Source organism: Symphalangus syndactylus, chromosome 13 (assembly GCF_028878055.3).
Source record: "Symphalangus syndactylus isolate Jambi chromosome 13, NHGRI_mSymSyn1-v2.1_pri, whole genome shotgun sequence".
NCBI lineage: Eukaryota > Metazoa > Chordata > Mammalia > Primates > Hylobatidae > Symphalangus > Symphalangus syndactylus.
In genome coordinates this window covers 117,357,359-117,638,507 of record NC_072435.2, presented here as the reverse complement: position 1 = coordinate 117,638,507, position 281,149 = coordinate 117,357,359, and the positions used below count along the sequence as shown (strand labels likewise).

General features: G+C 51.9%; 6 protein-coding genes, 2 long non-coding RNA genes and 1 pseudogene across 21 annotated transcripts; 4 read left to right on the top strand and 5 right to left on the bottom strand.

Annotated features, from left to right (window-relative positions):
• The first annotated feature begins 29,792 nt into the window (after nt 1-29,792).
• Nucleotides 29,793-46,806, top strand: HPD (4-hydroxyphenylpyruvate dioxygenase). The gene is made up of 14 exons (XM_055236941.2): nt 29,793-29,854; nt 30,066-30,092; nt 30,954-31,016; nt 31,341-31,445; nt 32,139-32,181; nt 32,358-32,440; nt 33,913-34,002; nt 37,288-37,391; nt 38,003-38,080; nt 40,197-40,359; nt 40,478-40,549; nt 42,187-42,309; nt 46,275-46,391; nt 46,485-46,806. Exons 4-14 carry the CDS (start codon nt 31,365-31,367, stop codon nt 46,593-46,595), a joined length of 1,065 nt encoding a protein of 354 aa, XP_055092916.1. The 5' UTR covers nt 29,793-29,854; nt 30,066-30,092; nt 30,954-31,016; nt 31,341-31,364; the 3' UTR covers nt 46,596-46,806.
• Nucleotides 46,807-54,550: 7,744 nt separating this feature from the next.
• On the bottom strand, nt 54,551-83,438 carry SETD1B (SET domain containing 1B, histone lysine methyltransferase). Of its 3 annotated transcripts, none has more exons than XM_055236923.2 (17): nt 83,161-83,438; nt 82,498-82,685; nt 82,192-82,290; nt 81,295-81,565; nt 79,097-79,209; nt 76,585-77,817; nt 72,497-73,321; nt 70,150-70,411; nt 69,752-70,074; nt 69,552-69,657; nt 67,564-68,058; nt 63,407-64,666; nt 61,809-61,975; nt 59,513-59,644; nt 59,304-59,423; nt 59,088-59,225; nt 54,551-57,131 (listed from the first exon to the last, which is right to left on the bottom strand). In XM_055236923.2, exons 2-17 carry the CDS (start codon nt 82,669-82,671, stop codon nt 56,958-56,960), a joined length of 5,892 nt encoding a protein of 1,963 aa, XP_055092898.1. In that variant the 5' UTR covers nt 82,672-82,685; nt 83,161-83,438; the 3' UTR covers nt 54,551-56,957. The 3 variants fall into 3 exon arrangements, with proteins under 3 accessions (XP_055092898.1, XP_055092899.1, XP_063471293.1); XM_055236924.2 differs by having other exon boundaries at nt 76,585-77,619; XM_063615223.1 differs by lacking the exon at nt 83,161-83,438 and having other exon boundaries at nt 82,498-83,100.
• A 5,716-nt stretch (nt 83,439-89,154) lies between these two features.
• On the top strand, nt 89,155-92,091 carry LOC129460265 (uncharacterized; annotated as a pseudogene).
• Nucleotides 92,092-93,367: 1,276 nt separating this feature from the next.
• Nucleotides 93,368-110,004, top strand: RHOF (ras homolog family member F, filopodia associated). Of its 2 annotated transcripts, XM_055236949.2 has the most exons (5): nt 93,368-93,870; nt 94,135-94,222; nt 106,513-106,622; nt 106,701-106,835; nt 108,043-110,004. In XM_055236949.2, exons 1-5 carry the CDS (start codon nt 93,733-93,735, stop codon nt 108,205-108,207), a joined length of 636 nt encoding a protein of 211 aa, XP_055092924.1. In that variant the 5' UTR covers nt 93,368-93,732; the 3' UTR covers nt 108,208-110,004. The 2 variants fall into 2 exon arrangements, with proteins under 2 accessions (XP_055092924.1, XP_055092923.1); XM_055236948.2 differs by having other exon boundaries at nt 93,378-93,870; nt 106,513-106,835.
• On the bottom strand, nt 104,713-106,692 carry LOC134732064 (uncharacterized). The gene is made up of 2 exons (XR_010114989.1): nt 106,563-106,692; nt 104,713-105,676 (listed from the first exon to the last, which is right to left on the bottom strand). It is a non-coding gene; the product is annotated as an uncharacterized lncRNA (long non-coding RNA).
• On the bottom strand, nt 109,974-173,000 carry TMEM120B (transmembrane protein 120B). Of its 3 annotated transcripts, none has more exons than XM_055236942.2 (12): nt 172,777-172,992; nt 141,839-141,957; nt 137,948-138,064; nt 135,947-136,006; nt 134,310-134,405; nt 127,295-127,384; nt 116,561-116,626; nt 115,993-116,054; nt 114,187-114,279; nt 113,017-113,081; nt 112,607-112,675; nt 109,974-112,128 (listed from the first exon to the last, which is right to left on the bottom strand). In XM_055236942.2, exons 1-12 carry the CDS (start codon nt 172,843-172,845, stop codon nt 112,015-112,017), a joined length of 1,020 nt encoding a protein of 339 aa, XP_055092917.1. In that variant the 5' UTR covers nt 172,846-172,992; the 3' UTR covers nt 109,974-112,014. The 3 variants fall into 3 exon arrangements, with proteins under 3 accessions (XP_055092917.1, XP_063470789.1, XP_063470790.1); XM_063614719.1 differs by having other exon boundaries at nt 111,484-112,128; nt 114,187-114,377; nt 172,777-173,000; XM_063614720.1 differs by lacking the exons at nt 137,948-138,064; nt 141,839-141,957; nt 172,777-172,992 and adding an exon at nt 136,890-137,319 and having other exon boundaries at nt 111,484-112,128; nt 114,187-114,377.
• Nucleotides 173,001-187,873: 14,873 nt separating this feature from the next.
• Nucleotides 187,874-222,693, bottom strand: LOC129459772 (uncharacterized). Of its 4 annotated transcripts, none has more exons than XR_010114979.1 (5): nt 222,396-222,693; nt 209,170-209,327; nt 196,988-197,191; nt 195,059-196,019; nt 187,874-192,473 (listed from the first exon to the last, which is right to left on the bottom strand). It is a non-coding gene; the product is annotated as an uncharacterized lncRNA (long non-coding RNA). The 4 variants fall into 4 exon arrangements; XR_008650056.2 differs by having other exon boundaries at nt 187,874-195,159; nt 195,841-196,019; nt 222,396-222,682; XR_010114977.1 differs by having other exon boundaries at nt 187,874-196,019; nt 222,396-222,681.
• Nucleotides 216,923-260,569, top strand: MORN3 (MORN repeat containing 3). 6 transcript variants are annotated; one of them, XM_055236946.2, is made up of 6 exons: nt 216,923-217,255; nt 228,689-228,846; nt 234,775-234,934; nt 235,960-236,144; nt 236,411-236,491; nt 237,555-237,812. In XM_055236946.2, exons 1-5 carry the CDS (start codon nt 217,111-217,113, stop codon nt 236,483-236,485), a joined length of 723 nt encoding a protein of 240 aa, XP_055092921.1. In that variant the 5' UTR covers nt 216,923-217,110; the 3' UTR covers nt 236,486-236,491; nt 237,555-237,812. The 6 variants fall into 6 exon arrangements, with proteins under 6 accessions (XP_055092921.1, XP_063470799.1, XP_063470798.1 ...); XM_063614729.1 differs by lacking the exons at nt 216,923-217,255; nt 237,555-237,812 and adding exons at nt 224,576-225,066; nt 260,551-260,569; XM_063614728.1 differs by lacking the exons at nt 216,923-217,255; nt 237,555-237,812 and adding exons at nt 224,576-225,066; nt 252,013-252,031.
• LOC129459769 (calcium release-activated calcium channel protein 1) lies at nt 248,057-265,470 on the bottom strand. The gene is made up of 2 exons (XM_055236944.2): nt 264,933-265,470; nt 248,057-249,059 (listed from the first exon to the last, which is right to left on the bottom strand). The coding sequence occupies exons 1-2, from the start codon at nt 265,233-265,235 to the stop codon at nt 248,457-248,459; spliced, it is 906 nt and encodes a 301-aa protein (XP_055092919.1). The 5' UTR covers nt 265,236-265,470; the 3' UTR covers nt 248,057-248,456.
• Nucleotides 265,471-281,149: the final 15,679 nt, after the last annotated feature.

Here is a 281,149-nt window from a genome sequence, read left to right as displayed (position 1 = left end):
CCCTGCCTCCCGAGCAGCTGGGATTACAGGCGTACGCCACTATGCCCGGCTAATTTTTTTGTATTTTTAGTAGAGACAAGGTTTCACCATGTTGGCCAGACTGGTCTCGAACTCCTGACCTCAGGCAATCCACCCGCCTTAGCCTCCCAATGTGCTGGGATTACAGGCGTGAGCCACTGCACCTGGCCAAATTTCCTGATTTTTTTAAAAAATTGTAATATCCTCCCACCCTTGATATCTGAAAATTTCCTGATTTTGATACCTTCACTGTGGTTTTGTAAGACAGTGCCCTTAGAAAAAGTACCCTGTAGTATTTAGGGTTAAGAGAGGTAATTTACTTTCAAATGGTTCAGAAAAGAATAGAGATATAGGCTGGGCGTGGTGGCTCATACCTGTAATCCCAGCACTTTGGGACACCAAGGTGGGCAGATCACAAGGTCAAGAGGTGGAGACCATCCTGGCCAACATGGTGAAACTCTGTCTCCACTAAAAATACAAAAATTAGCTGGACGTGGTGGCTCATGCCTGTAGTCACAGCTACTCGGGAGGTTGAGTCAAGAAGATCACTTGAATCCGGGAGGCAGAGGTTACAATAAGCCGAGATGGTGCTACTGCACTACAGCCTGGCAACAGAGTAAGACTTCATCTAAAAAAATAAAATAAAATAAATACAGATATATATGTAAGGCCAGGCATGGTGGCTCACACCTGTAATCTCAGCACTTTGGGGGGCTGAAGGGGGTGGATCACTTGAGGTCAGGAGTTTGAGATTAGCCTGACCAACATGGTGAAACCCCGTCTCTACTAAAAATACAAAAATCAGCTGGGCGTGGTGGCAGGCACCTGTAATCCCAGCTACTTGGGAGACTGAGGCAGGAGAGAATCACTTGAACCTGGGAGGTGGAGGTTGTAGTGAGCCGAGATTGTGCCACTGCACTCTAGCCTGGACCACATAGTGAGACTCCGTCTCAAAAAAAAGAAAGAGATATATATTTATAGACAAGAGAGAGATAAAGTAAATATGGCAAAATGTAAATAATTGGTGACTCTGTAAATTATTTGTAAATGTAAATTATTTACATTTACAAAATGTAAATTATTTACATTTACAAAATGTAAATAATTGGTGAAACATATATAAATGTTCTTTATAATATTTTTGGAACTTTTCTGTGAGTTTAAAACCACTTCAAGATAAAATTTTAAAACAACCTTTAAACAGAAAGAAGAAAAAAAGAGAAAAGGTAGAAAAATAAACTAACATTTCTAACATTGTCGAGAGAGAGAGAGAGATACAGGTGCAGTGGCTCATGCCTGTAGTCCCATATCTCTGGGAGATCAAGGCAGGAGGATCCCTTGAGTCCAGGAGTTTAAGACCAGCCTGGGCAGTGTAGCAAGACTTACGTCTCTACAAAAAAAAAAAAAAAATTAATTAGCGGAGGACCAGGCACGATGGTTCACGCCTGTAATCCTGGCATTTTGGGAGGCCGAAGTAGGTGGATCACGTAAGATCAGGAATTTGAGACCAGCCTGGCCAACATGGTAAAACCCCATCTCTAGTAAAAATACAAAAATCAGCCAGGCACAGCGGCACACACCTGTAATCCCAGCTACTTGGGAGGCTGAGGCCGGAGAACTGCTTGAACCTGGGAGGCAGAGGTTGCAGTGAGCCGCGATCATGCCACTGCACTCCAGCCTGGGCGACAGGGCGAAACTCCATCTCAAAAAAAAAAAAAAAAAAAAGAGAGAGGAAGAGAGAAACGATGACTAAATGCAATACATGATCCTTACTTGAATTATTAATGAGAAACAGCAGCTTTAAAAGACTTATGGGGCCAATTGGTGAAATCTAAATATGAACTTTATATTAAATTATAGTATATCAGTGTTAAGTTTCCTCAGTCAGATAATGATGTTGCAATTATATGAGAGAATCTCTTTTTATGGGAAGGAGATAAATGCTCAAATATTTAGATGTGTAGTGTCCTGATTTCAGCTACTAACTTGCAAGTGGTTCAAAGAAAATGATACAAGGGGAGAAAGAGGCAAAATGTAACAATTAGCAAATCCACATGAAGAGTATATGCATGTTCAAGGAAACTTCTGTAGGCAGCTCATGCCTATAATCCTAGCACTTTGGGAGGCAGAAGTGGGAGGATCCCCTGATCCTAGGAATTTGAGACCAGCCTGAGCAACATGGCAAGACCCAGTCTCTATCAAAAAAAAAAAAAAAAAGAAAGAAAGAAAGAAGGAAAAGGAAGAGTTGGTGGTGTGGGGGAACTATCTTGCAGTTCTTCTGAGGTTTGAAATTTTTCCAAATAAAAAGGGTGAGGAGAAGATTCTTACCCATGCGGTCTGAAAAGAGAGCTGTTGTTACGTTACTACATTATGAGTTTGTCAATATTGCTGTCATTATAATAAACCTCTATCCTTTGACTGCCTTCATAGCTCCCAAATCCACCCATCACCGCCACCTCTACTCCTACCCCGCCACCTCTTTCTCCTGACTGTGGCAGTCTTTGAACTGTCTCAGGTTGCCCACTTTAATCCAGTCTCCAAAGCAACCAGAATAACCTTCCCAAGAGTGACATTGGCACTCTACTGCTTAACGGCTTCAGTGCCCTTCTCTTGACCTTTAAGACTCCTGAGCTCTGCTTGCCTTTAGACCACCTCCTATCCCTGTACCCCACCACACACACACACACACACACACAAACACACACACACACAACTTATGCTCCAGCCATGCTGAACTTCTAGCAGTTTCTGGCACGTTTTTTGCTCAGTCTCTCTTAGCACTGGGTCTTAGCACCTGCTCTTCCCATCCTGGAACACCATCTCAGGCCAGGCTGACTTGAACCTCTCCTTCAAGATCCAGCCCAAGGCTGGGCTCACACCTGTAATCCCAGCACTTTGGGAGGCCGAGGCGGGTGGCTCACTTGAGGTCAGGAGTTCGAGACCAGCCTGGCCAACATGGTGAAACCCCATCTCTACTAAAATAGATTAGTTGGGCTTGGTGGCGGGTGCCTGTAATCCCAGCTACTCAGGAGGCTGAGGCAGGAGAACCCGGGAGGCAGAGGTTGCAGTGAGCCGAGATTACGCCACTGCACTCCAGCCTGGGCAATAGAGCAAGACTCCTTCTCAAAAACAAAAAGAAAAAGATCCCTCTCAAAAACAAAAAGAAAAAGAAATGTTACCTCCCTGGAAATCATTATGTGTCCCACCCCACAGCTGGGCTGTTTTCTGCACTTTTCACTTGGTATTGTAAATGCATGTTTACCTGTCTGTCCCATGCACTGGAGACTCAAGAGAATGTGGACCGAGGCTTGTTTTTTTTGTTTTTTTTTTCATTTTTATATTTATTTATTTATTTTTTTTAATTAATTTTTTTTGCACACAAAAACAATAAACGTTTTCTAAAAATACATACAAACAAAAAGATGCGTATCAAACATATTAGGAAGGTTGCACATGGGAAGTCGGGGAATAGAAATGGGGGGTGGGAATTAAAATAAATGAGAGAGGGACTTTATATGGATCAGTGACAACAACTCAATCCTCTATTTGACAAAGAAGAAGGAGAAGGAAGAGGAAGAAAAAGAAAGTGGGACAAAGGATCAGAAAGGGAGGAAAATAGAAAAAATTAGAGTAGGACTCCAGGGTAGACCTGTTTTGTTGTCACTGAGTTGGTTGGTTTGTCTGTTGTATTTTTCATATGTTTCGCCATGTTGGCCAGACTGGTCTCGAACTCCTAGCCTGAAGTGATCAACCCGCCTCGGCCCCCCAGAGTGCCGGGACCACAGGCGTGAGCCACCACGTCCAGCCCCCACATTGCTTCTGGCCTCCGTGGTAGACCTCCCAGACGGGGCGGTCGGGCAGAGGCGCTCCCCACATCCCAGACGGGGCGGCCGGGCAGAGGCGCTCCTCAATTCCCAGACGGGGCGGCCAGGCAGAGACGCTCCTCACTTCTTCCCAGATGGGGTGGCCGGGCAGAGGTGCTCCTCACTTCTTCCCAGATGGGGCGGCCGGGCAGAGGTGCTCCTCATTTCTTCCCAGACGGGGCGGCCGGGCAGAGGCGCTCCTCGCTTCCCAGACGGGGCGACCAGGTAGACGCGTTGCTCATTTCTTCCCAGACGGGGTGGCCGGGCAGAGACGCTCCTCACTTCTTCCCAGACGGGGCGGCCGGGCAGAGGCGCTCCTAACTTCTTCCCAGACGGGGCGGCCGGGCACAGGCGCTCCTCACTTCCCAGACGATGGGTGGCCAGGCAGAGGCGCTCCTCACTTCTCAGACGATGGGTGGCCGGGCAGAGGCGCTCCTCACTTCCCAGACGGGGCGGCCGGGCAGAGGCGCTCCTCACTTCCCAGACGATGGGTTGCCGGGCCGAGGCGCTCCTCACTTCCCAGACGATGGGTTGCCGGGCCGAGGCGCTCCTCACTTCCCAGACGGGGCGGCCGGGCAGAGGCGCTCCTCACTTCCCAGACGGGGCGGCCGGGCCGAGGCGCTCCTCACTTCCCAGACGGGGCGGCCGGGCAGAGGTGCTCCTCACTTCCCAGACGATGGGTGGCCGGGCAGAGGCACTCCTCACTTCCCAGACGATGGGTGGCCCTGAGGCTTGTTTATCTTCAAATGTTGGACTGTTTGAGGATCGCAAGAGAACAGGCTGAGAGAGCAGTCTTTCCCCTTTCCAGTTGTTCTGTTTCATCTTCCCTGCAGTGGCCACAGAGAGCCCAGCAAAACCTTTATTTTAGAAAGCTGCCAAGATCTAGGAGAACTTCAGTTGCCTCTCTCAAACTTTCACATCTTGCTCATCTTCATTTCAGAACGAGAGGTAGGCCAAGAGACAAACACATGGGAAATAGAGCCAGGCAACTAGAGCTCCCTGGCAAGACCTGGTTGGTCAGAATTCATACTGGCTGACTTGAGGACCACCACACTTTCCATGTTTCACCTCACTCAGCCCAGGAATCCCGCAAACCACAAATCCTCCCCTCGTTTCCCACATCTATAAAACAAGGGTCTGGACTCCTCTGACAGCCATAAAGGTGGCAGGCTCGCACATGAGTTGGCCCCCTAAAAGTTTTTAAGAATTGTAAATTAGTTGCTGAATCAGGCCAGCACAGTGGCTCATGCCTGTAATCCCAGCACTTTGAGAGGCCTAGGCGGGAGGATCACCTGAGGTCAGGAGTTCAAGACCAGCCTGGGGACAACATGGTGAAACCCCATCTCTGATGAAAATACGAAAATTAGGCTGGGCGCAGTGGCTCACACCTGTAATCCCAATACTTTGGGAGGCCGAGGTGGGAGGATCACGAGGTCAGGAAATCAAGACCATCCTGGCCAACACGGTGAAACCCTGTCTCTATTAAAAATACAAAAAATACGCTGAGTGTGGTGGCACGTGCCTGTAGTCCCAGCTACTCAGGAGGCTGAGGCAGGAGAATCGCTTGAACCCGGGAGGCGGAGTTTGCAGTGAGCCAAGATTGCACCACTGCACTCCAGACTGGCAACCGAGCAAGACTCCATCTCAAATAAAAAAAAAAAAAAAAAAAAAGCCAGGTATGGTGGTGGCGCAGCTGTAATCCCAGCTACTTGGGAGGCTGAGGTATGAGAATTGCTTGAACCGGGGAGGCAGAGGTTACAGTGAGCCAAGATCAGGCCACTGCACTCCAGCCTGGGCAACAGGGCAAGACTCCATCTCAAAAAAAAAAAAAAAAAAAAAAGAAAAGAAAAAAAAGAATTTTAAATTAGTTGCTGAATCAGTTGTTCAGGGGCCCATCACAGAACAGCTGGTCCACTCAGAAGGATGTTTGAGGGGCGTTTACTGAAGGGGCTACTTACAAAGTCATGGGAGCAGGCCGGGTGCGGTGGCTCAAGCCTGTAATCCCAGCACTTTGGGAGGCTGAGGCGGGCGGATCACAAGGTCAGGAGATCGAGACCATACTGGCTAACATGGTGAAACCCCGTGTCGACTAAAAATACAAAAAATTAGCCAGGCGTGGTGGCGGGTGCCTGTAATCCCAGCTACTCGGGAGGCTGAGGCAGGAGAATGGCGTGAACCTGGGAGGCGGAGCTTGCAGTGAGCCGAGATCACGCCACTGCACTCCAGCCTGGGCGACAGAACAAGACTCCGTCTCAAAACAAAACAAAACAAAAAAACAAAGCCATGGGAGCAGATAAGGATAATGAAGCCACCAGGGGCTGGCGAGCGTGGGGTCTCTTACCCCACCCCTTAAGCCTAAAGGGGCAAGAGAAGGGAGGGTTTGGAAACCTAGAGAGAGTTGTAGCCACCCAACAGGAGTGTGGCCTTCAGTACAGGGACACAGCTGCTGCTAAAACAGCTGCTAAAACAACGTCTGGCAGGGAGGAAGTCAAGGAAGAGATATCCCTACTTGTCTCTCCTCTCCTGCCAGAGTCTCGGGTTGGCTGAAGGTGATAAGGCTTGGGGCACAGAGAAAGGCAGGGAGGGAAGAGATTTGGAGGGGCTAAAGGAATATCCACCACAGATGCCAATAATTAAGCATTTGGAAAAGTAAGATGCAGAGACCCACACAGTAAATCATCCTATTTTTATTCAATAAAGTCAACTCCCCCATAGAATGGAAAAAGGGAAGCAGTTTTACCTCTGAGGGTGTTAATATTTAGTACCTGGGCAGAGCGTGGGGCAGAGCAGAAAGTAATTTTTAAAAATAACATACTGGGTTGTGTGCGGTGGCTCACACCTGTAATCCCAACACTGGGAGGCCAAGGTGGGCAGATCACCTGAGGTCAGGAGTTCCAGACCAGCCTGGCCAACATGGTGAAATCCTGTCTCTACTAAAAATACAAAACATTAGCCAGGCGTGGTGGGACACACTTGTAGTCCCAGCTACTTGGGAGGCTGAGGTGGGGGGATTGCTTGAGCCTGGGAGGCAGCGGTTGCAGTGAGCTGAGATCACACCACTGCACTCCAGCCTGGGTGACAGATTGAGACCCTGTCTCGAAAATAATAACAATAATAATAAGATACTGCCTGGCATGGTGGCTCATGTCTGTAATCCTAGCAGGTTGGGAGGCCAAGGCAGGAGAATCGCTTGAGGCCAGAAGTTTGAGACCAGCCTGGGCAACATGACAAGGCTCTGTCTCTACAAAACATAAAATAGTAATAAGATACTTATTAATATAAATTCAGAGTAATTTAATAAAGCAATTGTTAAAGAGCATTAAATTCTACATTCAAATGAGCTAGATCACCATCCATGCTGTTTCTAATGGGACGACCTTGGTAATGCTTGATTCTAGGAGCTGGTTAAAGAAATCATGGTACAGGCTGGGCACGGTGGCTCACACCTATAATCCCAGCACTTTGGGAGGCCGAGGCTGGTGGATCATGAGGTCAGGAGTTCAAGACCAGCCTGGCCAAGATGGTGAAACCCCATCTCTACTAAAAATACAAAAATTAGTCGGGTGTGGTGGTGGGCGCATGTAATCCCAGGGAAGCTGAGACAGGAGAATCTCTTGAACCTGGGAGGCAGAGGTTGCAATGAGCCGAGATCATGCCACTGTACCCCAGTCTGGGAGACAGAGCAAGACTCCGTCTGAAAGAAAAAAAAAAAAAGAAAGAAAGAAAAAAAGAAAAGAAATCATGGTACAGCCTTTCTTTTTTTTTTTTTTTTCTTTTTTTCATTTTGATACAGGGTCTCGTTCTGTCACCCAGGCTCGAGTATAGTGGTGCAATCATGGCTCACTGCAGCCTCAACCTCCCAGGCTCAAGCAATCCCCCCACCTCAGCCTCCCCAATAGCTGGGACCATACACGCACACCACCACACCCAGCTAATTTTTAAATTTTTGTAGAAATCTGTTCTGGTCATATTGTCCAAGCTGGTCTCGAATTCCTGGGCTCAGGTGATCCACCCACCTCTGCCTCCAAAAGTGCCGGGATTACAGGCATGAGTCACTGCACCTGGCCCCACCCAGTATAGCTTTTCAATGAAACACACACATATACACACACAGGTGAACATGTGTATTTATTGCCATGACGAAAGTGTTTACAAAGTATATGTCAAAAATTAGCATGTATCAAATCGTATGTATCATTATCTATATATCTTGTCATTTCTATATAAACATATATAGATACTTTTTAGAAAGTAGTCCGCGTGGGCCAGGCATGGTGGTGCTTGCCTGTAGTCCCAGCTACTCAGGCCGAGATGGGAGGATCCCTTGAGCCCAGGAGTTTAAGGCTGCAGTGAGCTGATCACACCACTGCACTCCAGCTTGGGCAACAGAGAAAGACCCCATCAAATAGAAGAAAAGAAAAGAAAAAAAAAGAAGAGAAAAGAAAAGAAAAGAGTAGTCTGGGCGGGCATTCCCAGATCATCCAAGGTGGTTGTCTGTAGATGAAGGATTATCAGTAGGCTTGTTTTCTTTACTTTTTTTTCCTCTTAATTATGTATATTTTCATCCCCCCCACCCCGCCCCAATCAAGTTGTATTAGTTTTTATTTATTTATTTTTTTGAGACAGATTTTCCCTCTTGTTGCCCAGACTGGAGTGCAATCTCGGCTCATTGCAACCTCCGCCTCCTGGGTTCAAGAGATTCTCTGGCCTCAGCCTCCTGAGTAGCTGGGATTACAGGTGCCCACCACCACGCCTGGCTTAGTTTTGTATTTTTAGTAGCGACAGGGCTTCGCAAAGTTGGCCAGGCTGGTCTCAAACTCCTGACCTCAGGTGATACACCCGCCTCAGCCTCCCAAAGTGCTGAGATTACAGTCAGAAGCCACCTCACCTGGCCTATTAGTTATGCATTAAAGAACAAAATAAGCTAGTCATGGTGGCTCACATCTGTAATCTTGACACTTTGGGAGGCCAAGGCAGGAGGATGGTTTGAGCCCAGGAGTTTGAGACCAGCCGAGACAACATAGTGAGACCCCCATCTTTGCCAAAGGAAAAAAAAATAGCCTGGTGTGGTAGCACGTGCCTGTAGTCCCAGCTGTTGGGGAGGCTGAGGTGGGAGGATCACTTGAGCCCAGGATTTTGAGGCTGCAGTGAGTTATGATGGTGTCACTACACCAACCTGGGCAACAGAGTGAGAACCTGTCTCAAAAAAAAAAAGAAAGAAAGAAAAACCAAAACACACATCTGTAACCTGGGCACAGTGGTTCATGCCTGTAATCCCAACAGTTTGGGAGGCCGAGGTGGGCGGATCACTTGAGGTCAGGAGTTTGAGACCAGCCTGGCCAACATGGCAAAACCTGGTCTCTACTAAAAATACAAAAATTAGCCGGGCGTGGTGGCACACGCCTGTAATCCCAGCTACTTGGGAGGCTGAGGCAGGAGAATTGCTTGAACCCAGGAGGCGGAGGTTGCAGGCAGCCAAGATCATACCACTATACCCCAGCCTGGGCGACAGAGTGAGACTGTCTCAATAAAAAAAAACAAAAACAAAAAACCACATAGCTGAGCTGGTTAAACAGGTGTGTTCTGTTTGTGACAATTCAGAGGTATACACTTATGCACTTCTCCATGTATATTCATCTTCAATCAAAATGCTATTTCCCAATATCTAAAAATGCACAAAATCCTAAAGAAAAATTTAAAACCAATTCAATTTATTGAGATGAGAGTCACAAAACAGTGAAAACATTCAGCAGCATTTAGTAATTCACAATGTTGTGCAGCCACCACCTCTATCTGGTTTCAGAATACTTCTTTCCATCACCCCAAAAGGACACCCATTCTCCTTAAGCAGTCACTTTCCCTTCCTCCCTCCCTGCAGAGCCCGGCAGCCACCAGTCTGCACTGTGGGTCTGTGGATTTACCTATTCTGGATATTTCATACAAATAGAATTCAGAACAAGACAATCTTCAAATCAAAGGATTTCACATAAAAATTCACATTGCTAACTTCTTTTGAAGAAAATCTGGCCACACCAGGCTCATGTCCCCACAGGCAACAACTGTCTGGAGCTAAGTTACTGCCCTCGTTGGCAGAGTGTGGGGGTGGGATGCAGCTTCCCACAATCCCACCCAGCTCTTTTTATTATATTTTGAGACACAGTCTCAATCCGTCACCCAGGCTGGAGTGCAGTGGCACGATCTCAGCTTACTGCAACCTCCACCTCCCGAGTTCAAGCTATTCTGGTGCCTCAGCCTCCTGAGTAGCTGGGATTACAGGCATGTGCCACCACACTCGGCTCATTTTTGTATTTTTAGTAGAGACAGGGGTCTTACTATGTTGGCCAGGTTGGTCTCAAACTCCTGGCCTCGAGTGATCCACCCACCTCTGCCTCCCAAAGTGCTGGGATTACAGGCATGAACCATCACGCCCAGCCTCACCCAGCTCTTCTCTGTCACTCTCCTGGCTCCTGGCACATTTAGGTTTCAAGTCCCTGGCCAGCAGCCTCTCACACCCCTCTCATTTGTAAAAACCTGGAGGGGCTCTACAGGCAGTAAGGCACACCAGAAAGGATGAAAAACTAGGATTTGGGGTAAGGAGAGATGAATCCCAACTCTACCTACTAGTATGAGTCAGTTAGCTTCTCTGAGTCTCAGTTTCTTCAACTGTGCAATGGGTAGAATAATACCTCCCTCACAGGGTGGTTTTGTTGCATGCAAAGCACTGGACACGTAGTCACTCACTTCTATCCCTGTAGGTAACAGAGACTCATAACAGTTTTTTTTTTTTTTTTTTTTTTTTTTTGAGATGGAGTCTTGCTCTGTCACCCAGGCTATAGTGCAGTGGCGCAATCTTGGCTCACTGCAACCTCCGCCTCCCGGGTTCAAGAAATTCTCCTGCCTCAGCCTCCCTAGTAGCTGGGATTACAGGCATGCACCACCATGCCCGGCTAATTTTTGTATTTTTAGTAGAGACGGGGTTTCACCATGTTGGCCAGGCTGGTCTCGAACTCCTGACCTCAAGTGATCCGCCCACTTCAGCCCACTTCAGCCTCCCAAAGATCTGGGATTATAGGCATGAGCCACTGCACCCTGCCACAGTTCTTCCTAATACTCGGAAATGGGGAAAGGGGGTTCAGAGAGGTTAAGCCATGTATTGAAGGCACTTCAGCAAATCAGAGGCCAAAGCGAACTCCCCATTGCCCTTGCCAACAACGAAAGTCAGTGCTCCAAACCGAAGGGTGGGAGATGTTTGCAAGCATGGGGACTTTGGATGATGAGGACACAGGTTCAGCCCAAAAGGGATCGATGGCTGGGCTTGAGTAACCTCACCCTCCACCTTATGCTAGTGATGGAGCTACTGACGTGATGGTAGTTTAGCCTGAGAGGAAAGAAAAGCCCTTTGATGTACCCTGGGCCTTGATCCTGTATCAGCTGTTCAGCCTCCCTGGCGGCTATTTTCCCTGATCATGGGGACCTCCCACCTCTAAACCTCAGGCCACCAAAGCAGGGAAGCAGCTCCTATTCACTCAGGAGAGCCCACGGTCAATTCTCCAGGAAGTTTATGGGCCAGTTTTTATTATTATTATTTTTTTAGACCCAGTCTCGCTGTGGCCCAGGCTCAAGTACAGTGGCTCAATCTTGGCTCACTGCAGCTTCCACTTCCTGGGTTCCAGCGATTCTCCTGCCTCAGCCTCCCAGGTAGCTGGGATTACAGGCGCCCGCCACCACGCTCAGCTAATTTTTGTATATTTAGTAGAGATGGGGTTTCGCCATTTTGACCAAGCCTGTCTCAAACTCCTGACCTCAGGTGATCCTCCTACCTCGGCCTTCCCAAGTGCTGGATTACAGGTATGAGCCACCACGCCTGGCCTCAACTTCCTAATCATTTTTACTAAGTTTTAGTATCACCAGTGCTGTCTCATCTCGTCTCTTCTCTTCTCTTCTCTGTTCTTTTTGAGACGGGATTTTGCTTTGTTGCCCAGGATGGTCTTGAACTCCAGGACTCAAATGATCCTCCAGCCTCAGCCTCCCAAAATGCTGGGATTATAGATGTGAGCCAATGCACCCAGCCTCACCTGTGCTTTTGGGGTTATTTACTTCTGTTTGTATCCATTTAGTATGTACTGTACTTAGCTTAACCCCATGTTGAATGACTTCATGGTGATACTCGAAATTGACAATACCAGCCAGGTGCAGTGGCTCACGCCTGTAATCCCAACACTTTGGGGCGCCGAAGTGGGTAGTTCGCTTGAGCCCAAGAGTTTGCCACCAGCCTGGGCAACATAGTGAAACCCTGTCTATATAAGAAATTCAAAAATTAGCCGGGCACATACCTATAGTTCCAGCTACGCGAGAGGCTGAGGTAGGAGGATTGCTTGAGCCTGGCAGATGGAGGTTGTAGTGAGCCGAGACTGAGCCACTGCACTTCAGTCTAGGCGACACAGTGAGACCATGTCTCAAAAAAACAAAAAAAGAATGAAAGAAAAAGGGGGGGAAAAAAAGGAAAAGAAATTGACCATACAGAGTATCTACACCACAGAATTCAGGAAATGCTACAAACCAAGGTTCGACTTACAGTTTTGCTGATTGCCTAGGCAGGGGTGGGTAAACCATGGCCCTTGGTCTAAATCTGGACCACTGTCTGTTTTTTCTCTCATTGATTGTTTTTGTAAATAAGTTTTTATTGGCACATAGCCACATCAATTTGTTCACCTGTTGTCTGTGGCTGTTTGCAGGCTACAGTAGTTTCAGCAGAGGCCTGATGGCCCACAAAGCAGAAATATTTACCATATGGCTTTTTATGGAAAATGTTTGCCAGGCCTTGTTTTAGACTTAAGAAAGTGACAAAGAAGGCCAGGCGTGGTGGCTCATGCCTGTAATCCCAGCACTTTGGGAGGCCAAGGGCAGATGGGTCACCTGAGGTCGGGAGTTTGAGACCAGCCTGACCAGCATGAAGAAACCCATCTCTACTAAAAACACAAAATTAGCCGGGTGTGGTGGCGCATGCCTGTAATCCCAGCTACGTGGGAGGTTGAGGCAAGGGAATTGCTTGAACCCGGGAGGCAGAGGTTGCGGTGGGCAGAGATCGTGCCATTGCACTCCAGCCTGGGTAACAAGAGTGAAACTCCGTCTCAAAAAAAAAAAGAAAGTGACAAAGAAAGTTCAGATGTTTCAGGTGTCTCCCAAATGGATGTTTCACATGCACACACCTCCCAAATGGATGTTAATGCCTTAAAATCTTGGAAGCAGGAACTGTTTTTGGTTTTGTTTGTTTGCTTGTTTGTTTTGAGATGGAGTTTTGCTCTTGTTGCCCAGGCTGGAGTGCAATGGCGTGATCTCGGCTCACTGCAACCTTTGCCTCCCAGGTTCAGGTGATTCTCCTGCCTCAGCCTCCCAAGTAGCTGGGATTACAGGCGCCCGCCACCACGTCCAGCTAATTTTTATATTTTTAGCAGAGATGGGGGTTTCACCATGTTGGCCAGGCTGGTCTCGAACTCCTGACCTCAGGTGATCCACCCGCCTCAGCCTCCCGAAATGCTGGGATTACAGGCGTGAGCCACCACGCCCAGCCTAGGAACTGGTTTTATGTTTGGATGATCACAAACATGGTAATATGAATGTGGCCTGGGCCTGAGTTCCATGTAAGCATTTTCTAGCCACAAAGAACAAGTTATTTGGGCAATTCTTCCTCTTCTTGAATCTCAAGTTCCTCATCTGTAAAATGAGAGGAGAAAAATAGAAAGCTGAGAAGATAAAATGGGCACAGTGCTTAGCCATGGCATATACATACCGGGGGGGCTGCCTCCATCACCTCTTTCCCACTCCATCAGGTACAAGTCATAAGGGAGCTGTCAAGCGTTGGGTTGTCTAGGAGCACAGGATAAGACAGAGCTTGGGGTGCAAGATTTTTTTTGTTGCTGTTGTTTTGTTTGAGACAGGGTCTTGCTCTGTCACCCAGCCTGGAGTGCAGTGGCAAAATCATAGCTCACTGCAGCCTTGAACTCCTCGACAGAAGCGATCCTCTGCCTCTGCCTCCCAAAGCTCTGGGATTACAGGCATGAACCACCATGCCTGGCCATAAAATGATTTTTTTTTTTTTTTTTTTTTGAGACGGAGTCTCGCTCTGTCTCCCAGGCCGGAGTGCAGTGGCGCATCTCCGCTCACGCCATTCTCCTGCCTCAGCTTCCCGAGTAGCTGGGACCACACGCGCCCGCCACCACACCTAATTTTTTGTATTTTTTTTAGTAGAAACGGGGTTTCACGGTGTTATCCAGGATGGTCTCGATCTCCTGACCTTGTGATCCGCCCGCCTCAGCCTCCCAAAGTGCTGGGATTACAGGCGTGAGCCACCGCGCCCGGCCATGAAATGATTTTAAGGATCCACATCAGTGAAAGGAAGCAGGGGAGGCTGGACTGGGGAGAAGGAGAACTCAGTGGTGGAGACTCCACAAGGCCTTGGCCGGCCCTACTGGGGCCCTGGAGACAGACTCACTGGTCAGGTCACCCCCATTGGGCTGAAAGGGACCAGCCTCTCTACTCCCTTGCTCAATCACAAAATGTGGGCTGCTCTGGGAAGGCTGTGGCCAAGTCTCTACAGCTGAGGCAGATCCGATAGGAGGTGGCAGCCAACCAGTCTCCCTACAGCTGGGCATTGAGGCCTTCCTTGAAGGGTTATGGACAGTAGAATCTACCACAGGGATGCAATGTCTGCAAAGAGTTTTAAAATAATAATAAAAACTGCTAAAATCTGTCAACTTTATCTGATGTGTGCCAGCAAATGTAAACAAAATGATCAAGTACTACCTCCCTGTGGAACAGACAATCCCCATGGTCCCTACCTCGGTGCCTGACAGTGAAGACACGCTCATAGATGGTGGTGGTGTTATTGTTTCTCTGTTTGTGTTTGTCAGCACCAGTGGTTGTAAATGCCAGAAACCCAACTCAAACTAGCTTAAGCAAAAGGGAAAAAGGTTTGGCTCATGCAGGAGCTTGTTCCTGCCTGGAACAAGTTGCTCAGACATCAGGAATCAGCCTATCTTCTCTCAGCTCTGGTTTCTCTGTTCTGGCTTTACATACAGGCACGTTTTCCTTCAGCCGACTCAGGGTTGGCCTCCGCAGCACCACTGGATCCGTGCAGCAAACTCACAGCTCAGAGTGAGCCTCTTTTCTCAAGCAGAAGACCCAGAGCAAATCCACATGGCCGTTTCTGGCCAGGTGCCCAGCCCTGAACCAATCACAGGGATTCTCACTGCCCAGTCCTGGCTCACATGCCCCACCCAGACCTCATGAACGGAGCAGGGAAAGGATGGAGAAGGGAGATGCTGTTTTGAGAACGGGAGTGGATGCTGGAGAGACAAGAAATTTTAGGCCAGGCACAGTGGCTCACACCTGTAATCCCAATGCTTTGGGAGGCTGAGGCAGGTGGATCACCTGAGGTCAGTAGTTCAAGACCAGACTGGCCAACATGGTGAAACCCCATCTCTACTAAAAATACCAAAGAAACTAGCTGGGCCTGGTGGCGGGCTCCTGTTAGTCCCTGCTACTCAGGAGGCTGAGGCAGGAGAATTACTTGAACCTGGGAGGCGGAGGTTGCAGTGGGCTGAGATTGCACCATTGCACTCCAGCATGGGCAACAGAGCGAGACTCCGTCTCAAAAACAAAAAAGAGAGAGAAAAGAAAAGAAATCTCCAGGACATTCCTCAATGCCCCCAGTGCCAAGCACAGAGGACATCCTAGGGTCCACGCCAGATCCAGTGCTCCCTGGCTTGCACAGTTAGGACAGTAAGACTCAGAGGATGCCAGGAGTGGCCCAAGATTACACAGTCTTCAGAGCCCGGGGTCCTATGTCCCATGCCACCAACTCTCTGGTCCCTCCCAGCCATCACTGGTGCCTGGTGATGTAGCTTCCTATCACCTCAAAGCTCAGACACATGGGCTCTGTACCTCAAGAGATAAAGACCAGCCCCACCTACCTAAGTGGCCCTGCCCAGGATCACCAGCCCTGATAACAAGACTAGCTGGGCACCGGGGCTGGCCTTCACCTGCTCTGGTTCCAGCTGCCCTTGCTTGGGAGAGCTGTGGGGCCTGGCAGGGGAGGGGTGAGGTTCTGTCCACGGACTTCTGCCCTGAATCCTCACTAGTTCTGCCTGTTTGGGAGTCTCCAGTTGTAGATTGCAGGAAGCAGAGCACAGGGCTATTTGACTGCTTTTAGATGCGTTTTTTTTTTTTTTTAATTGAGACAGGGTCTCACTCTGTCACCCAGGCTGGAGTGCAGTGGCATAATCACAGCTCACTGTAGCCTCAATCTCTTGGGCTCAATCGATTCACCCGCCTCAGCCTCCTGAGCAGCTGGGACTACAGGTGTGCCTCACCACACCTGGCTGATTTTTGGGGTTTTTTTTGTAGAGATGGGGTTTTGCCATGTTGCCTAGGATCATGTTGAACTCCTAAGCTCAAGCGATCTGCCTGCCTCAGCCTCCCAAAGTGAGGGGATTACAGTCTAGATCCAATTTTTAAATGTAAAGCTTCTTGGTTTACTTATCTTCCCCAAACCTAATGGAGAATCTCAAATAGGCCACTGGACAATGGCACAGCAGCTCTGGGCAGCTGGGTTTCCAGCCCAGCTCTCTTCTCTGTGCTCACCTAGAGCAGAGTAGGCTTTAATGTTCTGATCATGTGGCATCTCTGCTATAAAACCTTCAGGAGGCCGGGCGCGGTGGCTCACTCCTGTAATCCCAGCACTTTGGGAGACCGAGGCGGGCGGATCACCTGAGATCGGGAGTCCACGACCAGCCTGACCAACATGCAGAAACCCTATCTCTACTAAAAATACAAAATTAGCCGGGTGTGGTGGCACATGCCTGTAATCCCAGCTACTCGGGAGGCTGAGGCAGGAGAATCGCTTGAACCCAGGAGGCAGAGGTTGTGGTGAGCTGAGATCGCGCCATTGCACTCCAGCCTGGGCAACAAGAGCGAAATTCTGTCTCAAAAAAAAACCTTCAATAGCTCCCTATTGTCTCAAAGATAAAATCTAAACCCCCTGACAATGAGATCACCCATCCTTGCCTTCTTTTTTTTTTTGAGACAGAGTCTCACTGTGTCACTCAGGGTGGAGTGCAGTGGCACGATCTCCACTCACTGCAACCTCCGCCTCCTGGTTCAAGTGGTTCTCCCGCCTCAGCCTACCTAGTAGCTGGGATTACAGGGATGCGCCACCACACCCAGCTAGTAAGCCTTCATCTTCTAATCTGTGAAATGGGGATGATGAGAGCACCTACCTAACAGAATTTAGTTTGCGTTAACGTTATTTTAATCATTTTGAAAAAGTGTGCTGCCTCCAGAGGTAACCGCCTGGTGAATCATGTTCCTTCTGCAGAAGATTTTTCCTTTCAAGCTAAAAAAAAATCAGCTTAGGCTGGGTTTGGTGGCTCATGCCTGTAATCCCAGCATTGTGGAAGGCCGAGGCAGGAGGACTGCTTGAGCCCAGGAGTTCAAGATCAGCCTAGGAAACATAGGAAGAACCCATCTCTTAAAAAAAAAAAAAAAAATTGGCCCACTTCTTAGGACACTAAAGCACAAGTGACTAAAGAACAGGTAGATACGCTGGACTTCACCAAAATTAAAAGCTGTTGCACTACAAATAATACAATTAAGAAAGTGAAGGCCAGGCATGGTGGCTCACGCCAGTAATTCCAGCAGTTTGGGAGGCCGCGGTGGGTGGATCACTTGAGGTCAGGAGTTCGAGACCAGCCTGGGCAACATGGTGAAACCCTGTCTCTACTAAAAACACAAAAATCAGTTGGGCGTGGTGGCGGGTGCCTTTAATCCTAGCTACTTAGGAGGCTGAGGCAGGAGAATCTCTTGAACCCAGGAGGTGGAGGTTGCAGTGAGCTGAGAGCCACTGCACTAAAAAAAAAGTGAAAACCTACAAAATGGGGAAAAAATACTTCCAAATGTATATTTGATAAGGGATTTATATCTAGAATATATTAAGAACTCTTTCCACACCAGTGGCTCATGACTGTAATCCCAGCACTTTGGCGGGAGGATCCCCTGAGCCCAGGAGTTCAAGACAAGCCTGGGCAACATAGTGAGACCCCATATCTATCAATTTTTTTTTTTTTTTTGAGACGGAGTTTCATTCTTGTCACCCAGGCTGGAGTGCAATGGCGCGATCCCGGCTCACTGCAACCTCCGCCTCCTGGGTTCAAGCGATTCTCCTGCCTCAGTCTCCTGAGCAGCTGGGATTATAGGCGTCTGCCACCATGTCCGGTTAATTTTTGTATTTTTAGTAGAGACAGGGTTTCACCATGTTGGCCAGGCTGATCTCGAACTCCTGACCTCAAGTGATCCACCCGCCTCGGCCTCCCAAAGTGCTAGGATTACAGGCATGAGCCACCACACCCAGCCAAAAAATTGTTTTTAATTGGCTGGGCATAGTGGCACATGCCTGTAGTCCCAACTACTTGGAAGGCTGAGCTGGGAGGATCACTGGAGCCAGGGAGGTTGAGGTTGCAGTGAAATATGATCATGCCACTGCACTTGCACTCCAGCTTGGATGATAGGGCGAGAGTCTGCCTCAAAAGTAAGGAAACAAACAAACAGAACTCTTATAGCTCAATAATAAAAAGACTATAATTCGATTAAGAAATAGGCAAAGGGGCCGGGCATAGTGGCTCATGCCTGTAATCCCAGCACTTCGGGAGGCTGAGGCGTGTGGATCACTTGAGGCCAGGAGTTTGAGACCAGCCTGGCCAACATGGTGAAACTCTATGTCTAATAAAAATATAAAAATTAGCTGGACATGGGGGCACAGGCCTGTAATCCCAGGCTACTCAGGAGGCTGAGGCAGGAGAATCACTTGAACCTGGGAGGCAGAGGCTGCAATGAGCCAAGATTTTGCCACTGTACTCCAGCTTGGGGGACAGAGCAAGATTCCATCTCAAAAAAAAGAAAAAGAAAAAGAAAAAGGCAAAGGGCTGGGTGTATTGACTCACACCTGTAACCCCAGTGCTTTGGGAGGCTGAGATGGGAGGATCACTTGAGACCAGTGAGCCTAGATCGCGCCACTGCACTCCAGCCTGGGCAACAGTGCAAGACTCCGTCTCAAAAAACAAAACAAAACAAAACAAAACAAAAGATGAGGAAGTGTATTGCCCAGCTTCTGTTCTCTAACCCTTCACATTTGTATTCTGTCTTGTAACCAGGACTCATTCTCCCTTGATTTGTTAATAGGCTGATTACAGAAAGCAAATAAGCAGTGTTGTTTGTTTGTTTGGGTTTTCATTTTTTGGGGAACAGGTTCTCGCTGTGTCACCCAGGCTGGAGTGCAGTGAAGTGATCACTGCAGCCTTGACCTCCTGGGCTCGAGTGATCCTCCTGCCTCAGCCTCTCAAAGTGCTGGCATTATAGGCATGAGCCACTGTGCCTGGCCAATGAGCAGTATTAAACTCTGGCACAAGCATACAGTGAAACACTGCTCAGCAATGGAGAGAAACAAAGTTTGGGCGGGGCACTGTGGCTCACACCTATAATGCCAACATATTGGGAGGCCAAGGTGGGAGAATTTCTTGAAGCCAGGAGTTCAAGACCAGCCTGGGCAACAAAGCAAAACCTTGACTCTACAAACAAACAAACAAAAATTTAGCCAGTGGGGTCGGGCACGGTGGCTGACACCTGTAATCCCAGGGGTCCCTCCCTTTGGGAGGCCGAGGCAGGCAGACCACTTGAGGTCAGGAGCTAGAGACCAGCCGAGCCAACATGGCAAAACCCTGTCTCTATTAAAAATACACAAATTAGCCAGGCATGATGATGCACACCTGTAGTCCCAGCTACTCGGGAAGCTGAGGCAGGAGAATCACTTGAACCTGGGAGGCGGAGGTTGCAGTGAGCCAAGATCACGCCACTGCACTCTAGCCTAGGTGACAGAGTGAGACTTCGTCTCAAAAAAATAAAATTTAGCCAGTCATGTTGGTGTGTGCCTGTAGTCCCACTGCACTCCAGCCTAGGTGACAGAATGAGTGAGACCTTGTCTAAACAAAAAAGAAAAGAAAAACAAGAAAATAAAGTCTGGATGCAAGCACCAATGTGGATGAATCTCAATTTTTTTTTTTTTTTTTTTTTGAGACAGGGTCTCTCTCTCTGTCTCCCAGGCTGGAGTGCAGTGGTGCAATCTTGGCTCACTGCAGCCTCCGCATCCTGGGTTCCAGCGATTCTCATGCATCAGCCTCCCGAGTCACTGGGACTACAGATGCGTGCCACCATGCCCGGCTAATTTTTGTATTTTTAGTAGAGATGGGGTTTTGCCATGTTGGCCAGACCGGTTTTGAATTCCTGACCTCAGGTGATCTGCCCACCTCCGCCTCCCAAAGTGCTGGGATTACAGGCCTAAGCCACCACACCCAGCCTCAAATGTATTTTGTTGGGTGAATGAAGCAAGACTGAAAAGGCTACATACTGCTTGATTCATTTATATGACATTCTAGAAAAGGCAAAGCTGTAAGGAAAGAAAACAGATCAGTGGTTGCCAGGGGTTGGGATGGGGGTGGATTGAGGACAAAGGTGCACAGCGAGGGTGGATTTGTGGTGATTACATTTTGGGGTAACAGAATTGTCCTGTATCTTGATTGAGGTCATAGTTATGCAACTGTATATGTTTTCAAAATTCGTAGAACTGTACACTGAAATACTCTTTTCGGTGTACAGTTCTATGAATTTCACTCTGTGTAAGTTATAGCTCAACAAACAGAAGCCATACTTACAAAATCTTAAATCATGTAAATTATGATGTAAAACATGTAAATAGACTTTGCTGCAGAACCAGAAAGGCCAACTAGATGTGCAGAGAAGTATGAAATGAACCCTGAAGTCACTAAGCTTGGGGTGCTCCCAAAAGCAGAAGATTCCAAATGGCAAGGTTGCATTGGTTCTCTTTATTTAAACTCTGTCAAATGGCTGAGAACCGTTGGCATGTTTTGTACTGTGGAAAATTCAAATAAACTGTAAGAACAAAATTAAAACCATCTGTAAACTGTGGGGTTTTTTTTTACACAAATGGTAACTTATATACACTGTTCCGTGCCTTTTTTTTTAAAACATAACATATCTTGGAGCTTTTTCCCATCACCATCTAGAACATCTAGAAAGTTTATTTATTCTTTTTTTTTTTTTGAGGTGGAGTCTCGCTCTGTTGCCCAGGCTGGAGTGCAGTGGCATGATCTTTGCTCACTGCAAGCTCCGCCTCCCGGGTTCACACCATTCTCCTGCCTCAGCCTCCCAAGTAGCTGGGACTACAGGCACCTGCTACCACGCCTGGCTAATTTTGTTTTTGTATTTAATAGAGACAGGGTTTCACCGTGTTAGCCAGGATGGTCTTGATCTCCTGACCTTGTGATTCACCCGCCTCGGCCTCCCAAAGTGCTAGGATTACAGGCGTGAGCCACCGTGCCCCGCCTTTTTGTTTTGTTTTGTTTTTTAAAAAACAGAGTCTCACTCTGTTGCCCAGGCTGGAGTGCAGTGGCTTGATCTAGGCTCACCGCAACCTCCACCTCTGAGGTTCAAGCAATTCGTGCCTCAGCCTCTTGAGTAGACAGGATTACAGGCGCCCGACACTATGCCCGGCTCTTCTTTTTTTTCAGTAGAGATGGGGTTTCGCCATGTTGCCCAGGCTGGCCTTGAACTCCTGACCTCAGTTGATCCTCCCACTCTGGCCTCCCAAAGTGCTGGGATTACAGGCATGAGCCACCACACTCAGCCTCTTTATTATTTTTAATAGTTAATGTTTTATTGTATTAAGCCAGTCTCCTGTTGATGGATTACTTAGATTACTTTGTTTGTTTATAATATTTTCTTTTTTTTTTTTTTTTTTTTTTGAAAGAGAGTGTCATGGCTGGGCGCAGTGGCTCATGCCTGTAATCCCAGCACTTTGGGAGGCCAAGGCAGACAGATCACATGAGGTCAGTGTGTGAGACCAGTCTGGCCAACATGACGAAACTCCGTCTCTACTAAAAACACAAAAAATAGCCGAGTGTGGTGGTGGGCGCCCATAATCCCAGTTACTTGGGAGGCTAAGGCAGGAGAATCGGTTGAATCCAGGAGGCGGAGGTTGCAGTAAGCCGAGATCGCGCCATTGCACTCCAGCCTGGGCAACAAAAGCGAAACCCTGTCTCAAAGAAAGAAAGGAAGAAAGAGAGTGTCGCTGTGTCGCCCAGGTTAGAGTGCACTGGCATGATCTCAGCTCACTGCAGCCTCCGCCTCCCAGGTTCAAGCGATTCTCCTGCCTCAGCCTCCCGAGTAGCCGAAACTACGGGTGCCCGCCATCATGCCCAGCTAATTTTTGTATTTTTAGTAGAGATGGGGTTTCACCATGTTGACCACGCTGGTCTCGAACTCCTGACCTCAAGTGATCCACCCGCCTCAGCCTCCCAAAGTGCTGGGATTACAGGCGTGAGCCAATATGCCCAGACGTTTAGAATATTTTCTACCCTAAGATGAACCAGTGGAAGTGATAATAGCCTTAAAACTGAGGATGGGAATTCATGTGGGTATTATCCATAACAGGAGTTTTTATTTATTATTATTATTTTTTTGAGACGGAGTTTCGCTCTTATTGCCCAGGCTGGAGTGCAATGGCACGATCTCAGCTCACCACAACCTCCGCCTCCCGGGTTCAAGCAATGCTCCCGCCTCAGCCTCCCAAGTAGCTGAGATTACAGGTGCACACCACCACGCCCAGCTAATTTTTGTATTTTTAGTAGAGATGGGGTTTCACCATGTTGGTTAGGCTGGTCTCGAACTCCTGACCTTGTGATCCTCCCGCCTCAGCCTCCCAAAGTGCTGGGATTACAGGCATGAGCTGCCATGCCTGGCCTTTTTTTTTTTTTTTTTTTGAGACAGAGTCTTGCTCTGTTGCCCAGGCTGGAGTGCAGTGGTGCGATCCTGGCTCACTGCAAGCTCCGCCCCCCGGGTTCACGCCATTCTTTTGCCTCAGCCTCCCAAGTAGCTGGGATTACAGGCACCTGCCACCACACCCGGCTAATTTTTTTGTGTTTTTAGTAGAGACGGGGTTTCACCGTGTTAGCCAGGATGGTCTCGATCTCGTGACCTCGTGAGCCGCCCGCCTTGGCCTCCCAAAGTGCTGGGATTACAGACGTGAGCCACTGCGCCGGGCCTTTTTTTTTTTTTTTTTTTTTTTAATCGTCAGGGCCTCCCTCTGTTGCCCAGGCTGGAGTACAATGGTACAGTCATAGCTCACTGCAGTCTTAAGCTCCTGGGCTCAAGAGATCTTCCCCACTTAGCCTCCTGAGTATCTGGGACTACAGGCATGCACCACTATAGCCAGCTACTTTTTAAATTTTTTGTAGAGACAGGGTCTCACTAGGTTGCCCAGGTTGGTCTCAAACCCCTGGCCTCAAGTGATCCTCCTGCCTCCGCCTCCCAAAGTGCTGGGATTACAGGTATGAGCCACTGTATCTGGCTTTAATAAGACTTTCTTTTCTTTCTTTTTTTTTTTTTTTGTGACAGAGTCTCGCTCTGTTGCCAGGCTGGAGTGCAGTGGCATGATCTCAGCTCAATGAACCCCGCCTCCTGGATTCAAGTGATTCTCCTGCCTCAGCCTCCTGAGTAGCTAGGATTACAGGTGTGTACCACCATGCCCGGCTAATTTTTCTTTCTTTTTTTTTTTTTTTTGTATTTTTAGTAGAAACAGGGTTTCGCTATGTTGGCCAGGCTGGTCTCGAATTCCTGACTTCAAATGATCTGCCTGCCTTGGCCTCCCAAAGTGCTGGGATTATAGGCATGAGCCACTGTGCCCAGCCAAGAGGGACAAAAACCTTTTCACAGAAAAACATTTTTATACAACTTAACCAGAAAGCTTCATTTCAGGTTCAGGAAGTGGAAGGGGCAAAATCCTGGATTTTCACAAATTTCCGAAATGGGCTTATATAACTCTCCACCCTTTTCTTTCTTTTTTTTTTTCTTTTAGAGACAGGGTCTCACTTCGCTGCCCTGTCTGAAGTGCAGTGGTGCGATTATAGCTCACTGTACCCTTGAACTCCTGGGCTCAAGGGATCCCCCCATCTCAGCCTCTTAAAGTGCTGGGATTACAGGTGTCAGCCATTGCTCCTGGCTCACCACCAATGCTTTTCATTCTGATTATTTCTCTAGTGAGCAGCATAGAAGAAATAATGCCTTTTGAGGGACAGTTGCATTTAACAGACAGCCTTACTAAGGTACAGTACGTCAGGACAAAGATGTGGGAAGGAGAATCAGGCTATTAGTCCGTTGTTGCAAATTGCAACGAATCGAGAAAGTCAGACACAACGATCAACTGCAGTGAAACATTTGGTGGAGGGTTTTCAGAGTCCAATCTGAAGGAGTGCGTGGAAGGATCACGGTCCCTGTGATGTACCCTCTCTCGGCTTGTTGCTTTGGGCAGGATCACAAGTTAGGAAGGAATCAGCACCAGAAATGCAGAGCTGGCCGGGCGCAGTGGCTCACACCTGTAATCCCAACACTTTGGGAGGCCGAGGCGGGAGGATCACCTGAGGCCAAAAGTTCGAGACTAGCGTCACCAACATGGCGAAGCCCTGTCTCTGCTAAAAAATACAAAAATTAGCTTGGTGTGGTGGCGCATGCCTGTAGTCTTAACTACTTGGGAGACTGAGGCGGGAGAATCACTTGAACCTAGGAGGCGGAGGTTGCAGTGAGCCGAGATCACGTCATTGCACTTCAGCTTGGGAGACATCCCAAGACTGTCTTAAAAAAAAAAAAAAAAAAGGGCCGGGAGGCCGAGGCGGGTGGATCACGAGGTCAGGAGATTGAGACCATCCTGGCTAACACGGTGAAACCTCATCTCTAATAAAAATACAAAAAATTGGCTGGGCGCGGTGGCTCACGCTTGTAATCCCAGCACTTTGGGAGGCCGAGGCGGGCGGATCACGAGGTCAGGAGATCGAGACCACAGTGAAACCTCGTCTCTACTAAAAAATACAAAAAATTAGCCGGGCGTGGTGGCGGGCGCCTGTAGTCCCAGCTACTCGGAGAGGCTGAGGCAGGAGAATGGCGTGAACCTGGGAGGTGGAGCTTGCAGTGAGCCGAGACTGCGCCACTGCACTCCACCTGGGCGACAGAGCGAGACTCCGTCTCAAAAACAAAACAAAACAAAACAAAACAAAACAAAAACAAAAAATTAGCCGAGCGAGGTGGCGGGCGCCTGTAGTCCCAGCTACTCGGGAGGCTGAGGCAGGAGAATGGCGTGAATCTTGGAGGCGGAGCTTGCAGTGAGCCGAGATCGCACCATTGCACTCCAGCCTGGGCGACAGAGCAAGACTCCTTCTCAATAAAAAAAAAAAAAAAAAAAAAAAAAAAAGGCCGAGCGCGGTGGCTCACGCCTGTAATCCCAGCACTTTGGGAGGCCGAAGCAGGCAGATCCCCTGAGGTCAGGAGTTCGAGACACGCCTGACCAACACGGTGAAACCCCGTCTCTACTAAAAATACAAAATTAGCTGGGCGTGGTGGCGCAGGCCTGTAATCCCTGCTACTTGGGAGGCTGAGACAGGAGAATCAATTGAACCTGGGAGGCGGAGGTTGCAATGAGCCGAGATCCTGCCATTGCAGTCCAGCCTGGGCAACAAGAGCGAGACTCTGTCTCAAAAAAAAAAAAAAAAAAAAAAGAAATGCAGAGCTGAAGAGCAGCCCAATGTAAATGGTCCCATTAGAGAGGAACTCTTTCATCATGGACATCTGTAAGTGACCCAGACTGTCCAGCAGCATCCACGATGTTTGCACAGCATATGGCCCCAGGGAGGGATGTCTCTAATCTGCCAGGGTCCTAGAGTTAAGTCCTGTGTGTTGAGTAGAGCAATTTTGCCCATTTTTTTAGTTTGGCAGAATTCATGCTGACACTGAAACAGCTCACAGCAGACAGCATCAGATTTCAGCTTTTTTGGCCGGGCGCAGTGGCTCATGCTTGTAATCCCAGCACTTTGGGAGGCCGAGGCGGGCGGATCATGAGGTCAGGAGATCGAGACCATCCTGGCTAACACGGTGAAACCCCATCTCTACTAAAAATACAAAAAATTAGCCGGGCGTGATTGCAGGCGCCTATAGTCCCAGCTACTCCGGAGGCTGAGGCAGGAGAATGGCGTGAACCCGGGAGGTGGAGCCTGCAGTGAGCCAAGATAGCGCCACTGTACTCCGGCCTGGGCGAAAGAGCGAGACTCCTTCTCAAAAAAAAAAAAAAAAAAAAAAGATTTCAATTTTTTTTCTCTCTCTCTTTTTAAGACAGTGTCTCGCTCTGTCACCCAGGCTGGAGTGCAGTGGTGCGACCATAGCTCATTGCAGCCTCGACCTCTTGGGCTCAAGCAACCGTCCCATTGCAGAGCTTTCAGCTTGGGATCAGGTTTGGGCAACTAGAATTTGTGAATTCAGGATTTTCTTCTGCAGTAGCTAAGCCAAGAGGCTGTTTGTCTCGAGGCTAAGAGCGAAGCGAGACTTTCTTAAGCCCTTTAAGTCTGTGAGTTTCAGAGCCCAGGTGGACGCCTGTAAAAAGATCTCCATCAGCTAGAAAATCATGACTCTAAGGGTCAGCTGTGTGGTTTCACAAGCGCTCATTAGCAACTAAAAACTGCTTTTTAAAACCCTGAAAGTGTATCTCCATTTAGAGATTGCCTCTTTTTCATGTTTTTTTTCCAGAAGCTCTAATATTAGCAAACACTATAGTAAGAACAATCAGTAACTGAGACTTGTTCCATTTTACTTACTTATTTATTTATTTTGAGACAGGGTCTCACTCTGTCGCCCAGGCTGGAGTGCAGTGGCACAATCTCGCATTGCAACCTCCACCTCCTGGGTTCAAGTGATTCTCCTGCCTCAGCCTCCCAAGTAGCTGTGTGGGATTACAGGCACACACCACCACACCCAGCTAATTTTTTGGGGGAGGACAGAGTCTTACTCTGTTGCCCAGGCTGGAGTGCAGTGGCATGATCTCGGCTCACTGCAACCTCCACCTCCCGGGTTCAAGCAATTCTCCTGTCTCAGCTTCCCAAGTAGATGGGACTACAGGTGCCTGCCACCATGCCCAGCTAATTTTTGTATTTTTAGTAGAGACGGTGTTTCACCATATTGGTCAGGCTGGTCTCAAACTCCTGACCTCGGGTAATCTGCCCGCCTCAGCCTCCTAAAGTGCTAGGATTACAGGCATGAGCCACTGCATCCAGCCTAATTTTTGTATTTTTAGTAGAGACAGGGTTTCACCATGTTGGCCAGGCTGGTCTCGAACGCCTAATCTCAAGTGATCCTCCCGCCTCAGCCTCCCAAAGTGCTGGAATTACAGGTGTGAGCCACTGGGCCCTGCCTTATCTATTTTTGATACAAGTTCTCACCCTGTTCCCCAGGCTAGAGTGCAGTGGCATGATCGTAGCTCACTGCAGCCTTTAAATCCTGGACTCAAGTGATCCTCCCACCTCAGCCTCCTGAGTGGCTGGGGACTACAGGTGCTCACTACCAGGCTCAGCTAGGTGAATGCTTTTCTGCACACCAGGATATTGTCAGGGATGAGTCCTATGAACCCATCTATCAGTGAGCTTCTTGGGCAAGGCCTCTGGAACCCACCTCTGCATGGTCGGGCATAAAGAACAGAGACAGTCACACCCAGCCACTGCTGATCTGTTATCCAATGGAGTCTAGCCTGAACAGGGAGCATCGGGGAGGGGACTCCGGATACTGGGCCCTGCAGGCTCACCTCCCTGCTCTCTGCCCACACGTGTGAATGGCATCTAGGGGTGCACCCAGCATGGGACTGAGACCTACAGTGTTGGGGACAGAGATACTACCTCTGCCCAGCTGAGCCAGATGCCTGCCAGCCTTTGCAACCCACTGCTGTTGACACACTTCCTTGAGTTAGTGAACATTGGCCTTTGTGCTTAGGATATAAGCCAGGGCAGGCTCCAGGAGTGGGGGTTTGAGTTGGCCACAGCTATCAAAGGGACAAGATGTTCCTGCTGGCCTGGAAGGGGTAGGCAGGCTACACAGAGCTCTTCTCCTCCGTGGGAACCTTCTGGGCCTTTGAGCTCCACCCTGGGCCACCTCCACTCAAGTTTTCCCAGTTGGAGAGATATATATATGTGTGTGTGTATATATATATATATATATATACACACACATATATATATACATATATATATACATATATATACACATATATATACATATATATACATATATATACACATATATATACATATATACACATATATACATATATATACACATATATATACATATATACACACATATATACATATATACACACATATATACATATATACACATATATACATATATATATACACATATATACACATATATACACACATATATACACATATATATACACACATATATACACATATATATACACATATATATATATATATATTTTTTTTTTTTGAGACGGAGTCTCGCTCTGTCGCCCAGGCTGGAGTGCAGTGGCGCGATCTCGGCCCACTGTAAGCTCCGTCTCCTGGGTTCACACCATTCTCCTGCCTCAGCCTCCCAAGGAGCTGGGACTAAAGGCGCCCGCTGTCATGCCCGGCTAATTTTTTGTACATTTAGTAGAGACGGGGTTTCACCATGTTAGCCAGGATGGTCTCAATCTCCTGACCTCGTGATCCACCCGCCTCGGCCTCCCAAAGTACTGAGATTACAGGCGTGAGCCACCGCGCCTGGCTCCCAGTTGGATATTTATTTATTTATTTGAGACGGAGTCTCACTCTGTCACCCAAGCTGGAGGGCAGTGGCATGATCACTGCTCACTGCAATCTCTGCCTCCTGGGTTCAAGTGATCCTCCTGCCTCAGTCCCCTGAGTAGCTGGGACTACAGACATGCACCACCATGCCCAGCTAATGTTTGTATTTTTAGTAGAGACGAGGTTTTACCATGTTGCCAAGCTGGTCTCAAACTCCTGGCCTCATGTGATCCTCCCTCCTTGGCCTCCCAAAGTGCTGGGATTACAGGCGTGAGCCACCGCACCCAGCCCCCAGTTGGAAATTTAGACTCAAGGAGCTGAGGTGGACACTGGGGGCACACTGGGCAGGCCCAGGACAGGCAGAATAAGGAGGTGGGACCACCTCACCTGCCTCCTAAATGGCCCAGAAAATAGAGAAAAGGAGGGAGAAGTGGTCTGCACTGGTGCAATGAGATCCAACTTCAGAATCAAATAGGCCAGAGTTTGGGGCTCTGCTCTTACCAGTTCCATGAACTGGGAGACATGTGTTCACCTCTCCAGGCCTCAGTTTCCCCATCTGATGGGGATATTAATATCTCCCATTTGTATAGAGGGCAATCTAGCAATTTAAAGTGTGGGTCCTGGAGTTAGAAGAGCCTGGTTCATGTTCCAGTTCTTCCCTGCCGCTTGCTAACCTCATGGCCTAGGAATGTTCTCTGCTCCGACGAATTACAACCAACACTGAGAGTGTCCTGTGTGCCAGGTCCTGTTCCAAAGAGCATGCTTATCTCCTTTAATCCCCACCACACTACTCTTGTTTCTGTTTTACAAATGAGGTGATTTTCCCAAGTCACACTGTATGTAGCAGAGCCAGGATGCAAATCTTCTCCTACCATGCCTCTAACAGCTATGGAATACAATGCTTTTACTCGAACAGGACTTTGGGGCCAGTCTCCAAATTCCCCCTCAAATTTCCTCTAGGCAAGAGTTCTGGAGCCGCCACCGCACTCCAGCCGGCCTTGGCTTCTGAGCTTTGGATTCTGGGCAGTAATGGTCACAGTCCCAGCGTCCTGGAAAGGCTTGCCCTTGGCTTCTGGCCCTGACTCTGCCTCCCACTGACTAGTGGACGTCACTCCCCCTCTCTGGGCCTGGCAACACCATCCTGTTCAATGAGGCCGCAGCTGGATCAGAGGCCTCCAGGCCTGGAACCTTCCAGGGCTGGGCTCAGCTTCCCACCCCATCCCCCAGGTAGGCCAGGAGGCCTGGGCGGGACCTGCTTGGGGTTAAATACTCCAGCCCAGCACTCCCCAGGCCTCTAGTCCCAGTAGGAGGTTTGACTAAGATCAGTCATGGTAAGTGCCATGACCATCTCCCCTTGGGTGGGACATCTTCAGTAACACTTCCAGAAGCACCTTGCGTTGGAGCCTCCAAGTCTCATTGTCCTTCTTTTTCTCCTTAGACGACTTACAGTGACAAAGGGGCAAAGGTAAGCAGGCGAAATGTGGGAAATGTAGGGGCCTGAGTCTAGAAGGGGGTCGGAGTGCAGGGAGACTGGGGTTTCAGCAGAGAGCAGAAGAGGAAGGACTGGAGTGGATACATGATGTGCATGCCTGCACACTCAGCTTTACCCCCGGGGCTCCCCGAGACTGAGCTGGACTCAACCTCGTAACAAACTTGTATCCTGGCCGGGCATGGTGGCTCATGCCTGTAATCCCAGTGCTTTGGGAGGCCAAGGCAGGTGAATACTTGAGGTCAGGAGTTCGAGACCAGCCTGGTCAACATGAGGAAACCCCGTCTCTACTAAAAATACAAAAATTAGCCGGGCGTGGTAGAGCACCCCTGTAATCCCAGCTACTCAGGAGGCTGAGGTGGGGGGGATCACTTGAACCCGAGGATTGCTTGAACCCGGGAGGCGGAGGTTGCAGTGAGCCAAGATTGCACCACTGCACTCCACTCCAGCCTGGGCAACAGAGCAAAACTGCATCTCAAAAACAAAAACCAAAACAAAACCTGTACCCCTTCTTAAATGCCTGCCAATCTCTTAATCCCATCTGGAAGTTCTTTCTAAGGTCTAACTTAAATCCATATTGCTGCAACATAAGGCTATTTCCCTGTGTGAAACCTTGGCAGGCCTTCTGAGGGGGCTTCCCCATCCAAGACACCCAGGAGCTCAACTTCCACATGAGAAACCTCTTTTGAGGCTTGGCAAGGCTGCATGGGGTTCCGCTGCTCCTAAGTTCTGTGGTTGAGGCTGGGATAAGGAGGGTGGCTAGGGGACATCAGTTCACCCGCACTTTTCTAGACTCACTTTCAGGGACTCAACCTCACCTCTTCTCTCCTTCTGCAGCCTGAGAGAGGCCGATTCCTCCACTTCCACTCTGTGACCTTCTGGGTTGGCAACGCCAAGCAGGTAGAAGCCGGGGCAAGGTGCTGGAGTGAGCAGAGGGCAGGGCAGAGGGCCGCCTGACAAGGGCAGGCCTCCAGCAGGGTCTGTGATTGGCCCTTGGGAGGGAGGATCAGGCCAGGGGTGGGCCAGATACTCTGAATCCTAATTACACCAGCAGGAAAGTTATCTGTCAGCAAAATGTGCAGGCAGCAGTCTATTTTCCCAGGAGGGTCTCTGCACCTGAGGCAATAGGGCAGGCAGGCTGAGGGGGGCCAGGGGCTCTTTTGCGGAAGTCCCCCATGCTGGCCCCTTGACCCTCATGAACCCTGCTGCAACCTTGTGATTCAGGCTGCGTCATTCTACTGCAGCAAGATGGGCTTTGAACCTCTAGCCTACAGGGGCCTGGAGACCGGTTCCAGGGAGGTGGTCAGCCATGTAATCAAACAAGGGAAGGTGAGTCGCCACCCCCAGGACAGCCCCCAACCCCTGCCTGGCCAACATGGTGAAACCCCATCTCTACTAAAAATACAAAAATTAGCTGGGCGTGATGGTGGGCACCTGTAATCCCAGCTACTCAGGAGGCTGAGTCAGGCAAATCGCTTGAACCCGGGAGGCGGAGGTTGCAGTGAGCCAACATCGTGCCACTGCACTCCAGCCTGGGCGACAGAGCAAGACTCCATCTTAACAAAAAAAAACGAAAAACCCCAACAACAACAAAAAACATATAATTCAGCTCCCGCCAACCCCTCCGCTGGCATCTTTGTACAGCCAAACAACAGGGTCCTTCCTAGTTTCGTTTCCTCCTCAGCCTGGCCCAACACTGACCCCGCAGGTGCTCAGAAAACCTGGGATATCAGAGGAGGAATTTTAAGCAGTGCCCTGACCGATGGGGTCTCTGGAGTTCTCTCCCCAAGGGAGACCTGACCTAGCAGTTCCTCTGAGGATCCAGAGGGGGTCTGGCATGGCTGAAAGCCCCATCCCTCAGGACCAGCATGGGAAACTAAGGCAGAGAAGGAGCTAGAACCCAGGTCCAGGAGTTCTTGTGCTCCATCAGGGGTGTCTCGGGTCGGCAGGGAGGGGCCGATGGGTGCACCTCCCCATGCCCCCCCGAGCCACTAGCCTCATCTCCTTCTCCTCGTATCTTAGATTGTGTTTGTCCTCTCCTCAGCGCTCAACCCCTGGAACAAAGGTGAGGTGCCCGGGGAGGGTGGACGCATGGCTCTGTGGGTGGGGTCTGGGTTCGGGGAGGGTGGACGCATGGCTCTGTGGGTGGGCTCTGGGTTCAGGGCCTGGATGGAGACTAAAAGCCAGGTGAGGGGACCTAGACTCCAGACTCCAGTGCCATCCCCTCCCTGCCGGCCACAGAGATGGGCGATCACCTGGTGAAACACGGTGATGGAGTGAAGGACATCGCGTTCGAGGTGGAAGATTGTGACTACATCGTGCAGGTGAGAAAGCACCTGGGCGGACTGGGAGAGGAAGGCCTCCATCTGCCATGGGGACCTCATCAGTAAGGGCTGGAAGGACACTGCTGCATCACAGTGACAAGCCCAGATGCCGCATCACAGTGACAAGACCAGATGCTGGTGTGACACACACCTAGGCTCCGGGGGTGCCCCGTCCTCTCCCGTGTCCTCTCTCTCACTGAGCCTCAGTTTCCACAGCTGCCACACGGGGCTAACCACAGCTGGGTTGTCAAAGGAGGAAATTAGAATTACCATTTCCTTTTTTTTTTTTTTTTTTGTGAGACGGAGTTTTGTTCTTGTTGCCCAGGCTGGAGCGCAATGGCACGATCTCGGCTCACCGCAACCTCCACCTCCTGGATTCAAGCAATTCTCCTGCCTCAGCCTCCTAAGTAGCTAGGATTACAGGCATGGGCCACCATGCCCGGCTAATTTTGTATTTTTAGTAGAGATGGGGTTTCTCCATGTTGGTCAGGCTGGTTATTTCCTTTTTTTTCTTTTTTCTTTTTCTTTTTTTTTTTTTTTTTTTGTGTGTGTGTCAGAGTCTTGCTCTGTTGCCCAGGCTGGAGAGCAGTGGCACAATCTTGGTGCACTACAACCTCCACCTCCTGGGTTCAAGCGATTCTCCTGCCTCAGCCTCCCAAGTAGCTGGGATTACAGGCACCTGCCACCACGCCCAGCTCATTTTTGTATTTTTAGTAGAGATAGAGTTTTGCCATATTGGCCAGGCTGGTCTTGAACTCCTGACCTCAAGTGATCTGCCCACCTCGGCCTCCTAAAGTGCTGGGATTACAGGCATGAGCCATTTTGCCTGGCCTCAGAATTACCATTTCTTGAGCACAACTCTAAACCAAACACTGTACCCAACAGGCAGCCTAGAGATTCAGAGTGTGCATTCCAGAGCCAGGCTCTCCAGGTCTGAATCTTAGCTGTGTGACTTCAGGCAAGTGACTTAATGTCTCTGTGCGTTAACGTCCTCACCTAGAGAATGGAGATGATAATAGTACTTTTGCATAATGTTGCTGTGAGGATGAACGAGGTTAGAATCTAGAACAGAGCCTGGTGCATGATATAAGCACTGTCATGCAGTCCAGTTTTGCTAAATAAATGCATGAATCTTCTTATTCTCATCCAACCATTCTTTTTACAGATGGTGAAACTGAGGACTAGAGAAGGGGACTGATCACAGGGGGAGTTAGCAGAGGCAGGACAGACACCCATCCCTACCTAGTTTGTCTCCCATAGCCCCAACTCTGGGCCTGGGCCTCAGTTTCCCTATTTGCCAAATGAGCATGAGTATTGAGGGTAATGGCTGAAGCTGGCTGGGGTTCCTACCTGGGGCTGGAGAAACTGGAGGGGCCTGCAGGACCACGCAGAGGCCACCTGGCAGGAGCAGCAGGCAAGGGTTCTGGAAGGCTCCAGCCCTCACCAATTCCCCAGTCCCATCTTCTCTGCAGAAAGCACGGGAACGGGGCGCCAAAATCGTGAGGGAGCCCTGGGTAGAGCAAGACAAGTTTGGGAAGGTGAAGTTTGCTGTGCTGCAGACGGTGAGTTCCCTTTGGTGCCCCCACCCCTCCTGCCGTTGGCACCACTGAGATGCCAGGAGCCCCGCAGCTGACCCCATCAAACCATCCCACCCATGGGCCTTGGAGCACAGACATTGTCCCTCAAGTCTGTCCCCCGTAATGCCTGGCCAGTGTATGGGGGCTGTAAGAGCCACCAGCCACTCCTCCCAGGCTTCCCTTCCTCCCAGCGCAGGAGGAGGACAGCAAGGGGGTGAAGGCAGGGGCTCTGAAGAAGGGAGAAGGATGGGGTCCGGGGACATCAGTTCCCACACGAGCTGTGTGACTTTGGGCATATTACTGTACCTCTCTATGACTCTCTTTAAATGAGCAAAGACTGGAACTGGAACGCCTATGTGATCTAGGACATGCGCTCAACTTTCCTGTGCCTCAGCAGTATCTTTTTTTGTTTTCCTCAAACTTTTTTTTTTTTTTTAATAGACGGAGTCTAGCTGGGTGCGGTGGCTCACGCCTGTAATCCCAGCACTTTGGGAGGCTGAGGAGGGCGGATCATGAGGTCAGGAGATTACGACCATCCTGGATAACACAATGAAACCCTGTCTCTACTAAAAATACAAAAAAATTAGCCAGGCATGATGGTGGGCGCCTATAGTCCCAACTACTCAGGAGGCTGAGGCAGGAGAATGGTATGAACCCAGGAGGCGGAGCTTGCAGTGAGCCGAGATCACGCCACGGCACTCCAGCCTGGGTGACAGAGCTGTCGAGACTCCGTCTCAAAAAAAAAAAAAAAAAGATGGAGTCTCGCTGTGTCACCCAGGCTGGAGTGCAGCGGTGTGATCTTGGCTCTCTGCAACCTCCACCTCCCAGGTTCAAGTGATTCTCCTGTCTCAGCCTCCCGAGTAGCTGGGACCACAGGTGCATGCCACCATGCCCGGCTAATTTTTTCTTTTTTGTATTTTTAGTAGAGATGGGGTTTCACCATGTTAGCCAGGATGGTCTCGATCTCCTGACCTGGTGATCCACCCACCTCAGCCTCCCAAAGTGCTGGGATTACAGGCGTGGGCCACTGTGCCCAGCCTTTTTTTTTTTTTTTTCTTTTTTCTTTTTTCAGATGGAGTCTCTCTGCCGCCCAGGTTGGAGTGCAGTCGCTCAATCTCAGCTCACTGCAACCTCTGTCTCCTGGACTCAAGTGATTCTCCTGTCTCAGCCTCCCGGGGATTACAGGCGTCCGCCCCCACACCTGGCTAATTTTTGTGTTTTTAGTAGAGACAGGGTTTCACCATGTTGGCCAGGCTGGTCTCGAACTCCTGACCTCAAGTGATCCACCCGCCTCAGCCTCCCAAAGTGCTGGGATTACAGGCGTGAGCCACCATGCCTGGCTGTTTTCTTCAACTTTTTTTTTGTTTTTGAGATGGAGTCTCACTCTGTCGCCCAGGCTGGAGTGCAGTGGCACGATCTCAGCTCACTGCAAGCACCGCCTTTCGGGTTCACGCCATTCTCCTGCCTCAGCCTCCCGAGTAGCTAGGACTACAGGCGCCCACCACCACACCCGGCTAAATTTTGTATTTTTAGTAGAGGTTTCACCGTGTTAGCCAGGATGGTCTTGATCTCCTGACCTTGTGATCTGCCTGCCTCAGCCTCCCAAAGTGCTGGGATTACAGGTGTGAGCCACCATGCCCAGCCTCTTCAACTTTTATTATAGGTTCTGGGGTACATGTGCTGGATGTTCAAGTGTATTACATAGGTAAACGTGTGCATGGTGGTTTGCTACACAGATCATCCCATTACCTAGGTATTAAGCCCAGCATCTATTAGCTACTCTTCTTGGTGCACTCCCTCCCCGACCTTCCCCATCTGACAGGCCCTAGTGTCTGTTGTTCCCCGTGATGTGTCCATATTTTCTCATCATTTAGCTCTCACTTCTAAGTGAGAACATGCAGTGTTTGGTTTTCTGTTTCTGCGTTAGTTTGCTGAAGATAACGGCTTCCAGCTCCATCCATGTCCCTGTAAAGGACATGATCTTGTTCCTTTTTATGGCTGCAAGCCTCAGTATCTTCAACTATGACTTCTCATAGGGTCGTCGTAAGGATCCAGTGAGAGCTGGGCGCAGTGGCTCACGCCCATAATCCCAGCACTGTAGGAGGCTGAGGCAGGCGAATCATTTGAGGTCAGAAGTTAGCCCGGCCAGCATGGTGAAACCCCACCTCTACTAAAAAAAAATACAAAAATTAGCCAGGCATGGTGGTGTGCACCTGTAATCCCAGCTACTTGGGAGGCTGAGGTGGGAGAATCGCTTGAACCTGGGAGGCAGAGGTTGCAGTGAGCTGAGATCACGCCACTGCACTCCAGCCTGGGCAACAAGCAAGACTCCATCTCAAAAAAAAAAGGCTGGGCGCAGTGGCTCACGCCTGTAATCCCAGCACTTTGGGATGTTGAGGTGGGCCCAACATGGTGGTGCATGCCTATAATCACAGCTACTCAGGAGGCTGAGGCACGAGAATCGCTTGAACCCAGGAGATGGAGGTTGCAGTCAGCCGAGATCGTGCCAATGCTCTCCAGCCTGAGTGACAGAGTGAGACTCCGCCTTAAAAAAAAAAAAAAAAAAAAAAAAGATGGTTAAAGTGGCTGACAGAGGTCTTCAGTATAATTTTTTTGTTGTTGTATTTTTTGAGACGGAGTCTCACTCTGTCACCCAGGCTGGAGTGCAGTGGCGCGATCTCTGCTCACTGCAAGCTTTGCCTCCTGGGTTCACACCATTCTCCTGTCTCAGCCTCCCAAGTAGCTGGGACTACAGGCACCCGCCACCACGCCCGGCTAATTTTTTGTATTTTTTAGTAGAGACGGGGTTTCGCTGTGTTTGCCAGGATGGTCTCGATCTCCTGACCTCGTGATCCACCCGCCTCGGCCTCCCAAAGTGCTGGGATTACAGGCCTGAGCCACTGCACCAGGCCGCTCTTCAGTATAATTTAATCCAGTGCCCTCCTGCGTTCTTCATCTAATTGACCTACTGAAATAAATGAAGTAGGTGCTTCATTGAGCACCTCTCCTGTGCCAGGCACTGAGCTCAGTGCTGGGTACACCATGATGAGCAAAACAGTGTCCCCACCCTCACAGAAACTCTCAAACAAGTGACAGATTGCAATTCATTTCAGAAAGGAGAAGGGACTTGCCCAAGATCACGCATCTGGTTAGGGTCAGATGCAGGTTGGAACCCCGGGCTATGTTAGCGCTATGAAATGTGCTCTGTCCTCGGGGGGGGGGGGGGGGATGGGTGGCCAGGGGCCGAGCCAGGCTGTTTTCCACCCATAGTATGGAGACACCACACACACCCTGGTGGAGAAGATGAACTACATCGGCCAATTCTTGCCTGGATATGAGGCCCCAGCATTCATGGACCCCCTACTTCCTAAACTGTGAGTGTCTCTCAGGGCAGAGGTGGGTGGAAAGCCCTGAGGTACTGTGAAAAGTAATGCCCCTTCCTCCATGTCCACTGCGCATGTGTGTTGGGGCAGAATGGAGCCGGCTGGGGAATTCCTGGAAGTCCTCAGGGGTGCTTGAAGAGGTGGCTTAGAGGCTGAGACCATGGCCTCTGCAACCAAACTTCCCTGGGTTCAAATCCCAGCTCTGTTACTTCACAGCCATTTCACCCTGGGCAAGTCGCTTCATCTCTCTAGGCCTCAGTTTCTTCATCTGTAAAATAGGGACTATACTAGTATATGGGTTGACAAAATAAAATGTCTGGCCCATAGTAAATGCTACGCAAGTGTGAGGCCGGGCACGGTGGCTCATACCTATATTCCCAGCACTTTGGGAGTCTGAAGCAGGAGGTTCACTTGGGCCCCAGAGTTTTGGACCAAGCTGGGCAACAAAAGAGTCTCTCTTTTTGTAGAGACTCCATCTCTACAAAAAAATCAAACTCCAAAAACAGAAGTGTGAGCTATTATTATTATTATTGAGGGGTCATGGAGAAGGGAGCAATCTGGGGGGTAGCCACCTTCTCACCCCCATCTTCTTCCCTTCCCAGGCCCAAATGCAGTCTGGAGATTATCGACCACATTGTGGGAAACCAGCCTGATCAGGAGATGGTGTCTGCCTCTGAATGGTGAGACCGTGGCCCTCTCCCTCTGCCTGAAGATGACGGGTCCTCACGGTGGACTGGCCCACTCCCTGGTCCTTGCACTAATGTGGAAAATACGACTGGGTGCGGTGGCTCACACCTGTAATCCCAGCATTCTGGGAAGGGGAGGTGGGAGGATCACCTGAGGTCAGGAGTTCAACACCAGCCTAACCAATATGGAGAAACCCCGTTTCTACTAAAAATACAAAAACTCGATAGACGAGGTGTCGGGCGCCTGTAATTCCAGTTACTCAAGAGGCTGAGGCAGGAGAATCACTTGAACCCGGGAGGTGGAGGTTGGGTGACAGAGTGAGACTCCAGCCTGGGCAACAGAGCAAGACTCTGTCTCCAAAAAATAAATAAATAAAATAAAATAGACTGGGCGCGGTTGCTTATGCCTGTAATCCCAGCACTTTGGGAGGCGGAGGCGGGTGGATCACCTGAGGTCAGGAGTTCAAGACCAGCCTGACCAACATGGCGAAACCCTGTCTCTACTAAAAATACAAAAATTAGCTGGGTGTGGGCTGGGCGCGGTGGCTCACGCCTGTAATCCCAGCACTTTGGGAGGCCGAGACGGGCGGATCACGAGGTCAGGAGATCGAGACCATCCTGGCTAAAACGATGAAACCCCTGTCTCTACTAAAAATACAAAAAATTAGCCGGGCGTGGTGGCAGGCACCTGTAGTCCCAGCTACTCGGGAGGCTGAGGCAGGAGAATGGCGTGAACCCGGGAGGCGGAGCTTTGCAGTGAGCTGAGATTGTGCCACTGCACTCCAGCCTGGGCGACAGAGCGAGACTCCGTCTCAAAAAAAAAAAAAAAAAAAAAAATTAGCTGGGTGTGGCAGTGTGTACCTGTAGTCCCAGCTACTCGGGAAGCTAAGACAGGAGAATTGCTTGAACCAGGAAGGCGGAGGCTGCAGTGAGCTGAGATTACGCCACTGCACTCCAGCCTGGGTGAGAAAGCGAGACTTTGTCTCAAAAAATAGTAATAATAATAATAATAAAATAAAGTAAAATAAAATAAAAGTGGAAAATACAGCACAAGATGGTGGGAGTTAGCCTGAGGCCACTGATGCATTTATTCACTGTAAAACTGTCAACATGGAGACCAGTGGACTTGAGGCCCAAAGTGACCCACAGGCCCTCCTTCTGAGGAACCCTGGTGGCATCGCAGTCCAGGGAGGCTTGCAGGAAGGTTGCCACCACCCAGAGAGCCCCCTGTCCAAATTCCAAGCAAGGGCCTTTTTCTCAAAGCACTTTACTTCCATCTGTGGGAGCCTTGCCGTCCTATATGTATTTCGTTCCAAGACACTTCCACCTGAAGGAAAAGTGTCATCATAAAGGTACAAATCTAGGCTGGGCATGGTGGCCCATATTTGGAATCTTAGCACTTTGGAGGCCCAGGCAGGTGGATGGCTTGAACCCAGGAGTTCAAGACCAGCCTGGGCAACATAGTGAGACCCCATCACTACAAAAAATACAGCTGGGTGCAGTGGTTCATGCCTGTAATCCCAGCACTTTGGGAGGCTGAGGCGGGTGGATCACCTAAAGTTAGGAGTTCGAGACCAGCCTGACCAACACGGTGAAACACTGTTTCTACTAAATACAAAAAATTAGTTGGGCATGGTGGTGCATGCCTGTAATCCCAGCTACTTGGGAGGCTGAGGCAGGAGAATCGCTTGGACCCAGGAAGTGGCAGCTGCAGCAAGCCGAGATTGCGTCACTGCATTCCAGCCTGGGCGACAAGCGAAACTCCGTCTCAAAAAACAAAAAATAAAAATACCCAAAAATTATCCAGGTGTGGTAGCACACACCTGTAGTCCCAGCTACTTGGGAAGCTGAGGTAGGAGGAGGAATTGAGCCTGGAGACTGAGGCTGCAGTGAGCCGAGATTGCACCACTGCACTCCAGCCTGGGCGACAGAGTGAGACTCTGTCTCGAGCAACAACAACAAAAAGATCTAAATCTCTGGTGGGTGTGATGGCAATGGCATCTCCTTTCTGGAGCCTGCTCAGGGACAGATTCTGGAAGGTGGAAATGGGGTGATGGAGGCCGTCCCTGGAGGCGCTCAGAGCAGATGTGTCCCGCCACCCACCCTACAGGTACCTGAAAAACCTGCAGTTCCACCGCTTCTGGTCCGTGGATGACACGCAGGTGCACACGGAATATAGCTCTCTGCGATCCATTGTGGTGGCCAACTATGAAGAGTCCATCAAGATGCCCATCAATGAGCCAGCGCCTGGCAAGAAGAAGTCCCAGATCCAGGTGAGGCCGCCCCTGGCTGGGGGAGAGGGGAGCAGGAAAGAGGTCTGGGGGCTCTTGTAGGGTCAGAGATGTGGGTGACGGGGCAAATGACAGTGGTCTCCTTGTTTCCCTCCCCCAGGAATACGTGGACTATAATGGGGGCGCTGGGGTCCAGCACATCGCTCTCAAGACCGAAGACATCATCACAGCGGTTAGAACCCCCTTCCCTGTCCGAATACCTCTCTCATTCAGAGCCAGGGACGGTCTCTGCAAAATCCAGAGGGCGGGTGGCGGCAGTCCTGGGCCCACTTCTCTGGGCTGGGACACTGACAGGACTCCCTCACTGCTTCTTGCAACTCATGGGCAGGCACAGCCCCACCCACCCCAGAGAGTTCATTCTCCACAGAACCCCTGGGCTTTGGAGGTAGCAGGCGCCAGGGTATCAGGAAGCCTGGGTGATGGTCCCAGTTCTGCCAGTGGCTTGCTCTGTGTCTCTGGGAGATTCAGTGCTGTCTCTAGACTTTAGTTGTCTCACCTTAAAAATGAGGAAATTAGGGCCGGACACATGGCTCACGCCTGTAATCCCAGCACTTTGGGAGGCCAAGGCAGGGGGATCACCTGAGGTCAGGACTTTGAGACCAGCCTGGCCAACAATGGTGAAACTCCGTCTCTACTAAAAATACGAAAATTATCTGGGTTTGGTTGTGGGCACCTGTAATCCCAGCTTCTCAGGAGGCTGAGGCAGGAGAAGCGCTTGAACTCGGGAGGTAGAGGTTGCCGTGAGCCAAGGTCGCACCACTGCACCCCAGCCTGGGCGACAAGAGTGAAATTCCACTTTAGAAAAAATAATAATAATAAATAATGGAAATTAGGACTGGGCACAGTGGCTTATGCCTGTAGTCCCAACTACACTGGAGGCCAAAGCAGGATTATTTGAGCCCAGAAGTTAGAGATCAGCCTGGCAAAATAGTGGGACCCTGTCTCTGCAAAAAGTAAACAAAATTAACCAGGCTTGGTGGTTCATGCTTGTAGTCCTAGCTACTTGGGAGGCTGAAGCAGGAGGATCCATTTAACCAAAGATTTCAAGGCTGCAGTTAGCTATGATTGAGCCACTTTTCTCCAGCCTGGGTAGCAGAGAGTGAGGCCCTATCTTCTCGCAACCTCAAAAAAGAAATGTTTTTTTAAAATGAGGAAATTAAGGTTGGGCATGGTGGCTCATACCTGTAACAGTTTCTGCCCTTGTGGAGCAATAAACAAAATAAGTAAAATATAAATGCTAGATGGTAGAGAGCACGCAGGAAGAAAGTAAAGCAGGGAATTGGGACAGCAAGGGTGAAGGGCATTGCACATTTAAATTGGGAGATCAGACACTTTGGGAGGCCGAGGCAGGAGGACTGCTTGGGCTCAGAAGTTCGAGACCAACGTGGGCAACATAGTAAGACCTCATCTTTACAAAAAATCAAAAAATTAGCCAGGTGTGGTGGTGCACACCTGTGGTTCTAGTTACTCAGAAGTCTGAAGTAGGAGGATCAGCTGAGCCTGGGGAGGTTGAGGCTGCAGTGAGCTAAGATCGTGCCACTGCACTCCAGCCTGAGTGACAGAGACTCCATCTCAAAAAAAAAAAAAAAAGTGCTCGAGGCAGGCACATGGTGAGTGTCCTATAAATCTAGCAGTTGTTGTTGTAATGGGGCCCATGACAGAGAAGAAAGGGGAAGAGGCCACACGGCATCCTGGCAGTTGAGGGGAGCTAGGATAGGGACCCTGCCTCCTGATGGCCCAGCACCTCCACCTGGCTATGGGAGTTGAACTTGGAGGCTGAAGGCTGACCTCAACTTTGCTCTGAAACAGATTCGCCACTTGAGAGAGAGAGGCTTGGAGTTCTTATCTGTTCCCTCCACGTACTACAGACAACTGCGGGAGCAGCTAAAGACGGCCAAGATCAAGGTGAAGGAGAACATTGATGTCCTGGAGGTGAGGCCCAGGCAGGATCCGCAGCCTTGTGGGGAGTATGAGCTCTGCGTTCCATCTTTTCAGAAATATTGTCTCAGCCCGGAGGGGAGCCCAGACCAAGTCCCTGCTGGCTAGGGAAATTTATTCTAGGGTCTATGTGGGAGGAGGAGACAGATGACAAACAAACAATAAAAGCACTGTCAGAGATAGTCAGTGCAGGAAGTTCAAACAGGCAGCCTGGGGCTACTTTACAGAGAGTGCTCAGGGAGGGCCTCTCTGAGGAGGTGACATTTGAGTGAAGTCTAGATCATGAGTGGGAGCTGGCCATGTGAACAGCAGGAAGAAAGGCATTCCTGGCAGAGGGATCAGCAAGGGCCAAGGTAGGAGCATGCCCCGAGCGTCTGAGGAACACAAAGAATAGGCTAGAGTGGATGGGAAGTTGTTTTTGAGCGATGACCTAGGTCAGACAGGTAAGCAAGAGCCAGTTCCTCTTGTGAGCTATTATTCAAGAGTCTGGATTTTGTTATTTTGTGGCCAGAAACCACTGGAGGGTTTTTTGGTTTGGTTTTAGCAGTGTTATTGACATATGTCACATAACATGTCATTTTTTTAAGGTGTACACGTATATGATGTTTAGGTATTTGCTATGTTGTTCAACTATCATAAAATCCATTTTAGGACTGGGTATGGTGGTTCATGCTTGTAATCTCAGTACTTTGGGAGGCCGAGGCAGGCAGATCATGAGGTCAGGAGTTTGAGACCAGCCTGACCAACCCTGGTCTACTAAAAATAGGTGAAACCCTGCCTCTACTAAAAATACAGAAATTAGCCGGGCGTGGTGACACACGCCTGTAATCCCAACTACTCAGGAGGCTGAGGCAGGAGAATCGCTTGAACCTGGGAGGCGGAGGTTGCAGTGAGCCGAGATCGTGCCACCACATTCCAGCCTGGGCGACAGAGTGAGCTTCTGTCTCAAAAAAAAAAAAGATGCATTTTAGGACTAGGTATGGTGGTTCATGCCTGTAATCCCAGCACTTTGGGAGGCCAAGGCAGGTGGATCACTTGAGGTCAGGTGTTTCAATATGGTGAAACCCCCGCCTCTACAAAAAGAAAAAAAAATTAGCTGTGCGTGGTGATCTGTGTCTGTGGTCCCAGCTACTGGGGAGGCTGAGGTGGGAGAATCACTTCAACCCAGGAGGTAGAGGCTACAGTGAGCCATAATCAGGCCACTGCACTCCAGCCTGGGTGATACCCCGTCTAAAAGAAAAACAAAAACAGTTAGGCCAGACACAGTGGCTCACATCTATAATCCCAGCATTTTGGGAGGCTGAGAGGATTGCTTGAGGCCAGGAGTTTAAGACCAGCCTGAGAAACATAGAGAGACCCTGTATCTAAAAAAAAAAAAACAGTTTTAAAAAATTAGCTAGGCGTGGTGGTTCGTGCCTGTAGTCCCAGCTACTCAGGAGGCTGAAGTGAGAGGATCACTTGAGGCCAGGAGGTCAAAGCTGCAGTGAGCCATGATCAGGCTACTGCATTCCAGCCCGGGCAAAAAATCAATTTTAGAACATTTTTGTCACCCCAAAAAGAAACCATGAGCCTCTTAGCCAGCACCTACCAACCCCTCTGTTCCCTTCCCCCTCCCACCCCAGCCCTAGGCACCATTAATCTACCTTCAGTCTCTATAGATTTGCCTATTCTGGACATTTCATCAAAAGGAATCACAAAGGCCAGGCGCAGTGGCTCACGCCTGTAATCCCAGCACTTTGGGAGGCTGAGGCGGGCGGATCATGAGGTCAGGAGTTCAAGACCAGCCTGGCCAACATGGTGAAACCCTGTCTCTACTAAAAATACAAAAATTAGCTGGGCATGGTAGCAGGTGCCTGTAATACCAGCTACTGGGAAGCCTGAGGCAGGAGAATTGCTTGAACCCAGGGAGGGGGAGGTTGCAGTGAGCCGAGATCACACCATTGCACTCCAGCCTGGGTGACAGAGCAAAACTCCGTCTTGGAAAAAAAAAAAAAAAAAGGAATCACGAAATAGGCCTGTTGTGAGCAGCTTCTTTCCCATAGCATGTGCTCAAGGTTCATCTGCGTGGGGTGTGTGTCAGTGCTTCGTTCCTTTTTGTGGCTGAAAAATATCCCGTTGTATAGATAGACACACATTGTTTATCTATTCCTCGATAGATATTTGGGTTGTTTCCACTTTTGGGGTGTTATACATAATGCTACTGTCAACATCTGTGTACAAGGCTCTGTGTGGACGTGTTTTCAATGCACTTTGGTATATATCTAGGAGTAGCTAGGTCACATGGTAATTCCATGTTCCCTTTTATTTGTTTAGAGATGGAGTCTTGCTTTGTTTCCCAGGCTGGGGTGCAGTGGTGCGATCTTGGCCCATTGCCTCCAGCCTCCTGGGTTCAAGCAATTCTCCTGCCTCAGCCTCCCCAGTAGCTGGGATTATAGGCGCCTGCCACAAAGCCCAGCTAATTTTTTTTTTTTTTTTTGAGACAGAGTCTCGCTCTGTCGCCCGGGCTGGAGTGCAGTGGCGCAATCTCGGCTCACTGCAAGCTCCGCCTCCCGGGTTCACGCCATTCTCCTGCCTCAGCCTCCGAGTAGCTGGGACTACAGGCGCCCGCCACCGCGCCCGGCTAATTTTTTGTATTTTTTAGTAGAGACGGGGTTTCACCGTGATCTCGATCTCCTGACCTCGTGATCCGCCCGCCTCGGCCTCCCAAAGTGCTGGGATTACAAGCGTGAGCCACCGCGCCCGGCCTTTTTTTTTTTTTTTTTTTTGAGACAGAGTCTTGCTCTGTTGCACAGGCTGGAGAGCAGTGGCTGATCTTGGCTCACTGCAACCTCCACTTCCCGGGTTCAAGCGATTCTCCTGCCTCAGCCTCCTGAGTAGCTGGGATCACAGGAGTGTGCCACCATGCCCAGCTAATTTTTTTTTTTTTTTTTTTTTTTTTAGTAGAGATGGAGTTTCACCATGTTGGCCAGGCTGGTCTCAAACTCCTGACCTCGGGTGATTCACTCGCCTCAGCCTCCCAGAGTGCTGGGATTACAGGAGTGAGCCACCTTGCCCAGCCTACTTTTTGTATTTTTTTTCGTAGAGACTGGGTTTCCCCATGTTGGCCAGGCTGGTCTCGAACTGAGCTCAAGTGATCCACTCTCCTCAGCCTCCCAAAGTGCTGTGATTATAGGCGTGAACCACCATGCCCGGCCACCCCCTTTTTTTTTTTAATCTGTATTTTAAGGAAGCAACACTATATGTTTAACTTTTTGAGAAGCTGCCAGACTGTTTTCCAAAGTGGTTGCACCATTTTACAGTCCCACCAGCAGTACATGAGGGTTCCGATTTCCACTGGAGGATTTTAAACAGGGGAATGACATGATCCGATTTTTACAAGATCCCGCAGCAGGTCATGGTGGCTTACTCCTGTAATCCCAACACTTTGGGAGGTCGAGGTGGGTGGATCACCTGAGGTCAGGAGTTCGAGACCAGTCTGACCAATATGGTGAAACCCCATCTTACTAAAAATACAAAAATTAGCTGGGCATGGTAGCCTGCGCCTGTAGTCCCAGCTACTCAGGAGGCTGAGACAGGAGAATCGCTTGAACCCGGGATGCGGAGGTTTCAGTGAGCCGAGATTGCGCCGCCGCACTCCAGCCTGGGTAACAAAGCAAGGCTCAGTCTCAAAAAAGAAAAAAAAAAAAAGGGTCCTGATAATGTCTGCGGGGAGGATGGATTGTAAGGATACAAGATTAGAAGCAGGCAGCAGTCTTGAATTGTGCCTTAGGAACTGTAGTAGGGGGATGGTAATAGGACAGTTAGGGGATATATTTGGAGGTGGCTGGAACTGCCAGAAAAAGAGGTCATTTCCAGACTTTTGGGGTGCAGGAGCCCCTGTGGACTTTCCAAGGATCTCACCGTGCCAGGATAGAGCGCAGGCCAGCCTCCCCTAGCAGAGCCCCCTGTCTCCCGCCTAGGAGCTGAAAATCCTGGTGGACTACGACGAGAAAGGCTACCTCCTGCAGATCTTCACCAAACCGGTGCAGGACCGGCCCACGCTCTTCCTGGAAGTCATCCAGCGCCACAACCACCAGGTACTGCTTGTCCCCGGCAGGCCCGAGGGGACAGGCAGATAGCACACTCGGTTTTCTGGGTCCTTGGCTCATCTCCTCTCTTTCCCGCCACAGGGTTTTGGAGCCGGCAACTTCAACTCACTGTTCAAGGCTTTCGAGGAGGAGCAGAACCTGCGGGGCAACCTCACCAACATGGAGACCAGTGGGGTGGTGCCTGGCATGTAAGCCCCGCGCACCGCCCACCCCCACGGAGGCCCCGCCCACCCACAGCCACGCCCCCCTGATTCTGGAACTCGCCCAACTTCCCTACTGGCTGCTCCCCTTGGGTCCCGCCCACCAGCGGACTCTGCCCCAAGGCTCCGCCCACCCTGACCACGCCCCTCGGCGGGGCCGCCCTCTGCTCCAGCCCTCCAGATTAAAGCGTGCCCTGGTCCAATGCGGTGTCTGTGTTTGTGTTGCGCGTAAGGCAGTAGTGCCTCATGGCAGCCAGGGGGAGGGGGGGCGGCCGCCAGCGCCGCGGGACCGAGGAGCCGCGCGTGCCAGCACTTTGCCAAGCGGGACCACGCGGAGAGGTGAATTCTGGAACCAGGGAAGGAAGGGGACTTGCACTCCGGAAGGAAAGACGGATGACACTGCTTTTGTGGAGAGATAAACGCGATTCAGACAATGCAGCAAGCGATGAGCCGGGCGTGGTGGCTCACACCTATAATCCCAGCACTTTGGGAGGCCGAGGAGGGCAGATCCCCTGAGGTCAGGAGTTCGAGACCAGCATGCTCAACATGGAGAAATCCCATCTCTACTAAAAATACAAAAGTAGCTGGGCTTAGTGGCACATGCCTGTAATCCTAGCAATCCCTGTAATCCCTACTCGGGAGGCTGAGGCAGGAGAATCGCTTGAACTCGGTAGGTGGAGGTTGCAGTGAGCCGAGATTGTGCCATTGCACTCTAGCCTGGGCAACAAGAGCAAAACTCTGTCTCAAGAAAAAAAAGAAAAGAAATTTTTAAAATTAGCTGGCATGGTAAAGTGTGCCTATGGTCGCTGATACTTAGGAGGTTGAAGTGGGGGGATCATTGAGCTCAGCAGATCGAGGCTGCAGTGAGCTATGATCATGCCACTGCACTCCAGCCTGGATGACAGAACTAGACCTTGTCTCTAAAATAAATAATAAAGGTAAAATTGTATATTCCTTCAACTACACCCCCTTCTCTTAGCTTTCTTCTCCTTCCTATAGCATTTACTTTTCACATTTGTCTGACTCGCCCTCGAGAACAGTATGTTTCCTTCATTCCTATCCCCAGAACCTAGAGGAGTACTTGGCACATATGAAGTGCTCAATAAATATTGGTTGATTGAATTAATGGCCAGACACTTCCTTCTCTTTCCTGGCTCAGCCCGGACCTCAGCCCTCAATTCCCATGAATCCACTTACGGGAGCGTCCACCTGTCTGGATGCACAATTCCTAAAAGCAGCCCACCGTGAACGGACAATTTACCCTCCCTTCGTTTCGTTGATACCACAAATGAGGCTGCGAAGAACACTCTTCTTCATGTTGTTGCCCACCGTATCTGTCAGGCTCAATTCCTCACAGTGGAACAATGGAGCCAAGACTTTTGTGTGCATTTGATCATTTTATTTTGATGGGGTCTCGCTCTGTTGCCCAGGCTGGAGTGCGGTGGCATGATCTCGGCTCCCTGCAACCTCCACCTCCTGGGTTCAAGCGATTCTCCCACCTCAGCCTCCCAAGTAGCTGGGATTACAGGCATGCACCACCACACTCGGCTGATTTTTTTGTATTTTTAGTAGAGATGGGGTTTTGCCATGTTGGCTAGGCTGGCTCGAACTCTGACCTCAGGTGATCTGCCCTCCTAGGCCTCCCAAAGTGCTGGGATCACAGGCGGGAGCCACCGTGCCAGCCGTGTGCGTTTTAAATAATGATTGCTCCTTCCTTCCTTCCTTCCTTCCTTCCTTCCTTCCTTCCTTTCTTCCTTTCTTCCTTTCTTCCTTTCTTCCTTTCTTCCTTTCTTTCTTTCTTTCTTTCTTTCTTTCTTTCTTTCTTTCTTTCTTTCTTTCTTTCTTTCTTTCTTTCTTTCTTTCTTTCTTTCTTTCTTTCTTTCTTTCTTTCTTTCTTTCTTTCTTTCTTTCTTTCTTTCTTTCTTTCTTTCTTTCTTTCTTTCTTTCTTTCTTTCTTTCTTTCTTTCTTTCTTTCTTTCTTTCTTTCTTTCTTTCTTTCTTTCTTTCTTTCTTTCTTTCTTTCTTTCTTTCTTTCTTTCTTTCTTTCTTTCTTTCTTTCTTTCTTTCTTTCTTTCCCTCTCTGGCCCAGGCTACAATCTACTCGGCTTGCTGCTGCCCGCGCCTGGGACTACCGGCGCCCGCCACCGCTGCCTGCCTTTTCTCCTTTGGATGCAGGCACGCGTTCGCCATCTTGGCCACGCTGGTCGCCAGCTCCTGACGCCGAGTGCTCTGCCCGCCTCAGCCTCCCGAGGTACTGGGACTACAGACGGAGTCTCGCTCACCCAGTGCTCGGTGTTGCCCGGGCTGGAGGGCGGTGGCGTGGTCTGGCCTCGCGGCAGCCTCTACACCCCGGCCGCCTGCCTTGGCCTGCCAGGGTGCTGGGATTGCAGCCCCTGCCCGGCCGCCGCCCCATCTGGAAGGTGGGGAGCGCCTCTGCCCGGCCGCCCCGTCTGGGAGGTGAGGAGCACCTCTGCCCGGCCGCCCCGTCTGGGAGGTGAGGAGCGCCTCTGCCCGGCCGCCCCGTCTGGGAGGTGAGGAGCGCCTCTGCCCGGCCACCCACCGTCTGGGAAGTGAGGAGCGCCTCTGCCCGGCCACCCACCGTCTGGGAAGTGAGGAGCGCCTCTGCCCGGCCACCCACCGTCTGGGAAGTGAGGAGCGCCTCTGCCCGGCCACCCACCGTCTGGAAAGTGAGGAGCGCCTCTGCCCGGCCACCCATCGTCTGGGAAGTGAGGAGCGCCTCTGCCCGGCCGCCCCGCCCGGGAAGAAGTGAGGAGCGCCTCTGCCCGGCCGCCCCGCCCGGGAAGAAGTGAGGAGCGCCTCTGCCCGGCCGCCCCGCCCGGGAAGAAGTGAGGAGCGCCTCTGCCCGGCCGCCCCGTCCGGGAAGAAGTGAGGAGCGCCTCTGCCCGGCCGCCCCGTCCGGGAAGAAGTGAGGAGCGCCTCTGCCCGGCCGCCCCGTCCGGGAAGAAGTGAGGAGCGCCTCTGCCCGGCCACCCATCGTCTGGGAAGTGAGGAGCGCCTCTGCCCGGCCACCCACCGTCTGGGAAGTGAGGAGCGCCACTGACCGGCCGCCCCGTCTGGGAAGTGAGGAGCGCCTCTACCCGGCCGCCCCGTCTGGGAAGTGAGCAGTGCCTCTGCCCGGCCGCCCCGTCTGGGAAGTGAGGAGCGCCTCTGCCCGGCCACCCACCGTCTGGGAAGTGAGGAGCGCCTCTGCCCGGCCACCCACCGTCTGGGAAGTGAGGAGCGCCTCTGCCCGGCCACCCACCGTCTGGGAAGTGAGGAGCGCCTCTGCCCGGCCACCCACCGTCTGGGAAGTGAGGAGCCCCTCTGCCCGGCCACCCACCGTCTGGGAAGTGAGGAGCGCCTCTGCCCGGCCACCCACCGTCTGGGAAGTGAGGAGCGCCTCTGCCCGGCCACCCACCGTCTGGGAAGTGAGGAGCGCCTCTGCCCGGCCACCCACCGTCTGGGAAGTGAGGAGCCCCTCTGCCCGGCCACCCACCGTCTGGGAAGTGAGGAGCGCCTCTGCCCGGCCACCCACCGTCTGGGAAGTGAGGAGCCCCTCTGCCCGGCCACCCACCGTCTGGGAAGTGAGGAGCGCCTCTGCCCGGCCACCCACCGTCTGGGAAGTGAGGAGCGCCTCTGCCCGGCCACCCACCGTCTGGGAAGTGAGGAGCGCCTCTGCCCGGCCACCCATCGTCTGGGAAGTGAGGAGCGCCTCCGCCCGGCCGCCCCGTCCGGGAAGAAGTGAGGAGCGCCTCTGCCCGGCTGCCCCGCCCGGGAAGAAGTGAGGAGCGCCTCTGCCCGGCCGCCCCGCCCGGGAAGAAGTGAGGAGCGCCTCTGCCCGGCCGCCCCATCCGGGAAGAAGTGAGGAGCGCCTCTGCCCGGCCGCCCCGTCCGGGAAGAAGTGAGGAGCGCCTCTGCCCGGCCGCCCCCGTCCGGGAAGAAGTGAGGAGCGCCTCTGCCCGGCCGCCCCGTCCGGGAAGAAGTGAGGAGCGCCTCTGCCCGGCCGCCCCGTCTGGGAAGTGAGGAGCGCCTCTACCCGGCCGCCCCGTCTGGGAAGTGAGCAGTGCCTCTGCCCGGCCGCCCCGTCTGGGAAGTGAGGAGCGCCTCTGCCCGGCCACCCACCGTCTGGGAAGAGAGGAGCGCCTCTGCCCGGCCACCCACCGTCTGGGAAGTGAGGAGCGCCTCTGCCCGGCCACCCACCGTCTGGGAAGTGAGGAGCGCCTCTGCCCGGCCACCCACCGTCTGGGAAGTGAGGAGCGCCTCTGCCCGGCCACCCACCGTCTGGGAAGTGAGGAGCGCCTCTGCCCGGCCACCCACCGTCTGGGAAGTGAGGAGCCCCTCTGCCCGGCCACCCACCGTCTGGGAAGTGAGGAGCGCCTCTGCCCGGCCACCCACCGTCTGGGAAGTGAGGAGCCCCTCTGCCCGGCCGCCCCGTCTGGGAAGTGAGGAGCGCCTCTGCCCGGCCACCCACCGTCTGGGAAGTGAGGAGCGCCTCTGCCCGGCCACCCATCGTCTGGGAAGTGAGGAGCGCCTCTGCCCGGCCACCCACCGTCTGGGAAGTGAGGAGCGCCTCTGCCCGGCCGCCCCATCCGGGAAGAAGTGAGGAGCGCCTCTGCCCGGCCGCCCCGTCCGGGAAGAAGTGAGGAGCGCCTCTGCCCGGTCACCCATCGTCTGGGAAGTGAGGAGCGCCTCTGCCCGGCCACCCACCGTCTGGGAAGTGAGGAGCGCCTCTGCCCGGCCGCCCCGTCTGGGAAGTGAGGAGCGCCTCTGCCCGGCCGCCCCGTCTGGGAAGTGAGGAGCGCCCCTACCCGGCCGCCCCGTCTGGGAAGTGAGCAGCGCCTCTGCCCGGCCGCCCCGTCCGGGAAGAAGTGAGGAGCGCCTCTGCCCGGCCGCCCCGTCCGGGAAGAAGTGAGGAGCGCCTCTGCCCGGCCGCCCCGTCCGGGAAGAAGTGAGGAGCGCCTCTGCCCGGCCGCCCCGTCCGGGAAGAAGTGAGGAGCGCCTCTGCCCGGCCGCCCCGTCTGGGAAGTGAGCAGCGCCTCTGCCCGGCCGCCCCGTCCGGGAAGAAGTGAGGAGCGCCTCTGCCCGGCCGCCCCGTCCGGGAAGAAGTGAGGAGCGCCTCTGCCCGGCCGCCCCGTCCGGGAAGAAGTGAGGAGCGCCTCTGCCCGGCCGCCCCGTCCGGGAAGAAGTGAGGAGCGCCTCTGCCCGGCCGCCCCGTCCGGGAAGAAGTGAGGAGCGCCTCTGCCCGGCCGCCCCGTCCGGGAAGAAGTGAGGAGCGCCTCTGCCCGGCCGCCCCGTCCGGGAAGAAGTGAGGAGCGCCTCTGCCCGGCCGCCCCGTCTGGGAAGTGAGGAGCGCCTCTGCCCGGCCGCCCCGTCCGGGAAGAAGTGAGGAGCGCCTCTGCCCGGCTGCCCCGTCTGGGAAGTGAGGAGCGCCTCTGCCCGGCCGCCCCGTCCGGGAAGAAATGAGGAGCGCCTCTGCCCGGGCGCCCCATCCGGGAAGAAGTGAGGAGCGCCTCTGCACAGCCACCCATCGTCTGGGAAGTGAGGAGCGCCTCTGCCCGGCCACCCACCGTCTGGGAAGTGAGGAGCGCCTCTGCCCGGCCGCCCCGTCCGGGAAGAAGTGAGGAGCGCCTCTGCCCGGCCGCCCCGTCCGGGAAGAAGTGAGGAGCGCCTCTGCCCGGCCGCCCCGTCTGGGAGGTGAGGAGCGCCTCTGCCCGGCCACCCATCGTCTGGGAGGTGAGGAGCGCCTCTGCCAGGCCACCCATCGTCTGGGAGGTGAGGAGCGCCTCTGCCCGGCCACCCATCGTCTGGAAAGTGAGGAGCGCCTCTGCCCGGCTGCCCCATCTGGGAAGTGAGGAGTGCCTCTGCCCGGACACCCATCGTCTGGGAGATGAGGAGCGCCTCTGCCCGGCCACCCATCGTCTGGGAAGTGAGGAGCGCCTCTGCCCGGCCACCTATCGTCTGGGAAGAAGTGAGGAGCGTCTCTGCCTGGCCGCCCCGTCTGGGAAGTGAGGAGCCCCTCTGCCCGGCCGCCCCGTGTCTGGGTAGAAGTGAGGAGCTCCTCTGCCTGGCCGCTCCGTCTGGGAGGTCTACCACGGAGGCCAGAAGCAATGTGGGGGCTGGACGTGGTGGCTCACGCCTGTGGTCCCGGCACTCTAGGGGGCGAGGCGGGTTGATCACTTCGGACTAGGAGTTCGAGACCAGTCTGGCCAACTTGGCGAAACATGAAGAATACAACAGACAAACCAACCAACCAACTCAATGACAACAAAACAGGTCTACCCTGGAGTCATACTCTAATTTTTTCTATTTTCCTCCCTTTCTGATCCTTTATCCCACTTTCTTTTTCTTCCTCTTCCTTCTCCCTCTTCTTTGTCAAATAGAGGATTGAGTTATTATCACTGATCCATATAAAGTCCCTCTCTCATTTATTTTAACTCCCACCCCCATTTCTATTCCCCGACTTCCCATGTGCAACCTTCCTAATATGTTTGATACGCATCTTTTTGTTTGTATGTATTTTTAGAAAATGTTTATTGTTTTTGTATGCAAAAAAAATTAATAAAAAAAAAAAAAAAAAAAAAAAAAAATAAATAAATAAATAAATAATGATTGCTAATAGGTATTTTTCCTCCTAAAGGTTGCAGCGATTTTTGGCTTCCACTAATGATGCACGAGAGTCTCCCTGCCTCCTGCTCCCTCAAATTGGGTTTCCTCCGCCTTCTAATATTTGCCAACCTGACAGGGGGAAACGGTATCATGGGATAATTCACATTTATCCAGTAAGAAGTGAGGTACAGCGTCTTTTCAGGCATATTGCTTTTTGCTAAGGTTTTACGTCTTCTTGGAGACATTTACTGTGGATGCCAACTATAAGCCCCTCATCGCCCATCTACTGGGTCAAGCAGAGCTGAGACTGACTAGGGCACAGCATCTCTGAAATGCCATGAATACAGGATAGATTTAATTCTTCTCAACTTGTACTATTTTATCAGCCCTTTTTCCTCCCTCAAATGCAGACCAGGGGGGCATCTCCTTAAGTGTTAAACATTTGAGGAACCACCTACGTTCTTCTAGTGATAGTAAAAGGATACCTGGCCGGGCGCGGTGGCTCACGCTTGTAATCCCAGCACTTTGGGAGGCCGAGGCGGGCGGATCACAAGGTCAGGAGATCGAGACCATGGTGAAACCCCGTCTCTACTAAAAATACAAAAAATTAGCCGGGCGTGGTGGCGGGCGCCTGTAGTCCCAGCTACTCGGAGAGGCTGAGACAGGAGAATGGCGTGAACCCGGGAGGCGGAGCTTGCAGTGAGCCGAGACTGCGCCACTGCACTCCAGCCTGGGTGACAGAGCGAGACTCCGTCTCCAAAAAAAAAAGGATACCTGATCTTATTTCCTTCATTGCAGACCTCATGAGTCAGAAACCTGAGGTTTTAAGAAAAAAATCTGAGAAATCACACTTAAAAGCTGTGGAAGGTCTAGTGGTGACTATAATTTGGCCCAGTTCACAAAACCCACCTACAAGTTCAGGCTGGGCATGGTGGCTCACATCTGTAATCCCACTACTTTGGGAGGCTGAGGTGGGAGGATTGCTTGAGCCCAGGAGTTTGAGACCAGCCTGGGCAACATAGGGAGACCCCGTCTCTACAGAAAAACTTCTTAAAAATTAGCTGGGCATGGTGGTGTGCTCCTCTAGTCCCAGCTACTCAGGAGGCTGAGGTGGGAGGATCGCTTGAGCCCAGGAAGTCAAGGCTGCAGTGAGCCATGATTGCACTACTGCACTCCAGCCTGAGGTGACAAGAGTGAGACCCTGTCTCAAAAACAAACAAAAAAACCCCTGCTGATCTGAGTGTCTGAGTGGACCACTCCACCCTCCACGGAAGCAGGATGTGCTCCCAACAGAAAGAAAGAATAAAGAGGAGAGGAGAGAGGAGAGCAAGAGAGATGGCGTATCTGTAAGAAAAGTCAGTATATTTATGGTTTGCTTTATAAAAGTTACTATAATACAATGGTACATAGTATTGAATTCACAAAAATATGAACAAATATTTACATCAAGACACACAACGGAAACACTTCTCTTCAAAACAAGTTACATGTGGATGATGGAGTCTACACGCACAAACATCCCTACAACTTATTGGTTCTCTTCTTTGCAGGGGGAGGGAGAGAAAACAAAAAAAAGCAGAAACTCCCAACTCTTGAAAAGCAGAGATTTGTTCAATGAAAAATGAGGGAGTTGAAAGAAAAATGACTCAACACATATCTTGATTATTGCAAACCACTCTGGGGCTGGGGCTCCTGGGGAGAGGGAGGTCTAAGTCCCCTTAATGAAGGCCAGCCGAGGTTAACACTGGGCACGATGGCTGGGGGCAAGGTGAGGCCAGGGAGAGGGGCGAGGCAAGGGTCCCTTCCCTGGTCTTCTCGAATCCCCCCACTTCTTTTATGGGAGGGGGACAGAATGGAGACAGCCCCTTGGAGGCTGTACATGTAACTTGAATCAGCCGTCTCTACAAGCTACACATTTCCTCATGTGAAAAATAAATTATTTCCTCAGTTGCACAATTAGGCAAAAAACCGCAAACGGAAGAGAAGTTCGCCGCTGTGCCCAGGTACCCCATCTGTGTCTTGTTGCCACCGATTTCCTTGATCTTGAAACCGGCGGGCACAGTCTCAAATACAGAGGGCCTGGGGGAAAGGAATTAAAAAACAAAACAAAACAAAACACACAACAAAACCACCAACGACAAAAAAGAGAAAAATAACAATTCTTTGTACAGAATTTACATGATAACAAGCTTGACACAAGCTGAGATACCAGAGGCGTCGGCCGCCTGCGTCCGTCCGCAGGGTGCAAGCAGCTCCCTCATGGAGCACGCTCGTCTTGATGAGGACTCCGGGTCACAACAGTCACTTTCCAGAAATTATTTACACGCCTCCTCTGCTTTCTGGGGTACGGGGGGACTTGCTTTTGTCTTTTTTTTGGAAGTACAAAGAAATGAGCAAAAAACGTCTTCCCGCATGTTTCTACAAGAAACAATGTTCCCAAGAGAAAGTCCTTTGCGGCAGCCTCTATATACAGAAGTTGGTTCTGAACTTCAAAAACCTTTTTCCCCTTCGTTTTGATTTTATACACGCACAAGAAAAAAAAAAGCCACGGGAATAAATTCTGAAGAGGATGGGAAGGGGGTCAAAAGGAAAAAAAAAAAACTGTCAAAGACTTAGATCTGAGTTTTAAAATCTTTTCCAAGATTTTCCTTTCTCTGGGAGAAGTAATCTGCTCCCTCCCAAAATAAATATGTCTGGCCTTCTTGGGGTGAGGGGCTGCCGGCAGGGGGATGTGGGGTGTGGGTTGGGGGTGAGTGGGTGAAGCTTATAAGCCAAAAAATGCCACACGCAGATGGTCTGACAACCCGTAATGGCGGGACTGGGGGACCCGCCTGCCCTTGGGAGCCCCCTCCCACCCAGGGTGAAGGCAAGGGCAGAAGAGAGTGGCCGCCCGTGTTCTCAGCGCCCCTCACCTGCACTGGGGCCTCCGAGAGGCTCCCTCATTGCTGGCATCCGAATGAGAAAGTAAACATCAAACCCAAGGTTTAGGGGGTGCTGGGGTGTGAGGTGGCAGGGAAAGCCCAGAGTGGAGGCCCCTGCCTGGGACAGCTTAGCTCCACCAGGGTCTACCGGGTCAGTGGTGCCCCAGGCCTCTGGGGAAGGAACAGGCTGGGGCTCGGGTGGGGGAAGGTGTGGGGTCTCCTCACTGTGCCCATGGGCAGTGAGGGGGGCTTTCAGGGCATAGTGTTCTGAGGTCAAGGCCGTGGGGGCCTCCATCCTTCCCACAGCACCTGGCCCTGCGTCCAGGCCCGGGTGGCTTCCAGGACACCGGCCACGCACAGCCACACTGAGGCCTCTGCAGACCCCCCGCGGGGCCCCTCTCTGATTCCACCTTCACATTTCAACGGTTAAATGTCTTTTCTCACAACGAGGAAAAAAATAGAGAAGACAAAACAACGTAGCAGCATTCACAGGAAGAGGCCGAGGGTGACGGTGGGAGAGAGAAGAGAGAGAGGGGAGGAGAGACGGAGAGAGAAAAGCTGATGCTAGAGTTAAACAGAAATCCTGAAAGGGGTGTTTGTAAAAATGTGAGAGACGTGGGATGAACGACAGAGAAGCCCTTTCCCGCGGAGGGGCCGGAGCCAGGGGCTCCAGGGGGTAGTGTGGGGCGCCAGGCCCTGAATGGCCGCTGGGTAGAGGACAGCACCTGAAATGGGGGCGGGCGGGGGGGCCGGGCCCCGGGGCCAGGGGCTCCACGCTCGGGAGTCCCAGGGCTACGGCTGACATCCTTCGAGTCTGGTGCCGGGGCCTAGTTGAGGGTCCCCCGGCAGTTCTCGGAGCCACAGAGGCAGGGGATCTTGACGTCCTCGATGGGGAACTTATAGTCATAGGTAATCTCCTCATTGACGTTGATGTGCTGCTTCGAGTAGATGACTATCTTCTTCTGAGACTCCACCGTGATCACCTTGGCATAGCAGTTGGGCTGCAGGCAAGGTGGGGTGGAGAGTGAGCCCCCGGCCCCCCAGGGTCCGCCACCACTGCAGACCCCTCAAACCCAACCAGGCCTGTGCTTAAAGCCTGACATTGCCACGTGACCCCCAGCCCACTGCGCTGCTCTGGACCTTGGCTCCTCCAACCCCCGGGGTGACCCCTTGCCTCTGATATTAAGTAATGATGATAAAAATTATTTCCCAGGCCTTTCATTTCCATTCATAGTGCAAGTGCCTCCCAAATGTATGTCTATTTTTAGCTCAGGTCTCACTTCCGAGCTCTAGACAAAGGGTCAGCAAACTATAGCCCCTAGCTGCCTGTTCTTGTAAATAAAGTTTTACTGGCACATAGCCATATCCATTCTCCCATGCATTTGCATATAATTTGTGGCTGCTTTTGTTACAATAGCCAAGTTCAATAGTTGCCATAGAGATCATCTGAGCCACCAAGCCAAAAATATTTATTATCTGGCCCTTTACAGAAAAGGTAAAGGCCTCCAAGCCCATAAATGCAACTACCTGCTGTCTGCCAGTGGCGGCCCTGGGACCATCTTTGACTTAGCTCACACCTAAAGCATGATCTGCTCCTGCTCTGGGCAGCCACTGCACCATGCACCCAGGCCCCAGAGCATCTGCCTCCCTGCCTCCTTCAGTCCAGATCTGGTCCCAGCCAGGGCCGGTGAGTTCAGTCCCCGAAGGACCTCTTGGTTGTATCTACTGCTCTCCACTTCTGGGGCCACCAGCCACGCTCAGGCCCCTATCACGGCTCACCCGCCTGCTACAGCCCCTTCTGCCACTCTCACCCCTGAAAAATCCACTCCTGCCCCAGCAGCCAGGGAAGTGTTTCCAAAGGGATAGCAGAACCTGTCACCTGATGGCTCTAACCTTCCAGCGACCTTGGCTCTCAGAGAAACTTAGTTCCTCAGCTTGGCCACCCTCAGCCCTGCCCACGCCGTCCTCTTACCCTACCCCATGCCCACTGCCTCCCTTGCTATCTCTCAAACAGGTGTTCTCCCCACTGCCCCAGTTCCCCTTGCCCCAGCACCGCATCCCCTGGTCAATTCCCTCTCACCCCTCAGATCTCCCCGGATATTCACAGGAAAGTCCCTACCACCCGGGCAAGGATCAAATCACAACCAAGAGAGCCAGCAGGCACTGAGGACTGGCCTGGCCAGCACTCAAAGGGCCCACGTGCAGTGACCCACCTATGTGGCCCTCCCAACAACCTACAAGGAGGGACTGTTATTGTCTCTGTTTTACAGACAACGAAACTGAGGCACAGAGACATTAAGTAAATCACTAAGCTGCAATGCCAAGACTTGAACCCAAAGTCAGGGGCATCCACCCTGGAACATGCCTGCCTTCTGCTCACAGCTTTCTGTGCTCATCCCTCAGCACTCAAATCCCTGTTATCAGTGTCCCTCCCCTTTAGGCCTGCACCACCCATTACGGTCGTCACAAGCTAATTAAGTTTAAATTCATCAAAATGAAATGAAATTGAAAACTCAGGTCCCCAGATGCACAGGGCACATTTCCAGTGCTCAACACCACACATGTGGCTAACCCACAGCACAAATGCACGCAGTGCATCTCCCTCTTGCAGAAAGTTCTAGTAGACAGCTCGGCCTGAGCAGGACTGAGCCTGACCAATGAAGGCACAGAGAAAAGGCTAACACAGAAATAACTCCGTAATTACCAATGAACTGAACCAACCACTTCTTTTGAGTCCTCTACATGCCACAGAAGTCTCACTATGCCCATTTGACAGATGAGAAACTGAAGCTCAGAGGAGTGGAGCTCCTGGTAAAAGACCTCACATGTCCTCCTCTCCCTATAACCCTTGGCTGACCTGAGCTTGGGAAGGAGGCCGAACTGATTCCTGTGCTGGGGCTTCCAGGCCCTCCTGGCACAGAAGCAGGGCCAGGGGCCATCCCCTGCTGGGCACTCACGTTGCAGCTGTGGTTGATGAAGCGTGCGAAGTTGCCGCACTTGGTGGCATCGATGATGGTGTCGTGGTCCACCCGGAACATGTAGCTGCTCCCGATGCCCTCGTCCTCGTAACGCTTCTCCCGCATGTCTGCGATCACCTGTCCACAAAAGGGTGTCAGTCTGGCTGGGCCGGCCCCATGCCCACCCCCATGCCCATCCTGCTGGGCAGTGCCTACCTGACGGATATTCTGGCCCACGTACTCGATGACCATCTCGTCAGCCGCGATGGGCTCCATGGCGAACAAGCCCCAGTCGTGAATGTGGCTCTTGCAGAACTTGAGCTTTTTCTTCCGGAACTGCGGGAGGGAAGAGGGGGGAGAGGTAAGCCAGCCCCGGTCTCAGGTCCTGCTGCCACCGCGGCGATCTGGGTGAAGCCTGGCCTCACCTTGAGCTGGTTGAACTTGAGCAGGTCGCTGTCACAGCTGCCAGTGAAGGAGGACAGCAGGCGGCGCTGCTCCGAACGCCGCTCCGAGCCTGCCCGCGTGGAGGCGTGGGGCTGTGCTGGGATGCTCATGCCCTGCAGTGGACAGTGTGCAGGGCTCAGCGGGGCTGGCCGCGTCCTCGGCAGTCCCACCCTAGGCTCTGGATCTCTGTCATCCCCAGTGTCCTGGGCTCCTTGCTCTGGGCTTCTCCATACCTGTCTGTCCCTAATGTCACCACTTCCCTGCCTCCTCCATCCCATCAGTATCTAAGCGTGCTCAAGCTCCTTCTATCTTCAAAACGACGAGACTCACTCTTGCCTGGCGCTGTCTTTTCCCCATTTCAGCCGATAGTTTTGTCTACCCTGACCCCCCTCCTTGGCTCTCACCCAGACCCCTCTGACCCCCTAAGCGTTCGAAATCAGGGATCCTTCCGAAACCCTTGTGTCACGTCCTGCTCTTGGCCTCCCTGGGCCTCTGCCCCAGCCATTAACCTTTGGAGCATCCCAGGCCTCTGCCCCATGTGCCCTCCTAGGTGAGGTCACCCTGCTGTGACCTTCAGTCACCACTTCTCTCCTGGCGATACCTACACTTAGGTCTCCGGGCCGGAGATCCCCATCCTAAGCTCCGCCTACCCATGTGCTCACCAAGACCTCTCTGCCTGGGTGTTTTCAGAACCTGCAGAACTCAAGCTGCCTCGTGGTGATAGCATATCGGCCTCCCCATCTCAGGCCTGGTGTCCAGCTTCCCAGCACCCCCAACCCCAGCCAAACCCTGGGCTGTCAACCCCCGCCCATCCCTGTCTCCTGTACCCAGGCCAGCCCTGGTCCTGTGCATCCCACTTCCTCATATTCTTCCACAGGCATCCACCTCTCCTCACGGCCCAGCTAAGTCCAGCACGTCCGCATGTCCGGTCTGGAAACTGCAGCAACCCGAACACAGTCTGCCCTCAGGACCCCTGCACCAGCTCCTGTCACAACCTCCCTCTGCTGCCTGTCACCCCAGGAGACAGGTCACTCACCATCACAGTCCCCCCCGACCCTGGTGGCCTGTGCTGTGTCTCCCACAAGTGGCCTCTCCCCTCCCTTCCTCATACCATGGAGTTCCCCGCTGCCTCAGGGCCTTTGCACTGCTGCTGCCCTAGGGAGGCCTGCTAGGGTCAGTGAGCCCCTCTCCAGTTTTAACTTTTTATGGAAGTCACTTTTTCACTTCTCTGTGGTCTCTCTGGCATCCGCATGGCGCCATGCTGCACTTCACTTGGGTCTGACCCTCTCTGACTCCCATTTGACTTGGTAATCCCTAACCCCTCTCCTGTTTTCTGAATCGCGTTTTCCCTGCCTGGAATTATGTGCTTCTTTCTTCACTTGATTATTTCTCACGAGGCCCCATTAAAATATAAATTCCAGCCGGGTACCGTGGCTCACGCCTATAATCCCAGCGCTTTGGGAGGCTGAGGTGGGAGGATCGCTTGAGCCCAGGAGTTCCAGATCAACCTGGGCTACATAGTGAGACCCCACCTCAATTTTTTTTAACTTAAAAATAAAAATAAATAATTAAATTCCATGAGGAAAAGGATTCAGTTTTGTTCACTGCTATAGACCCAGAACAGTGCCTGGTACACAGCATGTACTCAATAGATATTTGCTGGATTAAAAAAGAATGAATGAGGCTGTGCAGTGTGGCTCATGCTTATAATCCCAGCAGTTTGGGAGACCAAGGCAGGCGAATTACTTGAGGTCAGGAGTTCGAGACCAACCTGGTCAACATGGCGAAATCCCATCTCTACTAAAAATATAAAAAATTAGCCGGGCACAGTGGTGGGCACCTGTAATCCCAGCTGCTTGGGAGGCTGAGGCAGGAGAATCATTTGAACCCAGGAGGCAGAGGCTGCAGTGAGCTGAGATCGTGCCACTGCACTCCAGCCTATGTGACAGAGCAAGGCTTTGTCCCAAAAAAAACAAAACAAACAAAAAAAAAAGCCAAGCAAAAAACAAACAAAAAAATGAATGAACCTTGTGGAAATACAGCTCCATCACATCCCTGATTAAATCCTTGGGAGGTGCCCCAGGGCCCATGGGACTAAGGCAGATTCCCTCCTTCTCCTAGGCCCTGCCCACCCACCTCTGCCCCTTCCACTTGCACCGTGTGCCAGCCCCTCTGGCCTCACAACTCCTCCCTCTGCCTGGCACCCCTCCACGAGTGCCCTGGATCCCCGTGGCCAAGCCCAGCAGGCTCTGATGTGTCCAGGAGCCCTGGCAGTACCTGGGTGTCTGCGGGGGGCTCATCAGTGCTGGCACGGCTGCTGTTGAGGTATCTGAGCTTGTCCTTCTTGTCGATGGTATAGAAGCCCTCGCTGCGGGCACAGCCCGTCACGTGCTCACGGATGCCATCGTCCCGTTTCTTTTTCTTAGCTGAAGAGAGGCTGGTGGGTGGGTGTGGGTCAAGGGCCACATGGACATTCTCAGAGAGCCCCTCCTGGTCCCTTCATAGACTGGTCCCGCCCATCCTCAGACCACCCTCTGGGGACAGCAATGTCCAGTTCTACTGCCCACTCCCATGCCACCTCCACGTGGCTGCCCGCTGACCAACCCCGGTGATGGTCGATACCTAGTTGCATGGCTCTAGGTGTCTTTTTTTGAGACAGGGTCTCCTGTTGCCCAGGCTCGAGTGCAGTGGTGCAATCTCAGCTTACTGCAGCCTCAGCCTTCTGAGCAGCCGGGACTACAGGCGTGCGCCACCACACCCAGCTAATTTCTGGATTTTTTTGTAGAGATAGGGTTTTGCTGTTTCCCAGGCTGGCCTCGACCTCCAGAGATCAAGTGATCCATCCACCTCGGCCACCCAAAGTGCTGGGTGTGTTAACAACTTTCTGCTCAGTTTCCCACCTATAAATTGTGGTGACAGTGATGCCGCTCTGCAAGTAATGAAATATGCTTATGGTCCTTAGCAGAGTCTTGTTTTTTTTTTGAGACAGAGTCTTGCTCTGTCACCCAGGCTGGAGTGCAGTGGTGCGATCTTGGCTCACTGCAACCTGTGCCTCCCGGGTTCAAGCAATTCTCCTGCCTCAGCCTCCAGAGTAGCTGGAATTATAGGCACGTGCTACCACACCCGGCCAATTTTTGTATTTTTAGTACAGATGGGGTTTTGCCATGTTGGCTGGGCTGGTCTCAAACTTCTGGCCTTGAGTGATCGGTCCGCCTCAGCCTCCCATAGTGCTGGGATTACAGCCGTGAGCCATGGTGCCTGGCACTGAGCAGAGCTCTTGACACAAACTGAGCGCTCACGAATCAGTCTAATACAACAGGGATAATGAGAGGTCTAGCCTCACAGGCCTATGCGAACAGCCAAGCCTTATGAAAGCCTGGTGGTGAAGAGCCTGGACTCTAGAGCCAGGTTTGCCTGGGTTCAAATCTCAACTCTGCCACCTGTAGCTGTCTTTGGACAGGTCACTGAACCTTTCTGAGCCTTAGCTTCTTCATATGTAAAACGGGAATCATAGCCCCTATCTCACCAGGCTACTGGGATTACCTGAGGTTATGAAAGGGACAGGACAAGGAGGCCCTCAGCCTTTGTGTGCTGTTAAGCTGCACGGCACTGCTGTTACATGTGACCCCGAGACCTGCTAACTCTGGGGGTGAGATGGGCCTGGCGCAGAGAGAGACCTTAAAATGTGCCAATGATTCACTCGGGAGCCTGGCATGGTGCTGGGACATAAACCCCGCTTGGGAAGTAACGGTGGTGCATGCTGTCACCTTCATGGGCACCGTGGGCTGCTACAGACTGGGAGGTGGGGCCCAGAGAGGTGAGCGGGGACTTCCTGCATCCCAGAAGGTGCAGAGCCCCCCATGCCGGCAGGATATAGGGATGGTAGACCCAGAGCGTGTCGTTAAGCCAGTCCATGCCATTGTCCTGCTGTAGCAGTCGCTCGTAGGTGACACACAGGAAGCGGATGTCCTCCTCATCGATGCCACCGTTCCAGATGTCATACAGGATGGTCATCTCCTCAAACTCCGAGCGGGGACGGAAGAGGGGCTGGGGTGGCGAGAGTTCGGGAGAGCCCGCAGGTGGCACCAGGTCCTCATGGCGCTTCTTTGGTGGCCGGCGCCACGGCCCCCGGCTCTTGGCCAACTCCATGTACTCCTCAGTGACCTCATCGCGCCCACGGGGGCCCGGAGGGATGGCCTCAGAGGGCCACTGGTTGTCTAGCTCCTTAAAGGGCAGCTTGGTGGGCTCTACAGGTGGGGGAGGTGGGGGTGGGGGTGGCTGGGGGGGAAGGGGTGGTGGAGGGGCTGGGATCCCCGCGTTCCGGAAGTCCAGGGTCACCGTCCGGGGGTCATGGGTGCTGGGGAAGACAGGGGTCTGTGGCTGGCCCGGCAGGAGCAGGAGTTCCCTTCCAAGGGCGGCCCCTGCTGGCGGCCGGACCAAGGGCCCATCCAAGGAGAGCACAGATGGTGGGGATCGCCGGGGCCGGCCCGGCTTCCTCTTCATTGGGGGTGGGCAAGGGGCCAGAGGGGTGGGCAGCAGGGGCGGCAGCGGGGTGGGGGCACGAGCCTGGGCCCGCAAGACGGCGGGCAATGCCAAGGGCAAGGGCAGGGGAAGGGGCAGAGGGAGGGGCAGACCCGTCTCCAGGAGCACCGGGGAGGCCAGGGGCCCGGAGCGTTCATCGCGTCGGCCAGTGGGGAGCGGGCAGACAGGCAGGAGCAAGGGCCCGCTGGGCTCGGAGAAGGTGGGTGTGAAGCTGAAGTCCCGGCCAGGTGTCCGAGGGAGGCCCCCGCTGCTCAAGCTAGGGGACGGGGCTGGGTAGGAGAAGGGGCTGCCGGGCACTTGCGGAGAGCTCAGGGACAGGCCACTGCTGCCCCCTGATAGCGGGGGCTCCCCGCCTGGTGTGGCTGGCACTGTCTCTGTGCTCTGCGACTTGGCCAGGCTGCCACAGAGGCCTGGAGTATGTGGGGGGTGGTCCTCGGCAGCGGGCTCCGGAGGGAGAGATGGGTGTGAGGCGTCTGTGGTCTCAGGCTCCGGCGGGGGGCTGGGTGGCCGGGGCGGTCGTGGGGGCGGCAATGGTGGTTGCAGGGGCAAGGGGAGCATCGTAGGCGGCTCCGGCTCCACTTTCAGGTCATGCTCTGCAGAGAGGTGGGCGAACACGAGACGTTTACCATTCAATCCAAACATCTCTCAGTGCCTTATTTTGCGCTCCATACCTGGCAGGCTCACAGCCCTGAGTCTGAGCACGGGACCTGCCCTTCTCCAGCTAAACCCCTCAAGGACTCCTCAGCACCCCACCCAGTGTCAGGCACACAGTATGTGCTTTATCAGTGTTGCTAGGCTAAATCACAGATGCAGGAGACATGTATTCCAGCCTTTCACGCTACGTCTTCAGAACAAAGTCCCTGTGGCCCAAGAAAATCTGCTCTATGACTGAATAAAATTCAACAAGTCTCTTTTCTGCAGGACTTGTCAGAGCCTTCAAGGATTTTTTTCCTAGCACTTATCTCCACTGTCACAGGATACACTTCTTAATTTTTTAACGAATTTATTTATTTTTTTATTTTTGAGACGGGTGGAATGCAGTGGCATGATCACAGTCACTGCAGCCTAGACCGCCAGGGCTCAAGGGATCCTCCTGCCTAAAGCTCCTGAGTAGCTGGGACTACAGGAATGTGCCACCATGCCCAGCTAATCTTTAAATGTTTTGTAGAGATGGGCTCTATGTTGCCTAGGCTGGTCTTGAACTCCTGGCCTCAAGTGATCCACCAGCCTTGGCCTCCCAAAGTGCTGGAATTACAGATGTGAGCCACCATGCCTGGCCATAGAATACATTTTTTTCATTTTCTATTTTTATATTATTTTATTTTTATTTTTATTTTTGAGACAGTCTCACTCTGTCGCCCAGGCTGGAGTGCAATGGCGCGATCTTGGCTTACTGCAACCTCTGCCTCCCAGGTTCAAGTAATTCTCCTTCCTCAGCCTCCCGAGCCACTGGAATTACAGGCACGTGCCACCATGCCCTGCTAATTTTTTGTAGTTTTAGTAGAGATGGGGTTTCGTCATGTTGGACTGGCTGGTCTCAAACTCCTGACCTCAGTTATCTGCCTACCTCGACTTCCCACAGTGCTGGGATTACAGGTGTGAGCCACTGCGCCTGGCACATTTCTTTTTCTTTCTTTCTGTTTTTTTAAGACAGTCTCACTCTATCGCCCAGGCTGGAGTGCAATGTGGCACGATCTCAGCTCACTGCAACCTCTGCCACCCGGGTTCAAGCAATTCTCCTGCCTCAGCCTCCCAAGTAGCTGGGATTACAGGAGGCTGCCACCTGTTTTTCATTTTCTAATTGATCTGTTGTCATCTGTTCCCCTGCTCCGTGGGAGCAGATATTTTTGTCTGTTTGGTCCACTGTTGCATTGCTACTGCCTAAAATAATAGCGGGGACACAATAGAGGCTTAATATTGAGTCAATGTTCAAAGACTGTAGTTAATGGTGGAATAAACAAAACAAAATACATTACATTAAACAAAACACAGTTGTCCCTCAATACACATGGGGCATTGGTTCCAGCGCTCCCTGGTATACCAAAATCTGCCCATACTCAAAGCTTGTAGTCTGCCTTGCAGAATCCATGTATAGGCGGTCGCCCTCCATATACTTGGGTTTCGCATCCCACCGGTCTTTTCCGTCCATATTTGGTTGAAAACTGCGTGGTGGCTCACAGCTGTAATCCCAGCACTTTGCGAGGCCAAGGCGGGCGGATCACGAGGTCAGGAGATTGAGACCATCCTGGCTAACACAGTGAAACCCCGTCTCTACTAAAAATACAAAAAATTAGCCGGGCGAGGTGGCAGGCGCCTGTAGTCCCAGCTACTCGGGAGGCTGAGGCAGGAGAATGGCGTGAACTCCGGGGGGCGGAGCCTGCAGTGAGCCGAGATTGCACCACTGCACTCCAGCCTGGGCGACAGTGAGACTCTGTCTCAAAAAACAAAACAAACAAACAAACAAACAAACAAAAAACTGCGTGTCAGTGGGCCCTAGCCATGTCTTCAATGTACAGGGGCAGCTGTAATCCTTTCCTGAGGGACTTATTAAAGGTAGGTGCTAGGCTGGGCATGGTGGCTCACGCCGGTAATCCCAGCAATCTGGGAGGCCAAGGCGGGTGGATCACAAGGTCAGGAGATCGAGACCATCCTGGCTAACGCGGTGAAACCTCATCTCTACTAAAAATACAAAAAATTAGCCAGGCGTGGTGGCGGGCGCCTGTAGTCCCAGCTACTCAGGAGGCTGAGGCAGGAGAATGGTGTGAACCCGGGAGGCAGGGCTTGCAGTGAGCCGAGATCGCGCCACTGCACTCCAGCCTGGGTGACAGAGCGAGACTATGTCTCAAAAAAAAAAAAAAAAAAAAAGAGGTAGGTGCTAACCACATGCAGCTATGTAAGCCAAAATAAATTGAACACTATTAAAAATTCCATTCCACTGTGCCACTGGCCATGTTTCAAGACTTTGGTTGCAACATTGTGTCTGAAGACTACAGTGCTGGACAGCACAGCCCGAGAACGCTGCCATCACTGTGAAAAGTTCTACTGGCCATGCAGTTAGAGCCTCTCATATGCTCGGTGCCGCGTCATCACAATGCCGGAGGGGGCAATGCCTGCAGCCCTCACCTGGCCCAGCACCCCAGGGCCTCCCCCACCCACTTGTCACTAAAGTGACCATGGACACCCATCCTCCTTTTGGGGAGCATCTCATGGGACTGATGGTCCAAGGATCAAGCTACCAGGGAAACGCTGGCAGTGAGGACTGAAAAATAGCAGTAGTTCCCCTTTGGGTTGATCCATGCAGTGCCAGGCTCAGTGCTGGCACCCAACACCTCATCTCACTCAAGGGAGGCACAAACGGCTGATCTTGTTTTACAGGGGAAACTGAGGCTGGGGACGGTCAGCGACCTACCCCAGGAAGCCCGGGCTGATTCTGACAGTGAGGACTTCATGCCTCCCTCTCACCACCCTCCCAGGGGGTTGCAGGTGTTACCTGGAGTTCGCTCAGGGGACAATGGGGGTTGGGCCTCCATCTCCCTGGCAGGGGGCTCTGGAGACAGCAACATGGCCCCTTCCTGGCTCAGGCCTGGTTCCTCGGGGGGCTGCCTGGAATCCGCTGGCTCTTCAACACCCACAGGCAAGGGGGGCTCATCCAGCATGGGGGGCTGCTTCTCAGGGGCCGCAGCCTCAGTCACGACGTCCCCCTCCTCTTCCATGCCCAATGAGTCCACTGCCGGTGCCCCCAGGGCCAGAGCCGCTTCCTCCCCATCCTGCTCATAGTCCTCGGGGCCTGCAGAAGCCATGCTTTCCTCGGCCACCATCGCCTCCTCCTCCTCTTCTTCTTCCTCCTCTTCCCTGGCCACTACCTCCTCTTCATCCTCTGAGGATGAGGGCGAGGACTCGGAGCTTGACTCAAACTCAGAAGACTCGGAACTCTCACTGGATGACGTGGCTTCAGCCTTGGAGGTTACAATGCTCACTGTCTCCTCTGGATGGGGGACACAGACGAGGGGCTGCCTGAGGACCCGCTGTGCCCCAGCCCCACCCAGACCCCTCACCAATGGCCTCAAACTGGCGGCACCCAGGCTGAACACGGCCCTCAGATATGTGTGTGGGGCATGTGTTCACTAGTAGTCTTTTTTTTTTTTTTTTTTTTTGAGTTTTGCTCGTTGCCCAGACTGGAGTGCAGTGGCATGATCTCGGCTCACTGCAACCTCCACTTCCTGGGTTCAAGCGATTCTCCTGCCTCAGCCTCCCAAGTAGCTGGGATTACAGGCATGTGCCACCACGCCCGGCTAATTTTGTACTTTTAGTAGAGACGGGGTTTCACCATGTTAGCCAGGCTGGTTTCAAACTCCTGACCTCAGGTGATCCACTTGCCTTAGCCTCCCAAAGTGCTGGGATTAAAGGAGTGAGCCACCACACCCGGCTGCTAGTAGTAGCTTTTAAAAATTGAGGTAAAATTAACATAACAGAAAACTGCTTTTTTTTTTTTTTTTTTGAGACGGAGTCTCGCTCTGTCACCCAGGCTGGAGTGCAGTGGGGCAATCTCAGCTCACTGCAAGCTCTGCCTCCTGGGTTCACGCCATTCTCCTGCCTCAGCCTCCCGAGTATAGCTAGGACTACAGGCGCCCGCCACCACGCCCGGCTAATTTTTTGTATTTTTAGTAGAAACGGGGTTTCACCGTGTTAACCAGGATGGTCTCGATCTCTTGACCTCGTGATCCACTTGCCTTGGCCTCTTAAAGTGCGGGGATTACAGGCGTAAGCCACTGCGCCCAGCCAAAAACTGCTCACTTTTTAAAAAAAATTTTATTATTTTTTTTGAGGTGGAGTGTCACTGTCACCCAGGCTGGAGTGCAGGGGCATGATCTCGGCTCACTGCAACCTCTGCCTCCTGGATTCAAGCAATTCTTCTGCCTCAGCCTCCCAAGTAGCTGGGATTACAGGTGCCCACCACCACGCCCGGCTATTTTTTATATTTTTAGTAGAGACAGGGTTTCACCATGTTGGCCAGGCTGGTCTCAAACTCCTAACCTCAGGTGATCCACTCGCCTAGGCCTCTCAAAGTGTTGGGATTACAGGTGTGAGCCACTGCGCCCGGCCAACTGCTCGTTATAAAGTGATAATTCCAGCAGCATTTAGTAAATTTGTAATGTTGCACAACCACCACCTCGATCTGGTCCCTAAGCATTTTTATCAGTTGAAAAGGAAGCCACGTAGGCTGAGCAAGCCCCCTGAACACCAGGCTCCCCAGCCCTAAGTACCACAGACCTGCTTTCTATCTCTATGGACGTGCCATTATGTTCATGGCACTCCCTGAAGATGGAACCGTATGCCACCCTGTGTGTGTGTTTTAACAAGGTAACGTCTCAAAAGCACAACATTTTGGCTGAAAAGTATTTCTGACAATTGCTCAGGCTCTGCCCCAGGGAAAGAGGGACCCCGGGAGGGCCAGGCGGCCACGGCCTCCCTGCTCACCTTCATCCGAGTCCCCTTCGTCCTTCTCACTCGCCTCTGACAGGGCTGTGTCTTCGTCATCGTTCTCAGACTCGTCCCGGTCATCACTGTCATCATCGTCGTCATCCTGGGGGAGAAGGAAGGGTGGGGACAGGTGAACCAAAGGGTCTGGCCCCTGTCGCCTGGCCCAGCCCCCTGAGGCTTCCTGGCCTGCCAGGCACCTTATCTGATGTGGATGAGGTTGAGGAGGAGGAGAGCTGGCTCCTGGGGACTTCCTCCTCCTCCTCCTCCACCTCCTCGGTGCTCTCCTGTTCCTCCTCCTTGTCGGAGGCCGAGGACGAGGGTGAGGTGGTTGAGGACCCCGAGGATGATGACGCCGATGAGGACGAAGACGCCGACAACGACTCCTTCTCGTCCTCCTCCCCGCCACTGTCCAGCTCCAGAGGCCGCGCCGGCCGCCGCCGCACACCCACGCCCTTGGGGTCTCGCTTGGCGAGCTCACAGGGGGTGTCTGCCATATCCCGGTCTCGCTCTCGCTCGGACTCTGCAGGAAGGGAGGGAGTCAGAGCTGGGCTGGGGGGATGCGGAAGAAGCGGACCCCAGCACCCAGAGCACCAACCTTCATCTTCCTCATCCACAGAGGTCGAGGGCCGCAGCCGCTTCTGGTCGCCAGATGAGGTGGTGTCTGGTGGCTCCTTCCTCTTGACCTTGAAGGAGGGCAGGCGAATGGCCCCACGCAGCCCAATGCCCAGGCCCAGGCCCTCGTAGCCCAGGCCCTCGCCCTTGCCCCATGACTCCAGCAGGCACGAGGCGATGCGATCCTTGGGCTTCGGTCTGTCCTCGTCCTTGTGCTCGCCCGACTTCACCGGGGTCAGCGAGGCCTGGGGTGGAGACAGGAGGGGACCGTCAGCGCTTCTGGCACCACCAACCCTTGCAGGGAGCCCTCCCCGGGCTACCTGCCTTCCACTCGGCAGTAACAGCCACCACAGGTAACTGCATCCTCCCTACACATCTGGCCACACTATGCCGTTACCCATGAGGCTCTAGAGCACTGTTCTGCCTCATAGATCTCAGTGTCCTCCCCTGTAAAACAGGACTACTGCAGCTGCCTTCCTCACAACAGTGGCCTTTGCACTTCGCAGACAATCCAAAAACTACACCATAGGGACACATCTGCGCAACACCACCTCCACAAGGTAAGATTTACACTATCCCATTTTCTCTTCTCTTTCCATGCATAAAAACAGGACCTACTGGCTTTATTTCACTGCTCACTAAGGGGTTGCCCCTGTGGTTCTGAAATGCTCTGCCTTCAAAGGGATGCTGTGAGAATTAACAAAACCAGCCATATGAAGAGCTTTGCAAGGTGCAGGGCACATGAGGCCTGGTGGATCTTTTTATTCAAATTGTGAATGGAATAGCTATTAGCTGTTACTATAGGGTCAGTATAATTTGGCTGAACCATAAAGAGCTGTGTATCAGCGATTTCAGACGGTTCATTCTAATTTTACTGCCCAGTTAAACGGATGACAAACAGGCTCTGACAGGTGCTGCTTACCTCTGTGGCAGAAAGCAAGCATTTCCCAAAGCAGGCTCCAGGGGACACTCAAACTCATAACCACGGTCGAGGGAGGGGAGCAGGGGGGAGTGGGGTGAAGGGGAGGGATTAAGGGGAGTTTAAAGTATTCAAGGAGAAGTTCTTTCTTATGGAGAAAAGAAGTAATTTTAGATTATTTGTAAGATAGCAAACAGGCAAATAATATGTTAAAAAGGAAAAAAGAGACCAGGCGTGGTGGCTCACACCTGTAATCCCAGCACTTTGGTAGGCTGAAGCAGGTGGATCACTTGAGGTCAGCAGTTCGAGACCAGCCTGGCCAACATGGTGAAACCCCGTCTCTACTAAAAATACAAAAATCAGCCAGGCATGGTGGTGGCTGCCTATAGTCCCAGCTACTCAGGACACTGAGGCAGGAGAATCGCTTGAACCCAGGAGATGGAGGCTGCAGAGGGCTGAGATCACGCCACTGCACTCCAGCCAGGGTGACAGAGTGAGACTCCATCTCCGAAAAAAAAAAAAGAAAAGAAAAGAAAATAGTAAATAGGCCAGGAGCGGTGGCTGATGCATATAATCCCAGCCCAAAAGGCAGAGGATCACTTGAGCCTAGGAGTTCAAGACCAGCCTGGGCAATGTGGGGTGAAACTCTGTCTTTACAGAAAAACACAAAAATTAGCTGGGTGTGGTGGTACATGCCTGTAGTCCCAGCTACTTGGAGGCTGAGGTGGGGGGATCCCTTGAGCACAGGGAGGTTGAGGGTGCAGTGAGCTATGACTGCGCCAATACACTCCGGCCTGGATGACACAGCGAGACCCTGTCTCAAAAAGACAAAAAAGGAAAAAAGTGGTCCAAGCCAAGACAGGGCCCCGTGTGAAAGGCGGCATGAGGGGAGGTGAGGGGAGTCAAGTTCAAAGGGAGTCACAGCTGCGAGCTGTCTGCGATGGTGGGGATGGTCTGCACCAGCTGTCCTGTGTACGGCCACTAGGCACCTGTGGCTCCTGAGCACTTGAAATGTGGCATGTACAAAGGAGTTTTTAATTTTACTCTGTTTCAATTAAGTTAATTTACACATTTATTTTCAGACATGGGCTCTTGCTATACTGCTCAAGCTGGTCTTGAACTCCTAGGCTCAAGCAATCCTCCCACCTCAGCCTCCCAAAGTGCTGGGATTAAAGGTGTAAGCCACCATGCCTGCCCGTTAATTTAAATTCAAAGAGCCACGTGCATCTAGTGGCTGCTGAAGTGGAACACAGTTTGCGGAACTTTGAAAGTGGCCACCTGAACTGGAGCTCCCATACTGGGGTCCACGGCAGCGTTTCCAGTTAACAGTCTCAGGGAAAGAGGAGGTGCCTGGCTGGGGTCCTGCCCCCCTCCACAGCCACCCTGCGGAGCCCTGCACCCACCCACCCACCTTGGCCATCCGCTCCTTCTTGTCCCACCACTCGTCGAAGGCCCGGAAAGCCACCACTTCCACCATCTTGCGGTTCAGGTCACGCTTCATGATGGCCTTGAGTTCTTTGAGGACCACCAGCAGGACGCCATCCACCGTGGCTTTGTGCGGGTCCTCCTGGCGTGGCATGTAGCCTGGTGGAGGCACTGACGGGTCAAACTTGGGCAGTGGTGGCCAGTGCTGCCCGCGGCCTGGGCCAGAGTTGCTCAGGGAGAAGGGGCCCCGGTAGGGCGGCAGGTTGACAAACTGGAGCCCAGCTGAGGCAGCGGCGGCCGCAGCGGCCATGAAGGGCGGGTAGGGGCAGGCGCCCTGGCCCGTCATCAGCCGGCTGAGCACCTGCGTTTGCATCTGGAAGGACATGGGCATGCCGCCCCACTGGCCACCCAGCACGTGGCTCATGTCCACCTGCATCACAGGGAACAGGCCCGGCGGAAAGGGGGGCAGTGGTGGCAGGATGGGTGGGGGAGGGACTCCAGGTGGCGCTGGCAAGGGTGGTGGGGGCACTGTCACAGCAGGGTGGGCTGGAGGGGGTGGGGGCGGTGGTGGGGGCAGCGGTGGGGGCATGGGGAAGCCAGGCTGCGGTGGGGGTGGTGGTGGTGGTGGGGGCAGCGGAGGGAAGCCAGGTGGTGGGGGCAGCGGCAGGGTTGGGGCCAGCACAGAAGGGGCTGCCACGGCTGCCGCTCCTGGGGTCACCACCATGGGCTTGGGGCAGTCGGCGCTGGTGATGGGGGCCGAGGGCATCTCGTCATCCGAGATCTCCATGTCCTCGCCTGAGGACTGCTGGCCCTGCAGAGAGAGCAGGGAGAGACAGTGAGGTGAGTTTGGAAGGCCAAGCGGCTCTCGGAGTCCCCTCTGCAAGACTAGTGATCAGTGGCACTCCCAGCTGTGTGACCCAGTGCAAGCCATTCAGCCTCTCCAAGCCTCAGCTTCATTTGCAAAATGGGCATCATAGTCCCTGCCTCGTGGAGTTACCACTAGAATTCATTCATTCATTCCAATTCAACAAACATTTGCTCAGTACCTGTGTGCCAGGCACTGGTCTAGGTGCTGGGGACACAGAGGTGAAGAGGCAGACAAACATCTTACTCTTGTGGAGTGGAGCCAGCAGGAAGAGGCAAAGGATGATGAGGGTGAAGATGGGAAACGTGAGGGAGAGAAAGAAGGCAGAGAGAGGGGTGGGGCACAGAGGATGAAACTGTTGCAATTTCAGAGATTCTGTTGCAACTTGTATGCAGAAATAGTTGCCACTTCCATAGTGTCTCTTATGTGCCAGGGCCTTTCTAAACGCTCCACATTTATTAACTCAGCTAATCCTCAGAACAGCCCTATTTTCAACTCCATTTTTGCCCCACGAGAAAAGTAGGGCACAGAGAATATAAGTAACCTGCCCTTGGCCACACAGCCAAGAAGAGATGGAGCCGGGATTTGAACCAGGAAGTGGTTCTGCAGCCTGTGCTCTCAGTCAGTCTGCTGTCCTCACTCTGCGGCAGACGGCCAGGCAGGAAAGGTGACATTGGAGCGGGGATTTAGCAGTACTAAGGCCCATAAACAGGAAGTGTGTTGTTATTTATTTTTCCTTGATTACTCTTTTCACCTAGTCTCGTGACTGCACAATCAGTATGGGCCCACGTGGGGCTAAGCGCTGCAGACGGCTGTCTCATTTTTTATCTGAAAGATAACCTCACAGGGCGGGGGGCTCTGCTCCGACCCCATTTGACAGTTAGTAAACATACTCAGAGCCTCAGCCGTGGCGCTGCGGCACAGCCAGTCAGGAGGGCTGGAGCCCAGGACCTGCCCAGTGCGGGGCTGCAGCTGGGATCCAGGGCGGTGGTGAGGGGTGAATGTGGGAGGTGTCAAGGATGGGCGTGGGGCTTTAGAGAGCTGAGTGGACAGGCCTGGAATTGGGGTGGGGGGACCTTTGAAGGCTGAGAGGGAGTGGGGGTGGAGGTGGAGTCTGTGCAAGTTGCAAGATCAGAGGTCAGACTACAGGTGAGGAAGGCCTCAGAGGGAAACTGCAGGTAGGGGGGTAGGAGGACGGAGACTACCCAAACTAAGGTAGCGGCAGGAAGCTCTGGACTTTACCAGGTCCTCTGTGCACACACACGCACGCACGCACGCACACACTCTCCTTCTCAGGATCCCCACGCACATCAAGAAGAGACAGGCGGACTCGGGTGGATCCTCAGAGAGCACTCCCCACATCAGTCCTGGACAGAGCTGAGCACAGCGCGCCGCGGCACGCAGAGGGTTAACCCGGGCCGCCGCCGCCAGCCAATCACAGGGAGGCAGATCCTGCGCTCCAGCCTCTGCCGGCCCTGCCCCTCCCTCCGCCCAGCAGTCTCGGGGTGAGAAGCGACAGGAATTTGCTGAGCACTGGGAGCCCAGCAGGCCTGGCGGTGCCTGGAGCATCCTGTGCGGCACCTCACTTAAGCTGAGGTCCTGTGCTGCAGGGACTCTCACAGGCCCATTTGGCAGATGACGAAACTGAGACTCAGAAAGGCAAAAGTGCCTTTTCCAGGGTCACATAACCAGTAAGTGACTTGGCAGGACTCAAGGACTCGAGCCTGAAGTTTTAACGACCAGCCACTGTTTGGAAGAAAAGCCCCCCCTGTACCCCCGGCTGGCCCCGCCTGCGCCGCTCCCCCACCTCAACCTCAGCCTAGGCTGGGACGGGGTCCAGCTCCCCGCACTGCGCTCGGCCGCAGAAAGCCCAGGCGCTACTCCCCGGCGCCAGCAGGGGGCGTCCGCGGGCCGGCCCGGAGCTTCCCGGCACTCGGCGGCTCCCTGCGCTGGCGGCCGGGCAGTCCCAGACCCCTGCTCCCGGGGCCTCAGCCTGCCTTTCGCTCCAGCCACTCCGGGCCTCTCAGCCCTGGACCGTGGTCAGCATGGTAAACACTCCTCACCCCACGCAGCCTAGGCGGAGCGGAGGAGAAGGGTGCCAGGGCCGGCGGCCCCCCTACAGCTGCACACCTGTCAACGCCCCCTGCCAAGGCCCCCTGCCTGGACCCCTTGATGCCAGAAACCACTTCCCCAGAACTGCTTGGAGGCCCCCTGGAGCCCCAGCCACCTGCAGCACCCTCCCAGGCAAGCCAAGTTCCTCTCGTTCCTCCCTGAGGCAGCCAGACCGGCCTAATCAAAGGGCCCAAGAAGGGGGCAGTCCTCCTCCCCTCCGCCCACAGGGACACAGAGCTCTGTCTAAGCCGCTGACTGCCCATGCCCACCGGGGCTACAGCTCCAAGGCAGGTGCCTGGACCGAGAAGGAGGAGTGGAGCCAAGGAAGATGACCCAACACCCTCCCAGGGGAACCTGGCACGTGGCACCCTCACCCCAATCCCTGGGCGGGACTTCCTGAGGCTGGAGGTTTAGGCAAGGAGACCCCATGACCTGAGGAGAGGGTGGGGGATGGTCAACTTTGCCTGTTTCTGGCTACATAGCACCCCACCCCCACCCCAAGTTAGCTCTTAACTCCTTCATCCCTGGAGCCAGTGGGAGAAGGGAAACTTCAGAACCCTCCCTGTCTGCCATGGTTTCCCCCTCTTCAGAGGGCACCAGGCTCTAGGAGACAGTGCTCCGGGCTTCACCCCCCTTAGCCCAGCACAGTATTCTGGCCAATCTCTCTCCTCCCCTCTGCCTGAGCGCCAGGACTCTCCCTGATCTTTCCCAAGCCACGCAACAGACAAGGGGACCAGGAGCCATCCCCACAGCTCATACTCTCTGAACTCTCAGCAAACTCCTACCAAAGAGGCTCAGGCCAGAATTTCTCCCTAGGAAAAGCTGACTTCTTACCTAACAAGGAGAGCATCAGAACTAGGCCATGCTTTCCTTCTCTCCACGGCTGCTAGGGAGCTCATTGCCAAACCAATTGCTCAATCACAGCCCCTGGTGTTTTCTGCATCCCCTTTTTATTCTCTAAGTTCCACCTGTTATATTGGCTTTCCTAGCCCCACTGCTTCTGCATCTTAGCTAGTCATGCTAAATGCTTGAAGGGGGAAAGGGAAATACAAGATAGACAAAACCAGTCCCAGACAGATGGACAGACACGGTGGTACCTCATCCATCTTTTCTGAGGTCGGGGTTCTGTCTCCAACCAGGTCCAAGGCCACCTCAGCTGTCTGGCCCAGAAGCCCAGCAGGGTCCGGGGGGCCTGGCTCAGGTGGAGGCCGAGGCCCAAGGCCCAGGTCGAGCTCCTCGTCCTCGTCGGAGTCTGGCAGGGGTGTTGGGCTGATGTCCTCCAGGCCGGTGCTGGAGGGGCGTGAGGAGGGGGGCGTGGGGCCTCGGAAGCCTGGCTGGGAGTTGGTGCCAAAGGGGGCCAGTGGGGAGAGCTGGGAGGAGGAGGAGGAGATGGGGCTGCCCTCCATCTGCAGCTCGGTGTCCGAGTCTGGCTCCCGCAGGAAGAGCAGCTTGGTGCGCTGCTCCTTCAGCAGCATCTCGATGCGCGAGTCCAGGCTGTCGTGGGGTTTCTCTGGCCCTGCAGGGGACGACTCCAGCGTGGGTGTGCCAGGGCTGTCACAGGGCTCAGGACTCCAGCCGAAGGTGGGCCGGCCGCCCAGCTCCATGCTGTTGGTGTCGGGGGGCGGCGGGCCGGGTGGCGTGCCTGGCTTCTCCTTGGCCAGAGGCTCAGCAGGTGGCAGGGGTGGGGGCGCTGGTGCCCTCCGGAACTCCCCACTGTCTCGGGCCCCAAAGGCGGCTGTGGCGGTGGGTTCTTCTGGGGGTGGAGGGAAGTGGGCCACTGGGGTCTGATACGGAGAGAAAGCAGACTTGAATCCAGGAGCAGGGGTTGCTTGGGCGGGTGGTGGAGTGTGGGCAAATGTGGCTGAATCCTGTGGTTGAGCCTTGAAGGGGGGGCCGCTGCTGCCCCCAGTGCCGCTGACTGCTCCGAACGGGAGGTCCGAGGAACCCCGGAAGGCGGCTGTGGCCCCGGCCACCACGGTGACCGCGGGAGAATTGTGTACATAATGATGTTCGTGGCGGCGGTTGTAGGCGTCCGTGAACTTGCTCTCGTGGCGCCGGGCCTTGAAGGTCACTGCGGGGTCCTGGCTGAAGAGGTATGAGGGTGTGGGCTGGCGGCTGGAGTAGCTGGAGTCCTGTGAGAAAGGGGTGCCCAGGCGCGGTGTGAGCGGGGTGCCCTGTCCATAGGAGTTGGGTGTGTCCAGGCGGCAGCTGGAGTAAGCTGTGTCCTGGGAGAAGGGTGTCCCACCGCTATTGGGGGTGACAGAGGAGGAGCCGGAGCCACAGCCTGCAGACAGGCCTCCATCCTTGAGGCGCTTCAGGGCATCTGACAGCTAAGGAGAGACAGAGATGTGAGACCACTGGGGGAAAATGTGCAATGGAACAGGGCTGTTTTCCCTTCTCACTCTGGCTGCTGGGAAGCTCAGAGCCAAACTGCTCTAGAACTGCAGCATAAGGAATGAAAGTGAGGGAGATTGAGGAGGAGTGTCAGGATGGTACTAACTTTTTCTCTAATCTTAGGGGTAGCCAAATATGTTCAGGGAACCTTGAGGGTTTTTCCTAATTCCAGAGGAGACAGAGAAAAGAGAAGACCGTAACATCTTGGTTTAGGCTGGGATTTTCTTTTTGCCTCAGGCTGTCAGAAATCAAAGACCTTCCAGGCAGGATTATAACCAAGAACTACAATCTTGTGCACGAGAGGATGGCCAAGGGCTTTGTCCTCCTAGCCATCCAGTGTTTTAGGATTTAAAGTGATAAACAGAGGCCAGGCATGGTGGCTCATGCTTGTAATCCCAGCACTTTGGGAGGCCAAGGCGGGTGGATCACTTCAGGTCAGGAGTTCAAGACCAGCCTAGCCAACATGGTGAAACCCCACCTCTACTAACCAAAAATACAAAAATTAGCCAGGTATGGTGGTGTGTGCGTGTAATCCCAGCTACTCAGGAGGCTGAGGCAAGAGAATCACTTGAGCCCAGGAGGCAGAGGTTGCAGTGAGCCGAGATCACGCCACTGCACTCCAGCCTGGGGACAGTGTGAGACTCTGTCTCAAAAAAATAAATAAAACAAAAATAAAGTGATGAACAGGCAGCTAGTCAGCCTGATGCCAGGGAGGAGCTGGCATGAGACTCGCCCCACGCGCGAGTTGTCCCTGTGTCCTGGAAGGCAGTGGTTTGGAAGGAGTCAGTCTTGCTCTGGAAGGCAGGGCATGAACTCTGGTTTCTGGGTTTAGGGGTAGTGGCATGCCCAGGACACCAGACACTAAGGACCCCAGAAACAGCAATGTTTGGCATCAACGTGGAAAAGCGGGCCCGGGCGGGCGCTGAGTCTATGGGAATCGCAGCCTGTGCTGGGGAGGGGAGAAGCCACAGGAAACAGAACCAATCCCACGGAGCCCCACTGCAGGAGGGCCTGGGAAAATGGGGCTCTAGGCCCTGCTCCCAATTGTGGGGGGCATGGCCAGGCTTCACACCCTCCTAGGCCTTGGTCTCCAAAGCTGGAGAGAGTGACGTGGGGGTAGGCTGGGGGTCCCATCAGAGAGTTGGTGAGGCTTTCCAGAGGTGGGGGGCATGTCAAAGAGCTGGCGATGGGGCAGACTGATGGCCATAAACCCACCTGCAGGGTCTCATTCACGATTGGAGAGACAGCGTCCAGCTCGCCCACTGGGAGGGTCTGGGGGGTGTATCGGCCAGTGACCAACAGTTCATAGAACCGCATTCGGGTTTCCCCTGTAGATGGGCAGGAAAGGGGGGACTCAGTGAGGTTCCAGGATGGGGCAGCCCCCACAAGGATTCCAACCTGTGTGGTACCCTGGTGGGTCCCTTGTGCCCAAGAGCCCAGTCCTGGGGAGGCTGTGTGGCCCTGAGTTCCCACCCCTCTGCACCTCACTCAGGGTCCCCACCTCTTCGACAAAGCTGCTGAGCTGCACCATTTTTCTGATCCTGATGTCCAGAAGCTAATGTCTCCTAGGGCTGAGACTCCCCCAAACCCAAACCCAGAGGTGCCACCCGCGACACCGAGCCCCTCCCACCCCTGCATTACCTGGGCCATGGCGCCCACAGAGCCAGGCCTTCCCCTTTCTGCTCAATACCCTGGGGCTTGCAGTAAGAGGAGGGGAAGCCCGTGACACAGACGCCAGAGTTTGTTAAATATCTGGGGCCAGGTGAGCAGCAGAGTTTGCAACATGCTCTAGTAGCACATTACTGTGAACTCCACAGGCCCTGACCAGGCTGAGGGCCCCAGGGTGGCCTGGGGACTACCTTGGGCCTGAACCCTCCACCCCTCAGCAGAAGGAGGCTTTTATAGACCAGGGCCCAGGGGTTATCGATATTTATAGAGCCTCAGAGACAGCTGCTTACATATGCAAAAAAGACACGTTCCTGGAGCTACACTTTACTGGTCTCTTTCTTGAAATACAAACTTAGCTGGCAGTCTCTGAGAGCTTTTGTGTTTTTTTTTTTTTTTTTTTTTTTTTTACAGAAATGAAATTTTGTTGAAACCTGGCTGCTCCTTAAAATGTGGGCACGTGATAGGGAAGGGGGTGCCACGTTCAATTCAATTATCAGGGAGAAATTGTGCTGCAGCCACCCAAGGTCCTCACTGCCCCCCTACCCAACCCCCAGAGACTGAGAAGCTAGGGAAAGGGGTGGGAGGGACTGTGGACTGGACAGAAAAAGAGGGCTGTGCCCTGAGAGGAGAAACAGAACCGGGCACAGGCTCAGCAAGTGTGCGTGGAATAATCGCCACCACCCCCGGCACCAGCTTAGAGCTCGGTCAATACATTTTAATCATTAAACACAAAAAAAGAAAAGTTCTGATTTTCCTGCCTTGGGTTTGGTGTGTCCCAGTTGTCCCTGAACCCCATGCTCACAAATTCCTGGAAGCTGCACTTTCGCCCTCCCAGGCAGGGTTTCCCAGGGGACCCCGGTGGGCTAGGGACCCAATGGCATCTCCCCACAGCTGGTGGGCCCTCAAAGCACTCAGCACCTTCTTTTATAGGTGGGAGCTTCCCTAAAGGGGCCTCAGGCACACTTTGGGGAATGCCCTCGAGTCCTGCAAGCCCCTTGGTCCTGCAGAGGCCTCCGAAGACCCACAGGGTGGGAGGTATGGCCTCTCCAGCCAGCACCAGAGAGCACCCAGCTGATTCCAGAGCAGGGGAGGTGCTGCGGTCTCTTTAAGAGAGAGGAGGGAAGACACAGTGTCAACCCTTGAGCACCCAGAGCCGCCCGCCCGGCTCTTCCCGGCTCTGCTCTTCCCCGGCGGCTCTATCTCGAGAACCTTATCAATGAAACAACACTCCCGGCCCCAGATTGGCTGCCACTTCAGGGGGGAAGGGGCGGCAAGGGAGGTGAGGGGACACCCTAGATCCTTAGAGGACTCTCTTTTTAGTTTCCAGACCTTCTCTTGATGTATTTAAAGGCATCCTAGTGGCACTCCCTCAGTCCCCCACAAGTAAACAAACTCTGCCTCCTCCCCTAACACAGGCAACACTGGAGACTGTCTAAACCCAGGCCACCAGGGCTCAGAGAGGGGGCCCGCGGGGGTGTCAGCGGTGGGGAAGCCTCCGGGTGGTCCCTAGGGGTGCGGTGGCCAAGGACCGGCACATTTGGTAAATTACAGACTGTCTCCTAGCAACAGACAACACATTTAGCTCCACGCGACTCTACCCTCAGGAGGGGGCTAAGAAAATAAATAAGGTTGTGGGGGGGGATCCCAAGGGAGAGTAGGGGGGTCCTCCCCACGCTGCAGGAGGGGCGGGGAGGGAAAGGGTCGGGCTGACAGGTCTCCCCACGCTCCTCCCCTGCCGGGCTCACCTTTGGTGTCCAGCTCCACGTGGATAATGTTGCCCATGACGGAAGTGCTGTGCAAGTGCTGAACGGCATCCTTGGCTCCCCGGACCGTGGCAAAGACCACCTTGGCGATGCCCAGGTGCTTCTTGGTCTTGGGGTTGTACAAAATCTCCACCTCCTCCACCTCCCCATACTTCTTGCACATGTCCCTCAGGAAGTTTTCACGGATGTTATCATTCAGCTTGGCAAATGTCACCTGCTTTGGAGGCACCGGGCCCACGTAGAACTCATCGATCTGGCAGGGGCCGAGGGGGAAGGGAGTTTGGAGAACGTTTAAACCTAAGGGAAAACACAACATTCCCCCCCGCCCCGCAACTCGCCCGCCCGTTGAAAACAATAAAGGGTAAAAAAAACTGGAAAAAAAAAAAAAAATTTTTTTTGGAAAAAAAATGCACGCGGGCGGGCCCGAGAAGCGGAGGATTAAATCGTTTGGAACGTGGAAGTCCTCTGGGTTCGGAAGGAAAGGGGAAAAAGAAACAGTTTCTCTTTCCCCACCCCCCTTTCTGGCCTCCTCTTCCTGCTGCCGGGTCAGGGGCGACCCCTCAGGCTTAAAAAGTTGTCCTTTAGTGGGCTGGCGAGAGGGGAGAGTCTCGAAGCCAAGCCCCCGGGCGCACTGGAGCCCCCCGCGGGGCGTGCAGGACACTGTATCTGCGCCGTGATTACAGTTTCACCCAGTGTTATTTTGTTTACAGTAGATGAGAGGGGACACCCTCTCGCCAGCGCTCTACCCCTCCCCGCCAAAACTTCCCTGGCCCCGGACGGCGGGAACTGGGAATCCGGCTGGGCTCGGTCAGGACTGGCGTTATTTTCGAACTCGGGGAGGTGGGGGAGGGACGGCGGGGCAGTGGGGAGGGGTCCTACCTTGAATTTGGGCACCGACAGCTCCAGCTCCTTGTTTTTGGTCCAGATCCCGACGACCCGGGGATCTTCGACAATTTCCACCGGGCGGTTGCTGGACATCTGTGGGGAGAAATTGGGGGGCCGGGATGAGAGGGCTGGTCCCCCTCCCCATGGGCAGAACCCTTTCTCCAGGCACTTGTCAAACTCCAGGGCTGGGGCCCCGTCTGACAGTTGGCCGGGGGGTCGGGCGGGGGGTTCCCTGGCCGCTAGGCGCGTCTCCCCGGACACGACGGGGGGCACGGCTGGGGGGGCGCGCCGGCTACTCACCGCCAGGCTGAAATGCTGCCCATCGTAGCGGTACAGTTTATGATGCCCCTTTTTCAGAGCCGGGTCAATCATCAACTTGTAACTTCTCCAATGGTGGTTCCTCCTCTCGCCCGAAGGGCCGGGCTGCGGCGGGGGCTGCTGGTGGTGGTGGTGGGGGGGGTGACTGTTCTCCATGCCGTTAACCCAACCTGAAAACCAGCAAGTTGTTGTCGTCTCCGCCGCGGCGGCGGCGGCCGCTTCTACACACACGCGAAAGAATCCAATCGGCAGGCCCCCACCCCCTCCCACCTTGCCAGCGCGCCCCGAAAGGAGCTGTCTCGCTGGCTCCCCCCAAAACAAGAATGGAGCGAGAGAATAACCCTTCCGGGAGAATTACGCGCCCGCCCGCTCGGCCACCGTCTCGGGGCGGCAGCGAGGGGCTCCCGGGGGTACCCGGGGAGGGCTGGCGGGGCCCGGGGCGCCCGGAGGACGCGGGATCCGGCCCATGGTGCCCGCCCGGCCGCCCGGCGTGGCGCTCGCCCGCTCGCTCGGCCTGGCTCTGGCGCGGGGCTCGCGGCAGGGCCTGGCGGCGCCGCCGCCCGCCCGCTCGGGCCAGGGCCGGGGCCGGGGGCTTGGGCCGCCCGGCTGCCGGCCGCGGCCTCTCCCTCCCCGAGCCGCGCTTACATCCCCGCCGGGCGCCGGCCTCCCTGCGCCGCCAGCCAGTACATGGTGTCCCCCGAGGGAGCCGAGGCCGGGGCGGCCGGACCGGGGGCCAGGAAGGGGGGGCGCCGCCGCCGCCGCGGCTGCCGGGCCCGGAGCTGCTGCCGCTGCCGCCGCCGCTGCTGCTGCTGCTGCCCGGGAGGCGGCTGGCGGCGGAGGCTCGGCTCCCAGTAGCCGCACATCCCACAATACACCGCTAAGGAGCCCGACCCGAGCGCTCACCCTCCTCCTCTTCCTCCTCCTCCTCCTCTTCCTCCTCCCCTCTCCTTCCTCGCCGCTTCCCCAGGCACTCTCCCGGCGGCGGCAGCTGCGCCGCCAAAGCCCCGGGCCCCAGCGGCCCCCCACCCCTCACTCGCGCGCTCCCACACTGCCTCCCCCTCCCCGGGGGAAGGCCTTTTAATTTATTTATTCTTCTGGGACTGGGGTGGGGGTCTTGGCTGCCGGGGGAGGGGGTCTCCCCGGGCTCTACCTCCCGCGGCCGGGACTACCCTCCGAGCCGCGACCGCCGCGGCGTGCGTCCCCCGGGCCTGCAAAACTGTTTCCAAACTGCCCGGGCCGGAGGCGGGCGCGCGGGGACCCGGGGAGAGGGCTGGGGTCTGGGGGGCCGAGGGTGTGTGTGGACGCTGGGAGGCCGGCGTCGACTCAGAGGAGTTGCAATCGAGGTATCTGCGCTCCGGTTTCCTCCTCCGGCCCGCGACCCCCTCCCCGGAGTGGAGCTGGGGAAGGGAGACCAGGGTTCACCACGTTAGCATTCGCATTCCTGGGAGGATGCAGCCCTCGCCTGGACCTGGGCGATAGAAGCCTTCTTCTGTTTTTATTTTTGGAGGGGAGCGCCCTGTAATTGTCCTGAACACATGCTTCCCCCCCCTTCCTCCTGCCACCCGCGGAGGAGAGAGTCCCCCTTTTTTGCATTTATCTTTTCCTTCCCCTTTCTTTATTAAAGGTCCGGGAGTGGCGGCGGCCAATCAGCGCGCGGCTTCCATTTTGTGAGTTCAACTCCGAGGCTCCCGGGCTTCGCGAGGACGCGTTTGCAGCCCCCTCTGCCGCTCCTCTCTGGCGGCCGAGGCGCAGGATCCGCCTCGCCGGGGCTCGGAGCTGGTGTAGCTCATATTGGGGCTCTTTTCGGGGTTTGTAATTTGGCCGTGGGTAGGTAATTGGCTGGAGCAGGGCGGCAGGGCGCGGCAGCCAATCAGCGCGCGGCTTCTATAGGGCTTGAGTTATTAGACGCTGATCTCAAAACATCCTTCATCAGACACGAAGGAGAGGCCAACAGATGAGGGAAGCCATTTTTCTGCAATGGAATTAAATGGCCAAGTGGGTTTTTCCTTTGTTGCAAATGGGGAATGTTTTTCCTTTGACTCTACCATCCAGTTCAGGACGTCTCAGTGTGTTTAACATTTGTCAACAGGCCCAAGGACTCACAGTTGGAAGACTGGAGAAGACTTTTTAAAAAGATCTGGATTTTTCCTTATGACTTGGAATCCATCTTTGTCTTGTATAACTAGGTCATAGCACACCATTCATGTCAGCAGTTAACAGTTTTGAATTCCAAAAAAACCTAAGTAAATGACATATTTTTTTTCCTCTTTTTGTTCTATGGGTGGGTGGGGGGAGCTTGGAGCTGTCTTAATCTGTATTCTCTTGACTGAACAATAAATTTTTCAATATATCTAGTTTCCTCTATTAAACACTTAAACCTGGCCATCTTATTAACTCCTTTCTTTTTAACAAGGTAATGTTTTAAATGTATATAGCTTTAGGACTAGAGAAATGGCAGCAACAAAAAATTGTGAGCAGTTGTTACTCTTTTAGTTTTTAAAAAACCTTTTACATTGTAAGTACCCAATCCATTCTGTCCTGACGCAGTACAGTTTTTATGTTAATGTTGCCGAGATGTCCTTAATTTTCCGAACCTTCATCTGCATGTATGTCTTTGTCTCTCTTGTCTAATAGAAGCCAGTTAGGATTCTTGAGACGATCTTGCTTTATAAAGCTAAGGTTCTAGCTTTATGCTTTTGAAAATGTTTACAGCACTAAATGCTAGTCAGCTTTCTTCCCCGTAGCTTGTACACTTTCTTTGAAAATCGATCTATTTGAAGAAAAACAGCCCTGTTTTTCTCGTCTTTGCTGTTGGGGGTTGGGGGGAGCTGGTGGGTGAGGGAAAGGAAGACCTTTTCTTTGTGTAGAGACTAAAGCCGTCACAGGAAACTAGATTAAAACTGGAAAACAAGTCCTAGCTGGTTCCAGCAAACACCAACGTTAAGTAGGGGGTATTTTCTATGGTGGTTGGGCGGCTGGTGCGTCTTTTGCCTTTTGTTTGATTTGACTGTATTTTCGCCTTTTGTCTCTTAATGACGATCACACCATTGCTATATCCAGAGCAGTAAACAGTCCTCAGCGAAGCCGCCTTTTTGCCTACCCAACCCTGGAAAGTTTGCAGAAGTGGAAGGAGCAGAACGTGAGGGTGTAACTTACAAAAAGGTAACAAGAACAAAGACACCACCATAACCCCCAAATTTCCCAACTAAATCAAAAAATATATATGTTTTTACAATAACGCCTCCAAAACCACCGCCCAGCTTGATCTTCTAGACTCCATGGCACCGGGCTGAGCGGGTAAGTAAGAAAGATAAAAAGTGCCTTTTGCCCCTTCGAGGAAACCCTTTTGCAGGCCAAGCAAGGGCTGCAAGTGTTTGGGAGCTGAGGGGAGAAGGAGGATTCTGGAGCATTGTATTTGGCAGCCGGAGCGGACAGTGGGCGGGGGGTTGGGACACGAAGGGCTCTTCGGACCCCTGTGCCTCTTCCGCCCCAAGGGCGAGAAGACGGGGGCTCCGCAGCGACCCTCGGGGGTCCATGGAGCCGCCTGCCTTCGCCCCCCTCGCTCTTCCCAGGTCTGAACCTGGATGGGGAGAAGAAATTGAAGTGCTTTGGAGACGGGGGGCTTAAAAGACTGGGGAGCCTCATCGCTCAGCCTTGGGCCCACTTTCCTTTCGATCGTAAGGATTCCGCACCCCGAAGCCGGCTTGTCGGGGCTGCGGGGCGCGCCTGCGCTGGCAACGCGAAGGAGGACAAAAGGCCGGCGTCCATGTTGGCACCATGACGCAGCATCTCCGCCCGTAGCCCGGCGCTTCTGTCCTCCCGGCCGCGCTCGCTCCTCCTCCCAAACGCCAGTTTTCTTTACAGGCTTCCAGCCCGTCGCGGCTCGGCTGGGCTGGGCTAGCAGGCGGGCCCAGCCGGGCAGGGCTGCGGTGCTAATGGCGGCGGCTCTCTTTCCTTCCTTCCTCCTTACCGCCGTGCCCCCGGTCGTGGGGAGCCCGGAGCAGGAGGCAGGCCCGCGGCCAGGTCGGGCCCCGAGAGCCTGCGGGGCGCAGCGCTGGCGACCGGGTCTCGGGGGCCGTTTCGGGGGCCGTGGGCCTCGGGGGCGTCGCGCGCCGCGCCTCCCGCGCTCGCCTCAGCCGGGCGCGGCGGCCTGATGGGCGCCATTTCGCGCGCTGCCCGTGGCTGGGGCGGTGGCGGCTGCCGCGCGCCAGGCGGGAGGAGCGGCCGGGGGAGGGGGCTGGGCGACCCGGAGGCCCACGCGGGCACCAGGAGGCCTCGCCCCGGACCGCTTCCCCCTTTCCTCTTTGTTCTGCGCGGACGCCCGCAGCCGAGGGCCACGGGGTCGGTGGGGCTTCGAGGCCGCTCCGGGTCCCACCGGCTCCTCTGGAAGCCGCGGCCCGGCCTGGCCCTGACCCCAGGCCGCCCCCCGCTGCCCACCCGGCTCTGGGCGCTGGGGTCCGACCTCCCAGTCGCTCTTTGACAGCCGAGCCAGCGCGGGGCGGGGGTCGCCACCTTCGTCCTCACTCAGGGCGGGAGGCCTTCGGGGTGGCCGCAGACGCCCCGTTGGGCAGCCCAGGGCGCAGCCCTCCAGCCCAGCTCTCCAGGCAGGAGGTGGGGGAAGCCTGGGAAAGCGGAGGGGGGCCCCCGGGATCCCCCGAGGCGCGGGGCTCCCGGCGAAGCCTCACATCTCCGGCCCTTCCCGGGGAGGGTGCGGGCGGGGCGGGCCTTAGGAAATGTAGATGAGCCGCCGCCAGGGCCAGGGCTGAACCTTCTGACTCAGCTACCCCCGGCCGCCCGGGCCGCTGGGGGAGGGGCGGCGTCTGGGGTGCTCCCTTTCAGCCCCGGAGCCCCTGTCCGCTGTGCATTCGGCCGGTCACATCTCTCTCCCCCAACGCCCTGATCCGCCCTCCACCTTCCTCCCCTCCAGGTTCTGGGCCGGAGAAGGGGCGACGTTCGGGCACCCCCTGAATGGACAATCTTTCCTTCTGTCGACGGCAGGGGCAGGCCTAGTTTGACTCTGACAGTCCTGCCACTGAGGTAGGTGTGAGTCCCTGCCCAGACCGTGAGGGAGATTTGGGGGGCTCTGGCCTGCAGCCTAGGGAGGGCCGAACCCCAAACCCGCCGGGCTGGTTCTGCGGCCCCGCCCACTCCCCACCCCCTGCCTCCCGCCAGCTGCGAGCGCGTCGGGCCGCCTGCTGGGCCGCCCGGGCCATCCATCCCCGCCTGTCAGCTTCTGTTGTCAGGCATTTGGGGCGTGCAATTCTCTGCCGAATTTAGCAGCGTACGAGAGGATCCACTTGCAAGTATTTCCCAGTTGTGTGTTCCTCGGCGGGGGGAGGGCCCTGGGTGCCGCCTACTTCTGAAAGACACAGGTCACTGCCAGAAAGCCCAACTGTGCTGTGGCCTCTCCTCCAGCCGCCCCCGTGGGGCATGTGGGGTGACAGTGTGAGCCGTCCTCTGAGGTCTGGCTGCTAGGGAGGCAAAGAACAGAGACCCGAGGTTCCGGCCAGCTTTCTCTATGAAAGGGCCTTCCTTGACGCTTCTCCACCTTCCTGGGATTGTTTTCTTCTCCAGTCCCCAAATGGGCAGGCCTGTATATAAGCCTTGTTTCTAGAACCAGACAAAGCTGGATTTGAAACCTGGCGAGCCATTGAACAGCTATGGCCTTGCGTAAGCGGCATAGCCTCCAAGCCTGTTTCTCCATCTCTGAAAACAGGACTAGATCAGTGGTTCTTAGTCTGGAACCGGCATCAGAATCACCCGAAGCGGGGCTCACTGAGAATGGACCACAGGGCCTGGTGCCCAAGTGTCTGATGCAGTGGGTTGGTCCTTAGGACTGGCATTTCTAACAAGTTCCCAGGTGAGGTGAGGCTGATGCTGTGGTCTGGGAACACATTTTGAGACCCCAGCCCCCAGCCTGGTAACACCTGGGGTTTTGACGCAGAAGTGCCAAGTTCCACGCTTGGCACATAGTAATTGATTTCATTCTAACGCTAGCCGACTTCATGTGTTGAATAGTTTTCCATCTCAGTGTCTAAGAAGCTCCACAGCTGGAGATGGCGGCCCTTGGTCTCGGACCCCCGCCTTGTGATCTCTGCTTTGTGATTGCTTTGATGAACCATTTGGGTCCAGGTGCTCCTGATCACATCACCTCCCCTATTTGGGACTTGTGCTCCACTCCCGCTGTGAGGGCTACACCGAGCTCTGGGGGCCTGTGGGGATTAACACGGAGATCTTGCTAAAGGTATCTTGGTGCTAAGTTAAGGGAGAGAGTTCTCCGTGGGCTAGGATCTCGACAGTGCTGGTGACCTTGGGTGAGTGTCTCCCTGTAAAGTGATAAGGATGCCTGCTGGAAAGGGTGGTGGGAGGATTAAGTGCATTAAGGAGGCCCTCCTCCCAAGCTTTTAGTTGGCCTCCGTTGTGATCTTGGTTATTGCTGGGAGTGGCTGCAGGGGCTGGGGGCTGGGCTGCCTCTGAGCTCTCCCCACCACCAGCCCACCTGCTGAAGCACGTGTCCCTGCCTCAGGGCAAAGTGGAATCTGGTGCTCCCTGGGAAGGCAGCCAGCGCGGTTCTCCTCTGGAGTGGTTGAGTGCAGCTGGAGGTAGAGGCCTTTCCCTATCCACAGGGGCTGTTCCATGATGGGGTCAAGATTTGGGTCACCCACCCGTGGTCCGGGGAGAAGTGACTCGCCCAAGGTCACAAGGCCACCACCAATAGAGCCAGGATGAGGTTCCAGGTGGCTTGACTTGGCAGCCAGCGCCTTTGCCTATGGCACCCCCTCACCCCAGCTGTCTGGGTTATTTTGGGCTTCCTCCCATGCCAGCTGTCTGCTGGCATCCCTGCCCAGGACTGTCTGGTTGGAAGTAACCGGCGTGGTGCTGTTGGCTCCTTCTGTGAGGGCCAGGGCTGGGTCTTCAATCCCCTATGAGCTGTGCTGGGTCCAGCTCCTTTGCTGGGAGGGAAGAGTGTTCCTGCCCAGACTCCCTGCCGCCCAAGTACAGCAAGAGGGCGAAAGCACCTGATAAAAATTGAGGTTCACGTTGTTAATATCCCAAAAGCCTCTTCTTCTATACACCCTGAAACCTGTTTTAAATTTGGCTCTGCCATTGAACCCCCTTGCTCTCACGTGACCCTTTGCCACCCGAGGGTGTGGCGCCTCCCTTTAGAGTCCTCGTTGCTCTCCGGGTAGGGTCTTTACTCCCCACCTGCTTTGGATAATTAAGTAATTGATGTACGTCTCCCTCCCAGCTGCACCCTGGAGGGCTCCAGCAGTTTCTCCCCTCCCTGGATCCTATCAGGGAGCTGTTGGGTGCTCAGCTGTGGTCTGGATGTGGTTCTCAGCACAGTGTCGGGACCCCCTGGCTGGACTGTACCCCTCTCTCTCTGCTTTGGTCCCTCTTCTTTCTTTGTCCCCCATCATCACCTCTTGGGGCAGGGAGGGTGGGGCAGTTTGTCCTCCTGCTGATGTTCCTGCTGGTCCCTCGAGGGTGCCCCGCCCAGCGGTCACCCAGCGAGCGCGGGGCGGGGCCGCTGCTGGCGCCGGGCTCCGGGGCTTGCAGAGAGAGGGCCACGCCAGCGGAAGGGCCGGCCAGGAGGTGGCAGGACTTGCCTTACTACTGAGTCGCCGGCGTCCCCGCCTCTTCCGGCTCCTCCGCCCGGAGCCCTAGTGTGGAACATGACCTTTCGGACCCTCTGGGTGGAGACACAGCCTCTGCCTGGGCTGTGCAGTGAGGCAGCCCCACCATGTCAGGTCGTCTGGCCCAGTGCGTCTCTAGCTGGCATGTGACTTCCAGCAAGCTCCTGCCCCTGAGCGCTGGGAGGAGCAGGTCCGGCAATAATTTTTTTTTTTTTTTAAGACAGAGTTTCGCTCTTGTTGCCCAGGCAATGGTGCGATCTGGGCTCACCGCAACCTCCGCCTCCAGGGTTCAAGTGATTATCCTGCCTCAGCCTCCGAGTAGCTGGGATTACAGGCATACGCCACCACGCCCGGATAATTTTGCATTTTTAGTAGAGACAGGGTTTCACCATGTTGAGCAGGCTGGTCTCGAACTGACCTCAGGTGATCCGCCTACCTCGGCCTTCCAAAGTGCTGGGATTACAGGCGTGAGCCACTGCGCCCGGCCGGACAATAATGTTTTGAGCTGTTGCTGAGTCTGGCTTTTGTGAGGGGAACTTTTAGCACTCAAGGAGTGGCCTTGTCTCTGGCCTGTCCCAGAGTGCTCATGGGCAGCCAAGGCCTGGGGACTGCTCAGGCAGGGTAGATGTATTTGCCAGGCCAGCTCCCTCAGGGAGTAGCTTCATCCCTGAAGGCTCAGTGTTTTCTGCCTCGTGGGTGGCCCCTCTGCAGGGTTCTCAGTCATCCAGGGAAGTGGGTGCCACAGCGTTGCCTCCAGCCTCACTGGGGCTGGCTGGACTTTGCTCTGACAACACAGCAGTGGCTGGGCCCCTGCAGCTCTCCAGGGCTCAGTTTCCCTGTTGGCTGCACTATGGCATAGGCCCCCATGTGGACAACCATGAGCTGACCCCAGAAATACCACCCGGCCGCTCCCCTAGGCTTCAGTGGCCTAACAGCTCTTGTGTCAAGAACCAGCTTAAAGAATCTTTCTTGCTTTCTCAAACTTTCCAGGAATTCCTGGTGACTGGAAGGGGAGTGACTCGGGTCTTCAATCTTTTGCAGGTAAGGGAGCTGCCTCCTGGGTGGGCATGCCCAGTTCCTCAGTAGGCCCAGCGTGGCCCAGCCTCTGAGGAAGCTCTGAGCAGCTGTCTTGGCTCGGAGGTATTTTTAGCTACAGATCCAGCTCCCCACCATCACCACAACAGTCGAGTCCAAATCAAACGCACTCCAGGCAGGTGGGGCTGGGGTTCTGCCAGCCTCCTGGCCAGCAGGGGTGGGTGGGCAGACTGGGGCCAGTATCAGCTGTTCTGCCTGGACCCAGGCCGGGCTGGGAAGGCACACTTGTGCTCATTTCCCGCCTCCACTTCTGTGCAAGCTTGTGCTGTCATAAGCAGAGATCACAGCCCCGTTTCTTGGATGGAGAAAGTGGACACTGAGGTCTGAGGCTTTTGAGGACAGTCAGGAGCGCTCCTATGGGCTCCAGTGATGCACTCACCAGCTTCTGGTCCTCTTCTTCCACCTCTTAGAGTGCCTTGGCTCCCTCCTGTGGTCCTGGGGAACCTCGGCCCCAGCCCTGCCTCCCCAGCCACCCTGAGGGAGCTCAGGGCCTGACTGGTGGCTGGGCTCCTCTCCTGTCCCCCACTCCTGTGGAGCCTGGCAGGCAACTCCGTGATCTGACCCCGGTTACCTTGATAGCCCTGCCTGACCTCCCCTTATGGCCCAGCCACCCCAGAACCTGAAGAGGTTTTCTAGCTGCCGTGCATTTGCCAGGCTGGGTTACCCACCCTACTTTCCCTGCCTGCCCTCCAGTGCTGCCAAGCCCAGTGTGCCAGCCAGCGCTCAGCTTTCCATAAAGGGTTCTCCTGTTTCCAACCTCCATTGCACTGCTTCCCCCAAGACTGTGACCTCCTGGAAGGCTGGAGCACAACTGCCTCTCAATAAACGTGTTGCAAAAAAGGAATGGATGAGTTGCTGTGCATTTGTCTAGGGGGTGCTTGACCCAGGAGATTCCCCTTTGCCCAGTGCCCGGAGAGGGCGTCCACTGAGAACCTGGGGTGCCTCCGCGGCCTCCCCTTCCCAGCTCTGCTGTGGTCTTGGGATTCTATGGGCGGTCGCTGCTGCCCTCTGGTGGTCAGACCATGCCTTGCTTGCACTGTCTGAGAACCTTGACCATGGAACTGCCAGGTTGGCGGTTTTCCTCCACGAAGTGAGGTTTACATGACCCTTGATGAGACCTTGAAAACTGGGAGTCTTTGGGGTGGGGTCGCCAGCAAAAAGATCCTGAGTCCTGCCAGCCCCTATGTGAGGAAACTACGAAGGTCACTTTCCCCCCAACCGTGCTGCTGTTGGGGGTTTTGTTAGCAATGGGCTCTTCCTACCCCAGCTGGTAGGATCCCACTCTCGGCCATGCTCTCGTGCCTATCTGCCCTGGACCGGCTCCGGGGGGGGTCCCTCTGCCACCCTGACCACTCACCTGGCTGGTGCAGAGGGCGGTCAGCCCGCCCAGGGTGAGGAGTAAGAGAAGGGGTGGGTGTTACGGGTAATTCAGCTAGCAGCCCTGATAGCACTGCCTACAGTAAGTACTCAACAAATAAGCTGTTTCGATCAGGGGATGGGAGAGTTGGGGGGATTCCTGGGATGAAGAACATGTGGCTGCTGGCAAGGAAACGCATTTTCTTACATTTCTTGGTGGGTGTGGGGTTACCAGTCTCCAAAGCTCATGGAGAGGGACCAAGTTGACTTCAACTAGAGCTACTCCAACCTGCCCCTCCCTGACGACGTCTTGCGTGGTTCACGCCTCTGGCTCTTGCCGGAAGGAGGCGCCCGCCCCTAGTGGTTTGGGGGTCAACCTGCGCCCGGCGCTGCCGGCACCGAGACGATTGCCCGGCAGAGGGCGTCAGACGTCCATCCTGCAGCCCAGGGTCGGGGTGCGGGTAAGCGGAGCCCAGTCCCTCACCCCGAACCTGCGTGCACGCAGGCGTCCCTGGCCCAGGCGAGGTGGGCAGATACGACCCTTGCGTCAGCATCTTCCCTGGTGCCACTGCCGCTACCTCCTGTGGGGAAACTGAGGCCAGAAGCGGACATGTGCCAAGCCACGCCGCTGGGGCAGTGCAAAGTTGAGGGGCTCTTTCCGGAGCTGGAGGCCGGGGGCTTCTCGAACCCGGTGCGGAGGCACAGCCAGCCAATCCGGGAGACCCTGTCTGGCCGCGCCGGCCAATCAGAGGGTCCCTGCCGAAGGCGGAGCCTGCCAATCAGGGGCACCTGGAGTCGCTGGGCAGCCACGATCGGGTCTCGCCGGCGAGGGGCGCGCCGTGACGCGCGGAGGGTGGCGGTGGGATGGGGGTGGGAGCTTCGCTCGCAGCTGAGCCCCGTTTCTCCGGTGCCGCAGTATCCCTGGGACTGAGAGCTCAATACCCACACCCAGGGCTGGGACCTTAGCAGAAAGGAAACTGAGGCTGGGAGGTCGGCCGGGAGGCTGCCTGGCGGAGGCGGCGCTGCTCCGAGTGGGCGGGGCTGGTTCCGGCCCCGCCCCTCCCCGCCCCCGACCTCTTAGCTCAGCTAGTGCCCGGCTCGCCGCCGCCAGTGCTGCGGGCTCCGGGCAATGGATGCCCCCGGGGCCCCGGCCCCCACCGCCGCCCCCGGTCCGGGCAGGAAGGAGCTGAAGATCGTGATCGTGGGCGACGGCGGCTGCGGCAAGACCTCGCTGCTCATGGTGTACAGCCAAGGCTCCTTCCCCGAGGTGAGGCCCGCAGCGGGGCTGGGGTGGGAGCGATGGACGCCCCTCACCCTGAGCCCAGAGCCCAGAGCCCCGACCCTCAGTCCCCAGCGTCCCGAGCACGGAGAGGCGGCCGCCACCCCGGGGCGCCCCCTAGGGAATTCCCGAGCCCAGCGGGGTGAGAGGGGGCTGATCCGGGACGAGCGAGGGGGGGTGGACAGTGGATTCAGCTGGACCCTTGGCCCCCGCCGGCCCCACTAAGGACCAACCCGACCCCGTCTCCCGCAGCACTACGCCCCGTCGGTGTTCGAGAAGTACACGGCCAGCGTGACCGTTGGCAGCAAGGAGGTGACCCTGAACCTCTACGACACGGCCGGTGAGTGCGCCTGCGCGCCGTGGGGTCGGGGGGTCCGCCCGCCCGAAGGGTTTCCCCTCCCGGGCGTCCCCCACCGGGTGTCCCCGCCCTGCAGCCTTGGCAGGGCCTTGGCCGGCTCTTCACTCATGGAGGCCGCTCAGGGGCGCTGGCTGCGGGGCCCTAGAGGCCGAGCCCTATATATAAGTGGAAGGTGTTTGGAGGAGGAGGTGAACTCCGGGCCACCCTCCCAGCTCCGTGCTGACAGCCCACAGCTCGTTCCTCTCCTGTGGTTCTAGAAAGCAGTGGGCTGCTCTTGGGCCTCCCATGGTTCCAGGATTGCTGCGCTACCTGCTGTGGTCTCTGCAGACTCTGTGGGCTGCAGATTTGAGTCCCTTGGTGCTCGGATTGCCTGGGCTGTGTGTCTGGGTCCTGTGGTTCTGGGATGCTCCCGGCTGCAGATCAGCCTGTGGCTCCAGGGCTCTGTGGCCTGCGCTCTGCAGCCTGAGGCTCTGGGGTCCTGTGGATGCGAGTTCTGGGTCTGCAGCTCCCAGGATTCCACGGCTTGCTGTTGGTGGTTCTGTAATTGTGTGGCTACAATTACTTCTGTGCTTTCCTAGTTCCCTGGGACAAAACCAGACAGTGTAGAAAATGAACTGAGGAAGGAACAGAGCACTGGGGGCAGGGGCCCCACACCAGGCTCTGCCTGCCACCTGCAGGCCTCCACGGGTGGTTTACAGATTTATGTGCAATTGCTTGGGAGTCGTTGTTGTGAGGGGTGGGGACAGGAGAAACACAGTCAGTGGGAGGACCCGGACTCCCATCTGGGCTTCATCAACATTGGGGACCAAAGGTTGAGATCCCCAGGTGGGGCCTCACCCCACCTCTGTGACTCAGTGTTTAGTGACCTGCAGAGAACCACATCATCGGGTGGCCCTCTCCAGCCAGCCAAGCCTTGTGTGTGTGAGGTGAGGTCAGACACTGACCTAGGATGGACCCAAAATCCAGACACCTCCACCCCCAGCTAGACCTTGGAGAGGACCTGAAAAGGCGCTGTCCTAGCTCAGAGCCCCCCTCCATTCCAACTTCAGCAGGCCCTATTGTGGCCTCTGAGGAACCTCTCTTTGTGGGATGTGGGCCCTGTAGGGCCACCCCCAAAACAGGGCCTGTCTCTAGCCCCTGGTGAGCTGGGAGAGCTGAGGCATCAGAGGAATTCCCGAGGCATGGCCCAGGGGGTAGTAAAAGTCATGGTCTGGGACCTTTTACTTTCATGTTTCTTGTGCAGGAGCCAGGGAGGGGCAAGGTCATTAACCCCACTCTTTGAGTCAAGTGCTACTGGGTGGAGACATTCACAGCAACCCACTGCCCTGCAAGAGGCCAGGAGGTTTTTTCTTTCCTCCTCCTCTGCCCTCAGGGCCTCCCCTATCAGGTCCCGGGGTTCACTGTTCAGGGCAGCCTCCATATCATGAGAACAGGGATGGTCTTTCTGGCCTTGCCCAGAGAGAGATGCTCAAGGAACATGTCAGAGTAGATTGTGGTGTGGAGATTCTGGAAAGCTGCAAGTTGGTGTAGGAAGAATTTGTGCTAAGAGCTGCTACCAGAGGGATGGAGGAGCATCCCCTGCTATAGTCACCAGAAGCAGGTGACCACTGGCACCATGGGGATCCCATCCACGGTCCCATCCTGTTCCTGCCACCCTCTTTGGAGTCAGATCTGGGCTTTGACCCCAGCTCTATTGGCTACGTATCACTGGGGATGTCTGGGTCTCAGTTTCCTGATCTGTCATGAGCACTAAGAGGGTCATGAGGATTAAATCAGATTAATATATGATGTCCACCAGCCTGCCCAACATGGTGAAACCCCATCTCTACTAAAAATCCAAAAATTAGCTGGGCGTGGTGGCAGGCACCTGTAATCCCAGCTACCTGGGGGGGCTGAGGCAGGAGAATCGTTTGAACCCGGGAGGCAGAGGGTGCAGTGAGCAGAGATTGTGCCATTGCACTCCAGCCTGGGCGGCAGGGCGAGACTCCATCTCCCGGCACTTTGGGAGGCTAAGGCGGGAGGATTGCTTGAAGCCAGGAGTTCAAGACCAGCCTGGGCAACATGACGAAACCCCATCTCTACTAAAAGTACAAAAATTAGCCAGGCGTGGTGGCACATGCCTATAGTCCCAGCTACTCGGAAGGCTGAGGCGGGAGAATTGCTTGAACTCTGGAGGCGGAGGTTGCAGTGAGTCAAGATCACGCCACTGCACTCCAGCCTGGGCAACAGAGCAAGACCCTGTTTCAAAAAATAAAAATTTAAAAAAAATTAAAAAGACCCTCCTACCATCCCTGCCCAGCCCTAGCTCAAGCCTGTGCTTTGGAATCTACGGTGCCATGCCCCGAGCTGGCCCCCAGCCCCTGCTGCAGTGGGGAGATCTATCTTCCCTGGCAAGTCTCTTCCAAGCAGCAGAGAAGCAGGGCTCAGGGGAGGAGGCTGGCCTCGCAGTCTGACAGACCAAAGAGGGGCACCCAGGGAGAAGAAATCTGGCTGCTCCCTGTAGGGTGTCCCCCCGTGACAGGGGAAGGCCTGCTCATAGGAGGAAATCCCCTGGTCAGTGAGTGCCACCAGGGAGATCCCAGGTCCCAGTGCTTGTGACGGAGCAAGGCTTGGAAGGTGATGGAATGAATGGGTAGTAGAGCTAAATGCCGGAGATGATTCATCTCTGCCTGCAGGTGGACGGCTCTCAGGAGAACATGACAGAAAGCCATGGCCAGGCGGCCATGTAGAGAGAGGCAAAGGCCAAGAGGGTGAGGGAATGGCCAAGTCAGAAATGAGTCTAGTAAACGCAGTTGTAGAAAGTTCTAGAACCCAATGGGCCACACACAGTGGCGGAAGGGGCATCTTCCCAACTGGTGGCCACCAGAGCCGTGAGACAGGGGTGGCTCTCAGAGGCTGAATTTCTCCACACCCAGGACCAAACGCTGGCCCTGGGCAGGGGCCGGACCCTGCCCACAGGGGCCCTCATGGAAGGCCCGTCTGGCTGTCTCCCTCCTGAGGAAGTAGTTACAGACACCACGGCGGAGAGAGGGCAGATGGGGGTGACGGGGCTCTCAGGGCTCAGAGGGGAAGGGGCGGGGGCCGTGGCACCCACTGCTCTGTCGGCCTCACCCAGGCCCTGACATCCTCTGAGGCAGGAAGCTGCGGTGAAGTCTGAAGTTTCCTGGGCCGGGGGAGGTGGGGTGAGGTGGGCTGTGAAGACAGACGGGAGAGTGAGCTCATCGGGGCCAAGGTGTGGGGTCCAGGATTGGAGGGGCACAGGATGGGATGGGGGTTGCCCTGGGAGCGGTGGTCCCCTTCTCAGCCTGAGATGGGAACAGAAAGAAAATCGGCAGGCAATGGAGTAGGAGTCGCTAAAACAAGGAACCAGGGACAGATGTGTGTCGTGAGCCCCAGAAGCACTGGAGGCCTGGGCTGAGCCAAGGCTGGGGTCACCCAGAAGGTGATCTCAACTCCCAGCTGGGGCTACCCAGCCCCTGTCTCCCTGGGGAAGCACAGGTGGGCGGCCCCCAGCAGAGTGAGTAAAAGTGGGTTCCTCTTCTGGCAGCTTCCCTTCTCATGCCGCCAGTACCCCTCCCTGACCAACGCCCTAGCTGGAGCTGGGGGCCACCTGCCCTGTGTGTCCTCCTGCAGATTTGAGGTCTTTTCTCCTCAACTCTGCCCTGGGCCTTAGAAACCCCTGTCCCTGGAAGCAGGACTTCCTTGGCAAAGCCTCATCCCACCAAGAAAATAGCCCTGTGTGCGGCATGAGCCTGCCTTCCGCCCAGCCCTGCCGCACCGCCCGAGTGCACGTCAGGACGATGGGTGGCTCTAGGGGGAGCCCAGGCCTAGAGACTTCCTCACCAGAAGCACGTGCATCCTTTGCATGTAATTCCTGGGTCTTTTTGTTTGTTTTTTTTCTTTGAGGAGGGGAATGGTTAGAGACAGGGTCTTGCTTTGTCACCCAGGCTGGAGTGCTGTAGCATGATCGTAACTCATTGCAGCCACAGCTTCTTGGACTCAAGTGATCCTCCCACATCAGCCTCCCAAAGTGCTGGGATTACAGGTGTGAGCCACCACGCCTGGTCTCCTAGGCTGTTTTAAACTCTAAGCCCATCTGCAGAGGCTGGATGGGCCCCCTCTGTGACTACGGGCAGGTGACATGGACCCTTTCAGCCTTGGTATCATTTTAGGTAGAATGTGGAGGGTAATGGTATCACCTGGTGGCTGAGAGGCCCCTAAAGCTTCGGGGTCCAAAGATTCTGGGGTTCTGACCACCTGCCATGCCAGGCTATTAACTTCTCCTAGAAGTTTCTATTTCAAGAGTAACCACAATAGCAGTCCTCCTGCCTCCCGGCACTGCCCCCCACTCCGCCCCTGCCCCTGCACCGCTCCCGCTCCAAGCATTGCCTCCCTTCTCCTGGGCTTTCACCTTCCAGATTAGCGGGAGGGTTTTCACTGTTATCACCCCCTCTCCCAGATAAGGAAATTGACACCCAGAGAGGGAAATGTGGGCATCAATTCGAGATGTGGAGGCTGCCCTGAACAGTCCCACCCAGAATGTGCATGAGTGAATGGAACCTGACCCTCCCGACTCATATGAGAGAAGGTATTTATTAATAGTACACTCCCCCATCCCCAAGTGGGCATGGGGTTGGTGCACATGGAAGTAGTCCTCTGCAGACCTGGTCCCCCCACCACCCCCACGCCCCAAAGGCCCACACTGAATTCTAGGGAAAGCTAGGCTGGGCAGAGTCAAGCCAGGAAGGCAACCTGGAGGAGGTGCTGGAGTCAGAGCTGGCTGCCTCTCCCTTCCCAGAGGCCCTCTTTCTTGAGAGGGCTGACATTTTTCCTCACCTGGTCAGGGCTGGGACAAGTAGGGTGAGGATTCCTTCCTGTTTTCTGGGGTGGGCTAAGAAAAAAAAAATACTCCAGTAGGGTCCTCTGTTATTTACAAAGCTTCCCCTTAGCTGTGTGGCCTGGAGCAAGTCACTCCAGCTCTCTGTGCTTCCGTTTCTCAGCCTGTAAAATGGGGCCAACAATAGTGTCTACCTTGTAGGGCTTTTTGGGGAAAGATGAGTTAATCCAGGTGAAGGGCTTCGAGCTAGACCTGGCGTATAACACAGAAGCCTTCATGGATAGGTGCTGCCAGAATCACAGCGGTACACACCTGCAGCCCCAGCTCCTCAGGAGGCTGAGGCAGGAGGATGGCTTGAGCCCAGGAGGTTGAGGCTGGAGTGAGCTATGATCACACCACTGCACTCCAGCACTCCAGCACGGGCAACAGAGCAAACCCCCCCCTTTTTTTTTTTTTTGAGGCAGAGTCTCACTCTGTTGCCCAGGCTGGAGTGTAGTGGTTCAATCTCGGCTCACTGCAACCTCCACCTCCCCAGCTCAAGTGATTCCCCTGCCTCAGCCTCCCAAGTAGCTAGGATTACAGGCATATGCCACCACACCCAGCTAATTTTTGTATTTTTAATAGAGACAGCGTTTCACCATGTTGCCCAGGCTGGTCTTGAACTCTTGACCTCAAGCGATCCGCCCGCCTCAGCCTCCCAAAGTGCTGGGATTACAAGCGTGTGCCACAGTGCCCGGTCTAGACTGTGACTTTTATATGAGAGAAAGAGACTTGATATTAACCATCTTTATTATTACTGTCATCAAGGCTCGCTCACTTTTCACATCTCCATTTCACAGATGAGGAAACTGAGGCCCAGAGGTTAATTCCCAGTTGGGAAGGCTGGGGAAAGCTTCCTGGAAGAACTGGTGCTTTTAGAATGGCCTGGCAGGCAGCTGACCTTGGGGACTGGTTGGCCTCTGGCTCACAGGGTGCTTGTCTCTGACCTTGACAAAGGCCCCCTCCACCACTTGGGTTCTTAACAGGAAGAACTGTCCCCGCCCAGCGTACCTCCCAGGGTGGCTGCTTGAATGAACACAGGTCAGGAAGTGGAATGCCCTTGCCAAGGCTGCAGGGCACCTAAAGCCGCAGAGATGACGATTAACCCTCTTCACCCACTCTTTCCTTTGAGCCTTCCTTCACCAAACAAGTATTGAGCTCACCTGTGTTCCCAGGGACACAACAGAGAACAGCACAGAGGTGGTTGCTGCCCGCAGGAGAGGCAAACCAAAAAACCCAGAGAATTACTGTGTTTTTGTTTTTTATTTTTGTTTTTGTTTTGAGACGGAGTCTCGCTCTGTCCCCCAGGCTGTAGTGAAATGGCACAATCTCAGCTCACTGCAACCTCAGCCTCCCAGGTTCAAGCGATTCTCCAGCCTCAGCCTCCCAAGTAGCTGGGACTACACGCGCCTGCCCCCACACCCAGCCAGTTTTTTGTATTTTTAGTAGAGACAGGGTTTCACCATGTTGGACAGGTTGGTCTCGAACTCCTGACCTCAAGTGATCCACCTGCCTCAGCCTCCCAAAGTGCTGGGATTACAGGTGTGAATCACCCCGCCCAATCTCAGAGAAGTATTGTGAAATCAGGTAGGGGTGACAGCCATGAGTAAAGCCATCGTCATGGGGCAGACTGCCAAGGAGGCTGTTTCAGAGCAGTCAGGAAAGGTCTCTGGGAGGAGGCGACATTCCATAGAGCCCTGAAGGAGAGGAGGGAAGAGCCACACTGCTCCCTGTTGAAAGAGCCTTCTGGAGGAGTGAACAGCAAGGGCAGAGGCCCCAGGAGAGGCAGGCAGGGTGTGTGATTGCCTCCAGCGCTCCAGGGCTGACTTCTGCCTTCATCCACTGCAGCCCGATGCCTGCCCTGCCACTTCCTGTCCTGATGTCACTGCACGCTATACTTGCCATACCCAGTGGGCAAGTCTCTACCCCTGTCTCTGCTGCGTGTGACGAGAGTGGAACAACCTTGGCTGACGTGGTGGCTCATGCCTATAATCCCAGCACTTTGGGAGGCCGAGGCGGGTGGATCATCTCAGGTCAGGAGTTTGAGACTAGCCTGGCCAACATGGTGAAACCCTGTCTCTACTAAAAATACAAAAAAAGGCTGGGTGCTGTGGCTCACACCTGTAATCCCAGGACTTTGGGAGGCCGAGGAGGGTGGATTACAAGGTCAGGAGATCAAGACCATCCTGGCTAACACGGTGAAACCCCGTCTCTACTTAAAAAAATAAAAAATAAATTAGCCGGGCGTGGTGGTGGGCGCCTGTAGTCCCAGCTACTCTGGAGGCTTGAAGCAGAAGAATGGCGTGAACCCAGGAGGCAGAGTTTGCAGTGAGCTGAGATCACGCCACTGCATTCCAGCCTGGGCAACAGAGTGAGATTCTGTTTCAAAACAAACAAACAAACAAACAAACAAAAGAAAAGGCTGGGTGCGTGGCTCACATCTGTAATCCCAGCACTTTGGGAGGTTGAGGCAAGTGGATCACGAGGTCAGGAGATCAAGACCATCCTGGCTAACACAGTGAAACCCCACCTCTACTAAAAATACAAAACATTAGCTTGGCATGGTGGCGGGCACCTGTCAAGTCCCAGCTACTCGGGAGGCTGAGGCAGGAGAATCGCTTGAACCTAGGAGGTGGAGGTTGCAGTGAGCTGAGATCGCACCACTGCCTCCAGCCTGGGTGACAGAGTGAGACTCCGTCTCAAAAATAAAATAAAATAATAAAAATACAAAAAAAATTAGCCAGGCATGGTGGCACCTGCCTGTAGTCCCAGCTACTCAAGGGGCTGAGGCAGGAGAACCACTTAAACCCAGGAGGCGGAGCTTACAGTGAGCCGAGATCGTGCCACTGCACTCCAGCCTGGGTGACAGCAAGACCCTGTCTCCAAAAAAAAAAAAAAAAAAAGTAAAGAAAAGAAAAAAAGAAATTAAAGAAGATGTCCAAGGGGGCCCCATTTTATAACTTTATCCACGGTTTCACTTTCTGTAGTTTCAGTTACCTGAGGTCTGAAAATATTACATGGAAAATTCCAGAAATAATTCATAAATTTTAGATCACGCACTGCTCTGAGCGGTGTGATGAGATCGCGCGCTGTCCTGCTGCATCCCACCCGGGATACGATTCATCTCTTCCTCTGTGTATCCCTGCTGGAGACACCACCTGCCCGTGAGTCAGTCAGTAGCTGGCTCGGTAACAGGCCAGGCTGGTCTTGAACTCCTGAGTTCAAGTGATCCTCCCACTTTGGCTTCCCAAAGTGCTGGGATTACAGGTATGAGCCACGGTGCCTGGCCCTGTTTTATTTTATTCTTTTTGTTGTGCCTAATTCATAAACTGTCTTATAGGTGTGTACATATAGAAAAAAAAACAGCGTATCTAGAGTTCTAGACTGTCTACGGTTTCATACATCCACTGGGGGTCTTGGAATCCATCCTTGTGGGTTAGGGGGGACTACTGTACCTGTTCACTCCTGCCGTATTTGTAAAAGGGAATATTGTTATGCCAGAACTGTGAACCCCATTGTTACATCTTAAAGGACCAGAACCTATTTTTGCACAATACAAAACAAAATAGCACGTTAGTGTGTATCAGCAGAAGGAACATCCACTTGGAATTTCATGAGCTGGGGGTGACTCCTGGCCCAGTCACTGAGTCATTGACCTCAAGCAAATCACTTCATTTCTGTGACTCTCAGGTTCTTCCTATGTAGTGGGAGTATTCATCATTTCCCTACCATATCTGGCTGTCATGTAAGGATTTTTTTTTCTTTCTTTCTTTTTTTTTTTTTTTTGAGACCAAGTCTTGCTCTGTCACCCAGGCTGGAGTGCAATGGCACGATCTCGGCTCACTGCAACCTCTGCCTCCCAGGTTCAAGCAATTCTCCTGCCTCAGCCTCTGGAGTAGCTGGGATTACATGCACCTGCCACCACACCCAGCTAATTTTTGTATTTTTAGTAGAGACTGGTCTCAAAATCCTGACCTCGTGATCCCCCTGCCTTGGCCTCCCAAAGTGCTGGGATTACAGGCGTGAGCCACCGCGCTCAGCTTTTTTTTTTTTTTTTTGAGATTGAGTCTCGCTCTGTCGCCAGGCTGGAGTTCAGTGGCGTGATCTTGACTCACTGCCACCTCCACCTTCCAGGTTCAAGCAATTCTCCTGCCTCAGGCTCCTGAGTAGCTGGGACTACAGGCGCGCACCACCACACCTAGCTAATTTTTGTATTTTTAATAGAGACAGGGTTTCACCATGTTGGCCAGGATGGTCTCGATCTCTTGACCTCATGATCTGCCTGCCTTGGCCTCCCAAAGTGCTGGGATTACAAGCGTGAGCCATCACGCTTTGCCAAGGATTTCTTAACCATTTCTAGACTACAGCACCCTGAAAACTGCATAGAGTATAGGATGTATTATTATAAAGGCAGACGCAGAGGGCAGCAGTTATCCTCAAAAGGGAAAAAATGTAGATGGTTAATCTGGATGTTTAAGAATAAAATGCTAGGGAGAAAACGGTGAAATGAGGGAAGGACCTTCTTGGCATGTGGAACAGCAAGCACAAAGGCTGGGACATGAGAGCTTGGTGGGTTTGAGAAAACAGCGAGATGGTGCCTTGGCTGGACTGCAGTGAACAAGCAGGTGTGGCAGGAGATGAAGTCATGTGAACTAGGGGAGATGTTTGGATTTTATGCAAAGGGCAATAGGGGCCAGGCACGGTGGCTCATGCCTATAATCCCAGCACTCTGGGAGGCCGAGGCAGGTGGATCACCTGAGGTCAGGAGTTCAAGACCAGCCTGGCCAAGATGGCGAAACCCCATCTCTACTAAAAAAAATACAAAAATTTCATCCCTGTAATCCCAGCACTTTGGAAGGTTGAGGTGAGTGGATCACCAGAGGTCGGGAGTTCAAGACCAGCCTGACCAACACGGAGAAACCCCATCTCTACTAAAAATACAAAATTAGCTGGGTGTGGTGGTGCGTGCCTGTAATCCTAGCTACTCGGGAGGCTGAGGCAGGACAATCACTTGAACCTGGGAGGTGTAGGTTGCGGTGAGCCGAGATCGCACCATTGCACTCCAGCCTGGGCAACGAGAGCGAAACTCTGCCTCAAAAACAAACAAAAAAAATTAGCCAGGCGTGGTGGCAAGCGCCTGTAATCTCAGCTACTTGGGAGTCTGTGGCAGAATTGCTTGAACCCGGCAGGCAGAGGTTGCAGTGAGCTGAGATTGGGACACTGCACTCCAGCCTGGGTGACAGAGTGAGACTCTTGTCTCAAAAAAAGGGGAGGGGGGGCAATAGGGAGCCACTGAAGATGCTTCAGTTGTGGAGAGTGGGGCAGGATATGACTTGTGTTTTAAGATCCATCTAGCTGTCAGGTGGATAATGGATTCATCAAAGGGCTGCAGGAGGCCAGGGAAGAGGGACAGACGAGGACTTAGATGAGGATGGTGTAGGGGCAGGGTGGGGGTGGGGGTGGCCAGCAGTAGACAGGGCCCCACTGTCCAGTAGAACTTTCTGCAGTGGAGGCAATGCCGGGCACCTGCCCCAATCATTGCATTAGCCATGAGCCCCAGGTGGCAGTTCATCACCTGAAATGTGGAGTTGAATGCTTCATGTTAATTCATTTTTTATTTTTATTATTTTTTATTTTTTTTGATACAGAGTTTCGCTCTTGTCACCCAGGCTGGAGTGCAATGGTGTGCCTTGGCTGGTGACAGCCCCGTAAGGTAGATTTTATGATTTTCATCTTCCAGGTGGGGAAGCCAAGACTCCCACTACTGTCCTGTCTAAGTCAAGGTCACACAGCCGGTGAGGGCAGAGCTGGGATTTGAACATGTGTCTCATCTGCCTCTAGTGACCTCACCCTTAAGCATTGTTCCATGGGGGAGCTGGCTGAGGACTTTTGGAGGTCCCTGGGTTGAGGGGGAGCTAGTGGGGAGAGGGTGGCCATGCCCTGTCACCAGCAAGGGGGTAGGAGCAGACATGGCCTGGTGGTGCTCCGTGGAGAGGCCACTTGTCCTGAGAGGTGTCTGGCAGAGACGGAGCGGAGGGCAGGCTGGCGCCACCCAGCACCTGCAGCAGCTGGGGACGGGGCAGGGGGATTCCTGGGCCTCCACGTTCCTTGTTCAGTGGAAGGAAGTCGAGGGGCGGGGGGCTGGTCACCAATGAGCCTGAAAAACTTAGTTCTCACTGTGGGGATTTTAAAAAAAATACCGGGGCATGATGACTAAGTGCAGTGTAGAACCCTGGGCTGGGCTGGCTCTTCAATGGGGAAAAAAATAAAGGACCATATTGGTGAAATGGTCAAAATCTGACTATGGCCTGTGGATCGGATTAGAATGCAGAGTCCATGCGGTTTCCGGGGCTTGGGGCAGGGGAGAGAATGCCCTTGTTCTCAGCAGATAGGCGCTGAGCTAAGGAGTGAAGAGGCAGATGTCTACAGTTACCGTGCCCTGATAGGGAGAAACAGAAGCGTCTGTCTCCAGATAAAGCCAGAGGGGCCAATGCAAACAGGTGGTGAATCACAGTCAGAGAGCTCTTCACTCTTGTTGCAATTTTACTGTAAGTTTGAAACTGTCAATATAAAAAGTTACAAAGAATTGTTTTATAAAGAAGAAGAAAAAAAAGCAAACCCAACCAAGCTCAAGCCTAGATCTGTGTTTGGATTCAGCTGTCTCGGGGCGGGGCCAGGCTTCACGGCGTCGGGATTAAAGTATCCCCCCGAGAGTGTGCTCTGTGAATCTGGGTGGGGAGGGCGCTTGGTGCTGTTCCCAGCAACCCACCAACCTCCTCCTAGTGCTTGCAAGAATGGGCAGGGAACTCAGCCGACTGCATCAGAACCCGAGAGGCTGGAGGCTGAAGCCAGACACCAGCCTCTGGGGACTTGGGGACACTGTGAGCCCACCCAGCCCCACGGGTCTGAATCTTTGGGGAGGGGAGGGGTCCAGTCTGCGCTCTGCCCTTGACCATCAGGGCAGGGGGATCACACTGGCTATCGGCATCATCTCTAGCAGTTTCTCCAGCCCCAGCCCTAGAATCAGGCCAAACTCTCAGCACTGCGTGGGTTTGATCTTGAGGATTCTTTACCACCATCCAGGACTGGGGGGCTGCCACTCATGGGTTTTGTTGTTAAGAGACAGGGTCTCGCTCTGTCACCCAGGCTGGAGTGCAGTGGCATGATCACGGCTCACTGTAGCCTTGATCTCCTGGGTTCAAGCAATCCTCCGGCCTCAGCCTCCCGAGTAGCTGGGACCACAGGCCTGTGCCAGCACTCCTGGCTTGCTGCCCATTGTATAGATGAGGAAATTGAGGCCCTAAGGCAGGGCCACTTGCCTGGCCCCTTCCCCTTCACCCATCAGAGTCCAGACGGGAGGGGATGTCCCCTGACCCCCCCTGCTCTCTGCTTTCAGGGCAAGAAGACTATGACCGGCTGCGGCCTCTGTCCTACCAGAACACCCACCTCGTGCTCATCTGCTATGACGTCATGAACCCCACCAGCTACGACAACGTCCTCATCAAGGTGAGGCCAGCCTCCTGGGTGGCAGCCCCATATCTGGGCCCGGCCGCACCCCTAATCTCCTGCCTCCTCCCTCCACAGTGGTTCCCTGAGGTCACGCATTTCTGCCGCGGGATCCCCATGGTGCTCATCGGCTGCAAGACAGACCTGAGGAAGGACAAGGAGCAGCTGCGGAAGCTCCGGGCCGCCCAGCTGGAGCCCATCACCTACATGCAGGTGGGCCAGGGGCCAAGACCCCGGGGCATAGCCATGGCTGTGAAGCCTCCGGGACCTTTTGCCTCTGCAACTGGGGTGCCTTAGTGGCCTTTCAGGGAGCTGAGGGAAGCAAGATTCTAAGAATAATTTTTAACTATTAGTATTGATGGCCTGTGGACCTGAGCACTTTACACGACTACTCTCAATCCTTAGGACTCGGAGGGAGGTGCTGTTCACATCCCCCAGTTTACAGGGGGAGAAACTGAGGCCCAGAGAGGTTAAGCAGCTTGCCCAGGGCCACACAGCTAGCCAGAAGTGGAGCCAGGATCTGGTCCCATCCACTGCACTCCAAAGTCTGTGCTATGAGCCGCCGTCCTGTCGTGTCCTGTCTGCCTTGTTTGAAAGTAGGCGTCCCCTTCACGGGCCAATTGATCATGCAGCCTTTGGGTGAGGCATGGGGGAATAAACAGAATAAAAGGAATGCAAAGGCAAAAAGAAACTTTCACAAGAAATAACCATTAACAAGGGCAAATTCGGCCAAGCATAGTGGCTCACACCTGTAATCCCAGCACTTTGGGAGGCCAAGGCGGGCGAATCACCTCAGGTTGTCAGTTTGAGACCAGCCTGACCAACATGAGAGAAACCCCGTCTCTACTAAAAATACAACATTAGCCAGGCATGGTGGCGCATGCCTGTAATCCCAGCTACTCGGGAGGCTGAGGCAGGAGAATCGCTTGAACCTGGGAGGCAGAGGTTGTGATGAACCAAGATCACGCCACTGCACCCCAGCCTGGGTAACAAGAGCAAAACTCCATCTCAAAAATAAATAAAAGGGCAAATTAATTTGCCTAAATGGTACTTTCAGAGAAGGGAGAGAGGTGGCTGGAAGTCCTTTCTGTCTTGAGGCCTCCAACTCTTCTCACAGGCCTGGGAGACACACCTGGGGGAACCAACCCCCGGTCTCAGGATTCAGCCCCTCCCTGCCTGGAGCTGGAGACAGGCCAGGGTGGGGGCCTGGACAGGGCTTCTTCCAACCTGCGGCCTGCACTGCACTGGCCCTCTATTCCACCCACACACTGTGAGGGCCAGCCGGGATGGAGGAGACAGACAGGCCCAAACCAAGGCCTCCATCCCTGGAGAGTCCTCAGAGTCAGTCCCAAACCCACCAGGTGGTGCCAGGAGACCTCCAGGGGCCCCTCACCTAATGCTGGCTCCTCCCCCCACCCAGGGCCTGAGCACCTGCGAACAGATCCGAGCTGCTCTCTACCTGGAATGTTCTGCCAAGTTTCGGGAGAATGTGGAGGACGTTTTCCGCGAGGCCGCCAAGGTGGCTCTCAGCGCTCTGAAGAAGGCACAACGGCAGAAGAAGCGCCGGCTCTGCCTGCTGCTCTGACCCAGGGCAGACCGACCTCACGACAGCACTGACGGGCCTGGGGGGCCCAGGTACCAACTACACCAGGGAGGCTGCCCCATCCCGACCCTCCAGCTCATGGTGTCTGGGGCCTGCGGCTAGACTCTTGGAACATTCTGGAACTCTCTCCTTTCCTGGCTGGGGCTCTGACCACAAACTCCCCTCCAGGCTCTCCCTGGGACATGGTCGTAATGTGGGTGCAGGAGCCAGTATCTGTTCTCCGGACTCGGAAGTGCCCTCATCACAGCCACCCCCACCACGAGTGTCTCCCCAGTGCAGACTCAAGTTATACTTGAAATGAGAAAGTCTATGTGGTGGGTAAACATGGACCTGGCACTGTTCCACGCGGGCGCCCCAAGCCTGCCACTCCTGTGTCCCCGCCTCCCTGGGCTCCTGAGATAGGCACCACTGTATCCTCCAGCTCCTTCCTTCCTTCCCCCAGGAACACGGGGGCCACCGAGGGGCTGGGCCTATCAGGAGGACACAGGCCGCAGCCTGGCACCCACCCCTCCCATCTCCACCACACATGGAAGACTTGTCTTCAGCTTGGCCACTGTCTTTGCAGAGCTGGGCACATGTGCCCAGGGGGCAGAAAAAATGGCTTCTCACTTGTTAAAAGTATACCCTGGACCACCCATCTGACCCTCTCCTTAAGGTCTCATCCCAAGCCCCCAGTGTCAGAGACTCAGGATGGGAAGAGCAGTTGGCTCCCCATATGGTCATGAGCGAGTTTTCTGTGGACTGTTCCCCGCACTGCAGCAGGACAGGACAGGACTGGCCCACTTAATCCTCAAGCTCCCAACCTGCTGTCCCTCAAGCCCCGCTTCTACCAGCCTGTGGAGTTCAGGAGGCCAGACATCCCGGCCTCCTTTGAGAGCTGATGGGATCTACCCCGTCCACACGGGACAGTTTCTCAGAAATGGTTCACAGACCACCTGTGTCACCAACAGCCAGATACCTAATCCCTGAGCCTCCTTTGGGAAGGTCTGGGGCTGAGGGTCTGGGAATTTTCTTTTTTTGGGGGGGACCTAATCCCTGAGCCTCCTTTGGGAAGGTCTGGGGCTGAGGGTCTGGGAATTTTTTTTTTTTTTTTTTTTGGGACAGAGTCTCGTTCTATCACCCAGGCTGGAGTGCAGTGGCACGATCTTGGCTCGCCGCAACCTCCACCTCCTGGGTTCAAGCGATTCTCTTGCCTCAGCCTCCTAAGTAGCTAGTTCTACATGCGCACACCACCACGTCCAGCTAATTTTTGTATTTTTAGTAGAGACGGGGTTTCACCATGTTGGCCAGGCTGGTCTCGAACTCCTGACCTCGTGATCCACCCGCCTTGGCCTCCCAAAGTACTGGGATTACAGGCGTGAGCCACCGCACCTGGCCCAAGCTTTTAAAACAAGCATCCTAGGGGATTCCAGTGCCCACAAGAAGTCACAAGCTGCTTGGCTCTGGAGGGCGCCTAGGAGTCGGTGTCGCCTAAGACGGGATAACGGCTTCAGGCAACTCCTAGCCTTCCCCGTATCTCCTGCCTCAGCCCCCCTGGCCCAGTGCTGGGGCGTCAGCTAAGCCTGAGCTTAGGTCACCAAAGGAAGGAGCCTTCTGAGACCCTCCCCAACCCACCCGGGTTCCCAAGGCCCTGCCATCCCCTGGGGAATCAACCAAGGAGCTCTTGTTCTCGAAGAACCCCAGGCCTCATGATGGTCTAAGGTAGAGGTCTGACAACTACAGCCTGTGGGCCACATTTGGCCACAGCCTGATTTGTAAATAAAGTTTTATTGGAACACAGCCACACCCATTCCTTTGTGCATTGCCTTGTGCTTTGTGGCTGCAGGTGAAGAGTAGCTGCCACAGAGACCACCTGGCCCATAAAGCTCAAAATAATTGCCATCTGGCCCTTTACAGACAGCTAGCTGACTCCTAATCTAGGGCAAACGCAGGTGCCTAAAAAGGGCCAGAAAGGAGACCAGAATGAAGGGCAGGGGGGTGGCAGGGCCTGTGGCAACTGGAGAGTAGGCGTCCTGTGCCATGGGAATGTTGCCAGGTCCGTTTTTCTAGGGAAAGCAGAAATCTGGATTTTTATGTGGAATCTCACTGTAGGGGAGGGGAAATCTCATTTTTAAAATGTAATCAGGCCAGGCACAGTGGCTCACACCAGTAATCCCAGCACTTTGGGAGGCCAAGATAGGAGGATCAGTTGAGCCCATCAGTTGGAGACCAGCCTGGGCAACATAGTGAGACCCCATCTCTACTAAAAAATATTAAAAAGTAGCAGGGTGACCAGGCATGGTGGCTCACGCCTGTAATCCCAGCACTTTGGGAGGCCGAGGCAGGCAGATCACAAGGTCAAGAGATCAAGACTATCCTGGTAAACATGGTGAAGCCCCATCTCTGCTAAAAATACAAAAAAAAAAGCCAGGCATGGTGGCACGCGCCTGTAGCCTCAGCTACTCAGGAGGCTGAGGCAGGAGAATCACTTGAACCTGGGAGGCGGAGGTTGCAGTGAGCTGAGATAGTGTCACTGCACTCCAGCCTGGGTGACAGATCGAGACTCCATCTCAAAAAAAAAAAAAAAAAAAAAGGAGCAGGGCATAGTGGTGCATGCTTGTGGTCCCAGCTACTCCAGAGGCTGAGGTGGGAGGATCCCTTGAGCCCCGGAGGCGGAGGCTGCAGTGAGCTATGATCATGCCACTGCACTCCAGCCTAGGCAACAGACCCTGTCTCAAAAAGAAAAAAAAAGTAATTAAAAATTTTAAAATTCCTTGGGGAGGGCTAAACAAGGCATGCCTGTGGGCACTGCTGTGAGGTCTGACCTAGAGAGGGGAGCTGAGGCCCATATATGAATGGTGGGGCAGAGCACTGAGCCGAACCTAGTGGCCTCTCTGCCTCCTGTCGAATGCATAGTCTCACCCAAGCAATGCCCAGGGGCTCTGTCCCCGCCTCAGGGTGCGGCCCCTGGGGGTGAGCCTGCCAGGCACCCCCACCTCCCTCCCACAACATCCAGAACCTCTGGGAAGGAGGGGGGAGGTGGTTCCCCTCCACAGGGGCCAAGGGTCTTGGTCACACTCTCCAAGTACTTGCCGCGACACTGCAGGAAGGTGGGCTGCAGGATGGAGGGGTCAGGGAACCCCGAAGCACAGACGGGAACGTCCTTGTTCCCTTGGACAACCCAGGGCCCAGGGCGCCCTCTGGTGGCAACTCTGCTCACAGCCTGACTCAGGAAGCCCCCAGTGCTCCCAGGGGCAAGAAGAGCAAGAGGCAGACGCGGTGGGTCTCTGAGAACTTAAATAACCCTCACCACGCGGCGGGGTGGGCGAGGAGGGGGCTCACAGCAGAAGCAGAGTGGCCCCGGGGTGGGGGCGCCACAGGATACTAAGGGTTCACACCACCCCAGCCTGGGCCTGGTAAGTAGCAGGTCAGCATAAATCCAACCCCTCGAGGCACATCCAAACCCCACCCAGAGGGGTTCAAATGACAGGAGTGGGAACAGAGGGGCTCCCTGAGGCTTCAGGCCCCATCCCCAGGAAGACTGGCCTGGCCTCGGCCACCTTCAAGTACGGGGGGAGGCCTCGGGTTCCAGGGACGATGGGGGACCCAGCATTAAATATGTCATAAATAGGTGGGCGGACACTGTGCGGACAGGCGGGGCTCACATTCCTCTAGACCACTGAGGTCCACTGGGGGACCAGGGCCTGGGCCCTCTCCCAGCGACGCCATGGGCCTGAGATGGCTGCTGGGAAGGAGCCCGGGAGCTCCCTGCAGTCTGAAGTCCGGGCCGAGGGCACAGGAGCCCGAGGCTCACGGCTGCTTTGTCTTGCGTCTGTTCTTCTGGAGCTTGGCATGCACGACTTTGAGCGTGGTTAGGAAGTTGCCGAGGAAGAGGATGAGGAAGGTGAGCGCCAGCACGAACACCTGGGGGAGTCCAGAGAGGAGGGGGAGGCTGGGGCATCTGCTCTGCTGAACCCCTGCCCCCAGCACCCCAGAATCTCCAGCACAGCTGCCTCCAAACTGCAAGGTTTTGCCACTGAAGGCAGAGATTCAGGAGACCTGGGTGAAGGGTGAGGCCTCAGGCTTGGGCAGGGCCTGGGAAGGGCTCGATGGGGCGAACCTCCTTGGGATCCACAGATTGGGAGAGGCTCCACCCCTAGCCCTTCCAGGAGCCTCCCCCAAAGCACATCCCCCCCCCACACACACCCCATACCTGCCAGCCCAGCCCGCCCCAGGAACCTCCCCGCAGCACACCACACACACACGCACACACCCCACCCCCACATCTGCCATCCCAGCCCTCCCCAGGAATCCGCACCCTAGCATGCCACACATACACCCCATCCCTGCCACCCCAGCCCTCCCGGGAACCTCCCCCGAGCATGCCCCCACCCTCCCATACCTGCCATTCTCTGCATTCCTCATGGCTGGAGAGCTCAAACAGCGTGACGGCATTGTAGAGCTGCCAGAACTGGAGAGAGGAAGGCAGGTGCTGCTCACCCACCAGGCTCCCCTGGCCAGCCACGTAGAAAGCCAGGGCGATGGCCAGGCCCCTCGCCCAACTTTGGGTATCAACTACCCACAACACTGACAGACACCCCCAAAATGAAATGCAGGCACCTGAGGCCAGGGCAGGGCTAGGTCAGTTCTGGCTCCTGCCTTGGCATCCCTGGGCCCAGAGGCTACCCAGGCCCCAGGATGCCGTGGGGCCCAGCATGGGGATGGATGGAGAAGGAGGGCAAGGCCTGAAGACCTTCTGTTCCTGGGGATCAGCCCAGACAGGAGATACCCACAAACTCCAGGGGGACTCACATGGCCACAGAAGAGGAAGGGCAGGAGAAAGGTGAGGCCCCGCCACATCCAGGACTGGAACCCTTCTGTGGAGAGGAGGGAAGAAAAAGGACACGCTGAGGGGCTCCGCTGCCCCCACAGCCCCACCAGAGGCCCACCCCCCGCCACACCAGTCACCCTAAGATGAGCCAGGGACAGTCACACATGTGGGGGGTCAGCCCTCACCTGTCATAGCTGGGTGGGCATTCACTATGACAACAGCAGCCCTGTCACCCGGCCTGACTGCTGTCTCTCTTCAAGCCACCAAGAGCCAGGTGACAACACACAGACACCAGGCGCTATGTTGTTACTAATTTCTCTAATCTGCACAGCGTTTTGCATTTTATAATGAATTTTCACATGCATCATTTCTATCGAGTCTTGAGACAGGAGGACCTACTTAGGAGAGTAATTTGATGGAAATGACTATGTCGAAAGACAGCAGAATTGGCCAGGCGCAGTGGCTCACGCCTGGAATCCCAGCACTTTGGGAGGCCAAGGCGGGCAGATAACTTGAGGCCAGGAGTTCAAGACCAGCCTGGCCAACATCGTGAGACCCCACCTCTACTAAAAATACAAAAATTAGCTGGGCGTGGTGGCAGGCACCTGTAATCCCAGCTACTCAGGAGGCTGAGGCAGGAGAATCACTTGAACCCGGGAGGCGGAGGTTGCAGTGAATAGAGATTGCGCCATTGCAATGCAGCCTAGGCAACAGAGTGAGACTCCGTCTCAAAAAAAAAAAAAAAAAAAAAAAAGATAGCAGAGTTGTATTAAAAACAGTTTCCCCTATGGCTTAAGGGTGAAGCATGTCTCCCCCGTGTACATGCATTTATATACTTATGCGTGTTGGTATGTAGACATGTTACACACAAATGGCTAATTTTGTGTGTGTGTGTGTATTCTAGAACACACACAAAAAAATAGACACTTCCAGAGGCTGAGACAGAGGCCCTGCCCTCGGGGCCTGGTATGCAGCTGGCCTGGCACTTGGCAGCTGAAACAGAATCCAGGATGAATTCTGGAAGGTGCTTCGGATAAAGGGCAGTGGCCTGGCTCTGTTGTATGGGAGGTGCTTGCAGGGCCGCACTCCCGGTGTGGGGAGCTGGCAGGTCCAGCGCCTGCCCCCGCTCCAACCCAGGCCCAGCTACTCACCCACTGTGAGATCCAGGTGGTTCCTCTCCCCAAGGGCCCGCAGCCGGTAGAGACAGCCCCTCTGGTAATAATATTGCAGGAACTGGACGCAGCCTGCAGGGGGAGCACAGCGCCCGGGCTCAGGGCCTGGTGTCCCCGGAAGACAGGGCGACACCTCCTCTCTGCCCCAAGCACAGGCTGGTGGGTCTTTACTGGGCAGAGGCAGAAAGGGTGCCCTGGTTACAACCCTCTCCTACGCCCAACACACCACACACAGACACACACACCCTTTGGTCTGAACCTGCTTTAGCCCTTATCCAGAACACAGGTATGTGAGGACCCATCTAAGCCCCAACTAGATTCGAAACTTCTGGAATTTTCCATGCAGTAGACACTCAATAGATGCTTGCTGGAATGCAAGCTATGCCAGTGCTATGTTGGGAGCTGTGTGCAATGCTAAGACACAAGAGAGAGTTCCATCCAATCGGATACTTCATTGTTGCTTAAAATGAGATGGTAATGACATGAAAAATAGCCATGATAAACTGTTAAAAATTCGAAAGGCAGGTTATAATAGTAAAGCTCTATGTACAGAAAGATCCCATACTTTTAAAATATACATAATGCGATACACACATGTATATACGTATTTATGAATAAAAACTTTTGAGAAGACATAGATCTTAATTAACATTGATCACCCCTAAGGTGGGCTGATAATACAATTTCCATTCTTGGCTTTATACATTTGTATTTGCTTGCAAGCAGGTTTTAATTTAAAATGTAGGTTGTAGTATCTGAAAAGTCAATACAGCCAGGCGTGGTGGCTCATGCCTGTAATCCCAACACTTTGGGAGGCCAAGGCAGGCGGATCACTTGAGGCCAGGAGTTCAAGACCAGCCTGGCCAACATGGTGAAATCCCATCTCTACTAAAATACAAAAACTAACCAGGCATGGTAGCAGGCACCTGCAATCCCAGCTACTTGGCAGGAGAATTGCTTGAACCGGGAGGCGGAGGTTGCAGTGAGCCGAGATCACAACACCGCACTCCAGCCTGGGTGACAGAGAGAAACTCTATCTCAAAAAAAAAAAAAAAAAAAAAAGAAAGAAAGAAATGGCAGGGCATGGTGGCTCACGCCCGTAATCCCAACACTTTGGGTGGCAGAGGTGGGTGGACCACCTGAGGTCAGGAGTTCCAGACCACCCTGACCAACATGGTGAAACCTCATCTTTATTAAAAATAAAAAAATTAGCCGGGCATGGTGGCGGGCGCCTGTAGTCCCAGCTACCAGGGAGGCTGAGGCAGAAGAATCGTTTGAACCCAGGAGGCGGAGGTCTCAAAAAAAAAAAGAAAGAAAGAAAGAAAGGCAATACACACATGGGATAAAATTTAAAGGGAACAAACAGGTTGGTGAAAAGTAAAACTCTCTCCCTGTCCCCAACCATCCAAGCCCCACTCCCCAGAGGCAGGACCAGCTCATTGTATACAAATCCAGAGTGATTTTCAGATGAGAAAAATAATATGTATTTCCATTTGGAGGACTTATTTAGGACTGGAAGGCTGGTGCCCCCAGTGCTACTCAGTTCCCAAAGGTCACAGTTGACAGGGCTCCAGCCTGGGGAAGGAGCAGGCAGTGCTGGGGGCTGGGAGGTGGGTGGAGCTGACCTGGGGCGGGGACAGCTCTCTTTCTGGACTTCTGGGACCCTCTCCCCCAGTCTGGTCTCCCTGCCACACAGGCAAGCACTGATGTCAGCTGGGGCCCTCCCTTGGTGAAAGTCTCAGAAAACCATGCCCCTTCCCCCAAATCCAGGCAATAGTCACTCACTCTGAAAAATGGAAAACGCTAAGAACTGGTTTCGAAACTTCTGATAAATGGGTCCATTAGGCCTGGAGGGAATGTAGGAAAAAACAAAGGTGGGGCCCACTGTGAAATGAGACACTCCTCCCCACCCCAACTCCAATCCAACCAGGAGAGGCGAAAAGGTGGATAAAGTCAAACTGAGGTCCTGACTTCCTCCCTTCTATCCCTGGGGCTGGGCGAGGTCATCCCATCTTCCTTTCTAGAAGCACAGGAGTCCACATGGCAGTGCAGAAGCGCTAACTCCCTGTGACCCCTCTGTCCTCCACGGTCTCCTTCAGTGCCCAGCCTCACTCGCTCCCTCCAGCCTTGCAGCCCCGCTACCTCTGCCCTGGCCAGGGACACCCGAAACCATTCCCCGGAGAACCCCCTCACGGGCTGGGTGGGGCCCGCGCAGCTGCAGGCTTATACTTTCTTTCCCAAGTTGGCCCTGGAGCACCCCCCCCACCGCCGTCTGGATCAGCCCCCTCCCCATTCCCGGGCCCCAGGCTCTACTCCCTGGGAGGCTGGAGGGGCCCAGCGAGGGGCTACTCACCAGGTCAGCATCACTCCGGACAGGAATGTGGAGACGTAGTGGTGAGACACCCACCAGCCTTTAATTCTCGGGAGAGGGAAAGAACGGAAAGCGCTCAGGAGGGGAGAGCAATGCAAGCATGTGTCTCGCTGAGGCCCCACCTAGGCAGCTGGGGCTACTGTGCACTCAGAGACGGCTTCTTGGAGTAAGAAACGGACTGGAACCCTGACCGTGCCCTTCTCTCTGTCCCACAGGGCTGCACCATCCCACACAAACCAGCTGCAGATTAGCCTGGACTCCCACTTGGGCTTCCAGTGGTTTCCAGCAACCCTCAGAGTACACCCCTAGCCTCACCCGCCTTCAACCCTCACTCCTGTCCTCCCCACCAGGTCCTCTCCCCAGCACGCAGGCGCTCCAGGCACGTGGGCTCTCCTAGAACCCGCCAAGCCTGCCTGCTGCCACCTCAGGGCCTGCTACGGACTGAATAGTGGCCCCAATTCCTGCGCTGAAGCTGAGCCCCCCAGCATCTTAGAACGTCCGTGACTGTATTTAAAGACAGGGCCTTTGAAGAGGGGACTGAGGTAAAACAAGGTCACACAGGTGGGCCCTAGTCCAGTGTGACTGGTGTGTCTGCAAGAAGGGGAGAGACGCCAGGGCTGTTTGTGCACAGAGAAAAGGCCACATGAGGACACACGGGGAGATGCCATCCGTGAGCCACAGAGAATGGCCTCAGGAGAAACCAGCCCTGCCAGCACCTCCATCCTAGACTTCCAGCCACTGAACTGTGAGGAAATACAGTCTGTGGCTTAGGACACACGGCGGGCGGTACTTCCTACAGCTATACCCAGAGGGCTCACCCAGGACCTTCAGACTTGCTGCTCTCTCTGCTCCAAGACCTTGACCTGCCTGGTTCCTGGTCCAAGTTCAAGCTTCAGACTAGCTGTCACCTCACAAAGGCCTCCTGACCGCCTTATCTGAACCAGCCCGATGGCCCCACTCGGATCACACTGCCCCACTTCATCTCCTTCATGGCACGGACCACTGTCTGCAATTACGTGCCTTTCTTCCTGTGATCTGCCCCCTTTCCCACCCCATGTCACCTCTAGGTTGAGCAGGGGTCTTGTCTCTATTTTTCACCAGTCTATCTGTGACCCTGGGTTCCAAGCAGCTGCTCAATAAATGTGTTTGAATAAGCAGGCATGTAGACACACACGCACACACACGAGCTTTCTCTTTTCCAGGCAGGGTCTCTTTTCCTGTCACCCTGTCTGGAGTGCAGTGGTGCAATCATGGCTCACTGCAGCCCTGACCTCCCAGGTCAAGCAATTCTCCCACCTCAGCCTCCTGAGTAGCTGGGATCACAGGCATGCGCCACCACGCCCAGCTAATTTTTTTTTTTTTTTTAGAGACAGGGTCTTGCTATGTTGCCCCGACTGGTCTCAAACTCCTGGGCTCAAGCAGTCTTCTTGCCTTGGCCTTCCAAAGTGCTGGGATTATAGTCGTGACCAACTGTGCCTGGCCAGACATTCTTACACAGGACTGCAGCTATGACATTGCCCTGTACAGAAGCAGAGGCTGATGCATGCCACACGCGGCACCTCACACCATCTCCGAGGCGGCTTCTCCCTAGGAGCCACATACCCCAGGCCCATCTCCTGTCATCTCAGTGACAGGAGGCCCTTGCCCAGCCCTGGACTTCATCTATCCAGTCTAGAGGCTATGGGGACCCTGTTTCCAGAACTCAGCGCTCCCCCGGCTGGGTTTTTGGTGGTTTTTTTTGTTTGGGGTTTTTTTTTTTTGAGACAGTCTTGCGCTATTGCCCAGGCTGGAGTGCAATGGCGCACTCTTGGCTCACTACAACCTCTGCCTCCCAGGTTCAGGCAATTCTCCTGCCTCAGTCTCCCGAATAGCTGAGACTACAGGTGCCTGCCACCACACCCGGCTAATTTTTGTATTTTTAGTAGAGACAGGATTGCAACAGGTTGGCCAGGCTGGTCTCGAACTCCTGACCTCAGGGGATCCACCTGACTCGGCCTCCCAAAGTGCTGGAATTACAGGCATGAGTCACTGCACCTGGCCCAGCTGGGGGCTCTTGATCCACAGTTGGGTAGAGCCTGGTTGTCACCCCCCACCCCCAGCATCAGGGGCAGCCTAGGAAAAAAGGAGTTGGACCCTCAACCCTGTAACCTTCAACATCCCAGAGTGTGTCTCAGGCCTTGGCTGGCCTCCCCAGGCTCCTCTAGTCCAAACACATGGCAGCAACTCGCCAAATGCACCCGGGAGTAGCCAACTCCCTCCTCCCCAGGACTGGGCGGTGGAGGCTGGGGATGCTCGTGGGAACAGTCATTAACCTTGATCCCTCCAGAACTCTCTTGGGACTGGGCAGGGAAATGGGTACACACAAACACACACACACACACACAGATGCTCGTGGGAACAGTCATTAACCTTCATCCCTCCAGAACTCTCTTGGGACTGGGCAGGGAAATGGGTACACACACACACACACACACACACACACACAGAGATGCTCGTGGGAACAGTCATTAACCTTCATCCCTCCAGAACTCTCTTGGGACTGGGCAGGGAAATGGGTACACACACACACACACACACACACACACACACACACACACACAGTGCTTTCTCTTCTTTTTCCAGGCAGGGTCTCGCTCTGTCATCCTGAAGATGTGCTCAGGGCCGAGCTGGTTCACAGAAGGAAAAGCTGGATTAGGCTTTAACTAAAATCATCCTGGAACCTGCTTTCTTGACACCTAGGCCAGTACCTACAGATATGTCACAGCTTCTTTTTAATTTTTTTTTTTTTTTTGAGACGGAGTCTCGTTCTGTCGCTCAGGCTGGAGTGCAGTGGCGCAATCTCAGCTCACTGCAACCTCCGCCTCCCGGGCTCACGTCATTCTCCAGCCTCAGCCTCCCGAGTAGCTGGGACTACAGGCGCCTGCCACCACGCCTGGCTAACTTTTTGTATTTTTAGTAGAGATGGGGTTTCACCATGTTAGCCAGGATGGTCTCCATCTCCTGACCTCATGAACTGCCCGCCTCGGCCTCCCAAAGTGCTGGGATTACATGCGTGAGCCACCGCATGTCACAGCTTCTTAAATGGCAAATGACATTCCAAGGTGTGGCTCTGCCGTGGTCTACTTGGCTGTTTCTCTTGCTTTTTTCTTTTTGTAGAGACTGGGTCTTGCTATGTTGCCCAGACTGGCCTCAAACTCCTGACCTCAAGTGATTCTCCCACCTCAGCTCCCAAAATGCTGGGATTACAGGCATGAGCCACCATACCTGGCCTCTGGCTGTTTCTCAACTGTCACTATTGCTCTCAACACTGTCATGATGTCCTCATGGAAGTCCCCTAAATGCAATGACACTGTTTCTCCACAGTGGCTACCAGACATGGGATGGCTGGGTCAAGGAATGTGCACTGTCCCTTGTCCAATTACCCTCCAAACGGCCATCCCAATTTACCCTCCAGTCCTCAGCGGAAGAGAGAGTCTGGGTCCTCGAACCCACACCAACAGTGGATGTCATATTTTAAAACTGTTACTAAACTGGCCGGGCTCGGTGGCTCACACCTGTAATCCTAGCATTCTGGGAGGCTGAGGTGGGAGGACTGCTTGAGCCCTGGAGTTGGAGACCAGTATGGGCAACATGGCAAAACCTCGTCACTACGAAAAAAAATATATATATATGTAAAAAAATTCACTGGGTGTGGGGCTGCGCACCTGTAGTCCCAGCTACTTGGGAGGCTGAAGTGGGAGAATGGCTTGAGCTTGGAAGGCGGAAGTTGCAGTGAGCTGAGATCGCGTCACTGCACTCCAGTTTGGGCGACAGAGAGAGACTCTGTCTCAAAAAATAAATAAATAAAATTGTTACCAAATTTACTAGGTGAAAACTGGCATGTCATTGACGTTTCAATATATATTTCCCTAATAAGTGGGTTGGAACCGTCTTAAAACATTCCAACCAGAATACGCACATCGTAAGAACAAGACTGGACCTAAACCATCGCTCTTCCCTTGATGGCCCGTGCAACAGTTCCGGGCATAAATTGGCTTTTCAAGCAACAGCCTGTGTGTTCCCCAGGAGTTATGCTGAGGGGCAAGGTTTTATGCAGCTCTGTGTTCACAGCACTAACAGCACCAGGTAAACAACAGGCACTCAATAAATGTTGACATGATGTCTGGGAGGTGTGGCTGGTGAAAGCAGCAGCTAATCTGGATGCCACCAGCACAGAGGTGACAGGAGATTGTTGCAGGTGCCACGTGAGGTCATGGGGACAGGGTGAGACGTCCATCTACTTCTTTGTCCCCAGAAAACCCCCACCTCCACTCATGTATCCTAGTCTCGCCTGTCAGTCTAAGAAGCCTTCGGGCTCCAAATTTCTGACAGCAAAGGCAGTTGGCCAGATCCCCCAACTTCCAGCTTGAAGAGCAGCCAGGAGGTCTCTCTGCAACCTCCCAGAGTTCTGCAGAGCCACATGTCAGCCCTCAGCACTTGGCGGGTGCCACACTCCTTTGTCCTGTTCCCAAAGCTCCCCTGAGAAATGCCCTCTGTCTAGAAGCAGCCTGAGGCAGATACAGACTCCAGGCAACAAGCCTGACTGAGCAGCAGCTTCTCATTTCACAGCTCGCCGTGCCCAGCTCTGACAGATGCCACCAATAAACACAGCTCAGTGACATTGGGTGAGGCTAGAAATCGCTCCTTCCCTGGCCTGGCATTCACAAGCCCAGGCGTCCATCTGCACACCCCAGGGCTCTGGGCTGGTTGTGTGCACATGTGTTTATATAGCCATTTTATTGTGATGTAATTCAGATACCATACAATTCACTCACTGAAAGTGTACAACTGAGTGGTTTTTAGTATATTCACAGAGTTGTGCAACTGTCACCAGAATCTATTTTAAAACCATTTTATCATGGAAGAAAGAAACCTACACCCATTTGCAGGTTTCTTTCTGGGCTCATTTCACCACAGAAGTTAAAGCTTGCAGGGGCAGCCGGGCGTGGTGGCTCATACCTGTAATCCCAGCACTTTGGGAGGCCGAGGCGGGCAGATCACGAGGTCAGGAGGTCAAGACCATCCTGGCTAACACAGTGAAACCCCGTCTCTACTAAAAATACAAAAAATTAGCCGGGCGTGGTGGCGGGCGCCTGTAGTCCCAGCTACTCGGGAGGCTGAGGCACAAGAATGGCGTGAACCCAGGAGGCGGAGCTTGCAGTGAGCTGAGATCACGCCACTGCACTTCAGCCTGGGCGACAGAGCGAGACTCCATCTCAAACAAAACAAAACAAAACAAAACAAAAAAGAAATCTTACAGGAGCCCACGGCCTTTTTTTATTTTAGGAGCTCCAGGAGGAGCAGGTGCATCAATGGCCAGACGTAGGGACAGCATGTCCCGATATCTGGAAATTGCAAGGGTAGACTTCTCCCTTCAGGACACATTAACATGGCTGTGAGTGTGCAGGAGATATGTGCACCAGCCACTGTGAACCCTAGGCCGTTCTTGGTTCTGTGCCTTGGGCCATCTAGACAGTGGGGAATGGCTTCTCCACCGAGGACCCCTCCTAGAAAAGCCAGTTGGAGGCAGGCACCCTAAGCTGGCTCCCCAGAAAAGCAAACACGATCACCGAGTCATTACTCATTCTGGCCCAGAACTAACTGTAATAGACATTGGCTCTTTTGCGCAGTTGCCAATCACAGCCCATCCTCATTGGGTGGCCTCTGCTTTGCCCCTGTGGGGAACCACCTTACCCCCACACTCAGTCTGGGTGGCTGGGATAGACCTCAGTCTTATACCCAAGCACATGACCCTAAGCCAACCAATCAGGACCCTCTGCAGTCGTCTGGCAACAGTGACTGGCTCTCAGAGATCAGTAGGTCACCCAAGCCTGGCCAATCAGAAGTCTGTGTCAAGATTCCAACTGGGGTGGAGGGAGGTCTGTCAGCCCAGGGGTTACTGCTGGTGGGAGGCCTGCCTGGGGGCCGCTGGGGGCCATCGCAGGGGAAAACAGAACAGGGAGCTGGAACCAGGCCATGAACACCTCCTGAGCCCTCCTGACCTCCTTGAATGGAAATTCCCAGTTAAATGCGCCCATAAGACCCCTTCAGGTTTAGCCCCTATGGGATGGCTTTCCATCATTTTCAAGTTTACAAGAGAAGCTGACTTGCTTATTATGCTGAGCCGATGAGTAGCATCTCACTTGGCAGGCACCAGACACAAACCGAGGGTGGCTTCATATCTCGATGAGGAAGTCCCCACCCCTACCTGCTCCCCTGACCACACCTCCTGTCCCAATTCAAATCTCAGGTGCAGCCAGAACTGGACAAAAGCGCCTCCATCAGACCGAAACAGGGCAGCAAGTCCCCAGGAGGCCCGTAGGGTTCAGCGATGCTGTCTCTAGAATGCCGTTATGGCCCCAGGACCCTTCCTCACTGCAGAACTTGGGTTTGGGTCACTTCAACAAAGACCGTGGGGTGTTGACAGCACGCACCAGCCCCGAGTGGATGCTTCAGGGATGAGAAGCTAGAGTTCATCCCAGTCTCACCTCCCACCGCCTCCACACAGGCTCTCCTGCAAGGGCTTCTGAGCTACTCCCTGGTAAAGAACCAAGCAGGAGGGGAGGCCTCCAAGGCATCTCCCTTGCCTGCCCCCAGGATCAATCAGCCCTGAGGAGGAGGTGGAGGAGGGCGGAGGCTAAATCTCCAACAGATGTGGAAGATGAGTCACAAGTTTGAGTCACTTGGATTTAGCCCACCTGCCTTGCTCCCTCCCCCACAAGCTGGCCCCAGCTCCTGTAGTCATTCTATTAGGTTGGTGCAAAAAATGACTGCAAAACACAAATACTTTTAGACTAACCTACATAGAAGATAACGCATCTATTTGCATCCATTTGGGCCCATAGGCCCCATTCCAGACTCCACTTGCCCACTCAAACCCCTGCCTCAAACTACCAAGGGGAGACAGGCCTGGAGGAATGGTTCCATTGCAACCTCAAATTCTTTGAACCATATCTGCTATAAAAGGTCCTCAGTAGAAAAAACTCTGGACTGGGCACGGTGGCTCATGCCTGTAATCCCTGCACTTCGGAAGGCCAAGGTGAGCAGATCATCTGAAGTCATGAGTTCAAGATCAGCCTGGCCAACACGGTGAAACTCCATCTCTAGTAAAAATACAAAAATTAGCCAGGCATGGTGGTGGGCACCTCTAATCCCAGCTACTTGGGAGGCTGAGGCAGGAGAATTGCTTGAACCCAGGAGGCAGAGGTTGCAGTGAGCCGAGATCGCACCACTGCACTCCAGCCTAAATGACAGAGCGTGACTCTGTCTCAAAAAAAAAAAAAAAAAAAAAAAGAAAAGAAAAAAAAAAACCTCTAGGTGCTCCCAGAAGGCAGAGTGTGAGTTATCTTGGAGTCCTTAGTTCAGTGTTTGGTACTTAGGAGACGCTCAATAAATGTCTGATGAATGGCAGATGGAGGGTAGAGCAGACTCACACAAAGCTTTGAATTGCAAGCTCAGTGACAACCATCCCTGCTCTCCTGTCAAGAGAGTGAACTCCAGGAACTCTGAACAGCTCCTGCTAAACTGTTAGGCAAGGGAGGCTGGCTTTGGAACTCCATTTTGCCCTGTTAGCGGTCCTCTCTGTTTTGCTGGAGAGCCCCACACTGGCAGAGACCTCCGCTCAGTGCCGCTCTCATCTCTCTGGTCACCTCCCATCCACAGCGTCACATTAGAGTAAAAAGCTGCCCAGAGTAACTCTTACTAAAGTGTTAATGATTGCTAGAGGCATCACATGCCCCGGAACACTCTTTTTTTTGAGTCAGGGTCTCACTTGCCTAGGCTGGAGTGCAGTGGCCTCAACCTCCTGGACTCATACGATCCTCCCACCTCAGCCTCCTGAGTAGCTAGGACTACAGGTGTGCACCACCATGCCTGGCTAATTTTTTTTTTAGACCGAGTTTTGCTCTTGTTGCCCAGGCTGGAGTGCAGTGGCATGATCTCAGCTCACCGCAACCTCAGCCTCCCAGGTTCAAGCAATTCTCCTGCCTCAGCCTTCCTGAGTAGCTGGGATTACAGGCGCCCACCACCACGCCCAGCTAATTTTATATTTTTAGGACAGATGGGGTTTCCCCATGTTGGTCAGGCTGGTCTCGAACTCCTGACCTCAGGTGATCTGCCCGGCTTGGCCTCCCAAAGCGCTGGGATTACAGGCATGAGCCACCACACCCGGCCCATGCCTGGTTAATTTTTTCATTAACTAGGACTACAGGCACACACCACCATGCCCAGCTAATTTCTTTTTTTTTGGTAAAGATGAAGTCTCATTTTGTTGCCCAGGCTGGTCTCGAACTCCTGGGCCCAACTGATCCGCCCACCTCTGCCTCCCAAAATGCTGGGATTACAGGCGTGAGTCACCATGCCCGGCCTACACACTGATGTTTTCTAAATGGCTGTGTGCTACAAGGCTGCACTCCTGAAACTTCCTGTTGCCCTCAGGAGGCCAGGCAGGAGCGGGGGGCTCTTGTCCTTACCTCCAGGCTCTATGTTCAGGGTAGGGCAGGGACCTGCCGTAAGAGACCACAAGGCAAACAAGTGGGAAGGTGGCACATTAGGCGGTGGGGGCTGCACAGCTCCTGGGTGTTCCTCACTAGTTCCCAGGATGAAGGAGGAAGCAGGAGCTTGTTACTTTTTGTTTCAGGAAAGAACAGGAACCAGAATGGCACGTTGGCAGGGCGCGGTGGCTCACGCCTGTAATCCCAACACTTTCGGAGGACGAGGCGGGCAGATCACTTGAGGTCAGGAGTCTGAGATCAGCCTGGCCAACATGGTAAAACTCAGTCTCTACTAAAAATACAAAAATTAGCTGGGCATGGTGGCGGGCACCTATAATCCTAGCTATTCGGGAGGCTGAGGCAGGAGAATCGCTTCAACTGGGAGGCAGAGGTTGCAGTGAGCTGAGACGGCACCACCACACTCCAGTCTAGGCCACAGAACAAGACTCCATCTCGGCCAGGCGCAGTGGCTCACGCCTGTAATCCCAGCACTTTGGGAGGCTGAAGCAGGCGGATCACGAGGTCAGGAGATCGAGACCATCCTGGCTAACACGGTGAAACTCCGTCTCTAGTAAAAATACAAAAAATTAGCTGGGCGTGGTGGCGGGCGCCTGTAGTCCCAGCTACTCGGGAGGCTGAGGCAGGAGAATGGCGTGAACCCGGGAGGCAGAGGTTGCAGCGAGCTGAGATTGCACCACTGCGCTCCAGCCTGGGTGACAGAGCAAGACTTCATCTCAAAAAAAAAAAAAAAAATGGCATGCCGAAGTTCCAATGGCCACCCCAAAAGGAATTAGACCTTTGGAAAATAAGTCCTCCAGGTGGCAAGTCATGGGTTTTAACTGGGTCTCAAGACTCAGCTTAGAGGCAGGCAGGGCAGGAAGGAGACTGACAGAAGACAACAGGGCTTCTCGCACTCAGAGCCCTTTAGAGATGGGGGCCAAGGGAACCCCCAGTCTTGCCCGGACTCACTCAGCACCACTGTGACACACCTGCTCCCCCATGGGACTCTGAAACAGTCCAAAGAGGAGATATGGCTTGCCCAGGGTCACAGGGCTGCTCAGTGACTGCACTGGGACCGGAACCCAGGAGTCCACACTCCTAGCCTGGCCTCCGGCCTCCCCAGCATCATCTCTCTGGTGGGGCAGGTTTGGCCTAATACCCTCTTCACCTGTCCACTCTCCCCTCTATCTCCCCCGTGGAAGACCACCCATCCACTCTTGTCACCAAAACCCGTCCATCCTCCTAGTAATGGTCTCCCAGTTTTCTTCTGGGGAACCATTCCTCTCCTGACACTCAGCTTCTCCGCTCCCAGTGACGGCTATCAGCAGGCTATCAGGGTGGGTGTGAGGCTCAAGCCTGGCCAGTCACAGCACTGCAATCCCTGGCAACAGTGACTGGTTCAGGAATAGGTACATGATCCATTCTGCACCTGGACATAGCCAGTGCGACCCAGTGAGAGTCTTGGAGGAGAGGAATGTGCTCCGTTTGCTGGGAATGCTATAAATAGTGACATGAGCCTGGAGTTGCTGGGTGCCCCACTAGCAGCCTGAGATAAACACAACACAGAAGGCAGAAGTGAGAGATGGAGAGCACTTGGATCAAGCCTTACCTGAAGGCAGTACAACAGGTCACCTTTTTTTTTTTTTTTTTTTGAGACAGAGTCCTACACTGTCCCCGGGCTGGAGTGCAATGGTGCAATCTCAGCTCACTGCAACCTCTGCCTCCTGGGTTCACGCTATTCTGCCTCAGCCTCCTGAGTAGCTGGGACCACGCCCGGCTAATTTTTTGTATTTTTAGTAGAGACAGGGTTTCACTATGTTGGCCAGACTGGTCTCCATCTCCTGACCTCGTGATCTGCCCACCTCGGCCTCCCAAAGTCCTGGGATTACAGGCGTGAGCCACCGCGCCGTGCCGGTCACTTCTTTTTATGAGAAAATATGTTTCTTATTGTGTTGAGCCAGCCTGAGTTAGGTCTTCTGTCGCTCATAAGCAAGAGGCTGATCATAAACAAAAGCTGCTACATCAACAACATCAGCTTTCCTTCTTCCTGGATCTGAACAGTCACAGAGCAACCCCCAAGGAGGAGAGGAATGCAGCCTGAGGGTGTCAGCCCCCATCTGATGCCCTTCTTGACATTTCCCTTTAACTCCTCTTGTGCTCCCCACAAAGCCAGGCCCCCAGGTACCTTGAGCCGTTGCTGATGAGAATGCTCTCCCGAATGGTCAGGGTGCAGTAATACCACACCAGCAGGAAGTTGAAGACTTCGTCAGTCACCCTGTGCAAGGAAACAGCCCCCAGGAAGGGTGTGGGCGTGAGAACCAGGCACAGCCATCCCACCCTCACCTCACAGAGCAGCAAACCAGGCCGAGGGCTGCCCACAGCACGCGCTGCCTCTGGAAGCCCTTATGACACCAGGGAGGCAGGAGGAGCTTGGTCTCTTGAGCATCTTCCCCGGCCCTGCAAATGCCTCTGCACCTCCTCATCTTTCTCCCTGAGTCCCACCTGTGCTTCAAGCTCCAGGTGTGTCTCCCCCTCCTTCCCTGACCACTCAGCCCAGGGCAACCTGTCTGTCTTCTAAACTCTTCCCATGTGATGTGAAATTTCTGGTGGGATATTAATGGAAGGACTTTAAGAACGGGAGACCTGGCCAGGCATGGTGGCTCCCGCCTGTAATCCTAGCACTTTGGGAGGCCGAGACGGATGGATCACTTGAGGCCAGGAGTTCGAGAACAGTTTGGCCAACATGGTGAAACTCCATCTCTACTAAAAATACAAAAATTACCAGAGTGTGGTGGCACACACCTGTAGTCCTAGCTGCTTGGGAGGCTGAGGTAGGAGAATTGCTTGAACCCAGGAGGTGGAGGTTGCAGTGAGCTGAGATCGTGCCACTGCACTCCAGCCTGAGCAACAGAGCGAGACTCTGTTCCAAAAAAACAAAAGAATGGGAGACTTAATGTTCTATTTAAGGTTGCCTGCAGGGTTAAGATATAAACTCCCTCTGTCCCCTTAAAGCATCTGTAAACTTTGTTACATATACAAAAAAATCCCAGTGGGCCACATTGTCTGTAACACTAACTGAAGAACTCCTTTTCCTCCTCCATGGTGACCACAGCACGGGGCTGGGCCGTCCTCCTCCACAGTGACCACAGTGCGGGGTTGGGCCAATCCAGCCTTGAAGGTGACAGACCCGGGTTGTGGAGCGTGCTATACCTGCTCAGCGTGGAGGGCCGGCAGACAGCTATGTGGGGATTGTCAGAGCCCCACCGGCCGCAGCCCTGCAATCTGTGAAGTGGGGAGGCTGACCCACCATGTGAGCATCTCCAGGGAAAAGAACCCTGGGAGAGAGCCAGCGACAGACGCCCCTCTGAGGGCTTCCCCACCACTGCCAGTCTCGGACGAGGCACTGACAAAGGCTTTGTCTTTGGCAATTTTTTTCTGTTTTTAGAGTCAGGGTTTCACTCTGTCGCCCAGGCTGGAGTGCAGTGACGTGATCATGGCCCACTGTAGCCTTAATCTCCTGGGTTCAAGCGATCCTCTCACCTCAGCCTCCTAAGTAGGTGGGAATACAGGTGTACAATACCGCATCAGGCTAATTTTAAAAACTTTTTTGGGCTGGGCGCAGTGGCGCAAGCCTACAATTCCAGCACTCTAGGAGGCTGAGGCGGGTGGATCACTTGAGGTCAGGAGTTCAAGACCAGCCTTGCTAACATGGTGAAACCCCATCTCTATTAAAAATACAAAAAATTGGCTGGGCTTGGTGGCTCACGCCTGTAATCCCAGCACTTTGGGAGGCTGAGGCAGGCGGATCACGAGGTCAGGAGATCGAGACCATGGTGAAATGCTGTCTCTACTAAAAAAAAAAAAAAAATACAAAAAAATTAGCCAGGCGCAGTGGTGGGCGCCTGTAGTCCCAGCTACTCGGGAGGCTGAGGCAGGAGAATGGTGTGAACCCGGGAGGCGGAGCTTGCAGTGAGCCGAGATCGCGCCACTGCACTCCAGCCTGGGCAACAGAGCGAGACTCCGTCTCAAAAAAAAAATGCAAAAAATTATCCAGGTGTGGTGGTGCGCTCCTGTGATCTCAGCTACTCGGGATGCTGAGGCAGGAGAATCGCTTGAACCCAGGATCTTGCAGTGAGCTGAGATCACACCACTGTAGTCCAGCCTCGGTGACACAGTGAGACCCTGTCTCAAAAATATAAATAAATAAGTGACACCCCACTCCCTGGGGAGGCCAAGCTCCCTCCCTTGCCACACTCATTTCCTGTTCAAGTCATGTTGGCGTCTGATGTCCTCAGAGCTGTGCTTCTGAGACTGTGGACGCTCTACGGTGCTTCCAAAGTCATGACGGACACCGTACACTGCCCTGCTACTCTCAGGCACCATCCTCAGCCAGTGTCCCCAGCAGCCCTGCGCGGGCGGTGCATGTCTTCTCCCTGCTCTCCAGGAGGGGAGTGTCAGATCAGGAGAACAACTGACTCGCCCACACTCCCCCAGCCGGGAAGAGGCAGAGCTGGATTTGAACTGAGGCCCTGAGATTCCAGGGTCTGTTCCTGACTCTCTTGAGACAAACTCTGTGTGCAAAGGTTCAGCAAGGTGTGGGCAGAGAGTGTCTGTTGTCTGTGACCACAAAGTAGGGTCACAAAGCTTCAAAGCAGTTGCATCCTCCTTTCATTTTGCCCCCAGGGCCCTTACAGTTGGTGAAATCATCTCCTAGTTTGGGGAGAGAAATGGAGGAGATGGGGGTGGGAGTTCCCTCCCTTTTATGCAGACAGACTGCACCCAGCGGCCATTTCTCTTCCCATACTGGATAAGTCTGTGTGACACTGGGAGGTACATGGGACCTTCCCTGTTGGGGTCAAGGACAAAGACTTCAGGAGTTTGAGACCAGCTAGGACTGTTCGTAGCAAGACTGACTCCATCTCTACAAAAAAAAATTTTTTTTTTTTTTTGAGACAGAGTTTTGCTCTTTTGTTCAAGTAATTCTCCTGCCTTGGGCTCCCGAGTAGCTGGGATTACAGACGCACGCCATCAGACCCGACTAATTTTTGTATTTTTTGTAGAGAGGGGGTTTCGCCATGTTGCCCAGGCTGGTCTTGAACTCTTGGGCTCAAGCGATCCTCCAACCTCAGCCTTCCAAAGTGCTCGGATTACAGGCATGAACCACCACACCCGGCCCATCTCAAGAGTCTTAATCACATCTACAGAGTCCCTTCTGTAAGGTAACTTATTCACAGCCTCTGGAGACCAGGACATGAACATCTTTGGGGATCATTATTCAGCACTAGGCAGAGATTAATTGTTGGGAACTTACAACCTTGCAGGCATTTTGCACAGATGATCGCTCTGGATCCTTGGACACTACAGAACTGGCTGCTAAAGCAGGTGCACTTACCACATCCCTGTCGGCATGACTTCCAACTGCCAGAACCCGCCATTCTGGGTGTTCCTGGGGGGCTTTATCAAGCCACCAACAACATCTACTCTGCTGGTGCAAGGTGCAGATCAGAAGGGTGGAGCAATTAACACCCTCTGGAGACAGTCCTCAACTGTCCCAACTGATAGCAAATGGTGGATAAATACCCCAGCTACCTCACCCTCAGGTGGGATAACTCTGAGGCACGTTCTACGCTGTCCCCCCCATTCCCTAGCAGTATTGAGCTCCAGCTGCCCACAGGATAATGCTTTCTTGTCTCACTTCCCATTCCCCTACCAGTGTCTCCTGGGATCACCTCCTGAATAAACTACTGGCACTAAAATGCTTGTCTTGGGGGTCTCTTCTGGGCCAACCCACACTAAGACAGTACTACTTCCCATTTTACAGATCACGCAGACGGCAAGCACTGGAGTGAGGTCCAAACCCAAGCCCACTCAAGCCAAACTTAACTCTGACTACCTCTTTCCTAGCCTGGTTCAAACCCGATATAGGACGGTCCTAACCAGGCACAGCCTCTTGGCCTGAAGGCAACAGAAGGAGGCTTCCAACTCTCCTGCTGCCTCACCAAAGCCTCCAAACGCCCAAGGAGTACTGGTAGAGTAGATGTCCTGGAGCCTGTGGAAAAGGTGAGGAGGCAGACACAGAGAGGCCCAGGGATCCACTTCAGGTCACACAGCCCGTGAGTGGCAGAGCTGGACCCAGAACCCTGGAGGATGCTGGCCATGCCCAGCTGCAGGCTTAGTGGTACCAAGAAGGGCCTCTGGGTGGGGAGCCTAGCCAGGAAACCATCCCAACGGGGGCAAGAGGAAGAAAAGAGAATCCTGCTCTGTGGATGCACTAGCTATGAAGCTGTGAGCCTTTTTCCCGTATGCCCAGTCTTAGCACAAAACAATGGTGATGCTAACCAGTGCTAATATTTAAACAGACACCAGTCTAACCAGTCTCCAGACACAGCTTCTCCTGCCCTCCAAGCTGCCCTGCCAAGTAGCTCCTGTCACGCTCACTGTATCTGTGAGCTCACTATTTCTGTCAAGAAACTGGGGCTGGGAGAGGTTAGTCATTTGCCTAAGGTTAAGCAGCAGGGCAGGCTTCCCGGGGGCACCGGCACAGAGATGAACGGCCCGTCCAATCCCCCTCCTCTGCCCCATTTTTAGCCTATGGAAGGTGTACTGGGTTGAATAGCATCCTTCCAAAATTCATGTCCACTGGGACCTCAGAATGTGACCTTATTTGGAAACAGGGTCTTCGTAGATAGAATTAGTTAAAATGATGTCATACTGTGTTAGGGTGGGCTCTAAATCCAGTGTCTAGTGTCCTTATACTAGGGATGGAGGCCATGTGGCGTGGTGACAGAGACAGAGACGAGTGAAACACAGCTTTAAGCCGAGCAATACCAGGGCTTGCTGGTAATTTCCAGAAGCTGGAGAGGCGAGGAAGGGTCCTCCCTCTCCGAAGCCTGTGGAGCAGCACGGCCCTGCCACGCCCTGCTTTCAGATAGCTGGCTTCCAGAACTGTGGGAAAATGTATCTGTCGTTTTAAGCCCCCAGTCTATGGTACTTAGTTACAGTGGCCCTAGGAGATGAACACAGAAGCAGGTGGGAGAAAAAGATGCCCAGGTCCTTGGGGAACCTTGGGCCTCAGGACAGCACAGGTTTGCCTTCGGAGGGCCCTGGAGGTCCCCGTGCAAGGGACTCTGGCTGCACATTGACAAGTTTTACCCTCTTTGAGGGGGGCACATGAGGAGTATTACAGATGTGTGCAGCCTTCGCCCTCGTGGAAACAGGCCAGGCTCTGGGCAGCAGGCGAGCACGGGCCCAGGGCCTAAAAGAGCCTTTGTTTGGGCATTCAAGTGGCCAGACCAGCAGCCGGACACCCAGCCAAGCGCCTGCCAGGCAATAAACACTTGGCACGTGGGCCAAATGCCTAAGCCGTACTTGGCCGCTTCCCCTGGGGACAGAGAACCCAGGGCCAGAGAAAGGAACAAAACCCCCCAGGCAGGGCAGCAGCAGCCCACAGCCTCACGGCATGGCTGTGCCACACTCAGATGGCACCAGCAGCTGGGGAGCCCCCCAGCAGCACCTCCACGTGCCAGCCAGGGTGGAGCCTCCACACACAGTGCCAGCTCCCCGAATTGTCACAGCCCTGTGAGGCAGGGACTGCCGTCATGCTTGTTTTACAGATGGGGAGACTGAGGCTCCCAGAGGGAACCTGCCCAGAGTAACAGCCAGTTGTCTCAAAACCATTTTCTTTTCTTTCTCTTTTTCTTTTTAATAATTGGGATATAATTCACATACCATAAAATTTGTTCTTTTAAAGTATATAATTTAGTGATTTTTAGTATATTCAGAGTTGTACAACCATTATCTAACTCCAGCACATGCGTGTTTTTTTTTTTTTTTTTTTTTTTTTTTTTTTTTTTTTTTTTTGAGACAAGGTCTCGCTCTGTTGCCCAGGCTGGAGTGCAGTGGCACAATCTTGGCTCACTGCAACCTCTGCCTCCCAGGTTCAAGTGATGCTCCTGCCTCAACCTCTTGGGTAGCTGGGATCATAGGCACCCACAACCACACCTGGCTAATTTATGTATTTTCAGTAGAGACAGGGTTTGACCATGTTGCCCAGGCTGGGAGAACATTCTTATTACTCTAAAAAGAAACTCTGTACCCAGTAGCAGTCATGCCCTCCTTCCTGCCTCCCGTAGCACCTGGCCACCACTCACCTATTCCCTGTCTCTATGGATTTATTTGCCTGTTCTGGGCAGTTCTCAGCAATGGAATCCTACTGTGTATCTTTTCGTGACTGGTTCTTTTACTCGGCATCGCATTTTCAAGGTTCATCCATGCTGCAGCCTGGCTCAGTGACAGTACTTCATTTCTCTCTCTCTTTTGTTCAGACCAGGTCTCCCTCTGTCCCCAAGGCTAAAGCGCAGTGGTGTGATCATGGCTCACTGCAGCCTCGAACTCCTGGACTCAAGCAATCCTCCCACCTCAGCCTCCCAAAGTGCTGGGATTACAGGTGTGAGCCACTGCACCCAGCTAAATAATTTTATTTTTTACCTTTGTAGAGATGGGGGTCTTGCTGTGTTGCCAAGATAGGCTCAAACTCCTGACCTCGAGTAGTCCGCCTGCCTCCCAAAGTACTGGGATTACAGATGTGAGCCACCACGCCCAACTTTTCATTTCTCTTCATAGCTGAATGATATGCCACTGTACGGATAGACCACAGTGAACTCCTTTTCTTGGGGTGGGGGTGACAGAGACTCTGTCACCCAGGCTGGAGTGCAGCGATCTCAACTCACTGCAACCTCTGCCTCCTGGGTTCAAGCGATTCTCCTATCTCACCCTTCCCAGTAGCTGGGACTAAAGACATACTCCACCATGCCTGGCTAATTTTTGTATTTTTAGTAGAGACAGGGTTTCACCATGTTGGCCAGGCTGGTCTTGAACACCTGACCTCAAATGATCTGCCTGCCTCGGCCTCCCAAAGTACTGGGATTACAGGCGTGAGCCACCGCGCCCGGTAACGGACTCCTTCTTAACTAGTACAGTACAAGGCCTTTCCAGCAGCCGTTTAACAGTTACTTGTCGGATGGAGGTGGGGCAGACAGGACTGGCATTTCCCATGAGAAATGGCCCCTCTCTCCCCTACACCTCATCACGCCAAACAACACAGAAGCAGGAGAGGCCCTGGGTCCCCTGGATCCCTCTCTCCCGGCCCCCACCTGAGGTCTGCATGCCCAGGCCCAGGCACACATGGCCACACCCACTACCTGTAGTGAAGGATAAATCGACATGCCACGGCACCCAGGAGCAGGATGATGGTCAGGTAGAGCTTGAACTTCTCATATTCGTCCTTGTAGGCAAACCTGCCACGACAGACACGCCCAGGGGAGTGCCCCTACCATGACTATTCCAGCACCTGGGCATGGCCCTCAGCCCCATCAGACCCTTGTCCTTCAGCCACTGCCATGGCCCATAAGGACCTTCCTATTCCACTAAAGGAGAGACCTGGCCTTGGGTTAGTGGTGACCAATGAGGGGAAGAGGGCCAAGTATGCAGAAGGCCCACGTCCCTGGACTCTGGTCTGGGGCTCTGGGCCCATGCTGGGGGCAGACACAGGGCCTCTTCCCTCAACCAACTGCTCCTGCTGAAAAGCCAGGGTTTGCAGCTGTCTGGAAATGGGGTAGACTCAGGGTAGACAGGACTGCCCATCTCCCAGGAGAAGTATGTGTGTGATAGGGCCTGAAACAGAGCAGGGCCATTTCTTGTGCGAAATGGGAAGTCCTGTCCACCCAACATACTGACATGGAGGGAAGGGAGGGAGGGGAGGGAAGGGAGGGAAGGGAGGAAAGGGAGGGAGGGGAGGGAAGGAAGGGGAAGAACCAAGGAACCAACCCTCTCCCAGGTGCTCTACCTACAGAGGAGAAGAGCGTCAGAAACTCCAAAAGCCAGCACCTCACCTGTGACCAGGTTTTTATTTATGCAAAAATTCTAGCTTAGATGCAACTTCCCTGAGCTGAAGGAACAGAACGCCGGAGGCCTCCAAGCCAGATGAAAAGCGTGAGATGGGGTGTGGGTTGGGGTGTAGGATAGGGTGTGGGGTGAGATGTGAATATGGAGTGTGGGGTATGGTGTGGGTGTGGGGTGTGGGGTGTGGTGTGGGTGTGAGGTGTGGGGTGTGGTGTGGGTGTGGGGTGTGGTGTAGGTGTGGGGTATGGGGTATTGGGTAAGGGGTATGGGGTGTGGGGTATGGGGTGTGGAATTGGGTGTGGGGTTTGGGTATGGGGTGTGGGAGATTGGGTGTGAGTATGGGGTGTGGGATTGGGTGTGGGATGTGGGATTGGGTGTGGGGTGTGGTGTAGGTGTGGGGTGTGGGGTGTGGGGTATGGGGTGTGGGGTAAGGGGTATGGGGTGTGGGGTATGGGGTGTGGAATTGGGTGTGGGGTTTGGGTATGGGGTGTGGGAGATTGGGTGTGAGTGTGGGGTGTGGGATTGGGTGTGGGTGTGGGATGTGGGATTGGGTGTGGGGTGTGGGTGTGGGGTATGGTGTGGGATGTAATGTGGGGTGTGGAACTGGGTATGGCATGTGGGTGTGCATGTGGGGTGGGGGTATGGGGTGTGGGTGTGGGGTGTGGGTGTGGTTGTTGGGTGTGGGTGTGGGTGTGTGGTGTGGGTGTGAGGTGTGGGTGTGGGGTGTGGGTATGGGTGTGGGGTGTATGGGGTGTGGTTGGGGTGTTGGCATGGGGTGTGGGTTCTGAGTGTGGGGTGTGGGTGGGGTGTTGGTGTGGAGTGTGGGGTCTGGGTGTGGGGTGTGGGTTTGGGGTGTGGAGTGTTGGTGTGGGTGTGGATTTGGGGTGTGGGTGGGGTATGAGGTGTGGGCTCTGGGTTGTGGGTGGGAGACACTTACTTGGCCTGGTTGCTGAGGAGGGTCACGTTCACATTACCGAGGACCAGGTTCAAGTAGAGCCTGGAAGGAAACACCTGTGAGGGGCATGATCCTTAGCAGGTGGGTGCGAATCAACAACATTCAAACTCAACACACTTAACGAGCACATCCCAAGCACTGATGTTAGAAGATAGGGGGCCTAAGTCAGCGGGCAAATGGGCCCCCACATCGAGTGAGAATAATGACCAACCAAAGGACATTAACCTGCGACAGGACAGTGTGAGAAGTCGATTTCCCCCCCGTGCTGCCTTAGAGACCGTATTTCTAAGCCTGCCTTGCAGCCAGATGTGAGCAGGTAACTAAGCATAGCCAATGAGGTGGAGGCATAGGTACAACCTCTAGGTCAATTTTTAAAGAATATTCTTTATTTTTCATTATTATTATTATTATTATCATTGTTATTATTTTTAGAGACAGGGTCTCACTTTGTTGCCCAGGCTAAAGTGCAATGGCATGATCATAGCTCACTGCAGTGTTTTTTGTTTTTTTTTTTTTTTTTGAGACAGAGTCTCGCGGTGTCACCCAGACTGGACTGCAGTGGCACGATTGGGACTCGCCGTAACCTCCACCTCCCAGGTTCAAGCGATTCTGCTGCCTCAGCCTCCCAAGTAGCTGGGATTACAGGCACGTGCCACCAGGCCAGCTAACTTTTATATTTTTAGTAGGTTTAGGGGTTTCACCATGTTGGTCAGGCTGGTCTCTAACTCCTAACCTTAAGTGATCCACCTGCCCCGGTCTCCCAAAGTGCTGGGATTACAGGCGTGAGCCACTGTGCCCGGCCTCACTGCAGTCTTGAACCCCTAGGCTCAAGTAGTCCTCCCACCTCAGTCACCAAAGTAGCTGGGATTACGGGTACACGCCACCACACCAATTTTGTTAAGGTTTTGTAGAGATGTGGGCTCACGATGTTGTCCAGGCTGGTCTTGAATTCCTGGGCTCAAGTGATCCTCCCACCTCGGCCTCCCGAAGTGCTGGGATGACAGGCACAAGCCACCGCGCCCGGCCTTCAGTTGGGTTTTCTATCATGTGCAATCCAAAGATTCCCAACTGAGGTAAGAGGCACAGAGGCCTAGGGACAGAGGGGCAGGAAGGCAGACGCGCATGACACTGTAAGAGGGTCACGAATGCTAGGCTGCTGCTCATTCTGCAGAAAATGATCATCACTTAACTCATGAAGTCTTTATCAGAACACAGTCAAAAAGGAGAAGCTCAGAGGAATGGGTTAAAATGTAACAGGGCTAGCCAGCTCCCTCCCACCCGCTACAGGCCTGAAAGGAGCCTCTCCTCCTAATGCACGGCTCTGACTCAGTGCAGGCTGCTCCGGAAAACAGGGTCAGGGTGAACTGACTGTGCTCAGCAGCGTTATGTCAGGTCATGATGATACGAGGCTGTAAGCAGCTCTCTCTCTCTCCAGAACAAGGTGGCAATGACACCACTTGAGGGAGGGAACGGGGACTTCTCTGAAGGGGGAAAATACAAAGAACATGGGCTTTGGAGTCAGAATGTCTGCTGTTCACATCCTGGTGTGGCCAAACATTCGCTGATGTCTCTGAATCTTGTAAAAATGGGCATCTCTTGGTCTGACGCACAGATTGTTGGGGATAAACCGGGTGACATCACAGGAGTTCCCGGCACAGCTCTGAGCGTGCAGGAGGCACACAATACATGTTTGTTCTCCTGGGAGAGAACACTTTCCCTCTTAACCCCAGGTGGCACCAGGCATGCGGTAGGTGCTAGTTCCTTGCAACGGCCCTCCCAGGAATGCTGCTGTCACACGGTGTGGCTAAGGTCCCCTCCTCGGCTCATGGAGGAATGCGTAAGGAAGGCTCCTTATCTCTCCTGCCCTTGCTTCCCTCTTTCCTTCAATCTGAGCATCAGCAGGAAGGCGAGAGTTATATGGACCAGCTGTGCTAGGCCTGGGCATGGGCCTGTGCTAGGAGTGGGGAGGTTGCCAGCTCCTACCCGTTCTTCTTGGGCAGGTAGGCCTCCATGTCGAAGAAGACGTCCTGCCGCTCCTTGATGTTTGCTGCCATCTGCTGAACGAGCTCCGCCTCCTCCCGACTGGCATGGCGTTTGCACCTGCGGACAGAGATGCAGGCACAGGTGAAGGGGCGTCACTCAGAGGGAGGAAGGCTATGGACTCCCCGGGCCCCAGCCTCCCACCTTCTACCCCAGTGTCTCCCACCTTCTACCCCAGCCTCCCACCTTCTACCCCAGCCTCCCACCTTCTACCCCAGTGCCTCCCACCTTCTACCCCAGTGCCTCCCACCTTCTACCCCAGTGCCTCCCACCTTCTACCCCAGTGCCTCCCACCTTCTACCCCAGCCTCCCACCTTCTACCCCAGCCTCCCACCTTCTACCCCAGTGCCTCTTGCAACCGCAGTTCCCCATCTCAACTCTCAGGGTTGGGGGAGTGATGCTGCCTCCCAGGTAGTCTTGTGACTTTCGGAAACTCCTTAAACCTCTCTGCCTTATTTTCCATACCTGAAAAGCCGGGATAACCTCAAGCCTACCTCACAGACAATAGCCTGGTGAGGATTAAGTAAGTACAGCATAGAGCATCTAGAATAATACTTGATAGTATGAGCCCAAGGGATAATTACTGACAATACTATTTTTCTTCTCATTTTTCTTTTTTTTTGAGACAGAGTCTTGCTCTGTCACCCAAGCTGGAGTGCAGTGGCGCCATCTCGGCTCACTGCAAGCTCCGCCTCCTGGGTTCACGCCATTCTCCTGCCTCAGCCTCCCAAGTAGCTGGGATTACAGGCACCTGCCACCACGCCTGGCTAATTTTTTTTTGTATTTTTAGTAGAGATGGGGTTTCACCATGTTATCCAGGATGGTCTCGATCTCCTGACCTCATGATCTGCCCGCCTCGGCCTCCCAAAGTGCTGGGATTACTGGCGTGAGCCACCACGCCCGGCCTTCTTCTCATTTTTCTAAAGAAATAGCTAGTAGGTATGATGTTACAGTCCCAGCACATACGCCTATGATCCCAGCACTTTGGGAGGCCAGGGCAGGAGGATCACTTGAGGCCAGGAGTTTGAGACTAGCCTGACCAACATAGCAAGACCCCATCTCTACAAAAAATTAATTAAAGAAAACAACCAAGGCCAGGTGCGGTGGCTCACGCCTGTAATCCCAGTACTTTAGGAGGCTGAGGCAGGCCGATCACCTGAGGTTGGGAGTTTGAGACCAGCATGACCAATATGGAGAAACCCCGTCTCTACTAAAAATACAAAATTAGCTGGGCATGGTGGTGCATGCCTGTAATCCCAGCTACTCGGGAGGCTGAGGCAGAAGAATCGCTTGAACCCGGGAGGCAGAGGTTGCAGTGAGCCAAGATCGCACCATTGCACTCCAGCCTGGCCAACAAGAGTGAAACTCCGTCTCAAAAAAAAAAAAAAAAAAGCGTTTTTAAGAAAACAACCAGGGGCTGGATGTGGTGGCTCATGCCTGTAATCCCAGCACTTTGGGAAACTGAAGTGAGCAGATCACCTGAAGTCAGGAGTTCGAGACCAGCCTGGCCAACATGGCAAAACCCTGTCTCTACTGAAAATATAAAAATTAGCCGGGTGTGGTGGCAGGGCCCTGTAATCCCAGCTACTTGGGAGGCTGAAGCAGGAGAATCACTTGAACCCGGGAGGCGGAGGTTGCATTGAGCTGAGATAGCGCCACTGCGCTCCAGCCTGGGTGACAGAGCGAGACTCCATCTCAAAAACAACAACAACAATAACAAAAAACAACAACCAAACATGGTGGTACATGCATGTAGTCCTAGTATTCATGAAGCTAAGGTGGGAGGATCGCTTGAGCCCAGGAGATCAGGGCTGTGGTGAGCCGTGATTGCGCCACTGCACTCCAGCCTGGGTGACAGAGCAAGACACTATCTCAAAAAAAGTAAGGCCGGGCATGGTGGCTCACACCTGTAATCTCAGCACTTTGGGAGGCCGAAGCGGGAGGATCACTTGAGGTCAGGAACTTGAGACCAGCCTGGCCAACATGGTGAAACCCTGTCTCTAGTAAAAGTACAAAAATTAGCTGGGCATGGTAGCGGGCACCTGTAATACCAGCTACTCGGGAAGCTGAGACAGAAAGGAGAATTGCTTGAACCCGGGAGGCAGAGGTTGCAGTGAGCCGAGATTGCACCACTGCACTCCAGCCTGGGTGACAGAGCGAGATTCCATCTCTGAACGAATGAATGAATGAATGAAAATAATTTTAAAAAATAGAAATAACAGAATAACCTACAGATGACCAAGAGACAGACAGAAAGGCACCTGAAAGCATAAGCAGTCGACCAATCATGGTCTGTTATTCTTTGGTAACACGGAACTCTCAAAACTAGAAAACAAGTCAGCAGACACATCTCAGAATGACAGGGGTCCTTGGTCTAAGACCCTAACTCATGGGTTAACCTTCTAACCCAGCACTTCTCAACTGAGGACAGCTGGCAATGCCTGGAGACATCTTGGTGGTCACACCCCGGGTGGGAGTGCTACTGGCATCGGTGGGCAGAGGCCAGGGATGCTCCTCACTATCCCACAGTGCACTGCACGGCCCCCACAAAGACCCATCAATAGTGCTGGGGTTGGCCATGTGCCCATCTGTGAAGCAATCACTGAGAATCTGAAAAAACTCTAGACTCTGAGTCCCGCCATTACCCAGACGTGTTTTTCCAAAGCCACATCTGGTGACGTGTTTGCACGGGGCCATCCACACTCTCTACCCCTTAGTTGCAGGCCTCCATTTCCAAAATGGCCAGCCACACTGACAGCTATAATCAGGACGTTCCTCCAAAATTGTCCACCAGAAAAGAGTTGACCAGGAGTCCCAGATTCTAAAATGGAGGCCCAGCTAAGTGACCTGGGACAAGTCACTTGGAGCCTCAGTTTCCCTGCCTGACAAGGGGGTCACGGCAACCACTGGGCCCCTTCACATACCACGCAGGAGGGGACTTCCCAGACCTGGTGACCACGAGTGTCAGGAAATGAACACGATCCAGGCCTTGGGAACTGAACTAAGCTATAAGCTCAAGCACATCTCCACAAGGGATACAAGGGATGGCAGCCTAGTGGCCACTACACCAGCGACCCCAGTGGGGAGGGCACCCCACACCCACGAAAGGACACTGCCTGTTTACTTGTCCAGCAGGGCACCTTCCTATAACAGCACCCAACTTTCACCCGGGAAACTACTCATCTTCTTCTCCCACCACCCATGTGGCTGTCCCTTCACCTCCCAGGGCCACAGACTTAGCACACAACATGGCGCTGCCCAAGCAGCTTCTCAGTGATTGGTTCACAAATGGGCATTCAACCAATCCCAGCCAATGAGGACTGAACCCAGAATGTCGGCTGAAGTACTGGGAAAGAGAAACTCTCGGCCAGGCACAGTGGCGCATGCCTGTAATCACAGCTACTCAGGAGGCTGAGGCAGGAGAATCGCTTGAACCCAGGAGACCGAGGTTGCAGTGAGCCAAGATCATGCCATGGCACTCCAGCCTGGGCGACAGAGTGAAAGACTCCATTTCAAGAAAAAAAAAAAAAGAGAGACACTCTCCTTCAGCCAGGGTGGCACAGCCGGCAGGAAGCAAGGCTGGAGAATATAAGCCTGGCACTGCTGGTGAAGGGGACAGTCACCCTGAGAGTGACACCAAACCAGAGGAAGGCAGAATTTAGAGGGAAAAAACATGCCCAAAAATGCCCTTTGACTCCTGGATCCAGTGATGCCTGAAGCAACTCCCAGTCCTGTCTTTTTCCACTGAGATGTCCATTCTCTGCTTCAGCCTGTTTTGAGTTGGACTTCTAACCCTCAGAACCAGGGCAGCCCCTGGGCTACAGTTGCGCCTACCTCTGGAGTGTAAGCTTCAAGTCCTTGAGGTGCTTCTTCTGCTTACTGATGGAACTGCTACACAGCGTCTGCAGCGCAGCCAGCTCCTCCAGCTTCTGCTTGTAGATCCTGTGCGTCTCCTGAAGAACAGGGGACCCGGGGGAGGGTGTGTGGGAGAATGTGAACAGGTCATTTTCTTTCTTTTTTTTTTTTTTTTTGGAGAGAGTCATCGCTTCTCCGCCTTTTAGCTAAGATCAAGTGTGTGAGAGAGTCTAGCTCTGTCACCCAGGCTGGAGAGCAGTGGCATGATCTCGGCTCACTGCAACCTCCGCCTCCTGGGTTCAAGTGATTCTCCTGCCTCAGCCTCCCAAGTAGCTGGGACTACAGGTGTCCACAACTACGCTCGGCTAATTTTTTTTTTTTTTTTTTGGTATTTTTAGTAGAGACGGGGTTTCACCATATTGGCCAGGCTGGTCTCGAACTCCTGACCTTGTGACCTGCCCGCTTCGGCCTACCAAAGTGCTGGGATTACAGGCGTGAGTCACCGCACCCAGCCAATAAATCACTCTTTATTTAGTGTTCACTTTGAGCTGAGTTTCTGATCCTGGCAATTAAGAGAGTTCCTGTTAGGTCAACTAAGAAAAGCACATACCCCTTTCCTTAAAGCCACCCTCCCCACTCCAGATACAATCACTCCAATGAATTCAATAGCTCATTCTTGAAATAACCATTCAGGGCCACAAAGCCAGGAAAAATACAAGAGACTTCGCCCCAGTGCTGGGGGAACAGAACACAGTAACTTCTTGACTTTGCCACCATCACACACCTCCAAATAAATACCACCACAGGCAGGGACACAACCCCTTATCTCTACTTCTAAAACAAACACCAACAATTTAGGGAAACCAGCATGGGAGATGAAGACCATGATTAAAAACAATAAGCTGGCCGGGCGCGGTGGCTCACGCCTGTAATCCCAGCACTTTGGGAGGCTGAGGCAGGTAGATCACCTGAGGTCAGGAGTTCGAGACCAGCCTGACCAACATGGTGAAATCCTGTCTCTACTAAAAATACAAAAATTAGCCAGGCATGGTGGCGTATGCCTGTAGTCCTAGCTACTTGGGAGGCTGAGACAGGAGAATCGCTTGAATCTGGGAGTCAGAGGTTGCAGTGAGCTGAGGTCGTGCCACAGCACTCCAGCCTGGGTGACAGAGCAAGACTCCATCTCAAAAAAAAAAAAAAGGAAGTCAGTAAATAAGGAAGAGGCAAAGGCTAAGAATTAACTAGATGACAATAAAAATGACAAGTGACTAGATGACAATTAGGAGAGACATCCAAGAATGCTGTGAGTGAGTCACCTTGGCCCACCCACTAGGAAGATGAAAGGGTGACTCCCTCTCTCCTTCCTGGGCCCCCCAGGAAGGAAAAATCAATGTTTTTATTTTACTTAATGTTTTTATTTTAAAATAATTTCAAGTTGGGCATGGTGGCTCACACCTGTAATCCCAGCTACTCGGGAGGCTAAGGCATGAGAATCGCTTGAACCCAGGAGGCGGAGGTTGCAGTGAACCGAGATTATGCCACTGCACTCCAGAGTGAGACTCCGTCTCAAATAAATAAATAAATGAATAATAATAATAATAATTTCAGATGCAGTGGCTCACGCCTGTAATCCCAGCACTTTGGGAAGCCAAGGCAGGTGGATCACCTGAAGTTGGAAGTTTGAAACCAGCCTGACCAACATGGAGAAACCCCATCTCTACTAAAAACACAAAATTAGCCAGGCGTGATGGCACATGCCTGTAATCCCAGCTATTCAGGAGGCTGAATCAGGAGAATCGCTTGAACCCAGGAGGCACAGGTTGTGGTGAGCCGAGATCGCGCCATTGCACTCCAGCCTGGGCAACAAGAGCGAAACTCTGTCTCAAAATAATAATAATAGTAATAATAATTTCAAGCTTGCAGAATTACAAAAACAATACAGAGAACTCGCCTCTATTCTTCACCAGATTCACCAGCTGTTCCATCATGCTGTATTTGCTTTATCCCCCATATATGCGTGCCTGCATGTGCACGCATGCGCGTGTCTGCCTGTATGTTCTTTTTCTATATCAGGCAGGCATTCGTAAACCACAGCCGCAGGCCAAGTCTGGCTACCTAATTTTGTATGCTCAGTAAGACAGAAATGGGTTTTGCAGGGTTGAAAAAAAAATCACAAGAATCTTTCATGGTGTGTGAAAATTATATAAATTGGCATTGCAGTATCCATAAATAAAGTTTTATTGGAACACAGCCACACCCACCCATTTAAATATTCCCTGTGGCTGTGCTGGGACTCTAACAGCAAAACAAATAGTTGTGACAGAGACCATATGGCCCATAAAGCTCAAAATTTTCACTATTTGGCCTTTTACCAAAAAGATTTGCCCACTCCTGTGCTAAACCATTTGGGAGTTAGTTGTAGACAACACAACTCTTTTGTCCTAAATAGTACAGTGTGCATCTAGTAAGAACAGCAATATTCTCTCAAATATCCATAGTACAATAATCAAACGCAACTGACCCTTAAAGGACATGGGTTTCAACTGCATGTCCACTTATACACAGATTTTCTTCCACCTCTGCCACCCGAGACAGCAAGACCAAGCCCTCCTCTTCCTCCTCCTGCTACTCCTCAATGTGACGACACGAAGGATGAAGACCTTTACAATGGTCCACTTCCACTTAATGAAGAGTAAATATATTTTCTCTTCCTTATGATGTTCTTATTAACATTTTCTTTTCTCCAGCTTTTTGTTGTTTTTTTTATAAGACGGAGTCTCTGGCTGGGCTCGGTGGCTCACGCTTGTAATCCCAGCATTTTGGGAGGCCGAGGCGGGTGGATCACGAGGTCAGGAGATCGAGACCATGGTGAAACCCCGTTTCTACTAAAAATACAAAAAAAAAAAATTAGCCGGGTGTGGTGGCGGGCGCCTGTAGTCCCAGCTACTCAGAGAGGCTGAGGCAGGAGAATGGCGTGAACCCGGGAGGCGGAGCTTGCAGTGAGCCAAGATCGCGCCACTGCACTCCAGCTTGGGTGACAGAGCGAGACTCCATCTCAAAAAAAAAAAAAAGACGGAGTCTCACTCTTGTTGCCCATGCTGGAGTGCAGTGGCATGATCTTGAATCACCACAACCTTCACCTCCCCGGTTCAAGCGATTCTCCTGCCTCAGCCTCCCGAGTAGCTGGGATTACAGGCATGTGCCACCACGGCTGGCAAATTTTGTATTTTTAGTAGAGACAGGGTTTCTCCATGTTGGTCAGGCTGGTCTCGAACTCCTGACCTCAGGTGATTCACCTGCCTCAGCCTCCCAAAGTGCAAGGATTACAGGCGTGAGCCACCATGCTGGGCCTCTCTAGCTTTCTTTATTGTAAGAATACAATGTATAATGCATATATAAAATGTGTGTTAATCGACTGTCTGTGTTCTCAGTGAGACTCTGGTCAACATTAGGCTGATAGAAGTTTTGTGGGAGTCGCCAGGCGCGTTGGCTCACACCTGTAATCCCAACACTTTGGGAGGCCAAGGTGGGCGGATCGCCTCAGGGCAGGAGTTTGGGACCAGCCTGACCAACATGGTGAAACCCCATCTCTACTAAAAACACAAAAATTAGCCGGGCATGGTGGCGGGCACCTGTAATCCTAGGTACTCAGGAGGCTGAGGCAGGAGAATCGCTTCAACCCTGGAGGGGGAGATTGCAGTGAGCTGAGATCACACCACTGCACTCCATCTCAAAAAAAAGAAAAAAAAAAAAAGAAGTTTTGGGGGAGTCAAAAGTTTCCGGCCAGACTGGGTGGTTAACACTTGTAATCCCAGCACTTTGGGAGGCTGTGGTGGGTGGATCACTTGAGGCCAGGAGTTCAAGACCAGCCTGGTCAACATGGTGAAACCCCATCTCTACTAAAAATACAAAAATTAGCCAGGTGTGGTGGTGGGCGCCTGTAGTCCCAGCTACTTGGGAGGCTGAGGTAGGAGGATTACTTGAACCCACGAGGTACAGGCTATAGTGAGCAGAGATCGTGTCACTGCACTCCAGCCTCGGTAACAGAGGGAGACTCTGTTCCAAAAAAAAAAAGTAACATACTTGGCTTTTCAACTGATTGGCACCCCTAACCCCACCTTGTTCAAGGGTCAATCGTCTAGAAAATGTAACATTGACATAACACAATGCTATGGCCTCATATACCACTCAAATTCAAATTTTGCTGTCTCTTTTATGGCAACTTTCCTCCAGATCTTGGATCCAATTCAGTCTCATGCCTTCTGGTACTGTTATGTCTCTTTACTCTCCTTTAATCTAGAGCAATCTCCCGATCTCTGTCTTTCGTGAATTTAAGTTTGTTTTTGTTTTCTGAGACAGAGTTTGACTCTTGTCACCCAGGCCAGAGTACAGTGGTGCGATCTTGGCTCACTGCAACCTCTGCCTCCCGGGTTCAAGCGATTCTCCTGCCTCAGCCTCCCGAATAGTTGGGATTGCAGGTGCCACCATACCCAGCTAATTTTTGTATTTTTAGTAGACACGGATGGGGTTTCACCATGTTGGCCAGGCTGGTCTGGAACTCTTGACCTCAAATGATCCTCCCGCCTCAGCCTCCCAAAGTGCTGGGATTACAGGCATGAGCCACCATGCCTGGCCAAATTTAAGTTTTTAAAGAGTTCGGTCCAGTTGTCTGGAAGAATGTCCCCCAGTGGGGGTTTGCAGATGTTTCCTCATGATTTGGGGTATGCGTGGGGACCAGCATGCTACAAAAGGATGTTGTGCCCTTATTAGTGGCTCCTGCCAGGAGGGACACCGTGTCCATGATGCTTTGCTTGGTAAAGGCAGCCAGGATGCCCACCCAGTTTCTGTACTATGTAGCGTCCAACTTTCCGCTGGCAATTAATAAGTTATCTGTGTGGAGAAAGGCTGTGTTTTCATCACTTTTGAATTCTTCAGTGCTAAACAGCCCTCTATGTCCAACAAATACCTGCTGGTAACGAACCCAGACAAGGAGGACAGATGTGGAGAGATCCTGCCCAGACGATGCAGCCTTGGGGAAGACAGGGCCCCGGCCTGAGAGGCTGCCGTGAGATAAGGGGCCCACACCCCTCCTGGTGGCCTTTGGTGCTGGGTGCTGCCATGGACAGATAAGACCAGGGCTGCAAAATCAGCTGCCAGATGCTCATCAGGCCCTCATCTGTTTCAATTAATATTTAATGTCACAAGTAAAACATGAAGACATCATCCTTGTTAAAAATTAAAACACTACAGCTATGGCTGAGGTCTGCTTTTTTTTTTTTTTTTTTTGAGACAGAGTCTCGCTGTTGCCAGGCTGGAGGGCAGTGGCGCGATCTTGGCTCACTGCAACCTCCGCCTTCTGGGTTCAAGCAATTCTCCTACCTCAGCTTCCCGAGTAGCAGTAGCTGGGATTACAGGCAGGCACCACCATGCCCTGCTAATTTTTATATTTTTAGTAGAGTAGATTTTTAGTAGAATAGATTACAGGTGTGAGCCACGGTGCCTGGACTTTTTTTTTTTTGGAGACAGGGTCTCACTCTATCACCCAGGCTGGAGTTCAGTGGCTCGACCTCAGGTCACCGTAACCTCCACCTCCTGGGTTCAAGTAATTCTCGTGCCTCAGCCTCCCAAGTAGCTGGGACCACAGGCGTGCACCACCATGTCCAACTAATTTTTGTATTTTTAGTAGAGATGGAGTTTCACCATGTTGACTAGGCCGGTCTCAAACTACTGGCCTCAAGTGATCCGCCCACCTTGGCCTCCCAAAGTGCTGGGGTTACAGATGTGAGACACTGCACCTGGCAACTTGTGCAAGTTCTGAACCACATTTTTTATTAGGAACTGCTTGCCCTCCACTCTCTCTTCCCTGGCTGGGAAATGCAACAAAGGGCTCAGTTACCTAGAAGCCAGAAGTGGAAGTCACATGATGCAAATGGCAGAGGCCATTGCCCCTCCCCAACCAAACTAACCTGAGTCCCAATGCAACCTCATGGGACACAGCTTCCCAACTGTGACTTTTTTTTTTTTTTTGAGACAGAGTCTTGCTCTGTCACCCACGCTGGAGTGCAGTGGCACAATCTTGGCTTACTGCAACCTCCGCCTCCTAGGTTCAAGTGATTCTCCTGCCTCAGCCTCCCAAGTAGCTGAGATTAAGGACGCATGCAACCACACCCAGCTAATTTTTGTATTTTTAGTAGAAACAGGGTTTCATCATGTTGGCCAGGCTAGTATCAAACTCATGACCTTGGGTAATCCACCCACCTCAGCCTCCCAAAGTGCTGGGTTTACAGGGGTGAGCCACCATGTCCTGCCCACTGTGATGGTTTTAAAACATGGCCACTTATTCTTTATTATGCCTCACATAGAGAGGCAGTGACTCTGTTCTCTCCCCGTAAATCTAGGTAGGCTTGTGACTAGTCTGACAATAGAATATGGCAGAATTATAGGCCAGGTGTGGTGGCTCACGCTTGTAATCCCAGCACTTTGGGAGGCCGAGGCGGGCGGATCACGACGTCAGGAGATCGAGACCACGGTGAAACCCCGTCTCTACTAAAAATACAAAAAAATTAGCCGGGCATGGTGGCAGGCGCCGGTAGTCCCAGCTACTCGGAGATGCTGAGGCAGGAGAATGGTGTGAACCCGGGAGGCGGAGCTTGCAGTGAGCCGAGATTGCGCCACTGCACTCCAGCCTGGGTGACAGAGCGAGACTCTGTCTCAAAAAAAAAAAAAAAAAGAATATGGCAGAATTGACACTACATAACTTCTGAGAAAAAGTCACGGAAGGCCCTGTGGCTTCCACCTAAGTTCCTGGAGCAACTAAGTAAGTGGAACTAGTTGCTCTTGGAGCAAAAAGTCCAGCTATCCTGAGGCAACCATGCTATAAGGAAGCTTTAACCACACAGAGAAGTCCCAGGTAGTCACTCCAATCAATGGTTCCAACTAAGACAAATCTCCTCCGGGCACGGTGGCTCACGCTTGTAATCCCAGCACTTTGGGAGGCCGAGGTGGGCGGATCACGAGGTCAGGAGATCGAGACCACGGTGAAACCCCGTCTCTACTAAAAATACAAAAAATTAGCCGGGCGTGGTGGCGGGCGCCTGTAGTCCCAGCTACTCGGAGATGCTGAGGCAGGAGAATGGCGTGAACCCGGGAGGCGGAGCTCGCAGTGAGCCGAGATCGCGCCACTGCTCTCCAGACTGGGCGACAGAGCAAGACTCCGTCTCAAGGGGAAAAAAAAAAAAGACAAATCTCCTTGTCAGTCCCGCATAGGTTCCAGATACGTACATAAAGAAACGTCCAGGCCGGGCACAGTGGCTCGCACCTGTAATCCCAGCACTTTGGGAGGCCGAAGTAGGCAGATCACCTGAGGTCAGGAGTTTGAGACCAGCCTTGCCAACATGGGGAAACCTCATCTCTACTAAAATTACAAAAATTAGACAGTGTGGTGGTGCATGCCTGTAATCCCAGCTACTCTGGAGCTGAGGCAGGAGGATTGCTTGAACCCAGGAGGTGGAAGTTGCAGTGTGCTGAGATCATGCCACTGCACTCCAGCCTGGTCAACAGAGGGAGACTCTATCTCAAAAAGAAAAAGAAGGCCAGGCGCAGTGGCTCACACCTGTAATTCCAGCACTTTGGGAGGCCGAGGCAGGCGGATCACCTGAGGTCAAGAGTTCGAGACCGGCTGGGCGTGGTGGCTCACGCCTGTAATTCCAGCACTTTGGGAGGCTGAGGCAGGCAGATCACGAGGTCAGGAGATTGAGACCATCCTCGCTAACACTGTAAAACCCCGTCTCTACTAAAAATACAAAAAAAAAAAAAAAAAATTAGCCAGGTGAAGTGGCGGGCCCCTGTAGTCCCAACTACTTGGGAGGCTGAGGCAGGAGAATCGCGTGAACCTGGGAGGCACAGGTTGCAGTGAGCGGAGATCGCGCCACTGCACTCCAGCCTGGGCCACAGAGCAAGACTCCATCTTAAAAATAAATAAATAAATAAATAAATAAATAAATAAAATGTGCAACAGTAACTTGATGCCTCATCCAGAAATGTTACTGAAGCCAGGTAAGTTTCCATTAAGAGAAAATGTATCTGTTAACTCACCACCCTGCAAGCTTGGTGTTAGTTACTATGTATTTTTTCTTCTTGAGTGAAAGTCCTTAGGTAGTAAAACTTTCATAGATTATTGTTTAAAATCTGGTAATATGGCCGGGTACACTGTAATCTAACACTTTGGGAGGCCAATGCAGGTGGATCATGAGGTCAGGGGTTCGAGACCAGCCTGACTAACATGGTGAAACCCCGTCTCTACTAAAAATATAAAAATTAGCCAGGTGTATGGCTGGGCGCGGTGGCTCACGCCTGTAATCCCAGCACTTTGGGAGGCCGAGGCGGGCGGATCACGAGGTCAGGAGATTAAGACCACCCTGGCTAACACAGTGAAACCCCGTCTCTACTAAAAATACAAAAAATTAGCCAGGCGAGGTGGCGGGTGCCTGTAGTCCCAGCTACTCGGGAGGCTGAGGCAGAAGAATGGCGTGAACCCCGGGGGGCGGAGCTTGCAGTGAGCCGAGATTGCGGCATTGCACTCCAGCCTGGGCGACAGCGAGACTCTGTCTCAAAAAAAAAAAAAAAAAAATTAGCCAGGTGTAGTGGTATGCGCCTGTAATCCCAGCTACTCAGGGGACTGAGGCAGAAGACTCACTTGAACCCAGGAGGCGGAGGTTGCAATGAGCCGAGATTGCGCCACTGCACTCCAGCCTGGGCGACAGAGTGAGACTTGGTCTCAAAAAAAAAAAAAGGCTGGGCACGGTGTCTCATGCCTGTAATCCCAGCATTTTGGGAGGCCGAGGCGGGCGGATCACAAAGTCAACAGATCGAGGCCATCCTGGCTAACATGGTGAAACCCTATCTCTACTAAAAATGCAAAAATTAGGTGCGCATGGTGGCGTGCGCCTGTAGTCCCAGCTACTCAGGAGGCTGACGCAGAAGAATTGCTTGATCCCAGGACGCGGAGGTTGCAGTGAGCTGAGATCATGCCACTGCACTCCAGCCTGGGCAACAGAGCAAGACTCTGTCTCAAAAAAAAAAAAAAAAAAAAATCTGGTAATATGGTATTTATTTGTAATTATGCTTGCAACTTTATTTAAATCTATTTATTCTCTTTAATGTTTGTTTTTATACAGATATGACTTCATAAAATGACTAGTATAAATTGGTAATAAGCAGTTTCTGCTGCTGGTCTGTCATTGAATGCCTTGTTTTCACTAAGTTGGGAGGTTTTGTTTCTGGGTTTGTTTGTTTGTTTGTTTGTTTTTTGAGACAGAGTCTTGCTCTGTCCAGGCTAGAGTGCACTGGCATGATCTCGGATCACTGCAACCTCCGCCTCCTGGGTTCAAGTGATTCTCCTGCCTCAGCCTCCCAAGTAGCTGGGACTACAGGTGCATGCCACCATGCCCAGCTAATTTTTTGTATTTTACTGCTCCTTGAAGAGCAGGGCTAACCCATGGGCAGCATGTCCAGAACAGCCTGGGTGAGGTTATGTACATATATATTAAATATTAATGTCCTTTTTTTTTTCTTTTTTTGAGATGTAGTTTTGCTCTTGTTGCCCAGGTTGGAGTGCAATGGCACGATCTCAGCTCGCTGCAACCTCCACCTCCCGGGTTCAAGTGATTCTCCTGCCTCAGCCTCCATAGTCCAGGGATTACAGGTACCTGCCATCACACCCGGCTAATTTTTGTATTTTTAGTAGAGATGGGTTTCGTCATGTTGGCCACGCTGGTTTCAAACTCCTGACCTCAGGTGATCCACCCATCTCAGCCTCGCAAAGTGCTGGGATTATAGGTGTGAGCCACCTAGCCCAGCCTGTCCATTTTTTAAAAGAAGTAAAAATAAAACTTATTTTGCAAACTAAAAAAACAAAAAGAAAAAGAAACTTTCATGGCCGGGCGTGGTGGCTCATGCCTGTAATCCCAGCACTTTGGGAGGCCAAGGTTGGTGGATCATCCGAGGTCAGGAGTTCAAGACCAACCTGAGCAACATGGAGAAACCCCATCTCTACTAAAAGTACAAAATTAGCCAGGCGTGATGGTTCATGCCTGTAATCCCAGCTACTCAGGAGGCTGAGGCAGGAGAATTGCTTGAATCTGGGAGGCGGAGGTTGCAGTGAGCCGAGATCACGCCATTGCACTCCAGCCTGGGCAACAAGAGCAAAACTCCATTTCAAAAAAAAACCTCCAGAAGATTCCAGCCCCAGCCATGTGAGTTACCCCTCACCACTCAAGTCTTCCCAGAAAAGGCACCAGACATCATAGAGCACAGTCAGGCCTCCCTCTATGCCCTGTCTACATTCCTGACCCACAGAATCCACGAGCATTAGGCAGCAGTTGTTTTATGCACCGTAGATAAAAAACACCACTCACCCTGGGCCACGCCGCCCTCTGGACTGTCACGTGACAAAGAAACTACTTCATTCCAGGCATTTTACTTTCAGATCTCTTTGTGACAGCAGCATAGCTTATACCCTAAACACATCCTTTGGGTTTTTTTTAAAGTATATTAACAGTATCAGAATATACATTAGATTGCATAACTTGCTTTTCTCACTCAATAATATGTCTTGGAGATCTACACACATAACAGTATATGGGGCCAGATGTAGTGGCTCACACCTGTAATCCTAGCACTTTGGGAGGCCGAGGTGGGCAGATCACTTGAGGTCAGGAGTTCAAGACCAGCCTGGCCTACATGGCGAAACCGCAACTCTACTAAAAATACAAAAATTAGCCAGGCATAATGGTGCACACCTGTAATCCCAGCTACTTGGGAGGCTGAGGCATGAGAGTTGCTTGAACCCAAGGCAGAGGTTGCAGTGAGCCGAGGTCGCACCACTGCACTCCAGCCTGGGCAACAGCGTGAGACTCTGTCTCAAAAAAAAAAGGCCAAGCGCAGTGGCTCACGCCTGTAATCCCAGCACTTTGGGAGGCCGCCCAGATCATGAGGTCAGGAGATCCAGACCATCCTAGCTAACATGGTGAAACCCCTTCTTTACTAAAAATACAAAACATTAGCCAGGCAGGGTGGCGGGTGCACGCAGTCCCAGCTACTCAGGAGGCTGAGGCAGGAAAATGGCGTGAACCTGGGAGGCGGAGCTTGCAACGAGCCGAGATTGCGCCAGGGCACTCCAGTCCGGGCAACAGAGCAAGACTCTGTCTCAAAAAAAAAAAAAAAAAAAGAATATATGGATGCACTCCACTCTTTAGTGCTGTGCATATTTTGTGCTACAGATATATTCCAGTTTCTTTAGTCCTTCCCCTATTGCTGGATATTTACGTTGCTTCCTGTGTCTGACTATAACCAACAATGCAAAAAAAAAAAAAAAAATAGTATCCTTGCACGGCCTCTCTGGGCACACAGGCAAGTATGTCTCTAGAGTAGATTTCTCTGGGGAAGAGAGGTAAAATTGCAGGTCAGAGGGTACAGGCTTGTTGTTAGATTTTTTTTTTTTTTTTTTTTGAGACGGAGTCTCCCTCTGTTGCCCAGGCTGGAGTGCAGTGGCACGACCTCGGCTCACTGCAACCTCTGCCTCCCAGATTCAAGCGATTCTCCTGCCCCAGCCTCCCACGTAGCTGGGACTACAGGTGCGTGCCACTATGCCCAGCTAATTTTTTGTATTTTTAGTAGAGACGGGGTTTCACCGTGTTAACCAGGATGGTCTCGATCTCCTGACTTTGTGATCCACCCGCCTTGGCCTCCCAAAGTGCTGGGATTACAGGCGGGAGCCACCACATCCGGCCTTGTTATCAGATTTAGTAAGTCTTGGCAAACTGCCCGTCAGAGTAGCTATACCAATTTATACTCCCACCCACAGCACATAACAGCTGTCCACATCTGAGCAACACTCCATGCTATAAACATCTAATTTTTTCCAGGTACTTTTCCAATGTTCCACTGGTGATGGTGACTGGATAAGGATGGTTAATCCGCGGGCCTTCCCACAATTTTGTCCCGATACACGAGGTCATTCCTGCTCCCCTGCAATTCTCTCGCTCTGTCATTGGCCAGTCATTTCAGGGGTGAAGGGGAGGGATCCCTCACTGGAGGTCACACACACCTCGTCCACCCCCAGCCTTAGCTCTAGGCTCAGGATTTGCCAGCCACGAGGAGGACAACATGGAGTGAGGGGAGCCACAAACAAGGAAGGACCTTAGTGTGACACATTCTCCACCCCCAAGGCATTCCGCGCCCACGCCCAGTCTTCATGGATTCCACCCTTGTGCCAGCCTCACAAGCAGTGGGAAAGGTCATCAATTCATTTCTTGTATCCTTACTTTTTTCCAGACTCTTTCTTTCTTTTTGAGATGGAGTCTCGCTCTGTTGCCCAGGCTGGAGTGCAGTGGCCCGACCTCTGCTCACTGCAACCTCTGCCTTTTGGGTTCAAGAGATTCTACTGCTTCAGCCTCCCGAGTAGCTGGGACTACAGGCGCCCGCCACCACACCCAGCTAATTTTTGTATTTTTAGTAGAGACGGGGTTTCACCATGTTAGCCAGGCTGGTCTCAAACTCCTGACCTCAGGTGATCCACCTGCCTCGGCCTCCCAAAGTACTGGGATTACAGACGTGAACCTCTCTTTCGTTTTTTAATTGTGGTAAGATATACATAACTTTTAACCATTTGTAAATGTTTTAAATTGTGATAAAATACACAAAAAATTTACCATCTTAATCATTTTAACTGTACAATGCGATGGCATTACACTCATACTGTGGTACAGTCATGTTGTCGCTTAACAAACAGGATCGTTCTAAGAAATGCATCATTAGGCAATGTCGTCATTATGCAGATGTTAGAGTACACCTACAGAAACCTGGATGGTATAGCCTATTGCTCCTGGGCTACAAACCTACACAGCATGCTACTGTACTCAATACTGTAGCAGACTGTAACACAGTGGTAAGTATTCATGTATCTAAATGTATCTAAACAGGGCCAAGGGCAGATCACTTGAGGCCAGGAGTTTGAGACCAGCCTGACCAGTATGGCAAAACCCCTTCTCTGCTAAAAATACTACAAAAATTAGCCAGGCATGGTGGCACCCACCTGTAATCTCAGCTACTCAGGAGGCTGAGGCAGGAGAATCGCTTGAGCTAGGGAGGCAGACGTTGCAGTGAGCCTAGATTGCACCACTGCACTCCAGCCTGGGTGACAAAGCAAGACTACATCTGAAAAAAATAAAATAAATAAATAAATGTATCTAAACATAGAAAAAGGTACAGTAAAAATATAGCATCATAATATTATGGGATCACTGTTGTATATGTAATCTCATGGGCCCACTGTCTTTTACAGGCATATCAGTATGTGATGTGTGACTATACCACAATCCATTTCCAGAACTTTTTCATCATGCCAAACAGAAACCATGAACCCATCAAATAATTCCCCATTTCACCTTCCCCTCAGCCCCTGGCAACCACTATTCTGTCTTCTGTCTCTATGAATTTGACTACTCTAGGTACCGCCTATAAGTGGAATCATACAGTATGTGTCTTTTTTTTTTTTTTTTTTTTTGGGACGGAGTTTCGCTCTTGTTGCCCAGACTGGAGTGCAATGGTGCGATCTCAGCTCACCGAAACCTCCGCCTCCTGGGTTCAAGTGATTCTCCTGCCTCAGCCTCCTGAGTAGCTGGGATTACAGGCATGTGCCACCATGCCCAGCTAATTTTTGTGTTTTTAGTAGAGACGGGGTTTCTCCATGTTGGTCAGGCTGGTCTTGAACTCCCAACCTCAGGTGATCCACCCACCTTGGCCTCCCAAAGTGCTGGGATTACAGGCATGAGCTACCGCGCCTGGTTTTTTTTTTTTTTTTTGACAGTGCTGTGTTGCCAGGCTGGAGTGTAGTGGAGTGATCTCGGCTCACTGAAACCTCCACCTCCTGGATTCAAGTGATTCTCCTGCCTCAGCCTTCCAAGTAGCTGGGGCTACAGGCATGCAGTACCATGCCCAGCTAATTTTTGTATTTTTTTTTTAAGTAGAGAAGGGGTTTCACCTTGTTAGCCAGGATGGTCTCGATCTCCTGACCTCATGATCTGCCCGCCTCTGCCTCCTAAAGTGCTGGAATTACAGGTGTGAGCCACCGTGCCCAGACCAGTATGTGTCCTTTAATGACTGGCTTATTTATCACTTAGCATAATGTGCTCCAGGCTCATCCATATCCTGGCATGCATCAGAATTTCCTTCTCATTTTTTTTTTTTTTTTTTTTTGAGATGGAGTTTCACTCTGTTGCCAGGCTGGAGTGCAGTGGCCCAATCTCGGCTCACTGCAACCTCCGCTTCTTGGGTTCCAGTGATTCTCCTTCCTCAGCCTCTTGAGTAGCTGGGATTACAGGCACCTGCTACCATGCCCAGCTAATTTTTGTATTTTTAGTAGAGACAGAGTTTCACCATGTTGGCCAGGATGGTATCGATCTCCTGACCTCATGATCTGCCCACTTCGGCCTCCCAAAGTGCTGGGATTACAGGCGTGAGCCACCGCGCCTGGCCAGAATTGCTTTTTTTTTGAGACGGAGTCTCGCTCTGTCACCCAGGCTGGAGTGCAGTGGCGCGATCTCGGCTCACTGCAACCTCCGCCTCTCAGGTTCATGCCTTTCTCCTGCCTCAGCCTCCCAAGTAGCTGGGACTACAGGTGCCCACCACCATGCCCGGCTAATTTTTTGTATTTTTAGTAGAAATGGGGTTTCACAGTGTTAGCCAGGATGGTCTCAATCTCCTGACCTCATGATCCGCCCGCCTCGGCCTCCCAAAGTGCTGGGATTACAGGCGTGAGCCACCATGCCCGGCCAATTTCCTTCCTTTTTAAGGCTAGTAGTCCACTGTATGGACGAGCCACATTTTATTTATCCACGCCTCCACTGATGAATGGAAGATGGGTTGCTTCCATCTTTTGGCTATTGAGAACAATGCTGCTGTGAGCATGGGTGTACAAATATCTTTCTGAGACCCCGCTTTCAATATTTTAAAAGACAGGATCGCTGTCACCCAGGCTGCAGTGCAGTGGCACAATCATGGCTCACTGCAGCCTCAAACTCCTGGGCTCAAGCGATCCTCCCACCTCAGCCTCCCGAGTAGCTGGAACTATAGGCATGTGCCACCATGCCAGCTTTTTTTTTTTTTTTCTTGTAGAGATGATCTCACTATGTTGCCCAGGCTGATCTCCAACTCCTGGGCTGACGCTATTCTCCCACTTCAGCCTCCCAAAGTGCTGGGATTACAGATGTGAGCCACCACATCCCACCTGTTTTCAATTGTTTTAGGTATATACCCCAGAAGTGGAATTGCTGGACCATATGGTAATTCTGTTTAATTTTTTGAGGAACTGCCATACTGTTTTCTACACGGCTGTCATGATGCACTGTGCATGGGGCATTTCTGCCAGGTGGAGGAGATATAATCCCAGTCTTCCCTTGGAGTCCCTGGCTACTCTTTGCACATCAGGGTGTCTCCAGGAGGCCCTCAGTTGGACCTGTGCTTTCAGACGCTTTTCCTGGGAGCAGAGAGTGAGCCAACGGAGGCACTGCAAGCCTCCAAGCAACCTTGGCCCTGTAGCCTCGAATGGAACCAGCTGGCCAGATGGAGGCTTTCTGTTGTTTTTGCCAATCAGGCAGCCATTCCCCTTCTGGTTAACATCCGCATAGTTTTTTTAGGTACCCATCCCTCTGCCACACTCAGTCCATGAAATGTGGCTAGAAGCGGGGTTAGGCCTGGCCACAGGCTCCAGGAGAGAGCACGTGGCCCAGGCCCGGTCAGTCAGAACATCGGCCTCCCGACCCAGCAGGTAATTCAGGGATGGGCATCTGGAACCAGCAAAACTCAGTTGAAGAGCATTTATGAGAACTGCTGAGAAAGAGAAACTCTTCTCCCCCTAGTTTTGAAGGTAGCAAGATGGGGACCCAGAGCTCATAGGGCTGTCTTGCCAGTCTCTGGAGGACCCAGCCTGAGAATGAACCCAGTTTGGGAAAACAGGGCAGAGAGGTAGATGAAAGCGGAGCCCTAATGATTGCATCTGAGCTCCTGGAACTGCTTACACCTGAAAGTAGCACGCTTCTGACTTCCTAATTACATAAGCAAACACATTCTGTGCTGTTCTGTTTTACTTTCCCAGTTGGGGCTGAGTGTCTCCATTTCAGAAGCGAGTGTTGGCCGGGCGCGGTGACTCATGCCTGTAATCCCAGCACTTTGGGAGGCCGAGGTGGGCGGATCATCTGAAATCAGGGGTTCGACACAAGCCTGGCCAACATGGTGAAACCCATTCTCTACTAAAAATACAAAAATTCGCCAGGCATGGTGGCAGGCACCTGTAATCCCAGCTATTCAGGAGGCTGAGGCCGGAGAATCACTTCAACCTGGAAGGCAGAGGGTGCAGTGAGCTGAGATCACAACACTGCACTCCAGCCTGGGCGACAGAGTGAGACTCTGTCTTAGGGAGAAAAAAAAAAATCAGATTAATATGGCAAAGAACAGAACTTTCCTTCTGGGCAAAGTTAACCACACTTAGTTAAGAAAAGAAGCTCTGAACCTTGGACTCATCGTTACCAATCTCTTAACCAGGGCACGGTCTTTTTTTTTTTTTTTTTTTTTTTTTTTTTGAGACAGGGCCTCTCTCTGTCACGCAGGCTGGAAGGGCAGTGATGCAATCACAGCTCACCACAGCCTCAACTTCCCCAGCTCAAGCGATCCTCCTGCCTCAGCCTCCCGAGAAGCTGGGACCATGGGCACCCACCACCACGCCTGGCTCATTTTTTATTTTTTTGCAGAGACGGGGTCTCATTATGCTGCCCAGGCTGGTCTCAAACTCCTGGGTTCAAGCAATCCTCTTGCCTTGGCCTCCCAAAGTGCTGGGAAGACAGGTGTGAGCCATGGTCCCTGGATGTCATCCTAAAGATGTGAAAAATCAGGGACTTGGAGGTTGCTTGAATGATTCCTTCATCAAGCCAGGAACTAAGCAGCACCCCTAAAAATGCATATCTCTGAACACCCACTGGGTGTTTTTCTACCAAACAGAGAAACTAAAGCATTTTTAAATTATTTGTATCTATTTATTTTGAGACCGGGTTATGAAACTAATTTTTGTATTTGTAGTAGAGATGCGGTTTTGCCATGTTGCCCAGGCTGATCCTGCTTAGCCTCCCAAAGTGCTGGGATTACAGGTGTGAGCCACCGTGCCCAGCCTGAAGCTTTTTTTTTTTTTTGAGACGGAGTCTCACTCTGTTTCCCAGACTGAAGTGCAATGGCACGACCTCAGTTCACTGCAACCTCCGCCTCTCAGGTTCAAGCCATCCTCGTGCCTCAGCCTCCTCAGTAGCTGGGACTACAGGTGTGCATCACCACGCCCGGCTAATTCTTGTATTTATAGTAGAGATGCGGTTTCGCCATATTGTCCAGGCTGGTCTTGAACTCCTGACCTCAGGTGATCTGCCCTCCTTGGCCTCCCAGAGTGCTGGGATTGCGGGCGTGAGGCACCATGCCTGGCCCTGTCTCTATAATAGTTCTTTTCTGCATATTTCATATAAATGGAATCATACAGCATGGGGTTTTTGCATCTGGCTTCTTTGACTTAGCATCATGTTTTTGTAGCATGGATCTGTTTTGTTTCCTTTTATTGATAGTCAGCAATAAAAATGTGGCCCAGATACACCAGTTGTTTGGGTTGTTTTGAGTTTTTGGTTACTGTATCGTGAATAATGCTGCTATGAAGATCCGATGTCATATAAGTCTGCATGGACCTGTCTTTTCATTTATCTTGGGTAGATACCCAGGAATGGAATTGCTGGGTCATACGGTAAACTTCTGGCTAACTTTTAAAGAAGATGCCAAACTGCTATTTTTATTTCTAACCTTGGCAGCAGTAGATTGGAACACGGGAGACCCTCACCCCAAAATGGGAGGCAGCTCTCTGCAGACAGTGCAGGGCCCACCAGCATATTAAACATGATTGACTCCCACCATCGAGTCCCTAGCTCTAAAAATTTAACTGAGAGTGCTGGGGGCACAGACAGATAGCTGTGGAAGAAAATCCATTCTGCAGCACAAGGCAACCCCCAACTCCCCAGCTGCCTACCTCAAGGCCAATCCAAACAAACAAACAAAGCACACTTCATAGAATACCCAAATTGGAACAAAGGAGAAAAAGGGTAATTATAAGGAAAACACTGACAGTAAGGAATCAAATACCAAGACACTTATTCTTCCAAGAGAGAAAAATACAATCATAGTACACTACTTGATTCTGCTGTAAGTGATATTTGCATGGTCCTAACCACGTAAATGACTGACATGGAGCCTATAGAGCTGTTTCTCTTTATAAAACTTTTAGTATGTTGGCCAGGTGCGGTGGCTCATGCCTGTAATCCCAGCACTTTGGGAGGCCGAGGCAGGTGAATCACGAGGTCAGGAGATCAAGACCATACTGGCTAACGTGGTGAAACCCTGTCTCTACTAAAAATACAAAAAATTAGCTGGGTGTGGTGGCAGGCGCCTGTAGTCCCAGCTACTCGAGAGGCTGAGGCAGGAGAATGGCGTGAACCTGAGAGGCAGAGCTTGCAGTGAGTCAAGATTGTTCGACTGCATTCCAGCCTGGGTGACAGAGTGAGACTCCATCTCAAAAAAAAAAAAAAAAAAAAAAAAAAAAAAAAAAAAACTTTTAGTATGTTGCGTTATTTTTTGGTCTCCTGCATATTTTATTATGAAATAGTTAAGGCATAAAAAAAAAGATATAACATCATTTAATTAACATCCATCTTCTCACCATAAGCCTAAGAAATAGTGTAGCCAGGTGCAGTGGCTCACACCTGTAATCCCAGCACTTTGGGAGGCCAAGGCGGGTGGATCACTTGAGGCCGGGAGTTCGAGATCAGCCTGGCCAACATGGTGAAACCCTGTGTCTACCAAAAATATAAAAATTATCTGGCTGGGCACGGTTGCTCACACCTGTAATCCCAGCACTTTGTGAGGCTGAGGCGGGCGTATCACGAGGTCAGGAGTTCAAGACCAGCCTGGCCAACATAGTGAAACTGTCTCTACCAAAAAGACAAAAAATTAGCTGGGCGTGGTGGCGGGTGCCTGTAATCCCAGCTACTATGGAGGCTGAGGCAGGAGAATCACTTGAACCCAGGAGGTGAAGGTTGCAGTGAGTGGAGATCACGCCACTGCACTCCAGCCTGGGTGACAGTGCAAGACTCCATCTCAAAAAAAAAAAGATCACTTGAAACCAGCCTGGACAACACAGCGAGATCCCATCTCTCAAAAAAAAAAAATTTACTTATAGTTGGCATGGTGGTATGTGCCTGTAGTCACAGCTACTTGCGAGACTGAGACAGGAGGGCCACTTGAGCCAGGAGGCGAAGGCTGTCGTGGTCATGATCACAGCCCCGCACTCTAGTCCAAGTGTCAGAGTGAGACCTTGTCTCAAAAGAAAAAAAAAAGAAAAGAAAAGAAGGAATAGTGCACACAGAGTTGAATGGCCTCATGGATCCCTCCTACATGGTATTCCTATCCTCTGCCCCTGCCAAAGAGGTGGATTGTGGTAATTTCCTCAACCCATGCCCACCCTAGATCAGTCCTGGCTTTCTCTGTGCCCTGGGAGGCTGATCCCTAGGAACTGCCCTCCAGTTGGGTTTGGTCAATGGTAGTCACCAGAAGACTGGAGGGCAGGAGGAGAGAGAGGCTGGGGTATCTGTTCCTCTTGCCTCCTCCCTGTTCTGCTGCCCCCTTCATCCACTACAGCTCCTCACTGGCAGCTCCTGCCCTGCCAGCACAAGCTTGTGCCAAGCTCTGGTGACTCCTCCCCTTTCAGGATCAGGACTAGTAACAGCTCCCTGCTGTGGCCAGCTCCAGCCATTAAACTGCCCATACCCGAGCCTGGGCAACACAGCAAGACTCTGTCTCTGCAAAAGATTAGAACATTAGCTGAGCACAGTGGCACATGCCTGTAGTCCCAGCTACTCAGGAGGCTGAGGTGGGAAGACAGCTTGAGCCTAGGAGTTCAAGGCTGCAGTGAGCTATGATACCGCCACTGCACTTCAGCCTGAGCGATGGAGTTAGACCCCCTCTCTCTCTTAAAACAAAACAAACAAACAAACAAAAAAGCCGGACGGAGTGGCTCATGTCTGTAATCCCAGCACTTTGGGAGGGGAGGCAGGTGGATCACCTGAGGTCAGGAGTTTGAGACCAGCCTGACTAACATGGAGAAACCCCATCTCTACTACAAATACAAAATCAGCCGGGTGTGGAGGCGCACGCCTGTAATCCCAGCTACTCAGGAGGCTGAGGCAGGAGAATTGCTTGAACCCGGGAGGTGGAGGTTGCGGTGAGCCGAGATCGCGCCATTGCACTCCAGCCTGGGCAACAAGAGCGAAACTCCATCTCAAAAAAAAAAAAAAAAAAAAAGTAAATTTAAAAAACTGCCCACACCTTTGTAAACAGCCCCTTATTTTCAGCGAGACCTTCCTTAGACAGACATTGACTTCCTGCTTGGGCCTTGTCTGAATTTCCACGATAGCACCAACTGTGGTCTTTATCACTCCTTTGCAAGTCTTTATACTTGGACTACATACAATGTATCATTAAGCAATATACTGTGTTGTTTTGAATGTTTTTGCCTTTATTGCAAGTGCTACATTGTATATACCCCTCTGCAACTTTCTGCAAGATGTTACCACAGGTAGCTCAGTTTATTCACTCTCCTGCTTCACCTCTCTCTGGGTGCTCAGTGTAATGATCCATTCCCACAGACGTTCAGGTTCCCAGTTTTTAGTTGTGTTATAAAAACCACTGTGCATGGCTGCTACGTGAATTTTTGACTGTGTGAATATGTATTACTTATAAAAATGTAGAATGGAGGCCGGGCACAGTGGCTCATGCCTCTAATCCCAGCACTATGGGAGGCTGAGGTGGGCAGATCACAAGGTCAGGAGTTCGACACTAGCCTGATCAACAAGGTGAAACCCCGTCTTTACTACAAATAAAAAAATTAGCCTGCTGTGGTAGCACACGCCTGTAATACCAACTACTCAGGGGGCTGAGGCAGAAGAATCGCTTGAACCCGGGAGGCAGAGGTTGCAGTGAGCCGAGATTGTGCCACTGTATTCCAGCCTGGGCAACAGAGCGAGACTCTATCTCAAAAAAAAAAAAAAAAAAAGGCCAGATGTGGTGGCTCACGCCTATAGTCCCAGCACTTTGGGAGGCCAAGGCGGGTGGATCACAAGGTCAAGAGATCGAGACCATCCTGGCCAACATGGTGAAACCCTGTCTCTACTAAAAATACAAAAATTAGCTGGGCATGGTGGCGCACGCCTGTAGTCCCAGCTACTCAGGAGGCTGAAGCAGGAAAATCGCTTGAACCCGGGAGGCAGAGGTTGCAATGAGCTGAGACTGAGCCACTGCACTCCAGCCTGGGCGACAGAGCAAGATGCTATCTCAAAAAAAAAAAAAAAAAAAGCAGAACGGATTCCATTCAAAAAAAAGGAGGGCCAGGGCTGGGTGCAGCGGCTCACGCCTATAATCCCAGCACTTTGGGAGGCTGAGGCAGACAGATCACGAGGTTAGGAGTTCAAGACCAGCCTGGCCAACATGGTGAAACCCCATCTACTAAAAATACAAAAATTAGCTGGGTGTGGTGGCGCCTGCCTGTAATCCCAGCTACTTGGGAGGCTGAGGCAGGAGAATTGCTTGAAACCAGAAGGCAGAGGTTGCAGTGAGCCAAGATGGCACCACTGCACTCCAGCCTGGGCAACGAGAGTGAAATTCTTGGTTGGAAAAAAAAAAAGGAGGGCCGGGCACTCATACCTATAGTCTCAGCACTTTGGGAGGCTGAGATGGGAGGAATGCTTGAGGCCAGAAGTTCAAGACCAGCCTGGGCAACATGACAAAACCCCACCTCTACAAAAATTACAAAAATTAGCCAAGTGGTGGTGTGTGCCTGTAGTCCCAGCTACTCAGGAGGCTGAAGAGGGAGAATCGCTTGAACCCAGGAAGTTGAAGCTGCAGTGATCCATGATGGGACCACTGCATTCCAGCCTGGGCGACAAAATGAGACCCTCTCTTACAAAACAACAACAAAAAGGAGAAGTGCTCACATGAGCTCTGTGAGCTGGCATGCCCAGAGCATCTTCCCTACTTGTCTAATTACCATACTCCGCATGAAGAAGACACAAACAAGCAAGTTTCCTTTGGAAGATTCAGGGATCTCTGCCACCTCTGCTGTCCTCTGAGACCCAAGCTCTGCCCCAGTGGGAAGATGAGGTTAATGATTCTTGTTCCCAGCACAGATGTGAAACATCTGGAGACACCTCCTTAACACATCTTGGCTGTCAGAAGATCCAGGACTGGGGAGTCAACATTTGTTGCAGGAATTGCTAGAGGAAGCTCACGGCATTTACAGACAGGGTTCTGGCCCAGGAGCATCAAAAGTCGCTGGGCAGTCCGGTAGACTGCAACAGGGCCACACCGCCACTTAAGTGTGGTGCCTTAGAGCTGTGCCTCTTGCTGGTGGTAAACTTTCAAGAGATTACTTTTTTTTTTTTGAGGCACAGTCTTACTCTGTCGCCCAGTCTGGAGTGCAGTGACACAATCATGGCTGCTCACCACAGCCTTCACCTCCCTGGGCTCAGGCGATCCTCCTCTCTCAACCTCCCGAGTAGCTGAAACTACAGGCCTGCGCCATCATGCCTGTCTAATTTTTGTATTTTTTGTAGAGACGGGTTTTGCCACGTTGCCTAGGCTGGTCTCAAACTCCTGAGCTCAAATGACCTGCCTATCTTGGCCTCCCAAGGTGCTAGGATTACAGGCATGAGCCACTGTGCCCGGACAGGAGATACTTTTATATAGCTCTAAGAAATCAACTTCAGCCAGGCGCGGTAGCTCACGCTTGTAATCCCAGCACTTTGGGAGGCCGAGGCGGGCGGATCACGAGGTCAGGAGATCGAGACCACGGTGAAACCCCGTCTCTACTAAAAATACAAAAAAATTAGCCGGGCGTGGTGGCGGGCGCCTGTAGTCCCAGCTACTCGGACAGGCTGAGGCAGGAGAATGGCGTGAACCCGGGAGGCGGAGCTTGCAGTGAGCCGAGATCGCGCCACTGCACTCCAGCCTGGGTGACACAGCGAGACTCCATCTCAAAAAAAAAAAAAAAAAAAAAAGAAATCAACTTCAAATAGACTTTCAGATGCTGACTATACTTAACCAGGACTCATCACCATAGAAACACCAAGGATGATTTCGCCTAACGTGTATGCGTCCTGTGCCGGGACAGATTCTGAGTCATGTGTCAGAATCCATGAACGGTATGTTACGGGAGCAGTAAGTGGGGGTCTGTGCGTGAGAGGCAGGCATTTGGGTGGCATGAAAACACAATGGTTAAGTGATTTGATGCTGCCATCAGGTTGCCTGAGTTCAGATCCAGAGCCTGCCACTTATTAGCTGAGTTATGTAATCCCTCTGTGCCTCGGTTTCGTCAGCTGTGAAAGAGCTGGGAGATGAGGTGCATGCAGCAGGCTAGGCACTGTCACAAAGATATGACATCATCAAGAATGTAATGTGGGCTGGGTGCGGTGGCTCATGCCTATAATCCCAGCACTTTGGGAGGCCGAGGCAGGCAGATCACCTGAGGTCAGGAGTTCGAGACCAGCTGGCTGACATGGTGAAACCCTGTCTCTACTAAAAATACAAAAATTAGCCAGGTGTGGTGGCATGTGCCTGTAGTCCCAGCTACAGCTACTCAGGAGGCTGAGGCAGGAGAATCACTTGAGCCCGAGAGGCAGAGGTTGCAGTGAGCCGAGACAGAGCCATTGTACTCCAGCCTGGACAACAAGAGCAAAACTCTGTCTCAAAAAAAAAAGAATGCAGTGTGGCCTAACATGCAACTGTGAACCACCCCCATTAGCAGTTTAAGCAGTGTCCAACAGATGCCACTGTTTCCCTTGAAGAAAAAAATATTTTTTGAGACAGGGTCTCACTCTGTCACCCAGGCTGGAGCGCAGTGGCAGGATCTCAGCTCACTGCAAACTCCACTTCCTGAACTTAGGTAATCCTCCTGCTTCAGCCTCCCAAGTAGGTGGGACCATGGGTGCACGACACCATGCCTAGCTAATTTTTGTGGGTTTTTTTGTAGAGTCAGGGTATTACCACATTGCCCAGGCTGGTCTCAAACTCCTGGGCTCAAGCGATCTACCTGCCTCAGCCTCCTGTTGGGATTACAGGCGTAGGCCACCACACCCAGTCAACAATTTCTATTATCCCCCAAAAGGTGCCTGTCCAGCATCCCTCTCTCTGTCTTTTTTTTTAAACTACCAGCATTGTGATTTTCCTTCATGGGACCATCCCTCCCCAACTCGTTTCATGTAGTGTGGTGGCACTGATCCCACTTTTAGGCTTCAGGAGCAGACATGTGACCATGACCTGGCCAATCAGTGCCACAGTGACTGGTTAAGTAAGGCATAGTCACATGACCCAAGCTGGGCCAATGACAGTCAGCCCTGGGACGCTTGCTGAAACCACAGGGGGAAAGGATGCTCTGTTTCTGCCAGAGCTGCTAAGCTGACAGATGTCAGCTGAGGGCTACCTGGCCATCTTTGCCACAACATGGGAGGGACTGCCTGAGAATAATGCTGACACAGAGGAGAGAGAGAGAGAGAGAGACATCAACACATAGACATCACCTGAGCTCCTGGATCCAGCCTTGCCTGAAGCCATTTGCCACGAGACTTGACTCAATAAACCCTCTTTTGGCTTAAAACCAGTCAGACTGGGTTTTTTTCATTTGCAACTAAGAGTCCTGATAGTGCATTATATGAAAGCACTATATAAATGAAAAGAGACCCAGCAAGTTCAAAACTTTTCTTCTAGGCCGGGCGCGGTGGCTCAAGCCTGTAATCCCAGCATTTTGGGAGGCTGAGGCAGGCAGATCATGAGGTCAGGAGATCGAGACCACGGTGAAACCCCGTCTCTACTAAAAATACAAAAAATTAGCCAGGTGTGGTGGCAGGCGCCTGTAGTCCCAGCTACTCAGGAGGCTGAGGCAGGAGAATGGCATGAACCCAGGAGGCAGAGCTTGCAGTGAGCGGAGATTGTGCCACTGCACTCCAGCCTGGTCGACAGAGCGAGACTCCGTCTCAAAAAAAAAACAAAAAACTTTTCTTCGAGAGCTAAGAGTCTCAGGATACTTTTGGAGCCCACAGTATTAGGAACCCAAAAAGTATCTGAGTTATACAGCAGGCATGGGTTCAAATTCTGGCTCCATGACTTTCAAGTTACTTAACATCTCTTAGCTTCAATCTCCTCAACTAAAAAACAGGGTTGTCATTCATTCATTCACTCATTCATTCATTAATTTTTGAGACAGGATCTCACTCTGTCACCCAGGCTGGAGTGCCCTGGCACAATCTTGGCTCACTGCAACCTCCGCCTTCTGGGTTCAAGCGATTCCCCAGCCTCAGCCTCCCAAGTAGCTGGGATTACAGGAGTGAGCCACCAATGCCCAGCTAAGTTTTGTATTTTTGTTTTTTGTTTTTTTTTTGTAGTGATGGGGTTTCACCATGTTGCCCAGGCTGGTCTTGAACACCGAAGCTCAAAGTGATCTGCCCTCCTTAGCCTCCCAAAGTGCTGGGATTACAGGCATGAGCCACTGCGCCAGGCCATGGGTTGACATTTAGATTAAACGGGATAATCTATGTTTCACACAGTTAGCTATTGTTATTGTTGTTGTTACGATTATTATTGTCAGCCTTTTAAATAAAGAAACTCAAGCTGAGAGAGGTGGCTCACCAAATTCAGATACTAGACAATGGCAAAGCTAGGACCTGAACTTAAGAATACTGATTCCCTGTGCAGTGTTTTTTTCCACACAATCTGCTACTAAAGAAACATGCCCGGCTGGGCGCAGTGGCTCACGCTTGTAATCCCAGCACTTTGGGAGGCCAAGACGGGCAGATCACGAGGTCAGAAGTTCGAGACCAGCCTGGCCAACATAGTGAAACCCTGTCTCTACTAAAAATACAAAAATTAGCCAGGCATGGTGGCATGCGTCTGTAATCCCAGCTACTCGGGAGGCTGAGGCAGAAGAATCGCTTGAACCTGGAAGGCGGAGGTTGTGGTGAGCTGAGATCGAGCCACTGCACTCCAGCCTGGGCAACAGAGAGAGACTCTGTCTCAAATAAAAAAGAAAGAAAGACGCCCCAAAAGCCAAGATAGAAGAGAAACAAAAGCTAACAGGAGTACTCAGGGCACAGATCAGCCTTGGGCAGTAGTTAAGAGCACAGACGCTGGTGTTCAACAGCCTGGGTTGGAACACTGGCTCCAGCACTGATAGGCCATGTGACCTTGGATAAGTGACCTAACCTCTGTAAAATAGAGATTCCAGGATCTATTTCATAGGGTTATTAATGAAATAATGCTGATCTTCTTGCTTTGAGCCTGTCTCCCTGATGTCTATTCTATACACAGCAGCCAGACGGATGTACATGTCATTAGCAGTAAAAGCCAAAATCTTTACAGTGGCCTTCAAGGCCCTTGCATCACTGTGAGGTCAGACTTAGGGAAAAGCTGCCACAGGCCACCTTCTTCCTTGGCTGGGAGGAACAAGATCAGGTTTCCAGTGATGCAAGGCAGGAAATGCTCATTAAATTACTTGCCCTTGTGTCTCTAAGTGACCTTCTGCGGTCACACCACAGGCCAGGAGACCAGGAGCACACTGGTCTCAGACTAGCACTCAACTCACCAGCATGCCTGAAACCCCAACCACCCAAAAACTAAGTCCTCATGGAGACTCAACTGTGCCCCAGGGTTCAGGAAGGCCCTGACACATGCAAATCACAGTCCAAAGAAAACTGATCCTTTCCTCTCGACAGTCCCAGAGATTACGTTGGGTTTTCTTGGGGTGGGGAGGAGGGAAATTCCAAAGACCTTTCAAATCTTCTGGGGTCTGAGAATTAGGTTTGTTCTTTCTTTCCTTCATTAAAAAAAGGGAAGCCAGGCGCAGTGGCTCATGCCTGCAATCCCAGCACTTTGGGAGGCCAAGGCAGGCGGATCACGAGGTCATGAGTTCTAGACCAGCCTGGCCAAGATGGTGAAACCCCGCCTCTGCTAAAAATATAAAAATTAGCCAGGCACGGTGGCAGGTGCCTGTAATCCCAGCTACTCAGGAGGCTGAGGCAGGAGAATAGCTTGAACCCGGGAGGCAAAGGTTGCAGTGAGCCAAGATCATGCCACTGTACTCTAGCTTGGGGGACAGAACAAGACTCTGTCTCAAAAAACAAAAAAAAACAAAAAAAAAAGAGAGGAAAAAGAGGTAAGACATAGAAGGTAAGACATAGAGACATTACACATCGTTATACATCACCCCAGAATCAATGAGATACGAATATGAAACCCTCAACCTGGATTCTAAGGAAGATGTAGGAAAATTAAAATAGACCAGGATTTTCTGGTAGAAAAAAAATCCTTCCTATTGTTAAGCTTTCTAGTTCAGTGTGCCACCTACCTAACCTACCTACCTGCTGTTACCTGCTTGTTCCCCAACAAATCTTTCTTTCTTTTTTTTTTTTTTTTTGAGAGAGGGTCTAACTCTGTCACCCAGGCTAGAGTACAGTGGTGCAGTCATGGCTCACTGCAGCCTTGACCTCTGGGGCTCAAACAGCCCTCCTACTTCAGCCTCCCTAGTAGCTGGGACCACAAACATGCACCACCACATCCAGCAATTTTTTTTTTTTACTGTTTGTAGAGACAGGGGTTTCCCTATGTTTCCCAGGCTGGTCTCGAACTGCTGGGCAATCCTGCTAGAAGCGGTCCTCCCAACTTGTCCTCCCAAAGTGCTGAGATTACAGGTATGAGCCAGTGCACCGAGCTCCCAACAAATATCTCGTATCCAAAACTGCGCAGCACATATACAATGGACATCCTACTTACCATATACAGAATCCCAGAGCCTTTTGCAGCCTGAGAGTTCAGAGTTCTCACATCTAACATGAAGGGGAAGGTGAGAAGGCAGAGAGGGGTCTCCCAATATTTAGAGAACTAAATTATGGCCCCAACTTTACCACTAACTAACTGTGTGGGCCCCGTCCAGCCAATCAGCATGCCCAAGCTTCAGTTTCCTCATCTGTGAACTGCAGGTATAGATGGCAGTTTCTGCTCCAGTCTATGATCTTGACACTGGGAGCCATCCCTGACTGGCCCCTGACCCAGCAGGGGACCACCAAAGCCTGCAGCCAGCAGGCTCCCTCTTCCCCAAAGTAGGATGCAGTCCCTTCCAGTTCCACCATCATGAACCGAGCAGGAGGCATCAGTTTCCACTCACTCAGACCTTCTTCTACAACCCCTGCTGTGCACCAGGGAACAAAATCCAGAATTGATTCCCAATCCCTTTGTCCCTAACACACCTCAGCATCGAGGACCAAGCCCTAAGAAAGAGTCAAACAACTCCTTTGCAACCTCTGCCTGCCAAGACTTGCTATTTAATTGCTGTTAATTGCTGTTAATTGCATTAATTGCACAGCTCTGAAGTGTTGTTGCTGTTTTTTGTTTTGTTTTTGAGACAGAGTCTTGCTCTGTTGCCCAGGCTGGAGTGCAATGGTGCAGTCTTGTCTCACTGCAACCTCCCCCTCCCAGGTTCAAGCAATTCTCCTGCCTCACCCACTCGAGTATCTGAGATTATAGGCACATGCCACCACACCCAGCTAATTTTGCATTTTTAGTAGAGACAGGGTCTCACTGTGTTGGCCAGGCTGGTCTCAAACTCCTAACCTTGTGATCCACCCACTTCGGTCTCCCAAAGTTCTGGAATTACAGGCATGAGCCGCCGCGCCGGGCCTCACTCTGAAGTGTTAAGACTCTTCCCCCTCCTCCTCCTTGTCTAAGGCATGGCAAGGGACAGGAATTATGAACAACACAAGCTTCACACAGCAAACCTCTTCTCTTTTCCCATTCCCAACCCTAACATCCACTTGGTTCCATAGCTGACCGTGACCTCCGAGCCCAGTAGCACAAAACATTAAGAAGTGGCTGAGGACCAAGGACGGTGGCTCACTACTGTAATCCCAGCACTTTGGGAGGCCAAGGCAGGCAGATCACGAGGTCAAGAGATTGAGACCATCCTGGCCAACATGGTGAAACCCTGTCTCTACTAAAAATACAAAAATTAGCTGGGCGTGGTGGCGCGCGCCTATAATCTCTGCTACTTGGGAGACTGAGGCAGGAGAATCGCTTGAACCTGGGAGGCGGAGGTTGCAGTGAGCCATGATTGTGCCACAGAGCAAGACTCTGTCTTAAAAAAAAAAAAAAAAAAAAAAAAGAAGAAGTGGCTGAGGGCCAGGCACGGTGGCTCATGCCTGTAATCTCAGCACTTTGGGAGGCCGAGGTGGGTGAATCACCTGAGGTCAGGAGCCTGGCCAACATAGTGAAACCCCATCTCTACTAAAACACAAAAAAATTAGCCGGGCATGGTGGCGCACGCCTGTAATCCCAGCTACTCAGGAAGCTGAGGCGGAGAATGGCTTGAACCCGGGAGGCGGAGGCTGCAGTGAGCCAAGATCTCGCCACTGCACTCCAGCCTGGGCGACAGTGAGACTCCGTCTCAAAAACAAAACAAAACAAGAAGTGGCTGAGTCTTCTCCGTGGGAGTGGAGCCAAAACAGTCCCCTGAGAACTGGATGGGACCCAGGCCCTAGAAGAGAAGGCATCAACCTACACATGCTGGACAGGCCGAGATGAGTCTAGGTCCCTTCCCCTCTGTTCATGCCTGAAATGGCACCCCCATTCCTGCCTCAGCTCTCCAGCAACCCTCTGTCTATTGATCAGAATCTACAGCCACGTGTCTAGAAAGACCCATCAGAGACACCCTTGGCAACCTCCTCTCCCCTCTGCACACTGTAGGAGGCCAACTGAACTGCAGACAAGAGCTACCTGGACAGGGACAATGTCACTGCTCCAAATGAGAGGACTGGGATGATGGTGTGCAATGTAATTTCAGGCAAAGCCAACCCCCCAAAAAACAATCCCGTGACTGGAGAGGGAACAGCCCTGTCTTCAAAAATAGTCACCGAGTCCCTCTTGGTCAACGCCGAGGTTTCCTGAGGCGTCTCTAGTCAACACGGTAGGTAGCTGGGGCCTCTCCGAACCTCTTAGCAGGAACAACTGCTGCCAGGACCGCTCCCCACCTCCAGCAGCAACGCCATTCTCCCGGAGGACCCCCGCCTTACACCCGCCCTCACTCCACCCTGTGTGAGGCTCCGGGCTAGAAGGATACAGCTGGGAGTTTCCCCTATCACTGGGTGAGGCGACCCAGCTGTCCGAACTGACAGATGCTCTCCACGCCAAACTCAGCCTGCAGCAGCGTCAGAGCCCCCAAAGACAGGAAATAGGGGTCCCTAATCCCCAAGCACAGCCTAGAGGTTCAAGGTGAACAGCTCCTAAGTACACCTCCCAAAACAGAGCTGCAGGATGGTGCTGCCCCGCCAGAGTACGCGGTGGGAGCTGAGCTACCAAAAGCAGATGGGAGGGGGCGGGGTGAGATTTGGGGAGACCCTGCAGAGGTGGGGGCTGGGCTGTTCTCTTTGAACCACCCCCACAGATGAACACGCCTGGAACTTGCCTCAGAGGCCACAGACCAACTTTCTGTAGCGAACGGGGTGCCTGGAGCAGAGAGCCAGTGGGAGGGCGGCGGAAATGGGGGCTGCGACCCGGCGCCCCACGTGGACGAAGAGCTGAAGCGCCGGGTGATGGGAGGGGGCTGGTCCATGCCTCCCGTCCGCCCCCGGGGCCTCGCCGGGGCACTCCCTAGGCCCTGACTATCCCCGCCGCCGGGGCCGGAGGCTCAGGAAGGGGAAGGCGCTGCACCGCGGGCAGCAGAGTTGCGGGACCAGGCAAACTGGCCCTACCTGCAGTTCTTGAAATTCTCCCTCCAGCTCGTGCCATTCGCGCTCGCAACGCTCCAGCTGCCCGGACATGATGCGATGGTGCAAGGCGGCGGCGGCGGCAGCTCCCGCAGCGCTGCCCGGCCGGCCCCCCAACGCCCCACGCCCGCGCGCTCGCCGGCCGCCCTCGGAGGCACCAGCTGTTCCTGCGCAGCCGGAGCCACGCGCGCAACTGACGACACGGCCCCTCCCCGGCGCCCGCCCCGCCCCACGCCTGGGAGGCAGGGCCGCGCGTGCGCATGTTCCCCGCCCCGCCCCGCCCCGCGTGCGGCGTTCCGGAGCGGGACATGGCAGGCTTGCAAGGTCTTGCGGGGTGTGTTGCGGCCCCCTTGGCAGTGCCTCTGCGCCTCCAGAATCTGTCTCTTCCAGGAAGAGTTGGGGGACTTGTCTGCAGGTTGCATTTGCAGAGATTATTTGACTTAGATTGTGTGTTTTGGGGGTGTCTAGAGTTTGGGGAAAGGAGATTTGGGGGAGGTGAAATGAAAGCTCACCGGCCCCTGGTCATTGCCTGACCTGAGCCCAGGCCAGCGCCCCGGAAGGCTGGAGCTGACATCGACCATCCAGCAAGGTCGGGGGCCGGGCGGCGCAGCTCAGAGAGGGTACGGTCATTTCACGTTGTCAGCTAATACATCCTAGATTCCTGCCCTCTGACGCTCTGGGTGACGTCCTTAACAGCTGTTTCTGTCGTTCAAGGGACAACCGCCTCCAAGCTGATTAAATCCAGTTCTGTCCCCTCCTCTGCCAAGTGCTGCAAGAACTGCCCCTGCCTAGCTTTCCAGTCCCTTCTATCTCACCGCCCTGGACTCGTACCCCCTCCAGCCATTGCTTTTACTCTTCCTGACCTTGCATGGAACTTTCTTCCCTCTAAATCTTCATACGATATGCCTTTTTTCATCATTCAGGCCTCAGTTTCAAATATCACCTGTGTTTTTTTTTTTTTTTTTTTTTTTGAGACGGAGTCTCGCTCTGTCACCCAGGCTGGAGTGCAGTGGCGCGATCTCGGCTCACTGCAAGCTCCGCCTCCCGGGTTCACGCCATTCTCCTGCCTCAGCCTCTCCGAGTAGCTGGGACTACAGGCGCCCACCACCACGCCCGGCTAATTTTTTGTATTTTTAGTAGAGACGGGGTTTCACCGTGGTCTCGATCTCCTGATCTCGTGATCCGCCCGCCTCGGCCTCCCAAAGTGCTGGGATTACAAGCGTGAGCCACCGCTCCCGGCCCTGTGTTAACTTTTTTACCTTTCTTTTTTCTTCTCTTTTTATGGAGTTTTTTTTTTCTGTCGCCTAGGCTGGAGTGCAGTGGTGTGATCTCAGCTCACTGCAACTTCCGCCTCCCAGAATCAAGTGAGTCTCATACCTCAGCCTCTGGATTAGCCAGATTACACCACATCCAGCTAATTTTTGTATTTTTAGTAGAGGCGGGGTTTTGCAGTGTTGGCCAGGCTGCTCTTGAACTCCTGACCTTAAGTAATCCACCCGACTTGGCCTCCCAAAGTGCTAGGATTACAGGCATGAGCCACCGTGCCCGGCCCCCTGTGTTCGTTGCTAGGGCTGCCTTAACCACAACCTGGGTAGTTTAAACAATAGAAATGTATTCTCACCAACTGGGGCAACATAAGAAGACCCTGTTTCTACAAAAAATTTACAGATTAGCTGGGTGTGGTGGCACGTGCCTGTGGTCCCAGCTACTCCGGAGGCTGAGGTCGGAGAATTCCTTGGGCCTGGGAGGTCAAGGCTGCAGTGAGCTATGATTGCACCACTGCACCCCAGTCTGGGTAACAGAGCAAGACCCAATCTCATAAAGAAAGAAGGAGGCCAGGCGCAGTCGCTCACGCTTGTAATCCCAGCACTTTGGGAGGCTGAGGCAGGAGGATCACCTGAGGTCAGGAGTTCAAGACCAGTCTGACCAACATGGAGAAACCTCGTCTCTACTAAAAATACAAAAAAAAATATTAGCCAGGTGTGGTGGCGCATGCCTGTAATCCCAGCTACTCAGGAGGCTGATGCAGAATCACTTGAACCAGGGAGGTGGAGGTTGTGGTGAGCCGAGATCGCGCCATTGCACTCCAACCTAGGCAACAAGAGTGAAACTACGTCTCAAAAAAAAAAAAGAGAGAGAGAAAGAGGAAGGAAGGGAGGGAGGAAAGGAAAGAAAAGAAAGAAATGTATCGTCTCACAGTTCTGGCATCTAGAAATCTGAGAGGAAGGCATCAGCAGAGCAGTGCTCCCTCTGAGGCTCTGGGCAGAATCCTTCCCTCCTCAGAGCTTGTGGGTGTGTATGGTGGCGGGGGGGTCCTTCACTCTCTGGTGTTCCTTAGCTCGCAGCTGCATCACCCCAATCTCTACCCTGTTGCACCGCCTTCTTCCCTGTGTGCATGTCTGCGTGTGTCCTGTCTTAAAAAGACACCCTTTCCGGCCAGGCATGGTGGCTCACACCTGTAATCCCAGCACTTTGGGAGGCCGAGGTGGGCAGATTACTAGAGGCCAGGAGTTGGAGACCAGCCTGGCCAACATAGTGAGACCCCATTTCTACTAAAAATACAAAAATTAGCCGGGCATTGTGCAAGCCTGTATTCCCAGCTGCTTGGGAGGCTGAGATGGGAGGATCACTTGAGCTCCAGAGGTCGAGGCTGTAGTGTGTTGGGAAAAGCTGAGTGTTGGGAGAAGCCGAGGCAGGGCTTATATGTCTGACATAATGTAAAAGAGTCTTGGAACATGTCCTGGGTCCAGGATCTAAAACCCCTTGTGGCCTTTGGAACACCAAGCTCTGTGCTAAAGGGTGGAAGGCTACCCTGATGCACCATAATCTAAGCCTAGGGCATAAAAATCCCTTGTGGCTTGGACAGAATCCAGGGCTCGTGGCTCTGGAATGTGTCTAGACTTGCTGGCTCCTTGCTCCTTGCTCACCCAGGATCAATTGTATCTTGAGTTAAAAGAACCTGCTCTCCATTATCTCAAGTAGCAGAGCAAATGCTAAACCATCACAGCTGTAAATGATGTGCTTAATGCAACGTGCCCTTTTGACCGCCACATTCTCACCACCTGTTTCTCTGTTGGATTACCAATAAATAGCGTGGGCTCCCAGAACTCAGGGCCTTTGCAGCCTCCAGTAGTGAGCTGCCATCACACCACTGCACACCAGCCTGGGTGACAGGACAAGATCCTCTCTCAAAAATAAAAAAAAAAGACACCCTGTCCTAGTGTGACCGCATCTCAACTACATCTGGAAAGACCCTATTTCCAAATAGGGTCACATTCCAAGTGTTAGAAAGTGATACTAAGTGTTAAGTGATACTAAGTGTTACTAAGTGTTAAAGTTCATTCCTTTAATAAATATTTATTGAGGGTCTACTATGTGTCAAGCCCTCGGGTTCCAACAAAGCCTGAGACACAGACAAGTTCCTTGAGATCTTGTGAAGGTTACATTCCTGTGGAGGGAAACAACCACACAGTGGATACTTAATTGTTGAGTAAATGTTGAGTTGCCTGGGCAACATAGCAAGACCCGGTCTTTGAAAGAAAAAAAAAAAAGATTGAGTATCTACTATGTGTCAGACATTGTTCTAGGCATTAGAGACACAGGAACAAGGCCAGGCGCAGTGGCTCACACCTGTAATCCCAGCATTTTGGGAGGCTGAGGCAGGCAGATCACTTGAAGTTCTGGCCTCCCGGTGGCTCACACCTGTAATCCCAGCACTTCGGGAGGCCAAGGCAGGTGGATCACTTGAGACCGGGAGTTCAAAACCAGCCTGACCAAAATGGTGAAACCTCGTCTCTACTAAAACTACAAAAATAAGCCAGACATGGTGGCTGGCACCTGTAATCTCAGCTACTCGGGAGTCTGAGGCAGGAGAATCGCTTGAACTTGGGAGACGGAGGTTACAGTGAGCCAAGATCGTGCCACTGCACTCCAGCCTGGATAACAGAGCGAGACTCTGTCTCAAAGAAAGAAAGAAAGAAGGAAGGATGGAAAGAAAGAAAACAGAACATGTCTTTTTGGGGGACACAGTTCAAACCCATAATACCACCTCTGAAAAACGACCCTTCCTGAACACCTGGAGGGCCGGCCTCCCCCCCATCACCCCATCACTTCCCTATTACCTGTTTCATTTCCTTCCTGCGACTTACCACCATCTGTAATTGTTTGTTCCCATGGTTGTTGGTTGTTTCCCTACACAGGAATGTAACCTCCACAAGATCTCAGGGAACTTGTCTGTGTCTCAGGCTTTGTTCAGCCCCAGGGCTTGGCACATAGTAGGCCCTCAATAAATATTTATTAAAGGAATGAACTCTAAAGACCATCTAGTGCAGAGGTCCCCAACTTTTGGGGTTCGAAAGCCCCTCTGAGGATTTATAATGGGAAATATACAAATAAGCACACACAGAAATATTTGCAGGTCTTAATTGAGGACTGAAGAGGGGTGTGACCTGCCCACAATTCCCAGCTAATTAATGGCTCACTTTGAATTAAAGTTCTCACCTCTGACTCCTAAACCAGAGGCCTATTAATTAATTAACAAATCAGAGGTTCCCAAGCTCACTGGTGGACTCTGGGGCAGTCAAGTTCAAAAATTGTGTGTGGCATTGCAAGTATCAGCCCCCTGGGGTGAGAACAGTCAGGTGCATAAAGGCTGGTTTCTGTCTTCAGATCAGTAGTTTCCAGGGTCTAATGCTGGAACTGCAAATTGAAAAGGAGAAATCACTCATCTATTTTTAAAATATTTACTAAAACATGGCCGGGCACAGTGGCTCATGCTTGTAATCCCAGCACTTTGGGAGGCCGAGGCGGGGAGATCACCTGAGGTCAGGAGTTCAAGACCAGCCTGGCCAACATGATGAAACCCTATCTCCACTAAAAATACAAAAATTAGCTGGGTGTGGTGGTGGGTGCCTGTAATCCCAGCTACTCCAGAGGCTGAGGCAGGAGAATTGCTTGAATTCAGGAGACAGAGGTTGCAGTAAGCTGAGATCGTGCCACTGTGCTCCAGCCTGGGTGACAGAGACTGTGTCTCAAAAGAAAAAAATATATATGTATATAGGCCAGGAGTGGTGGCTCATGCCTATAATCCCAGCACTTTGGAAGGCCGAGGTGGATGGATCGCTTGAGGTCAGGAGTTTGAGACCAGCCTGACCAACATAGTGAAACCTCATTTCTACTAAAAATACAAAATTAGCCAGGCATGGTGGCAACGCCTGTAATCCCAGCTACTCCGGAGGCTGAGACAGGAGAATCGCTTGAACCCAGGGGGCAGAGGTTGCAGTGGGCCAAGATGACACCATTGCACTCCAGCCTGGGCAACAAGAGCGAGACTCTGTTTAAAAAAAATGTGTGTGTGTGTGTGTGTGTGTGTGTGTATTTATTGATTAAAACAATGTTGGGCCAGGCACGGTGGCTCACGCCTGGGATTCCAGCACTTTGGGAGGCTGAGGTGGGTGAATCACAAGGTCAGGAGATCCAGAACATCCTGGCTAACACAGTGAAACCCCGTCTCTACTAAAAATACAAAAAATTAGCCGGGTATGGTGGCAGGTGCCTGTAATCCCAGCTACTTGGGAGGCTGAGGCAGGAGAATTGCTTGAACCCAGGAGGGGGAGGTTGCAGTGAGCCAAGACTGTGCCATTGCACTCCAGCCTGGCAACAGAGCGAGACTCCGTCTCAAAAAGAAAAAAAAATGCCCAGTGCAGTAGCTCACACCTGTTATCCCAGCACTTTGGGAGGCCGAAGCAGGTGGATCACCTGAGGACAGGAGTTTGAGACCAGCCTGGCCAACATGGTGAGACCCCGTCTCTACTAAAAATACAAAAAATTAGCCGGGCATGGTGGTGGGTGCCTATAATCCCAGCTACTTGGGAGACTGAGGCAGGAGAATCACTTGAACCCAGGAGGTGGAGGTTACAGTGAGCCAAGATCATGCCACTGTACTCCAGCATGGACAACAGAGTGAGGCTCCATCTCAAAAAAATAAATAAATAAAATAAAAATTCAACAAAAAGAGACATATCAATGAACAAAAGAAGACAAAATGCCTACCCTCATGGAGCTTACATTCCTGTGGGTTTAAAAATCCAAGCTGAATGGCCGGGCGCAATGGCTCATGCCTGTAATAACAGCACTTTGGGAGGCCAAGGCGGACGGATCACCTGAGGTCAGGAGTTTGAGACCAGCCTGACCAACATGAAGAAATCCTGTCTCTACTAAAAACACAAAATTAGCCGGGCATGGTGGCGCATGCCTGTAATCCCAGCTACTAGGGAGGGTGACGCAGGAGAATTGTGTGAACCCGGGAGGCAGAGGTTGTGGTGAGCTGAGATTCCACCATTGCACTCCAGCCTGGGCAACAAGAGTGAAACTCCGTCTCAAAAAAAAAAAAAAAAAAAAAAAAAAAAAAAAAAATTCAACCTGAAATATTTATTTATTTTTCTTTTACAAAGAAAACTTTGGAGAAATTTATAAGTAGAGAGAATAATATCTAATACTCAGTTTCAACACATCATGACCAACTTTGTTTCATCTACATTCCCACCCATTTTTCCTGCCCGTTATATTATTTTGAAGTAAATTCCAGGCATTGGCCAGGTGCAGTGGCTTACGCCTATAATCCCAACACTTTGGGAGGCTGAGGCAGGCAGGTCACAAGGTCAGGAGTTTGAGACCAGCCTGGCCAATATGGTAAAACCCCATCTCTACTAAAAATACAAAAAAACTAGCCAGGTGTGGTGGTGGCACATGCCTGTAGTCCCAGCTACTAGGGAGGCTGAGGCAGGAGAATAGCTTGAACCCAGAAGGCAGAGGTTGCAGTGAGCCAAGACTGTGCCACTGCACTCCAGCCTAGGCAATAGAGGGAGACTCTGTCTCATTAAAAAAAATAATAATAATTAAAAAAAATCCAGGCATTATATTCCAAAGTTTTTTTTTTCTGTCAGCTTTAGTAAGGTATAACTGACAAGTAATAAAACTCTTTCTTTTTTTTTTTTTTTTCAATTTTTGCAAACCAGAAAGAGATATTCTCTGTGGACCAAAGGTGTTGTCTCTTCCAAATTTATTCTTTTGGGAACACAATTGTATGAGTTTAAACAGACAAATACAATCATGTAATAACACACCAAAAATGGACAGTTTCTAGCATCATGTCTTCTAGGTCACTAATCTTTTCTACTATAATGTCTAATCTGCTATTAATCCTATCTGGGGTATTTTTTATCTCACATACTGTAGTTTTCATCACTAGAAGTTCTATTTGTATCTTCTATGTTTCTACTTAACTTTACAAACATATGAAATACAGTTTCAGTAACTATCTTAATATCCTTATATACTAATTCTCATATCTGTGTCAGTTTTGGATTGGTTTCAATTGATGTATTTTTGTCCTCTTTAATAGTGATATTTTCCTGCATGTTTGCCTGGTTATTGTTGATTGGATGTTAGATATCGTGGAGTTTACCTTGTTGGATTCTCTTTCTCTCTCTTTTTCTTCATCTTTTTTCCTCCTCTTTCCTCCTCCTCTTTCTACTTCTTCTATATTTTGGTATCCCTAAAAATGTTCTTTCCTCTTTCCCCTGGACCACCCTCCCCTTCCCCTGTCCTGCTTGCTCTGTGCCTTGGCCCCACCTTTTCCTAAAAAAACAACAAGTCTGAGCAAGGTGGCTCATGCCTGTAATCCCAGCACACTGGGAGGCCAAGGCAGGTGGATCACCTGAAGTCAGGAGTTCGAGACCAGCCTGGCCAACATGGTGAAACCCTGTCTCTACTAAAAATACAAAACTTAGCCAAGCATGGTGGCATGTGCCTGTAACCCCAGCTACTCCGGAGGCTGAGGCATGACAATTGCTTGAACCCAGGAGGCAGAGTCTGCAGTGAGCCGAGATTGCACCACTGCACTCCCACCTGGGCAACAGAGCGAGACGCTGTCTCAAAAATAAAATAGAATTAAATTAAATTTTAAAAGGCTGGGCAAGAAGACTGACCCCTGTAATCCCAGCACTTTGGGAGGCCAAGACAGGTGGATCACTTGAGGTCAGAAAGACCAGCCTGGTCAACATGGTGAAACTCCATCTCTACTAAAAATACAAAAATTAGCCGGGTGTGATGGCAGGCGCCTGTAATCCCAGCTACTCAGGAGGCTGAGGCAGGAGACTTGCTTGAACCCAGGAGACAGAGGTTGCAGTGAGCAGAGACCGTGCCAGTGAGCAGAGACCGCGCCACTGCACTCCAGCCTGGGTGACAGAGCAAGCCTCTGTCTCAACAACAACAACAACAACAACAAAAAACAACAAAAAAGGTGCAACTTAGTCTAGAGCTAATTTTTCCCCACTACCGAGGCAAGACCAATCCCCCAAGAACCCTGAGGTTTTTGAGGCTGGCTGGTGGCACAAGCAGAATGCACTCGCACCTCTAATCATTTCAGGTGGTTCTTTCTCTGGCCTTGGGTCTGCCCTTTGATGTCGTGTGTGGGCTGAGCATCACTCAGAGGACAACTGGAGAAGGGCTTGCTGCAGATCTCTGGGATTCTGTGTGCAGCTGTATCCTCTCCAGAACTCTAACCTCCCCGGTCCCCCTGAACTCTTAGCTGTGTTTGCTCAACTCAGGGGGTCTGCCAGACTCCACCTGGGTTCCCTCTCTCTGCATCATGGCCTGGAAACTCCCAAGACAGTAGCGTTGCGGGGGCAATCACTGGGCTCACCCCATTTGTTCCCTGTCCCTCAGGGATCACTGTCCTCTGTTGACTGATGTCCGATGTCTTGAAAAACATTGTTTCATGTATATTTTATCCATTTTGTTTTGTTCTTTCAGGTGAAAAAGTAAATCTACACTGTTACTACATCTCGGTTAGCCAAATGCATTTGAGACTCACCCATGTTGAGGCCAGGTGCAGTGGCTCATGCCTGTAATCCCAGCACTTTGGGAGGCCAAGGCGGGCAGATCACCTGAGGTCAGGAGTTTGAGCCCAGCCTGGCCAACATGGTGAAACCTCGTCTCTACTAAAAATACAATAATTGGACAGGTGTGGTGATAAGCGCCTGTAGTCCCAGCTTCTCGGGAGGCTGAAGCAGGAGAATTGCTTGAATCTGGGAGGTGGAGGTTGCAGTGAGCCAAGATCACATCACTGCACTCTGGCCTGGGCAACAGAGCGAGACTCCTTCATTAAAAAAAAAAAAGGCTGGGAGCGGTGGCTCACGCCTGTAATCCCAGCACTTTGGGAGGCCGAGGCGGGCAGATCACAAGGTCAGGAGATCGAGACCATCCTGGCTGACATGGAGAAACCCAGTCTCTACTAAAAATACAAAAAAATTAGCTGGGCGTGGTGGCAGGCACCTCTGATCCCAGCTACTCAGGAGGCTGACACAATTGAATGGCATAACCCGGGAGGCGGAACTTGCAGTGAGCTGAGTTCGCACCACTGCACTCCAGCCTGGGCGACAGAGCGAGACTCCATCTCAAAAAAAAGAAAAAAAAAAAAGAAGGGAAGATCTGGTCACACTGGGTTCACATTCCTGCATGGCGATTGGCTGGAACATAGGAACAGCTAGCACCATTACATGGGCCCTGCCTGTTGCCGCAGTCCCTACCATTCCCAGTTGTCTTGCGCAGGCCTCCATAACATAAACTCCATCATGGGTTTATGTTACCTGCTGGTCACTGGAGACATTTAAGACTCCCAGTACAATGTGTCATGAAGAGAATAAACCAGTGTTGTTGTGAAGATTCTAAAAGCATTTAAATCACTTGAATGTTGAAAAAACAGAAAACAGTTCATTTCATTGGGGCTACAAAAACACAGAACCTTGAAGGAAGAATATAATGTTACCAAGCAGAGGATTTGGGAAGCAGATACCCCTTCACCTCTGCTTGCAGCTTGCAATCCAAACAGGTCCTTCAGCCTCAAGTTGCCTCTGGGCAGGGGAGGCTGGCCCTGCCTCCCAGGGAGATCCAGGCAGGTGCCATGGGCAGGTCAGCCAGGCGGTCAGGTTGCGAATCGGCGGGACTCTTCTCTCTGTGGGGTCAGGACTCCATGTGCATTATTTACAAGCCCTTCTGTAGATGGCACCTGCCGGCCACCCCGATCTGAACAGCCGCTCAGGTGCCAAGTATCAGGTTTGACTTGGCTGCTGCCCTGTCCCGGTTCTTGCTCTTGCCCAAAACACTTCCTTTTTTTTTTTTTTTTTTTTTTAAAGACAGAGTCTTGCTCTGTCACCCAGGCTGGATTGCAGTGGCGCAATCTCGGCTCACTGCAACCTCCGCCTCCCGGGTTCAAGCAATTCTCCTGCCTCAACCTCCCAAGTAGCTGGAATTACAGGCATGCGCCACCTCGCCTGGCTAATTTTTGTATTTTTAGTAGAGACGGGGTTTCACCACATTGGCCAGGCTGGTCTCGAACTCCTGACCTCAGGTGATCCGCCTGCCTTGGCTTGCCAACGTGCTGGGACTATAGGCGTGAGACACCACACCCGGCCCCCAAGTGCTTTCAGACGCACTTATCAGCAACCTGAGGCTGGACCTGGCTCTCTGGGGACTGTGATTATGATGGGTGAGAAAGTATGGTGGGAGGCTATCCTCCCTCTCCCTCACCCTCACCTCCACCCTCGCCATTTGTTCTCTTTGAGACATTCTACTTAGGGACTGCCAGCCTGCAGATTTGCTCAACCAGCTGGGGAGAGTCATAAAAGTAGCAAACACACACTCACTATGTGCCTGGCACTCTTCTCTACACTGTGTGTGTGTGTGTGTGTGTGTGTGTGTGTACATGCATTATCTACATAACAGTCTTATGATATAAGACCTTTATTATACCTATTTTACAGGTAAGTACTCTAAGGCATGATTTCTCCAACTTTTTTCTTTCTTTTTTGAGACAAGGTCTCTGTCATCCAAGCTGGAGTGCAGTGGTGCGATCACGGCTCACTGCAACCTCCAGCTCCCAGGCTTGAGCAATTCTTTCCCCTCAGCTTCCTGAGTAACTGGGACTACAGGTGTGCCACCATGCCCAACTGATTATTTTATTTTTCTTTATTTATTTTTTTTTTTTGAGACAGAGTCTTGCTCTGTTGCCCAGGCTGGAGTGCAGTGGCGCGATCTCGGCTCACTGCAAGCTCCGCCTCCCGGGTTCACGCCATTCTCCTGCCTCAGCCTCTCTGAGTAGCTGGGACTACAGGCGCCCACCACCACGCCCGGCTAATTTTTTTTTTTTTTTTGTATTTTTAGTAGAGACGGGGTTTCACTGTGGTCTCAATCTCCTGACCTCGTGATCCGCCCACCTCGGCCTCCCAAAGTGCTGGGATTACAAGCGTGAGCCACCACGCCCGGCGATTATTTTATTTTTCGTAGAGACGGGGTCTTGCTATGTTGCCCAGGCTAGTCTCAAACTCCCAGGCTCAAGTGATCCTCTCAAAGTGCTGGGATTACAGGTGTGAGCCACCATGCCCAGCCTCTCTGACTTTTAATGTGCCCATGAATCACCACCTGGGGATCTTGCTAAAATGCAGATTCTGATTCAGTAGGTTCTAGGAGAGGCCCAGGATCCTGTAATTCTACAAGTTACCAGCCAGTGCTACAGTCCAAGGTGCAGAGAGGTGAAGGAATTTACCCATGATCATGTAGCTACTATTAATAGCAGCTGTGCTACTTAAGCATTGCAAAATACTAAGAGCCAATTCTAAAAACAAGGGCACCTGTCCAAGGAGAAGTTAAAATTCCTCAGACTTTTCCTTCTTCTACTTCCAACAAATGCCCTTGCTCAAAATAGTCCCAAAGATTATAACAAACAATTTGTGCAAATATGTTTATAGCAGCACTTTTCAGATCAACCACACAATGGATAGATCCTCAATACCCGTAATAGGGCAACAGCTGGGTGAACTATAGTCTATTTCATATCATGCCATACAGCTATTAAAATGATAATTATGGGAATTAAATGGATACCTGTAAACAGCTATATTAAGTCATGTTTAGTAAAGAAAAGTAGGACAAAAATATTGTGTACCTATTGATTAAAGTTATATGATCAGGTTATCCCAGCACTTTGGGAGGCCAGGCGGGAGGATCGCTTGAGCCCAGGGGTCTGAGAGCAGCCTGGGCAACATGGCAAAACCCTGTCACTATGAAAAATACAAAAACTACCTGGGCATGGTGGTATACGCTTGTAGTCCCAGCTACTTGGGAGGCTGAGGCAGGAGAATCATATGAAACTGAGACGTAGAGGTTGCAGTGAGCCAAGATAGTGCCACTGCACTCCAGTCTGGGTAACAGAGTGAGACCCTGTCTCAAAGCAAACAAACAAAGAAACAAAAAGTTATGCCAGACGCAGTGGTTTATGCCTGTAATCCCAGCACTTTGGGAGGCCAAGGCAGGTGGATTACCTGAGGTCAGGAGTTTGAGACTAGCCTGGTCAACATGGTCAAACCCCGTCTCTACTAAAAATGCAAAAATTAGCTGGACGTGGTGGTGGGTGCCTGTAGTTCCAGCTAATCGGGAGGCTGAGGCAAGAGAATCACTTGAACCTGGGAGGCAGAGGTTGCAGTGAGCCAAGATCATGCCACTGCACTCCAGCCTGGGCGATAGAGTGAGACTCCATCTCAAAAAGAAAAAAAAATCCCAGTTTTAGTTCTTGCAGGAGAATACTTTATTTACCTGCCCCTGTAAGAAGGATTTTAAGTCCTCCTTGTAGGATTGTTGCAAGGATGAAATGTAATAATGTAGGTAGGTGAAGTGCCTGGCATAATGTCAGCACTAGATACTTGTGTTTTCTTTTGTTTTTTTATTTCATTTGTTTATTTATTTATTTAGAGACTGAGTCTCACTCTGTCGCCAGGCTGGAGTGCAGTGGTGCGATCTCAGCTCACTGCAACCTCCACCTCCCAGGTTCAAGTGATTCTCCTGCCTTAGCCTCCCAAGTAGCTGGGATTACAGGCGCACGCCGCCACGCCCGGCTAATTTTTTTTGTATTTTTAGTAGAGACGGGGTTTCACCATGTTGGCCAGGATGGTCTCGATCTCTTGACCTCATGATCCCCCCGCCTCGACCTTCCAAAGTGTTGAGATTGAAGGCATGAGCCACCGCGCCCAGCTGATATTTGTGTTTTTTTATTTTTTTATTTTTATTTTTTTTGAGACGCAGTCTCGCGCTTTTGCCCAGGCCGCACTACAGTGGCGCTATCTCGGCTCACTGCAAGCTCCGCCTCCCGGGTTCACGCCATTCTCCTGCCTCAGCCTCCCGTATTTGTGTTTTTTTTTTTTAAATAAATGTTTTGGGCAGGGCATGGTGGCTCACGCCTGTAATCCTAGCACTTTGGGAGGCTGAGGGGGTAGATCACTTGAGGTCAGGAGTTTGAGACCAGCCTGGCCAACATGGTGAAACCCCATCTCTATTAAAAATACAACAATTAGCCAGGCGTGGTGGCGCATGCCTGTAATCCCAGCTACTTGGGAGGGTGAGGCAGGAGAATTGCTTGAACCTGGGAGGTGGAGGTTGCAGTGAGCCAAGATCTCACCACTACACTCCAGCCTGGGCGACAGAGAAAGACTCTGTCTGAAAAAAAAAAAAAAAGGAAGCAATAAAGATAACACCTGTATTAAGATATCATTAACCCCTTTAAGTTGGTTTTAAAAGCAATAATTCAGTGGTTTTTCATAAATTCATAGGTTATACAACCACTGCCACAACCTAACTCCAGGACATTTTCATCATGCTCCCCCAAAAAACCTCATACCCATTAACAGTCACTCCTTTACCATCAGCTCCTGGAAGCCACTAATCTACTTTCTCTATATAGATTTGTCTATTCTGGCCGGGCGCGGTGGCTCACGCCTGTAATCCCAGCACTTTGGGAGGCCGAGACAGGCAGATCATGAGGTCAGGAGATCAAGACCATCCTGGCTAACACGGTGAAATCCTGTCTCTACTAAAAAAAAATACAACAAAAATTAGCCGGGCATGGCGGTGGGCGCCTGTAGCCCCAGCTACACTGGAGGCTGAGGCAGGAGAATGGTGTGAACCTGGTAGGCAGAGCTTGCAGTGAGCCAAGATCGTGCCACTCACTGCACTCCAGCCTGAGCGACAGAGTGAGACTCCATCCCCCCCAAAAAAAAAAAGATTTGTGGCCGGGCGCGGTGGCTCACGCTTGTAATCCCAGCACTTTGGGAGGCCGAGGCGGGCGGATCACGAGGTCAGGAGATCGAGACCACGGTGAAACCCCGTCTCTACTAAAAATACAAAAAATTAGCCGGGCGTGGTGGCGGGCGCCTGTAGTCCCAGCTACTCGGAGAGGCTGAGGCAGGAGAATGGCGTGAACCCGGGAGGCGGAGCTTGCAGTGAGCCGAGATTGCGCCACTGCACTCCAGCCTGGGCGACAGAGCGAGACTCCGTCTCAAAAAAAAAAAAAAAAAAAAAAAGGGCTGGCTGCTGCTTACGTTTTTGTTTTGATTTGCTTTTTGGGCTACAAGATTAAATCTTATTTTATTCCGCCACCTGCTGGCAACGTCTTGAAATTTCTTTCATCTAACAAAAGGCGAAAGGTTTGTTGAAGATTTATTAACAAATATTATTTTTCCATTTTTCTCACAATCTGAAAACCTACCACTCAAAGAAAAACTCACTGATACGATTAGATGGTGTAAACATTCATCCTTATTCATCTTTAATAAGGCAAAACATTTGCTTTCCAAATTTTCCACAGTACTAATGTGAAACAGTAATAATCTTTTGTGCATAAAATGTACAGATGCAGGCCGGGCGCGGTGGTTCACGCCTGTAATCCCAGCACTTTGGGAGGCCGAGGTGGGCGGATTATGAGGTCAGGAGATCGAGACCATCCTGGCTAACACAGTGAAACGCCGTCTCTACTAAAAATACAAAAAATTAGCTGGGCATGGTGGTGGGCGCCTGTAGTCCCAGCTACTCGGGAGACTGAGGCAGGAGAATGGCTGAGCCCGGGAGGCGGAGCCTGCAGTGAGCTGAGATTGCGCCACTGCACTCCAGCCTGGGTGACAGAGCGAGACTCCGTCTCAAAAAAAAAAAAAAAAAAAAGTACGGATGTAATTTATTTTTTTCTTTTTTTAAAAAAAAGAAAATATATGCTTTTATTTTTCCGTGATTACAAACACAACTGAATATCAAATGCACAAAGTAAGAATTATACAGGGAAAAAAAAATCAGATACGTTCATATATAGATCACCTTTTCAAGGCTATTTCCGTCCAGAATAACCTTGGTTTGCCAGGGCCAATAGAAAGAAGTCACAAAATCGCCTTTAGTCAAATTTGTGTGTTTGCTTTCTTCTATAATTCCAATACCTCCACCATCAACGACTTGAGATAGCTGCCAAGGTGTTATATAATCAGTGCCAGTGTCTTCATTCATTCTACAATGAAGGCTGTCACTTCACACTTGGAAGGTTGCACAGTGGCCAGGCAGAGGCACTCCTCACTTCCCAAACGGGGTGGCAGCCGGGCAGAGGCGCTCCTCACTTCCCAAATGGGGTGGTGGCCGGGCAGAGGCGTTCCTCACTTCCCAGACGAAGCAGCTGGGCAGAGGCACTCCTCACATCCCAGACGATGGGCGGCCAGGCAGAGGCGCTCCTCACTTCCCAGACGGGGCAGCCGGGCAGAGGCGCTCCTCACATCCCAGAGGATGGGCGGCCGGGCAGAGGCGCTCCTCACTTCCTAGACGGGGTGGCGGCCGGGCAGAGGCGCTCCTCACATCCCAGACGGGGCGGCCGGGCAAAGGCCCTCCTCATATCCCAGATGATGGGCGGCCGGGCAGAGGCGCTCCTCACTTCCTAGACGGGGTGGCGGCTGGGCAGAGGCTGTAATCTTAGCACTTTGGGAGGCCAAGGCAGGCGGCTGAGAGGTGGAGGTTGTATCGAGCCAAGATCATGCCACTGCACTCCAGCCTGGGCAACATTGAGCATTGAGTGAGCGAGACTCCGTCTGTAATCCCAGCACTTCGGGAGGCCGAGGCGGGCAGATCACTCGAAGTCAGGAGTTGGAGACCAGCCTGGCCAACACAGCGAAACCCCTCTTCCACCAAAAATACAAAAACCAGCCAGGCGTGGTGGTGTGCGCCTGCAATGCCAGGTATTCGGCAGGCTGAGGCAGGAGAATCATGGGAGCCCGAGGCAGGGAGGCTGCAGTGAGCCGAGATTATGCCGCTGCACTCCAGCCTGGGCAACAGAGGGAGACCGTCGAAAGAAAGAAAAGAAAAGAAAAGAAAAGAAAAGAAAAGAAAAGAAAAGAAAAGAGAAAAGAAGGAAGAAAGGAAGGAAGGAAGGAAGGGAAAGAGAAAGAAAGAGAAAGAAAGAAAGACAGAAAGACGAAACAAAGAAAGAAAGAAAAGAAAAGAAAAGAAAAGAAAAGAAAAGAAAAGAAGGGGCCGGGCGCAGTGGCTCACGCTTGTAATCCCAGCACTTTGGGAGGCCGAGGCGGGCGGATCACGAGGTCAGGAGATCGAGACCACGGTGAAACCCCGTCTCTACTAAAAAAATACAAAAAATTAGCCGGGCATGGTGGCGGGCGCCTGTAGTCCCAGCTACTCGGAGAGGCTGAGGCAGGAGAATGGCGTGAACCCGGGAGGCGAAGCTTGCAGTGAGCCGAGATTGCGCCACTGCACTCCAGCCTGGGCGACAGAGCGAGACTCCGTCTTAAAAAAAAAAAAAAAAAAAAAAGAAAAGAAAAGAAGGAAAGAAAGAAAGAAAGAAAGGGAAAGAAGGAAGGAAGGAAAGAAGAGAGGGAGGGAGGGAAGGGAAGGGAAGGGTAGGACTCCAGATGTAATTTAAATAATAATTACAAAGTCAATCTGTGTAACTGACCCAGGTCAAGAAGAAGATATTGCCATCGTTCTTTTTTTTTTAGATGGAGTTTTGCCCTTGTTCCCCAGGCTGGAGTGCAGTGGCCTGATCTCGGCTCTCTGCAACCTCTGCCTCCAGGGTTCAAAGGATTCTCCTGCTCAGCCTCCCAAGTAGCTGAGATTACAGGCACCCACCACCATGCCCAGCTAATTTTTGTATTTTTGTAGAAAAGGTATTTCACCATATCGGCCAGGCTGGTCTCAAACTCCTGACCTCAAGTGATCCTCCCACCTTGGCCTCCTAAGGTGCTGGGATTACAGGCATGAGCCACTGGGCCTGGCCATGCCATCGCTTTAAATGACCAATGTCCCTCTTCTCCGATCCTGGCTCTCTCTCTCTTCCCCTCACAGGATTACCCTGATTTTGGGAATAATCATTTGAGTATATACTGCTTTTGTAATCAGAAAATAACTAAAGTATTAATTGTTCAGATTAATCATATAAAAATTTTGATGTGGCGATTTATTCTGGAAATTTACATGGTTATTTCTGCATTTAACAAAGACATCCTAAGTTCAACATCATTAATTATTAGGGAAATGCAAATTAGCCCAGAGTGATCTCACTCACTAGAATAGCTAAAATTAAAACGACAATCATAAATGTTAAAGATGTGGAGAAATTAAGACCCTCACGTATTACCGATGGGAATGTGAAATGGTGCAGCCACTTCAGAAGACAGTTTGGCAGTTCCTCAAAATATGAAACACCAAGTTACCATATGACAGAGCAATTCCACTTCTGGGTGTAGCACCAAAAGAAATGAAACATTATGTCCACACAAAAACTTGTACACAAATGTTGATACTAGCATTATTCCTAAAAGCCAAAAAGTGGAAACAACGCAAGTGTCCATCCACTGATGAATGAATAAACAAAATGTGATCTACCGTACAATGGAGTATGATTCAGCCATCCAACGGAATGATGTATTGACACAGGTTATCACATGGAAAAACCTTGAAGACATCGTGGGAAGTGAAGCTCGTCCATCACAAAAGACTACATAGTGTATGATTCCACTTATAGGAAATGTCCAGAACAGGCAAGTTCAGAGACAGAAAGCAGAGAAGTGCTTGCCAGGGGCTGGGGGGGTGGAGAAAGGAAGAGTGACAACTAATGGGTATGATGAAAATATTCCGAAAGCAGATAGCGGTGGTGGTCGCACAACCCTCTGAATACCTTAAAAACCACTAGATTAGAATTACTTATTATTATATATTATAATTATATATATATATTTTTTGAGACGGAGTCTTGCTCTGTCACCCAGGCTGGAGTGCAGTGGTGCGATCTCGGCTCACTGTAAGCTCCGCCTCCCAGGTTCACGCCATCTCCTGCCTCAGCCTCCCGAGTAGCTGAGACTACAGGCGCCCGCCACCACGCCCGGCTAATTTTTTATATTTTTAGTAGAGATGGGGTTTCACCATGTTAGCCAGGATGGTCTCGATCTCCTGACCGCATGATCCGCCCACCTCGGCCTCCCAAAGCGCTGGGATTACAGGCATAAGCCACTGTGCCTGGCCTTTTTTTTCTTTTTTTTGAGACAGAATCTCACTCTGTCACCCAGGCTGAAATGCAGTGGCATGATCTCGGCTTACTGCAACGTCCGCCTCCCAGGTTCAAGCCATTCTTGTGCCTCAGCCTCCTGAATAGCTGGGACTACAGGTGTAAGCCACCACACCCAGATAATTTTTGTATTTTTAGTAGAGACGGGGTTTCACCATGTTGGCCAGGATGGTCTCGATCTATCGACCTCGTGATCTGCCCACCTCGGTCTCCCAAAGTGCTGGGAATTACAGCGTGAGCCACCAGGCCCGGCCTTTTAAAAAATATTTTATTTATTTATTTATTTATTTGAGACAAGGTCTGTCTCTGTCGCCCAGGCTAGAGCACAGTGATGTGATCTCAGCTCACTGTATCCTTGACCTCCCAGGCTCAAGTGATCTTTTTACCTCAACTTCTCAAGTAGCTGGGACTACAAGTGCATGCCACCACACCCGGCTAATTTTTTACATTTTATGTAGAGATGGAGGTCTCACTATGTTGACCAGGCTGGTCTCAAAGCGATCCTCCTGTCTTGGCCTCCCAAAGTGCTGAGATTACAGGTGTGAGCTACTGCACCTGGCATATAATTATACATTAATCCCCACTTTCTCACTCTCCAGAAGCAACCACTATTGTGAACTTGGGGTATATCATTCTAGTTCAATGTATGTTCCTTTATATCTTATTATGTTGTGTACTGTTCGTCTTGTAAATAAATTGTATACTAATCTATTACATTTAAAACAACAATGTGCTGAGACTTGCTTTTGTCAGCTTTTTTTTACATTTGCATTTTCTCACGAAATAAGCATGGAGGAAAGCACAAAAACCATTATGTACAGTTTGTCAAGTAATAGTAAGCTGAACACCTAGGTACCTACCACCCAGGTCATGAAATTAGTCACTGCCAGTGCCCAGAAACCTGGAACATGCAGACTCTCAGCCTTGGCCTCCTTCTTTCCCCCAGACGTAACCACAGCCTTGCTTTTCTGGTAATTTAGTTGCTTTTCTTTGTAGTTTTACCACTTATGTTTGTTTTGTTTTTCTGGTTTGGATCTTTTATTTTTAAAGTTATGTATGAACATAATTATTTTTATTTATTTATTTATTTATTTATTTATTTGAGACGGAGTCTTGCTCTGTTGCCTAGGCTGGAGTGCAATGGTGCGATCTCGGTTCACTGCAACCTCGGCCTCCTGGGTTCAAGTGATTCTCTTGCCTCAGCCTCCTGAGTAGCTGGAATTACAAGCGCATGCCACCACGCCAATTTCTGTATTTTTAGTAGAGACAGGGTTTCACCATGTTGGCCAGGCTGGTCTCAAACTCCCGACCTCAGGTGATCTGCCCACCTCAGCCTTCCAAAGTGCTGAGATTATAGGCGTGAGCCACAGCGCCCAGCCGAACATAATTATTAATATAAATTAAACAGACACACACACACACACATATATACACATGTCTGTCTGTCTGTCTGTCTGTAGTCAGTATTATGGCTCCATATTCGACTCAGCCATTGTTATGTGTGACTATAATTCATTCATTTTGCTGCTGTGATATTCTTTTTTTTTTTTTTTCTGTCGCCCTGTCTAGAGTGCCATGGCACAATCACGGCTCAGTGCCGCCTTGATCTCCCGAGCTCAAGCGATCCTTTCAATGCAGCCTCCTGAGGAGCTGAACTACAAGTGTGTGCCATCCCGCCTGGTTGATTTTGTTTTATTTTAGGAGATGAGATATGGCTGGGCACCGTGGCTCATGCCTGTAATCCCAGCACTTTGGAAGGCCGAGGCAGGCAAATCACTTGAGGTCACTTGAGTTTGACATCTGCCCAGCCAACATGGTGTAACTCCATCTCTACAAAAAATACAACAAAAAAATTAACCAGGCGTGGCGGCACACGCCTGTGGTCCCAGCTACTTGGGAGGCTGAGGCAGGAGAATCACTTGAACCCACGAGGTGGAGGCTGCAGTGAGCCAAGATCAGGCCACTGTACTCCAGCCTGGGTGACAGACCAAAACTCTGTCTCAAAAAAAAAAAAAAAGGAAAGAAAGAAAGACAGGGTCTTGCTCTGTTGCCCAGACTGTAGTGCAGTGGCACCATCATGGCTCACTGCAGCATCGGCCTCCTGGGCTCAAGCCATCCTCCCACCTCAGCCTCCCAAAGCACTGGGGTGACAGGCGTGAGCCACAGAACCCAGCCATAGTGCCTAACATCTCGAGTGATGAATGAGATCCACATTATTTGTTACTGTCTCTAGATTACAGAAAACCAGTTAATTATTTGATTTAGGAACTGGCATGATCCACCCCAAATAATTTACAAGATAAGCGTGCCCTGGTGCATGCATCTTTGTCATCTCAGCTACTCTGGAGGCTGAGGCAGGAGGACAGCTTCAGCCCAGGAGTTTGAGGCCAGCCTGGACAACATAGCAAGAGCCTGTCTCTTAAAAACAGTAACAACAACAACAACAACAAAAAACGAATATGGTGGGGTGCAGTGGCTCATGCCTGTAATCCCAGTACTTTGGGAGGCTGAGGCAGGCGGATCACCTGAGGTCAGGAGTTTGAGACCAGCCTGGCCAACATGGTAAAACCCCATCTTTACTAAAAATTAAAAAAATTAGCCAGGCATAGCAGTGGGCTCCTGTAATCCCAGCTACTTGGGAGGCTGAGGCATGAGAATCACTTGAACCCAGGAGGCAGAGGTTGCAGTGAGCCAAGATTGTGCCACTGCACTCCAGCCTGGGCAACAGGAGTGAAACTCCGTTTCAAAAAAAACAAAACAAAAACAAAACAAAAAACGAATATATCATGGCCGGACAGGGCAGCTCATGCCTTTGGGAGGATGAAGCGGATGGATCACTTGAGGTCAGGAGTTCAAGACCAGCCTGGCCAACATGGTGAAACCCTGTCTCTACTAAAAATACAAAAGTTAGCTGGGTGTGGTGGTGGGCGCCTGTAATCCCAGCTACTCGGGAGGCTAAGGCAGGAGAATCGCTTGAACCCAGGAGGCGGAGGTTGCAGTGAGCCAAGATCGTGCTGCTGCACTGCAGCCTGGGCAACAGAGTGAGACTGAAAAAAAAAAAGCCCGGGCATGGTGGCTCACACCTGTAATCTCAGCACTTTAGAAGGCTGAAGTGGGCAGATCACCTGAGGTCAGGAGTTCAAGAACAGCCTGGCCAACATAGTGAAACCCTGTCTCTACTAAAAATACAAAAAATTAACTAGGCGTGATGGTGGCGCCTATAGTCCCAGCTACTTGGGAAGCTGAGGCAGGAGAATCGCTTGAACTCAGGAGGCAGAGGTTGCAGTGAGCCAAGATTGTGCCACTGCACTCCAGCCTGGGCAACAGAGCGAGACTCCAAAAAAAAAAAAAAAGTGTCCTAGCAAAGTAATTATATCAAAGAATTTAGATGAACTGTAACTCCAAAACTGTAAGTACTTCCCTTGATAGAGCCATGAGGCAACAGAAAGGATGTTTCAAACTTATTAGCGTCTTTAAAGGAGCTGCCAAATTCATGTGCTTCTTTCTGGAGAGGGGTTAAATTGAGAAGTGTATTGTATTTCAGTTTGGTTCACTTAACATCTGCCAATGCCAGCATGTTGTCTGGTTAGGGAAATGTTAAATATAAGTAATTGCTATAGCAAGTGGTGGAGACCTTGTGTCTTCCTGCAGTTTAGGCTTCTCACTGGCATCCTAAAACAATTCCAATCTCCAACCACGAGACTTTGTCTGTTTTGAGCAAGGCAGTAGCCTCAGCACTTAGCATGGCTCCCGGCACTCAATAAATACGTATCGAGTGGGTGAATATTTAGTGTACTTGTCATTTGCCTGAATGACATCCGATCCCCTCCTTACCCTTCCGCCTGCTCTGCTCTGTTTCCCAAGGTGATGAACACGCAGACTGAGCTTTCCAGCCTTCCTGCTGGGCTCAGTCAATGGAAAGGACTGGTGGGAGGCTGGAAGGCAGGAGGGGAAGCTAGGGTATTTCTCCCCTCTCTTTGTCTTGGGCACCATCTCCAGTAGCATCTTTGGCTGAAATGGCTGCACAGGCTTCATCCAGGTGACTTTTCTTTTTTTTTTTTTTTTGAGACAGAGTCTCGCTCTGTCGCCCAGGCTGGAGTGCAGTGGCGCAATCTCGGCTCACTGCAAGCTCCGCCTCCCGGGTTCACGCCATTTTCCTGCCTCAGCCTCCTGAGTAGCTGGGACCACAGGCGCCTGCCACTACGCCCGGCTAATTTTTTGTATTTTTAGTAGAGACAGGGTTTCACCGTGTTAGCCAGGATGGTCTCGATTTCCTAACCTTGTGATCCGCCCACCTCGGCCTCCCAAAGTGCTGGGATTACAGGCGTGAGCCACCGCGCCTGGCTTCATCCAGGTGACTTTGTTGGGGGGAGGGGTTGTTTTTGAGACAGGGTCTCGCTTTGTCTCCCCAGCTGGAGTGCAGGGGCACAATCACAGCTCACTACAGCCTTCAATTCCTGGGCTCAAGTGACCCTCCCACCTCAGCCTCCTGAGTAGCTGGGACTACAGGCGCATGACACCATGCCCAGCTAATTTTTGTATCTTTTGTAGAGGAACAGTTTCACCATGTTGCTCCAGGCTGGTCTCAAACTCCTGGGCTCAAGAGATCCACTCACCTCGGCCTCCCAAAGTGCTGGAATTACAGACATGAGCCACTGTGCCCAGCGACACGTGGTTTTTAAGAGATTTTTGTAGGAGTTGGGATCTTCCACAATTGTGAGATCTGGTTAGACAGTCTCCATAACGCTGGGTCTCTGTGTCTGATGCTGGAGCCTGAAGTCTGCAGGGCAGGCAGCTGAGAACAGAAGATGGATGTAAAGTAGAGAAGAGCAAGAACAATCTGGAACCCATGAGCAAGAGCTGAAATCTACAAGCACAGACTGAAACCTAGGTCAGTCCTCATTGTCCCCAACTTTGATGGCATGGGTGTCCTGCAGAAAACACTGGTGCCCTTAGGCAGGGAGCTGGTTCAGGGGTCACAGCAGCCAAACGAGGATCCAGGGGCAGGTGGACCCACCGCAGGCAGGCAAAGGACAATGTTCAGGAGACGCAGAAGTGGCTGGTGACTCTGCCCCGGCCTTCCAGGCATCAGTAAGAGTATGGCTGCTGCTCTACTTCCACACACCAAATCTCATGCCACAGAAAATTGCCCTTTATGGCCCACCCAACCAGAAACACATAGAAAAAGGAATTCTGGGAAATGCAATTCAACTAGCCAAGCTAACACATTACCAAACCAGTGAGCATGGTTTCTTGGGATAGCTTGGGGGTGATGTGTCAGTGTTCTACCATGAGCAAGCCTACCTGCAAGGGCTGAGACCTGAAGGAAGCTGACAAACCTGGTTTCTCAGAAAGAAACTTCTTTGTTTTTTAGAGACAGAGTCTCGCTCTGTTGCCCAGGCTGGAGTGCAGTGGCACAATCATGGCTCACTGCAGCCTCAGACTTCTGGGCTCAAGCAATGCTCCTGCCTCAGCCTCCTGAGTAGCTGGGACTATAGGTGCACCACAGCACACTCGGTTAAGGTTTTCCATTTTTTTGTAGCAATGAAGTCTCACCACTTTGTCCAGGTTGCTCTCAAACTCCTGACCTCAAGCATTCCTCCTGTCTTGGCCTCCCAAAGCACTGGGATTACAGGTGTGAGCCACCCACCCAGCCTCAGAATGAAACATTTAATAGGGATTTTTGAACAAAAGCCATGTCTTGGGTGGCTGTGAGATGATGGATGCCTGCACTGTTAGCCCCCAGACCCAAGGCTTCTATACCTAGGGAAAGAGCGTATGTGCTTCAGAAGGAATATGTCATCAAGGTTGTTTTGACCCAAGGGCAGGATTTGCAGTAATTACTTGCTCTTCACAGCAGATAACGTAGAAATCTTAGAGGCATTCTGGGAACTGAGATGAATTGGAAGTCCACATGGTGGATAAGCCTGCAAGGTAGAGTTGCTTTAGCTTCCACAATCAGCCCACCTGCAAGTAAAAGGAAATGTAACCAAAAGTGCTTAACCAATAAGGAAAATTTACTATGTCACAGAACAATGGATCCAATGACCTTACAGTGTTGTGAATGGCTCAGGAATGTCATTAAGGGTCAAGTTCTTTTTCTCTGCCATCTGCAGCAGGTTGGCTTTATTTCTCAGCATGTCACAGCCTCTATCACATCCTCACATAACTATTTCCACAGCTGGGAAGGGGACTGTTTCTCTCATGAGGCTCTATTTAAGAGCAGGGGGCTGGATACAGTGGCTCATACCTGTAATCCCAGCACTTTGGGAGGCTGAGGCAGGAGGATCACTTGAGCCCAGGAGTTCAAGGCCAGCCTAGGCAAGATAGCGAGACCCCATCTCTACAAAAATAAAAAATTAACAGGCATAGTGGCACACACCTGTGGTCCCAGCTACTCAGGAGGCTGAGGCAGGAGGATCACTTGTCTAAAAAATCGAGGCTACAGTGAGCTGTGATCGCACCACTGCGCTCAAGCCTGGGCAACAGAGGGAGACCATGTCTCAAAAAAAAAAAAAAAAAATTATGAAGAATTTGAAAACGGCCCAGGCGCAAGGGCACACATCTGTAATCCCAGCACTTTGGGAGGCCGAGGAGGGTGGATCAGGTCAGGAGGCCTAAGGTCAGGGGTTCAAGACCAGCCTGGCCAACATGGTGAAACCCCATTTCTACTAAAAATTAAAAATTAGCCGGGCATAGTGGCACACGCATGTAATCTCAGCTACTCGGGAGGCTGAGGTGGGAGAATCAGTTGAACCTGGGAGGTGGAGGTTGCAGTGAGCCATGATCACATCACTGAACTCCAGGCTGGGCAACAGAGAGAGACTCCATATTAAAAAAAAAAAAAAAAAAAAAAAAAGAATTTTGAAATAGTGACAGGAGGGTATTAACCCAAGCACAAGGCCCTTCTGAATGCAGGGAACATCATATTAACTAGGTGTAGATTTTGAGTCCATTTAAGGGTTTCCATGTTTGCTTTTTCATTACTTTTCTATGCTTCTTATGAGGGACATACGAAGCAGTTCATTCTTTTCAAAGCAGCTCCATTCTTGGCTTAGGGCTCTTTTTAAAAAATTTATTATTACTATTTTTTTTTGAGACAGAGTTTCGCTCTTGTTGCCCAGGCCGGAGTGCAATGACTGCAGTGGCGTGATCTCAGCTCACCACAACCTCTGCCTCCCGGGTTCAAGAGATTCTCCTGCCTCAGCCTCCCGAGTAGCTGGGATTACAGGCATGAGCCACCATGCCGGGCTAATTTTGTATTTTTATTAGAGACAGGGTTTCTCCATGTTGGTTAGGCTGGTCTCCAACTCCCGACCTCAGGTAATCTACCTGCCTTGGCCTCCCAAGGTGCTGGGATTACAGGCATGAGCCACCGCACCCCGCCAAATCTTTTTTTTTTTTTTTTTTTAGACGTAGTTTCACTCTTGTCACCCAGGCTGGAGTGCAATGGTGCAATCTCAGCTCACTGCAACCTCCACCTCCTGGGTTCAAGAGATTCTCCTGCCTCAGCCTCCTGAGTAGCTAGGATTACAGGCGCCCGCCACCACGCCCAGCTAATTTTTGTATTTTGTTTAGGCAGAGACGGGGTTTCACCACGTTGGCTAGACTGGTCTTGAACTCCTGACCTCAGGTGATCCACCTGCCTCAGCCTCCCAAAGTGCTGGGATTACACGTGTGAGCCACCGCGCCCTGCTCAAATCTTTTTTTTTTTTTTTTTTTTTTGAGACGGAGTCTCCCTGTCGCACAGGCTGGAGTGCAGTGGCAGAATCTCGGCTCACTGCAGGCTCCGTCCCCCGGGGTTCACGCCATTCTCCTGGCTCAGCCTCCCGAGTAGCTGGGACTACAGGCGCCCGCCACCTCGCCCGGCTAATTTTTTGTATTTTTAGGAGAGACGGGGTTTCACCATGTTAGTCAGGATGGTCTCGATCTCTTGACCTCGTGATCCGCCCGCCTCGGCCTCCCAAAGTGCTGGGATTACAGGCTGAGCCACCGCGCCCGGCCTACTCAAATCTTTTTTAAATTGAAGGGTAAATTCTCTGTGTTCATATTCCCAGTCGTGACATTTTTAGGTCTAGTAACCTTGCTGCGGGGCATTGGGGACAGTCCCCGCCCTAAACTCGGCTACCAATGCCTCCTCCGCGCTCTTATCTCCCTTACCGCGTTGGAACGGGATCCCACCCACTTCCGGCAGGAGCGTCCAAAGCGCAGGCGCAACTCCAGGCGTCCAGCAACTGTCAAGTGCTGACGTACGCGCATGTATACAGGGGCGGGTCTGGTTAATTGCGCGGGAGATTGTGGGTCCACTGAACTCACGCGACTGTCTCCGCCCATCTAAATAGGCGGGCGGAGCCGAGGGCTCAGTCTGGCTTCAGGAAGCGCAGGCGCATTGAGTGCAGGAACGTGACTCAGGCACCGGGGCGACCTTCACGCATGCTCATTTAAATGAGTCAAGGAGCTTATTACACCAGCTCCAGGACCCGCCTTTCTTTCTTAACCAGCCTCTGGCTTTTAAAGGGCCAGAGCCCTGTTTCTCCGAATTGTGGATTTTTTGGTTTGGGGTTTTTAAAATAATTTTATTTTATTGTGGTTAAAAATACTTGACATGAAATCTACCCTCAACAATTTTTAAAGTGTACCATATAGTATATTGTTAGCTGTAGATACAACCAAATTGCTTTTTAATATTAAGCATGTATTGAGCACCTACTGTGTGTAAAGCAAACTTACATTGCTGTGTGCATTTTACAATTTTTCTCCTGTAATAATATGTAATAATTACGTTCATATGTATATTTTTGCATAAATTTATTCCTCCATCCCAGTGTACTATTCCTTTCTTTGGTGGCAATTCTTTTTTTTTTTTTTTTGAGACAAAGTTTCATTCTTGTTGCCCAGGCTGGCATGCAATGACGCGATCTGGGCTCCCTGCAACCTCCGCCTCCCGGGTTCAAGCGATTCTCTCCTGCCTCAGCCTCCGGAGTAGCTGGCATTACAGACACCCGGCACCACACCTGGCTAATTTTTTTGTATTTTTAAGTAGAGACGGGTTTTCACCATGTTGGCCAGGCTGGTGTCAAACTCCTGACCTCATGATCTGCCCGCCTCGGCCTCCCAAAGTGCTGGGATTACAGGCGTGAGCCACCATGCCTGGCCCCAGCCTCTCTTTAAAATTATTTTTATTTATTATTATTTTTTAAGAGACGGAGTCTCACTCTGCCATCCAGGCTGGAATACAGTGGCGAGATCATAACTCATTGCAGCCTCCATTTCCTGGGCTCAAGTGATCCTACCTCGCCCTCCCGTGTAGCTGTACTACAGGTGCGCATCACCACATCTGGCTTTTTTCTTTTCTTTTTTTCTTTTTTTTTTTTTTTTTTTTTTGAGACGGAGTCTCACTCTGTCACCCAGGCTGGAGTGCAGTGGCGCAATCTCGGCTCACTGCAAGCTCCGCCTCCCGGGTTCACGCCATTCTCCTGCCTCAGCCTCTCCGAGTAGCTGGGACTACAGGCGCCCGCCACCACGCCCGGCTAATTTTTTTTGTATTTTTAGTAGAGACGGGGTTTCACCGTGGTCTCGATCTCCTGACCTCGTGATCCGCCCGCCTCGGCCTCCCAAAGTGCTGGGATTACAAGCGTGAGCCACCGCGCCCGGCCTTTCTTTTTTTCTTTTAAGATCGTGTTTCACTGTGTCTCCCAGGCTGCAGTGCGTAGCTCACTGCAGCCTCTAATTCATGGGCTCGAGCAATCATCCTACCTCAGCCTCCCAAGTAGTGAGGACTATATAGAGACATAGTCTTGTTGCCCAAGCTAGACTGGAACTCCTGGCCTCAAGCGATTCTCCTGCCTCAGCCTCCTGAGTAGCTGGAATTACAGGCGTGCACCACCACACCAAGCTAATTTTTGTATTTTTAGTAGAGACGAGGTTCCACTATGTTGGCCAGACTGGTCTCGAACTCCTGACCTCAAGTGATCCACCTGTCTTGGCCACCACGCCCAGCTAATTTTTGTATTTTTAGTAGAGACAGGGTTTGCTGTGTTGGCCAGGCTGGTCTTGAACTCCTGACCCAAGTGATCCTCCTACCTCAGCCTCCCACAGTGCTGGGATTACAGCGGTGCGCCACTGCGCCTGGACAGTTTGCTGCTTTTTAAAACAAGGATCAGGATACCTACCAATCTCACAGGATTGTTGCGAAAAGTAAATTCTTTAAAAAGTATGTGTGAAGTCAGGAAGCTGAGGCAGGAGAATCTCTTGAACCCGGGAGGTGGCATTTGCAGTGAGCTGAGATCGCGCCACTGCACTCCAGCCTGGGTGACAGAGCGAGACTCTGTCTCAAAAAAAACAAAAAAAAGTATGTGAAGTGCCAAGTACTGTGCCTCATGCCAGGTATATATGTTGAACAAATAGTCATTAAGTGGAATTATTCAGTCAGAAAATGGTTTTATAGTTCCTGTAACAGTTCCAGATGTTTCTTCAGGAAGATTTACCTAATTGCGAGGATGGCTAGCCACGTGTAATGGTGTCTCTTTTTCCAATATCGCAGGCCATCATTTTTACACATTTTTCCTAGTCTAGACAGTATGTAATGGTATGGCAGGGTTATTTTAATTTTCATTTATTTAATTCCAGTGAGGCCATGCATTTTTCCTTGGGATGATTTATTAGCTTTATTTCTTTGCCTAACAACTATTTTCAAACACTGTAATTTTCACTGGCTTATCCCTGCAGACATGATGTTAGGTTCTGACACAGCATGTTGCTGACCATTTTTTTTTTTTGAAACGCAGCCTTGCTCTGTTGCCCAGGCTGAAGTGCAATGGCGCGATCTCGGCCCACTACAACCTCTGCCTCCTGGGTTCAAGCAATTTTCCTGCCTCAGCCTTTGGAGTAGCTGGGATTACAGGTGCCTGCCACCATGCCCAGCTAATTTTTGTATTTTTAGTAGAGACGAGGTTTCACCATATTGGCTAGGCTGGTCTCGAACTCCTGACCTCAAGTCACACTTTGAGAGGCCGAGACCAGGCAGGCCAGAGTGCTGGGATTATAGGCGTGCGCCACCGCACCTGGCCTGACCTTTTTTTTTTTTCTGGAGAAAGAGGGTTGGGGGAGAGAGAGAAGCAAAAGGAAACTCTCCAAAGAAGGGATTGAAGCTACAGTGAAAACTCGTCCCTAGAGCAGCTCTGTCCAGTAGAACTGGTGAGGGTGCCACAATGTCTGCATATGTCTGTCCCATATAGTCCAGCATGTGCCCACAAAGCACTTGGAATGTGGCTACTGTGACTGAGGAATTTTTTTTTTTTTTTTTTTTTTTTTTTTTTGAGACGGAGTCTCGCTCTGTCGCCCGGGCTGGAGTGCAGTGGCGCGATCTCGGCTCACTGCAAGCTCCGCCTGCCGGGTTCACGCCATTCTCCTGCCTCAGCCTCCCGAGTAGCTGCGACTACAGGCGCCCGCCACCACGCCCGGCTGATTTTTTGTATTTTTAGCAGAGACGGGGTTTCACCATGTTAGCCAGGATGGTCTCGATCTCCTGACCTCGTGATCCGCCCGCCTCGGCCTCCCAAAGTGCTGGGATTACAGGCTTGAGCCACCGCGCCCGGCCGACTGAGGAATTTTTAATTTTATCTAACTTAAATTTAAATTCAAATACAAGGAAGGGGACAGGCACGGTGGCTCACACCTGTAATCTCAGCACTTTGGGAGGCTGAGGCAGGAGGATCACTCTAGCCTACGAGATCGAGACCAGCCTGGGCAACACAACGAAACCTAGTCTCTACAAAAAATACAAAAGTTAACCGAGTGTGGTGGTGCACACCTGTGGTCCCAGTTCCTTGGGAGGCTGAGGTGGGAGGATCACTTGAGCCCAGGAGGTTGAGGCTGCAGTGAGCCATGAGTACACCACTGCACTCCAGCCTGGGCGACAAAGTGAGACTCTGTCTCACAAATAAATACATAAATAAATACAAGGGAGGCTGAGGCAGGAGTTCAAAGCTGCAGTGAGGTATGATCAGGCCACTTTACTCCACCTTGGGCAATAGAGTGAGCCCCTGTCTCTAAAAATAATAATATAAATAAATAAATAAATAAACAAACAAACAAAAATAGCCACCTCATTGATGGCACCTCATTTTCCTTTGGAAAAATAAGGGGGAAAAGGAGACAAAAAAAAAGGGGCCTACAAAGTCGACTCAGGAGTGTCTTCACACATATAGAAGGACTCAGATTTAGACTTTTGGCATTGTTCTGGAGAGAGATGGTCCCAGAGACTATTGGTTTTGACAAAATGCTGTGTTCAGTTTGTGAAAATTTATCAAGCTATACACTGATGATATTTCCACTTTTTCTTTTTGAGACAGGGTCTCACTTTGCCACCCAGGCTGGTGTGCAGAGGCATGATTACTGGTCACTGCAGCCTTCACTTCCTGGGCCTTGGGTGATCCTCCCACCTCAGCCTCTGGAGTAGGTGGGACCGTAGGCAATGCACCACAATGCCCAGCTAATTAAAAAAATTTTTTTGTAGAGACGAGATTTAGCCATGTTGCCCAGGCTGGTCTCAAATGCCTGGTCTCAAGAAATCTACCTGCATTGGCCTCTGAAAGTGTGGGGATTACAGGTGTGAGCCACCGCTCCTGGCCTTTTTTTTTTTTTTTTTGAGACAGGGTCTTGCTCTGTCACCGAGGCTGAAGTGCAGTGGTGTGATCACCACTCACTGCAGCCTCGACCTCTCGACCTGCTGGGCTCAAGTGATCTCGCCTCAACCTCCTGAGTAGCTGAGACTACAGGCATGCACTACCACATCCAACTATTTTTAATTTTTTTTTGAGATGGGGGTCTCACTATGTTGCCCAGGCTGGTCTGATCTCCTGACCTCAAGCAATCCTCCTACTTGGGCCTCCCAAAGAGCCAGGATTACAGGGGTGAGCCACCATGCCTGGCCCCACTTTTCTATATGCATTTTACACTTCCATAAAAAGTTAAACAAAATTTAGCCCATTCTATGTTACCTTCTTTTGACATTTACCTGGTTTTCAATTTAGCAGAAGTCTCAAAAAAAAAAAAAAAAAAGTGGTCTGTGACTCGCTCTGGACACCTGACAGCCCCTAGAGGGCGCTCATTCTGCATGAGATACTTTTTCTTTTTTTTTCTTTTTTCTTTCTTTTTCTTTTTTGAGACGGAGTTTCGCACTTGTTGTCCAGGCTGGAGTGCAATGGCATGATCTCGGCTCACTGCAACCTCCGCCTCCCAGGTTCAAGCGATTCTCCCGCCTCAGCCTCCCAAGTAGCTGGGATTACAGGTATGCACCACCACACCCGGCTAATTTTGTATTTTTAGTAGAGATGGGGTTTCTCCATGTTGGTCAGGCTGGTCTCGAACTCCCAACCTCAGGTGATCCGCCCACCTCAGCCTCCCAAAGTGTTGGATTACAGGCCTGAGCCACCGTGCCTGGCTGTACACTTCAAATGAGTGAATTCTGGCCGGGCACGGTGGCTCACGCCTGTAATCCCAGTACTTTGGGAGGCTGAGGCGGGCTGATCACAAGGTCAGGTGTTTGAGACCAGCCTGGCCAATGTGGTGAAACCCCATCTCTACTGAAAATACAAAAATTAGCAGGGCATGGTGGCAGGCACCTGTAATCCCAGCTACTCGGGAGGCTGAGGCAGGAGAATCGCTTGAACCCGGGAGGCAGATGTTGTAATGAGCCGAGATCATGCCACTGCACTCCAGCCTGGACGACAGAGACTCCATCTCAAATAAATAAATAAACAAATAAATAAATAAAATGTACAATTCAGTGGTTTTTAGTGTGTCCACAGACTTATGCAACTATGAGCATGGTGAAATTGAGAACATTTTCAAAAGAAACCCTGTACTCCTTAGCTATCACTTCCCTCTCCAGTCCCTGGCAAGCACTAATCTACCGTCTGTCTCTGTGCCTTTGCCTATCCCAGACATTTCAAATGAATGGAATCACATACTGTGTGGGCTTTTAGCATTTATGCACTTCCACTTAGCATTATGGGCTTTTTTTTGTTTTTTCTTTTTTTGAGTCGGAGTTTTGCTCTTGTTGCCCAGGCTGGAGTGCAGTGATGCAATCTCAGCTCACTGCAACCTCTGCCTCCTGGGTTCAAGAGATTCTCCCACCTCAGCCTCCCGAGTACCTGGGATTACAGGTGTCCACCACCACACCCGGCTAATTTTTTGTATTTTTAGTAGACATGGGGTTTCACCATGTTGGCCAGGCTGGTCTCAAACTCCTGACCTCAGGTGATCCACCTGCCTCGGCCTCCCAAAGTGCTGGGATCACAGGCATGAGCCACCGCGCCCGGCCGCCAGCATTACATTTTTACCGTTCACCATGTTGTAGCACCTATCAGAACTTCATTCCTAGGCCGGGTGCGGTGGCTCATGCCTGTAATCTCGGCACTTTGGGAAGCCAAGGTGGGCAGATCACTTAAGGTTAGGAGTTCGAGAACAGCCTGGCCAACATAGTGAAACCTCGTCTCTACTTAAGGGCCGGGCGCGGTGGCTCACGCTTGTAATCCCAGCACTTTGAGAGGCCGAGGCGGGCGGATCACGAGGTCAGGAAATCGAGACCACGGTGAAACCCCGTCTCTACTAAAAATACAAAAAAAAAAAAAAAAAAATTAGCCGGGCGTGCTGGCGGGCGCCTGTGGTCCCAGCTACTCGGAGAGGCTGAGGCAGGAGAATGGCGTGAACCCGGGAGGCGGAGCTTGCAGTGGGCCGAGACTGCGCCACTGCACTCCAGCCTGGGCGACAGAGCGAGACTCCATCTCAAAAAAAAAAATAAAATAAAATAAAATAAAAATAAAAATACAAAATTAGCTGGGTGTTGTGGCACACGCCTGTAATCCCAGCTACTCTGGAGGCTGAAGTGGGAGAATCTCTTGAACCTGGTAAGAGAAGGTTGCAGTCAGCCGAGACTGCACCACTGCACTTCGGCAAGGGCGAGAGAGTGAGATTCTGTCTTAGAAAAAAAAGCTGGGCGCGGTGGCTCACGCCTGTAATCCCAGCACTTTGGGAGGCTGAGGCGGGCGGATCACGAGGTCAGGAGATGGAGACCATCCTGGCTAACATGGTGAAACCCCATCTCTACTAAAAAAAATACAAAAAATCAGCCAGGCATGGTGGCGGGCACCTGTAGTCCCAGCTACTCTGGAGGCTGAGGCAGGAGAATGGCGGGAACCTGGGAGGCGGAGCTTGCAGTTAGCCGAGATGGCGCCACTGCATTCCAGCCTGGGTGACAAAGTGAGACTCCGTCCCCCCCCCCCAAAAAAAGAACTTCATTCCTTTTTATAGCCAAATAGGATTCCATGGCATGGACAGAGCGCATTCTGTTTATCCGCTCATCTATTGATGGATATCTGGATTGTCTCCACCTTTTGTCTATTATGTGCTGTGGCTCATGCCTGTAATCCCAGCACTTTGGGAGACCGAGGCGGGTGGATCATTTGAGGTCAGGAGTTGGAGACCGGGCTGGCCAACGTGGTGAAACCCTGTCTCTACTAAAAATACAAAATTAGCCGGGCATGGTGGCAGTGCCCGTAGTCCCAGCTACTTGAGAGGCTGAGGCACAAGAATCACTTTAACCCAGGAGGTGGAGGTTGCAGTGAGCCAAGATCGCATCACTGCACTCCAGCCTGGGTGGCAGAGCGAGACTCTGTAAAAGAAAAAAAAAAAGAAATCTCAGGACTCCCTGCCAAGGCTGAACATCCAGGAAGGAAGCTAAAGGTCTGTGCCCAGGAGAAGGTCAACAAGGCCATGCCTTGCTGATTGAGGGGACATTTATCTGTGGGCATCGAGGGGAGTCCCTCTTGCCCCAGACTATACAGGGCAACTCCTCTCACCCCAAGCTGTAAACAAGGTCCTTGAATATGGTGCTCAGCCATATCCTTGCCACTCAGATCTGGAAGTGATTATCCGAAGGGTATTTGGGACAGGAGCCCCCCCAGGCCTAAGGCTCTTGGCATGTCAGTATCTGGGAGGGGCCAGCCTGAACCACCTACTCAGGTGTTGTGAATAATGTTACCCAACTCTGATCCTATAGGGAGAATAATCTCATAGATTTGTGTAACGTGCCTTTCCAGCTGGTCTGCAGTTGCAGATAAGCCCTAATTTGCCCCAGATTCTTCTCGATGGGCAGTTCTGGCTTCCTCTGAGCCAGGGTCTGATTAGGGGCTGCAAACGAGCTCTTTGCCGTGCTGGGACTGAGGCTTGGGGCTGTGTCTTAGCCTGGTCAAGGAAGAGAAGGTTCCAGGTCATGAGGCACCCCTCAATGAGTGGCAGGGTGGCTCTGGACAGGCCACCAGCCAAGAGACAGTTTGTACCAGGTTGAAGACGGGCCAAGGCTGCTGGCTAGGTACCTAAGGAGGAGAGGAAAATTTCATAAGAAGAACCAGAGTAGCAGCAGCATGACTGGCCAGGGGCCGACTCCAGACCCAGCTGGGCCAATCAGGGTTTGGGGATTGGAATTCAGGAACAGCCAGTTAGTTTCTGTGAGTGATTGGAACTAAGGTGATAAAAGGGGCAGCTGCTTCCCACCATGAGCATGAGAAAGCTGATTCACAGAACAAAAAAGACTGAGGAGAGAGAGAGAGAGGTTTTGCTATAGACAGGTGTCCAATGCTGGAGTCTAGTTCCTTGTAAACTCCAGCTGAATTTCCTGTTATTAGACTCCACGAAAACACTTTTATATCCTAGTAATAAATTTCCCTTTTGGGGTAATATGAAATGCTTTCTCTACTGGCAACCAAAGAACCTTGTATAAGGCAGGAAGATACACTGAGGAAGTTTTCTATCCATCAGTTACAGTCTACTAGGAGAGAGAAAGGTGCACCCAATGAATTAAATATAAATGATGCAATAAGGCCGGGTGCAGAGGCTCATGCCTGTAATCCCAGCACTTTGAGAGGCCCAGGCGGGAGGGTTGTTTGAGCCCAGGAGTTTGAGACCATCCTGGGCAACATAGTGAGACCCCCTATCTCTACAAAAAATAAGATAAGTAGCTGGGTGTGGTGGTGTGTGCCAGTAATCCCTGCTATTGGGAGGCCAAGGCAGGAAGATCACTTGAGCCCAGGAGTTTGAGGCTGCAGTGAGTCATGTTTGTGCCATACATTCCAGCCTGGGCGACAGAATGAGACCCTACTTCTATGATATGGTTTGGAACTGCGTCCCTGCCCAAATCTTATATTGAAATGTAAACCCCAGTGCTGGAGGTGGGTCCTGCTGGGAGGTGAGAGGATCGTGGGAGAGGTTTCTCATGGTTTAATACCATCCCTTTTGGTGCTGTCATTGGGAGAGTGAGTTCTCATGAGATCTGATTGTTATTTTTTAAAAAAAGCACTGGCCAGGAGCGGTGACTTATGCCTCTTATCACAGCATTTTGGGAGGACGAGGCGGGTAGATCACCCGAGGTCAGAAGTTCAAGACCAGCCTGGCCAACATGGTGAAACCCCATTCTCTACTAAAAATACAAAAATTGGCTGGGTGTGGTGGCGGTCACCTGTAATCCCAGCTACCCCGGTGGCTGAGGCAGGAGAAAGACTTGAACCTGGGAGGCAGACGTTACAGTGAGCAGAGACGGTGCCATTGTACTCCAGCGTGGGCGACAAGAGTGAAACTGTCTCAGAAAAAAAAAAAAAAAAAAAGGCAGAATGGTGAGTGCCAGGGGCTGAGGAAAGGGAAGGGGAACAGAAGTTAATGTTGAATGGGGACTGAACGTTTGTTTGGCAAGATGAAAAAGTTCTGGAGATGGATGGAGGTGATGGTTGTAGAACAATGTCAATGTAGTTAATGCCCCTAAAGTGTGCACTTAAAAATATTTAAAATATAAGTTTGTAGTTGGGACAAAAATAAAATGGTAACTTTAATGTTATGTATATATTACCAAAATAAGAAATCACCAAAAAGAAAAAAAGGAAAAACATCACCTCAAAGTCTGTGTGCTCTTGAAGCAAGGCTCCTACACTCCAGCGTGGGTCAGCCGTTACCTCTGGGTCACCTGGAGGGTGTCAGCTCTGGGCACTCCCAGCTCTCTGCCCAAACACGTAAAGTGGCCTCAGTAACTCAGGGACCGTCCTCTGAAGAACTGGAGGTGAAAGAACCAAAGTACTTAGAAACCAGGGGGTCAGGCCAGGCACAGTGGCTCACACCTGTAATCCTAGCACTGTGGGAGGCCGAGGCGGTTGGATCACCTGAGGTCAGGAGTTTGAGACCAGCCTGGCCAACATGGTGAAACCCTGTCTCTACTAAAAATACAAAAATTACCCAGGCGTGGTGGTGAGCGCCTGTAATCCCAGTACTCAGGAGGCTGAGGCACAAGAATCGCTTGAACCCAGGAGGCAGAGGTTGCAGTGAGCTGAGATCGCGCCATTGTACTCCAGCCAGGGTGACAGAATGAGACTCCCTCTCAAAAAAAAAAGAAAAAAAGAGAAAGAAACCTGGCGTCAGCACACAGAACTGGTAGGAAGGACCTAAAGGGACCAAGGTGGCACCAGCAGTGTTGGCTGCAGTCTCAGGTCACCTGCACCAACTGGGCAACAATCTCACCAGGGACATATATTTTTGGTGTTATGGGACACCTGACCACACTACTCTAGCAGTCAGAGTCTTAGTAGAAAACCCAAATCACGGGCCGGGTGCGGTGGCTCACGCCTGTAATCCCAGCACTTTGGGAGGCCGAGACGGGCAGCTCATGAGGTCAGGAGATGGAGACCATCCTGGCTAACACGGTGAAACCCCGTTTCTACTAAAAATACAAAAATTAGCCGGGCGTGGTGGCGGGTGCCTGGAGTCCCAGCTACGCGGGCGGCTGAGGCAGGAGAATGGCATGAACCCAGGAGGCAGAGCTTGCAGTGAGCCGAGATCGCGCCACTGCACTCCAGCCTGGGTGACAGAGCGAGACTCCGTCTCAAACAAAAAAAAAAAAAAGAAAACCCAAATCACATGCCAGGTAGTTCCGCAAAAGGAATTTCTTCATAGTGATAACAGTGTCGGATGGATAGAAAGAGCAGCAGGAGGAAAGATGATACCTAGGGCTAGAGAGGCGAAGGGAAGAAGTGTTCACAGAGCCCACAGGCCAAACCTGGGCAGCAAGAGATGAAGCCAGGTGCACTTTCTGCCAGAGACACTCCCTGAAGCAGAGAAAGAGGGAAAGATCCCAGCATTTGCCATTGGCTGAATGCAGCCAGAAATCACTGCGGGGAAGTCACTACCCAGAGGCAGGAGGCAGCATCCCTGCCAAACAAAGCACAGCAGGAGAAGGGCAAATAATGGATCTGCCTGGTGTGGTGGCTGGCACTTGTAATCCTAGCACTTTGAGAGGCTAAGGCAGGGAGGAGACTTGAGGCCAGAAGTTCGAGACTGGCCTAGGCAACATAGTGAAACCTCTGTCTCCAAAAAAAAAAAAAAAAAGTAGCGAAGTGTGGTGGTGTGTCCTGCGGTCCCAGCTACTGAGGAGACTGAGGCAAGAGAATCTCTTGAGCCCAGGAGTTCAAGGCTGCAGTGAGCTCTGATTGCTCTGCTGTACTCTAGCCTGGGTACAGAGCAAGATATTGTCTCTACAAAAAAAAATAGAATAAAAATAAAAAGGCCGGGCGCAGTGGCTCATGCCTGTAATCCCAGCACTTTGGGAGGCCAAGGTGGGTGGATCACCTGAGGTCAGAAGTTCAAGACCAGCCTGGCCAACATGGTGAAACCCCGTCTCTACAAAAAATACAAAAATTAGCCGGGCATGGTGGTGCATACCTGTAATCCCAGCTACTCGGGAGGCTGAGGCAGGAGGATCACTTGAACCCGGGAGGCAGAGGTTGTAGTGAGTGGAGATCGTGCCACTACACTCCAGCCTGGATGACAAAGTGAGACTCTGTCTCAAAGAATAAAAATAAATAAATAGAACAAAAAAATAAAAAATAAGGCTGGGTGCGGTGGCTCACGCCTGTAATCCCAACACTTTGGGAGGCCGAGGCAGGAGGATCACGAGGTCAGGAGATCGAGATCATCCTGGATAACACAGTGAAACCCCATCTCTACTAAAAATACAAAAAATGAGCCGGGCGTGGTGGCGGGCGCCTGTAGTCCCAGCTACTCGGGAGGCTGAGGCAGAAGAATCGTGTGAACCCAGGAGGTGGAGCTTGCAGTGAGCTGAAATTGCACCACTGCACTCCAGCCTGGGAGACAGAGCGAGACTCCGTCTCAAAATAAATAAATAAAATAAAATATAAAAAATAAAAATAATGAGGCCGGGTGCGGTGGCTCCCACCTATAATCCCAGCACTTTGGGAGGCCGAGGCAGGATGATCACCTAAGGTCAGGAGTTGGAGACCAGCCTGGCCAATATGGTGAAACCCCGCCTCTACTAAAAATACAAAAATTAGACCAGACATGATGGCCGGCATCTGTAATCCCAGCTACTCTGGAGGCTGAGGTGGGAGAAGTGCTTGAACCCATGAGGCGGAGGCTGCAGTGAGCGGAGATCGTGCAACTGCACTCCAGCCTGGGTAACAGAGCAAGACTCTGTCTGAAAAAATAATAATAAAAAAATAAAAAGAATGGATCTGAGGACAAAGGGGCAGATGACAGGATATCTACCCATTTCTCTATTCCACAGAGATTTGCCAAGTGTGTGCTGTGCACCTGTGCACTGGGCCTGTGCTCAGTGTTGGGGCTGCAGCCTGGGATAGCATGGACAGAATGGTCTGCAGCAGACAGAGCTGCTTCTGTACAGCAGAGGGATCTCCACCCCAGAAGAGCAGGGTCTCTCAGGGTCGTCACCAGCGTGGACGGTACCTTTGTGCCAAGTAGAAAAAGTGGTCCTTCCAGGAGGACACAGCCCTGTGGGCACACAGCTTGGGAAGCAGATGAGGCAAGCTGGGCACTCCACACAAAGTATCATTTCCACAACCATGCCTGGAGACTCTGGTTTCCCTTTCCCTTTTTCCCTTTCCCTTTCTCTCTCTTTCTCTTTTTTCTTTTTTTCTCTCTTTCTCTCTCTCGCTTTTTCTTTCTTTCTCCATTCTTTTTTTTTTTTTTTTTGAGACGGAGTCTTGCTCTGTCGCCCAGGCTGGAGTGCAGTGGCGCAGTCTCGGCTCCGCCTCCCGGGTTCACGCCATTCTCCTGCCTCAGCCTCTCCGAGCAGCTGAGACTACAGGCGCCCGCCACTACGCCCGGCTAATTTTTTGTATTTTTAGTAGAGACGGGGTTTCACCGTGGTCTCGATCTCCTGACCTCGTGATCCGCCCGCCTCGGCCTCCCAAAGTGCTGGGATTACAAGCGTGAGCCACCGCGCCCGGCGCTTTTTCTCCATTCTTTCTCTTTCTTTCCTTCTTTCTTCTTTGCTTCTTTCCTTCTTTCTTTCTCTTTTTTGTTTGAGACGGAGTCTTCGCTCTGTCGCCCAGGCTGGAGTGCAGTGGCACGATCTCGGCTCACTGCAAGCTCCGCCTCCCAGGTTCAAGCCATTCTCCTGCCTCAGCCTCCCGAGTAGCTGGGACTACAGGCGCCCACCACCACGCCCGGCTAATTTTTTGTATTTTTAGTAGAGACGGGGTTTCACCATGTTAGCCAGGATGGTCTCAATCTCCTGACCTCGTGATCCGCCCGCCTTGGCCTCCCAAAGTGCTGGGATTACAGGCATGAGCCACCGCACCTGGCCTCTTTCTCTTTCTTCTTCTCTTTCTTCTATCTCTCTCTTACTTCTTTTTTTTTTTTTGACAGGGTCTTACTCTTTTGCCCAGAGTGATCTTGGCTCACTGCAGCCTCCCCCTCCAGGGTTCAAGCAATTCTCCTGCCTCAGCCTCCTGAATAGCTGGTATTACAGGTGTGGGCCACCAGCTGGGCATGGTTTTGTATTTTTAGTAGAGACGGGGTTTCACCATGTTGGCCAGGCTGGTCTTGAACTCCTGATCTCAAGTGATCCACCCGCCTTGGCCTCCCAAAGTGCTGGGATTACAGGTGTGAGCCACCACACCCGGCTGAGACTCTGACTCCTTTCTAGAAGGAATCCTTAACCTGAGGACCACCAACTCCCGCAGCAGGAGTCCCCCAAAGCACATCATTCATTCATTCATTCATTTATCCAACAAATATTTATTGAACAACTTTGTGTGTCTGGCACACTTCTAGGTCCTACAGAGATGGCAGTGAAAAAGCACAAAAACTTTTCTGCTTTCAAATAGGGCAAAATGCCAGTAATTGTTAAATATAGGCAGAGGCGGTAACAGGTGTTCATTGTAGTTATTTTTTTTTCTGTGTTTGAAATTTTTATTGAAAATAGAAGTTGGAAGAAAAAAAATGTCTTCCAAGAGACAGACAATAAATAAGGGGTGTATGTGTGGTGGTGCTAAGTGCTAAAGAGGACATAAAACAGAAATGAGGGGGCTGGCAAGTGTATATGGAAATTCCAACTTTAAATAGGGTGATTCCAGGAACTCCTCACTGAGAAGGTGATTTTTGAATAAAGCCCTGAAGGAGAGAAGGGAATGATCCAGGCTGCTTTCCCGAGGAACAGATGTCCTGGCAGCAGGCACAAAAGAGGCAAAGGCCCCGAGGCCAGAACATGCCCAGTATTTTCCAGGAACAGCAATGAAGCAAGTGTGTGGCTGGAGCAGAGACGGGTTGCCAGGAGTTGGGGGGCAAGGTGTGAGTGGAAAGGGGAGGGGTGGGCAGATCACCAGGGCCTTGAAGGCCACTGGAAGGGCTGTGGCTTTTACCCTGAGTGACCAGGGGAGCCCCTGGAGGGTGTGAGCCGAGGGTGACTGAAGCCGACTTGTGTAGGGTAATGAGTAGGCACCCTTCAGGGGCCGGGGTGTCTCTAGGGCTCCCATTAGACGCTCAGAGCAGTCCAGACCCCTACAAGGCTAAGGAGCAGTGTGACGGCCGGGCACAGTGGCTCACGCCTCTAATCTCAGCACTTTGGGAGGCGAGGTGGGCGGATCACTTGAGGTTAGGAGTTCCAGACCAGCCTGGCCAAACCCCATCTCTACTAAAAATACAAAAAATTAGCTAGGCGTGGTGGCGGGCGCCTATAACCACAGTTACTTGGGAGAAACAGGGAGAATGGCTTGAACCCGGGAGGCGGAGGTTGCAGTGAGCCGAGATCGCGCCACTGCACTCCAGCCTGGGCGACAGAGTGAGACTCCATCTCAAAAAACAAAACAAAACAAACAAAACAACAGTGTGACGTAAGTTTGCCGATCAAATTTTGCCGCTACCAGGTCTCGGCAGGAAGGGGCGGGCACTGCCTGGTTGGTAGGCTGGGGCGGCGCGTTGCCATAGCGACCCCGGCCGGGCCCGCGGCGCGCGCGCAGCTGACGGATATTGAGGCTGGATGCTGCGATCCCGCAGGTGAGCGCAGGTGAGCCGGGCGCAGGTGGGGCAGGCCCAGAACTCCTGACTGACCCCAAGCCGTCTGGTTCCCGGCTCCTCCCTCTTCCACTGTGGGTTTTTTGTTTTGTTTTGTTTTTTTCCCTTGAGACAGGGTCTCCCTCTGTCGCCTAGGCTGGAATGCAGTGGCGCCGGATGATAGCTCACTGCAGTCCCGACCTCCTAGGATGAAGGCATCTTCCCACCTCAGCCTCCTGCGCAGCTGGGACTACAGGCCTGTGCCACCATGCCCAGCTAATTTTTTTTTATTATTTATTTTTTGTAGAGATAAGTTCTCACTGTGGTTGTCCAGGCTGGTCTCCAACTCTTGGACTCATGTGATCCTCCCGCATCAGCTTCCCAACGTGCTGGGATTGCAGGCGGCAGCCCCCATGCCGCCAGGCTGGTCTTTGTTACTCAGCACCAAAACAACCTGGGCCGACTTTCATTTCCTGTCAACAGCTCAGGTGTTAAGACTACAGCCTCCTCCGGAGTATAACCTATGTTCCCTAAACTGTGGGATGGAGGGTGATTTTAGGTTACACTGATGAGGTGTGAAGTAACACCCAATGACATCATAAGAAAGTTATTAGAGTCTGGGTTCTCTTACAACTGTGAGTAAGCCAAGGGGAGTCAGTTTGGTGATTACATGGCATTAACACCTCTTTTAACATTTGCTAATCTTTTTTTTTTTTTTTTTGAGACCGAGTTTCGCTCTTTTCGCTCAGGTTGAGTGCAGTGGCGGATCTCAGCTCTCACTGCAACATCCGCCTTCCGGTTTCAAACGATTCTCCTGCCTCAGCCTCCCCAGTAGCTGGGATTACAGGCGTCGGCAACCATGCCCGGCTAATTTTTGTATTTTTAGCAGAGACGGGGTTTCACCATGTTGGCCAGGCTGGTCTCAAACTCCCGACCTCGTGATCTGCCCACCTCGGCCTCCCAAAGTGCTGGGATTACAGGCGTGTGCCACTGCGCCCGGCCTTGCTAATTCCTATTTTTAACAGAGACCTTGGAGCTCAGCCAACTCTAAGCCATAGCATCTAGCTAAGACTTAAATTGGTTCTTTCAATGTTTTTATTTTTACATTTATTGTTGCCTTACGGTACCTGCTACTGGTTTTCTATTTATAATAATGATACGTAAAGTCTCCATTCTTTTTTTTTTTTTTTTGAGATGGAGTCTTGCTCTGTCGCCCAGGCTGGAGTGCAGTGGCACGATCTCGACTTACTGCAAGCTCCGCCTCCCGGGTCATGCCATTCTCCTGCCTCAGCCTCCCGAGTAGCTGGGACTACGGTGCCCCCCACCACGCCCGGCTAATCTTTTGTATTTTTAGTAGAGACGGGGTTTCACCATGTTAGCCAGGATGGTCTCGATCTCCTGACCTCGTGATCCACCCGCTTTGGCCTCCCAAAGTGCTGGGATTACCGGCATGAGCCACTGTGCCTGGCCCTCCTTTTTTCAATATATGTATTGATTTTTTTAAAGTGAGTTAACTTATTTTTATTTTCTTCTTGAGAAAAGTTCTCACTCTGTCATCCAAGCTGCTGTGCAGTGGCATGATCTCAGCTTACTGCAACCGCTGCCAATTTACATATATAGATTTACATATAAAGATTACATATTTACATATAAAGATTAATTTACATATAAAGATTAATAATAGTACATGTGATATTTGGAAATGGGAGGGGAAAAAATCGCAACAGCATAGAATTTAGGACCTGAGATTGTTTCCCCACTCCCAGCTTTTGCTCTGCCTATTTTCTTTGCCTGGAATTATTTTTCCCTACTCCTAGGTGTGATTGTCAAAATATGTAACCCATATTTTGGGTTCATATTTTGGATTCATATTTGGCTCAGTGGCTCATGCCTGTAATCCCAGCACTTAGAGAGGCTGAGGTGGGTGGATCATTTGAGATCAGGAAATCGAGACCAACCTGGCCAACATGGTGAAACCCCGTCTCTACTAAAATACAAAAGTTTGCCAGGTGTGGTGGTGGGTGCCTGTAATACCAGCTACTTAGGAGGCTAAGGCACGAGAATCACTTGAACCCAGGAGGCAGAGGTTGTAGTGAGCCGAGATGGTGCCACTGCACTGCAGCCTGGGCAACAAAGCAAGATTCCATCTCTAAATAAATAAATAAATAAATATATTTAGAAGACATCAAATATATATATATATATGTATATATGACCGCCACCCCCTCCCTGGGGGCAGCTTCTCCGTGATGCCATCACAAACCCTCCTGCTCTACTGGTTTCCCTAGATTCCCAGTGATTGTGCCATCAGACCCCCTGGGAGGGGGCCCCAGGAGAGGCAAGGGAGGGGCCAGCCAAAGGTCAGCCCAGCACTAAAGGATCCCCACCAAGGGCTGTTCACCTGCCCCGGGGACTCAGAACACACATGACTCTCCCCACTTGAGCTCAGGATCCCGGCATTACACGGTGCGTGCTGAGCCCCAGATGTCCCTAACCCCTCTCCAGCACCCTCCAGCCTTGCAGAAGCAGCCACCATGCCAGTCTCTAAGTGCCCGAAAAAGTCGGAGTCCCTGTGGAAGGGGTGGGACCGGAAGGCCCAGAAGAACGGCCTGCGGCGCCAGGTATACGCTGTGAATGGCGACTACTACGTGGGCGAGTGGAAGGACAATGTGAAACATGGTGAGTGGGACTCCGGGACGGGCGGCCGGAGTGGGGTCGGAGCCACAGTGGGCAGCAGGGCCAGGAAGGCAGCGTGCAGAGCTCACTGGGGACATGAGATGTGTCCCCAAGGCTCCCCAGGGTGAGTGCTGGCCCAGGCCACCTGGGGGCCTCCACATGCTGGGGCTTTTGAACAAACTCAGCCCTGACTTCAACTGAGTGAGGGTCTCAGGACCAGCAGTGGACAGACGGTCTCGAGAAACTGGCCTGCGCCCGGGGCTCTGGGACCTAGGGGGCTCAGTTCCTGCCTTCTGAGACTTGGGTTAAGCACTGGGCTGGTTGGCAACAAGAAAAGCCACCCCCACTGAAACCAGCTTGCAGCGGGGTTCTGGGCTTTGCATTCAGCTGGGCTTCGCATTCAGCTGTGATGCTCTGCAGAGGGCTGAGTGCCAGGCACAAGGGAGGACCCCCTACTCCATCCCCCCAGGAGGAGCCGGGGCTCCAGTTCTGACTAGCAGGGGGCAAAGGGATCTTGTTGATACAAACTAAATCCTGACTGGGGGGAAAAAATAAAGAAAAAAGAGCTTTTATTTTAAAATGTGGCACTGCTGCTCACTCCAGTCTTGCAATTCCAGACTCTGTACTCTTTTTTTTTTTGACGGGACAAGGTCTTGCTCTGTCTCAAAAAAACAGGCTGGAGTGTAGTGGTGCCTTCATTGCTCACTGCAGCCTCGAGATCCTGGGCTCAAGTAATCCTCCTGTCCCAGCCTCCTGAATTGCTGAGATTACAAGTGGGAGTCACTGTGCCTGGCTAGATTTTGTGCTCTTTTTTTTTTTCTAGACGGAGTTTCACTCTTGTTGCCCGGGCTGGAGTGCAATGGCGCGATCTTGGCTCACCGCAACCTTTACCTCCTGAGTTCAAGTGATTCTCCTGCCTCAGCCTCCAGAGTAGCTGGGATTACAGGCATGTGCCACCACGCCCAGCTAATTTTGTATTTTTAGTAAGACGGGGTTTCTCCGTGTTGGTCAGGCTGGTCTTAAACTCCCGACCTCAAGTGATCCCCCCGCCTCGGCCTCCCAAAGTGCTGGGATTACAGGCGTGAGCTACTGCGCCCAGCCCGATTCTGTGCTCTTAACCACCCTGCTCTCCTGCCTTGCTGGGTTAAGTGCTTTGAAGTCAAATAAACCTAGGTTAGGATCCCAGTTCCAGGCTGGGTGTGGTGGCTCACATCTGTAATCCCAGCACTTTGGGAGGCCGAGGCGGGCGGATCACGAGGTCAGGAGATTGAGACCATCCTGGCTAACACAGTGAAACCCCGTCTCTACTAAAAATACAAAAAATTAGCTGGCCGTGGTAGTGGGCGCCTGTAGTCCCAGATACTCTGGAGGTTGAGGCAGGAGAATGGCGTGAACCCGGGAGGCAGAGCTTGCAGTGAGCCGAGATCGCGCCACTGCACTCCAGCCTGGGCAACAGATCAAGACTGTCTCCAAAAAAAAAAAAAGACTTGGAGGAGAGGGAGTAACTGAGTGGATGTTTGCAGGGACTAGCATAGAAGGTGGCAGGACCAGCTGGAGCAGAGAACATACCTGGGGTGTTCAAGGAACAGCCAGGAGGACGGTGTGGGTGCAACAGAGTAAGGAAGAGGAGGAGGTCAGAGAGGCTGCAGGCCGGGGATGGTGGCTCACGCCTGTAATCCCAGCACTTCGAGAGGCCGAGGCGGGCAGATCACTTGAGGTCAGGAGTTCAACACCAGCCTGGCCAACATGGCAAAACCCCATCTCTACTAAAAATACAAAAAATTAGCTGGGTCGAGTGGTGAACACCTGTAATCCCAGCCACTAGGGAGGCTGAGGCAGGAGAATTGCTTGAACCCAGGAGGTGGAGGTTACAGTGAGCCAGTATCATGCCACTGCACTCCAGCCTGGGTGCCAGAGCAAGACTCTGCCTCAAGAAAAATAGTCCTGGCGCAGTCGCTTATGCCTGAAATCCCAGCACTTTGGGAGGCCGAGACAGGCAGATCGCCTGAGGTCAGGGGTTCGAGACCAGCCTAGCCAACATGGTGAAACCCCATCTCTACTAAAAATACAAAAATTAGACCAGACATGATGGCAGGCACCTGTAATCCCAGCTACTTGGGAGGCTAAGACAAGAGAATTGCTTGAACCTGGAAGGAGGAGGTTACAGTGAGCTGAGATCGTGCCATTGCACTCTAGCCAGGAAGTTTCCAAGAACCAATCTCCATCTCAAAAAAAAAAAATAAAAAAAAAAAAAAAAGAGGTTGTGGGCTAAAGAAGGGTAGTCAGATCATATAGGACCGTGTCAGCCATGGTAAGAACTTTGGATTTGACTCTGTGACACAGGGAGGGTTTAGAGCAGAGGAATGACATGATCTGATTCATGTCCTATAACACCCATGCTGGCTATTTCATTGTGAATGAGGTGGGAGCAGGAAGACCCCTCAGAGGCCCTTGCAGACATCCAGGTGAGAGAAGACAGCTTCAGCAAAGCGGGAGAACGAAGCACCCCATAAAAGCAAATTATTGAAAAGGCAGGAATGGAGCCATCCTCAGGGAAGGCTTAGGACAACTTCTCCATCTATCTGCTTCTCCCTGGCTGGCCTTTTTTCTCTCCTCCTGCAAGTACACCTCTGCATGATACACATGGCTGCCAGCATCTTAGTGACGGGATGGAGGAATCCTCTTCACTTCCTAATATAGTTTTGTTTTGTTTGAGAGAGAGTTGTGCTTTGTCGCCCAGGATGGAGTGCAGTGCTGCAATCTCGGCTCACTGAAACCTCCACTTCCCAGGTTCAAGTGATTCTTGTGCCTCAGCCTCCCAAGTAGCTGGGACTAAAGGCACACACCACCACACCCAGCTAATTTTTGTATTTTCTGATAGAAACGGGGATTCATTTGCCAGGCGCGGTAGCTCACGCCTGTAATCCCAGCTTTCAGGGAGGCAGAGGCGGGAGGATAGCTTGAGCCCAGGAGTTAAAGACCTCCTTGCGCAATATAGCGAGACCCCGTTCTCCACAAAAAGGAAGAAAAAAAAGGACAAAAATAAATAAATAAGTGAGAAGGGATTCACCATGTTGGCCAGGCTGATTTCGAATTCCTGACCTCAAGTGATCTGCCCACCTCAGCCTCCCAAAGTTCTGGGATTACAAGTGTGAGCCATCATGCCCAGCCTTTTCCCCTTATTTTCCTACTTGATAAGCTTTGGTTTGCCTCACTGTGTCCTGTGCAGACTCTCAGCTCTTCCATCCCCTGTATTAAATTTTCTCTATTTGAAATAACTAGCATTGGCCGGGCGCAGTGGCTCACGCCTGCAATCCCAGCACTTTGGGAGGCCGAGGCGGGCGGATCACGAGGTCAGGAGATCGAGACCATTCTGGCTAACACGGTGAAACCCCGTCTCTACTAAAAATACAAAAAATTAGCCGGGCGAGGTGGCAGGCGCCTGTAGTCCCAGCTACGTGGGAGGCTGAGGCAGGAGAATGGCGTGAACCCCGGGGGGCAGAGCCTGCAGTGAGCCGAGATTGCACCACTGCACTCCAGCCTGGGTGAAAGAGCGAGACTCCGTCTCAAAAAAAAAAAAAAAAAAAAAGAAATAACTAGCATTTCAAACTGTCCTAGGGTCTTCAGTGTTCCGACAACCGGAGTCACTGCACTGCAGAAGACAGTGCAGTATGGTTTGTGTTGGGTCTTCTGGACCCTGAACCCTCAACTGATTCAGTCACCCAAACAGTAAGAGAAAATGCCAGGTCTTTTTTTATTTTTTTGAGACAGAGTCTCATTCTGTTGCCCAGGCTGGAGTGCAATGGTGTGATCTCGGCTCACTGCAACCTCTGCCTCCCAGGTTCAAGCGATTCTCCTGCCTCAGCCTCCTAAGTAGCTGGGATTACAGGTGCACGCCACCTCACTCGGCTAATTTTTGTATTTTTAATAGAGACGAGGTCTCACCATGTTCGTTAGGCTGGCCTCGAACTCCTGACCTCATGATCCGCCCGCCTCAGCCTCCCAAAGTGCTGGAATTACAGGCGTGAGCCACCGCGCCCGGCCAAGACCTCGCGTTTTCTAATCCAAAAAATTAGCGGGGCGTGGTGGCGGGCGCCTGCAGTCCCAGTTACTGAGGAGGCTGAGGCAAGAGAATGGCGTGAACCTGGGAGGTGGAGCTTGCAGTGAGCCAAGATGGCGCCATTGCACTCCAGCCTGGGCTACAGAGCGAGACTCCGTCTCAAAAAAAAAAAAAAAAAAAAAGGAAAGAAAAAGAAAACGCAAGGTCTTAAAACCAGGTCTCAGGACTCCTATACCAGGTACTCCAATACTGTCAGGCGAGGGATTTTCCCCAGCATAGGCCATATACTGTGTGCATCAACCCCTAACTCGAGTATTGGATGCCTCTTGCTCTCACCCTTCACCTTCTAATAACAGGCCCCTGCTACCTTGGTCACAGAGATGAGCACGTAATCCAACCGGGCAAATCAAAAAACTGAGATGAGATTTTTCAAAATGGACTAGCAGAGAAAAAGCACCTTTCCCCTCTAATTCCCAACCTATTGATTCCCATGTGTCTCCTGCATTTGCCTGCAGTAAAAGAGACTGAAAGCATAGTCATGAGCACCCATCAGTGTCTTTTTTTTTTTTTTTTTTGTAGGGGCTGTTGGGTTGTTTTCGCCTGTCCTGCCCCTCACTTCCTCCCAGTTTTATTTCCTTTGGGGACAACCCTCTCCCACTCTAAATCCCCAAGGTTTGGGTGGGCTGACTCCGCCCCCTGGCAGGCCTAGCCAATCACTCTGTTGCTCCTGGGTTCAAGCGATTCTCCTGCCTCCCAAGTAGCTGTGATTACAGGCACCCGCCACTATGCCCAGCTAATTTTTGTATCTTCAGTAGAGACGGGATTTCGCCATGTCGGCCAGGCTGGTCTCGAACTCCCGACCTCAAGTGATCCGCCCGCCTTGGCCTCCCAAAGTGCTGCGATTACAGGAGTGAGCCACCTCGCCCGGCTGCAACCATCATTTTCAAACCTCTGCCTTTACTCATGCAGTTCCCTGTGCCTGGACTGCCCTTCCTGGCCCCAACGTCACCCCCTCCAGGAAGTCTCTGAGTCCCCAGATTTGACCAAGTGCCCTTCTTCTGATATTGAAATCTCAGTGCCTACCTTCGTATATTGAAATTGAACTATGTCGGTATTCATCAGGCCTGTTTCATTTGCAAGAGGCAGAAATTCAATTCAGGAGGGCTTCAGCAATGCAGGTTCAGCCATGGTGGGATTCAGCAACTTAATGTCACTGGAACTTGGCGTCTCCCTCCAGGTCTCCATTTTGCTTTCCTCTGCGTTGGGTTCCTTCTTAAGTCAGCTTCCTCCCCTTGCAGGCCCGGGTGGGTGTGGTGGCCCAAATGGACTTACACGGAGTCTTATTGTACCAACTTGGGTCAGGTGGCCTGCACTGACCCAATCACAGCAGCCTGGTGGGTAGAATACACTGATTGGCTAGGCCTGCCAGGGGGCGGAGTCAGCCCACCCAAACCTTGGGGGTTTAGAGTGGGAGAGCGGTGTCCCCAAAGGAAATAAAACCAGGAGGAAGTGAGGGGCAGGACAAGTGCAAATAACCCAACAGCCCCTACAGTGTTGATGGGCCCTACCAGACCATGGGCTCCCCAAGGGCAAAAATAATAACAAAGGCTCCCATGATTTGAGAGAGAGAAAAAAATAAAAAATGAAAACAACGACAAAGGCTAACATTGACATCGCATTTCCTATTTGTACGCTCAAAGTGCTGTACACGTATCCTGGAATCTAGTGATACGAAACAACCCCATGAGATGCTATTTTTCTTTTCAGAAAATTAGAATGGTCCCGTAATTACTCACAAATTGAATCTTTTCTCCCTCAGCTTTATTGCGGTATGATTGACAAAGAAAAATTGTATATATTTAAGATGTGTAGTAAGATGTTTTCTTAAAAGTCCACATTTCAAAGGGCAGGCACAGTGGCTCACGCCTGTAATCCCAGCACTTTGGGAGGCTGAGGTGGGTGGATCTCCTGAGGTCGTGAGTTGGAGACCAGCCTGGCCAACGTGGAGAAACACCGTCTCTACTAAAAATACAAAATTAGCCAGATGTGGTGGCGCATGCCTGTAATCCCAGCTACTCAGGAGGCTGAGGCAGGAGAATCGCTTGAACCCAGGAGGTGGAGGTTGCAGTGAACCGAGATTGCGCCGTTGCACTCCAGCCTGAGCAACAAGAATGAAACTCTGTCTCAAAAAACAAAAAATAAGTCTACATTTAGAAATGATTAGTACAATCAAAGTAATTAGCATATCCATCTCCTCACACTATTACCATTTCGTTTGTGTGGGGTGAGAACAATTAAGATCTATTCTCTTAGCAAATTTCAAGTACAGTATCCAAGACACCAATACAGTATTAATATAGAACGATGCTGTACACCAGGTCTCCAGATCTTTGTTTGTTTTTGTTTTGTTTTGTTTTGTTTTGTCTTTTTGAGACGGAGTCCCGCTCTGTTGCCAGGCTGGAGGGCAGTGGTGCGATCTTGGATCACTGCAACCTCCGCCTCCCGGGTTCAAACGATTCTCTTGCTTCCAGCCTCCCAAGTAGCGGGGACTACAGGTGCACACCACCATGCCCAGCTAATTTTTGTATTTTTAGTAGAGACGGGGTTTCACCATGTTGGCCAGGACGGTCTTGATCTCCTGACCTCATGATCTGCCTGCCTCGGCCTCCCAAAGTACTGGGATTACAGACATGAGCCACTGCACCCGACCTGTTTGTTTTGAGACAGTCTCGCTTTGTCGTCCAGGCTGGAGTGCAGTGGCACAGTCTCACTCACTGCAACCTCTGCCTCTGAAGTTCAAGCAATTCTCCTACATCAACCTCCTGAGTAGCTGGGATTACAGGCATGCGCCACCACACCAGGCTAATTTGTGTATATTTATTACAGACAGGGCTTAACCATGTTGCCCAGGCTAGTCTTGAACTTCTAGCCTCAAGTGATTCACCTGCCTCAGCCTCCCAAATTGCTGGGATTATAGGAGTGAGCAACCGTGCCCAGCCTTAGGTCTCCAAATCTTGTACATCTTATAACAAAAAGTATGCACCCTTTGACAGAACATCTCCACATTTTCCCTACCCCACCAGCCCCTGCTAACTGCTATTTTACTGTTTCTATGAGTTTGACTTTTTTAGATTCCACATATAAGTAAAATCATGCAGTATTTGTCTTTCTCTGCTTGGCTTATTTCACTTGGCATAATGTCCTCCAGATTCATCCATGTTGTCACAAATGGCACGTTTTCTTTTTTTTTTTTTTTTGAGACGGAGTCTTGCTCTGTCGCCCAGGCTGGAGTGCAGTGGCGCAATCTCGGCTCACTGCAAGCTCCACCTCCCGGGTTCACGCCATTCTCCTGCCTCAGCCTCTCTGAGTAGCTGGGACTACAGGCGCCCGCCACCACGCCCGGCTAATTTTTTGTATTTTTGGTAGAGACGGGGTTTCACTGTGGTCTCGATCTCCTGACCTCGTGATCCACCCGCCTCGGCCTCCCAAAGTGCTGGGATTACAAGCATGAGCCACCGCGCCCGGCCTTTCTTTTCTTTCTTTCTTTCCTTCTTTCCTTCCTTCCTTCCTTCCATCCTTCATTTCCTCCCTTCCTCCCTCCCTCCCTCTCTCCCTCTCTCCCTCTCTCTCTTTCACAGTCTCACTCTGTCACCCAAGCTGGAGTGCAGTGGTGCCATCTCAGCTCACTGCAACCTCCGCCTCCCAGATTCAAGTGATTCTCCTGCCTCAGCCTCCAGAGTAGCTGGGATTACAGGCAAGTACCACCACGTCCAGCTAATTTTTGTATTTTTAGTAGAGACCAGGTTTCACTATGTTGGCCAGGCTGGTCTCGAACTCCTGACCTCAAGTGATCAGCCCCCATCAGCCTCCCAAAGTGCTGAGATTACAGGCGTGAGCCACTGCTCTCAGCCCCCATAAGATATTCTTTTTTTTTTTTTTTTTTTTTTTGAGAGAGAGAGAATTTAGCTCTTATTGCCCAGGCTGGAGTGCAATGGCGCAATCTCGGCTCAACTCACTGCAACCTCTGCCTCCCTGATTCAAGCAATTCTCCCGCCTCAGCCTCCCAAGTAGCTTGGATTACAGGCACCCACCACCACACCCAGCTAATTTTTTGTATTTTTAGTAGAGACGGGATTTCACTATGTTGGCCAGGCTGGTCTCGAACTCCTGACCTCAGGCGATCCACCAGCCTTGGCCTCCCAAAGTGTAAGGATTACAGGCGTGAGCGACCGCGCCCAGATCCCCCATAAGATATTCTTATACCCATTTTACAGCTGAGGTATCTGAGGCTCAGAGAGACCCAAAGAATTAACTTACTTGGTCAAGGTCACAAAGCTCAGAGGGATAATGTTGAATTTGTTCCTGGGTTACCAAGGACCCAGACATGAATTGGCCAATATAGGTACTCCAGAAATATTTTATTTATTTATTTATTTTTTTTTTTTATTTTTTTGAGACAGAGTCTCGCTCTGTCACCCAGGCTGGAGTGCAGTGTTGCGAGCTCAGCTCGCAGCAAGCTCCGCCTCCCGGGCTCACGCCATTCTCCTGCCTCAGCCTCCCAAGTAGCTGGGACTACAGGCGCCCGCCACCACGCCCGGAGAATTTTTTGTATTTTTAGTAGAGACGGGGTTTCACCGTGTTAGCCAGGATGGTCTCGATCTCCTGACCTCGTGATCCACCTGCCTCAGCCTTCCAAAGTGCTGGGATTACAGGCATGAGTCACCGCTCCTGGCCACCACAAATATTTTATTCATCGTTTTGTTAAATATGTATTAAGCTCGGTGTAGTGGTGTGTGCTTGTATTCCCAGCTCTTTGAGAGGCTGAGAAGGAAGAATCTCTTTAGCTCAAGAGTTCAAGACCAGCCTGGGCAACACAGCAAAACCCCATCTCTAAAAAGAAAGAAATGCCTGGTGTGGTGCCTCATGCCTGTAATCCCAATACTTTGGGAAGCCTAGGCAGGAGGATTGCTTGAGTCCAGTAGTTTGAGACCAGCCTGGGCAACATAGAAAGACTCCGCCTCTACAAAAAGTTTTTTTTAAATTAGCCAGGTGTAGTGGCATTTACCTGTGGTCTCAGCTACTCAGGAGGCTGGGGCGGAAGGATCATTTGAGCCTGGGTGGTTGAGGCTGCAGCAAGCTGTGCACCTCAGCATAGGTGACACAGCCGGATCCTGTCTAAAAAAAAAAAAAAAAAGAAAAAGGCCAGGCGCGGTGGCTCACGCCTGTAATCCTAGCCGAGGTCGGGCAGATCACCTGAGGTCGGGAGTTCGAGACCAGCCTGACCAACATGGAGAGACCCTGTCTCTACTGAAAATACAAAATTAGCCAGGCGTGGTGGCGCATTCCTGTAATCCCAGCTACCTGTGGGGCTGAGGCTAAAGAATTGCTTGTACCTGAGCGGTGGAGGTTGCAGTGAGCCGAGATCGTGTCATTGCACTCCAGCCCGGGCAACGATAGCAAAACTCGGTCTCTATTTTTTTTGAGACGGAGTCTTGCTCTTTCACCCAGGCCAGAGTGCAGTGGCGCGATCTCGGCTCACTGCAAGCTCCCCCTCCCGGGCTCACGCCATTCTCCTGCCTCAGCCTCCCAAGTAGCTGGGACTACAGGCGCCCGCCACCGCGCCCAGCTAATTTTTTGTATTTTTAGTAGAGACGGGGTTTCACCGTGTTAGCCAGGATGGTCTCGATCTCCTGACCTCATGATTTGCCCGCCTTGGCCTCCCAAAGTGCTGGGGTTACAGGCGTGGGCCACCGTGCCCGGCCTAACTCGGTCTCAAAAAAAAAAAAAAAAAAAAGGCCGGGTATGGTGGCTCACGCCTGTAATCCCAGCATTATGGGAGGCCAAGGCAGGCGGATCACGATGTCAGGAGTTAGAGACCAGCCTGGCCAATATGGTAAAACCCCGTCTTTACTAAAAATACAAAAATTAGCTGGGCATGGTGGCGGGTGCCTGTAATTCTAGCTACTGGGGAGGCTAAGGCAGGAGAATCTCTTGAACCAGAAGGCAGAGGTGGCAGTGAGCCGAGATTCCAACACTGCCCTTCAGCCTGGGTGACAGAGCAAGACTCTGTCTCAGAAAAAAAAAAGAAAGAAAGAAAAAAAAAAGGCCGGGTGCGGTGGCTCACACCTGTAATCCCAGCACTTTGGGAGGCCGAGGCGGGTGGATCACGAGGTCAGGAAATCGAGACCATCCTGGCTAACACAGTGAAACCTCGTCTCTACTAAAAATACAAAAAATTAGCTGGGCGCAGTGGCGGGCGCCTGTAGTCCCAGCTACTAGGGAGGCTGAGGCAGGAGAATGGAGTGAACCCGGGAGGTGGAGCTTGCAGTGAGCCGAGATAGTGCCATTGCAGTCCAGTCTGGGCGAAAGAGCGAGACTCTGTCTCAAAAAAAAAAAAAAAAAAAAAAGAAAAAAAAGAGAAAAAAGTAAATTAACAGGTATTAGTCACCTATAACATGCCAGGAACAGTTTGTTTGTTTGTTTGTTTGTTTGTTTGTTTTATTTTGAGATGGAGTTTCGCTCGTTTCCCAGGCTGGAGTGCAATGACGCCATCTCGGCTCACTGCAACCTGCGCCTCCCAGGTTCAAGAGATTCTCATGCCTCAGCTTCCTGAGTAGCTGGGATTACAGGCGCCTGCCAACACGACTGCCTAATTTTTGTATTTTTAGTAGACACAGGGTTTCGCCATGTTGGCCAAGCTGGTCTCGAACTCCTGACCTCAGGTGATCCACCTGCCTCAGCCTCCTAAAGTGCTGGGATTACAGGCTCGAGCCACTGCACCCAGCCTCCAGGCACAGTTTTTCAGTGCAGTGAACAAAACAGACCAAAGTCTGTGCCCTCCTGCAGCTCACATTCTCCTGGAAAAGACAGACATGTGACACTAATCAACAAATAAGAGAATTACCTCTGGCTGGACGCAGTGGCTCACGCCTGTAATCCCAGCACTTTGGGAGACCGAAGTGGGCATATCACTTGAGGTCAGGAGTTTCAGACCTGCCTGGCCAACATGGAACCCCATCTTTACTAAAACACAAAATTAGCTAAGTGTGTTGGCACACACCTGTAGTCCTAGCTAGTCTGGCGGCTGAGGCAGGAGTATCTCTTGAACCCGGGAGGCACAGGTTGCAGTGAGCTGAGATCGCGCCACTGCACTCCAGACTGGGCGACAGAGTGAGACACTGTCTCAAAAAAAAAAAAAAAGAAAGAAATGGAACTTTCCTGGCCTTCTCCTGGGTACTGGGTGTCTAGGATGATGTGCAGAGCCTGTCCCAGCTCTCAAGATTCCTCCAGTTGGGGGCCCCTGAGGTTCAGGCAGGCACACCACCCCCACCCCCCGGCGGCCATGTCTGCAGCATTGCCCATCTGTGTGTCACCAGGGAAAGGAACACAGGTCTGGAAGAAGAACGGAGCCATCTATGAAGGGGACTGGAAGTTTGGGAAGCGAGACGGCTATGGCACCCTCAGCCTTCCTGACCAACAGATAGGAAAGTGCAGGAGAGTCTACTCAGGCTGGTGGAAAGGTGATAAGAAATCGGTGAGCAGGGCTGCCAGCCAGGCTGAGTGTGTGTGTGTGTGTGTGTGTGTGTGTGTGTGTGTGTGTAGGGGGAGCCGAGAGAGGCCTGGGAGAAAAGAGAGGGGAGGTCTACAGGGAGGAGGACAAGGTTGTGGTGCGCGTGAGAGAAGGAAGGGGTGGGAGAATTGCAAAGTTTCTCAGAACAAAACCCAGGAAACAGGAAGCAACAGAAGGCCAGGGAGGAGCCCACGAAACCCTTTGGTTGCGACGAGCCAGCCAGGCTTGTGGGGACGAATTTGCCTCCACCCTCTTCCCCCTCGTTTCCTGGCTTTCTTTTCCCCAGGTATCTCTTTCTGAGAATCCCCTTTCTGCTGGGCCTGAATAAAAGGGAGGTAGGAAAAGTGGGAGCAAGAGGGCAGAGGACAAGAGAGGAGGGTCCCGGGGGGCAGAAGCCAGCCAGAGGCGCGTGCTCAGCCCGGAAACACCCAAGCTGGGCACAGGTTCCCTCCAGCTACTCCCACAAGTGTGGAGGAATCCACACCATTAGTCCCAGAGACACTAATAATAAACAGTATTGCAACTGAGCAACTGCTACTGTGAGCCTGAAACACATATTTAAAACTTTCTTTTTTCTTTTTTTTTTTTTTTTGGAGACAGAGTCTCGCTCTGCCGCCCAGGCTGGAGTGTAGTGGCGCCATCTTGGCTCACTGCAAGCTCCGCCTCCCGGATTCACGCCATTCTCCTGCCTCAGCCTCCCAAGTAGCTGGGACTACAGGCACCCGCCACCACGCCCGGCTAATTTTTTTTTTTTTATTAATTTTTTTTGCATACAAAAACAATAAACATTTTCTAAAAATACATACAAACAAAAAGATGCGTATCAAACATATTAGGAAGGTTGCACATGGGAAGTCGGGGAATAGAAATGGGGGTGGGAGTTAAAATAAATGAGAGAGGGACTTTATATGGATCAGTGATAATAACTCAATCCTCTATTTGACAAAGAAGAGGGAGAAGGAAGAGGAAGAAAAAGAAAGTGGGATAAAGGATCAGAAAGGGAGGAAAATAGAAAAAATTAGAGTATGACTCCAGGGTAGACCTGTTTTGTTGTCACTGAGTTGGTTGGTTGGTTTGTCTGTTGTATTCTTCATGTTTCGCCAAGTTGGCCAGACTGGTCTCGAACTCCTAGCCCGAAGTGATCAACCCGCCTCGCCCCCCAGAGTGCCGGGACCACAGGCGTGAGCCGCCACGTCCAGCCCCCACATTGCTTCTGGCCTCCGTGGTAGACCTCCCAGACGGAGCGGCCAGGCGGAGGAGCTCCTCACTTCTACCCAGACACGGGGCGGCCGGGCAGAGGGGCTCCTCACTTCCCAGACGGGGCGGCCAGGCAGAGACGCTCCTCACTTCTTCCCAGACGATAGGTGACCGGGCAGAGGCGCTCCTCACTTCCCAGACGATGGGTGGTCGGGCAGAGGCGCTCCCCACTTCCCAGACGATGGGTGGCCGGGCAGAGGCGCTCCTCACTTCCCAGACGATGGGCGGCCGGGCAGAGGTGCTCTTCACCTCCCAGACGATGGGTGTCCGGGCAGAGGCACTCCTCACTTCCCAGATGGGGCAGCCGACGCCCGGCTAATTTTTTGTATTTTTAGTAAAGACGGGGTTTCACCGTGTTAGCCAGGATGGTCTCGATCTCCTGACCTCATGATCCGCCCGCCTTGGCCTCCCAAAGTGCTGGGATTACAGGCGTGAGCCACCGCGCCCGGCCTGAAACACATTTAATATTCAGTTAACTCTCACAGCAACAGCTCATCATCGTTATCATCTTCATGCCCATTTTATCGATAAGCAAACAAGCTCGAAGAGATGAGGTGTCTTGTAACTGTCCAAGGGGTTCACCTTGCCCGTGCCTGGCCCCGAGTTGTATTATTACTCAAATCAGTCTCCCCGAACATTCCGGCAGCAGAGTTTTTAAGGATAACTTGGTGGGTGGGGGAAAGACAGTGAACCAGGAGTGCTGATTGGTCAGAGATAAAATCATAGGGAGTCAAAGCTATCCTCTTGCTCCCTAGACAGAGCCGATTCATCAAGACAGGGGAATTGCAATAGAGAAAGTGTAATTAACACAGAACTGGCTGTGTGGGAGACCTGAGTTGTATTATTATTATTATTATTATTTATTTATTTATTTATTTATTATTTGAGATGGAGTTTCGCTCTTGTTGCCAGGCTGGAGTGCAATGGCATGATCTCGGCTCACCGCAACCTCTGCCTCCTGGGTTCAAGCGGTTCTCCTGCCTCAGTCTCCCGAGTAGCTGGGATTACAGGCATGTGGCATCACACACTGCTAATTTTGTATTTTTAGTAGAGACAGAGTTTCTCCATATTGGCCAGGCTGGTCTCGAACTCCTGACCTCAGGTGATCCACCAGCCTGGGCCTCCCAAAGTGCTATGATTACAGGCATGAGCCACCGCGCCTGGCCCTGAGTTGTATTATTACTCAAATCAGTCTCCCCGAACATTCTGGCTGCAGAGTTTTTAAGGATAACTTGGTGGGTGGGGGAAAGACAGTGAGCCAGGCAATGTGATTGGTCAGAGATGAAATCATAGGGAGTCAAAGCTGTCTTCTTGCCCTGAGTCAGTTCCTGGGTCTGGGGGGCCACAAGATCACATAAATCAGTTTATTGATTTGGGTAGTGCCAGCTGATCCATCAAGTGCAAGGTCTGCAAAATATCTTAAGCACTGATCTTGGGAGCAGTTTAGGGAGGGTCAGAATCTTGTAGCTTCCAGCTGCATGACTCCTAAACCATAATTTATAATCTTGTAGCTAATGTTAATCCTACAAAGGCAATGTAGTCCCCAGGCAAGAAGGAGGTCTTCGGGAAAGGGCTGTTACTGTCTTTGTTTAAACTATAAACTAAGTTTCTCCCAAAGTTAGTTCAGCTTAAGCCCAGGAATGGACATGGACAGCTTAGAGGTTAGAAGCAAGATGGAGTCGGTTGAGTTAAATCTCTTTCACTGTCTCAGTCATAATTTTGCAAAGGCAGTTTCAGTCTTGCCTGGAGTCACACAGCTAGCAAGTGGTAGAGCCCAGGGTTTCATGTTCTCTGCTCCCAAACTGTTTATTGGCAAGTAGGAAGAGAAAGCCCCCGAATAACCAATTTACATAGAATATGGTGTCAGGAGGGATGTTTTCACAGGGGGCCCAGAGAAAGGTCATTAAGCCCAGCCTAGAGAATTCAGGGCAGAAGGCTAGGCACAATGGCTCACGCCTGTAATCCCAGCAATTTGGGAGGCCGACGGGGGTGTATCACTTGAGGTCAGGAGTTCGAGACTAGCCAGGCCAACATGGTGAAACCCCTGTCTCTACTAAATAAAAATACAAAAAAATTAGCTGGGCATAGTGTTGTGTACCTGTAGTCCCAGCTAGGGAGACGGAGACATTAGAATCGCTTGAAGCCGGGAGGCAGAGGTGGCAGTGAACCGAGATTGCGCCACTGCACTTCAGCCCAGACAACAGAGTGAGACTCCATCTCAAAATAAATAAATAAATAAATAAATAGGCCGGGCACAGTGGCTCACGCTTGTAATCCCAGCACTTTGGGAGGCCGAGGCGGGCGGATCACGAGGTCAGGAGATCGAGACCACGGTGAAACCCCGTCTCTACTAAAAATACAAAAAAATTAGCCGGGCGTGGTGGCGGGCGCCTGTAGTCCCAGCTACTCGGAGAGCCTGAGGCAGGAGAATGGCGTGAACCTGGGAGGCGGAGCTTGCAGTGAGCCGAGATCGCGCCACTGCACTCCAGCCTGGGCAACAGAGCGAGACTCCGTCTCAAAAAAAAAAATAAATAAATAAAAATAAATAAATAAATAAAACCATATAATAATAATAATTAGCTGGATGTTGTGGTGCACATCTGTAGTCCCACATTTTCAAAAGGCTGAGGCAGGAGGATTGCTTGATCTCAGGAGGCTGAGGCTATACTGAGCTATGGTGGTGCCACTGCACTTCAGCCTGGACAACAGAGTAAGACTTGTCTCAAAAAGAGGGAATTCAGGGCAGGCTTCCTGTAGGAGGTGACACTAAAAGATGTTGGGAGTTAGCCAGGAAGACAAAAAAGGGAGAAAGATGGGAGGCAAAAAAATAGCAAAGGGAAGGAGATGTAAAACAGCAGAGCGTGTCTGCCCTGGGGCAGGAGTGAGGAGAAGAGTTGCGGGGGCCCTCAGGGATACGTGGGAAATCAGGATTTTGAGGAGTAGACTTGGCTTCTCAACCCAACCTCCTCGGGTGTGATCTGCAAACAGACCTTGTTTCCCTGTGGTTGGACACTAAGTGTGGTGTTTTTTGTTTTTGCTTTTTTTTTGAGATGGAGTCTGTCTCTGTTGCCCAGGCTGGAGTGCATTGGCGCGATCTTGGCTCACTGCAAACTCCACCTCCTGGTTCACGCCCTTCTCCTGCCTCAGCCTACCCCAGCAGCTGGGACTACGGGCACCCGACACCACACCCAGCTAATTTTTCATATTTTTAGTAGAGACGGGTTTTCACCATGTTAGCCAGGATGGTCTCGATCTCCGGACCTCGTGATCCGCCTGCCTCGGCCTCCCAGATTGCTCGGATTACAAGCGTGAGCCACAGCGCCCAGCCTAAGTGTGGTGTTTTTTGTTTGTTTGTTTGTTTTTTGAGACAGTCTTGCTCTGTTGCCCAGGCGGGAGTGCAATGGCGCGATCTGGGCTCACTGCAACCTCCGACTACTGGGTTCAAGCAATTCTTCTGCCTCAGCCTCCCAAGTAGCTAGTATTACAGGTGCCCGCCACCACACTCAGCTAATTTTTTGTATTTTTAGTAGAGACAGGGTTTTGCCATGTTGGTCAGGCTGGTCTAAAACTCTTGACCTCAGGTGATCCACCTGCCTCGGCCTCCCAAAGTGCTGGGATTACAGGCATAAGCCACCACTCCAGGCTAAGTATGGTGTTTATGTTCATTTTTCTGGGTCAGAATAAGAGTGGGAGGGGGGCGAGCATGATCAGATGGGTGATTTTTTTTTTTTTTTGAGACAGTGTCTCACCCCGTCACCTAGGCTACCGTGCGTTCTCAGCTCACTGCAACCTCCATCTCCCAGGTTCAAGTGATTCTCTTGCCTCAGCCTCCCGAGTAACTGGGATCACAGGTGCCGCCATCACGCCCAGCTAATTTTTTGTATTTTTAGTAGAGATAGGGTTTCACGATGTTGGCCAGGCTGGTCTCAAACTCCTGACCTCAAGTGATCCACCCACCTCAGCCTCCTAAAGTGAGCCGGTGAGCCACAGCGCCCAGCCTAGATGGGCAATTTAAAGAATCCTCTGGCGCTGTAGGGGCTGCATGGTGCATGGTGGGGTGGGGATGAGAGAGGAGAGGGTGGGTCAGTAAGGAGGGAGTTTAATGACCAGCTGCATGGAGGAGGCAGCAGAGGGACAGAGAGAAACGGAGCATGGGGAGATCCTTCAAGACATTATTGGTGGGCACTGTGGCTCACACCTATAATCGCAGCACTTTGGGAGGCTGAGGCGGGCGGATCACTTGAAGTCAGGAGTTCAAGACCAGCCTGGCCAACATGGTGAAATCCTGTCTCTCCTAAAAATACAAAAATTAGCAGGGCATGGTGGTGTGTGTCTGTAATCCCAGCTGCTCAGGAGGCTGAGGCAGGAGAATCACTTGAACCTGGAGGACGGAGGTTACAATGAGCCGAGATCACACCACTGCACTCCAGCCTGGGTGACAGAGTGGAGCTCTGTCTAAAAAAAAAAAAAAAAAAAAAGGATCCTCCGCTAAGACACGACCCTCCCCTCCGCTTGGACGTAGGGCTGAGGAAGAAGGAAGAAGCTGGGGTATGTGGCTCTAGGGGTGCCTGGGAAGGCGGTGGGCTTTCCTGGTGTTGGGGGGCGCCCTGAATAGTAGCATCTTGGTACTTTCAGGGTTATGGGATCCAGTTTTTCGGACCCAAGGAGTATTATGAGGGTGAGTGGTGTGGCAGCCAGCGCAGCGGGTGGGGCCGCATGTACTACAGCAACGGCGACATCTATGAGGGACAGTGGGAGAACGACAAGCCCAACGGGGAAGGCATGCTGCGCCTGAGTGAGTGCCCCGCCCCCGCCGGCCCCGCCCACCCGCCTCCGCCCCCGCCCCCGCCCCCGGTAGCGAGCTGGCCACGCCCATCTGGTCCCACAGAGACAGGCCACACCCCACACTCTTGTCTCACACTGGCCCTTGTGTCAATGTGGGACAGGAGAGGAAGAGGACCCTATCCCTCCCCTCAGTCACAAAAGGTCACATATATATGATGCTATTTATATGACATTTTTAGAACACGCAACTCCACAGAGACAGAAAGTAGACTAATGGTTGCCTAGGACCATGGGGGTGGTGACATTAGCGGGGGTGGGGAATGGCTGCTTAATGGGCACAGGGTTTCCTTTGGGGGTGATTAAAACGTTTTGAAACTAGACAGAGGTAATGGTTGCACAGCATTGTGAATGTACTAAATGCCACTGAACTATACACTTCAAAATGGTCAACTTATGTTATATGAACTTACATCTCAATTTTTAAAAAAAGACCAGGTGCGGTGGCTCATGCCTGTAATCCCAGCACTTTGGGAGGCAGAGGCGGGCGGATCATGAGGTCAGGAGTCTGAGATCAGCCTGACCAACATGGAGAAACCCCGTCTCTACTAAAAATACAAAAACTAGCTGTGTGTGGTGGCGCACACCTGTAATCCCAGCTACTCAGGAGGCTGAGGCAGGAGAATCGCTTGAACTCGGGAGGCGGAGGTTGTCACCCAGGCTGGAGTGCTGTGGGGCAATCTCAGTTCACTGCAGCCTCAACTTCTTGAGCTCAAGCCATCCTCCCACCTCAGCCTCCCAAGTAGCTGGGACTATAGGTGCACACCACTATGCCCAGCTAATTTTAAAAAAATTGTTTTTGCAGAGATGGGAGTCTCACTATGTTGCTCAGGCTGGTCTTGACCTCCTGGGCTTATGAGCATCCCATCTTGGCCTCCCAGTGTGTTGGGATTTGCACTGAGCTCTGGAAGAGCGACCCCTGGGGGTCTAGCTTAGTTTGGTGTACCCTGCACCACACCTCCCTGTCCTTTCCCCCAGAGAACGGGAACCGCTATGAGGGCTGCTGGGAGAGTGGCATGAAGAACGGGGCCGGGCGTTTCTTCCATCTGGACCATGGCCAGCTGTTTGAAGGCTTCTGGGTGGACAATATGGCCAAATGCGGGACGATGATCGACTTTGGCCGTGACGAAGCCCCTGAGCCCACTCAGTTCCCCATTCCTGAGGTGGGCAGCCCTCACCAGGGCCCTGTGGCCACCCCCAGCCTGAGACAGAAGCCAGCATCCCCAGCCATGCCCAGCCCAGACCTGCCAGGCCCAGCCCAGCCCAGACAGGGAACAGACAAGGTTTTGTTTTCAGTCAGGTCATCCCTAGCAAGGGAGGTGGCTCCTGATGAGGCTGGCAGCACCCCACAGGGCAGGCAGCGCCAGTCAAGGCTGGCAGCCTGGGTCCTCCATGCTCTCCAAACCAACTTCTTGGTATTTCCCTCCAGGTCAAAATCCTAGACCCTGATGGTGTGCTGGCGGAAGCCTTGGGCATGTTCAGGAAGACAGAGGAAGGAGATTGATGCCAGGTGAGGGGTGGGCACGCCTGCCAAGTTCTGACGTGGCTGAGGCTGCTCCAGGGCCCGGAACAATGCACAGATCTCCTGGGGTCTTCAAAGGGCTTGGGGTGGGGGAGTGGGGGAGCAAGACCAGAGAGGGCAGGCTTCTTGCCTCCTACAGTCCAGGTGTGCTTTTTGACTCTTCCTCTTCAAAACCCTTTTTGACCGGCCGTGGTGGCTCTTGCCTTTAATCCCAGCACTTTGGGAGGCCAAGGCAGGCGGATCACTTGAGGTCAGGAATTCGAGACCAGCCTGGCCAACATGGTGAAACTCCGCCTCTACCAAAAATACAAAAATTAGCCAGGCGTGGTGGCAGGCACCTGTAGTCCCAGCTACTCGAGAGGCTGAGGCAGGGGAATCACTTGAACCCGGGAGGTGAAGGTTGCAGTGAGCTGAGATCACACCACTGCACTCCAGCCTGGGTGACAGAATGGGACTCTGTCTCAAAAAAACAAAACTCACCGGGCACGGTGGCTCACGCCTGTAATCCCAGCACTTTGGGAGGCCGAGGTGGGTGGATCACGAGGTCAGGAGTTCAAGACTAGCTTGGCCAAGATGGTGAAACCCCATCTGTACTAAAAACACAAAAATTAGCTGGGCGTGGGGGCGGGCACCTGTAATTCTAGCTACTTAGGAGGCTAAGGCAGAGAATTGCTTGAACCCGAGAGGCGGAGGTTGCAGTGAGCTGAGACTGTGCCACTGCACTCCAGTCTGAGTGAGACTCTGTCTCAAAAAACAAACAAACAAACAAACAAACCAACCATTTCACTGAAGACCAGTGCATTCCAGTCCCGCCCTAAACCTTCTATTTGCACCCTGGGCCACACAACTGGGCTGGCACGGGGTTGAAAGGAGGTGGTCTCCTGGCTTCTGAACACCCTTGAGTAAGGCAGTTGGCCTTCAGCCTCCATTTACACATCTGTCCAGTGGGGTCTTGTCCAGTCCAAGCCCTCCTGGGCACGATTTGAGGATTTGAGGACATTGGTACAGCGTCTTTCAAATGCCAGCTCCACCATCCCCCTCTCTCCTGCAGAGAACACAAACGCTTCAGGAGAAATTCAAGCCTGTGTCACCCGATCGCTCAGACCAGTGCGGCTCTGGCTGGAGGAGTCAGCAGCGGCTCCAGGCATGCCCCTGGCACCCTCAGAGGGCCCCTCACCCCCCCCAGCACTGGGTCGTTCCTTGCCAATAGGAAGGCCGGTGCTTCTCTCCCAGGCTGTCCTCGGGACCCTCTTCATTCTCTGATCTCATCCTGGAGTGCATGAGAATAAAGAATAACCAAGTGGTATAAGCCTGGGCCTATGGGATAAGGATGGGGCACTCGAGGGGCTCAGCAGGGCTTTCAGGTTTAGAAGAGGGAAGACCTGCCTTGGCTGGGCTGCCTGGGCTTAGCTTGGGGGAGTAAGGGCAGGTCTTAGGCCGGTTGCAGTGGCTCATTCCTGTAATCCCAGAACTTGGGAGGCCAAGGTAAGAGGACTTCTTGAGGCCAGGAGTTCGAGACCAGCCTAGGCAACATAGCAAGACCCTGACCCTACAAAAAAATTTAAAAATATAAAAGAAAGGAAAAGAAAAAGAAAGAAATGGCAGGTCCCCTGTGAGATAACCCAGATGACCCAGAGAGAAGGCCTGCATCCTGCCACACTGGCTGCCAAGATTTGAGATTATAAAATTTCCTGATCACTTCTCAGCCTAACACAGGGCTCTCAATCTTGAAATCCCGTGGAAACTTTACAAAGCTGTGGAAGCCCAGATCCCACGCCCAGAGATTCACAGGTTCACATCTAATTCATCTGGGGTGAGGCCTGAGCTTTCAGAAAATTCCCCAGGTGATTTTTTTTTTTTTTTTTTTTGAGACGTAGTCTCCCTCTATCGCCCAGGCTGGAATGCAGTGGCGTGATCTCAGCTCACTGCAACCTCTGCCTCCCATGTTCAAGCGATTCTCCTACCTCAGCCTCCTGAGTAGCTGGGATTACAGGCGCATGCAACTGCACCCAGCTAATTTTTGTATTTTTAGTAGCGATGGGATATCACCATGTTGGTCAGGCTAGTCTTGAACTCCTGACCTCGTGATCTGCCCCGCTCAGCCTCCTAAAGTGCTGGGATTACAGGCGTGAGCCACCGAGCCTGGCCTTTTTTTTTTTTTGAGGCAGAGTCTCGCTCTGTCACCCAGGCTGGAGTGCAGTGGCACAATCTCGGCTCATTGCAACCTCCGCCTCCCTGGTTCAAGCGATTATCCTGCCTCAGCCTCCCGAGTAGCTGGGATTACAGGCACCTGCCACCAAGGCTGGCTAATCTTTTGTATTTTTAGTAGAGACAGGGTATCACCATGTTGGCCAGGATGGTCTCAATCTCCTGACCTCGTGATCTGCACACCTCAGCCTCCCAAAGTGCTGGGATTACAGGTGTAAGCCACTGCTCCCGGCCAAGCAGGGCAACATTCTTGAGAGATCAGATGTTCTCTTGTGTAATGGGCAGGTGAGCTCTGGAGTCACACTGCTTGGGCGTGAATCTCGGAGCTGTGTGTTCTTGGGAATGTCACCCAAACTCTGTTCTGTTGGTCTCCTCACTTGCAATATGGGGCACTAACAGTACTTACCACCTGGGGTTACTGTGGTTAGTTACTGTGAGGATGAGATAAGGCGATGGTTTTAAACTGTGGGTAGGATTTTGTCCTCCCTCAGCCCCACTCTTTCTTGGGGACATTTGGCAATGTATGACATTGTTGATGTCACAACAGGCAGGAAGAAGGCTACTGGCATTGAGTGAGTAAAGACCAGGGATGTGGTTAAGCATGGTGCAATATCACCATGCTACAAAAAAAAAAATTCAGCACCTGTAATCCCAACTACTCGGGAGGCTGAGGCAGGAGAATCGCTTGAACCTGGGTGACAAAGGTTGCAGTGAGCCGAGATTGCGCCATTGCACTCCAGCCTGGGCGACACAGCAAGACACCATCTCAAAAAAAAAAAAAAATGTTGAGAAACCCTGAAATACCACGATTCTAGCTAAGACCTCTCAGCAAGAGGCACATAGCACATAGTAAAGCCTCAATAAAGACCACTGACCTTACTGAGGTTCTCTCTGCCCCCTAAGTCATAAGTAGGGTGGCCTCACCAAGGGTGTGGTTCTCAGTCTGTACCTCTGGTACTGGGAAGCCCCGCCTGGCCACCCTAGGACGCAGAATTAATCATAACTTCCAGATATGGAGCACTCACTCTATTCCAGGCCCTATGCTGACAGCTTCACAGCAAGCATTCTCTCCTGGGACTCCCCGACAACAGTGAGGTGTCTTGCTATTACTGCCATTTTAGAGGAGGAAGCTGAGGTTCAGGGAGGATCACAAGTCATCAAGCTAGTACTGTGCTTAAACTTAGGTCTAGCTGCTCTTAATGTGCAGAAGAATGTATATAAAGGGTTACCATTTTTAAAGAAAAAGTGGGGGCTGGGCATGGTGGCTCATGCCTGTAATCCTAGCACTTTGGGAGGCCAAGGCAGGTGGATCAAGAGGTCAGGAGTTCGAGACCGGCCTGACCAACATGGTGAAACCCTGTCTGTACTACAAATACAAAAATTAGCTGGGTGTGATGGAGTGTGCCTGTAATCCCAGCTACTCAGGAGGCTGAGGCAGGAGAATCACTTGAACCCAGGAGGCGGAGGTAGTGGTGAGCCAAGATCACGCCGAGCCGAGATTGTGCCGCTGCTCTCCAGCCTGGGCAACAGAGACTCCATCGCAAAAAAAAAAAAAAAAAAAAAAAAGTGGGAAGAGGGTGTGCTTGTTTATGTATAAAATGTCGCTAGATTTGAACACAATAAACTGGCAAAGATGGTTGTCTCTGGGGAGAATTGGGGACTTGGGAACAGGAGCTGAAGAACAACTTTTCTCTGTTGTGTTTGGAACCATGTGAATGTATTATGTATTCAAAGTGTAAATAAAAATGAAGTTAAAGAGACTGTGCTCCTAACTAGGACTGTTTGTCTAAGTTGCCTGGGTGTGAGAGCACCTGGGGTGCTTGTTAGAAATAGATTCCAAAGACACACCCAGACCTACTTAAATGAGAATCCTCCAAGGGCTTCGAAACCTGCATTTGACAAGCTAGGCTGATGAGTCTTGAGTCCCGGCCAGTTTAGGAACGAGAACCCAAGACAACAGGATCCTAGCCCAGAAATGATTCCAGCTGGGTTTTGCATCCCTGCAGAAGTAGGGAGGTAGCTGTCTTAGGGGAATACGTAAAGATGTCCAGCACAGCCGGGTGCGGTAGCTCACGCCTGTAATCACAGCACTTTGGGAGGCTGAGGCAGGTGGATCACCTGAGGTCAGGAGTTGGAAACCAGCCTGGCCAGTGTGGTGAAAGCCCATCTCTGCTAAAAATACAAAAATTAGCCGGGCTTGGTGGCTTATGCCTGTAGTCCCAGCTACTCGGGAGGCCGAGGCAGGAGAATCCCTTGAACCTGGGAGGCAGAGGTTGCAGTGAGCCGAAATCACGCCACTGCACTCCAACTTGGGCAACAGAGACTTGGTCTCAAAAAAAAAAAAAAAGTCCAGGACTTCTCTGGGAAGCAGTGGGGGTTCACAGAGGTCCCTCCCCCATCCTACCTTGATACCCTTCAGAAGTGTGGATTAGGCCAGGCGTGGTGGCTCATGCCTGTAGTCCCAACACTTTGGGAGGCTGAAGCGGGTGGATCACATGAGGCCAGGAGTTCAAGACTAGCCTGGCCAACATGGTGAAACCTCCATCTGTACCAAAAAATACAAAAATTAGCCAGGCGTGGTAGTGTGCACCTATAATCCCAGCTACTTGGGAGGCTGAGGCAGGAGGATCCTTTGAACCCGGGAGGCGGAGGTTGCAGTGAGCCAAGATTTCACCACTGTACTCCAGTCTAGGCAACAGAATGAGACTCCGTCTCAAAACAAAACAAAACAAACACAAACAAAAAAGAAGTGTGGATCCCGGAGCATGTGACACAGGACTGCAGATGCTGCTGGAGGGAAAAGGAGGGTCCCCTTCCCCACCCAGACTACGAAGCTGCCGTTCACTGTGTCCCAGTCCGCACAGGACAAGAACTTCAGCCCACGCTTTCCAAACTGTGTTTCTCCAGAGTCTTGGGGTTCTGTGAAGCACCTGGGACAACAATGATACGAGAAAGAGAAATATCAGGCCTGCCGATGCCCCACTCACATTTCACTTCAGCCAGACTACATTCTTTTATAAAATAATTAAAAACTTGGTTTAAATTTTTCTTTTTTGAGACAGGGTCTCTTGCTCAGGCTGGAGTCCAGCAACACGATCAAGGCTCACTGCACCCTCTACTTCCCAGACTCAAGCGACTTTCCAGCCTCAGTCCCCCAAGTAGCTTGCACCCTCTACTTCCCAGACTCAAGCCACCTTCCAGCCTCAGTCCTCCAAGTAGCTAGGATTACAGGCGCGTGCCACCATGCCCAACTAATTTTTGTATTTTGTGTAGAGACAGGGTTCTGCCATGTTGCCCAGGCTGGTCTCAAACTCGGGTTCAAGTCATCTACCTGCCTCATCCTCCTAAAGTGCTGGGATTACAGGTGTGAGCATAACCACTTTATGTATTAGATGTTTGGGACAGACAGAAATCTCAAACTTAAAGGCCTAATGAGGCCAAGAAAGTCACATGAGTGAAGGTGGCCTGGTGTGAGACAAGAGGGAGTGCTGTGGACTGTGGAAAAAAATAGGTCCTCTTGGCCGGGCGCGGTGGCTCAAGCCTGTAATCCCAGCACTTTGGGAGGCCGAGGCGGGTGGATCACGAGGTCAGGAGATCGAGACCATCCTGGTTAACACGGTGAAACCCCGTCTCTACTAAAAAATACAAAAAAAAAATTAGCCAGGCGTGTTGGCGGGCGCCTGTGGTCCCAGCTACTCGGGAGGCTGAGGCAGGAGAATGGCGTGAACCCAGGAGGTGGAGGTTGCGGTAAGCCGAGATCGCACCACCGCACTCCAGCCTGGGGGACAGAGAAAGACTCTGTCTCAAAAAAAAAAAAAAAAAAAATAGGTCCTGGGGAGAGTGTGGCTGCAGTGCAGCTGCTAATCATTGTTGCTCTGTAAGAAGGTGGCCCCATGCAGCTAGGGCTTCCAACAGTTCTTTAATGTATGTATGTATGTATGGATGTATGGATGTATGGATGTATTTATATATTTATTTGAGACCAGAGTTTTGCTCTTGTCACCCAGGCTGGAGTACAATGCTGTGATCTCGGCTCACTGCAACCTCCACCTCCCAGGTTCAAATGATTCTCCTGCCTCAGCCTCCCGAGTAGCTGGGATTACAGGTGCGCACCACCACGCCTGGCTAATTTTTGTGTTTTTAGTAGAGATGGGGTTTCACCATATTGGTCAAGCTGGTCTCAAACACTGCTGACTTCAGGTGATACACCTGCCTTAGCCTCCCATAGTGCTGGAATTACAGGTGTGAGCCACCACGCCCGGCCCCCCATTTCAAGCAAAGCCAGAATCAGCCCAGGTAAGATCTTTGTGAGGGCCTAGGCTCTGAGCCAGATATCCAGGTTCAAATCCTGGCAATTTACTTAACTTCCAAAGGCATGAATTTTACCTTCTGCAAAATGGAGATAATAATAGTACCCACCATACAAGGGTGCTGAGAGTTAAATGAGTTGATGCATAGTGCATAGAATACCAACTGCACATAATGATTTTTTTTCTTTTTCTTGACAGAGTCTTGCTCTGTCGAGCAGGCTGGAGTGCAGTGGCACACTCTTGGCTCACTGCAACCTCCACCTCCCAGGTTCAAGCGATTCTCCTGCCTCAGTCTCCCGAGTAGCTGGGATTACACGCATGCGCCACCACAACCGGCTAATTTTTGTATTCCTTTTTTTTTGTTTTGTTATGTTTTGTTTTTTTTTGAGATGGAGTCTCTCTCTGTCGCCCAGGCTGGAGTGCAGTGGCACGATCTCGGCTCACTGCAAGCTCCGCCTCCCGGGTTCACGCCATTCTCCTGCTTCAGCCTCCCAAGCAGCTGGGACTACAGGCACCTGCCACCACGCCCAGCTAACTTTTTGTATTTTTTAGTAGAGACGGGGTTTCACCGTGTTAGCCAGGATGGTTTCGATCTCCTGACCTTGTGATCTGCCCGCCTCGGCCTCTCAAAGTTCTGGGATTACAGGCGTGAGCCACTGAGCCCAGACAAAAAAATTTTTAAAGACAAAGGCTAGCCTGGGTGCTGTGGCTCACAACTGCAATCTCAGCCCTTTGGGAGGCCAAGATGGGAGGATCCCTTGAAGCCAGGAGTTCAAGACCAGCCTGGGCAAGAGAGAGGCCCTGTTTCTATAAAAAATACAAACATCATCCAGGCGTAGTGGCATATGCCTTCCCAGCTACTCAGGAGGCTGAGGTGGAAGGATTGCTTGAGCCTAGGAGGTTGAGGCTGCCCTCTAGCCTGGGTGACATAGCAAGTCCCTGTCTCAAACACAAACAAATAAACAAACAAAAAGGCTGAGGAATTGTTCCAAATTAAAGGAGACTAAGGCTGGGTGTGGTGGCTCACGCCTGTAATCCTAACACTTTGAAAGGCCAAGGCGAGGGGATCACTGGAGACTGGGAGTTTGAGACCAGCCTGGCCAACATGGTGAAACACCTTCTCTACTAAAAATACAAAAATTAGCCGGGCGTGGTGGCGGATGGGCCCAGCTACTCGGGCGGCCGAGGCAGAAGAATTGCTTGAACCTAGAAGGTGGAGTTTGCAGTGAGCCAAGATCACGCCACTGCACTCCAGCCTGGGCGACAGAGTGAGACTCCATCTCAAAAAAATAATAAAATAAAAATAATAAAGGAGACTAGGAAGTGATATCTCATTGTGACACACAATCCTCAAGTGGAAAAAACGTCACTAGAAGGGACATTACTGGGACATTTGGGAAACTGAACAGGAATGTTCTGATAATTGCCTGGATTTGATCACTGGATTGTCGTCATGTAGAGAAATGTCCTTAGTTTTAGGAGGAAGTATTTAGGCATGAAGGACCATATGCGTAACTACAGCACATGCCTCAGGGGGAAGATAGACACAGTTCCTCCTCAGACTTCAGTCAGTGTCTGTGACTTTGCCAGCTTGCTAAGGTCGAGCACGAGGACACTCTGCTTTCTTGTCTCAGCTCTCATACTGCAAACAAGTGTCCTTTTCACGGTCTACTTAGTGTCACATTTTCTACATTTTTATGCTTTTTGTTGGTGATTTTCCCATTTATAATGGTTCCCAGCTGGGTGCAGTGGCTCATGCCTACAAACCCACTGCTTTTGGTGGCTGAGAGGATCACTTGAGCTCAGGAGTTCAAGACCAGCTTTGGAAACATAGCGAGACCCCATCTCGACAAAATTTTTTAGAAAAATTAGCTGGGCGTGGCTGCGGCACAGTGCCTCACGCCTGTAATACCAGTACTTTGGGAGGCCGAGGCGGGTGGATCACCTGAGGTCAGGAGTTTGAGACAAGCCTGCCCAACATGTTGAAACCCCATCTCTACTAAAACTACAAAAAAATTAGCCGGGTGTTGTGGTGGGCACCTGTAATGCCAGCTACCCAGGAGGCTAAGGAGAATCATTTGAAGCCAAGAAGCAGAAGTTGCAGTGAGCAGAGATCGCACCATTGCACTCTAGCCTGGGCAACAAGAGTAAAACTCTATCTCCAAAAAAAAAAAAAAAAAAAAGCCGGGCGGGGTGGCTCACACCTGTAATCCCAGCACTTTGGGAGGCCGAGGTGGGCGGATCACCTGAGGTCCAGAGTTCGAGACCAGCCTGACCAACATGGAGAAACCCCATCTCTACTAAAAATACAAAATTAGCCAGGCGTAGTGGCGCATGCCTGTAATCCCAGCTACTCAGGAGACGAGGCAGGAGAATGGCTTGAACCTGGGAGGTGGAGATTGCTGTGAGCCAAGATCGCACCATTGCACTCCAGCCTGGGCAGTAAGAGTGAAACTCCATCTCAAAAAAAAAAAAAAAAAAAAAAAAAAAAATGCTGGGCATGGTGATATGTGCCTGTGGTCCTAGCTACTCAGGAGGTGGAGTGACCAGAGCTCACTGCAGGGAGGATCACTCCAGCTCAGGAGTTGGTGGTTACAGTGAGCTATGGTCATGCCACTGTACTCCAGCCTGGGTGACAGAGGGAAACCCTGTCTCTAAAATAAAATAGACAGGGAGCAGTGGCTCATGTCTGTAATCCCAGCACTTTGGGAGGCTGAGGCAGGCAGATAACGTGAGGTCAGGAGTTCGAGACCAGCCTGGCCAACATGGTGAAATACCCTGTCTACTAAAAATACAAAAATTAGCTGGGTGTGGTGGCACGCTCCTGTGATTCTAGCTATTTGGGAGGCTGAGGCAGAAGAATCACTTGACCCTAGGAAGCGGAAGTTGCATGTGAACAGAGATTGTGCCACTGCACTCCAGCCTGGGGGACGGAGCGAGACTGTTTCAAAAAATATATATATAATAATAGGCCGGGCACAGTGGCTCACGCCTGTAATCCCAGCACTTTGGTAGGCCAAGGCGGGTGGATCACGGGGTCAGGAGTTCCAGACCAGCCTGGCTGACATAGCGAAACACTGTATCTACTAAAAATACAAAAAATTAGCCGGCTGTGGTAGCCGGTGCCTGTAATCCCAAGTATTCAGGAGGCTGAGGCAGGAGAATCGCTGGAAACCAGAAGGTGGGCTGGGCGCGTGGCTCACGCCTGTAATCCTAGCACTTTGGGAGGCCGAGGCAGGTGGATTGCTTGAAGTCAGGAGTTCAAGACCAGCCTGGCCAACATGGTAAAATCCCATCTCTATTAAAAACACAAAAATCAGCTGGGCATGGTGGTGCATGACTATAATCCCAGCTACTCAAGAGGCTGAGGCAGGAGAATCACTTGAACCTGGGAGGCAAAGGCTGTAGTGTGCCGAGATTGTGCCACTGCACTGGAGCCTGGGCAACAAAGAAAGACTTTGTTTCAAAAAAAAAAAAAGAAAAAAGAAAGAAACCAGAAGGTGGAGGTTGCAGTGAGCAGAGATTGTGCCACTGCACTCCAGCCTGGGCAACAAGAGCGAAACTCTGTCTCAAAAAAATATATATATACTATATATAATATATATTATATATAATATATATATAATATATATTTTATATATATATTAGTCTAATATTCCTCAGTGCAAGAAGGTTATGATGGATACACATATGGAGAAAACAAGTATGTTAGATAAACTTTATTTAGGCATGTGTTCTAGTCCTGTGGGCTGTGAGTTCAATGGTAACAACTCAACCATATATATATATATATATGAATCTTTAAACAGAAATACACATAAAACAAGATTACATATTGATCAGCTGATGAAAATATCACAAACAAAGCTCACAGGAACGCAACCCTGTATTTCTCCTAGGAGCAACAGTCCAGTATGTGCTAAGTCAGTGCTCACGGTGACTTTACAGATCACACCACTGCACTCCGGCCTGGGTGACAGAATGAGGCTCTATCTCCAAAAAAAAAAAAAGACTTCTAAAGAAAAGACTGAATTTCAGATAGACACTATTCATGCAACTTTTTGTAGGTTTGAAATTTCTCAAAATAAAATGTTGAATTTTTCTTTTTTTAAGATGGAGTTTCGCCGGGCACGGTGGCTCACGCTTGTAATCCCAGCACTTTGGGAGGCCGAGGCGGGCGAATCACGAGGTCAGGAGATTGAGACCACGGTGAACCCGTCTCTACTAACAATATAAAAAATTAGCCGGGCGTGGTGGCGGGCGCCTGTAGTCCCAGCTACTCGGAGAGGCTGAGGCAGGAGAATGGCGTGAACCCGGGAGGCGGAGCTTGCAGTGAGCCGAGATTGCGCCACTGAACTCCAGCCTGGGCGACAGAGCGAGACTCCATCTCAAAAAAAAAAAAAAAGACGGAGTTTCACTCTTATTGCCCAGGTTGGAGTGCAATGGCGCGATCTCAGCTCACCACAACCTCCGCCTCCTGGGTTCAAGCAAGTCTTCTGCCTCAGCCTCCCGAGTAGCTGGGATTACAAGCATGCGCCACCACACCCAGCTAATTTTGTATTTTTAGTAGAGACAGGGTTTCTCCATGTTGGTCAGGCTGGTTTCGAACTCCAGGTGATCTGCCCGTCTCAGCCTTCCAAAGTGCTAGGATTACAGGCGTGAGCCACCGTGCCGGGCAAATTTTTCTATTGTTTTTAGAGACAGAGTCTCCCTCTGTTGCCCAGGTTGGAGTGCAGTGGTGTTACCATAGCTCACTGCAGACTTGGCCTCTTGGGCTTAGGCAGTCTTCCTGCCTCAGTCTCTCAAAGGAGCCGGAACTGCAGGCACCGTGCCTGGCTAATTTTTGTATTTTTTGTTTGAGATGGGGTCTCAAACTCCTGGGCTCAAGAGATCCTCCTGCCTTGGCCTCCTGAATAGCTGAGACCACAGGTATGTGCCACCATACCTGGCTTAAAATTTGTTTTAAGTTTTCCTATAGGCTCACCTAACCAGGATGAGCAGTAGCCCAGGCCCAACAAATACAAGACACGGGAAGGAGGTGTCCTTATGAGTGTATTTATGTGTCACACACACACGTACACACTGAACGCTGGACGGGAGGGAGGTTGAGGCAGACAGGACAGGACAGGAGGAGGCACCCAGGTGGCACTGGCACAGGGGAGGAGAGGGGACACAGCAAGTGTGTGGCCCCACTTTGGTCCCCCACCGCCTCCTAACAGGAGGTGGACCTGGAGCTGGAAGAACAGGAAATGCTTATTCTCTTACAGGACAGTTTCAAAGTGCAGAATTTCTCTTATAAAAAGCCTCTTCCCTCCACACTCTGCCCTTTGCTGAAGCCCAGCCCCCTGCACAGGCTGTCCGTGAGGCTGAGGCAGGACAAGGTCATGGGGAAGGGCGTAAGGCCAAAGCACTGGAAGGGCCCAGACCACATGGGCCTAGGCATAGTGGCTGCCGGGCGTCAGGGGGTGGTCCCCTCTGTGGTCCAGCTGGTCCTGTAAGCGGGCAAACTCCGCCAGCTCGTTGAGCTCCTGGAACTGTCGGTCCGTCTTATGGCTGACCAGTGAGCGGTAGAAGTGGACGGCGAAGACGATAAAGATCAGGCCGAAAGGCACCATGATCGTGGTCGAGGCGATGGCGGCTGCCTGGCCCGGGGTGATGCCGCTGGTACTGACGTTGGCGGCTGCGCCACCGGCGGGGGGCTTGCTGGTGGGCCTTGGCTGGCCTGGCTGCTTCTTGAGGGGCAAGAACTTGACCCAGCAGAGCAGCACGACCTCGGCCAGGAAGAGCAGCGTGCCGATGACGGTGGAGAAGGCCCAGGCCAGCTCGATGTGCCGGTGCATGCGCTCGTGGGGGGACTCCTTGACCGAGTTGAGATTGTGCACGTTGCTCACCGCCTCAATGTTGGGCAGGATGCAGGTGCTGATCATGAGTGCAAACAGGTGCACAGCCACCAGCACTGTGGTGCAGGCGCTGAAGGCGATGAGCAGCCCCGGCGGGTAGTCGTGGTCAGCATCCAGCTGCACCTCCACCATCGCCACCTGTGGGGGGACAGGCGGGATGAGTGCCAGCGGTCCCAGTCCACACTGCTACTCTTCAGTCCTAGCTCTCCTCCTGTCAGGCTCTGGGACACCGGCCAGTCACTTGGCCTCTCCGAGCCTCAGTTTTCATAAGTCTACAATGGGGATAGTAAGGCCTGTCCACTTGTGGATGAGAGTGGCAGAAAGTCCTACAGAAAGCAAGAGCCAAGGCTGCCTGGATCTGAATCCCAGCCCTGGCACTCACTAACTGTGCAACCCTGAGAAAGTCACTTAACCTCTCTGAGCCTCGACTTTTCTTTTTTTTGAGATGGAGTCTCACTCTGTTGCCCAGGCTGGAGTGCAGTGTCGTGATCTCGGCTCACTGCAAGCTCCACCTCCCGGGTTCGTGCCATTCTCTTGCCTCAGCCTCCCGAGTAGCCGGGACTACAGGCGCCTGCCATCATGCCCGGCTAATTTTTTGTATTTTTAGTAGAGATGGGGTTTCACCGTGTTAGCCAGGATGGTCTCAATCTTCTGACCTCGTGATCCACCTGCCTCGGCCTCCCAAAGTGCTGGGATTACAGGTGTGAGCCACCGGGCCTGGCCTGAGCCTCGACTTTCTTATCTGTAAAATAGGGATGTAACAGTAGTTCATAGGATTTTTTTTTTTTTTTTCCAGACAGAGTCGTGCTCTTTTGCCCAGGCTGGAGCCCAGTGGTGTGATCTCGACTGACTGCAACCTCCACTCCCGGGTTCAAGTGATCCTCCTGCCTCAGCCTCCCAAGTACCTGGGACTACAGGCGTGTGCCACCACACCTTGCTAATTTTTTGTACTTTTGGTAAAGACGGGGTTTCACCATGTTGGCCAGGCTGGTCTCGAATTCCCAACCTCAGGTGACCCACCTGCCTGCCTCAGCCTCCCAAAGTGCTGGGATTGATTACAGGTGTGATCCACCACATCCAGCCAATTCACAGAATTATTTTCACAATTAAATGAGAGCTGGCACATGGTAACCACCTCCCAAATCACTGCTATTACCACCTGGCCAGGTATTAGAAACCAGCCACAGGACAGGCACAGTGGCTCACGCCTGCAATCTCAATACTTGTGGAGGCCGCGGTGGGAGGACTGCTGGAGGCCAGGAGTTCGAGAGCAGCCAGACAGAGAAACCCCACCTCTATGAAAAAATTTTGTTTAATTAGCTAGGGGTGGTGGTGCACACCTGTAGTTCTAGCTACTTGGGAGTCTGGCGGGGAAGGATCGCTGGAGCCCAGGAGTTTGAGGTGGTGGTAAGCTATGACTGCCCCACGGCCCTCCAGTCTGGGCACCAGAGCAAGACCTTGTCTCTAAAAAAAATAAAATCAAGCCAGGCCCAGTGGCTCATGCCTGTAATCCCAGCACTTTGGGAGGTTGAGGCGGGTGGATCACCTGAGGTCAGGAGTTGGAGACCAGCCTGGCCAACATGCTGAAACCCCATCTCTACTAAAAATACAAAAATTAGCTGGGCGTGGTGGCACGTGCCTGCAATCCCAGCTACTTGGGAGGCTGAGGCAGGAGAATCACTTGAACCCAGGCGGCGGAGGTTGCAGTGAGCTGAGATCATGCCACTGCACTCCAGCCTGGGCAACAGAGTGAGACTCTAACTCAAAAATAATGATAATAATAATTTAAAAATTAAAATTAATACCAACCACCATCAGTGGTCAAAATGGTAAATTTTGTTATGCGTATTTTACTATGGTTAAAATAAAAGCATTAAAAAAAGCAATCACCAGCCACCATTCCTGTTGGCCCCACATCCTCACACCCAAGCAGAGGCTTCTCCTTCATGCCCTGCTCTGGGGACATGCAGAGGGGTGGTGGCTGCCCTCCCAGGGCACATCCAGGCCCTTCTGAGAACACAGTACACGACCTGACAAGTACAGAGCAGGCTTCCCAGAAGCGACGGGCCCAGCCCTGGTGCAGGCTGGGTGGCCAGTACACCCTGGGGCTGTCTCCTCCCCAGCCCCAGGGCTGATGCACCAGCTGCCCCCAGTTCCTGGAGACCTGTGGATCCGAGGTCACCAGGGGCATGCTCCAGGCCAGACACCTGCTGCTCCTCACCTGGACCTTGCAAGTCACCCCCATGCAAAGGAGCCAGCTCATCAGATCTCGGCTGGGAGCAGCGGGCAGTGGGTACACAACCACGGTCAACCCATGAGGGCCGGAGGGATGGGGGTAGGGAGACAGCAGACACCTATGGCAGTCATTCCATCAAGGACTGTGACTCTTTATAAGGTGTTTGCTATGTATGCGGCAGGCTCAGAGCGGGAAGCCTAACGTTGAAGTTTCTCCATTAGCCGCACACCAGCCTGGCCCCCAGCAGGCAGGGAATTCCTGTCCTCACCCCTCCTGCCCTAGGTAGGGCTGTGGGCTCCTTCCTTCCCCACCGCTCTCCTTTTAGTCTGCCTGGCTTGAACCCTGACTCCCCTGCCCTTGATTAGGCTGTATGACTCTGGCAAGCTTTCAACTTTCTGTGCCTCTGTTTCCACATCTGTAAAATGGGAATAATGGGACAAGCCTCGAAGGCTTCCTGTGAGGATTAAGAGAGTCAATCTGGCCGGGTGCGGTGGCTCACGCTTGTAATCCCAGCACTTTGGGAGGCCGAGGCGGGCGGATCACGAGGTCAGGAGATCGAGACCACGGTGAAACCCCGTCTCTACTAAAAATACAAAAAAAAAAAAAATTAGCTGGGCGTTGTGGCGGGCGCCTGTAGTCCCAGCTACGTGGAGAGGCTGAGGCAGGAGAATGGCGTGAACCCGGGAGGCGGAGCTTGCAGTGAGCCGAGATTGCGCCACAGCACTCCAGCCTGGGCGACAGAGCGAGACTCCGTCTCAAAAAAAAAAAAAAACAGAGTCAATCTATGTAAAACAGGTAGTGTCCGGCACACAACAAACCCTCAATGAAAGTGAGCTTTGTCATTACCTGGTTTAGGAACCTCATCCCCACCCCACAGTCTCTTTACAACATCCTCCTGGGGCTTCTAGCCTCCTGCAGAGGGGCACGCTCAGGCAGAAAGAACGCCAGGCCAAACTGGCAAACCCACGTTCCAGCTCCATAACTGCCTGTTTACCGGTAACCTTGGACAAGACCTTCCTCAACACCCATAAAAAGAGGGGATGCAGCAAGATGAAGGTCACAATCCGGATCTGACTTGGGATCGGACATCTCTGAGAATGTGAAGATGGTGGACACTCTCCTTAAAACAGCCAAGTATCATTTATTCAAGGACTTTTCTGACAATTTCAACGGGATTCGCAGGCTTTTGTCTAAGAATGCCCACAGTGGATGGCGGTATGTACTTTTCAGTCCAGGCGTTTACAAAACATTTCAAGCTCATATAAATTTGGGGCAATGCCATCAGGATTTCTACCGTGTTTAAGATCTTTGGTGGCTGAAAGCCAGCCCTGAGAATTCTGAGTCCATGAGGGTGAGGGTGTCTCAGCACATGTGGGTGCTGGACACAAGATGTGGGGTAGGTGACCGGGGCACGGCAGATGGAGGGCCACATCCTGCAGCTCCCTTGTCTCTGCCCCCATGCCTGCCCACACCTGGAAGAAGGGAGCCCCCTCCAGCAGCCAGTGTCTCCTGCCACCTCCCCACCCCCAGCACTTCCTCTTCCTGCTCTGGCCTGCCACCCCGGAACCTGAAACCCGAGACAGGACAAGCAGCAGCGGCCTTTGCTGAGCTGCCCCAGGTCCACTGCTACTGATCCACTCACTGGAAAAGTCTGGAGCCTTTAGGTGGCTCAGGCCCTGAGCTGGCCGCTGGGGTGTGTATGGAGGGCCTGTACACAGGTCTACAGTCCCATTCTGCTCCCTACTTGGTGCCTCACCTGTGTCCCAGCCACCCCCGAGGTAGTGTCTCTCCCCCTCTATGCAGTCAGGACCACAGAACAAACCACACGACTGGCTGCAAACTGGCTCCTCCACTTACAAAGCTGTTGACCTTGGATAAGGATCTCAACCTCTCTGTGCCACAGCTTCCACATCTATAAAATAGAGGCTGACAGGGGCGGTGGCTCATGCCTGTAATCCCAGCACACTGGGAAGCTGAGGAGGGCAGATCACTTGAGGCCAGGAGTTCGAGACCAGCCTGGCCAACATGGTGAAACCCTGTCTCTACTAAAAATACAAAAATTAGTCAGGCGTAGGCCAGGTGTGGTGGCTCATGCCTGTCATCCCAGCACTTTGGGAGGCCGAAGCAGGTGGATAACTTGAGGTTAGGAGTTCAAGATCAGCCTGGCCAACATGGTGAAACCCCGCCTCTACTAAAAATACAAAAAAATTAGCTGAGTGTGGTGGCACACACCTGTAATCCCAGAAAATTGGGAGGCTGAGGCACGAGAATCGCTTGAACCTGGAGATGGAGGTTGCAGTGAGCCGAAATCGTGCCACTGCACTCTGGTGTGGGCAACAGAGTGAGACTCCATCTCAAAAAAAAAAAAAAAAAAAAAATTAGCTGGGGTGTGGTAGTGGGCACCTGTAATCCCAGCTAATTGGGAGGCTGAGGCAGGAGAATCGCTTGAACCCGGGAGGCAGAGGTTGCAGTGAGCCAAGATAGCACCACTGCAATCCAGTCTTGGTGACAGAGCATGGTCTGTCTCAAAAAAAAAAAAAAAAAAAAAAAAAAGAATCCCACGAGTTACTAATACCATTATTCTTCTTTTACAAATGAGGAAACTGAGGCTCAGAAAGGTGATGTCAGCTGTCCAAAGGGTTATTCTGCTGCTGGATTCAAAACCAAGTCCACTTGGCTCCACAGCCCGGGTATGGAGGGGGCAAAGGAGCACCTCCCTCACATGATGGCTGAGATGAAATGTAGTTTTCATATGTAGATGTTTAGCATAGGGCCAGCTACAGCAGCTCAATAAATCTTGGTTAAAAAGAAAAACACAGGGCCGGGCGCGGTGGCTCACGTCTGCAATCCCAGCACTTTAGGAGGCCGAGGCAGGTGGATCACCTGAGGTTGGGAGTTCGAGACCAGCCTGACCAACATGGAGAAACCCTGTCTCTACTAAAAATACAAAATTAGCTGGGCGTGGCGGCGCACACCTGTAATCCCAGCTACTCGGGAGGCTGAGGCAGGAGAATCGCTTGAACCCAGGAGGCGGAGGTTGCAGTGAACCAAGATTGCGCCATTGCACTGCAGCCTGGGCAACAAAAGCAAAACTCTCTCTCAAAAAAAAAAAAAAAAAAAAAAAGAAAGAAAAACACATAAAGCAGGCACACACCTGTAATCCAGCACTTTAGGGAGCTGAGGTAGGAGGATCACTTGAGGCCAGGAATTCGAGATCTCCCTGGGCAACACAGTGATACTTCATCTCTACAAAATCAAAAAATTAGCTGGGTGTAGTGAGTATACCTGTAGTCCTGGCTACTCAGGAGGCTGAGGCGAGAGAATCCCTTGAGCCCAGGAGGTTGAGGCTACAATGAGCCGTGACTGCGCTACCGCACTCCAGCCTGGGCAACAAAGTGAGACCCTATCACACACACACACAAAGAAAAAAAAATTAGCTGGATATAGTAGGCATGCCTGTAGCCCCAGATACTTTTTGTTTTTTGAGATGGAGTCTCACTATGTTGCCCAGGCTGGAGTGCACTGGCACAATTCGGCTCACTGCAACTTCCCCCTCCCGGGTTCAAGCGATTCTCCTGCCTCAGCCTCCTGAGTAGCTGGGATTACAGGCGCCCGCCACTATGCTCAGCTAACTCTTGCATTTTTAGTAGAGATGGGGTTTCACCTTGTTGGTCAGGCTGGTCTTGAACTCCCGACCTCAGATGATCTCCCCGCCTCAGCCTCACAAAGTGCTGGGATTACAGGTGTGAGCCACCGCACCCGGCCAGTCCCAGCTACTTGAGAGGCTAAGGCAGGAGGATCCCTTGAGCCCAGGAGTTCGAGGCTGCAGTGAGCTATGATCGCATCACTGCACTACAACCTGGGCGACAGAGCAAGACTCTATCTCTAAAAAAAAAGAAAAGAAAAGAAAAAAGGAGAAAAACAGAGCTTGAAATGGATGGAAGATAAATAGTGCCTGGATACCCTCAGCTCAGACTGGAGACAGGGACCCCACATAACCCACCTTCCAACCCCGACTCTGGGCCTTGCTTGCTATATTTGGAGGCAGCCCCAGCTCCAAACCCCAGCCACAAGGATGTGTACCCCACGCCACACCTGGCCTGATGGCCACCTCCACAGGACAGAGACCACCACATTCCACACCATTTGTCACACCCACAGGCTCCAGGGCCAGAAAGCAGTGCAGCTGTTGGGACGCACACAGCCCAGGGACACCCACACTCGCCAGCCCTCCCTGAGGTCTTGGGCTGGGGAGAGGGGAGAGGCTGGGCTCTCTGAGGAAGAGGAAAGGGCCTGCTGCCCTGCTCCGGAAGAAAGCCCATTACCCTCACCAGACCCTACGATTCCTGGAACTCCGTCCACATAGGCAAGCTGTATGTGCCCACACTTGGAACCAAGTTCAATGCCACAGGGTTCAGGGGGCCGTGTAAAAGAATGATTCAAAGTGAGAAGAAAGGAACGGTTGGCACGTGTCACGGAGCTTGATGAAAAATTCACAGGAATAAATGCCACCACTTTTTCCAGGATACTTCCTGCTCTGGAAATCTCCCCTTGGGTGGGGAGGGGGAGGGCCACGGGCCCTACAGATCTGGCAGCTGACTGCCGGAGCCCCAGCTGAGCCCCAGCGAGATTGGATCAGATCAGATCGCACGCAGCTTCACAAGGTAAATATAGCCCGTCAGCCCAAAATAAACAGCCCCCAGCCAGCCACTGGCCGCCTGAACCTGGCGAGGCGAACCCTATAAGGTATAGGAAAGGCAAAAGACCACCAGCTCCACCTCACACTGGTCCATGGATCCCCCCAATAGGGTTTTGGCTAGAGATGCCAAACCTTAGCAAGGGCCAAGAAGAGTACATAATTCTGCGAAGGGCAAGGCCTGGCTGGCCCTGGAGGACCGTACCAGCCATCAGCCCACCTCGCCTGAGTGCCAGCTATCTCTCCTGGCTCCTGCTGGGCTCCATGGAGACCCTGGGCACTGGGCACCTGCAAGTCCAGGCCCTCTGAGGCAGCCCTCCCATGCTGGGCCTGACCTCAGCTCCCACAGCCTTCCTTCCCCTGGCCTAGTTCTGTTCTTGTCCACCCTTTTAGGAGGGTGGGTGGCTGCAGCCTGGAACACGAGGCCCTCTAAGCCGCAACCATGCAGGGTCACCCGGAGCTGTCTGAGCCTGCCAGCCCCACCTCAAATGCAAACCATCTCTTAAGAGGGTATTGAGGCCTAGTGTGCAGTGGTTTACAAAGTCTTGACCATGACAGTCCAGGACTCCAAATGTTTCTATAAATAGACACACACGCGTTTATAACAGAAACAAAAGTTTCACCAACCAACATTTAGCCTTACAGTACGGCAATAAGGTCCTGCAAGATGCAATGCGTGCTGCAACTTTGTTTCATTTCACTCTTATATCATTCTAAGAAGAACCAAGAGTTTGATACCAAAGTTATCAAAAGAAAGAAACCACAAAATGTGTTGGTTGCAACTTACTAAATTTGTTACAAGCCATGAATAGGCTGAATTTGCATACAGGGTCAGCGGGGCACAGACCCAGACTTTCTCTTCAACTGGCTAATTCTTTTTTTGAGGCAGGATCTCATTCTGTCGCCCAGGCCAGGGTGCAGTTGGGTGATCACAGCTCACTGCAGCCTCAACCTCTCGGGTTCAGTGATCCTCCCATCTCAGCATCCCAAACAGCTGGGACTACAGGCACACAACACCAAGCCTGGATTTTTTTTGAGACGGAGTCTCACTCTGTCGCCCAGGCTGGAGTGCAGTGGCGCAATCTCGGCTCACTGCAAGCTCCGCCTCCCGGGTTCATGCCATTCTCCTGCCTCAGCCTCCCAAGTAGCTGGGACTACAGGCGCCCGCCACCAGCCTGGCTAATTTTTTGTGTTTTGTAGTAGAGACGGGGTTTCACCGTGTTAGCCAGGATGGTCTCGATCTCCTGACCTTATGATCCGCCCACCTCGGCCTCCCAAAGTGCTGGGATTACAGGCGTGAGCCATCGTGCCCAGCTGTAAATATTTTTTGATAAGCGTATAAGCTCAAAAGTTTGGAGACAGGGTCAGGCGCAGTGGCTCACGCCTGTAATCCCAGCACTTTCCGAGGCCGAGCTGGGTGGATCACCTGAGGTCGGATGAGACCAGCCTGACCAACATGGAGAAACCAATCTCTACTAAAAATACAAAATTAGCTAGACGTGGTAGTGCAAGCCTGTAATTCCAGCTACTTGGGAGGCTGAGGCAAGAGAATCCCTTGAACCCGGGAGGTGGAGGTTGTGGTGAGCTGAGATTGCACCATTGCACTCCAGCCTGGGCAACAAAGAGTAAAACTCTGTCTCAAAAAAAAAAAAAAAAAAAAAAATTTGGGCCAGGCACAGTGGCTCACGCCTGTAATCCCAGCACTTCGAGGCAAGAGGCGGGAGGGTCACCTGATGTAAGGAGTTCGAGACCAGCCTGACCAACATGGAGAAACCCCGTCTCTACTAAAAATACAAAATTAGCCGGGCGTGGTGGTATATGCCTGTAATCCCAGCTACTCGGGAGGCTGAGGCTGGAGAATCGCTTGAACCCGGGAGGCAGAGGTTGCAGTAAGCTGAGATCACGCCATTCCACTCCTCCAACCTGGGCAACAAGAGAAAACTCAGTCCCCCCCGCACCCCCCCCCAAAAAAAAGATTGTCTTAGATCAGAGGTCAGCAAACTAGAGCCTACAGACAGTAGTTTTGTAAATAAAGTTTTTGTTTGCTTGTTTGTTTTGTTTTTGAGACAGAGTCTCGCTCTGTTGCCCAGGCTGGAGTGCAGTGGCGCAATTTCGGCTCACTGCAAGCTCCGCCTCCCGGGTTCACGCCATTCTCCTGCCTCAGCCTCCCGAGTAGCTGGGACTACAGGCGCCCGCCACCACGCCCGGCTAATTTTTTGTATTTTTAGTAGAAATGGGGTTTCACCATGGTCTCGATCTCCTGACCTTGTGATCCGCCCACCTCGGCCTCCCAAAGTGCTGAGATTACAAGCGTGAGCCACTGCGCCCGGCCTACTGTAAATAAAGTTTTATTGGCACACAGCCATGCCCACTCACTCACCTATTATCTGTGCTGCTTTCCAGTTACAACGGCAGAGTTGAGCAGTTACCACTGAGACCCGGTGGCTCCTTTACACAAAAAGCCAGCTGACCCCTGGGTGACATCAGTGATCCCCAAAGAGGGCTATCAAATAATAGTCCCACAAGATTATCGTCTGAAGAAAAGTCTGTGGTCTTAGCAGTCTGAGATGTTCCTTCCAGGGATCATATTAAACAACCCTTGGAAACCCCATCAGAGAGAAATCTGCTGTCTATGTTTATTTTATTTGTTTGTTTTTGAGATAGAGTCTCACTCTGTCACCCAGACTGGAGTGCAGTGGCACCATTACAGCTCACTGCAGCCTTGACCTTCTGGGCTCAAGTGATCCTCCTGCCTCAGCCTCCCAGGTACTTGGGACCACAGGCATCTGCCACCATACCTGGCTAATTTTTTTTTATTATTTGTGGAGATGGGGTCTACCTATGTTGCCCAGGCTAGTCTCCAACTCCTAGGCTCCAGCTATCCTCCTACCTTGGCCTCTCAAAGTACTGGGATTACAGGCATGAGCCACTGCATCTGGCCTGCTGTCTATGTTTAAACTTTATATTCAGTTTTATTTCTCTACAGGAACTCCACCCTTCACCCCCACCCCACATTGATTACCTTAGGGCTGTCTTAGAAACCTACTCAGAGTTATCCTTCATTAGCCAGGGACCCGGCAGTCAGTGGGGCTCAACACTGCTCTTGGTCAGAATTCCAAAAATATGCCACAGGCACTTGTGAAATTTTACAAATGTCTTCTCTGCTGGGCAGGAGGTACCCTTCCCTTAGGGGACACAGCATAATTCCACTTCTCCGTAGCCCAGCGTGCAAATCTAGCATGAAGAATCTCATGTCTGGAAGATCTCAAAGGCCCAGTTAACAACTTGCATGGGTGGTGGAAACGAGAGGGTGGTAAAGTGGAAAAGGCTCCCAGCCAAACAGACCAGAGCTGGAATTCTACTAGCTGGAGAATCTTAACCTCTAGGAGCCTTAGTTTTCCTGTTTACAGTACATACTTTTAAGAGCTATGGTGAAGATTCAGTAAGAATGAAAGAAAAGCGTTCAGGCTCATGCCTGGCACACCAGGGTTTCAGTAAACAGTAATCACAACCACCACCACCATCATCATAGAATTCATCATGTAACTCCTGTCTAAAACCTTCAATGGCTCCCTGTTGCCTATCCAAGAGTTCAAATTTCCCACCCAACCAAGGCCCTCCATCATCTTGCCTGGCTAAATTCACCATTCTCTACTACTTCCTGAAGACCATCAACCCCAACCACAGCCCCTGTAACCTTTCCCCTAGGCCCTGTAATTTCTTATCTTTAACTGTTCCTGCCATTTCCTTTGACTTGAAGGCTTTCTCAAGTCTTAACTCCACCACACTCAAGGCTCGGCAAGAACCAGAGTCTTCTCAGTTAACCCTTAGCAGCCCTAACACAATGGAAAAAAGGGTAAGCAAGTTTCTGGGATACTCGGGTCAGATACTGTAAGTGCTTTGCAAATTTTTTTTTTTTTTTGAGATGGAGTCTCACTCTGTTGCCCAGGCTGGAATGCGGTGGTGCGATCTCTGCTCGTTGCAACCTCCTCCTCCCGGGTTCAAACAATTCTCCTGCCTCAGCCTCCCGAGCAGCTGGAATTACAGGCATGCACAACCACACCCAGCTAATTTTTGTATTTTTAGTAGAGATTGGGTTTCACCATGTTGGCCAGGCTGGTCTTGAACTCCTGACCTCAGGTGATTCACCCACTTCGGCCTCCCAAAGTGCTGGGATTACAAGCGTGAGCCACTGCGCCCGGCCGTACTCCATTTTAAAGATGAAGAAACTGAGGCCCAGAAAGGTTAAATGACTTGCCTAAGGTCTTGCTCTTTTTTTTTTTGAGACGGAGTCTTGCTCTGTCCCTCAGGCTCGAGTGCAATGGCGCGATCTCAGCTCACTGCAAGCTCCGCCTCCTGGGTTCACGCCATTCTCCTGCCTCAGCCTCCCGAGTAGCTGGGACTACAGGCGCCCACCACCACGCCCAGCTAATTTTTTGTATTTTTAGTAGAGACGGGGTTTCACCGTGTTAGCCAGGATGGTCTCGATCTCCTGACCTCGTGATCCGCCCGCCTCGGCCTCCCAAAGTGCTGGGATTACAGGCTTGAGCCACCACGCCCGGCCAGGTCTTGCTCTTATAAGAGGTAGAGCTGGGATTTGAACCAAGTTGTCTTGCTCAAGTGTCTATTCTGACCTTACCCTGCTTGAGCTTCTCAGCTCTGTTTCCCTACACTCTCTGATGCTTTCTCTCCCACAGCAATGGCGCTACACCACAGCCACAGGGCTCTGCAGCTTCCTAGCCAGGTGACCATATGCAAGTCTTTCCTCTCAATGACCACCACCTATACTCACCTGGTTATAGGAAGATCACACAAGATGCTACGTGGGGCACCGTCTAGCCAATTGCAAGAGCCCAACCAACAATAGCAACAATAATTACTATCAGCGATCAGTACTAGGAACAGTAATAGCAATTTCTTGCTCATTTACATGGTCCCTGAACTCTGAACATGTCACAGAGGCTCAGTGTCTTATGACTTGAGTCCTTTCTTCCAACTCATTTTCATAGAAATTACAGGCAACTTCTGAACCAGCTCTAGAACTTGGGAACAAAAGGGTGCTGGCGGGCAGAGAACTGAGGAGGCAGATAATCCAAAAATAATTGATCCCAGGTCATGGAAAGCATTTTGTTTACAGCAGCAGACTGACCTTCCCAATTATCTTCTGCTTAGGCTAATGTTACAGCCTGCCTTCCCCAGCAGACGAGATCACCACATATGCTCGCCAGTCCTGCAGGGGACGGGGTCAGGCTGAGGCTGGCTGCCTCTCAATGAAGTGCAAACTGAGGCACAGAGGGTCTGAATCAAAGTCCACAAGAGTACTGGGCTTAAGGAGCTCTACAGGATGCTGATCCTATGCTATATCCAGGCCCCCTTGCTTTGTATCTCTCGGTAGAGTTTGGAGGATGGTGCGCCTGAGGCCTGCTGTTCCTAGAAATGCCATGTGGAGCAAGAATCTCATCTGCAGATCAGAGAGGGTCCAGGCAAGGTGTGCGTCATCAAACCCTGAAAATTCCTCAGTGTTTCATGGGTCCAGTCTGGCCTCATAATGAACCTTCCTACAAGTCCATGGGAGAGCAGGATACCTGCCATCTCCGTACACATAAAAAAACTGGCTTCGGCCAGGCATGGTGGCTCACACCTGTAATCCCAGCACTTCGGGAGGGCGAGGTGGGTGGATCATCTGAGGTCAGGAGTTCAAGACCATCCTGGCCAACATGGTGAAACCCTGTCTCTACTAAAAATACAAACATTAGCCGGGTGAGGTGGTGTGTGCCTGTAATCCCAGCTACTCGGGAGGCTGAGGCAGGAGAATCGCTTGAACCCGGGAGGCGGAGGTTGCAGTGAGCTGAGATCGTGCTACTGCACTCCAGCCTGGGCAACAAAGAGGAAACTCCATCTCAAAAAAAAGAAAAGAAAAGAAAACTGGCTCCAAAGAAGTAAAGCCTCTTGCCTGAGGTCACCCACCAGCCATCCCCAACACTTCCTGGCCACCTGGCCAGGCTCTTCTACCCATGAAGTGGGGAACCTCTCAATCCCTTCCAGGGTTTGTGGGAGACCCTCCCTCAATCTCACCTGGTGACCCCACCCCTTGGCAATCAAAGGTCAAGTCAGCTCCTCTGACTTTCCAGGTCTCTGGGAAGGAAGCCCTCTGGGGGCAGGAAGTTGGTTGTGCTGACTCATAAGCCAAGGAAGAGTAATCCAGGAAACTTGTCACTCTGTTACCATGGCGTTGGGGCTGCTGGCACCCTCTCCTCTCCGAAGCTCACTTACAGGCTGGCTGTCTAAGCGGGAGTGGGGCATGGTCAGACCCTGCACCCAATCCCATCCCTCCTATAGATTTCCAACTTCATGGCACATGCAGTTACCTTCTTCTAACTGCAGAATGGAGAGTATCATGGGGTTCGGTCCTTCCCTGCCTGCAGAACTTTGGGGATTCCATCAGCAGAGCCGGGAAGCCTTCTCCACTCAGGCAGGGGAAAATAAAAGTCCCCAAGAGACAGACTGGGTGGGCCAAGGCCCACTCCAGGCCACTGGCTGCCCCAGTCTCCTGACTTCCCCACACTGTTTTTAGCAAGAGAAGGAGGTGACATTTGACCATGAGGCCTGTCTTCGAAAGGAAGAGGGGACTTGAGAAGGCAGGAAAGTGTCATTCATCTGGATCTCACCCCTGAGGAGTGAGAAGGAGCCTGGGGCAGCTATAAACTCATGACCACAAGAAAAGGGGGAACCATTATCTTAAACCCTAAGCGCTGCAGGGAAAAGCTGACAACTGGTAGCTCCCTCCCACCACCAATTATAAAACTTTCTTTGGCTTAAAAGAAACTTTTTTGCCGCCGCGCACGGTGGCCACGCCTGTAATCCCAGCACTTTGGATCATGAGGTCAGGAGATAGAGACTATCCGGGTGGATCATGAGGTCAGGAAATAGAGGCTATCCTGGCTAACATGGTGAAACCCCGTCTCTACTAAAAAAAAATACAAAAAAAATTAACCGGGCGTGGTGGCGGGCGCCTGTAGTCCAGCTACTCGGGAGGCTGAGGCAGGAGAATGGCGTGAACCCAGGAGTCAGAGCTTGCAGTGAGCCAAGATTGCGCCACTGCACTGCAGCCTGGGCGACAGAGCAAGACTCTGTCTCAAAAAAAAAAAAGAAACTCTTTTGCCCTATTTCTCATTTCCTAGGCCTGTCCTAACACATCCCTGGCTGGACATCAATCAGAGTTCCTATACACCGCAATGGGTACAAGTGCCTGAGCAAGTTCTGAACACCAGCAGACCAGGGTTCAAATCCCGCTCCACCGGACTGGCTGTGCGGTCTTGGGAAAGCCCTTTGACAAAATCACCACGGAGGGTTGTTGAGGAGTAAGCCCAGGAGTTAAGGCACCTATCACTGAGTGAGTGTTTAATAAATGCCAGCTGCTTTTAGAGATTCTTCAGGCACGAGGCAGAACCTGGTCTCTTAGGATTTGAAACTTACAGAGCAGAAGTCCGTCCTATCTAAACTAAAAATGAGAGTGCCATCTGTTTATACAAACACACTCCCTGATGTTCTCTCAGGGGCTCCCTCAATTTTATTCTCAGAGAAACTTTTGAGTAGCAGCCTTCTTTGATCGATTCAGGAATTGAGGCCCAGAGAGGGAGAGTGAGTTGCTTGAGGTCACACAGGCAGCAAGTAGCTGAGCAGGGAGGGCTGCTTCCCACTCCCCGTCTCCCGGCCTTTCCACGGTGGCCTAGCATGCTCTAGGCCTTAAAAAATTCAGGCTCTGCTGCAAGGCAAAGCAGGGAGAGTTTCAGACACACTCCCTTCCCAAGAAAACACGAAGGGTGCAGCCACTCCCTCCCTCAAGGCCAAGGGCTTAGCTCACTGGTGGCGGGGGCAGGAGTGCTCTGGTCTACAGAACTGGGGGGCGGGCCAGAGTCCATTCACGGCAGGCTGATATCACCGAAAGTGGTAATAATGTAGTTATTATGTAGTCCCCTGCGTCGGAGAAACTTCAATATGCCAAGCCTGAGGGTATCCCCAGAGCCACTTCTCAGGCCCATCCGCAGCCTCACCCACCCCACACCTCAGAGGCTTTGCACTCCAGCTCTTTGGGATGGTGGGTAAAGGAAAGCATGCCTATCCCCTAGATCAAGGGCCCATTGGGCCGGGCGCGGTGGCTCACGTCTGTAATCCCAGCACTTTGGAGGGCCGAGCTTGGGGGCAGATCAGGAGGCCGAGAGTTAAAGACCAGCCTGGCCAACAGGGTGAAACCCCGTCTCTCCTAAGAATACAAAAATTAGCCCGGCGTGGTGGCGCGTGCCTGTAATCCCAACTACTTGGGAGGTTGAGGCATGAGAATCGCTTGAACCCTGGAGGTGGAAGTTTCAGTGAGCCAAGACTGCACCACTGCACTCCAGCCTGGGCGACAGAGCGAGACTCCGTCTTGGAAAAAATCAAAAATAAAGAGCCCATTCAACGGGAACACGTCCCTCCCTCCTCCCTCACACGCAGTGACTCAGTGGCAAGTTTCTGGAGAAAAAACTGAGGGTGGGGACTGGTTGTCAAACCCCCAGGCTGAGGCTCTCGGAAAATGCGGTGGAAAGGGGGTGTCAGGAAATCCCCTCTACGAGCTGATAAAAGAACACGGCTAACACCTTCCGGCCTCGGGTGCGGGGGCACAAGACAGCTCGAGGTCTTTCTCCTCGTCCCCACCTCCTGACGCCCCCAGCTGGGTTACAGCATCTGAGTCCCTCCTTTCCCCCCTGAACGCACGTGGGGCGGGCTTCTTACAGAGCTAACTTCGGGATGCATCTACCACTTGCTGGGGCAGGCATGGCCATGTGGAGGCACCCAAGACCCCCGAGCCCGGACTCTGATATGGCTTGTCACCACCCCACATCGGAGTACTCGGCGCCCACCAGTGCTCACGTCCAGCACCTCTGCCCCCCGCGCAGCGCTCACCACGGCTTCCCCCAGCTCTTCCCCTCACCGTGGCCCGTCCGGCCCGCCTAGCCCGCTCCCCAGCGGGCCCCGTCGGGGCTGCGGGCGGGAGCAGCCGGGACAGCAGAAGGGGGAGGGCAGGGCGGCCCGAGCTCACCATGGCGAAGCCGGAGAGCAGAGCCGACGTCCGGCTGGAGGCTTTGAGCTTGGCGCGGCTCAAGTAGAGCTTGCGCCAGGACAGCGCCTGCATGGAGTGCTCGTTGAGGCTCATCACCTCGGAGTAACTCTGGCCGATCCAGTCCGGGTAGGTGACGGCTGGCGGCGGCGGCGGCGGGGCCCCCGGGGGCTCCCCGTCTCCGCTGCGGCGGCGGCTCCGGCGGCTGCCGCTGGTGGTGCTGCCGCCGCTTGGGGGAAGCTCGGGGCTGCTGCGGCTCGGGGGCGGGGCGGGCTCCGGATGCATGGAGCACGCCGCCGAGGCGCGGGCCGGCCCGGGCGCCGCGAGGCACCTCCGCCGGAGGCAGCCGCCGCCTGCACCCTACGCGGGCCCGGCCTCACCCGGCCGCACAGAACGAGGAGGACGAGGTCGAAGAAGCGCCCGCTGCCCCAGCACGCAGGCCCGCGGCGTCGCTGGCAAAAGCCCCCGGGAGGCAGCGACCCGAGACTGCGCGCGGGCGGTGTCTTGGATCCCCGGGGCCGGGACCCCCGGCGCGCGCCGCGATTGGCCGCCGCCCTGGGCTGTTTTGCATGTTCCCCGCCCACCTGTGCCCCGCCCACCAAGACATGGGCCTTGTTGTGGGCGTCACGTGACCGCCCCCGTCCGACGGCACCGCCCACGGACCCTGGCGCGCCGCCGCCCGCACCTCTTCCTGGAAGCGCCCGGCTGCCCACTCCGGCTCCTGGCGCCGCCCCTCTCCGCAACTGCTCCCGTGGCCCTGCTCCCGGAGCTTGGACTCGTGGGTCGGGCCGCCTGAGGTCACCTCTGGGCGCCTCCTGAGGCCCATATCCCCTTTGGAACAAGGTGGCTCAAGGTCCGTAGGAAAAAGAGCGGCTGAGGTCTAGAGTTCAAACAGTGTTTATTTGGCGCCCACTGGGTGCCAACGCTGGTCTAGGTGCTGAGGCTGGGTAGGGTGATGAACGAGATGGACAAAATCCCATGCCCTATTGGAGCCTGCGTTCTGTAGGGGAAGACACACAAACACCAATGAGCCCATTTTATAATAGTTTAGAAGGTGAAAAGGTGGAGAAAAAATAAAGCAAGCCAAAGGAGGTGGGTAGTGCAGGGGCTGCAATTTTAATTTTAAAATACTCGGATTCAGGGAAGGGAGGTTTTTCTTTTTTTTTTTTTTCAGACAGAGTCTCGCTCCGTTGCCCAGGCTGGAGTGCAGTAGCGCGATCTCCGCTCACTGCAAGCTCCGCCTCTCGGGTTCACACCATTCTCCTGCCTCCGCTTCCGGAGTAGCTGGGACTACAGGCGCCCGCCACGACGCCCGGCTAATTTTTTGTATTTTTAGTAGAGATGGGGTTTCACCGTGTTAGGATGGTCTCGATCTCCTGACCTCGTGATCCACCCGCCTCGGCCTCCGAAAGTGCTGGGATTACAAGCGTGAGCCACCGCGCCCGGCCGCTTTTTCTTTTGTTTTTTTTTAGGGTAGGGATTTTTGGTCTGTTGACCACTTTGTCCACCTGTGTTCACCAGCATCTGATATGTATTGAGGTGACCGGTTCCTGATTTATTATTATTATTATTTTGAGACAGAGTCTAGCTCTGTCGCCCAGGCTGGAGAGCAGTGGCGGGATCTCGGCTCACTGCAACCTCTGCCTCCTGGGTTCAAGCAATTCTCCTGCCTCAGCCTCCCGAGGAGCTAGGATTATAGGTATCCGCCACCATGCCCTGCTAATTTTGGTGTTTCCAGTAGAGATGGGGTTTCACCATATTGGCCAGGCTGGTCTCAAACTCCTGACCTTGTGATCCGCCCGCCTCGGCCTCCCAAAGTGCTGGGATTACAAAGCGTGAGCCACCGTGCCCGGCCACCTGATATTTTTTAAACCAGTAAATCTTCAAACCCATTCAGCAAGTGTCTTCTGAGCAACTATTAAGTGCTACGCTGAGGGATTCCAGGAAAATGATAACTTTCATTGAATATTATATATATATAATATATATAATATGTATATATAATATATATAATATGTATATATGATATATATAATATGTATATATGATATATAATATGTATATATGATATATATAATATGTATATATGATATATATAATATGTATATATGATATATATAATATGTATATATGATATATATAATATGTATATATGATATATATGTATATATGATATATAATATGTATATATGATATATATAATATGTATATATAATATGTATATATAATGTGTATATAGATATATATATTTTTGAGACAGGGTTTTGCTCTTGTCGCCCACGCTGGAGTGCAATGGCACGATCTTGGCTCACTGCAGCCTCCACCTCCCAGTTTAAGCGATTCTCCTGCCTCAGACTGCTGCGTAGCTGGGATTACAGGCGCCCGCCACCACACCTGGCTAATTTTTATATTTTTAGTAGAGACGGGGTTTTGCCATGTTGGCCAGGCTAGCCTCGAACTCCTGACCTCAGGTGATCCGCCCGCCTCGGCCTCACAAAGTGCTGTGATTACAGGCATGAGCCTCCACGCCCGGCCCGAATATTGTATTTTAGTGGAGTGTGGAGAGGGGCAGGAAATAAGTAAGGTCACACCTTTCTGACTTAGGTCACATTTAAGCTGAGACCAGAGCCCGCCATGCAAACAGACAAGATCCAGCTTTCCAGGGCGGCGAGGGAACTGCTCCTGCCAAGACCCTGAAGCAGGGATATTTGACTGTTGGAGCATTGGAAGGCCAATTTTGGGGAGCAGAGGTGAGGTGGGGGTGTATGCAGGACTGTGCTAGGGAATGTCTCCTAGGAGGTAAACTTCGGGGCAGGGACCTTTACTATCAGCTTCACAGCTCTACCCTCGGCATCTAGAATATTCCTCGGCATACAATCGGTCCTCAATAATTTTTTGTTGAATGAGTAACTATGGGAGAGACAGGAATGAGTGACAAGCATGTGACATTGCAGGTTGGCGAGGTGAAACGTAGCACTTGTCACCACTAGAGGGCGCGCCCCCACCCAACCGTTGTCGGATGAAAACCTCTGCCCCCAAGAAGTCTCTGGTTCTGGCAGAGCCCTTTCTTGGCTTTTTAAAAATAAAGATGGGAGCCGGGCGCGGTGGCTTACGCCTATAATCCCAACACTTTGGGAGGCCGAGGCGGGCAGATCACAAGGCCAGGAGTTCCAGACCAGCCTAGCCAACATGGTGAAACCCCGTCTCTACTAAAAAAATTAGTCAGATGTGATGGTGTATGCCTATAATCCCAGCTACTAGGGAGGCTGAGGCAGGAGAATCGCTTGAACTCGGGAGGCAGAGGTTGCAGTGAGCCGAAATCGCACCACTGCACTCCAGCCTGAGAGACAGAGCGAGAGTCCGTCTCAAAAAAAAAAAAAAAAAATTGGGGGATTTGGAATTTGAAATCTCACCCTACTGGCCTTGTTTCCCTGGTGGCCTTTGTACTTTTTTTTTTTTGAGACGGAGTCTCACTCTGGCAGCAGGCTGGAGTGCAGTGGCACGATCTCGGCTCACTGCAACCTCCGCCTCCTGGGTTCAAGCAATTCTGCTTCAGCCTGCGGAGTAGCTGGGACTACAGTCGCGCGCCACCACGCCCAGTTTTTTTTTTGTATTTTTAGTATAGATGGGGTTTTGTATTTTTTGTATTTTTAGTAGAGACGGGGTTTCACCATATGGACCAGGATGGTCTCAATCTCTTGACCTCGTGATCCACCCGCCTCAGCCTCCCAAAGTGCTGGGATTACAGGCGTGAGCCACAGCGCCTGGCCTGCCTTTGTACTTCTTACCCCTTTCATTCAACATTTGTGTCTCAGCTCAAATAGCACCTCCTGAGAGACCTTCCCTCTATTGAAGTAGCCCCAGTGTCACAATCTGTCACCTTATCCTGATTTCTTCCCTTTATAGCTGTGATCACTACAGCATCTGAAATTATCTATCTTATTTAGTTGACCTGTTCATCTGTTTAAGCATTAAAAAAAAAAAAAAATTGTGGCCGGGCGCGGTGGCTCACACCTGTTATCCTAACACTTTGGGAGGCCCAAGCAGGTGGATCACCTGAGGTCAGGAGTTCGAGACCAGCCTGGCCAACATGGTGAAACCCCCATCTCTACTAAAAATACAAAAAAAAATTAGCCAGGTATGATGGGGCATGCCTATAATCCCAGCAACTGGGGAAGCTGAGGTAGAATAATTGCTTGAACACAGGAAGCAGAGGTTGCAGTGAGCTGAGATCACGCTGCTGCACTCCAGCCTGGGCGACAGAAGGAGACTCCGTCTGCAATAAAAAAAAATAGTGACAGCATCTCCCCATGTTCAGCATGCTGGTCTCAAACTCCTGGGCCCAAGGGATCCTCCCATCTGGGCCTCCCAAAGTTCTGGAATTACAGGCATGAGCCACTGTGTCCAGCCTATTCAAACATTTTATTTTATTATTATTTTAGGACAGAGTCTCTCTCTGTCCCCCAGGCTGGAGTGCAGTGGCTCGATCTCGGCTCACTGCAACCTCCGCCTCCTGGGTTCAACCGATTCTTTTGGCTCAGCCTCCTAAATAACTGAGATTACAGGTGCCCATCACCACACCCAGCTAATTTTTTTTATTTTTAGTAGAGTCAGGGTTTCACCATGTTGGCCAGGCTGGTCTCAAACTCCTGACCTCAAATGATCCACCCATCTCAGCCTCCCAAAGTGCTGGGATTACAGGTGTAAGCCATTCTGCCCAGCCTATTTAAATATTTTATTTTATTTTTATTTTTATTTATTTATTTATTTATTTATTTATTTTTTTTTTTTGAGACGGCCGAGTCTCACTCTGTCTCCCAGGCTGGAGTGCAGTGGCGGGATCTTGGCTCACTGCAAGCTCTGCCTCCCGGGTTCATACCATTCTCCTGCCAAAGCCTCCCGAGTAGCTGGGACTACAGGCATCCGCCGCCACACCTGGCTAATTTTTTGTATTTTTAGTAGAGACGGGGTTTCACTGTGTTAGCCAGGATGGTCTCAATCTCCTGACCTCGTGATCCACCTGCCTTGGCCTCCCAAAGTGCATGAATTACAGGTGTGAGCCACCGTGCCCGGCCTATTTTTATTATTATTATTATGTTTATTTTTATTTTTTTATTTTTTTTGAGACAGAGTCTCGCTCTGTCGCCCAGGCTGGAGTGCAGTGGCGCAATCTCGGCTCACTGCAAGCTCCGCCTCCTGGGTTCCCGCCATTCTCCTGCCTCAGACTCTCCGAGTAGCTGGGACTACAGGCGCCCACCACCACACCCGGCTAATTTTTTTTTGTATTTTTAGTAGAGACGGGGTTTCACCGTGGTCTCGATCTCCTGACCTCGTGATCCGCCCGCCTCGGCCTCCCAAAGTGCTGGGATTACAAGCGTGAGCCACCGCGCCCGGCTTATTTTTATTATTTTTAAGACGGAGTCTCTGGGCCGGGCGCGGTGGCTCAAGTCTGTAATCCCAGCACTTTGGGAGGCCGAGGCGGGCGGATCACAAGGTCAGGAGATCACCGTGGCTAGCACGGTGAAACCCTGTCTCTACTAAAAAAATACAAAAAAAAATTAGCCGGGCGGGGTGGCAGGCGCCTGTAGTCCCAGCCACTCGGGAGGCTGAGGCAGGAGAATGGCGTGAACCCGGGAGGCAGAGCTTGCAGTGAGCCGAGATCGTGCCACTGCATTCCAGCCTGGGCGACAGAGCAAGACTCCATCTCAAAAAAAAAAAAAAACCAACAAAAAAAGACGGAGTCTCGCTCTGTCCCCCAGGCTAGAGTGCAGCGTCTCAATCTCAGCTCACTGCAACCTCCACCTCCTAGGTTCATGCGATTCTTCTGCCTCAGCCTCCTGAGTAACTAGGATTACAGGTGCCCGCCAGCACACCCAGCTAATTTTTTATATTTTTAGTAGAGACAGGGTTTCACCATGTTGGCCAGGCTAGTCTCGAACTCCTGAACTCAGATGATCTGCCTGCCTCAGCCTCCCAGAGTGCTGGGATTTCAGATGTGAGCCACTGCACCCGGCCTTATTTATTTATTTATTTATTTATTTATTTATTTATTTATTGAGACAGGGTCTCAATAGTCACCCAGGCTGGAGTGCAGTAGCGCATCTCTACTTAAAAAAAAAAAAAAGGCTGGGCGCAGTGGCTCATGCCTGTAATTCCAGCACTTTGAGAGGCTGAAATGAGCGGATCGCAAGTCCAGGAGATCTAGACCATCCTGGCTAACACACTGAAACTGTCTCTACTAAAAATACAAAAAAATTAGCCAGGCGTGGTGGCGGGCATGAACCTCGGAGGCGGAGCTTGCAGTGAGCCGAGATCGTGCCAATGCACTCCAGCCTGAGTGACAGAGCCAGACTCTGTCTCAAAAAAAAAACCAAAAAAAAAAACTAGCTATGCCGGGCGCGGTGGCTCACACTTGTACTCCCAGCACTTTGGGAGGACGAAGCGGGTGGATCACGAGGTCAGGAGATCGAGACCACGGTGAAACCCCGTCTCTACTAAAAATACAAAAAAAATTAGCCGGGCGTGGTGGCGGGCGCCTGTAGTCCCAGCTACTCCGAGAGGCTGAGGCAGGAGAATGGCGTGACTCCGGGAGGCGGAGCTTGCAGTGAGCGGAGATCGCGCCACTGCACTCCAGCCTGGGTGACACAGCGAGACTCCGTCTCAAAAAAAAAAAAAAAAAAAACAACTAGCTGGGCATGGTGATGCGTGCCTGAAATCCCAGCTACTAGGGAGGCTGAGGCAGGAGAATCACTTGAACCTGGGAGGCGAAGGTTGAGTGAGCTGAGATCTTGCCAGTGCACTCCAGCCTGGGGGTCAGAGTGAGACTCTGTCTCCAAATAAATTAATAAATAAATAAGGCTGGGTGCAGTTGCTCACTCCTGTAATCCCAGCATTTTGGGAGGCTGAAGCGGGCAGATCACCTGAGAGGACAGGAGTTCAAGACCAGCCTGACCAACATGGAGAAACCTCCTCTCTACTAAAAATAAAAAATTAGCCAGGTATGGTGGTGCGTGCCTGTAATCCCAGCTACTTGGGAGGCTAAGGCAGGAGAATCGCTTGAACCCGGGAGGTGGAGGTTTCGATGAGATGAGATTATGCCATTGCACTCCAGCCTGGGCAATAAGAGCAATACTCTGTTTCAATAAATAAATAAATAAGCCAGGTGTGGTGGCGTGAGCCTGTACTCCCAGCTTCTCGGAATGGAGGTTGCAGTGATTGCAGCACTGTCCTCCAACCTAGGCAATAAAGCAAGATCCTGTCTCAAGGAAGAAACAACTAAATAAATAAATGAATCATGGGCCGGGTGTGGTGGCTCACGCTTGTAATTCCAACACTTTGGGAGGCCGAGGCGATGGATCACTTAAGGTCAGGAGTTTGAGAACAGCCTGGCCAACATGGTAAAACTCCGTCTCCATTAAAAATTCAAAAATTAGGCCGGGCGCGGTGGCTCGCGCTTGTAATCCCAGCACTTTGGGAGGCCGAGGCGGGCGGATCACGAGGTCAGGAGATCGAGACCACGGTGAAACCCCGTCTCTACTAAAAATACAAAAAAATTAGCCGGACGTGGTGGCAGATGCCTGTAGTCCCAGCTACTCGGAGAGGCTGAGGCAGGAGAATGGCGTGAACCCAGGAGACGGAGCTTGCAGTGAGCTGAGATTGCGTCACTGCACTCCAGCCTGGGCGACAGAGAGAGACTCCGTCTCAAAAAAAAAAAATAAAAAATACAAAAATTAGTCTGGGCACGGTGGCTCACACCTGTAATTCCAGCACTTTGGGAGGCTGAGGCAGGTGGATCACCTGAGTTCAGGAGTTCAAGACCAGCCTGGTCAACATGGTGAAAACCCGTCTCTTCTAAAAATACCAAAATTAGCCGGGCTTGGTGGTGCGTGCCTATAATCCCAGCTACTTGGGAGGCTGAGGCAGGAGAAGTGCTTGAACCCGGCAGGCAGAGGTTGGAGTGAGCAGAGATCACGCCACTGCACTGTAGCCTGGGTGACAGAGTAAGACCTTGTGTCAAAATAAGAAAAAATTAGCTGGGCATGGTGGCTCACACCTGTAATCCCAGCACTTTGGGAGGCGAGGTCAGGAGTTTGAGACCAGTCTGGCCAACATGGTGAAACCCCGTCTCTTCTAAAAATACAAAAATTAGTCAGGCGTGGGGGCGCACACCTGTAGTCCCAGCTACTTGGGAGGCTGAGGCAGGAAAAGCACTTGAACCCGGGAGGCAGAGGTTGCAATGAGTTGAGATCACACCACTGCACTCCAGCCTGGGCGACAGAGCTAGACTCCATCTCAAAAAAGAAAAAATTAGTTGGGTGTGGTGGCCGGGCCTGTAATCCCAGCTACTCCGGAGGCTGAGGCAGGAGAATTGCTTGAACCCGGGAGGCGAAAGTTGCAGTGAGCCGAGATCCTGCCACTGAACTCCAGCCTGGGCGACAGAGGGAGACTCAGTCTCAAAAAATCAATCAATTAATCAATCAGTCAATCAGTCAATCACGTCGCTATCACCCCAGGGCCTCCCACTGGCTACTGCCAACGGAAACAGTTTCAATGAACAAAATAATGCAATGTCTTTGGTTCCCAGAAACCCCCAGTTCAGGACTAGGAACACACAACATTTAGCAGCTAAGAGAGCCTGAGGTCTGGAGTGGGAAGAGGCCAGAAGCTGGGAGGAGAGATTTGCTGATTTTAGAGGAACAAAAGGATCTGGGAGTGGTGACTCAGAGGGGGCTTTGGGGTGGGGAGGGTTTCCTTTCACCAGCTCCTATGTCATGCACCTCACCCCTCTCCTAATATTCTGTGTGGTTTGAATTTCCCCATCTACACAGATCAGAAGTAATAAAAACTTGGGTGGGGTGTCTGGGCCGTCCCTGCCTCCTGCCCCAGGATCCTAGAGGGGTCCATGGTACTAACTTTTCCCCGCGGTTTTTTTTTTGGTGGTGGGGAGACAGGGGTCTCGTTGTGTGACCCAGGCTGCATTCGGACTCCTGGGCTCAACAGGCATGTACCACCAAGCCCGGCTAGAACAATGTTTTCATACCCCTGGCGATGGGAAGCTCACTCCTTCTAGAAGCTGAGCATGTCTGATTGGTTGTCTGATACTTCAAAAGTTGTCCTTGTATGGAGCTGGGGGCAGCTTCCCTGTCAGTCCTTCCTTGTGTCCTGACTCAGAATGCATGAAATCCCTCTGCCAGCCAGCCCTGGTGCCAGCTCCACAAGACATCTGGGAGGCAGCTTTTGTGAGTGATCTTGAAGGTTTTCATGGTCAAAGAATTGGGGTGAAGGAGGCTGGAAACCAAGTGAGACACTGTCAGAGGGCTGGTTACAAAATGCAGAATGGGGTCGGGTTGGTGAGCCCTGGTGTTGGTCTCAAAATGGTTCTCAGAGTCTGGAGCTTAGACTATGCCAGGGGAGCGTGAACTCTGTCTCCTTGCTCCCCAGTTTCTGGGCTTATAGTGCTCATTCTTCATCCCTCCACTCCTACCCCCTCACTGGTCAGAAGTCTTTGTTGGGTCTGTGTTTGTGCCCATGCCTTTAAAAGTGAGAACTTTTTCTGGCCTGGATAAGAAATCTTTGCTGACGACGCGGTGACTCATGCCTGTAATACCCAGCATTTTAGGAGGCTGAGGTGGACGGATCACCTGAGGTCAGGAGTTCGAGACCAGCCTGGCCAACATGGTGAAACTGCATCTCTACTAAAAATACAAAAATTACCCGGGCGTGGTGGTACATGCCTGTAATCCCAGCTATTCAAGAGGCTGAGGCACAAGAATCACTTGAACCCAAGAGGCGGAGGTTGCAGTGAGCCGAGATCACACCATTACACTCCAGCCTGGGCCATAGAGTAAGACTCTATCTAAAAAAAAAAAAAGAAAAGAAATCTTTGCCAACCACAAGGTCACGAAGATATTCACCTGTGTTTTCTTTTAAAAGTTTTAGGCCAGGCATGGTGGCTCATACCTATAATCTCAGCACCTGGGGAGGCCAAGTCGAGAGGATCACTTGAGGCCAGGAGGTTTGAGACCAGCCTGGGCAACATAGTGGGACCCTGTCTCTACCCTCCACCCACCCCGCCAAAAAAAAAGTGTTTTTGCTTGTATGTTTAGGTCTGTGATCCGTGTCATACTGATTTTTTTCTATTTTTATTTTTTTCTTAGAGACAAGGTCTTGCTCTGTTGCCCAGGCTGGAGTGCAGTGGGTCTTCATAGGTGTGATCATTGCACACTACAGCCTCAAATTCATGGACTCAAGTGATTCTCACTCCTGCCTCAGCTTCTCAAGTAGCTGAGTCTATAGCCCATCAATCAAATACAGATTTTTGAGTGAAGCAAGCTTTCCCCACTGAAATGCATGGACATTTTTGTCAAAAATCATGTGACTACTATACATGAGAGTCTGTTTCTGAAATCTCTATTCTAGTCTGTGGATCTATTTGTCTACTCTCATGGCAATAGATACTGTGTTGATTACTCTAGGTTTAAAATAAATCTTGGGGGCAGGGCGTGGTGGCTCACACCTGTAATCCCAATCCCTTTGCGGGGGCCAAGGTGGGCAGATCTCTTGAGGTCAGGAGTTTGAGACCAGTCTGGCCAACATGGTGAAACCTCATCTCTGCTAAAAATACAAAAATTAGCTGGGCATGGTGGCCCGTGCCTGTAGTCCCAGCTATTTGGGAGGCTAAGGCAGGAGAACCCTTGAACCCAGGAGACGGAGGTAGCAGTGAGCCAGGGTCATGCCACTGCACTCCATACTGGGCGACAGAGTAAGACTCCGTCTCAAAAGTAAATAAATTGGCCAGGCGCAGTGGCTCATGCCAGTAATCCCAGCACTGTGGGAGGCCGAGGCGGGCCGATCACAAGGTCAGGAGATTGAGACCATCCTGGCTAACACAGTGAAACCTCGTCTCTACTAAAAATACAAAAAATTAGCCAGGCGTGGTGGCAGGCACCTGTAGTCCCAGCTACTCGGGAGGCTGAGGCAGGAGAATGGCATGAACCCGGGAGGCAGAGCTTGTAGTGAGCTGAGATGGCGCCACTGCACTCTAGCCTGGGTGACAGAGTGAGACTCCATCTCAAAAAAAAAAAAAAGTAAGTAAATTAATAAATAAAAAAATAAAAATAAAATAAGTCTTGGGGAAAAAAACCCATGAATTCCTCAAAATTTAAAAAAAAAGTCTCAGCCGGGCATGGTGGTTCACACCTGTAATCCCAGCACTTTGGGAGGCTGAGGCGGGCGGATCACGAGGTCAGGAGATTGAGACCATCCTGGCTAACACGGTGAAACCCCCGTCTCTACTAAAAAAAATACAAAAAATTAGCTGGGCATGGTGGCAGGTGCCTGTAGTCCCAGCTACTCTGGAGGCTGAGGCAGGAGAATGGCGTGAACCTGGAAGGCGGAGCTTGCAGTGAGCCGAGATCACTCCACTGCACTCCAGCCTGGGTGACAGAGCGAGACTCCGTCTCAAAAAAGAAACAAAAAAAGAAGAATGTGGCCAGGCACGGTGGCTCACATCTGTAATCCTAGCACTTTGGGAGGCCGAGGAGGGTGGATCACGAGGTCAGGAGTTGGAGACCAGCCTGGCCAACATGGTGAAACCCAACCTCTACTAAAAATACAAAAATTAGCTGGGTGTGATGGCAAGCGCCTGTTGTAATCCCAGCTACTTGGGAGGCTGAGGCAGGAGAATCTCTTGACACTGGAAGGCGGAGGTTGCAGTCAGCTGAGATTGCACCATTGCACTCCAGCCTGGGCAAAAGAGTGACACTCTCTCAAAAAAAAAAAACAAAAAAAAAACAAGAATGTGACCTCATTTGGAAATACAGCCTATACAGAGGTAATCAAGTTAAAATAAGGTCATAGGGTGGGCACTTTCTTGGTTTGCATCTGTGTCCCCACCCAAATCTCACGTTCAATTGTAATCCCCAGTGTTGGAGATGGAGCCTGGTGAGAGGTGATTGGATCACGGGGCCAGTTTCTCATGAATGGTTTAGCACCATCCTCTTGGTGCTATGATAGTGAGTGAGATCTGGTTGTTTAAAAGTGTATAGCGGTTTTTGTTGTTGTTGTTGTTTCTCTAATTTAATAAACCTGCTTTCACTAAAAAAAAAAAGTGTATAGCACCTCCCCGCCCCTCCCCGCCCCTCTCCGCCCCTCTCTTCCTCCTGCTCCGGCCCTGTGAAGGGCTGGTTCCTGCTTTGCCTTCCGCCATGATTGGAAGCTTCCTGAGGCCTCCCCAGAAGCAGATGCTGCAATGTTTCCTGCACAACCTTCCGAACCAAGAGCCAATTAATCCTCTTTTCTTTCTTTCTTTTTTTTTTTTTTTGACGGAGTCTCGCTCTGTCGCCCTGGCTGGAGTGCAGTGGCCTGATCTCAGCTCACTGCAAGCTCTGCCTCCCAGGTTCACGCCATTCTCCTGCTTCAGCCTCCGGAGTAGCTGGGACTACAGGCGACCGCCACCACGCCCAGCTGATTTTTTTTGTATTAATCCTCTTTTCTTTATAAATTACTCAGTCTTAGGTATTTCTCTTTCTTTTTTTCTTTTTCTTTTTTTTTGAGACAGAGTCTCACTCTGTTGCCCAGGCTGGAGTGCAGTGGCGCGATCTCGGCTCACTGCAACTTCTGCCTCCGGGTTCCAGCAATTCTCTGCCTCAGCCTCCCGGGTAGCTGGGATTACAGGTCCCTGCCACCACGCCCAGCTAATTTTTGTATTTTTAGTAGAGATGCGGATTCACCATCTTGGACGGGCAGGTTGAACTGCTGACCTCATGATCCACCTGCCTCAGCCTCCCAAAGTGCTGGGATTACAGACGTGAGCCACTGTGCCTGGCTATTTCTTTTTTTTTTTATTTTATTTTATTTTATTTTATTTTATTTTATTTTATTTTATTTTATTTTATTTTTGAGATGGAGTCTCGTTCTGTCTTCCAGGCTGGAATGCAGTGGCTCAATCTTGGCTCACTGCAACCTCTGCCTCCCTAGTTCAAGCAATTCTCCTGCCTCAGCCTCCCGAGTAGCTGGGACTACAGGCGTGCATCACCACGCCCGGCTAATTTTTGTATTTTTAGTAGAGAGGGGGTTTCGCCATGTTGGCCAGGCTGGTCTCAAACTCCTGGCCTCAAATGATCTGTCTGCCTCAGCCTCCCAAAATGCTGGGATTACAGGCGTGAACCATGGTGCCCAGCCTCAGATATTTCTTTTAATTATTTTTTTTTTTTCTGAGGTGGAATTTTGTGCTTGTTGCCCAGGCTGGAGTGCAGTGGTGCGATCTTGGCTCACTGCAACCTCCACCTCCCGGGTTCAAGCGATTCTCCTGCCTCAGCCTCCCGAGTAGCTGGGATTATAGGCGCCTGCAACAACGTCTGACTAATGTTTTGTAGTTTTAGTAGAGACAGAGTTTCCCCATTTTGGCCAGACTGGTCCCGAACTCCTGACCTGAGGTGATCCACTCACCTTGGCCTCCCAAAGTGCTGGAATTACAGGTGTGAGTCACCGTGCCCAGCTTGGTATTTCTTTATAGCAATGAGACAACAGACTTATACAGCCCTCTTCCAATATTACTGATATCCTTATATAAAAAGGGGAAATTGTGAAATTTGCAAGGAGCAGTGGCTCTTGTCTGGGGTTCCCGCTACTAGTGAGGCTGAGGCAGGAGCACTACTTGATCCCATGAGGTCAAAGCTGCACTGAGCTGTGAGCGTGACACTGCACTCCAGCCTTGGCAACAGTGTGAGACCCTGTCTCAAAAAAGACAAAAACACCAAGGCACTGTGGCTAACGCCTGTAATCCCAGCACTTTGGGAGGCCGAGGCGGGCGGATCACCTGAGGTCAGGAGTTCGAGACCAACATGGAGAAACCCCATCTCTACTAAAAATACAAAATTAGCCGGGCGTGGTGGCATGTGCCTGTAATCCCAGTTACTCGGGAGGCTAAGGCAGGAGAATGGCTTGAACCCGGGAGGAGGAGGTTGTAGCGAGCCGAGATCACACCACTGCACGCCAGCCTGGGCAACAAGAGCGAAACTCTGTCTGAAAAAAAAAAAAAGACAAAAACAAAGGAGGAAATTTAGATGCAGACAGACGTGCACGGAGGGAAGACCACGTGAAGGGACACAAGGAGAAGACGGCCGTCTACAAGCCAGGTAGCTCGAGCAGCAAGGCCTGGGGCACGTCCTTCCCCGGTTCCTTCCGAGGGACCATGGCCTTGCTGACATCTTGATTTTGGACTTCTGGCCTCCAGAACTGTGAGACAGTAAGTTTCTGTCCTAAGCCACCCAGTTTGTGGGACTTAAAAAATTTTGTTGGGGGGGCCGGGCGTGGTGGCTCACGCCTGTAATCCCAGCACTTTGGGAGGCCGAGGTGGGCGGATCACCTGAGGTCAGGAGACCAGCCTGGGCAACATGGTGAAACCCTGTCTCTACTAAAAAATACAAAAGTTAGCTGGGCATGGTGGTGTACGCCTGTAGTCCCAGCTATTCAGGAGGCTGAAGTGGGAGAATCGTTTGAACCCAGGAGGCGGAGGTTGCAGTGAGCTGAGATCAGGCCATTGTACTCCAGCCTGGGTGACAGAGCGAGACTCCGTTTCAAAAAAACAAACAAACAAACAAAAAAACAGGCCAGGAGTGGTGGCTCACGCCTGTAATCCCAGCACTTTGGGAGGCCAAGGTGGGCGGATCACAAGGTCAGGAGATCGAGACCATCCTGGCTAACACAGTGAAACCCCATCTCGACTAAAAATACAAAAAATTAGCTGGGCGTGGTGGCAGGTGCCTGTAGTCCCAGCTACTAGGGAGGCTGAGGCAGGAGAATGGCATCAACCAGGGAGGCAGAGCTTGCAGTGAGCTGAGATTGCGCCACTGCACTGCAGCCTGGGCGACAGAGTGAGACTCCGTCTCAAAAAAAAAAAAAAAAAAAAAAAAAGAAGAAGAAAGGAGTACAAGCAGCCTGGAGTGATTTGGGGTGAGGTCTTCAGCCAGCCAAGGAAGTTGAATTCTAATGGGGCTGCAAGTGTGTTCAGATGAGATTAGATCATCATGCAGAGTTTGGAGCTAGGCACTCTTGGATTTGAATCCCAGTTTTGTCAGTTTGTAACTGTGCCACTTTGGGCAAGCACCCCAGCCTCTCTGAGCCCCATCTGTGAAAGGGGAATATTGATGGGACTTGGCAAAGAGGTTGTTATGAGTGTTCCACGAAAGAACAGTTGTCTGGCAATTAGCACAGTGCTCAGTAAATGGTGGCTCCAACCTTCCCTCTCGTGGGATGTGCTGTGCTCAGAGAAAGAGGATTGCTGCCTTCCAGATTGAATGAATTGGCTGATCTGTGAGTCTTTAGCGAAGGTAGTATATCTGTGAGAATCTGACCAGGATAAACAGTTACCACACTAAGAGCATTTATCCTGAGAATTGCTCCAGGGGTAATGGAAGACTTACGGGAAAAGGCAGGCAGGGGAGGGGCAGCCCCCAGGTTAGCCCCAGCAGGAGGACTGCTATCACCCTGGGGTTGGAGGAACAGAGGCAGGGGGTGGTGTTTCTGGTACCGAAGAGGGACTGGAGTCCTCAGGCAGAAGCCAGAGCCACAGTGGACCTGTCTGGTGGGAGGTGGAGCTGGAGATCCCACCTGAGGCCGAGGGTTAGGAACAGCTGGGATTCCCCTCCTCCCACCACCTGGCTCCTCCCACCACCTGGCTCCTCCCACCCACCAGGCTCCTGGCACTGCCTCCAGTTGGTCTATCTGTGCAGGAAGCCACCCTGCCACAGGTTGGCCACCCTGTGATCTGGAGCAAGGCAAGAGAAAGGCAAGGGAGGGGTCCGAGGGCAAAGAAGTGCAGGCCCAACACTGAGGTGTGGGGGTTTCATCCATTCTCTCTGGAGATTCCAGATTCCCCATCTAGAAAACGGGGATAATGATAGCACCTACTTATAGAATAGCTGACTGCCTACAACAGTGTAACGCGTGTAAGCAGGTGAGCCCAGCAGCTGGCACACAGTAGGGAGTACCCCATAGATGTCATGAACAACCTAGTTAGCTGTTTTCTGCTCAGAGGATGAAAGGAGGTAACAGGGCCAGGCACAGTGGCTCACACCTGTAATCCCAGCACTTTAGGAGGCTGAGGCGGGAGGATCGCTTGAGCCCAGGAGTTTAAGACCAGCCTGGGCAACATAGTAAAACCCTGCCTCTAATAAAAAAAAAAAAAAAAAAAAAAA

Coding starts and splice junctions, on each gene's coding strand:
- TMEM120B (XM_063614719.1), bottom strand. CDS start 172,845: ATGTCCGGGCAGCTGGAGCGTTGCGAGCGCGAATGGCACGAGCTGGAG. Junction 134,406..135,946: donor CTCCTCAGCAACCAGGCCAA/GTAAGTGTCTCC, acceptor CTGTCGTGGCAG/GTTTGCCTACAAGGACGAAT. Junction 116,627..127,294: donor CTCATCAGCAACGGCTCAAG/GTACCTGGGGGC, acceptor CCCTCTCCCGAG/AATTAAAGGCTGGTGGGTGT.
- SETD1B (XM_055236923.2), bottom strand. CDS start 82,671: ATGGAGAACAGTCACCCCCCCCACCACCACCACCAGCAGCCCCCGCCG. Junction 70,412..72,496: donor AGAAGGAGCGGATGGCCAAG/GTGGGTGGGTGG, acceptor TCTCCACCCCAG/GCCTCGCTGACCCCGGTGAA. Junction 59,645..61,808: donor AGCCCCCCGCAGACACCCAG/GTACTGCCAGGG, acceptor TGTCCACTGCAG/GGCATGAGCATCCCAGCACA.
- HPD (XM_055236941.2), top strand. CDS start 31,365: ATGGGCTTTGAACCTCTAGCCTACAGGGGCCTGGAGACCGGTTCCAGG. Junction 32,441..33,912: donor ATTGTGACTACATCGTGCAG/GTGAGAAAGCAC, acceptor TCTTCTCTGCAG/AAAGCACGGGAACGGGGCGC. Junction 34,003..37,287: donor AGTTTGCTGTGCTGCAGACG/GTGAGTTCCCTT, acceptor TTCCACCCATAG/TATGGAGACACCACACACAC.
- RHOF (XM_055236948.2), top strand. CDS start 93,733: ATGGATGCCCCCGGGGCCCCGGCCCCCACCGCCGCCCCCGGTCCGGGC. Junction 93,871..94,134: donor GCCAAGGCTCCTTCCCCGAG/GTGAGGCCCGCA, acceptor CGTCTCCCGCAG/CACTACGCCCCGTCGGTGTT. Junction 94,223..106,512: donor GAACCTCTACGACACGGCCG/GTGAGTGCGCCT, acceptor CTCTGCTTTCAG/GGCAAGAAGACTATGACCGG.
- LOC129459769 (XM_055236944.2), bottom strand. CDS start 265,235: ATGCATCCGGAGCCCGCCCCGCCCCCGAGCCGCAGCAGCCCCGAGCTT. Junction 249,060..264,932: donor TGCTCTCCGGCTTCGCCATG/GTGAGCTCGGGC, acceptor GTCCCCCCACAG/GTGGCGATGGTGGAGGTGCA.
- MORN3 (XM_063614729.1), top strand. CDS start 224,820: ATGAGCCACCGCGCCCGGCCTTTCTTTTCTTTCTTTCTTTCCTTCTTT. Junction 228,847..234,774: donor GGAAAGGTGATAAGAAATCG/GTGAGCAGGGCT, acceptor TGGTACTTTCAG/GGTTATGGGATCCAGTTTTT. Junction 236,145..236,410: donor CTCAGTTCCCCATTCCTGAG/GTGGGCAGCCCT, acceptor ATTTCCCTCCAG/GTCAAAATCCTAGACCCTGA.